General features: G+C 41.5%; 3 protein-coding genes across 7 annotated transcripts; 2 read left to right on the plus strand and 1 right to left on the minus strand.

Annotated features, from left to right (window-relative positions):
• Positions 1-7,917: 7,917 nt before the first annotated feature.
• Positions 7,918-123,258, minus strand: NCKAP1 (NCK associated protein 1). 5 transcript variants are annotated; one of them, XM_048868887.2, is made up of 32 exons: positions 123,008-123,258; positions 98,208-98,225; positions 96,886-96,996; positions 83,733-83,819; positions 83,438-83,494; positions 79,851-79,993; positions 79,671-79,761; positions 78,478-78,615; positions 77,392-77,440; positions 75,043-75,199; positions 73,294-73,350; positions 67,185-67,281; positions 66,905-67,011; positions 64,036-64,168; positions 59,887-59,968; positions 57,987-58,045; positions 50,595-50,740; positions 45,949-46,081; positions 42,222-42,341; positions 39,446-39,585; positions 38,027-38,158; positions 34,820-35,038; positions 34,339-34,469; positions 33,824-33,921; positions 29,496-29,589; positions 27,682-27,764; positions 27,102-27,182; positions 18,655-18,748; positions 16,907-17,023; positions 13,320-13,429; positions 9,431-9,520; positions 7,918-8,851 (listed from the first exon to the last, which is right to left on the minus strand). In XM_048868887.2, exons 1-32 carry the CDS (start codon positions 123,113-123,115, stop codon positions 8,735-8,737), a joined length of 3,399 nt encoding a protein of 1,132 aa, XP_048724844.1. In that variant the 5' UTR covers positions 123,116-123,258; the 3' UTR covers positions 7,918-8,734. The 5 variants fall into 5 exon arrangements, with proteins under 5 accessions (XP_048724844.1, XP_048724843.1, XP_048724848.2 ...); XM_048868886.2 differs by having other exon boundaries at positions 83,733-83,825; XM_048868891.2 differs by lacking the exon at positions 123,008-123,258 and adding an exon at positions 117,558-117,593 and having other exon boundaries at positions 83,733-83,825.
• A 29,993-nt stretch (positions 123,259-153,251) lies between these two features.
• On the plus strand, positions 153,252-163,549 carry DUSP19 (dual specificity phosphatase 19). Its single transcript, XM_048869087.2, has 4 exons — positions 153,252-153,688; positions 154,153-154,199; positions 155,966-156,118; positions 162,829-163,549. The coding sequence occupies exons 1-4, from the start codon at positions 153,463-153,465 to the stop codon at positions 163,048-163,050; spliced, it is 648 nt and encodes a 215-aa protein (XP_048725044.1). The 5' UTR covers positions 153,252-153,462; the 3' UTR covers positions 163,051-163,549.
• A 3,035-nt stretch (positions 163,550-166,584) lies between these two features.
• Positions 166,585-183,532, plus strand: NUP35 (nucleoporin 35). Its single transcript, XM_048869086.2, has 9 exons — positions 166,585-166,738; positions 167,629-167,799; positions 171,660-171,787; positions 173,717-173,777; positions 175,828-175,969; positions 176,522-176,591; positions 176,686-176,814; positions 178,571-178,735; positions 179,205-183,532. The coding sequence occupies exons 1-9, from the start codon at positions 166,705-166,707 to the stop codon at positions 179,280-179,282; spliced, it is 978 nt and encodes a 325-aa protein (XP_048725043.1). The 5' UTR covers positions 166,585-166,704; the 3' UTR covers positions 179,283-183,532.
• Positions 183,533-288,358: the final 104,826 nt, after the last annotated feature.

A 288,358-nucleotide genomic window follows, 5' to 3' on the forward strand; every position in this document is an offset into this window, starting at 1 on the left:
ACCTGATCAAGGTTCATGACTTAAAACTACTTATCTATATAATTAATCTACACCTTAAAACCTAACCTAACATACAACGATCCAGGCCTCTGTCCTCAATACTGTCAATCATCATTGTGCTGGAGTCATTAGGATAAAGCTTTATAAAAATATAATTTTCCTCAAGCTGTAAAATTCCACCACAGGATTTTTGATTACTACTTTTCCTTGACTGCCTTCTCCCTGTGGGTTTGTCTGCTTCCCACCTCAGCTCCAGTGCTTCTGGTAACTGCCAGTGCTCTCAATGCCCCCGATTCTACTGGGTTCAAATAATTTAGACTGTAATATAACAGTTACTTGGCAGTGATAGTCATTTTTAATTTTACTTTGCCTCCTAGTTTAGGATTTGATACATCAGCAGCCTACAGATGCAGGAGTAGTTCATTTCAGTTAAATTAAAACTGAGGTACAAACACCTAACCATAAAATTATGATCTAAAGCAATAATTCTCAAACTTTTCTACCGGTGACCCGTTTCACATAGCAAGCCTCTGCGTGCGACCCACCTAAATATATAAAAAAAGTGTTTTTAATTTATAAACACCATTATAAATACTGGAGGCAAAGCAGGGTTGGGGTGGAGGCTGACAGCTTGTGACCCCCCCCCCCGTAATAACCTCACAACCCCCTCAGGGGTCCCGACCCCCAGTTTGAGAACCCCTGATCTAAAGGTTGATGCTTGGAGTCACTATTCTCAGTTCCAATCCCACCTGTCCAAGATGAGTTTTATAGCAAATGGTCAGAATGGAGAAACTTGTGCCGTAGACTGTTAAAGAATGATACCTTAAGGATACTGGTAGGTGATTTCTCTTTTCTTCCTTAAACATAATATAAGAACACCCATACTGGGTCAGCTCAAAGGTCCATCTAGCCCAGTATCCTGTCTTTTGACAGTGGCCAGTGTCAGGTGCCCCAGAGGGAATGAACAGAACAGGTAATCAAGTGATCATCCTCTGTCACCCATTCCCAGCTTCTGGCAGAGGCTAGGGTCACCATCCCTGCTCATCCTGGCTTATAGCCATTGATGGACCGATCCTCCATAAATTTATCTAGTTCTTTTTTAAACCCCATTAATGGTTTGGCCTTCACAACATCCTCTGACGAAGAGTTCCACAGATTAACTGTGCGTTGTGTGAAGAAATATTTCCTTTTGTTTGTTTAAAACCTGCTGCCTATTAATTTCATGTGGTGACCCCTAGTTTGTGTGTTATGAGGAGTAAATAACACTTCCTTATTACTTTCTACACACCAGTCATGATTAATCCTTCTGCATAAATTTACAGTTTTGGATGATTCTAACCTGGTGCTTAATTGGAGTGTTCAAGGAACTCAGAAAGATCTGGTGACCATCTTACCAAACTCTGGGCCTGATCCTCAGCTCATGTGGATCAAATGCTTCACTGAAGTCAAAGGAGATCAGCTGGTGCAAGTGAGTGTAAGACATGGCTTTCAGCATCAAATGGATTCTGACAACGTTATACTATACTACAAAAAATATGAGATGAGCTTCAAATGGCTATTATGCAAACTTCTGCTGCTATAATCTTTGTACTGGAAGGCAAACTAGTATACTGCTGTGACAATGCAGGTCCAGATACCCCAAAGAGCAAGCAGAAGGTTCAAACCTCAAGAATGAGCAGTTAAACTAACTGATTACAATACTGTATGATAGAAGTGTATTGTCTAAGCTCTTATATGAAGGTTTATAATGTTCTCCACTTGATGGTCATTATGAGCAATGTATACAGCAGCGATAATCAGTGGTTCAGGAGACAAATTAGTAATCAACATTACCCAAAATAGCCACTGTAATGTGAATTCATTGTTTCATTTATATTTATAAAATTTCTCACCGCAAAATGACTGACCAAGTAGTCAACAATTGGTTAACAACCTAGCAAAGGCATCCTAATTGGATAATAATGAAGATTAGTTAATAGTTAAATCACACAATGTTTTAATATGTGCTGCAAAGAGCCGCAGATACATTAAAGAACCACTTACAGCTCACACGCTTCAGCCTGAGTGTCACTGGTATACAAACTATGATTATGAATCTATGTATTTGTGTATATAGAAAACTGGACTCATAACCTGTACCACAACTTCAACTACATCTCATAGCAGGATGGTGAGCAGTTAAGCAGGGAGTGGCACCTCCCAAGTCAGCTGTTCAATGAAAGGAGCTTCAAGTAAATACTGATTGTCCAGCCCAGGAAAAGACCATGATCATAGAATATCAGAGTTGGAAGGGACCTCAGGAGATCATCTAGTCCAACCCCCTGCTCAAAGCAGGACCAATCCCCAATTTTTGCTGCAGATTCCTAACTGGCTCCCTCAAGGATTGAACTCACAACCCTGGGTTTAGCAGGCCAATGCTCAAACCACTGAGCTATCACTCCGCCAATGGACCATTACAGTTAACAGAAAGACATTGAGACATCCCAGCTATCTAGTCAAGAGGGAATTTCCCCCACTTTTAATAAACATCCATCACAATGAGACCGGGGGTGGGGTGGGGGGTGGAGTCTTTTAAAAACAGGCTTGAGATGAAGGTTTTTAATCCAGTACTTGACAGACAGTCTTGAGGCAGGAGGCCGTCTGTGAATCCTGGATCCCTCCAATAGCCAGGGGGTGCACTGAGAAACTGTTTTAAGGCAATAACTTGTGTTAGAAAAGGAATTTTATCTATTATAGAAACGTAACACCTGAAATTGCGTCTTTATGTGTATTTACTATGTAACTTATACATTTGCTTTCCCTGTTTCATCTTTGAATCTCTGGCTTTTCTATTAAATAAACGTTTTGCCTATACTTTTCCCAAGCAGGTCTCTGGTGTGCAAACTGTGGTCTGTCCCCTGAAAAGTGAACTGATAATCGGGGGGTTGGTTTCATGTCAACCAGAGAGGAACAGTCGGAGTGTCTCGTACTTAAGAACTCTGGGAGGATGAATTTGTGGAAACGATGAATTAAGTTAAACACATTTGACATGATGCCAAATACCCTTTAATTAATCCTGATTAAAAAGGGCAGATGGTTGTGTGGAGGGTATCACTAAACATGGCTGACAGCAACTTGCATTTCAAGGAGAGAAATGGAATTGTGTTCCAAACAGGATAAGCCATCTTCATGTTTCTGGGTAATGACCATACTAGATCCATATTAACATCCCACAGAGTTGCCTACTTGGTCTTGACAAGCACAGCTCCCAACCATTATACTTCAGAAATGTGTGTTCTCAGCTTTTTTCTCATATATAAACCTAAAAACACTGGAAAAAAACCTCTTTCCCACTATGGCATGAAAACTATAAATATTCTCCATTAGGACTGCAGATGCGATTGCTAAGGTCAAGAGGCGGCAATCTAGACTAATTCTCCAAAGTGTTGTAAGACATCTTCACACCAAAGTGGTGCCTACCTAGGGAGCACCATAATGAGATGGGTCCAAACCTTGTGGAGATCTGGATCCCTCCTAGCTACTCCTCTCTTCCACCACTAAGCCTTCCATGATCTCACCTTTCAAACACACACTACTCCTCACAAAAAAGTTCTTATGTTTCTCTTAATTCTCATGTCAAGCTAGCATAAGGTGTATTTACAGTACACACTGCAAGATGGCAGGCACGCCTTTGAAATACAGACATTCCTGTCTTTCCTCTTCTCGCTTTTCCATGGTTTTGTAAACACATTATGTGTTAATTTCTTCAACAGAAGTAAAGTAAATTTATATTTTAAAGTAACATTGCTATACCCCAGCAGAGCTAAACAGACTACCCGGTTCTCTGCTCTCTACACTGGCTTCCCATGGATTATTGGCTCAAGTTCAAGGTCTCAGTACCTGAGTACATATCTGCAAGGTTCTCCACTTGCCCAAGCCATGCCTTCAAGTCTGCACTATTTTTAGCAGTGTGGTGTCCTGCTGCTTCCTAGCTGCTGGACCCTTTCCCCTCTGCAGGAAAAGACTAGCATCAGGGGATGGTTCCAGCCCTGGCAGTGTGGAAAGGCTCCCTGAAGCTAGAGCCTTTCCTCAGTGAGGAAAAGACTCCAGCAGCTCTCCACCGCTGGAGCCATTCCCCACTGCAGGTAACAATCCTGGCAGGGGGAAAGTCTTAGCCTTTCCTTGCCACAGTGAAAGGCTCCAACAGCAGGGAATTGCTGTGAAGCCTTTCCCCACTGCCTCGCCTCCTGCCAGTGCCTTTCACTGATCCATGTAGCTACACACTGAAGCATGGACGAAGCCTGCTTTTCAGTGTGGCATGCAGCTACACATACCCTACATGCTGCCAAAAGTGGTGTACAGAGTAGATGTAGACTAACACAAGGGTAAAGCTAGCCTGTGGTACTCTGAACTGCCTTCTCTAACAAACACGTAGCAACATGTACATGTACATATAAAAAATACCCCACCAAAGCAAAACACTACATTGCACGCACAATTCTCTCCCTTGGGGAGAAGAAAGAACGAACTAACCACATGAGGCAGATGCTCCTAAAATTGCTTAAAAATTACTGGAAAGCACTTAGATACTATAAGGTTGAGGGCAGTATAAGAACTTGTGTAATACCTAACTTCTGGAGCACTTTTCAGCCATAGATCTCAGAGGGAATAAAATGATCCCCCTTTTACAATTGGGGAATCTGAGGCACAGGAAAGAAAGAGACTCACCCAAGGTCACCTAGCAAACCAGTGGCAGAGCAGGAAATGGAATCCAAGTCTCCTGCGTTCAAGTGCAGTATACTAGGCCATAGACTAGGCTAAAACAGTTTCAGCATTGGCCATGATTCATGTACCTGTATGAGTCACACCATCCTCCACTTCCTTAAATGTGGTTCAGTAAGCAAAAGCCAGGTGGTTGGGATAGAAGAGTGACAATAGATTTTATAGAGGAGTGACTGGGGAATATATTTTCTATTCAAAATCATAACTGCTCCCTTAGTCCTGCCTATTCAGAAATAACAAGCATGTAAAGACCCATAGGGAGGGATGAAGCACAAGGGTAATTAAAATAAAACAGTCTTACTGCTTTAAAAAGCCTGCCAAAGGAATCACCATGGCAGATCATTTATTAAGTGTAATAGACATGAATTATAGCAAAAAACCATTGTTGGGGCTTTACAGACCTCTCTCCTTAGACATAGCCAGTAACGTTTTCACCCAGGATGCACCTGCGGTTCTTGAGTGTGCCTTCTGGAACAGTCTGGCTACAGGCCATGTAAGAGTCTCTGATGCAGCATTTAATCCCCCTTGCCAGAGAATACTTTGGAGGTTTAGTCCCTTTGCACTGAATAAAAACATGAACAGAAAATCTCATAGCCGCTGTGCAATTCAGCTGCATTAACATTGCTGACTTTGTGCCACGATTTGTCAAAGAAGGTTGTTTGCATTGAAAGAGCAATTTACCTTGTTTATAAAAGGCCGTGGAGTTTGGAGCCATCCACGACAGTTTGTGTATAGACAGCTTATGTTGCACACACGATTGTCACACATGCTTTGAAACAAAGAAGTTGCAGTCATGGACTCAAATGTGATTGTAACAGCTTGAAGCACCAGAACTCATTTATCAACCTTCGATGTGCCTATTCTGTTTTTAGAAATCTGGCCGGGGGAATAATTGATTAGAATTTATGCAGTTCTTGCAGAGAGTATTTGTTGTAGGACACACATCTGGTTGGCCCAAGGACTAGAGTGCTAGACCATCCTAGAGTAATTCTAGTAGTGTTGAATACTTGGTCTCCTGCAATTGAAGCCTCTTTCCTTACATCAAAGGCCTAACTTGTGGCAAAAATATTTTTTTAGATGAAGGGCATTTAGATGAAATCACATTTACTGCCACTGCTTAAATCATCTCTTTCAGCCAACACTTTCCTTTCAATTTCCAAACTATCCAGCTGAACCATTCTATTTCTTGAAGCAGGAGTCATCCTTGGCTATGTTCATGTCTGAGTGGCGGAAATAATGGCGTTTTTATTGCCATTGCTATCTAGAATTTCTTTGGTGGTTGGGCCATTGTGATGTAATGACGACAATTGATTACGTTTCCTTCCTTATTTTCAGGATCATCCTCCCTAATGTTGGTCTAACTAATAATATGGGAAGGTCTTTTGAACATATTTTCTTTGGTAGGAAGAGGTTTTTGCTTTGTTCCTTTGTGGTACTCTGTCCCACTTGATGTCTGTTCAGCACATTCCTTGCATTCTGTTGAAGTATTCAGGGTGCAGTGATGGGATGATGCTCCTTCATGCCCAAGTCCCCTTTCCTTCACATTGCGAAGTTCAGTGGGCAGGGGAGCATGCTTTCAGTGTTTACTTATTCTCAGCAGTGGTTGGGAAAGTGGTCTTACATGTGGCGAGCCTTCCAGTCTTGGACTAATAATGCTGCCTTGCTGGGTTTGTGAGGTACTGAGGCAGTGTGGTGAGGGAGGTGTGCTCATAGAGAGTGCTCCATCAAGAGTCACAGTCAAGCTGTAAACACCAGAATACTGCCCCGAGGGTCAGACGTTGGCAAGTCTAGCACAGAATGCAAGCTTGTTACCTGCCAAAAAAAATTAAAATTTTCAGTAATTTTATGTCTGAGCATTTGCAGCTGGCAGGTGTGTAGGAGAGCCGCTAGAAAGGGTGTGGCCAAACCAGGTATGACTTCTTGGCAGGAAAATTCAGCTACCTCTGTTTACACTGGAGAAGGGACATGTGCAGTAGTTAGGACTAGTGAATGTTAGGATTTAAAATACCATCAACACAGATAAGTTGCCAAAAGACCAGTAGAGAATTGACTAATTATCAAAGCAACCATTAAACATGCAAAATTCCCCTCCCCCACCACCCCATACACAGCTAGGCTACTTCCTTAGCAGATTTTGACAGCAAAGCTTGAGACATGCAGGACCTGTTGTCAATTGAAAGATGGGAGCCCTTTTACCACAAACATACTGTACTTCAACCAAGAGCTATTTAAATTAATATTAGAACACAGAATTTTGATGTCTTAAAACTAGGGTATTTAACCAATAAGTTGCATCAGATCTCCCATCTAACTTCTTCATAAACCAATTAATTTATCTAACATTATGATACTATATAAGCAATATAAAAAGCAACATTTTTATTTCCCTACTTTTAAAAATAGATTGAATAAGTAATCAATATGGATGTAATGAGCGACCTCCTCATTATTTCTATTTCACCCCATTGGCTTGTTTTCCTTTAGACAGAAGAAACCATTGTAACCGATGAGCACACAACAGCTCTTTGATCACAGCAAAAGTTATCAGTGTGTTCATAAGTTGTGTCCAAGAACAGGGGCCCTATACAATGTCCAGAGTCAGAGCTGTTGAGAACCACAACCTTTATGGTGCTGATCAAAGAGCAAACCATCTGGTCAGCTTTCAGACTAAATGAGCCAACTCTATCCTGCATGCCAATTTGCATGACTGACAAAAACAGATCTATTATATATCTGTCTTGTTCAGTAATGTTTGATGTCATGGTTTTAGCAGCATTCTCTTAAATTCTACAATTATTTTAATTTTTACTCTTTCTTTCCCTCTATAGATGCAACTGGTGTTGGTATGCACCAGAGATACACTTTTCTTGTTGTACCGTGTAAAATGAAAAGTTGAAGGTCAGTGGCATTCAACTGAGGTTCCGGGTGTTTTTAAAAATTCCTTCCTCTGAAGTTTTTATAGGTTATCTACTCTACCGTAGAGCTCTACACAGAGCTGAATATTAAGAAGTCTTAATCCTTCCAAGCGAAGGGATGATATTTAATCAATTGAGAATGGCAGAGCAATGCACAAGATCCGTGTTAAAACTTGCTGTGCTAGGATAAATTAAGATTTTAATTGTAATTTTACATTAAAAATAATTCACCAACATGTAATACAGTCTAGTGTTTATTGTATGTTATGGAAGGTACACTGGAATTTCAAAAATTTAAAACATATAAAAAGTGGTTAAGGGCTAACGTTTTTTTATCAACACCTGATAAATGTGTAAGAACGTTTATTATACAGCAGGGTACAATGGTAGTGTTAATGCCAACAGGGCACCATGGAAGTTAGTCTAAAATTTTTTCCCACTTTGCTTTATACAAACATCACTTTGCCTCTGTTTAAGAAGATCGGGAGAGGATTGCTGTCTAAGGATAAGCAGTCCTAGAACATTTTTAATGTTATTTAGTGTCCTAGTACTTAGATTAGTGAATGTTTCAAAATAAAGGAAAGTAGAAATGTTGTAATTACTTCACAGAAATGCACATCCAATTCTTGTTTTCAATAAGAACAATAGGTACAGATTATAACTTTCCCTATATGAAATAATTTACACACAGAGGAAAACTAGAACACTATCTAAAATAATCACTAAATACATTTTTCTTCTTGGAAATAAACAAGCAATTATGGTTTTGCATGATCAAATATCAAAAACATAGCAGAAGTAGTGTTTTTCTTTTAAAGATAACCGATACTCTAAAAATAAAAAAAGGAGTATTTTCCATGAGTGTGCAACCTAAAATCAACCAAGCTCATATTGTAGTACAACCATATTAAGAAACCACGGATCAGAAATACAACCTTATGGAAGAAAGTTTATAATCCACAAAACTGTTGGCCAGGCCATAAAGTAAAATAGCTCCACAGTTTACAGGTAAAACTGAGGCAACATAGATGCGTGCTAAGTCTTCAGTCAGTCGATATTTATGTAGAGGCTGTGACACTTTGTTTGTAGACAGCATGGTATGCATTTCTCAGCAAGACATAAGGGAAACAAGACTCCAAAAGATCCATGGTCAGGAACGGAGACTCCTGCACAATCTGAAAAACACCAAAGATGTATCAAGATTCTCTAATGTTCAATGATGAGAATCATCTACATCATTTGATTAATACCAGCCTGCGCCACAACAGCATTTATATTTCTTCGGCTGAAAAGGGAAATACTGCAGCGTGTTCATCCCACAGTCCTTTCAAGTACAACGTTTAAGCAAACGTACAAAGCTTTTTAAAGCTAGTTGCAAATATTTCAAACAGGCTTGTGACACTAAAATAAATGCTCAGAGCAGATGTCTCATGGGTTATCCTCACAGTTTAATTTGCACTAATTTAATGTGACATCAATATAGAGCTGTATCCGTTAATCAATTGTGAAAATTACTTGAATACTACTATAACTTTTTCTGGCATTTGTTGACAACACAGAGAAAGATAATACTCAATAGTAAAAGAATTGTGCAGAGGGACGGGAGAAAAAAAATCAAAAGGACTTCAGTTCTTCATGTCATTCTATTGTCATGATGTCAAAAAGTATTTCTATTGGTTGATGAGTTACAACAGCAAGGGTGTCTGTCAAAAAGGCCTTTGTTGTTAGGAATAACAACGAGCATGAGAACTTACCATGTCTAGCAGTAAATAAACAGATTCTCTGTTCCTTGTAGTAGTTTTGTCCGTCTCCTGACCAATTTTCAGTAGACTAGATGATGCAAGCTACAAAAAATTATTAAAAAACGATAAACATTTTAAAATATATATCATATCATTTTTGTGCTCTACTTTAAGTTGATCAATTTTTGCTACTTTTGTTAAGTTTCTTTTAACTAATCTCCCTAACCAGTGTAGTTATTAGTACAACAGAATACATAATGGAAAGGAAGTACCATGACTACATTACAAGCATGCTTTCTGCATATTGTGTTTTGCTCTGCTAGGCATGTGCCTTTTTTGTAGAAATCAAATCTGATTAGCAGTGCTTGACATGCGTATTTGAGGGGAGAAAAAACAAGATTATTGCACAGAATTTCCAGGTGAAATCCTCGCTTTCATGAAGTCAGCAGTTTTGTCACTGACCAATTTTTTCCTTCCAATATGTATGCACGTTTACTTACTCTTCTTGCATGATCAATACAAATAATTTTTTTAAAATTTATCATTCCATATCCTGGTCCTGATGTGGTGGAGAGAGAAAAAAAAGTATCAAATGCTCAAATTCTAATACTACATATAATTAAAGAAATGCATACATTATTATTTTATGACAATGGCAGGTTAAAGTGTAGGCAAACCAAACTACTTGTTTCTGCGATAAAGGCCCAGATACAGCAAGAATCAAAGCCCCCGCTTAAGTCTTTGCAGGATCAGGGTCACAGACTTCAACAAAATATTTTGATCAGAAATGAACTGTTAACTTTATTGTCATGAACTGTAGAATACACAAATAAGAAATAAATTTGTTCAACTTCCAGAAGCAGAATTTTCAAGATTAGTACATGCCAATGAAGCAACAGCCCCATGCCTAAATATCTGCTCACAAATCTAAATTTCTGATTTGGAAATTTTCACTTTAAAATATTCCTGAAGACTGAATCACTGTCCCTTACAAAAAAAGAGTTTAATAATTTGCCAAAAGAAAAAAAAAAGAAGTCTATTTTTAATCTAAGGTGATAGTATTCACATTTCAAAAAATCTTTTAGAACATTCCCATATTTAATTTCAATGGGCAGGAGCAATTAGGTTATCTAGTACATTCCTTTATCAGAAGATAATTATTTCCCACAGTTTATTTTCTTGAGCTCCAGGCCTTCTCAAGCTAACGGTGAAAAAAAAAATTCTTTAAAGATAAGAAATTGGAAGACACCAAGTTGAATAAAGTAAAGTCAGTGACTACAGTACTTTAATTACAGTCTGAGCAGTCAAAGAAAACACATGTACCATCTAGATCACATGATCAAAAATGAAATTCTTGCAGCAAAAATGTTTTTATATCACATGAAACTGCACTGTTTTCCTTTGCTTGTCAAGCACATACAATTTGACATGACCATTTTTCATGTTTTGCTACAAGCAGCTGCGGCAGACAATATCCGCTCATGAGGTCAATGGGTTAAGATGCTTTTTTTCCTTCCATAAAGTAACAATGCATTACCAGAAGTGAGAATTTTGCAAAAAGTACTGCCTACTATACCTCTCTAACTATTAAAGATAAAGACAGATTCCCGCCTCCCCACATTCACACAAAAATATGTTTAATATGCCTAAGTAAGGTTGTCATTTCTGTCCACATTTCTTAAAGTTGGCCACCCAAAAACAAAGGCACTCAAAATCACTGGCTATTTTTGAAAATTTAGACCAGACTATCTACTTGGCCGTCTGTTATTTTAACCGTATGTACCCCTGAAGTACTGAGAGCCAATTTTTAAGTTAAATTTCTATTTTAAAAACACAATGAAGTATGCTAAAACCCAAAACCATAAACCACAGATTTATGTATTTGACAAGTTACAAAGATCTGATCCTAAAGCAGATAAGTGTTGGAGACAGATTTTTGAGCATGATGGCGAGTCAGGTCATTCCGGATTAATCTAGATATACTAAGCCAAAACATTACATATCACAGATATGACCTGGATCTCCAGTTCACACTGAAGGCACCACTAATTCTCTTACACAAGTTTTCTTGGCTGTCTAGAGCCCTATACTCCACCTAATGGCTACTGCACAAACAGAACTTCAATGTCAAAAGTACAATCCAAGAGATACACCAAGTCAGCTAAGGTTACTTGTTATGACAGACTAACATATAATAAACTAAAAGTACAATATATCTTGTGGAAAATCTCTTGGAGCTTCATAAGGATATAAACATTGATTTCACATACACTATACTTAACTGTTTCCGATCTTGCATTACAATCTAGAAGATCATGTACTCTATTTTTAATATATATATACACACACACACGTAATTACAGTATATATACACACACACTACAAAAATGCTACATGCGTTTCAGGCTCAAGTTTAACTTTCATGTAATAGCATATCAACTGACTGATGTTTAACCACCTCTTGTAATATCACACATTTAATCTATACACATCTAAGTCTTTGTACTATTCATTTGCATTCTGTGTATCAAAATTAAGACAATTTATAACCAGTTTAAATATAAATGAGAGTAAAATAGTTAGTTCCTTAAAATTACATTTTCAATCTGAATTTTGAAAGTATCTGCAGACCACTAAATCAGAGATTAACTTCTTAAGAATAAAGTACAACTATCCACTCTTGACACAAAGTTTAAGAAAAAGGATAGATCTTCAAGAAATCCTTATGGACTAACAAAGCTGGGCAAATAACTGATTTTTTGGTTTGGCCAGCAAACTGAAAAAGTCAGGAAGATAATTAGGTTTAGTTCTAAAAACGTCAGCAAATTGGAAAAGTCCATTTCAGGGTCAGCAAACATACACCCATATACGTCTGAGTACCTTTATAACCTTTGGCCCAGAGGTTACAGGCTTTGCCCAGGATGTGGAACTCCCAGGTTTGAATCCCCACTCTAGAGCAGGGACTTGAAGTCAGGTCTTTCCCTCAAGCTATAGGCTATTCTAGAGCAGGTTGCTCTCAATCTCTCCTGTTGAAACTGCTCCACTTTGTACAAATTTTTAAATAGTCACTGGCCAAAGAGAGTGATGACGATGAGTCTATAGCCTAGTTATTAAGGCACCCACCTGGGAGGTAAGAGATGTAGATTCAAATCCCTCCTCTGAATCAGGCAAAAAGATTAGCTTATAGCCTGGTGGTTAGGATGCTCACCTGGGAGGCGGGAAATCTGATTTAAAGCCGCTGCTCCAGAGTGGAGATTCAAACCTGGGTCTCCTGCATCCCAGTGCCCTATGCACTTGACTAAAGTTAATAAAGGGGGGCAGGGCGCACGCACACACTCACTCTGCTGACTCTGAAAAACCTTTTTCCAACCAGAACTATTGAGTTGAATTAGCAAATGGTTTCAGATCCACCGAAATGGTATTTTTTGGTGAGTAAACCATTCACCCAAAAAATGTCACCTAGCTCTAACGATTAACCAACTGATTGTGTCCCCATATCTGATTTTCTCCAAATGAAAATGAAAACTGTGAAAACACTACTGCGGATAATTTAGCCTTCTTCTCTTTAGCTTAAGACCAAAGGGAAAATAACTACCAATACTAGACAAAGTACACATATATTGTTATTTCAGAAGCAAACGGATATTGCAGATCAATTGAAGTCATTTCTATTAAATTCTTTATAAATGTTATGGCAACGAAGATTAATGTAGCACTCTATACTATGCATGGGGAATACCACAGTAATATCAGTTTGCAAAGGCAAAATGTTGAGGATTTTAATGGTGACCACTGTACATCTAAAAGCTAAGTCTGAGTTGCAACAGAGGTTTAGGGTTTTGCTTTGGTTTTTTAGGCTGATTTTTGTAGCAGTCAACCCTGGTTATCAAATTGTACATACAGCCAAAAATTCTTTAAGACGGTCTTCAATGCTTCCCTTGTGGATGGTAAATAGGGCTGCAGCAATCTGGTTGATAGCTTTTGCCAGGCAATGTATGTTGTTGCAGTGCCCTAAACAAAAACACAGACATGTTATTATTTCAGCAACACTTCTCAAAACCAAATGATTCTTTGAATGTTTTAGCTGACAGGAACATAATTCGTAACTGCAACAGGGTCAAGGTTTTGCAGTGAACTAACTTGAAATGTGCTAGCAATTGTGGTGAGTGCTTTGGATCTCCAGGCCACATTCAGTAAAAAGCTTACAAAGGAAACATGTTTAGAATTAATACAATGAAATGCACTATTATATTTTACTCCCATATTGCAGGTAAGTCGCATGTAACATACTAAAAATAACAGAGGTTTATCACAACAGAGGCCCATCTTATGCAGCCATTGCAAGGGTCATTAAAAATCACAAGGTGAGATGATTTCAGGTGTTTAAAATAGTATATGGATTGAACAGGAGATCATATACATAATCAAAAATTCAAATCCCCTCCCTCCTAAGGGCTATGATTGGGAAAGATCCCAGAGACTCTTGGAATGAAGGGAACAGCTATGTTTTGGAAAAATACTTTCAATTCTGTAAAAATGAAAGATTTTGTAATTAGCTGGGTATATGGACATGTACACACAGGTGTCTTTCAGGTTCAATGAGCACAGGATTTATTCATTTTCCATGTGGTGGTTGTGGGGCAAAAGAGATCTCTTGAATAAAGCAGGGGAAGGACCTCCATTCTAAATCTGGATTTTACACTCATCTGGAGAGGAGACCGGTCCAGGATAGGGTGTAAAACAGACTGTCCTCTAAAACTTTGTCAGTAATTCTCTGATGGGTGAACACTAGTAACAGCTTTTGGAGTGAACAGTTTGCATGTCATACCCAAGAGAGATTGCCTCTTCTCTGACTTGAGTGAAATAAGTGAAGAGGCTGTATGGTAGACAGGGAAGGAGAATCTGACTGTGAAACTGGCATGAATGATCTCTGCTCATCTGTCAGTGGGTGACTGGTCCAAGTTTTAAGGAAAAACTAATCTCTGGCAATTAGCTTGAGATTTGGCTAACTGTCAAGATCTCAGTCTTCTGTTAGCAGGAGCAAATATGAAGGTTACTTGGGGTCTGACTCTCTGCCAGGAGACATAGAAGGAGCCCTTGGTCTTGGATAAACAAATGGCAGGCACTCAGATATGGCCAGAATATCTTGAAGTCTGTACTTTTGAGATAACATTTTCCCTCTCTTTTCCTTGGCTTGGGAACTGAAGCTAGTTCAACTTTTTAGATGGCCATATCCAGGATCTTGCCAGAGTTTAATGACACTAAAAGGAGCACAGCACGAATGAGATTGAATATATAGCTTACATCCAAAGCCAGATGCTACACTTCCGGACTGTAGAACACAGAAGGGGAAAAAGTGATAAAAGAAGGGACAAAAGCCATCTAAAAAGCGTTGTGTCCTGCTTTTAGCTTTGACTAACTCAGACGTAGTCACCCAAGAAAAGGAAGCCCTTATATCCAAGGCAGGCCATGGAGGCAGAGTCCCTCTCTTCAAGGACTGCTTGTCCACCAGGTAAAGGAGATTTGTCCCCCTGACAAAAATAACTCTCTTTTTTGTTCAGCCTCGAGACTGAGGCATCCACCTGAGCCTATAGCAAATTCGATGCATTTATCCTTCTGATCTTGTACAGTCAGTGGCAAGTCCCGATATAGACTTTTTTGTGCGCTGGGTAGGATCACTTAAAGGGTCTGGGAAAGTTCATGCACTTCTAGCTTTCCCCACTTTAAAGGGTTCCTCTTCGGGCCATCAGCTTCGCCTGATTCCTTGTCAGAGCTACAAAATGGAGGAGTCAGACTGCCACTGGAAGAAAAATTGGTGACAGAGGGTATTTTCTAGTGCAATTTATTTATCAAAATGTACACAAGTCCTGTTCATCTTGGAGAAGTGATCAAAACTACATACAAGCCACTCCACTTACAGAGACTGCAGCTAAGACAGACAGGCCTGTCACCATGACTCAGTTCCCTTCTTTGGTTCTTGATCTGTCTCTTCTCTTTTAGGACATTTTCTGGTCCTCCCTCCTGCCTGTGCTCTGAACATTTAATCTGGGGAAAGTTTCTAGCCCTTAGTGGTTTTGAAAAAAGCCTCCCAAAATGGAAAGCAATGCACTTTTGTCTTTCCAAATCTGCAGATAACCCTCAGAGCTATTGCTTCAGGCTATGAATTGTTCCCCCTATTCATCTAAATAAAATGTTCATATTTAAGTTTGTCATTAGGCTACACTTAATTTCTGTTCATTACAGATAATCCCAGAAAAGATGGATTTATGTGCAGAGCTCAGACTATTACTCTAGGCTTACTATCTAAAAGTTACAGTGTACATACCTATACACCTTGACGATGAAAGAAAATATGTCCCTATCAAGGAAGTTAACATTGTTGAATTAAACAGAAGCTTGAAATATAAATTTCTACAAAAATGTGTGTACACACAGTAATACAAGGCAATTGCAATCTTAGTCTGCACACTTAATCGTTGTACTGCACAAGTGACCAGCTATGCCCACAAAGATCTGAAACATGGGATCTTGTGCATCTAAATTATTACATAATATATTTTCTTTAATTTGAAATTCAAAGCTTTAGAAATTTGGGGCTTTCTCCTGCTGCTTCTACTAATTCTGGGAAAGCTGGGGAAGGAAATGATTGACAAGCTAGATGTCCTATGTTAATTAAGCTTTGTCCTGTGCAGGATATAGAGCAGATTCTGGTAAAGACAAAGAAAGAAAACTTAGTGGGTCAAGTGAATGGACACAGACTCCACATATTCCTATTGAAAAGTGATTTGTGTGTGTTTTGGAGCAGTTTTGACAATTTTTTCTATTAAACTTAGTTTGAAAGAGTTAAACATTTTTTTTGTGGATTATAAACAAAGAATTTCCTTGAGGCAAAGATCTTTATCTTTTAATAAGAAAGGAAAGTAGCAAAAATTCCTTAGACGATGATTCTACTTACAATTCATTCCTTCTAGATTTAAAAAAAAATTTTTTTTTAGTAGCTGAGATATTAAACCATTAAGGCATATGAATAGGCACAAATCCAATGTAGCAGTAATAAATTAACAGTTACTAAAACAACACATATGCTAATCAATATAAATTCTTAGACTAATCAAAATGGAAAATATGTTTTAGGTCATCTGCTTTGTGTGCGAGTTAAACATTAACTCCTAAAGTGCATATTTTAGAACTGCATCTAGTCTTCAAAATTTCAAGTGGATTATATTCATTTTTAATACATCATGTTTCAAAACAAGATTAAGGTAAATGATTTTAAAGATTTCTAATCATGTTTCTGTTGTGATTTAGATTCAGTTCAACCTGACTGTTAGAGCCATCCACCATAAAGCATATGATAATAAAATAAATACATTTTGCTATTCCAAAGAGCAAGCATTTGAGAAAAAAACGCTTAAAAGATTAATAATCAAGGTATTTCAACAAGAACATATTCAGACCAAAAATGTACCACCACCAAATAAATAATACCTTCAATGGCAGGGCTATATTGAGACATCACGTTACTGGCCAAAGTTGGCAACGACACTGCCACAAAGACCATGAGAAGGCAGGCAATTTTATATTCTTCTTCTGGACTAATATTTTCTGAAAATAAGAAGAAAATTCTTCAATTTAAAAGCTACTCTGAGATTTATCCCATGACAACGGAGCAGAAAGTTGCCTTTTTGGTCTGTCGTAATTCATGTCACATTTTCTGAAATATTATTGCCACCACCTTTAATGAGACTATAAAGTTAAAAAAGTCAAGTAGTGAATTGCAGTATCTAGCACACTATTAAAGGCCAGCATGTATTGACTAAGTGATGATAGTAAAAAGAAAAAGGAGGACCTGTGGCACCTCAGAGACTAACCTATTTATTTGAGCATAAGCTACAGCTCACTTCACTGGATGCACTCGATGCATTGTTAGTCTCTAAGGTGCCACAAGTCCTCCTTTTCTTTTTGCGAATACAGACTAACACGGCTGCTACTCTGAAACCTGATGATAGTAAGTCACTCCATCCAACTGCAGAAACAGATGGGAATTAAAATACAAGACCCCAACACCAAAAGGAATGAGCTAAAATAAAATGCTATGTCCTGTTCACACAATTTAACTCCTTCATAGTTACTGGGGTAGGTTGTACTAGAACTACCCAGGGAAGAGAGATCAGAATCACACAAACTTTAAATAATATTTACTAATGACATTTTAAAAAGCCATTCAGGCTGTTTGAACCCAATATGTGATTTAATATTAAAATAATAGTGATAAATGTCTTCAGGAACTTAAATGTATTTTTGCCCACCTCAAAGCTACCCCTACTAAGAAAATGGAAAAAAGTAACTTTCGGTATGATCTCTAACGGTCCATGCTCTATAGACATCCAGCCAATAGCAAGAACAAAGCAAATAAGATGTATTCATAGATTTGTGTTACCACGGTCATCTACTTTTTCTTTTGAAGGGAATAATCAAAATGTTTAATAAGAAACATAGGGAACAAAATGAATATCTGCCGAACAGCTTTAAGAATTTCATTTATTTTTATGCCTCTAAAAGGATATTTATTGTGAGTTAAAAAAATGGGAAAACTGGAAGGATTTGCAATGGCCCTTTAAAACAAATGTAACAATTTCAGATTCTATGGCAACTTGTCTTGGATGCTTTCACAGGCATAATTTAAAATGCTTTCCTTTGTCTGCTTTCATGTTAATGTTTTGCATAAAACACAACCTTCATATATTTCATAATATTGGTTTGTTAACTGCTTCTTAAAATCTGACATTTTTAAACATTCATAGTAGAGAGGAAAGGATTTAATAGTTACTGTGCATCAGAAAATAGACTATTTGCCTTCTGTTATCCTCAACACACAACCCAATATCTTCCTCTCCTTAAATGAATCCAGTTTTTCCCAAAGGCATTACATTCACCCACCTTTCACCTATTATCCATTTCTAGAGCAGTTTCCCCAATGCAGCTGGCTCACAAAACTCCAGGCTACATATCAGTGCATTTTATGAAGCATGCATAGCAAATGCTTAAGTTCCAAATGAAAATTCACCTGGCAATATACGTGGCTCATCTGAGGCAATACAGAAGAGCCATTAATCCACCAACAGCTCTTTGCTTACTACTGCAAATATCTGCACGCGTTTCTGGATTTTTTTAACATCAAAAAGAGTCAGAGTGCATTGCTAAATATACTTTTGAAAGATTATATGACTTGTTACCTGATTTTTGGGAAGAGAGTGCTACAACCAAGGCAGGATCAATCTCACATGGCAATCCAGCAGCAGATGACAGCTCATATACATTCATTGCCACCTGAGACACAGAACAGTAATTATTACAAGGTGAAAAACACCAAATGTTCTCTAAAAATCTCATTTCTGAACACAGCTGTACTGAAATGTTTAAACTGCAGAGTTTGAGAACACTAGGGATTTCAGTCTCTGAAATATGATAAAGAACCTTTGGATTTGTATTATGTCTAACCTACAATGAACAGCTGGTTCAGCACTTGGTTTGCTAGGAGGTTATCATTTCTTGCTGTCAAGGCAAACAAGGTTTTTGTAACTTTCCTCAACTGCCTCCAGCACAAACATCTTAGCATCCAGTTAGCTCTTCTAACTGAAAGGAAAGATGCAGAAAGTAAAGCTAACAAAGATGTAAGCAATCAGATCAGACGTGTCAAACAATGTTTTAAAAGTATTTTAACAAAAACACAGCCAATTAAGACCATATGTTGATGCAGTGTTACCAATTAAATGCACAAGAGTGAGGAAAAAGTTAATGGTCCTATAATAATGTTAAATTAGGTGAACATTTTCAAAGTGACAAGGGATTTTGGGTACCCAACCTACGACATCTTATAAGGGTCCTTATTTTCAGAGGATGAGTATTCAGAACTTTCTGAAAAATTAGGTCCACATAAGGTGTCTCAAGTTAGGAACCCAAAATTCAATAGTTACTTTTGAAAAATCTTAGTCTTAGAATGCTGTACATCCTATATATTTTATATTTAAATGAGTGATTCACAACTTTGTTTTTGTTGAACACCCCTGTGGGACAGATTGAAAGATAAACACCCAGGTTCCATACTCTTTTACATCATATTCTGAAACATTTGCCTTTTTTCCTGTTCATTCTCTCTCTCTCATTCTTTAAAACCCCTTTAAAAATATATTTATTACCCTTCACAACTCTTGTACAATAGCTAATTTTTAATCATGGAGGCCAAGAACCTAACAAGATTAAAAAAGAATTAGATTTTTATATGCTGAATGAGACTATTCACAATTAAACTTTAAAAAAAATAAAAGTATTTTTTTCCTCAGAAAGACACATTTTCATTCTTCTGGCTTAAGCCAAACAATAGCCAATGTGGGAAGAAACTCCCCCTTTGGGCTGGCTACTCCATAAATGCCCACTACAGAGTTCCTGGCACCCTGCTCTGAAGCATCTGGTACTAGTTATAGAGGCCACTGGACCAGATGGGCTTCTGGTCTGATCCAGTGTGAAAGTATCCAGTCTCCCAGGAGAGATTGCATATTTTTCTTAGAAGCTCAACCACTTCATTTTCAGGTACTTTCAGAACTTCTGCAAGTAAACAATCCTGCTCTTATTAGTTTGTTCCCCTCTCATTTATCTACCTGTTCCAGCACCACCTCTTTTGATATTTCAACGTCTGGAAGTACACCTCATCTTTATTTCCTAAAACGAGAAAGCATCTTCCTAACATGCTCTGCTGTGAAGGTTGATACAAAGAAATCATTTAGCTTCATTGCAATGTCCCTTATCTTTTTAATTGCCCGTCTACGCTGGTGGTTGAGTAGGCCAAACATTTTTCTCAGGAGCTTCCTGCTTTTAATATCTGTTTAATGAATTTCATATTGTTTTTGTGTCATTCAGTATTTGCTCTTCTAATTATCTTCTAGCCTTCCTCATTTTTAACCTTACATATTACTTGCCATAAGTAGTTTATGCTCCTTTTATTGGCTTCACGAGGAGGGCTGGATCTCTATTTTCTGAGACCTACCTCTGGTTTGAATAACCTTTTGAACCTTGCCATAAAACCATGTTATTTTTTCCTTGCCTTCCTTTTTGTTGTTGTTTATTGGTATACATACCTTTTGACATTTCTGCTGTAAGCCACTTTTTAAAAAAAAACATCTGGTGCTGTAAGGTTTGACATCACAGGATTTACTTATGGTTTACTGGATTTGTACAGTTTGAAGGAAGGCGATAAAGTGGCACAAATACCTTTCATTACAAGCAGGTGTATTAATAAAGTACACAGATTTGGCAAAGTTACCCTATAAAGTGGCCACCTTTTCAGTGCTCCTTAAATCTTAAACACACTTAAGCTGTAAAGCTTCTTCTCACTGACCACAAGTGTTTATCTTTACCCTTAATTGATACTAGTTTGGTTAGATAAACAATACTTTGTGCTTCTTCAGCTAACAGACACAGGGTTCTGCAGTGAAGTTTCCTGCTACAGCGAACTCCTATAAATCATACTTTCCTTTTCTCACATTCATATAGGAATAACATGTGTGAGAAAACCACACCCAGTTTATTCTTCTAATGATGAAATGTCTATGGCTGAACATTCAGTTAACAGAGTACATCATTTATAAACACCTAGAGGATAACAGGGTTAATAAGGAATAGCGAACTTTGATTTCTCAAAAACAAATCTTGCCAAACCAACCTAAATTTCCTTCTTTGACAGGGTTACTGGCCTAACAGATTGGATGGAAGGGGGCCGATAACATTTGATTTTTAGTGAGGCTTTTGATACAGTCCCACATGATACTCCCTAAGTAAACTAGCGAAATGCAGTCTAGATGAAATCGCTATAAGGTGGGTGCACAACTGGTGGAAAGACCAAACTCAGAGTAGTTATCAATGATCTACTTTCAAACCGGGATGGCACATCTAGTGGAGTTCCACAGGTGTTGGTCCTGGGTCCAGCATTATTCAATTACATTTTCATTAATGACTTGGGTAATGGCATGGAGAGTATGTTTCTAAAATGGGCAGATGACCCCAAGCTGGGAGGAGTTGCAAGCTTTTGGAGGGCAGAATTAGAATTCAAAACAATTTTGACAAACTGGATAACTGGTCTTAAATTAGCAAGATGAAAGTCAATACAAGTAAGTGCAAAATACTTCACTTAAGGAAAAAATCAAGTGCACAACCACACAATGTGAAGTAACTGGTTAGTGGTAACTGCTGAAAAGGATCTGGGGGTTATCACAAATTGAATGAGTCAACAGTATGAGACAGTTTAAAAAAAAGGCTAATATTCTAGGGCATATGTAAGACACAGGAGGCAACTGTCCTGCTCTACTTGGCACTGGTGAGGCCTCAGCTGAAATACTACGTCCAACTCTGGGTGCCACACTTTAGGAAAGATGTGGACAAACTTGACAGAGCCTGGAGGAGAGCAGGTTTAGAAAAACTGACCTATGAGGAAAGGTTACAACTGGACATGTTTAATATTGAGAAAAGACGACTGACAGGAAATCTGATAAGAGTCTTCAAGTATGTTAAGGGTTGTCATAAAGAGAATGGCAATCAATTGTTCTCCATGTCCACTGAAGGTAGGACAAGAAGAAATGGGCTTAATCTGCAGCAAGGGAGATTTATGTTAGACAGTAGGAAAAACTTGCTAATTATAAAGGATAGTTAAGCTCTGGAATAGGCTTCCAAGGCAGACTATGGAATCCCCATAACTCAGTGGTCCCCAAACTTTTCAGGATCGTGCCCCCATCCCATATCTGTCCGCACCCCCACCCAGCCAGGGACACAGCTCCAGGGTTGAAGGAGGGACATGGACGAGGTAAGGCAGCCGAGGCTTGGGCCACAACTGGGGTCAGGGCTGGCATCCGGGGCAGGGCCAGGAACGGAGCTGGGTGGTGCTCCCTCCCCGCCCTCCATGGGGGCTGGCCCAGGACCCAGCAGTGCCCCCTCCCAACCCCGCAAATGGTCTTCCGCACCCCCTTTAGGTGGCACACCTCACAATTTGGGCACCTCTGCCATAAATGGAGGTTTTTAAAAGCAGGTCAGACCAACACCTGTCAGGGACAGTCTAGGTTTACGAGGTCCTGCCTCAGCAGAGGAGGCTGGGACTTGACCTCGAGTTCTTTCCAGTCCTCCATTTCTATGATTTCCCCTTGCTACATTCAAGAAAAGCATACGTTGTACATACCCTTTTTTGAAGGGTCAAATGGAAGAAACAGTTACTAACCTTTCCATAACTGTTGTTCTTCAGGATGTGTTGCAAAGGTGTATGTGAGCTCCAATGCATAGTTTCCGAGTTTTATACTTAGCAGTATTTGTTGGGGCGGCAGGAGTGCCCTCTGCTGCCTCACACTGTGCACAGGCATAGAGCGGAGCTGCCCCTGATCCTCCTCAGTTCCTTCCCACCGGAAAGACTGACAGAGAGGGGACAGAGGGCAGGTCATGGAATGGATATGTGCACCACATCTCTAAGAACAAAAGTTACGGAAAGGTTAGTAAGCGTTTCTTATTCTTTAAGTGATTGCACGTTCATGCCACTGTAGGTGATTCACAAGCAATCCAAACTGGAGGTGGGCTTGGAGTCTATCTGAATATGGATCGAAAGATCAGTCGTCCAAATCTGGCATCGTCTTTAGACTGGCGGGAGATTGAGTAGTGAGAGGCAAACATATGACATGACGACCAGGTTGCCACTTTGCAAATGTCTAATACGGGGCGTGTGCCAGAAAGGCTGGAGAAGCTGCTTTGGACCTAGTTGAATGACCCAACAGTATCTGGAAGCATCACATTAGTCAACTGGTAACATAACCAAATTCAACTGGATATCCAAGATGAGCTCCTTTGACTCAGAATACTTGGCAGCCTTTCATTCTGTCCACAAACGTGATGAACAGCTGTGTCGAAGACCTAAAATGTTTAGTCTGGTTCAGATAAAAAGATGGAGTTCTTCTAACCTCTAGAGCATGGAGCCTCTCCTCACCTTTATGACCAAGTTTTGGAGAAAAAGGCTAGTAAGATGATCTCTTGGTTAATATGAAAACTAGAAGCCACCTTAGTAAGAAACTTTGGGTGAGGATGAAGGTAAACTTTGTGTGGAAAACTGTATATGGAGGATCTGATATTAATGCCCTCAGTTCCCCCAATCTCCTGGCTAACGTAACAGCCATCAAAAATGCCACCTCCTAGAGCAATGGGGAGAAGGTCACTAGAGGCTCAAAGGCGGGGGAGTCATCAACTTTGCTAAGACTAGATTCAAGATAGTCATGGGGGAACAGGATACTGAACCTACGGAAATAGTCTGGGGAGAGACCAGAGGATTGCAACCATGAAGACTGTTACACAGTGATGGTCAGGCTATGTAGCGAGCCACAGAGTCCAGCCTGCACAGCTGTTCTAGAAACAACTCTCTTCCACTACAGCCTGAAATTATTGTTTAATATAATCTGGGAGCTTGCCCTTAAAACATCACAAATGTATCCCACAGGGTAAAATTGTAGCGCCCCAACAGAGCTTGATGGTTCGCAGTACGAAGCCATAACCTCCTGTGGAATAAAGTTTCCTTCTGAACAAGTCTAGTTTCTTAGAAGCCTCCTGGGGTTGGCGGGCGGGGGAGGGGGGGCCAACAGTGCCTGGTGACCCATTTGCTGCAAGTGCCAGGGAAGATACTACCAAGAAGCCAGGAAGGGGGATGACTGTAAAAATGTTTAAATCCTTAAGAGGATACACAGTACATTCTCTCCACTCCTTTTGCAATAGGTGGCAGGGACAATGGGGTCTCCCAAAGAACCTTAGTAGGATCTAGAACAGCCTTGTTAACAGGCAGAGCTATCCTTAATAGAACCACTGGTATTAAAATGTCCACAAGCCCAAGGGACTTTTCCTCTGGATGGATGGCCAAAGCCAAAGCTATCATTCTCAACAACTCCTGCTGGACTTTGTGGTCATCCAGTGGTGGGGAAATTGGTTCCACCAAAACAGCCTCATCAGGGGATAAGGAAGAAGATACCAATGGCTCTTGGGGTTGATCCTTTTCCAACTCTTCTTGGGGTAGCTCCTGAGAAGGGTCCTGTCCCTGCCTGGTGCTGGGGCCAGTACATAGGGTGGACTGCTTATAACATCAATATTCTTCTCAACCAGCCGAGGAAGCAGGTTGGGAAGGAGATGGGGATGCTCCTGATTGAGGGGGAATCCCCACAAGTTCCATAAAGGCTGCCGATATGGCTTTAGCCCCCAACTGTGCACAGACCAGGGTTCCTTGAAGTATGCACCCTGCTGGAATTGAAGCTGAAAACAGGGTGGGTAGGCACACACAGAGGTTACTGGACATGTCCAGGCTGAGACACACATAAAACGCACTTCAGAATCCAAAGAAGAATCTGATTCTTCAGACCATGCAGGTCTGCCCCCCATCAGTACCGGTGAGGTAGAGTCAGATTCTGGAGAAGAGGATACCTGTGAAATCATCTGCAGCTTTCCCTAGATGGTACCATTTTTAACCTGTATCCTAATTGTTGAATCTGACGGTCCCACAATGGTGTGGCTCTGAAGCTGTGACCGTTGGTGCTGATGCTAAGAGAATCTTGAAGTGCCAGGGAAGATAGTACCAAGAGATTCAACAACTCTCTCTCAGCCACAAACTCCTCAGCTGTAAATGGTACCAGGAAAACATTCTGATTTTATGGCACCGGAATCTGATGCGACAATGATGAACCTGGCATACCGGGAGTCAGTCTCACTGGGCCTGAACTAGGCTTTGGAGTCAACAAACTCCCATTTTGAGGCTTGCTCCACGAAGTGTCTTCTTTTTGAGTGCATCTCCGAGTACTTGGTAGAGCTCGAATCTCTTCGCCTCCAATCTTGAGGTGCCCAGTACAGAGTGCTTAGATGACTTGCAGTACCCTCTTCTTGGCATTGGTGAAATTGATCCATCTCTCAATTCTGTCAAAGCTGGAGGAGCACTGTTGACTGATGCAGAAGAGCTCGATACCCAAACTGAAGAAGAAGGTTCCGATGGAAAGTACTTAAGTTTAGCTGCCCTATCCTTTTTGGATAAGGGCTTAAACCCCTTACAGATACTGCACCTGTCACTAATGTGAGCCTTCCCCAAGCACATAAGACAGCCAGGGTGCAGGATACTAACTGGCATTGGTGTACCACAAGAGTATTAGGACTCGAAGCTCAGAGAACGAGGCGTAACTCTGGTTCTCTGACATAACACTGACATTGGTGCCCAGGTGGGAGCTGGTGTCAAACAATCATTTTTCTTCTTTTAAAATAAATACTAAAATAAGTTAAACCACACAATTTACTCTATAACAAATTCTTAGTACAATATCTACGACGAGCTGAAGTCAGGACTTGCACAGGCATGAATGGCACCTCCAAAAACCATCACAGGGAACAGGAAGGACTGAGGGGGGGTGGAGTGGCTTTGCCTTTTATGCCTGTGTGCAGTGCGTGAGACAGCAGAGGCTTCGTGCCACTCCAATGGTACAGCTAAGGGAAAAACTCTCACAATTGTGTGCTGGAGCACTCACACACCTACAGTGGAATGGACATGTGCAATCACTCAAAGGACAGGCATCTCTTATACCAGAGCAGTCCATATGTACTTCAAGTCTGGTATGCGGCCTCTCACAATAGCCCCTATCAGGTCCTTAAGGGGAGAATATCCCCTATAATGAGCAGTCAATTGTGCAATGTGGTAAATTTGAGGTACTCTGACCCTGCTCATGCCTTGAAGTATGAGAGTTAATTATGCCTGTTATAGAAAAATAAACAAGTATCTTTGGTCAATATTATCCAGCTCCTTTTTATATCTAGCTATAGTACCGGACTTATCCCCTTGTCCAATAAATTAGCATAAAAAGCAGGGATTTATCAGTTTTCACTATACCCTACATAAGCTCATACTTCAATTAACCTTCTGTCTAACTCTTCCCTTCTCAGGGCTAAATAATCCTCATTTTTGCACTTCTCTCTCGTACACATAATCCCATAAATTCACGCCATTTTTTAGCCCTTCTCTGGGGCTTTTCAATTACAGCTACATTTTTGAAGTGAGGAAACCAAGCTAAATGTAGTTCCCCAAATGATGCCATATCATTTGCCAAATAGCACAATAGGCTTTGTACTTTTTTATCCTTTTAAATAGATCAAACATCCTCCTTGCTTTGACATTCCCCCAGTTTGTGGCAGCAATCTTCAAACTGTTGACAACTTCACAGCTTCCTGTCAACTCGAAATTCAGACTATTTTACTAATGTATTTATTCATTTGCCCTTTGGCTTCTATCCCCTAATGTGTTTAAACCAAAAGAAGTTTCCGCCTTTTACTAGCCAAAAGAACTTCGTGTCATCAACAAGTTGCATCAACAAATCATTACTAAAACAGGAATGGTCCTTTTTCTGCTGCTTAACCAATTTAAATCCTTAATGAAACTTCGCTTTTTAACCCTTTGTTATATGCTTCCATAAAGTCTTATATGTGACCCTTATTATCAAAAACTTGGAACACTAAGAGGTTACATAAACACAATAGCATAAATTCACAGTATATTCTTTGTTTCTGGATTTTTCATATCAAGTGTTAATGATTTTGCCCAATATTTTTAAGCCATAAAAATGACTCTCTCAACCAAAAACATTACCTTCATGTCAGTCTCCCTTGGAATGTGATCCTTAAAGTCTTCAATTGAACTTACAAGGAAAGGAATGTGGTAGGATAAGACCTAAGAGACAAACAAATATGCAACTAGAAAATTCTTTCAATAAAAATAATCTTAGACACTAACTTATTATGGATTTACTTTACTTTGTCATGAGTTATTTTATGCGTATCAGATAGTTTATTAATCTATGAGAGAGTTGAAGGCATAATATATTCAAAATTGAGCCTAGCATTTACCAAGCGGACAAGCGCTTTTAGACCTTATTAAAGTTGAAAAACACATGCTGACACACTGTCAAAACTATCGTACAGATTCTAACAGCAGCAGCAAAATGGTTTTGAACAGTACCCAATGAATTCTCTGAAAATGCCTATTTCATCTTGCAGAACTGGGAATCTTGGGTTCAGTATGTTTCTGCACATACGCATTTTACCCACAAGGCAATTTATTTTAAGTTTAGTTTTATTTTTAAAAACACAAGACACCTGAATGCTGAGACATTTAAATATAATATTCATTCATCTTAACGTCATGCAGAATAAATTTAGTTATTTCTTACATCTCTAAGTGCTTCTTGTGCCAATGACCGAAAAGACAAGATTACGCCAATAATGGTCATCCTCTTCAGAACACTGTCAACAGCTGAATTAGAAGAAAAATAGTGAACTAGAACAGCATTTCCCAAACTTGGAGTTCTAACCCAAAATGGAGGTCACAAGGCTATTGCAAGGGGATTGTGAGATCAGCTATTTCCTTGCTTTCAGAGCTGGGCAGCTGGAGAGCGGTGGCTGTTGGCCGGGCACTCAGCTCTGAAGGCTGCGCAAAAGTAAGGGTGGCAAAACCCTACCACGTGACCCTGACTTCTGCACTGCTGCTGGCAGTGACACTGCCTTCAGAGCTGGGTGGCTGGCGAGTTGAGGCTGCTGGCTGGGTACCTAGCTCTGAAGGCAGAGCTACCACCAGCAGCAGCACAGAAGTAAGGGTGGCATAGTATAGTTGCTTAGCTCTGTCGGGATCCGCACTGATGCCGTGAAAGCTATGTCTAGTACCAAAAAGGAAAGGGGATCGTCACATTCTGAAATATTTTCAAAGGGCGGCCCAGCAAAAAAATATTTAAGAACCCCCTGAACTAGAATATATCCCAAGATTTACAAAACAAGCCTTTTCAAACATCTTACCCCAAATTAATATCAGTAGGAAAATATAGAAACAACTGGAAAGTAGGTGACATTCTAACAAAGGCATAAATCACAAGAACTAAAATACACCTGACAATTGTTTTTCGTATGTAGCTGATATTTGTATCTGGCAATAAATGTATAAACTCCTATTGACTACTTCAAAAGAATGAGCTTGTTTACACACAGATGTCAATGTCTGGATGTAAACACTCTTCTCTGCATAGTTTAAAATGCCCTAAACACCCCTGTTTTTCTAAAGGAGTGGTGTGGAGAAAGTGAATAAGGAAAAGTTATTTACTTGTTCCCATAATATAAGAACTAGGGGCCACCAAATGAAATTAATGGGTAGCAGGTTTAAAACAAATAAAAGGAAGTTCTTCTTCACTCAGCGCACAGTCAACCTGTGGAACTCCTTGCCTGAGGAGATTGTGAAGGCTAAGACTATAACAGGATTTAAAAGAGAACTGGATAAATTCCTGGAGGTTAAGTCCATTAATGGCTATTAGCCAGCATGGTTAGGGAAAGTTGTCCCTAGCCTCTGTTTGTTAAAGGGTGGAGATGGATGGCAGGAGAGAGATCACTTGATCATTACCTGTTAGGTTCACTCCCTCCGGGGCACCGGGCATTGGCCACTGTCGGTAGACAGGATGCTGGGCTGGATGGACCTTTGGTCTGACCCAGTATGGCCATTCTTATGTTCTTAAGGATGCAGCAATATACCATGATGGAATCCTATTTGAACCAGGTGCATCCACAAAACTCTTTTCAAGTTCTACTCTGTATGCATGTACTTCTACATGCCTGTACTCTGAAGAATTATATTTATGGCTATTAGATGTGACACTTGGATGACAAGATCTGTTTCATCCCAATGCATGACAGGTCCCCATCCTTGACAGAAAGGAATCATATTTTTGCACCCCCCGACACCCCAGCTTTTCATGGTCATATCCAAGTGTTTATGCACTAATTTACACTGAAATCTCATTTTGTTTACACATGAACAAGCCAGATAATTTTTAAAATTTAATCAGTTCACATACATTATGAGGAAACTCTAGTGAATGAAATGTACATTTTAACGTTCATGTACATTAAAATCAGAGAGGATATTTTTCACAATGTTGTTTTATTTATGCAGACAAGTGCAGGGACAAAAAGAAAAAGGAAAAGAATATTGCTAGTTACCCACATGATAATCTTTTAAAGAGTGCTGCCATCTGGTCTGGTTTGTCAAAGCTCGTCCTCATTTGTGTTAGTACTTCAACATTCTCCACCACAAGTTTCTAAAGAGAAGCAAGACCTCAGGTCAGCTGTTCGTTAAAAAGATAGGTGCATGCTTTAGGACATTTCAATCTGGCAAGCAGGAAATCAAGCTCATGAAATCCAGATGTTCCCACTATCTTTCTTCTGAAGGAACTACAGGGTTATTCTGGTAAATCCTGATTGTACACCAAACAGAGCTCAGAATGACCAAGAGAGGAAGAAAAACTGCCGATAGGAATATTTCAGAAGAATGTGCACTTTCACAACGTGAGTTTAATGATCTTAGAGTAAAACTTCACAAAATAAACCTTGTATAAAGACGCACGCTACTAATTATATTTAACGTCAATAATATTCTAATTATTCACATCTCAATAGCTTTTTTCTTAGAGCCGCCCACTCCCTTGCTCTTTTCACAAGATGTATGCTTTGGTGACAGTTGGACTGCAGTCAATTTAGGAAGCCTCCTTAACTGGAAAGAAATGTTTCTCACAAATTTTGACTGCTTCACATTTTAGTATAAAACAAGAGAGTTTATTTTTTTAAAATAATCTGGTCCTCATAAATTATTCAAACGTTAAGTAACAGTGCAGCTTTCCGAAGATTATTTTCTTTGACTCCGATCACAAAACAGAGTATTAAAGAAAAAGGAATATGAAATTGTTTATTTAAATCCATGCAATTTAGTCTCAAGCAGTAAGTCAACTTTAAAAGAAAGCCAGAATTCTTCTGCATGTCAAACACATTTTGGCTAAAACAATACGTAAAGGAAGTGTTTTTCTTTGATCCTTAAATAAACACATATGAGCTAGAGATCTCTGTAGCAAGTAAGTGTAATAATTATTCTCCAAATATATAAATTATAAGGGAGCTGAAGGACTATGAAGCTGCATAACCATAGCTACAAATCTGAACCTGTTGGATCCAACAAGGCATTTTTGGTACCACCTGGTAAGACACTTATGCTACCTCAAGTCCTCCACCACAAGCAAGAAGTGGTTATTTTATTCTTATAAAAAGGGAAGCTACAATAAATGAATGATAATCCATTCGGATGTTTATCTTTAGAGACAGAATATTGTCTTACACGTTAATTGAGCTTCTTACGGAGAGGCCAACCTCCATGTAGCTCTGCACACTGCTAAGTGGAGGAAAGATTATGCCTACTTCTCCCTAGACACCACACTAACTTTTTAAGAGTCCATTTGGTGCTTTATGCCCCTGAAAATATGGCCAAAGCTGGAACATACATAAAGAAAATGGGAGAAGAAAACAGGAACACAGAAGAAGGGAACACACTGGATTAGAAGATAATAAGCAGTCTCAGAATAGCGAACATGGAAAACAAGTGTCCTATTGGTGCAAACTTCTGCCAGTACAGATCAGCTACTGAGTAGCAGTAAGCCACAGCCTAAAACATGAGGGGGAAAATGATACCTCATTAACAGGAGTACACAGAACTATAAAAACTTTTGACTTTTCATCTGTACTCTAAAGAGAAGATGAACTCCATGATTCTACAACCAAAGCAGGCTCATGAAGAGACTGCAAGTTGTATCCAAGCACATTTGGGGAAGGGAGATGTAAGGCTCAAGTAGTGACTTTTCCCAAACATCTTAAAAGAGGCCTTATAAGTCTTCAAATGATGTAGTAAACAGGGTGAAACATTAATTGGTAAGCATGGAAATTCAACAACAGATTAAAATAATAATGTGAACACTGAAACAATGAGACACAAATACCAGAGTATTACTATATGCAACTTGACAAAATTGTTACCCATCCCAAACTACCTGGCAATGTTGTTCCACTGCGGACTTCAACTAGCACCAACAACTGGGTACTACAAACTTAAAGGTGTTTGTGAAGGCCATGCCCCCATGCCCTCAGGCCTGCCTAGGGACTCTGGGCTCCCCTCCTCCATACTGGAGGCAGGAAAAATAACAGAAGGGAACCTGCCTCAGTGTCTCGCAGCTTGTATACTCCTTAACCATGCAATACTGTGCCCAGGACCAATGTTCAAATAGCCAATGGGTTACAGGGACCTCAAATGGATCCCTTATAATCTACCAACTGCATTGTAACTGCCGAAGTTGCGACAATGGGAAGGTAAACACCGAAACCACCCTGGAAGTCTTCCAGATGGAAGGTGAAAACCCATACAGGTCCTTTTCCAATTCTGCCATCTGGGTAAAATCCCATAATTGGCGATCAGCCTACCTCTAGGCATCATAAAAGATCTAGTATACCAGTTCAAGGATGGGAAAGTCTGAAACGGAGCCTCAAATGGCTACTCAGCTAGGCAACAAGCAGTAGCCACTTCAGTTCCTCAGATAGGAACTAATATGTTGCCAACTTCACTAACCATTAGTAACAGCAATGGCTCCAATGCCCTGAACCAGCATGAGATACCCTATCCTTCTCCCCAAGCCATGCATCATGAAGAGGTGAAAAGGAGAGAAGTACCCCACACACATGCCAAAGAACAGTCTGAATCAGTGGCATCCCAGCACTCCAGGTGACACCCCCAGGGGGGTTCAACCAGTCACACACACACACACAGTTTAGGGAAATGGGAAAGCTTGCAATATCTCTTCCTAACTTCATATTTTCAAGGATATCATACATCGTAGCAATTCAATGTCACTGAAATTATGAAATTCACAATAATGAAGGAAAATGCATATGAGAGAGGAGAGAGAATGAATGAGAATATATATAGATGTGCACACACTTTAAAAGGGTTATGGTATTCTGAAAGGATTTTTTCAAGGACAAATGTAATGGGAAATCAAAAATTCTCAAAGAGTTTAAGCTGTTTGTTTTTAAAAACAGTAAGTCAGCATCCATCATCAGGCAATATGTTCCAAATAAATGCAAACCCATCACTAAAGTGGGAAAAAAAACCTGAGTGGGACTCAATATGGTTACTAACTTGCTACTAAGTCCATACATTACAATATTAGAGGGTTTAACAACATGAATAGCACAGATTTTATAGCCCACAGCCTATTTGCATAAACCAGCTACTGTCTGGCAAAAATATCAGAATAATCTTATTAGATATTTTTAAATGTTCACCTAACAAGAGTTAGTATAAATATGTATTAAATGTACCTTTCCACTATCAGTGTTAATTTTTGTGAATTTGATTGCATATGTAAGAAACTCCTTGAATACTCACTTATAGTGTTAATTTCCATTCAACTTTTGCAGAGCACCACACTAGATTTATTGCCTTTGCTTCAGCAGCAGATGCACCCTCCCCTTTTAATAGGTATACTCCTCTCTCTCCTCTTTGCCTTGCTGTGGGGTGGGAGCACTGACCACCTGCAGCAGCACCTCTGCCCTGGCAACACAATACTAACACTAGCTGTGGAAGGGAGGGCCGGAGAACAAAGCCCACCATGCATTCACTCCTGCAGTACTGGCTCCTGTCCCAAAGGGTTGTACCTGGCTCCTGCTCTAGGCATAACAACAAGGCGCAAAGGGTTGCAGTGCTGTTCAGGTTTGGCCTGGCAGCCTGTGTGCCAGATCACAATGCCAGGAGCGTGGAGCCAGGCCCAGACCCATGGGACAGGTGCTACCACTGCAAGGGTTTCTGTGGATGTAATTACTCCCATGAATCCTGACTAAAGGTGACCTGGCTTGTATAGTAAAATGGTAACAAGAGGTCTTATTTTTTTTAAATAGAATCTTTCAAGTTGTACTTGAGAACACTGTACTACTGGGTCTTAACATTCAGTTGGAAAACACCGTAATAATGCAGTCCCAAAGCACTCAAACTATGCAAATCTCTGAGGACAACTTGCATTTGAGCAGGTATTTCATCGACTTGAACAAAACTCAGCATCTATTTTAAAGGAAAACCATTCAAACTGGAAAGGATAATTCTGTCAAAAAATTAAAGACCTAAAAATAGCAAAGCAGAAAATAAAGCCTACTTGAAATTAAGTGCAATCAAAGTGAGCAAGATATGCTAATGTAGTAGCAAATTCATAATGTTAATTGAAAGGAAAAGGCTCTTAGAAATGTGGGTGTTTTGGAGTAGTCCAACCACTGAGAGAATATGATACAGAGACATGCTCAAGTGTACTATGTGTTCACAGATGATGGATACGAATGAGAAAAAAAATCCCATCTGTTTTCAGTTTTAGTGCGGTATGGTAATACTCAGTGAATAACATGCAAAGCATAGCTCTTGGGCACTATAAATAAAATGTGCCTAGGGGAAAAAAATCAAAATATCATTACCTTAAGTTCAGCAACCTGTGAGGAAATGTGCCACATAAGACTTTCACTTAAGAACTTCATGCCATATGGTCCTAGTAGTTCTGAGAGGGCCCTCATTTCTAAGGAAGAAAAAACAATTGTCTTTATGTTGACATTTATTTTGTCATGATTTAACAACCATAATGCATGTCGCAATACCATTCTATCAGAGCAATCTCAAAACTGGATACAGGGTAAAGCTTAAGTTATAACAACACTGGGGTAGTAAGTTCACTTACTACATTTACTTAAAACAAATCACGTTTGTCAAATCACATAGCCAGTAATTGTTTCAGCAAGAACAAGAAAAAATTTGGTACTTTTCCCCCTGGGTAGCTAGGAGAGAAAATATGAGAACGGCAAAATTCTTCTGTATAATAGAATATTTCTCTAAAAACAGTACTGGTATTCCACAATCTCTCTAAAAATCTTAGTCTCCAGCACATGAAAAACAGCCCTCACAAGCAACATCTAGAACCATGTCATAAAACGTTTACCTGATATGTCGGAGTATTCTTCAGCATTAAACGTCAACTCATTTTCTGTGGGCAAGTTCACAAATGCCTTCATTGCTGGGAAATATGCTATATGTCCATTGCTGACTTGCCTTAGTAAGGTTTCCAAATACCTTAACAGAAAAAAAAAAAGTCACGTAAAAATATTAGTTCAATGAGAATGATACCATGCTACACATAATATTTACAAAGTTTCATTGTTCTGCAAGGGTGAAATTCATCCTTGTGCAGAAGTCCTATTTCAATGGCTTAACTGTGCCTAGACCTTGTCCTGCCTTCAGTGAGTTTTTAGACAGCTATTGGGAGAAACAGTAAATCTGTCTTGTTTGAAACTTGCAAATTTGCAAGTGTTCATGCTATACATAATCCCAATTTCCTAATGCAGGCTATTCAGTTTAATTAGATTTTAAGTGTATTTAAACGTAAAAAAAAGAGCTCACAATAGATGTTAATACATTCTTACCAATTTGTGTACAGACTGGTAATAGTTGGCTCCCCATGACTATCCAAATGCTGGGTTTGCTGAAGAAGAACATTGTTAAATACTCTTGTTATGTCAATCTGCACATAATTTTCTATTGATTGGAGTACTGTCATGTAGGCTCTTACACTCGTTAACAGCTCTGAAGGTTTTGCAATCTCTTGTGTTGCTTGATTATACATAGTCATTCCAACAATTGACCTTTTAAAGAGAAAAGAGTTACCTTTGTACTTTAATGAAATTAAGCAATAGTTAATTCTTCCTGCCTGTATAAAGGATTGGGATTCAAACTTTTAGCTGAATATCTCAATGAGATCTAAAACATGATAGCAGCACTTTTCAAAAAGAGAAATCAGCAGGAATACTGTACTCGTAATACATGTTCTCAGATACAATTGCATGGGAATTCTTAACACAAACACTTAGTGAACACTATGAAGACACCCAGGGAAGTATGGTCTATCATCAAGTGAATGACCCATGAACTAGAAGATTTAAACCACAAGCAATTTGGTAAAGAAAACACTTTAAAAGGCTCCCAAAATACATCTGCACAAGAGAAACTAGCTGTAATTATCTACCACATAAACACATACTTGGGCTTAAAAGGAAGCACCAGCCAGTTAATCTATAACCATTCTCAGGAGCACCATTTAGGACAAATTCTTTGTACAAAGGTGCTGTTATAGTTTATGTCCATTTCTATATATTTTTAAAGGGTTTAAAATAAAAGTTATCATTAAAATAAGCACAAAAGGAAATTTAAGTAACAATAAAATTCAAAGTAAAAGAATTAACTCATGCTGGGGCCTCAGATCAGCTTTTGATCTAATTTACATGCACTGCAAAACAAAGACAACCTAGCATATTAAGAATGGACAATTTAATTTCCTGAATCAAAACATAATGTATTATGTTAGAAATGGAGTCCTAGTAAAGTGCAGTATTGTTTTCAAGACTAGAACATATCTATAATTAGTCTGTCAAATCTAATTTTAATTGTCTCATTTAATGGATCTTCTACTACTTCTCTTGGAAAACTATTACCACAGCTCACTGTTAGGAAGTTTTTCCTGATATTCATTTTTTAAAACTGATTAAAAGATACCACTTCTACATAAGGAAGTGTTAGCCTACTGGGCTCCCTTCAACTGTGTTAGCATTCACTATTTTAGTTCTCAGGACTTCTCAATGGATTCTGCATAAGCATTTCTTGGTTATAGGATTTTAGCCACAAAAGTGATTTTTATGTCCTACTAAATTGTCTGAAAAAACACACAACACTTAAATAGTGCCTTCTGTCCGTAGATCTCAGAATGCTTTATATAAGGAACTATTCTGTCTCAGATTCCATGACTTTCCGGGACCTCTGTGACTTCTTCTGGGGCAGGTCTGCAGCAGCTATCATCCCAGGGCTGCCAGAAGAGCAGCCGCCAGGGGGTGGGGGGAAGGCAGCACACCAGAACTGCTGACTGTAAATTCACGGGCTTTTGTGAATTTTTGTTTATTGCCTTCAACCTGACCCTGATTTTTACTGAAAATACCCATGACAGAAATGTAACCTTAATCATTATCCCTAATTTACAGACAGGGAAACTGCGGTAAAACTTGATTTGCCCAAATTTACACATTAAGTCAACAATACTAGTCATGAACCATATATCAGACTGATTCACAGTCCCATGCTGAACCCTCTAGAGGGCAGCTGTCTGCTTAGACCCTGATCCTTCTCCACTCCCATTGACTTTAATGGGCATAAAATGAGCTCAGTACCTCAAAGGATTAGGCTTTTATATAGTAAATAGAGTCAGAGAGCTTGAAAAGTAATTCAGTATTTTGGTAGTCATTGTAGACTTAAAGATTATAATTACTCACTCAAGTTTGTGTTCATAGTGATACACGTTATGAAGGCAAGACAAGAAGAGCTGGACATGAAATGACTATTTTAGCAGAATTGAAGTTTATTTAAAACCAAATGCAATTTTTTTGTTTTGAAGCAAGTGACATTTATTGTTGAAATGTTTTACTATATATTTTTAACAAGTTTGCCTCTGATGCATTCTTTCTTATTTCAGGAAGTTTTACATTACAAAATAAAGCTGGCATAGCAATATAAGCAATAGTTCAATCACAAAAAGAAATATACAAGCTTAAAGTAGTAAAAACTAACATGTTTATATAGGATAGGAAATCAACCCTTGGAATAAAGAAACTGCAGGCCTCTGGAAGAAATACCACTTAACATCAAAAATAGAAAAAAATGAAGACTCTGCAGTCCCATTTCTAGCTTGGGGCTGCCCTGAGTACCCCCTCAAAACCATCAGTCAGCATTTTTGTGGACTTACTACCCACCCACAGGCAAAAAATAAAATTACAGAGAGCACTGTGATTTAGGGTCTTAAACCCAGGACTTCATGAAAAGTCAACAATTTTTACCCTTTATGTCACCAGCACTTCCCAGTGTATCAAAAGAATGTTCTAGACAAAAGTGTCCTCAAACCATGTCCTGATCAATAGAGACCCCCTAAAACCTTATGTGAAATACAGAAGATATAGTTAGAATCTCTACCAAAGCTTACCGCCAGCCTGATTAACAGGGATGGCTCTTACAATGAGAAATTCTCACAAGAGGTTGAAATTTTCCTTTTACTGCACCCACTTACTACAGGGAAAAGCCAAGCCAAGAACCCACCTAGTTGCGCATCAAGCAACCATTACACCAGCACACAGCACTTATTTTAAAAAGGAAATGTAAGGAAGTTTCCTTTTAGGCTCCTTGCCAGGTCCTGAGTTCATATTTCTAAGTCCCCCCTCCAAACAAACACCAGAAACAAGGTTCAGCACTGCAGGGATGTGCCAGTGTGAAGAGAATCTCTGTACTATTAGTATTTGTAGTCATGGACTCCTATGAAGAATATGGAACTAAGAACTCAGAATCTGGGAGGTAAGTGGAGGAAATTTATTTTCAAATATTTTGTTTTAAATATAATTTAAATTTCAAAAATGTTGTATGCCTACATATGTATTCCAATTGATTTGGAATCTTGGTTCTCAGAATTTGCTATTTTAAAGCTTTGCAGTTCTTTGTTAAAAGCAGTCTTGTGAAATAGATACAATATTTTTTGTTCTAACATTAAAAATAATTCATTTTCCTTGGAGAAGTAAAAATTTAATTTGGCCGTCACTTACTTGGTAAAACGGATTTCCAGGTGAGATGTTAAGTACTCCCTTGGGGTAAATGTATGTTCCCAGACAACCATGTTTGGTACGTAATTGATTGAGAAGCAGAGCTCAGAGAGTGCAGTGTGCAGTTTGTCCAGGCTTAAAAAAAATTGACACAAATTACATAAGAAATTACAAAAGTTTTTCAAAAAAACACAAGCATACATTATTATTGGGGAGTGTTGCTGACAATTTTTCTGTAAGTAAGATCAACTAGTTCTGCCCTTTAAAAACAAGTTACCAGTGTGCACTAATCATATGAGGAGGCTTTTCACACCTAGTTAATTTAAAATCAGATTTTGGGAGAAAACTGGCTAATGCAGGAGGCTACGGTTGTGTGTTGCTCTATACTGTGCAGAAGAGAAAGACTGTTGCACAGTTCACCAAAATGAAAAATTTCTTTAGGAGGTTTCTTAACTTACGTTTTGTAACCCAACAATCACGTCAAGAGACTATATGTCTTTTAATAACAAAGTTATTAAAAAATTCTTAAGATTAAAACTAACTAATTAGACAAATTCTAAGTAAGCCTTCTCCCTCAACCCCTCCACTCATTTAAGGTCAGGCTTGACAAAGCCCTGGCTGGGATGATTTAATTGGGGATGGGTCCTGCTTTTGAGCAGGGGGTTGGACTAGATGACCTCCTGAGTTCCCTTCAAACCCTGATATTCTATGATTCTATGCCAGCCACCTGATGCCCCATTGTTGACTGTGGCAGCAAGCTTTCCTTCACAAAGTGCACACATACTCAGGACTTCCAACTGTAATGGTAAGCACTATTACTTACTTTCCATCGTTTCCCCTCATCCTGGTATTTTTGTCCCCTTTACCATATGCACTCCTCTCTTGCTGTGTTCCTATCTCATTGCTTTTCTAATAGTTTTAAACCCCTCATGGCAGCTGCTATTCAGAGAAGTTTACCTGACAAGTCGGGGGTTCAAAGGATGGAAGGAGACCAACACGCTTGGTAAGTGTCTCAAGCTCACTTTATTTAGCTCTTCAGGAAATCAGATGGTAGTTTGGTGGCAATGTGCAACTGACACTGCTCTCCTGCCCCACAGACTAGCCAAAATTCTGAGTGGGGCAGAACTACCAGGTGGGATTGTGCTGCCCAGGAGAGAGAATGCTGAAGGGGCAGATTAAAGGATGTGTAAGCCCCACCTTCTCCACACAGCCAATGGGGGGCGGGGGGAAAGACGACAGACAGACAGACACAGACTCCCTTCCCTTTATTTACATGGCTGTAAATTTACTCAAAAAAATGAAAATTGAATTACTAGTCCTAAAATTAACCATGTAAATCAACACAAAGAAAATATCAATGTTTACACAAAATGATTGGGGAGAATGCAGGAGGAGAAAGTAATGGCATGAGAACGTGCTTACTTGGTCACCACCAATCTGTTTTTCCTCATGCTTTCTACTCCCGGTTTCTCCCTCTCTGGTTCCCCTTTCTTTCCGGTCTGTTTTTTTGACTTTTTGTTCACTGCTTGACTGATTGTTTTGGCACAATGCTTTGGCAGCAGCTAAAAGAGGATGAAAAAAAATCTTAGACACTATTAGATTAAAAATAAAGCTATGGTTCAGGTGGAGTTTTCAATCACAAAGAAATGCACACTTTACATATTGTTTAGTTGAGTATACAATTCCAGCTTAGCAAAGTTCTCCACCCCATCCTCATTCACTTTCAAGATATGCCCAAAAGGAAAAACTGATTAGGAATACAGCTATGAAAATGATCTCAGAGTGATTAAACACTTAGAGAAATAAACAGAAGAGGATAATTGCCATAGAGTAATTTGATATATATGAAAAAAAAATGTGTGTATTTATATAAAGAGATGGGAAAATAACTTGTTTTGGTTCGCTAGCATTTCTGAAAAAAAATTTAAAAAAATCAAGGGTCAAGCAAAATGAAAATTAAAAAAATAATTGAATCAGAAAGTCAACAAAAAATTCATTTCTGGTGAAGAAAATATTTTGTTTGACCTGGGCTAGAGTCACAAAACAGCCAAAAGAGGAAGTGGTGATGATGGTGCCACCTCCCTTATAATGTACAGCAATGTACAGCCCAGTGCTTAGGGCACCCACAAGGGTGTGGGAGATACCACATTAATTCACCCCTTCTGCCTGACGTAGAGAAGGGCTCTGAAGTTGGGTCTCCCACCTCTCAGGAGAGTGAGTTTAAGTCCCAGAAAAAGTACGTTTTGGCTATCAAATTCATGAATAGTTTTGGGTTGACCTAAGCGGTGCTTTTCAGTGAATAAATTATTATTAGTCAAAAAATTTCACCCAGCTCTATTTGTATATAGATGTGCACACAACCGCAAGTTTCTTGATGGGCTCTGTAGATTTCCCAGATGTATCATGAACTATTAACCAATGCTAAATAAACAGCAGCTAGTGTACACACTAAAAAATAAAGTAAATTTTCAAGACACTTAGCAGAGGGCTGTGGAAAATTTTAGGTTGCAACCAACCTGTAACATAGCATAATCTTATTCCTAGTAGATTTCAATCTGTTTTTTCTCATGCTTTCTACTCCCGGTTTCTCCCTCTCTGGTTCCCCTTTCTTTCAGGTCTGTTTTTTTGACCAAAGATTAGATATTTGCTTTTCATGTTATTTATTTCCCCATCACCACCAAAACCCTCTTCACCAAAGCGCTGGCCTTACCTTTCCCACATTAGGCACCTCTTCCTAATCAAATCTTTGACCAAATAATCTCTTCTCTCTTCCTATACTTCCTAAATATAGTCCATCAAAATTACTTGCCAAATTCAGATCCTCCCAATCTTAGAGCACCTTCCTTCCCCAATCAACAAAGCAACAGCCCGACAACCCTTCCATATCTAAACCTGTCCCTGATCTTGACACCCCTAAGTCTATATTATACACAATTTGCAATACTGGTCTCAAGTTTGGTGAATTACTCAAAACTTAAACTGCTATCCATGTAAAGATGTGTTGTCAGTCAAGTTTTTGGAAATAAAGGTGTGACATGGTTTGAGTGTCAATTATGCCATTACTTCCTGTTCTTAATGGTGATTTTTAAAAATTCCCTTCCTTCTCATTACTCATTGCCTCCCAAACCTCCACCATCGATCCCCACCTTTGGAAAGCCTCTCTGCAACTTTTACTATTAACACTTTCTCTCCACCACCACAATGAACAAAGACCACACAACAGCCTTTTAAGCAACACCAATCCTATTGTGGCAGCATAAGTCCTCTTTTTGCATAAATCAGTTTATAAATAGAGCCCTACCAAATTCGTGGCCGTGAAAAACGTGTCCCAGACTGTGAAATCTGGTCTTTTGCATATTTTTATCCTATTCTATAAAGACTTCCTGGGGAGAGACCAGCATTTCTCAAACGGGGGGTCCAGACCCAAAAGAGGGTCGCACGTTATTATAAGGGGGTTGTGGTATTGCCACCCTTACTTCTGCACTGCCTTCAGAGCTGGGTGGCCGGAGAGCGGTGGCTGCTGGCCAGGCACCCAGCTCTGAAGGCAGCACCTTGCCAGCAACAGCGCAGAAGTAACGGTGGCAATACCCTGCGATGACACCCTTGCTTCTGCATTGCTACCTTCAGAGCTGGGCAGCCGGACAGTGCCGGCTTCTGGTCAAGGGCCCGTCTCTGAAAGCAGCGGTGCAGAAGCAAGGGTAACAATACCATCCTTACTTCTGTGCTGCTGCTGGCGGTATCGCTGCCCTCAGAGCTAGGCTCCCGGCCAGCAGCTGCTGCTCTCTGGATGCCCAGCTCTGAAGGCAGCGCCGCCGCCGCCACCAGCAGTGCAGAAATAAGCGTGGCAATACCGTGACACCCTCCCCCCGGCCCGAATAACCCTGCAACACCCCACCACGACCACCCCTCTTTTGGGGCAGGACCCCTACAGTTACAACCCTGGGAAATTTCAGATATCATTATTTGAAATCATAAAATTTACACTTTTTAAAATCCTATGGCTGCGAAACTGACAAAAATGGACCATGAATTTGGTAGGGTTTAATTCAATACTTAAGCATAATCACAGCTGAAAAATAATGATGGATAATATTTATTTTAAATCCAACATTTACAGTGTATGTGGAACTGAACTACAAGCTTCTCAGAACTGCCTCAAATGAATAAAACCTATTTATAACACAAAATTAATTCTCACCTGGTCACTCAGCGTACACTGTTCTGTGCAAATATCTGTGATAAGATTTCGAGCCTGCTTAGCCATTTCATCCAAGAACATGTTACACAAGGAAAGACTGCGATCTCCAATATGATGTCGCTATCAAAAAAAAAGAAAAAGAAAAAAAAATTGTTTTCCAAATTTCTGCCAATCCTATAATATACCTGCAACAGATCTATGTACTGCAAATAGAGGAGTTAGGACTAAATTCCTGGTCTTTTAGCTCCAAAAATAAAACTTCCATCACTTGAGCTAAGGGAGATATTCCCTAGCTGCTGCAATAGTAACACAACCCTTATCTTCTCCTCGACCGGCTAGCCACTAGAGGGCAGTGACTCCCCGGTACGTGCTACGCATGAATGTACGTGCACATACTACCAGTATATTACATACGGCTGCACTACTAAACAGTTATTTTGAGTGTGGTTAATAAAGGAGACTGGTCAAAGAAAGATTCTCCGTATCTTCTTTCCCTCGTCCACCACAAAAAAACCCACAAAGTTAAAGAAAGTGTTTTTAAGCAGCTAATTTAAATTTTAGCACCTCCTTAACCAAAAGGTTGGCTATTACAAGTCAAAAAACAAAAATCCCCAAAAAACATTTTCAAAGGGCATGGAAAAACATGAAAAAACTGAGTAACTTCCTGGAATTGTCAACTCTTCTTTTCCATTGGGTTACCTTTTGTTCATATCCAACAGCAAAGAGGTTTTTGATTTTATTTATTTATTTTATTTTAAGCATTTTGAGTACTGTGCAAATCACTAGAATAATCACTGACTGGTGGGAAACAACCCATGTCTGGTCGCTAGAGCTGAAAAATAAACCAGGAGTAGCTGACAAAATATACTGGAAGAAAACAGAATGTGACAAGCTTTATTCCGATACTTCCTCTGGTAAACAGATTATTCTCTCTGAATTATCAATGCTATTGAAGCCAGGAGAGAAGACACCCAATTAAAATGCTCTGTGACTATTTATTTAAAATATAGCCATAGTTTAAAGTGGGCTAGGTCACACATGTTTACAGACAAACATCCGCAATAACATACTGCTGAAGTAGGTCAACTGATGGCTAGGGAACATTATAAAATGTATTTAAACAAACTGTCTAATGCCCGATATTTGTTAAAAACAAATGAAATTCCAGCATGGGCAATGACGGATCCAACACGTATCTGAGATATCACATGTTCAGAGCTTAAAGTTACTGTCAACATTTAGGCATGTAGAAACACATGTAAGCCACTTTGACATTTCTTCAGTTACATACACCATTCCTCAATAGTTGCTGAAAACTGTCAAAGCCAGTGAGTGAGTCAGGGGCTACCAACGTTGCCAATGCCAGTGGACCCGCACTACTTACAATGGGTATTTTTTGTCAAAATTCCCTAAGTGCAGAGTAAACTTTAATTTAAACGCTCCTGCCCCTTCTTCATACATCAAAGCAGCACATATGCCCCCTTCTCTCACTAGTTTTTGCAGATCACCTTTAAGTGATTAGCCTCAAAAGCACTGCAGTCTAGTGGATTAGTCAAGGATATGCACATCAGAGGTCCTTAGTCCTTATAGTTCTGGCACAGATTAGCTGGGTATGCTTGGGAAAGTCACTCTGTTTCCCTCATCTGTAATATGTGGATAATGATATTAATCTCCTTTTAGTGGTGTTCAGAGGCCTAACTAAATATTTGTAAAAAGTTAACAATGCCAGCCAGAAGAGATATGAGTAGAACTCAAGTGTTCTGGGTTCCCAGACCTGTGCTTGTTACGTTAGGTCATGGGGCCTGTTGGGATGTTGGGGAAGTAGGGAGTGAACAACCACCACCACAGCATTTGTTAGGCCTAGCGAACTTCTGAAGTCCACACAAGTTTGGAGTACAAAGAAGTACTGCATAGTGGCTTCAACATTTGAAACAGAACGATAGACCTACTGTGCTTGTACATCCCAAACACACATTTTAAACCACAGATCAAACAAAATCTTACTGCATATCTAAAGAAACTTACAATATTCACGACTTTGAAACTAGTGAACCAATTCACACCTCTCCCTAGGCTTCATAGCCCAAGCCACAACAGCTACACAACTATTCTTAGCACTGCAGCGAAACTCCAAGTCTGTAGACCCAGGGTCTCAGCCTCACTGCCATGGGATCCTGCTTGCTGTGCAGGCGTACGCTTAGTTCACTTAAGCCACCGAAAAGATTCGCCATGCAGCTCTGCTGTACGCAGCTTGTGGGATTTAGCATATTTGGTTTTTGCTCACCACAGCTCTAGTATTATGCCTCAATGAAAACCCTTCTTTCACTAGTCATGTTTACTTTGTAACACTTACAGTACCATTACACAGTACAATATAGATTAATTTTTCAAATTGGTAATTGTGACCAAATTACACAATTAATGCACTAAATTCAAGCTGTGTGTTAGCTGTAGTGACATTTTCTGGCTATTGCTAAATTTACAGTAACTACTATAGAGTAGACAGCAACTGAATCTCTTTACTGTTCCTATAAATTGTTCTGAAAGACGCTTCTTTGTCTTGAATGGAAATTTTCCTGGAAACTTTTTTGTGGTTCTCCAATGTAAATAAAGTTTGCAGCTGTTTAAAGCTGAGTGGAAAGAGGAAAGAGTGGTATAGATATAGTGGGAGAAGGAGTTTAACGTTTAAATAAGGGAAATCCAAACTATGCATATTTCAATAAATCTCTTTTATTCATTTAAGTGTTTTCAGATTAGTTCTGAGCTGTACTAAGGAATACTTCTACTGGCACCAAACAAGGAGGGACAGATTCATCCCTGGTGTAATTCCAAAGTCAATGAAATTTTACGAAGTGTATTGAAAGATATATTTCATTATAGCATGAAAATGTAAAGAATTCCGTGAGAATCATCCTTGCTTTTCTTTATCATTCTATCCAAAGGTAGGTCACAGCGTAATGAATGCTTGCATAATACTATAGTTCACAGTCAGTGCCGTACAAATATTGTTCAGATAAATTGTTATAATTTATAACATAAGGCACAGAGATATCAGCTGCTTGTTTCCTTTTTCATTATATGGATACAAGTTTTTAAATGTTTACAAACTATTTATAAAACCAGTCTTTACATTTTAAATGGACATATGGCAGCAATTAGCATCCATAACCAGATACTAACGATATACAATGCAGGAACCAAACAGATTAACCTACTCACTTCAGTTCATTCCCCTTGCCACAAACCAAAATATTTTTAGATGAATACTTAATTTTCAATATTTTATTTTGCCAAAACTTAAGTTATTTAAGAGAACTTTACAGAAGCTGATAGGACAATGGACTAGTAGGGAAGAGACCTCGGTATTACTCTACACTCCACCATTAACCCACTGAGTAACCCAAGGAAAGTCATTTAACCCCTGCACCTTAGTTTCCTTTTCTTTGAAATGGTAAGAATAATGCTCATATACCGTGGTAATGAAGGGCTAACATAACTGCTAATTATTAATAAACCAACATGTGATCAACATCAACAATATTTTGCTTTATTCCCACTCAGTCTGAATTTCTGTAAACTAACGTAATGGTATTACGGACGCATCATTTCAGTGATGCATCAGTACGATGTGCTTTTTAAGTGCTAATTAGCTGAAAATTTTTTAAACGAGGCAGTACAGATAATTAATTTCACACAAGAACATCTACATGAAGTATTTTGAAATTACCTCTTCTGGACACAGCTCATGGGTGCAGCTCATAAAGTGGGTGCAAAGCAGCGGGAATGCAATTGAATACCTCGACTGAGAGGGCAGCTCCAAACACTGCTGAAACATCTTCTCAAAAGCACGACTATAAAAACTGTTCAGAAACAGAAGTTAAAATTTAGTATTAATGTAATCTGATGGCTACCTTTTGGCAAACAAATATTGTAAACACTGCCAGAGGCTGTAATGCTGTCTTCATGTACTCAGATTAACTCTAATGATTACGGTTGGATTTCTAACAAAACATAGTTCATCTGACAGGTAAGAGTGAAAGTGTGTGTGCACACATTTAGACACCAGAAATGTCACTGCAAGGCTTTACAGCTATGTATTCAGTCTGTATTTCTCAGCTATGAAATACCGTATGATTTTTAATGCGCCAAACAGCTTTTTTTTGTTTTTAGATGTACAACCCTATATTTGGAAATACTGAAACACATATTGCTTGCTTATGCCCAGTTTACCAAGCAATCTAGCTCACTCTATCAGTGACCTCTTTTCTTCATTTACCATTCCCCAACGTGTCATCTGAAAACTTTATCTGTAGTGATTTTATATTTTCTTCCAGGTCATAGATAAAAATATTAAATAGTGCTGGGGCCAAGAAGTGATTCCTGAGATACCCCTGTTCAAGGATTCCCTTTTTTAATTCCATTTTGAGATCAGCTAGCCAGTTTTTAATCCAATTAAATGTGCCATGTTGATTTTGTGATCAACCATAGTACCCTCTTACATGATATCCATCAAAATTACTATAATTTTCCCCACTGTCCGCAGAATCGACTAAAAATTATTTTATTTCCACCAGAGAGATTCTTTAGTTTTTATTGTCCCATTAATGTAGGCATGTTCCATCAAATAAAATGTCCTTGTTAACAAAGTGATTCAGAAGTGCATAATACCAACTTAATTTGGTCCTCAAGGCATTAAACTAACAAAAGGGAATGGTGAAAAGAGAGTTTAGCACAAAATTGCTAGATGTCAAGAACAAAATTAAGCAAGGCACATGAAAAGAAGAACTTCTATACACTAATGCTAGGAGTTTTGGTAATAAACTAGAGGAATTGTTCACCTATGAGCATAAAGTCAATCTAATTAACATTACTGAACACTAGCAGAAAGATTTGCAAGACAGAATGTTAAAAATCAATTGTTATAACCTATTTAGGAAGGACTGAGCGGGCAAAAGAGGAGGGGAATAGCATTACCTATTTCTGAGTCGCTGACAACTCAGAAGCAAAAGATCTTGAATACTTATGGATCAATGCACTAATAGATAAAGCACAAGATCGGGTAATAGTTGGTGTCTGCTACAGACTACGAAATCACAGAGAACAGGATGACTGGCTCCTTAAAGTTATAGATGATAAATTTAGAACTCAAAAAGTGTTGCATCCAACATGGGAGGATTCCATAGTCATGTCTACACTGCAAGTGAAAGGTGAAATCTGGCTAGGCCTGGCGATACCAGCGGTGTAGACATGGTGGCATGGGCTTCAGCTCAGGCTAGCAACCAGACAAGCCCTCAAGAGATTCTGGATACCTACTCTGGTTGCTAGCCCATGTTCCAACATGACACTGGACCTATCCTGCTACTGTTACCAATGCTATCTAGATTAAAGTGTTAACACAACACAAAATAACAGAACAGCCAATATGGGTTCGGATTAAGAATTAAATGTATTTAGACATACATACACACACACACACAACACACACACACACATATGTGTGTGTGTGCGCCCCCCCCCAATCAACACGGGTTTATGGAAAACAAATCTTGTCAAAACTGGATTTTTTTATGAGATTACAAATTTGGTTGATAAAAGGTAAAAGGGCTGACGTAATTTACTTAGACTTCTGCAAGGTATTTGACTTGCTATAACATTTAGAACAACAACAGATGGACACCAAATCAACAGGACAAGTTAAATAGATTAAAGCCTGGCTAACTGATCGGTCTCAAAATGTAATTTTAAATGGCAAATGTTTCAAGTGGGGTTCCCAGGGATCAGTTCTTGGCCTGATGCCATTTAACATTTTTATCTATGATCTAGATCAGTGGTCTCCCAACGGGGGCGCGCGAGACGATCCCAAGGGGTGCGCGGCGCGGCAGTAGCGCGACCGGACGGCACTCCGACGTTTTTTTCTTCGGCAGCAGTTCTGCACGTCCACGGCTGGCGTTCCCCTCCGGCGGCCCGCCTGCAGTAAGTCTTCCGTTCTTCTTCCTCCTGCGGCAGGTCTTCCGATCTTCTTCCGTTGGCGGTGCACCTGCGGCAGGTCACCCTGAGGGTGCGCGAGCCAAAAAGTTTGGAGACCGCTGATCTAGATAGCAATCATAACTGAAAGTTTGCAGATGACAAAGGCTGGGGGACTGGTAAAAATGAAGATGATTCTTCACAGATACGGAGAGCTCTGGCTCACTTGGTAAGCTGGGGATAAACAAGCAATATGACCTTAATATGGCCAAATGTAAGGTCATGTATCTAGGAAAAAAGAATGTAGGCCGTATCTACAGGATGGAGGACGCTATCCTGGGAAACGACTCTGAAAAAGACTTGGGCATCATGGAGGATAATCAGCTGAACAAGAGTTCCCAGTGCAATCCTATGGCCTGAAGGACTACTGTGTACTATGACCCTCAGATGTATAAACAGGGTAATACTGAGTTGGACAAAAGAGGTGATATTACCTCTGTATTTGGCACTGGTGCAACTTCTAATACAATATTAAATCCAGTTCCAATGTCCACAATTTAAGAAGTATGTTGAAAAATTGGAGAGGATTCAGAGAAGAGCCATGAGAATGATTAAAGGATTGAAAAACATGTCTGATAGCGATACATTCAGGGTCTGTCTACACTGCAAGTTAAGGGGCAACAACAGTAGCGTACATACGGCAGCATGGACTAGCTTCCCAAGTACAAGCCTGCTGGGGAGCCTGAGATTACATACGCTGGTTGCTAACCTGTACTGCTACACCTACACTACTACTGTTACCGATGCTAGCTAGATTTAAGCTAAGACAGCTATGCCTACTCATGTTACAATCACACCTCCACTTGCAGTGAAGACATACTCTCAAGGAGCTCACTCTATTTAGTTTATCAAAGATAATATTAAAGGATGACTTGATCAAAGTCTATAAGCACTTAAATAGGGAACAGAAATTTGATTACAGGGTTTTTCAATCTAGCAGACAAAGGTACAAGATCCAGTGGCTGAAAGTTGAAGCTGGACAAATTCAAACTAGAAATAAGACACATTTTTAATAGTGAAGGTAGTTAACCAATGGAACAACTTACCACTGGTTGTATTGGATTCTCCATTGCTGGATATTTTAAAATCTGGAGTAGACTTTCTCAAACGTGCTCTAGTTCAAGCACAACTACTGGTCTTGAAACAGAGATTAATTCACAGAAGTTCTATGGCTTGTGTCATGCAGGTCAGACTAGAAAATGACTTATGGTTCTTCTAGCCCTAAAATCTATAAAGCATTTCTAATGTAACTTTTGCTCTTGAACCAAGGTTTTGCTTCAACTTCAGTGCTAATTCTAGTCACTTTGGATTTTTGGGGTGGTGGGGGGATGGGAGATACAAAAATAAATACTGAACTTAGCTATTTCTAATTAACACTCTGTGAATAAAAGCATTTCTGAAGGAAATGTAGGGTTTGAAGCACCAGTTCAAGTCCAAGTTTTGGACTCCTGATAAAATGTATCCTTTACCAGGCACTTGACGCCAGACTGATTTTATAGCAGAGAGAAAACATGCCTTGTTTTCCCCTTCTCTTGTACACCACACCCCAGATTTGCTCCAGTTAGCTCCCCTTTTCCCTGGAGGGTAAAATTGAGTCCTGAAGTTGAAAATGAAAGTGGTTTACAGTCTTCTATTTCAGAGTAGCAGCCGTGTTAGTCTGTATTCGCAAAAAGAAAAGGAGTACTTGTGGCACCTTAGAGACTAACAAATTTAGTCTTCTATTTGGCTCCCACAATCCAGAAGCAAGTGCTATTTCTCAATTAAAATAGGGTGAAATATAATTTACAATCTGTAGCTGGTGAAAAGTCTTTTTCCAACTTCCATACTACTGTTCTGAGCAAGGGATTTTGTTTTTAAATACTATAAAGTATTGTGGTGTTAAATACAGCTTACTTTGGGAGGGGAGGGTATTTTTTAGTTGACACTGATTGATGAATTTTATATAGTATAATATATTTATTAGCCAGGATCCTTACGATAAATGTATTGCAAATCTATTAATAAGTAAATAAAAAGCAGAGTTATCGCCTGCTTATCAGCTTTGTATGAGAAATGTACATGTTGAAGGGCAAACTCCATATCAGCTAGGCAAATGATGGATAACCATGGGGACTGCTGTTGCCCTTTAATGAATCAAAGCATACGTCTGCTATACGGATTTTCAATGAGGAACACAACAAAAATCACTGCTGGCTAAAGTCACTGTAAACAGAAAACCAGGAACTATCATCTACTCTCCCATTGCTGGATCTTCCTAGATGATATGCTGTTTAAAAACTGCATGTGTAAGAGGCTTAACATAACCAAAGTTATAAAGACAAAGCTTCTAGAGTCAAATTAATGACATACCAAAATATAGAAAGGTCTGATGTTTCCACCAGCATCTCCACCAAGGAATCTACCATTTTTGTGTGGAAAATAATTGTGTTCATCATCTTTCCAAGTTCTCTGTGGTCTGCAAGACTAAGTGAAGCCTTAGACACACTGGTGTAGGCCTGTAAGGACATAACAGAGTAAGGACAATAGTTTAATAACATTAAGATTTTTATATCTATAATTAACTCAGTCAAATAATGTGGATATGTAGTTGTATATAAGTTATTAAACATCTCTTCAGCCCAACGCAATTTTAAAGAGTGGCTGAAGCACGTATATTACCCATGCTTTTTAAAAATATCAAAGCTTGGAGTAAATCCCTGTCTTCATCCCACATCCCTTTTCTTTTTTTTTTTAAATTTAGAACCCACACCACTTTACAATCAAATTTCCATATGAAGGGGTTGCCATCATCTCCTGTTTGAAGGCATGGTATGACAGCAACACAGGGGGTAAAGTTTCTGGACCAAGCAGTACTGTCACAGCAGAGCACAGAATGTTCCCGCAGAGCTACTGCTAAGCTACCATCTCAGAGCCAAAAGTATCCTTCCGCTTCTCTGCCTCTTCCCTTAAACAAATCAGACTTTTTGGAGAGGAAAGTGTAGACTGAGAGAAGATATCAAGTTGTACAGGAAAAAGAGCATGGGCCAAGAAGTCCGGAAGCGGTGTGTGGATGGAAACCAAGAATGAATTGGAGGTTAAGTGCATAGGTGTAGTTTGACTTCTATGTTTGGAGGGGCAAGGGGGGAGGTAAGGTTCAGCAGGGTAGAGATTCAAGTGCAGGGGGCTCAACAGGGGAGTCTGGGTGCGTGGGTTGATGTGGGGGGTCTGGGTGCAGGGGGCTCAGGGGGGGGGTCTGGATGCAAGGGTGTTGGGTGGATGGGGGGGGTAAGCTCCCCATACAGTGACCTTCCCGCTGCAGCTGAGGAGTGATGGGGGCATGAAGCAGGGGAGGGATGCGGTGCTTCATGCAGCCAGGGAGGCTCCTGGGGGTGGGTCTGACCCGGCCCCAGCTGTTCCAAGGGAAGAGGAAGTCCCGTCCTCCCAACCATGCCCCAGCAGCTGAGCCAGACGCAGAATTCCAATTCCCACAGGAGTCATTCACTCTGTCACTCACCTGGGCTGTACACTGCACAGACGCTTGGGCAGCAGTTCAGCCGCCTGCCTCTCCTAGGTCGCAGCTTTCCTGCCCTTCCCAACACAGCCCATGAGGGAGAAACTGACCTGCTACCAAACGACACCTGGCTGACCCCCTCCACATTCCTCTGTGCCTCCCATTAGGCTGAGGAGGTGCGGGACGAGCAGCAACTCCAGGTGCTCTGTGCCTGGTCAGTTTCCCCACATGGGCTGTGTGGTGAGTCAACAGGAGCTGCTCCCTGCCCTCCCCTTATACAGCCCACGTGGGCACAGTGACCGGGAGGCACAGAATGTCACTGTGTCGCCCTGCCTCCTCAACATTCCTCCATGGGGAGGAAGCAGGACTAAGGGAGAAATCTGAGCATCCCCCTGACCCCACCCACTCATCAGCTCTGAGATGTATCTAGGATGGGGGAGGGGTGCCCCTCTATGTCCCCACAATCTCCACCCATGGGTAGGTGAGACTATAGTATGGGCAATTGGTTCAAGATAGGCTTTGTCTTTACTGCAAAAAAAGGGTGTGTGTTATATAGCATAACTAACGTACATTAGCTATCTCACAGTAAATTCCTAGTGGACATAAGACACTGATGGTAGTTCATTCCGATGTGAATTTGAGTCTTGTAATGACTGGAACCTATCCTTGGGCAGATTATTTTTTTTCTGATTTGGAGTTGATCCGGGCTCCTGTTAACTATCATCTGCAATTTGCATAAGTGATTTTTTCCTAGCTTATTAGGCAGCCCAGCTAGATGTACAGGGATACAGCATATTCAAGGCTCGTTGCTGCCTCCTGCAGTAATCTGCCTCTGATCAGCCAGGCATCTAAGTATGGGCAGACATGGATGAAATGATGAAGGCAAGTGTTACTATCCTGAATCTGAGGAGGCATATATCTGTTCAGTCTTCTGAGTCTAGGATAGGACAAAGATTCCCCTTTCTCTTCGGAATAAGGAATTACTGGGAATAAAACCCTCTCCTTCTGTATTACTCTACACAGGAGCTGTAGAGAAGTTTGCAAAGTATTGCATTTTTTTTTTTTTAAAGGCTTGTGAGGGGGTCCCTGAAGAGGGATCGGAAAGGGAGGTGAGTAGTCAGGAGGGTGTACAAATGAATGGGATAACTACAGGTGATGACATCCAATATCCACTTGTCTGAGGTGATACTGGACCTAGCCTGATTGAATGAGGCAAGGTGGCTCCTAAAGGGTTATATCCGGCAAACAATCCTGATAGTTATTTTTTTCTCAATTCAAATAATTTTAATAGATTATAGTAAATCTCTTACTAAACCTTCACACAGGTTGTCAATTTCAAATTTAATTTTATACAGGTTTATTTTTAAAAATATATCTGTATGTAATTTAAAATTTAAAAACATTAAATTTAATTTTTTAAACATTATCGATTTGTATTCGCCCTGAATCAGAAAAATTGCGAACTATGGCCATTAACAATGGGGATGAGTCTGGCCCGAGTTGGGCAGGGTTTAAACCCTGATAGTTTGCAGTCTGCCATGGTGGGAGGCCCAAGGCATCTACCCCTGCTATAAATACTGGAAACTGAATGAAGGGGGTGGGAGGTTTTTTTTTTGGGGGGGGGGGGGGGAGAAGAGGAGAAAATGGGGAAATTTACAAATCAAAAATAAGGAGGGTGAAGACAAATTTGCTTCACCAAACAGTTTGGAAACTGGTTATAAGCTGGCCATCAGGAAGTTTAGACCTGAAATTAGACGAAGGTTTCTAACCATCAGAGGAGTGAATTTCTGGAACAGTCTTCCAACGGGAGAAGTGGAGGCAAAAAAGTCATATCTGGCTTCAAGACTAAGCTTGATAAGTTTGTGGAGGTTATGGTATGATGGGATAGCCTAATTTTGGCAATTAATTGATCTTTGACTATTAGCGGTAAATATGTCCAATGGCCTATGATGGGATGGGATCTGAGTTATTACAGAGAATTCTTTCCTGGGTATCTGACTGGTGAGTCTTGCCCACATGCTCAGGGTTCAGCTGATTGCCATATTTGGGGTCGGGAAGGAATTTTCCTCCAGGGCTGATTGGAAGTGGCCCTGGGCGGGTTTTCGCCTTCCTCTGCAGTGTGGGGCACGGGTCACTTGCTGGAGGATTCTCTGCACCTTGAAGTCTTTAAACCACGATTTGGGGACTTCAATAGCTCAGACATAGGTTAGGGGTTTGTTGCAGGAGTGGGTGGGTGGGATTCTGTGGCCTGCTTTGTGCAGAAGGTCGGACTAGAAGATCATAATGGTCCCTTATGACCTTAAAGTCTATAAGTCTGAAGCTCCATAGGAGTAGCAGGTCAGATGCTTGCTGGGTTTTGTCTCGTTGCTACAGGTGGTAAATCCCAACTCCTCCTCAGGGAGGAGTTGCAGTCAAATTGCCCTTTATGTCTTAGCACTAAAAGACACAGGTTGCATGCACAGCCCTGATGGACGCTGCAATTCAAAAAAGCCCACTTCGCACACATCAAGAACCTCTCTCTCCTACTAACTATACATGTTCTTTTGCAGATGTAGGGAAAGAGTAGATATGAGGAAGAGCTGGACCCAATTCTGCCAGCAGTCCCTGACTGAAGATGTTCAAAAAATCAGAGAGGCTCAACCTCACTCCCTGCTCTCAATGCATGGGCATAAGCCAGCAGGTTCCTGGGCTAGTAGGCTCTGCAAAACCAATCTCTTGCATGTGATAAGAATCTGAACAACGTCCATTTGAAAGCCTGCTTATTAGTAGAAGAGGGAACATCTCAGCCAAAACAGTATCTCAGCTTAGTCTTTGGACAGTGCTTGGTTAATTCTAGGAATGCTGCTCTTTCCCGATGTTATTAGCATATCACCTGTAGATCCTGCCTTCAGTCAAGAAGTGGAGATAGGAGCTAGAAATGGAACAGTGGATCAAAGCATTAATACCAAGATTGGTTTGTGCTGAATAGCAGTCCTGAAGAAATTACAATCTGAAGGCAGGAGTGAATATGACAACAAAACACAACACAGAATGCTTCATGGCGTAACACTTTCCAAAGTTTCTGAAAGAGCAGAAGGAAGAATCCAGCCATACATTTTATTGCAAGGTCACTCCAGGTGCATGTGGTACTGTGAGGTGAGGAGACAATGTGAAATCAGAAAAGAAGCTTGAACAGGCATATAGGAAGAGATGGAAGCAGAAATGTAAGAAATGGGTGGAGGCCTGAACAGCTTTGAAGAAGCAAAAAAGCAGCTTGACTCTGCAAAGACTGAAGAGGATGGGAGACAATCATCCTCTCCTGCATCTCCAGCTATTAAATGAATTTTACAGTTTTAAATCCCAATTAGGATTCTACTATAAGTTTCCCATTTTAAAAAAGCATAGGTGGGCCAAAAGGGACCCAAGACAAGGCTAGTTCACTCCAAATTTAACCTGATAATTTTTCCTGCATTTGTTGTGTATGTAATTCTTGATGTATAGCATTTAAATAAATGCTTAAATTCACTCCTTAAAAACAAAAAGACATCAGCAGGATAGTACTCATGAACAGTCTTCTAACAACATATCAGTGACTGATGGATGGAAAACAAATGAGTAGCAAAAAAGATTTCAGTTTTGTGCTTCTAAATGGTAGCTATAATCAGAGTTTTAAAAAAAAGGTCTAAAAGCTCTGACAAATGTCATGTACTTTCCTTTTTAACATGCTAGTAGTGATAGTCCAACTCTGTTGAAGACAATGGCAGAACTCCCATGAAGTTCAGTGGGGACAGGATTTCAACTTAGATGTTTTATGGAAAATTTGATATTAGGATATTAGGCTTTAGGAAAATCTGCCTATTTAATCACCATACCCAATAAAATCTCTAATCACTCTTTTCTGCTTTCCATTTTAACTCTATAAATATAGTCTAATCTCAGCACAGTAAAATAAGAAATGGTAAATTCTGCTTTGTTTTTGCTATTGTTATAAAGTACACAATGATTACTATAAGTAAGATATGAGAAACATTAACTTTCTTTATTTTTCAGTTTGCGCAGCCCACAGCACTTTTTGAATCATAAGCCGTGTGTTTGTGTGTATTTTCTTGCAGCAATTGGAGAGACACTGTAAAACGTAGAAAAATGATTAAATAAAAATTGGCAAGGAAATTCAGGAACAGGTGTAATAACAATCTAACTTTTAAAAAAATGATTAGATTTCAAGTTGTCAGTGCCCCCTTTAGCAGACAATATTATAGTTACTCTCTTTCTTCATATCAGCAAAGGGTGAGTTACAAAGCAGGATTTACAGTATGCCTGTATGAAATTCATGTTTTACAGAAAAGTGCTGAAAAAATGCAAGGCAAGAATTATCTGTCATCAATGGCTGACAAGTTATTATTACTTATATTAGCTTCCATTTATATTTAAAAATAGATGGTACCCTTCCATTTAATGCACTACAGGAGAAGAGTCTGATATGTAATGGTATTCAGATTTATGCTTAATTTTAACTAATAACAAAATCTAGGGTTTTTTCCCCCGCTAATAACCAATTTTTGTTGAAAGTGAAATATTTTTTTAAATAGGAGTTTTCTTATTTCTATCACAACAAAGAGTTCATTTGAGGATCTAATACCTCAGATTTGGCTACTAATGTTCTGTTGAAGAGACCTTCCAGTTCTTTTTAAAACAAATATTGCTGCAGCTCCCTGCAATTACAATCAGAATGTGTTACTCTGCTACTGTTGCAGATGTTACATGCGAGGAAGTTAATTTAAGAATTTCAGACACATTACATCTGTAGCCAAAGATTTCCTGGGCCCAAATCCAAAAAGATCTTTGAGAATGTGTTTTATTTGTGAAAAACAGTTACATTAAAAGGGAGATCAGGTTTTTCCAATCCTGTCTTTACAGCTTCTTTGCACAGCTGAGGAAAACCAGGCACTTTATGCTATCTTAAAAATACTTTCCCAGAAAGATGACTGGCCTGCCACTTGACAATCTGGAATTTTGCTTTTCTTTCCAATAAAACACTCAAGAACAGGAATATTATTTTGAATATTATTCTCTTAATATTTGGAAGTCTACAGTGATTTTGTTTCAGAGTAGCAGCCCAAAACCCATGTTTATGCCAAATTTCATTCTACCTATCTCAATATTCTTCCATGTCAACAATGCACAGTATTTTTCGCTTTCTTCCTTAATTGGTTGCGTGGTATGGCAATGTGATGCTTAAACAGATGTCACATTTCAGGCAAAGGAAAGCTCTACCTATGCAAAATTTGTATTTCAATTTACATTTGTAAAAGTAATTTGGGGTCTACTACAATTAAGGGTGTAATAAAAGACAATGAAAAGTACGGCCATACATTGGCAAGTGACTATGTATAAACAGCAGTCATTCAACAGATTTGTTTCACTGTGTGTAGTCAGAATTGCATCTACTTACTCTACAAACATAAATAAGTTTTAATTATTTTTTAATCCTGTTAGCACTGCAGGGCCAATATTACTGGGACTGAGCGCGCTGTATTCTATTTTGGTTCAAGCACCAGATTTGTTAACTAAGTTCTAATGGTAGGGCTAAATTCTGCCATTAGTTACATCTGTGCAGACTCATAAGAGAAAAGTTGTACAAGTGTAAATAAGATCAGAAGGTAACTTGAGGAATCTGTATTACTGGTGATAATGCAAGAGCCAGAAAAAACAACTTTCAGATCCAGGGTTGAATTTCCAGTACTGACATTTATTTGGCTCGGGGGGGGGGGGGGGGGGGGGGGGGAGGAGGGAAGGAGTTTGGAACTAAGGAACCTTTGAAACAAACACAGAAGACAATGACATGTTTAGAGCCACTTTTCAGAGAACAATCACACTCTAAGCTTCCCTTATATTTTACTGACGTGAAAACCACTAAGACAATACTAGATATGCTATTTATATTGATTATCTCAAATGCAATCAATGATCAATCTAATGGAATATAATACAGTTATATACAACGACACCTTGTTAATATAGCTGGCCATGCAATAGCATGAAGTATTTAGACACTTGAGCATTTAATTTTTTAATTCTCAGTTAAAAACCTTATGATTTTCTTTCTGATCTGTAATAAATTTTATTTTGTAGCAGTATATTAAGTTGTCCCTCCTTTCAATATCCGTCACTCACTTGCAAGTTAAACACAGTTAAACAGGCAATAATAGATAATTTAAAAACAAGTAATTCCTTACAACATACATGCAGAAGTACATACATTTAAAACTTACCTGCAATCTAAACCAATCTAATCTCATTCCTCTGAAGTCAAACACCTCTCCATCTTCAACTGCATCAGAAAAAAACACAGACTAAAATAAAATCTTTAAAAAGTAAATATGAACACAAAAATTCAATAATTTTTCTAAGGACAATTTTAATACCAAGGTTCTTAATGTACACTTCCTTTAGGACAGAGGTGGGGAAACTACGGTCCGCGGGACTGTCCTGCCCAGCCCCTGAGCTCCCGGCAGGGAAGGTTAGCCTCGGCCCCTCCCCTGCAGCCTCAGCTCGTCACGCCGCCAGCTGGCCTGCCACTCCTGCCAGACAGTGCGGCAGACTCCAGCCAGGTGGCAGGGCTGCAAGCTCCTGCTGCTCTGAGTAGCACGGTAAGGGAGCGGGGGGGTTGAACAAGGGGCAGGGAGTCTCAGGGGGCAGTCAGGGGATAGCGAGCAGGGGGTGGCTAGGGACCGACGGTCAGGGGACTGGGAACAGGGGCAGTTGGATAGGCGTGGGAGTCCCAGGGGGCCTGTCAAGGGGTGGGGGTGTGGATAGGGGTCGGGGCAGTCAGGGGACAGGGAGGGTTGGATAGGAGGTGAAGGTCCGGGAGGGGGGCGGTGGTTAGAGGGAGGTGGTCCCAGGAGGGGGCAGTCATGGGACAAGGAGAGGAGGGGGGCATTGGATGGGTCAGGGGTTCTGAGGGGGGCAGTCACGGAGCAGGCAGTGGGAGGGGTCGGATAGGGGACGGGGGCCAGGCTGTTTGGGGAGGCACAGCCTTCCCTACCTGGCCCTCCATACAGTTTAGCAACCCCGATGTGGCCCTCGGGCCAAAAAGTTTGCCCACGCCTGCTTTAGGAGAATAAGGTTAGATTTGGTCTGATAATTTACTTAAAATTATTCCAACCCAGCGTATATGATCATGCGAATAAAACTGACTTTGAGTGGATAAGCATTTATATGTATGAGTTATGAATAACACTTACTTTAAATGAAAAAGTGGGACTACTACCAGAAAAACTAACAGTTTTGTCAAAGTCGCAGCTACAAAGGCTTGTGTGTCTATCCTAAGCCTGGTAAATGTATGATAAGGACCACATAGCTGCTTTGCAGACCTCTTCCTCACAGCCTAACAGGTGAAGTTGCCTCTCAAGGAATGGACTCTGGTCCCCTCAGAGTAAGAAAAGCAATAATACAATACACTGTTACCCTAGATTGTGCGCACCGACAATGGTAACTAAAGATTAAACATAAGGAGTCCCTTAGGTTAACATGCCTATCAGAAATTGAATTTATAGTAGTCTAATTTGACATACCACTACATGACATTGCTCTAATATGCCCACTGCGTAATAAAGATGTTCTGCCCACTGTGCATTTTACAGAGAAGACCAAGTAATTTTGAATACTTTCAACGCTCTATTATCCCACTGTTTTTCTTCCTCCTCTTTCACTTAATCACTGATGCTGTGTTGCGGCATTCCAAATTCTGTGAACTGAAATCAGTGGAACACCATGACAATGTATGTGCAGCAGCAATGAAAGTGCATTTTGCCTGATTTAAGTGTTTCACTCCTGCTTAAGATTCCAGGTACACTCTTTCCCATTTATAGCTGGGCCAGCAACAGCAATGTGAAACTTACTTGAATACTAATTTCTGAAAATCAGAGATCAGGATTCCTTCCAATAAATTTCCCTTTGCTGAATGCGCACTGATGCATCAAGCAGATGGGGCTGCACAAGACAACAGGAAGCAAACAGGAGGAAGAAGAATGGAGAGTAGCAGCCACCATACAGAATGGGATTAAGAGAAAAGATCTCTGATCCTAAAACACCAGAAAGCCTGAGCTTCAAAGTAATAGAGACTAAGCTCTAGTCCACTTTTGCTTGAGCTCTTCATCTGAACAGACTTACCTTGTTTCACACTCAGGGAAGTCATAGTGTTTACAAAGGAGGACATGATGATTGATTCATCTTCAGGGCACACTGAAAGATTCTAAAACAATGGAAACACATTAATGGCTTCACAGAAACAATACCAAGAATAATCAAGTCCACAAATTTAATAAATACACACCAGAGTGGCTTTTTTTAAAAACTTCTTCTTAAAAAGTTAACTTTAAGAACAAGAAAACAGTATCTCTAGAGGAAGCCTTAGTTTAGAAGACTGGCGCAAGTGGTTCTGGAACGAATAAACTTTTCCAAACTGTCCTCAGCCAGTGATGAGAAAAAAATATTACAATCCCTATGTAGCTGCAAATGAATTTAAGCAATACTTTAGTAAACAGTGCACTGTTATGAGCATTCTAGGTAAAGCCTCCACTCTCTACAGCCTAGTCATTCAGGCAATAGTCACTACACACTTTTCTGTTCCTAGTATTTTGCTGATCTAGATGGACACCTGACCTCTCTGCATGCAAAAGTTAGACCAGGCAAGCTGCAAGACAGACTATTAAACACATGACCACACTAGCTCACCACCTTGCTTCCCATTAAATCCTACTTCAACTATGATTTCCATATCTAACAGTTCATGAACCGACAGTTAGATATGATTTATACCATTTGTTTTCAACCTGGGGGTCCACAGACATCTAACATTTCCAAAGGGGTCCACACCTCCATTTGAAATTTTGTAGGGGTCCTCAAACAAAAAAGGTCAAAAACCACTAATTTATACCATTTGGAAGATGAGATATGAAGATTTCAGAAAATATAAAAAGTACTGTTTCACAGAGATAGCAGTTGTTGTAAACACAGACCATATTGCAATGGAAGACTACGTATATAAAAATTACTGTTTTGGTTAATTCTGATTATGATCAATATTCTTGGATTTTCAGACATGGAGTTTCAAAAGATACTGGATCTCACCACTTAATCACTTCAACCTATCACTGTGTTTTTGGTATTGGTCAAGGACTAAAAGCAGTTAGCTCCAGGACTCAACCCGGTATTATGATCATTTCCTCATTTCATGGTTCATCTTAATGTACATTTGTACAAAGAGCTCAGAGGTCATTTACTGTGTCTAGGAAATCATCTCTCAGGGTTCACTGATGTCAAATTCAGAAAAAATGTAATTTATACCATCACTTCGGAGCATGTAATTATGAAGAAATAAGAGTACAACTTTTATAGTTATAACTTTTCCAGATAATAGATAAGGATGATTTGATGACAGGTGAAACATATATAAGCAGCAAAAAGCAAGTATTTAATTGCTAGAAGGATTTAAATCATTCCAAATCAGTGTAACTCCAAGTATTCACTTAGTTTTAAATAACAATTTAAAAAGAATTAAAATGTAAACAACTGTGGACAGTTGTTATTGTTTTACAGTATTAAGTTCAATAATTAAAACAGAATTTACACCACTTATAATAATTAGGTTGAATATCTACAATCTAATTAAATAAGAAATGAATGCACTCATGTGGACAGAAGTACAGATTAGCAAAATGTGAGCTCCCTCTACTGGTCACACAAGAGTAAAGTCTAAATACACTATAGATCACCATTCCATACCTTGGTCATCCTCTAGGTGCAGAAAATAATTTGGCTAATATTGTGTTAATCATACTAATTTCCAGTTGCTTTGAGCTTTAAAAACAAAACAGTTTTCACAAGATACCAATTCTATTCCTGGCAAGTTATTTTACATAAACTCAAAACTTGTCTGCTTTGCCTGCTGCTATGGAAATATCATTTGCTGAATATCAGCATATTTAATACTATCCAAAAGGTCCTGGCCTTCAAGAATCACATAGTGAAGTCTGATTGAGAGCTCTGTTGCTTAGCCTGCCCATGCCCCAGGCAATGATGAGTTAAAAGTCACTTTCCAAATAAATAAATAAATAAATATTAGTTAGTGGCTTTCTTGATCTGAGAGTTTTGAGCCATCCATGCTCTACCACTCTGGTTTGCAGCCATGGCCGCTGGTATTTTAGGTATAGCTACTCTGACAAAATAAATGGAATTTTCTTGTGATATCTCTGCATTCTCTGCCCTACTGGCCTGTCCCAAGCAGGAAAAGGTGCCTTACAGGCAAGAGATATGACACTAGTGAAGAACCTCATCACCAGTCAGTTACATATATTTCAACAAACTCCTGTTGAGCAGACGGGAGAACTTGAAGCAGCTACCTTGAAGCACTGAACCTCTCTATTTCTACCCTTTCAGGAGCTAGTGAAGACAGGGACTTTACTTGGGAGATGATGTGCCCAGGTGCTAGGATATCAAATGTGGAGAAACCTTCAACTTAACGGGCTGAGCACTATCATATCCAGTAGGGATGAGAAACAGATCTCTCTCAGATAGTAAGTCATTATCAGCATCTTGGAACACACATATCTCCTCAGATTGGCCAGGCTTCTTATCTATGAAACCATGCAAGGTGTATGTAAAAGTCCTTCCCTATGAAATAGCAAAGGTATTCATGGATATCAATGTTCATCTCCATGGTACAGGGGCTGTCTCTTGTGTAAAAAAACAGTAACTTAGTAGGTAGAGGTATTGCAAAGAGGTCCATATATTGAAGGTAGCCCCAACCACCCCTCTGTGATGGAGAGAAATCAGTGAACTTTGTGAGCATGTTCTCCTTTGCGGTCAGAAATTTCTTTTGAGACATTTGCAGTTCCACACCTAAAATTTCCCAGCACAGAAGACAAAATGTCTCTCCTTGCTCTCTGAAGTAGAACATTGGTCTGACACTCAGAATCCACTGAAGTCAATCGGAGTTTTGCTGTTGATATTGATGGGGCCAGGATTTCACTCTACTTGAACTGGAACCACATTTTAGAATATCAGGTGTGTGAGAGTCTTAAGAACATACACAATCCTTTTGGGAAACAGTTTTGTGAAGAGGGATTCCTAGAGAAACCAAATGACATAAGTGCTGAATCCCTCTGCATGTGCTTTCCACTCCATAGTGAGTGCTTCCACGTTTGCCACAACTGTGAAGCCCGTTCCCCCTGCTGTAAATTACTCTCAAGCTAATACAAAAACATAACATTAGGCCCTTGCTCAAAAAAACCCAAAACCACCACACACACACCTCTCACTAATCATTATCACCTCATCTCTTTTGGGAGCAGAAGCCGAATAGAGAAGATTGTGGCAAAGCAACTTCTGACAATACCTAGAGTACTCAGATTTCCTTCACATTGGCCAATCTAGTGGTAGGAGTGTGAGTGAGAGATTCCACCGGCACAATTTGCCAGCTTCTTGCTGACAATGGAAAGAACCACGAGTCCACAAAGATTTTATCAGATCTCTCAACTGTCTTTGATACTGCTGATCATGAAATGTTGCTGGCATGGTTATGGTACCTATCGGTGGATGGATGGAGTATTTCTGGAGTGGATCCTGAAGTTAATGTTGAGTAATGGGTTCATCTATCCCAACAGCAGGCTTATAAGGGGAGCCAGAGGGCTCCAGTCAGTCAGTCTCTCCCTCCTATTCAGGATGTTTGTGAAGTAGTATGGGCTAAGGTGTCTCCATTATGCTGATAAACTACATCTTATGACTACTCTCAGAGCAGCAACTGAGGGCACTGTGCTGCTTCCCAGAGATCTCATAAAGAAGAAATAGCACAAAAGAAAAAAAAAGACTATCAAAATCTTATCAAAAGCAACTTACTGCTACTAGAGGTATTTGTGTAGTCTAGATCCTGTCCGTTCCTTTTTCACACTGATGGAAGCAGGAATGTACCATGCACTGGTGAGGTGGTTCAATAGTTTTACAACTCTGAAGCTACAGGAGTTCTTGCCAGTCACTTGATGAAAGAACACAGCCAGGAATCTTAATCTATTTCAGTTTGTACCTTTAGGTGAATATAGATTTTTTTTCACCAAAAGCTCAACCTCTATAGCACAAAGCAGAACCATGAACTATTTGGTTTGTTTTATTTTGCAGAAGTTATTATTTAAGCAGCACAAATGCAGCAAAGTTTTATACAAAGTGAGATGCATTTCTAGATGCCACATCAGACAACAACTAAACAAGCTCTTTGGCAAACGTGCAGATGTGTTTATAAAAACAAATGAACAAACAGCCCCTCACCTGCACAAGTTCGTTTAAGACCACAGCATCAAAACCTGAGAGATACTGCACATAATATCTCTGCATCACTGGTCCATATTTTCGCACATGAGCTCTGAGCTCTTCCATGTAGAATATCAGTTCAGCTATGTGCCTTAGGAAGCAAAAAAAAAAGGAAAAGTTTACAAATACAAAAACATACCCCTCTTGAAAGAAGTCAAGATAGAGCCCTTTCCACTAGAAACACTTGTTTACAAAGGATTTAGAACAGTATATTGGCCTTAAGCTTTCACAGTTTTCTTTTAAAAAAAATTATTTACTAGAGTCTTTCAGTGAGAAGCGAAAACCAAGAAAATATTGGTCTCGCCTTGTAGATCTGAGTTTCTGTAAGGAGGGACACCAAGAAGACAAAGGGTAAAAAACACAAGGCTCTAGCCCCAAAGGAACGTTTTTAGATCCAACTCTATTCTCTAAAGAAATCCTCCCTCTCCCACTAGCACCCCAATTGAAATGTCTGTATCATCTACTAATCAAATTGATTCTGTGAAATATGACTTAAATAATAATTATAATGGAGAGGCTTTCATACTGGAAGTTCTACCTACTAAAAATAAATCAGTTTACAAGATCAAAGTCTCTTTATCTGCTGGATGCTCACTAGTCTGGAAACAGGCTATGCCTAGCAGTACCCACGAGTGATACTATACGAAGAACTAAGGAGCAGCACTATCTTAGGGCTTGTCTACACTTGAAACACTACATCGGCACAGTTGCAGCGCTGCAGATGCACTACCGGAGCACTTCAGTTTAGAGACTCATTACAACAATGGGAGGGGTTCTCTGATGAGCGTAGTTAATTCACCTCCCCAAAAGGCAGTAGGTAAGTCAATGGGAAAATTCTTCTGTCAACCTAGCACTGTCTACCCTGGGGAAATTAGATCATCCTATCCAACACTCAGTCCGACTCCCACAAGTGATGGACCTGGGTAGACTTAATTTTTTAGCCTTAGACCTGGCCTTAGACTATGGCTCCCAGCATTGTCTGAAAACCATACCTGTTAATGTGCTAAACATCCACTTAATTTCAAATGAAGCTGTGAACTGATTGCCAGGTAGTTACTTGATAGATTTAATCCAGAGATCTTCTGTTCTACCCAAAAGGTAGTGATTTTTCTGAACACCCTACACGAGCTCAGTATACTTCTTTAATACATATGAAGAGTCACTCCGATAGGATATGAAGGCCTCTCCTCACACTTGGAGCTACTGAACAGAACAAAAACTCTGACCTGCAAAAGCCAGATGGCGAAGTACTAGAATTTTAAGGTCCTAGTCTAGAATTTTAACTAGACTAAACCTAGGTTATGGCATATGTGAATAAGATAAGCGCAACATATGTTAATGGTAATTTTTCTGGTTCTAGGAGAACTACTGTCCAGCCTGTAAATAAATGATGGTAGGGATTATCTAACGGCCACCTTATTGAGGGAACATTAGGAAACTCCCCACTCCTGTCCAAGGAAACAATCACTATGAACGGTTACCTAAAACAAGTAAATAACACAAAGATTTGAGAAAAGGAACGTGAGCCCATGCAGCACTGTATTTAATCTCCATCTAAGAGCTACCCAGCAAGGGATTTATGACAGGTTCTCCACTCCCCTCAGACCTGCATAGTGAAGGGTGACACACACAGTGGACAACATTCACAGAAGGGCCTCTGATGGCTCCTCAAACACTGAGCGCAAAGGGTTTTTGCATACCACAGATGGCACAGGGTTAAGTTGTACACACTAGGGTAATTTCTCCTAGGTAAGCTAATAAGTTTAAGGTGAATATCCTTCTTGGTATTAGTATTGAAGAGATCTGACAGCCAATATTGTTAGGAGTTTTCTTTTCATAAACCAAGCCTTTACATGTAGTTTTTCTAGTATTCCACAGACTCAGCATATAAGATTTGTTGAAGGAAAAATATTAGGATTAACAGCTAATGGGTGCCAGCATGGTGTTATTAGGATCAGATTTTATCTAGTTTTCTCTCTCTCAAAACCTATGGAACCAAGTGAATGGGATGTATCAGCTGACTCTCCCCAGTGGATGGAGAATAGATCACTGGTTGAATCACAGGGTTTCCTATTCTAATTGTAAAACACAGAAAGCTCGATCTTCACTGTTGTGAAGAGATTCATGGTTAGCTTGCTCTACTGATAGCAAACCTTCAAGGAATTTTCCAGTCAGTTTTTACTCTCATGGGAGAAGAGATTCACAGAGATTAGCTAGTCCACTTGAAGACAAAGAAGTTCCTGGATTGGCTACTAAAGAGAGCTGGTGCTGTTCCCCCCGAAGTCCATCAGAATCATTTCTTTATTCAGGTCTCCTGCTGCCACCTTGCTTGTTTATGTATGGCACTTTGTACAACTGGATTAGGGCTATCTGATTTAACACTAGTCACTTGAACTTCTCCATAGGATTGGGGTATTAGTAATTTTACAATGCAAGATAAATTTAGAACTAATTTCTATCTATATAATTTTCTGTTACATTGCTTCAACAAAAAGTATAAGCAGCTGGTTTACACAAACCAAGGCTAGTCAAAATTTTTCCATCTGAACTGCTTCCAAGATCATTTGGGGTTTTGACTAAATTTTTAATGAAAAGCATCAGCTGTCTGCCCCAAGTTTTAAGTTTTCATCAAAAAGTTCCAGTTTTTGGCTAAAATTTCAGGGTTTAGTAGTTCAATGAAAAGTTGAAATTTCCACTTTTCTGAACAGCCCTAATTCACACATACATCCACAATGATTCCTGCACAGATCATCTTACATTCAAATATATTTTCCCTGTTAATTCTGCATAAAGATTTAAAGTACCACACTAAATATTGTTAACCTACTTATCTATGAAGTCATCTGCACTCTTTTTAGGCATGTTATCTGCATGACGAAGAAGCCAAATAATTTCATCACGAGCAAAGGATAATGCCATAAATACAAAAAGTGCCTGGAAAAGGAAAAATATCAATTAGTTCCTAAAACAAACACCTTATATGTATAGATTTTACCTTTTTTAAAGTAGAATTTTTTCCAAGACATGTTAAAAATTAGCTTATTGTAAGAAGTTTGAAAGAAAATGTAATAGGCTACATACCCATCAAAGATAACTACTGCAATTACCTTGGGACCTAACAAGCCTGGCTGATCGGACAGGACAGTAGCTAGTTCTTTCAGTGCAGACCGTAAAAACTTGCGTCTTTCTCTATGCATTGATCCACTGTATTAAAAAAACAAAGATTGAAATTCATCAATCATCAATATCTACTCTGAGTCACTATAAAAATGGGTTGGGGGAAGATTTTTATTTTTAAATTAAATGTTTTGGTCTTAATATTTACAGTTCATATTTCACCAACGTCAAAGAAAATTCAGTAACTGAAAGAACAAGGGTCAGACTAAAAATGTCACCTCCATTACTAATACTTTAAACCACTAAGAAGTTTAATAATCTATCCTTCACAACTCACTTTTCAATTTGTATTTCACTCAGGTTTCTAGCCAGTTACTTTGAGTTTTCACGCATTAGCATAACAATGCTATAGCGTGGAGATTTCAAAAAATGCTGGGGGAACGCGTAAATTAAAAAAATTGTCCCTTGGAAATTTGAACATTTATTTTGTTAAATAAACCTAAATCTGGGGCATAAACTACCTGGTTTCCTTGATGATGTATCATTTATAAAGCTTTACATCCCCACTGAATTTTATCCTTAACAGAAAAGTAGCAGGAAATTATTTTCAGGTATTTTGTGTCTTAAAATGAAAAAAAAAAAAAGAGTTGAGTTTTTAGAAGTCTAATTTGCCTTTAAAAGCCAAACCTGTAGATGGCTATTAGGGTAACCAGTGTACGGGTCTTAAGTATGATACGCTCCCATGTATCTGAATGCCATGGGGAACACTGAATTTTTGGCTAACCCAGGGTTCAGATAAATGGAAGTGTTATTTTGAGGTAGATTTTAGCTGCAGACTGCAGAAAAGGTCAAAGCACAGCTAGGAGTGGAAGGCTCAAAGAATCATTTGGGGCGCTGCTGTTGGATCATATTAAAGAAGTTCTGTATTAAAATCACAAATGAGTTTGATTCCCCATAGTTTAAATTCCAGGGTATTACTAATTAAGAGGTCTCTTGGTTTTTGGTACTGTTTCTCTCCCTCTGTGTGTGAAACTTTCAAGCTGCTAATTGTGTTAGTACATTCTAAGACAGAGTCTGTTCTCAAAGCAATTCACAGAGAGAGAGACTCAAAGCAATACTCTAACAACAGAAACAGCACCCAGAGACTCCCCGCCCTTTTGTTGTATTAACAATTGTGATTAAAATAGAGATAGAGCATGTATGTGGATGGATGCTTGGTGTGGATAATAACTGAATGATCAGGGAGGTGCCAGCCTAAGAATCCAGTGTCCATCGGCTGAAGAAGGCATCAAGTGGTAATAACCAGAGGACCCCCGGAGGGCAGACTGGAATCCACCCAACAGCCTCAAGAATGGGAGAACCAAAGAACAAGATAACATCTTGGAGCCGTCAGGAATGTGCTATCTGCTGATTGATTCAGCAACAGCATGATGAAGCAATTCTCATAGACTGCCATAGGAAGAAATTCCTATAAAAATAGACTCTAAAAAGTGAGAACTTTGGGGTCTGATTCTGCAAACCAACTTCCAGGAGCATCAGATGAGCATCTGACAAGGCCCTGCTCCCTCCTCATGTCCAGGCCACCTGGCCAGTGGCTGGCATGAGCAACTCTAAGGCTGGTAACTATAATAACAACCTTGCAGAACCTGTGTGTGTGTGTGTGTGTGTGTGTGTATGTTTGTATGAATGAATGTGAGAATAAATTTGAGATTGAATGGAATGTTATAACTATAACTAACTGCTTACTATGATTCTTTCTGTATTCACAGTAAATGTGGTATTTTGCCTTTTTCCCTTTAATAAGATCCTGCTGGTTTTTATTTTATTGGTACAACACTGCTTCACTCAATTGGCTTCTGTTGTTGCCCTTCCGGGCTATGAGACAATGGCAGCACTCTGTCCTTCCCCCCCATGTACCCCACCTGCTCTGTGACTGTCTGGGTCCTCAGGCTGCCTCTGACCATCTGTGGCTGGACATGGACCCACAGAGACCCCATCCACTCTGTTCTTAGGAGGGGTGTCCCTGGTTGTTTTCGTAGGGTTTCATGGAGCATTCCTCAAAGAGAGGAGGAGGGTATAAAATAAGACCTATACATTATCTCTTCTCCTCTGTCTACTCACAGCAGCAAGACTGTTTCAAAGACAAAGAACCATCACTGAACTAGAGGGGAATGGTCTTTCCAGGTAGTATGGACTGCTGAAAGTTTTGGGTGAGAAAAATTCTTTTGCTTTCAAATATTATTTAGATTAGTAACATTTAGGAAATAGCCTGCGTGTTTTATCTTTTGTAACCAATTCTGACTTTTATTCCTTTACCACTTCTCAATTAAAATCTTTCTCTAGTTAATAAACTTCTTTTATTCGTTTATCTAAACCAGTATGTTTTGATTTAAGAGTTTGGAGAATCTCTACTCAGGTTAAAAAGGCTGGTGCATATTCACTCCCTTTGATGAAATGATGGACTTTTAATCAGCTTACTCTGTTCGGGGCTAAAGGGGTCCTGAGCAGTGCAAGATGCACATTCCTGGTGTACAAGGCTGGGGCATTTGCGGGTGTTGCCTTGTTCTTGACTAGCTAGGAGAACATTGATGCAACTCTGCTAGGAGTGACTTTCCATGCTAATGGCTGTGTGTGAGCAGAGCCTGGAGAGGCTGCTCGTCACTAGCAGAGCAGTGTAAAAGGCACCCGGGGCTACAGAGTAGAGGGGACAGTGGTTCAACAGTCCAGATTATACTCTGGGAAATGTCACAGCAGTACCAGGGCAACTGCCTTACAGAAGTCTAAGTATATTACAGGAACACTATTACCTTATCAACCAAACTAAATCTCTTTAAATCTCTTTAAAAAAATCATCTAGTTAGTTTATGTCCAAGCTGATTGGCATTTATTATATTACCCTTTTAATTTTTTTTATTAATCAGGTCCTGTATCAACCACTCCATTATCTTGCTTGGGATCAATGTCAGGCTGACAATTACAGAGGTCATCCTGTTTACTCTTTTTAAATATTGGCACAACATTGCTTTCTTCTAGTCTTCTGAAACATCCCCAGTTCTCCAAGGCTTAATGAAAACCAACATTAACGGTCCAGTGAACTTCTCAGCCAGCTTTTTAAAAAAAGCTCTTGGATGCAAGTTGCCTAGAGCTGATGCTACTTTAGTAGCTGTTGTTTAACCTTCTCCTAAGATACTAGTGAAATGGAAAGAGTGTTATGATGAGACTACCTCATCTTCCCCACCCCACAAATACAGGACAGAAATATTTAACATCTGTGTTTTTTGTAGCATTAGTAATAATTTTACCATTTCTATCGAGTAATGGACTAATACTATTGCTAGGATTATTTTTGTTCTTAATATACTTTAACTACTTTTTGTCCTTAACTCTACTGGCCACAGATTGCTCCTTGTTCATAAGAACGGCCACACTGGGTCAGACCAAAGGTCCACCAAGCCCAGTATCCTGTCCTCTGACAGTTGCCAATGGCAAGTGACCCAAAGGGAAAGAACAGAGAGGTTATCATCAAGTGATCCATGCCCTGTCACCCAATCCCAGCTTCTGGCAAACAGAGGCTAGGGACACCATTCCTGCCAATCCTGGCTAATAGCCATTGATGACCTATCTTCCATGAACCTATCTAGCTCCCTTTTGAACCCCGCTATAGTATTGGCCTTCACAACACCCTCTGGCAAGGAGTTCCAGAGGTTGACAGTGCGATGCATGAAAAAATACTTTCTTGTGTTTGTTTTAAACCTGCTACCTATTAATTTCATTTGGTGGCCCCTTGTTCTTATATTGCGAGAAGGAGTAAATAACACTTCCTTATTTACTTTCTCCGTACCACCCATAATTTTATAGACCTCTACCATATCCCACCTTAGTCGCCTCTTTTCTAATCTGAAAAGTCCCAGTTTTACTAATCTCTCCTCAGACGGAAGCCATTCTATACCCCTAATAATTTTGGTTGCCCTTTTCTGAACCTTTTCCAATTCCAATATACCTTTTTAGAGATGGGGCGACCACATCTGCATGCTGTATTCAAGGTGTGAGCGTACCATGGATTTATATAAAGGCAATATGATATTTTCTGTCTTATTATCTATCCCTTTCTTGATGATTCCCAACATTCTGTTCGCTTTTTTGACTGCCACTGCACATTGAGTGGATGATTTCAGAGAACTATAATTGCTTTGCTTCTCTGATCAGTTTTCTACAGTTCCTACCTTCTGATTTATATTCATTACTATCAACTTCACCTTTCTTCCGTGTGCGTGTGTCTCTCTCTCTCACACACACACACACACACACACGTTTGTTTTATAGCTGCCTTCATTTCTGCTCTAAACCACATTTTTTAACCAATATGGCTTTCCTCCTGAATTCTGGCTTTTTGGGTATCTACGAAAGTGTTCTTAAAAATACCTAATTCCTTCAGGCAGAGCTATGCAGTGCAAACAGGTTGGGGTGCACTGGAGAGTTGGGAGATGAAGGATGATTGGGATGCCAGAAGGTTATGATGCACTAGCTGACTGGGAGGCTGGGGTGCACTGGCACAGGTGGGGAGCAGAGGGTTGAGGTGCACTGGGGGTGCAAAAGGTAGGAGTGCACTAGCAGAGCTGTGGAGTGCAGGAAGGTAGGGGTGCAATGACAGTTGGAGGGTGCAGGAAGATTGGGGTACCCTGGCCAAGCTAGGGGGTGCTGTACCTGTCTCCAGACACCCCCACCTCTCTCACCTCCACTACCATCCATCCACATTTATTCGCCTCCCCATATGACCTCAACACCCCCCTCCCTATATTCCCCCACACCTCTATCCCCCAACACCTCTCCTTTCTCAGAAAGCATTCACATATAACATTTTCCCCCAAATACTTTGCTTATATTCCCCCAAAACAAAACTGCCACCCACGACTCAAATTACAGTAACTCCAAGGCAAATCCTTTTGTTTTAGGTGAGGGCTTGTGATTAATTTATCTTTAGATGTGTTAACTAAAGGGTGACTTCACAGCAACCAAGAGGTCTGTGATGCTTTTGGGATGAGAGGGAGGGAGGGGAGCTGCAACTCTGGAACCCAAATTTGAATCACTAATGCGATCATGAGCCACCACGAGGCACATCAAATTTCACAGCAATCTGAGTAGCCATTTGGATTTTAGAGCACTTACAAAAGTGTAGTTTAAAACATATAAAATCGTGGGAATGGAAACCATCTAGCTATTTTTTGGTATTGAGTATGTGTATTGCAAAAAAATATACATTTTCTTAAATCAGTTTTCCATTTGGATCCCTCAAATATAGAATGGGTGTCATGCACTACCTTGGGTAAAACATTACAGATTGAGACTATTTTGACCCACATCACATCTCTAGCACGAGGCAAAAAATAAATAAATCAAATAAATAAATAAAAATTTAAATGGCTAGTATTTTCCAGGGATTATATCTTCAGAACTCCTGGCTCAAATGACTCCAAATTTGGATCACAAACTTTACCTTGCACCTCCTGAGATGCACGAAATTTCAAAGAAATCCAACTAAACATGTCAGTTTTAAAGGACTTAGAAAGGTCCATCTCCGAACACGGTCATGACGCAACCTTAACTGTAGTGGTGCTCCTGTGCCACTGTTAAGTGTTTACACAGCTACAACTATTCAAAAATTAAAGTTTCACATTCCATGTTTTATTTACAATAGTTTTACTCTTGAAGAAGCTTGATGGAATAGTGAATGCAAAGATATTTTGATCTGATATAATATGAAGGAGAAAAACTCAATTCCCATAACTGATTTTGAATTTAGGAAAACTTCATGCACAAAAATGTCAATTCAAAGACTTTGTTCAAGTAAGGGGTTGGTTTGTTTGTTTTTAAAACAGCAGTAAACAAGAACATACCTCTCTCAAGCAGGAAAAAGAAAACAAAGCTAAGAACAATAAGCTTAGTAAGACAAGGATAGCTCAGTATAAAGTTCCATTTAAATGCACTCATGATATAAAAAAAATTCCAGTTAACATTGTTGGTTTTAAGCTTTTTACAAAAGTAAGCAGTACTCAAATCTGAAAAATCACAGTATGCTGTGGTTTTCTACAAGATACTTACGCATGTGATACAGCGGCTTCTTTGCACTCTCTTATGTCATTAATCCGTTTGTTGTAGCTGCAAGAAAAACAGTAGTGAAATGTCAACAAGTATTGGTAACAGCCTTAGCAATAGCTAGGGCCCTATACTTTCTGTAGTTCCACAGCAAAGGGAATTTGCCTTTAGCAAACAGCCCATGTTGCCCAAGGACTACCTTGCTCTGGTTAATGAGATGAGCCACTGGACAGTAACAGGAAACACCCATCCTTAATCGAGATCTCAGTTTTCTGTGTTTTTACATATTTTATATGTATTTTTTAGCCTTATTTGACAGACCTTTAAAAATCATTAAAATGTATTGTGATGCTTCCTTCCTCACTGTGAAATACTGAATTTCAATATTTTAATGGCTGATATTGCAAAACCTGTTGCAGACAGCTGTAGCTTGCAAATAACTAAGATTCCTCATCCTCTATACCTTCCCCCCACACCACCAGAATCCCTCCTGTTTATCAGCATGGATAGGGCACAGTGATCATGACCCTCTGACACCTTTTGAAAACCCACAGAATACAGTTACATTAACTCTTGCTGCTTGACAGATCAGCTGCCAAATCATGTCTGAACTGACATGAAATAAAGAAGGCAATACTCAGAATAAGAATCCGTCAGTTCATGCACGGAGAAGAAGCAGTCTATGGTTTAAGCTAAGGCTATGGCTATACTACAGAGCTTACAGCAGCACCAATGCTATTGCAGACGCTTCCAATGAGAGAGAGATCTCCTGTTGACTTAATTACTCCTATGAGCAGCAGTAGCTACATCGGCGGAAGCTTTCCCACCACCGACATAGTACTGTCTACACCAGCACCTAGGTCAGTGTAATGTAGGTTGCTAATGGAGGTCGCTAATGGGGTGGCATATTCACACTTCTGAGCAACATAGCTTATACCGACCTGAGCTATAATGTGTACGTAGCCTAAATGTTGTAAATACTGAAAATCTGCATGCAGAACTTTCATCCAGCAGGCAGATGCATAATTTTCTAATCAACTGTTCAAGCAATGGTACATTTAAACAAAATCCCTGGAACACACTATGCAATTTTGATCCAGCCCTCTACAGATGTATGTACAAGGACTAAAAGCATTCCAAAAACAAGTGCTCAATTTAGGAACTAAAGCCCAGTTTGGGATGGGGGGGCTTGTTTTGTTTTTGCATTTCTAGTATCTCTGAAAGATGAGTACCTATGGCAAAAAACTTATCTAACAAATTATCAAATAATATATACAAAAATCTGTGTGTGTGTGTGTGTGTGTATATAAAATAGGTTTTCAGTAAGTGCCAATTTTTTAGATAAAATCTCTACATTTCATTGTATTTTCAGTACTACTTAACATGATCTTAAGATACATGTAACATTCTAAACAGTGAGGGATTAGAAAAATACATTCAGAAAAAAAGGAAAAAGTTTCTATTTCAGACCTTCCAACCATGGAACAGCTCACCTTTGCAAAACTGTCATGAAAACTTACAAGCTCCGGACATAAAATTTGTTAATCTTTTTCCATAATGGTGATAATGAAACAGCCATGAGAATTTATCCTCCTACTTCCCCTCCAACAGTATTTCCATATTCTAAAACTATTAATCAAAGCTGTTATATAATTCTCATACTGACAGACAAATTGTTATTCTAGCCCTGTGCTAACTCCATTATCAGCAATGAAGACAGTTTGCTAACACAATACATTCATGAAAATACCATACCCTCTTATGTTCACAAACAAGTCTTCTGCAGCTTTGTGAATATGGAAAACTTCATCTCGAAATAGAGACAGGCAAGAACTGCTTTGAAGAGCGAGTTTCCAAAGGTTCAATGCTGTAACATCACTATTCAGGATTCCATGGCACAAAATAAACCCAACTTCAAAAGAAAATTCAAGATGGATGTAAAATATCACAGAGCAGAAATACAAAGACAACATGAGAACCTGAACTACTGAATGGACTACTGTGGCCAACTGCCAAACCAATAGTTTTTAATATATTGATTTCATGTATAGGTTTCAGAGTAGTAGCCGCGTTAGTCTGTATCCGCAAACAGAACAGGAGTACTTGTGGCATCTTAGAGACTAACAAATTTATTTGAGCATAAGCTTTCACGGGCTACAGCCCACTTCATCGGCTGCACAGAATGCAACATACAGTAAGAAGATTGTATATATACATATACATACAGAGAACACGAAAAGGTGGAGGAAAAGGCTAATTAATTAAGATGAGCAATTATCAGCAGGAGAAAAAAAATGAGCTCATTTTTTTCTCCTGCTGATAATAGCTCATCTTAATTGATTAACCTCTTACTCCACCTTTTCGTGTTCTCTGTATGTCTGTGTGTATGTGTATGTATACCTATCTATCTATATCTTCTTACTAAGGTGCGACAAGTACTCCTGTTCTGATTTTATGTATAGTTGTATATGTGACACGGTCTACCCAGGTGTCAGCTCAGGACTGGGCTGCAGGCTAATTCACAGATATGCTGAAAGAAATCAAAGGAGGAGTGTCAAAAGGTATTGTAGTGTAATCAGGTCAATTAACTTGTGTAAATAGTTTAGTTCAAAAGAAATGTTAACAGTATTGTCTTCACTTATCTATAACCTGTTGATTTCTATTGTATTACATTATGTATACTCATGTAACTAATTAACCCTAGATCAAAAGTGTATATTAGTGTTAAGATGAAAATGTACTAAACTAATGAAGGATTGTTGTTTGCTATTACTAATATTTCCATTTATGTATAACCCTGTAACTGAAGTTACTGCTCAAAGAAACCTTGTGAAATGTTAATGAAGGACTTAATGGCTGTAACAGGAAATGCTAATTTCAAAGCAAGGAGCCAGGCAGTGAGTAGAAACACTTGTCAGAAAGTGTTATCTGAGGAAAGAAAATACAATTACTGATTCAGAGGAATGATTCTTCATCTCTGGACTGCTTGGATTCCAACAGAGTAGAATATCTGGACAAGAAGAGATCCCCAGAGTTATTCTGGGTAACCCTGAAAGACTTTTGGAAAACTAACAGATCACTATATCTCTGATATCATTTTGGATTTACAAACTTGGTCTCACCTTTTAATGTATTTTGCCTGCTTTAAACTATCAGTAACTCATTTCTTTTCTTAGCTAATAAATCTTGAATTAGTTTACTAGAGAACTGGCTGCCAGCATTGTCTTTGATGTGACATCCAGAGTACCAAACTGATCTGGGGTAAGCGATTGATCCTCTGGGATTGGAGTAACCTAATGTGATGTGATTTGTGGTTTATGTGACCATTATTCACTAAATCCAAAAAGAAAAGGAGTACTTGTGGCACCTTAGAGACTAACCAATTTATTTGAGCATGAGCTTTCGTGAGCTACAGCTCACTTCATCATGATGAAGTGATGAAGTGAGCTGTAGCTCACGAAAGCTCATGCTCAAATAAATTGGTTAGTCTCTAAGGTGCCACAAGTACTCCTTTTCTTTTTGCGAATACAGACTAACACGGCTGTTCCTCTGAAACCTGTCACTAAATCCAGTTTGTCTGGGTGGCAAGATGGGTAGGAGAGCTTACGGGGACTGTCTGTGTCTCCATGGTAAGACTGATATAGTGCTCAAGGAGTTTACATTTGTTACTGGTTTGGTGAAATCTAATTATAGAATATACCACCAGTTTGGGGTGTCGGCCCTGTTTTCTGACAGTCTGACCTGAAATTGGCACTCTCAGTTGCGAGCCACTCTAGATAGCATAACAGTATACGCACCTTATTTTCTAGTATAGCAACGAATGACCAAAATGTCATCGGTATGTTAGTTAATGGCACTGCTTAAATTATCACTAATAAAAATAACTCAAAAACAAATGTACAGTCACAAAATATATGCTATAAACTAATTTTTAAAAACATACAAAAGCATGATATACTGTTACTGTATAAATTAAAGGATCTATAGGGTCTAGTCAAGCCACATTCTACAGAATATAATTGCTTTAGTACAGCATTCTGAAAACAGGCACTTTATAGAAGTAAAACAACTTAAAAAAGCACACTCTCTTAAAGTTGTACTTACAAATAATCCATTTTTCCATTGCATCTAGAGAGAGGTATTCACATGGCATCTATTGGAAAGAATAATTTGTAATAAACTAATAATACATAGTAAAAAAAAATTTCTAATGAATACATTTTTACAGAATATAGCTTTTTACACAAAAGCAACAACTTAATAAGGTTTGTCCTCACAAAGCCTGTCAGGACATATTACCCTAATATCAAGAACAAAGAAGATTGCTTATGTTTACTAAATTGCTTTTAACTTAGCTGATGCTTAAGCATCAATAAAGTCTTACATATTTTACAGAGACTGAACTCTTTTCAGATACAAAAAAGCCTACTGAGTTTAAAATCAGTTTCTAATTCCTGGTAAGTGTGACATACACTTTTGTCTCAAGTCTCTTGAGCAAAATGATAAACAATTGTCCGTTTTTTATAATCTCAAAAAAACCCAACCCCACATTACAATTTAGGAAATTAAATTTCCAGAGCACAAGGTAACATGGAAAATTAAACAAACCAATGCAGAACCTTTTATAAGGATATCTAACTAATATTTCTTAGTTAAGATTTTCAAAAGTGACTAGTAACTTTGGGTGACTATTTCTGAGTGCCCAACTTGACACCTAGAAGGGGGCTGATTTTTTTACAAAGTGCTAAATGTGCACCCGAAAACAGAGGCATCCGAAGTCACGGCTCACTTTTGAAAAAATCTTGAGTCTGATGTTCCGTCTGTTTCCCTATCAACACCCTAGACACGATATAAAAATTCTATCCCCTGCCCTCCCCACCCAATAAAATGCACAATATTTTCCTTCAGAGAAAAATTACCAAGAACTGGGGACAGAGGTAACGTTACGACAAAGGATGTCTTACAATTAAATAGGTAATTAATTCCATTCTGCACTGCAGGTGTAAATACTCAAGTGTAACCAAAGTGATTATTAGCTCAAAAATGGCCTAGAAAAGCTAAATTCTAGACAGCGAATTAAACAGTTTAATCCAATAATACGTAATCCTATATTAAATATATATACAATTAAATTATTTCACAGAAAAACTCATTTAATACTACTGTATTACTCAAGGTAAAATGTCATACTGTGTCCGACTGTGCAGGATTAAGCATTGTACTCGGGGCACTGATGAGGCTCAATAGTTGTGCATTCCGCCACTGGTCAGCTGACAGATTTCTTCGGGGATAGACCATCTGGAGTGAAATTAGAGCATCTGAAAGGGACTAGGAAGTAAGAAAAACAATATTTAGTTAGAAGAATTCTGCAAGACCAAATGCTTTGTTTAATTTAGCAAATATCTAAGATATGTACTTCATTGTATGTCTTCTTGTACAGTAATAATATCTAGACATTGTTAGAAACTATTCTACTTTATTAGTACAGTATTCTCTTTTAATAGCAACCAGCCAAATACTTGCTATTTTCAGCAGCTTGAACAGCTAATGACAATGGCAACCACCATGAAATAATTGCTATTTTGAGCAGCTTGAACAGCTAATGTCTGATGCTGGCCTGGATGTAACCTTGCATAATAACTAACTAATCACTAACCACTTGGTATTTTACATCCATTCTTGCAATAATCACAATTGTCTACTAAAATATTTGAGGCTAAACACTACACTAAACCCTAAAGCCAGTTTCTGCTCACACAGAAGAAATGAGGTACTGGTTTTTTAATAATGGAAAACTAGAAAACTGTTTTAAAAATACAAGGAATTTGGGTAGATGACATTAAAATAAAATGAAAAGACAAGGGCAGAGGATTTTTATTTTACATACATGAGTGAACAAAAATAAAATTGGATTTATCAAGTTTTTCATTAGTTCACCTAAGCAGCCAGTTACTCTGGTCCTGCCAGCCAATTCTCCCCTACAGATTAAGCTCACTTTTTCCATCTCATCTAAAAATTAACTATAAATTCTATAGGGCTGGGTCTTACTGTGTTGATGTATGAAGGCAGCACACTGGAGTACTCAACCTGAATGGGGTCTCTAGGCTACCATACTACAAATGAACAGTAAGTTGTATATCTGTTACACAGTCAAAAAGCTTAACCAGTTTTGGTTTAGTTTTTTTCCTGGAAGGCAGAGGGGTGGTTTGGTGAAGTTTATAAATTGTCTCACTCTATTCATATATCTACTAAATCAACAATTTAATTCCCTAGAGATTTTTTTTTTAAAAAATAGTAGTCTTACAACCTGTAAATTTGCTTTCACACACATGCTTCTTTCAACCAGCAATGATTATGAACCTGTGAAAAGTATTCAAACATACCTTGCTGTGAGGTACAAATTCCTCCATCATCTTCTTTAAAGGATTCTCATAATCCACAATCATCTGGCCAAGACGTGGATATTCTCTATCACTGAAAAGCACAACAAATAATTTACCCCGCTGTAGACAAAATCATGTAAAAAAATACAATTTTTTAAAAAATACACAATGGATTTTTACCTTGCTCCATGCGTCATTTCATGAGCATAATTGTACAATCCAATGATTGCCTTCCTTTCCTCAATTCGAGACAGCAGTATCATTAGTGTTGTGTAGGTTATAATCAAATCTAGGTAGTTCTTTGTTAAATCAAAGTTTACAGTCTAGAGATAAAGTACAAATGGGTACAGGTTTTTTTCCATTCTGAAGACCTTCAGTAGCAAAAATATTATTATACACATACATGCTCCAGTGAAAAAACCTAAATCATACTCAAGTATTATTAGCACTTAATTCTAGTGTTTTTTTATGCCAAAAGTGTAGGTCTTATTTTTCTTCAACGCTTATGAACAAGCTTAATTCAAGCACTTAAATCAGTGGGACAACTCAAAATGCTTGAAGATAAGCATATACATCTTTGCAGCATCAGGGTGTTAGTGAGTACCTGTTATATTCTGTGTAAGGAATGAAAAAAACCTGGAAAATAATTTTGCTCTGAAATTACAAAACAATCAATCAAAATGTGAATGTGTTTTGTCTTACATTCTATAAACTTTATTGTATTTTAAAAGTTGGCCTGCAAAGGACAAAAATTTGGCTTCTACCACCATTTTGAATCCTAATGACATATAAAGATCCCCTGAAAGGGTTCATCTGTGCTTTTTTGTTACATTATAAATCCAAGTTTGCCAGTCCTAAAAGACTAATGACTACTGAACCAGTGAAATGACAACATTATAAGTGTCAAGAATGAAAGCCAAAATTAAGGACAGCCATACTGGGTCAGACCAATGGTCCATCTAGCCCAGTGTCCTGCCTTCTGACAGCAATCAGTGCCCAATGCTTCAGAGGGAATGAACAGAACATGCAATTTTACCTGAGACATCCCCTGTTGTCTAGTCCCAGCTTCTGACAGCTGGCCGTTTAGGGACACCCAGAATATGGGTTTGTGTCCCTGACCTAACAGCCATCAATGGACCTATCCTCCATTAACTTCTCTCATTCTTTTTTTAATCCAGTTATACTTCGGGCATTCACAACACATCGTGGCAATGAGTTCCACAGGCTGAATGTGTGTTGTGTGAAGAACCTCTTTAAGTTTGTTTTAAACCTGCTGCCTCTTAACTTTAATCAAGTGACCCCTAGGTCTTGTGTTATGTGAAGGGGTAAATATACTCCCCTATTCACTTTCTCCATAACATTCATTATTTTATAGGCCTCTATCATGCCCCCCCCCCCCCAACAGTCTACATTCCAAGCTGAACAGTCCCACTCTTTTTAATTTGTCCATAATGCTAATAATTTTGCTGACCTTTTCTGTACCTTTTCTAATTGTAATATATCTTTTTTGAGATGAGGCAACCAGAACAGCATGCAGTATTCAAGGTGTGGGCGTACCATAGATTGATATAGTGACATGATATTTTTGACTTATTACCTACCTTAATGGTTCCTAATATTGTTAGCTTTTTTGACCGCTGCTGCACATTGAGCAGACATTTACAGAAAACTATCCACAATGATGTCAAGATTTCTTTATTGAGTGGTAACGGCTAATTTAGTGCCATCATTTTCTATGTATAGTTGGCATTCTTTTTTCCAGTGTGCATTACTTTGCACTTATCAACACTGAGTATCATCTCCCATTTTGTTCCCCATCCATCCAGTTTTGTGAGATCCCTTGGTAACTCTTCACAGTCAACTTTGGATTTAATTATCTTATCTTGAGTAATGTTGTATCGTCTGGAAATTTTGCCATCTCACTATTCACCCTCTCTTCCATATCTTTTAAGAATATGTTGATCAGAGCAGGTACCACTGCAGACCCTTGAGAGACCAAGCTATTTCTGCTCACCACCGTGAAAACTGATCATGTATATTCCTACCCTTTGCTTCCTATCTTTTAATAATTTACTGATCCATGAGAGGACGCTCCAGCTTATTCCATGACTGCTTACTTTGCTTAAGAGCCTTTGGTGAGGGACTTTGTCAAAGGCTTTCTGAAAGTCCAAGTAGACTATACTCACTGGATCACCCTTGTTCTCATGCTGGTTGACAACCTCAAATAATTCTAATTGATTGATGAGGCAGAAGCCAAAAGGAAAAGTTGTAAGGGAAATGGATTTTCTTTTTTAGCTTTTTCTACACTGGAATTTTAGCCACTAGTGTAGCTGCACTGGTGTATATAAAGGAAAGAGAAAAAGAAAAATGAAACACCATGTGACACCAGAAATATTTCTGTTGTCTGAGGATCAAGCAGCTCCAAGCATTCACCTGACAATAATTAATCAAGCAGACAATGAACTTGTAGAATCAGTGCGACAAGAGATATGTAGCTGTGTATCATTAGTGGCTGACAATGCTGTAGCCATTGATCAAAAGTGGTTTTGTTAAAAAGTAAGCTGGTCTTTAATGCCTTGGTAGTTAAGTTGTGGGCATAATAAAGATCCACAATTTAAAATAAAATTAGCCTGACTAGGTCATACACAAGCCTACAGTCATAAAACCATGCTATAAATATGTTAACAAATTTTTTGTTAGTATATCAATTTTCTAGCTTGTGACTATTCTAAAGCATATTAAAATTCTGAAAAGTTATAAAAAGAAAAGGAATACTTGTGGCACCTTAGAGACTAAAAATTTATTCGAACATAAGCTTTCGTGAGCTACAGCTCACTTCATAATGACCAATGAGGAGACAAGATACTTTCAAAGCTGGAGGGGGGGAAAAACAAAGGGTCTGTCTGGGTAATGCTTTTGCCGGGGACAGAACAGGAATGAAGTCTTAGAACTTAGTAAGTAATCTAGCTAGATATGTCTTAGATTATGATTTCTTTAAATGCTGAGGAAATTAGCTATGCTGAAAGGAATGGAATTTCTTGTCTTTGTGTCTTTTTGTAACTTAAGGTTTTGCCTAGAGGGATTCTCTATGTTTTGAATCTAATTACTTTGTAAGGTATTTACCGTCCTGATTTTACAGAGGTGATTCTTTTTACTTCTATTAAAATTCTTCTTTTCAGAAACCGAATGCTTTTTCGTTGTTCTTAAGATCCAAGAGTATGGGTCTGTGGTCACCTATGCAAACTGGTGAGGATTTTTACCAAACCTTCCCCAGGAAGTGGGGTGCAAGGGTTGGGAGGATTTTGGGTGGAAAGACGTTTCCAAACAACTCTTTCCCAGAAACCCGGTTAGATGTTTGGTGGTGGCACCGAAAGTCCAAGGTCAAAGGGTAAAATAGTTTGTACCTTGGGGAAGTTTTAACCTAAGCTGGTAAAAGTAAGCTGAGGAACTTTTCATGCAGGTCCCCACATCTGTACCCTAGAGTTCAGAGTGGGGAAGGAACCTTGACGTGAAAGCTTATGCTCAAATAAATTTGTTAGTCTCTAAGGTGCTATAAGTACTCCTTTTCTTTTTGCGAATACAGACTAACACGGCTGCTACTCTGAAAAGTTAGTTATACTTGTAAATGTATGAAAATGGTGAAGGATTTTGCAGAAACTGAGTAAACGCAAAAAATATTTCTCTTTTCCTACATGTAGTTACCATTTTTAGTTTCTAATGGTATTTGAAAGCTTATTTAAAATATTTTGTAAAAATGAGAAACTTACAATATCAAAGAAGACTTGGCAAACATCAATAGTATTCAGCAGCTCACAAACATGGTCCTTACAAAAGAAAAATTCTTTATTTTAGTTTAGAGATCTTAAACAATTATGTTAATATATACTGCCAAAGAAATAGAACACACTGAGTCTATAAAATACAAAACTAGAAAAGCAGCTATTTCATTATATACGATATACTACTGCAAAAATAGATTTGATAGGAGACTTATCTGATGACACATGAATTACTGCAACATCAATTCTCATAGTCATCTGAGTTGTATTTGCCATGCCTTACCTTAAATTCCATAACATCAACAAATGTGAAGTAATACAAAGCCAGATTCTTCAGAATCTCTGATTTTTCCTTCTGTAGCTGAGCAAGCTGTTGCTGTAAAAGAAACACAAATGCATGTATGCTGTTCTCACCAGATCATTAAAAAAACTAGCTAGAAAAAAATGACAGCAATAAAATACCTGTGAGGCACAGATGAACCACTAAGCTTGCTATGCAAGAAAATATACGTTTTTCTAAGACTGAGGTTCTTTTGCATTCATTTGGGTTTTTTGTAGACATACAGTAATAGAAAACACCGAAGACTGACCACTTTAATAGCCACTGGCTATTATTAGTTTTAAGATTAAAGCCAAATTAGTACACATTAGTATTGAAGTCATTGTTTAGTGCAGCTAGAGACAAAATTGGGAAAATGTTAAGAAAGAAGTGTTATCATATGTGTAATTAGCAAAGGAACAACAGTAAATGAGCACAAGTCAGTATGACAAAAATAATGACAGATTACTTGAGGTGGGAGAAAAGGTGGCAGAATTTACAAGTTTTACTACAGAAAAAACAATATGCTTTTAAATTCTGAACTTACCAAAAAGAATATCCAGGCAAAGCCACGTTAAGCATGCAAAATAAAATGTAGATACAAACATAAAATACAGTAACGGTTCTTTGACCAGTTCTATATAAAACACAATACATTAAAACGAAAGCAACAAAAACAACAACAAAGAAATGAAAAAGAAGCAAAACACTAGCGTTAGACACTGGTGGATAAATGGAAGAGGCAAATGTGAATACAAAGGCATAAAAGTAATTCGCATTAACTTTTTTTAAATTGAGACAATGACAGCTAGTTGTATTTTCAAAGAATATTTTTCACTGATTTCCAGGCTTTTCCAAATTAACTCTAGCAATGATCATAACTACTAAATAACTGTAGCTCACAAGTATAACAGAAAATTTGTTGTCAGTTACTTAGCAGATGCTCTGTTCACCTATATTACAGCATTTCTGGGTGTGTGTGTGGGGGGGGAGAGAGACAGACAGACAGACATGTTTTGCTGCAATTCCATCCGATCTCAAACTAACCAGGGTTTGAAGTTACCAAGGTATACAGTAGGTATCACTGCAAGTGGCATTGGTGATTCAGCAAATTACTTTTCCCTCTAACTCTACTGAACCAGTATCCCAATACTGCGTAAAGAAGATAAGATTAAGTACAGCTGGAGGTGCTATGGGGATGAGACAAACTATGGTCCTGGGAACCTCCGGAGTTATTGGAAATCCCATAGTGCTTTTTTGCATAAGAAGAGAAGCAGATGGCTGTTACATTCAGCATACAAAATTCTTTCTTCAGAACAGCTCTAAATCGTCATGGAAGCATTTGTTTCATTTCAGCAACAAATAAAGATGACTAATATGCCCTAGGACCCTTTGGGATGCTCTAGGCTATACTTAAAGCAAGATATTAAAAAGCACAAGATGACAAGAAATATGTACTCTAAATAGCTTAGAATACAATGGTAATAACTTTAATTTTCAAAACAGAAGCTTGAAAACAGCTAAAAAAGCACAGCTGATATTATGCAGCATCTTAGTCATTTACTTGGGTTTTCAGCACTCAGAAATGTGGGTGTAGTTCTTTCCACACCCGTGCAACAAAGTTTTTCCACTACTAATTTCTAAGCAGCTGCTGAAGAGCCATATTTAATGCCATCTTCAGTGTCAGTTTTGTATTTTGCAAATGTAGTTGATTTGCATAAACCTATAATGCTCATTTAGGAAGCTTTGAATATTTCTGCTTTCCAATAAATAGTATAGTTGTATACATTTTGGAGAGCAGAAACAGAGTAAGTTCAAAATTTCAGAAAGAACAATTTCAACCACAGATAATCATAATGGCTTCTTGACTGAAACACTACAAAAGATATTTCAAAATATTTTAAAATAGTTCAAAATATATAAACAAGGAGAGAGTATTTTTGAGGAACAGAGCATATAAAGTAATAGACTATACTAGGGTTCAATAGTAAGAAGAAAAATGCAAGGATTTTAGTACAGAAGTTTTAACACAAAAAATTAAGAAAAAGTCACCTGCATCTATTACCTAAAGTTTTCATCTATCTGATCTACAATCATGTTGGACGAAGAGCTTTGAAGTAGTTAGCTACTGGCACGGATTTTAATGCTATCAAAGTAAGGTCAATGCTGAAAGTTTTTGGGAACTGAACCCCTTATTCTTTAGTAGCCATTCATGTTTTGATTGTCCACTTAGAAGTCTGATGGAACATTTGTGCTCCATGATTATGGAACTTTGTTCTACACTAGGAACTTCTTTTCGTGATAGTGTGATTCATCTTCCTATGCTAAATGACTAGCTAGTCATAGGAAAACATTTTCCTGACCTCTCTTTTTTCCCCTCCTACTTCAAGCAAGTGACTAACTAAGGACACAAAAATCACACTCTTCCTCTCCAAAATGCTTTCTTAGGGCACTAGATCAGCTGGACTGCTCCTACTAAGTCTCTGTGGTCAAATTAACAGATTTAAAATCCAGAAGGGAACATTATGATTATCTACTCTGACCTCCTGCTTAACAGGCCACAGAACCTCTCCCAGTAATTTCTGCAGGAAGACCGTAACTTCTGTTTATTATCTGCATTTCCGCAGCACCCAGAAATCCTCATCACAGACCAGGTCCACAACGTGCTGTAAAAACACAGAAGAGACTGTTCCTGTCCCAAAGAACTTACAATCTGAGTATAAGACAAAAGACAACAGACTGATACAGACAAAGACGAGAGAGTACAAGGAACCAATGAGACTATATTGGTCAGCATGACAGACAGCGGTCTAATGACACCAACAAGGGAAATATTTTCCAGTTTTTTAGTGGCATCACGGTAAAGGAGAGTTTTAAGGAGGAATTTCAAAGATGACAATACAGTAACTTAGTGGATGTTTACAGAGAGCTCCAAGCATGGCGGAAAAGCATTAAGGTACTTGTCTGAAGATTTAACATGTGGGCAGTTGAGGCTGACATCATGAGCCAATTTGAGACAGGAGCCAATATTCTGATAGTGATCCAGAAATGACGGCTAACGTTGTGCTTGAAAGGCCAGGAACGGCCTTGAAAAATGAATAAAAGCAGCTTATGTTTGGTTTGAAAGAGAAAGGGAAGCCAGTGAAGGGATGCAAAGAACAGGGTGACAAGGTCGAAGCACCAGGAAGGCATCTTTTACAAAGATCAGTCTTGAGTCAAAGACTTCAAGTGATGAAGAATCCACCACACCTTGAACAGCTCAGTGGTTTGAGCATTGGCCTGCTAAATCAGGGTTGAGAGTTCAATCCTTGAGGGGGCCATTTAGGGATCTGGGGCAAAAATTGGGGATTGGTCCTGCTTTGAGCAGGGGGTTGGACTAGATGACCTCCTGAGGTCCCTTCCAACCCTGATATTTTATGATTCTAAGTTGCTCCAATGTTTAAATTACCCTCACGTTAAAAGTTTGTGCCTTTTCTAGTTTGAATTTGTCTAGCTTTAGCTTCCAACTATTGGAACTTGCTATGCCTCTTTCTGCTAGAATAAGCAGCCATCTACTATCAGAAATCCTTCCCACATAGGTGTGACAGATATGACCAACACAGGCATATACTTAAGACTATTGCATCGACTTTATAAATGTTATCTGCACCTTTGTGAGTTAGACGGAATTGTAACTCCATGGAGGAGGTTTGCTGAACTATAATCAGTGAGAGGCAATTACTGCAAACCCTGGGACCAATATAAAAGTCTAATGAGGTACCATTAGGAGATCTGTGCATGTATTAGGTAAGACCAAGCCTGAGGGGAGTAAGAAAGGCTTCTGGTACAAAGGGCCAGCCCAAACTGACTGCATAGGCTTTTGATCAGAAAACTGACATGAACCTTTAACCAAGAGTGCACACTGCTGAAGGGTCTGAAGGACTTTGACACCTACCAGATCCCCAACATGGAAGATGGGTGACCTCTTGTAAGTTTAATATGTGTTTTGACTTTGTTTTATTATATGATTTCTGTAACGATTTGGTCCTTAAATAAATTTGCTCTGTTTTTTGAAAGCTGTTGGTAAGCCACTATCATTGTCCCTGGAGAAACAGCAAAAATGCAGGTGCCGAGCTAGGTCAGATCTGTTGGGAAATACAGAGTGCATGGCAAGAGAAGGAGCAGGCTAAATCCCCAGTCTGGAGGGAGAGAGTCATGGGACTTTGCTTATAAAAGCAATGCCTTGATACTTGAGACCTAAAGGAGGCAACCCTTGAGGAGACCACCATGGAGTCAAACGTGCAGTTACCCCAAAACTGTGACAGTAGGACTTAGACACCACAATTCAAGTTACCTCTTAACCGCTGCAATCTTTTTAGTTTATCCAAGAGCTTTCTAAAGGCTCTCAAGTCGAAAATACAAAAGACATTTAATGAAGTAAAGGACATACCGGAAGTACGCAGAAGACATTTTCAGTGGAAGGCCCCATACCACCCAAGTTCTCCCCAGTTGATGCAAAACATCTATTCAACCAAACCTGTTTAGTAACTGTCAAATTATTTGGGGTAAGGTGGTATGCTCATGTTTTAGACATATGTTTCTGGATACCTGAACAGTTAGAATTACAGTGTTGACTATGCAGTGTAGCCACAGCCATGTAGGTCCCAGGATATCAGAGAGAAGGTAGGTTAGGTAGTATCTTTTATTGGACCACAGTGTGTGGAGTGGCTCACGTCCATGAGTGCTTACCTCTGGGCAGACACCCCAACCCCTGGTGCTATGTTCCATAGTAAGATTTCACCTAGCCGGTGACAAATGTGAACTCTTGGATCACTAATACCATGGAATCACAGTCCCTTTAAATTCTTCTCTATCTTGCTACCCCAGCAAGCTGGACTTAGTGATAAATGGCCACTTACACCAAAAATCACAAAACATTCAATTGTCTCTCTTGCCAACGGAAGTTGGTCCAATAAAAGATCTCTCATGCACCTTGTCTCTCTAGGGTTGGACTATGAAATAAACAAAATAGACATTTCTATACAGTACATATGAAATCAGGAATTGATTTTTAAAACACAAGTCCAAAATATTTTCATAACTATCTTTGGTAGTCATCCTCCCCTTTCCCCACTTCATACTTCTCTCCCCTATTTATGCTGGTCTACCACACAACAACAGATGAGAGAAAGGTAAAATGTTATGCTAAAACCACAAAAATTGGAAGAGGGGACCCTCCAAGACAAGGAAAAACTGAAATTAGATGTAGGTCACTTTTTTAAAAACTGACTAAATTTCAGAAGTTGATGAAATCTCTTTTTAAATACCCTTGTGTAAACAAAGCAGACAATATGTAAATCAGGTGCTAAACACAATTGCAAGTGAAGTCAAGATAGATGGGAACATAACACCATTAACTGAGCAAATAGTTAAACAGAATATAAAACTTTGATGATTTAGTGTAACATTTAAGTACAATAAGAAATGTATTTACTAACTACACTGAAATAAATTTCAGCTGCAAGAACTTTGCTATTCAACTGCAATGGCATAATGAACATTATAAGCACATTCTAATCCCAACAGTGACAGGCAATCTAGATAGCTGGCACCTAAGTAGAAATTAGTTCAGCTATCCAAGACTGATGCGTCTTCTTAGTACTGCAGAGAAAAAGCATTACAAATCATGGGTGGGGGTAGGATAACAATCATGTCACTTTAATCTGCAGCAAATTCGAAGTGCTACATCAATAGACTTTGGAATATCAATTCCAAGTCAATACTAATTTGGCACTTCAATCTACACAAGTTTATCCAAACATAAGAAACAGAGACTATTTAGTTACATGTCTGAGGAAGAAATGATATGCCCCGGGACAGGGCTTCATCCTAGAAAAGGAGTTTTATCCCATGACCATTCCTGATGTAGTTGCAATTTATGTAGTACAATGCCAAGCTCTTTGCAGTTATAAGGCTGCAATGATCAGTCTGGGAAAGAGGGTTTCTCATAGCTGTGAGAGATACAACACTTCACAGAAAATGGGTAAAGAGAAGCAAGTTTTTGGTAAACTCAATGTTAATCCTTTTGACATTTTAAACTGCAATTGCTTCTTTCCTAGAGAGCAGCCTGTCCCAGCCTTTATGTTATACGTGCATATTGATTATTGTATTGTTTCCTCGTGAGCAGGAAACTTTTCTTAAAAACAAAAAACAAACAAACAAAAAAAACACTTCTTGGAATTTGCCAGTATGTGAGGTAGCTAGGTAAGTTACACTCTGAGCCTCTCACCCATAACCCAATTTTTTTAAATGATATTTGAATTACCGCTATATATGCTAAAGTACTGGAAAAATTTCACTAATTTCAAAATTTCCCTTTATGCATTGTGTCCCCTTCAGGGTATCTTAGTGGTAAATCTGAAAAGCAAATGGTTGGCTGAAGGGATACATATTATTCAGGTAAGTGCTTTGTACAAGAAAAGATGTGTTTTTTAAAAGTATCTATACCTCAAGAAGTTCAGTTAACATAATGGCTACTTGGCAACTATACAATGTTGTTTTAAGTATTGCATTGAACATAAAAGCATGTAAGTGGCTAGTCAGTACAGTGTGATAAAGTCTTCAACTAAGTTAGATCTCTGGATGCCTTACGCTACGGCTTTGACCTCCTATCTCAGACTGATGATCACTGTTATTCAAACAGTAGATCATGAAGTGGAACAGAAGCTACATCTCTGGATGTCTTATGCTAGGGACTTGGCCTTCTGTCTCGGACTGATCATTGTTATCAAACCAGTATGTCATGAAGTGGAACAGAAGAAAAGAGAATCACCTAGCTCAGCGGTTCTCAATCAGGGGTACATAGAGTTCTTCGGGGGGACATCAACTCACCTAGATATTTGCAAGCTACATAAAAAGCACTAGCAAAGTCAGTACGAACTAAAATTTCATACATTGACTTGTTTATACTGTTCTATATACTATTCACTGAAATGTAAGCACAATATTTATATTCTAATTGATTTATTTTATAATTATGTGGTAAAAATGAGAACCTAAGCCATTTTTCAGTAGTAGTAAGCTGTGACACTTTTGTATTTTTATATCTGATTGTGTAAGCAAGTAGTTTTTAAGTGAGGTGAAACTTGGGGGTACGCAAGACAAATCAGACTCCTGAAAGAGGTATAGTAGTGTGGAAAGGTTGAGAACCACTAACCTAGCTGCCCAAACAACAGCATGTGCACTGAGATCTAAAACTGGAAGAAAAATCAGTAGTGGTGACAAAGGAAGTGTGACATCTTTCAATATTTTGCATCTGTTGTCAGAAATGGGTCTGTTCAAGGGATGGGGTCATTATTCCACTACTATAGTGTAACAAGAATATGAATGATATACATCAGTAATAGTTGGCATATTGAAATCCTGCTTACTTATTCAGACCAATATTTTTAACTGGTTTCAGGAACACTACATCTCAACTGTCTTAAATTACTGAATCCATTTAAATGATTAAAATGATTAAAAAGTTAAATTTAAAGCTTACCTAAACACATGGCAACTACCATTTTGAAGAAGAGAAACTATAGCAACATTTTTAGCACCCACTCACACACTCTTTGCCCCGAAATAATATATATATATATACACACACACACACAATCCCATCAGGTTTTATTCCACAAATTGCAAGAAAGTGGCCCCATCCCAATCAGACTATAAATCTTTTCTTGCTTGTCCTTGAATCTAAAATAACTCTACCCTGTGGTTCTGGTAAGCCCCGCCCCCTCTACTGTGTTATGTAAGAAGGGTAAAGGCAGAGAAACAGCAGAAGCAAGCTGTGAAATTGCCTTCTAGGAAGTTAGGTGTGTGCCAAGAACGACGCCAAAAGCGGTGGGACAGATATTAACTTCATTTTCCACTCATACAAGATGGCTGCAAAGACATATGCTCACAGCTATTTAAAGTCATAGGAACCATTGAAAATTACACAGGTATTTCTATCCTTGGCATTTCTAATATATCAATTAAATAAAAGTTGTGTAATAGTTTACTAAGCTGCTCACTTCATTAGTTACTGGATAAAGTCTCAATGCATATTGAAATAAGGACACACTCTCTATAAAAGACTTTCCAATATAATCAATAGGAAACTGCTTTCCAGTGAGTACTGTTACCCACTTCGAGATCCCTTCAGTTTCCTCAATTTGAGAAACAATGTGAAAGATGTCAGTACTTATAAGGATTTCCCTTATGCAGTTTAGCAGAACAGCATGGAGACTGGATCCATTACACACAACCAGATACAGAATTAAAGGGATATCCTTGGAGGATCATTCAGATCCCACCTTGACTCCACAGGAACTTGGGGAGAAGCTATCAAAAGGAAGCTAAGCTTCAGTAGGTTCGTTTTCCAATGTCATCAGTTTGGTGGCAGGTCTTCAACCTGCACTAAGGGAGTAAAGAGGACAAGTAAAAATAAAGCCATAAACTGCCATGCTTTTGTGGGGGTGGGGGGTGGTTGTAAAAATATACAGGGCTAACTTTAAAAAAAAAATAGTTCCCGCATTTAAACACCCAAGTTGCCGAGTGCTGAGCTCTTTCGAAAATCTGGCCCAAAAAGACCTCACCCCACTACAGTGGAATTTTGCTATTGAATTCAATGCAGCCAGGATTTCACCTGAAGGTCTATCTATCACAGCTGATGAAGTGAGCTGTGGCTCACGAAAGCTCATGCTCAAATAAATTGGTTAGTCTCTAAGGTGCCACAAGTACTCCTTTTCTTCATGCCAGTTAAGGTTTTTTAATCGTATTTCTTTTATCTGCTGCTGTGTAAAATTCCAACAGGATTCTGACCATAAAGGCAAAACTGTTAGACTACTTGAAGATGCTGTCAAATTCCCACAAAATGTGGGAATAAAAAAATAATTCTCACTAATCTTTATTATAGTCTGTTATATAGAAAAAAAGATGAAAAATGTTCAGGCAGAAGAACAATTTTATAATTGGTGTATCCTTTTAAAAAGCATGCCCAATAAGCATTAATTTTTCAGCAAACTAACAATAGCTTCCAAATATTGCCCAAGTCTGTCCAAGGATTTTGACTCGTATCTTTGACCTTCATAGTACTGGATTAATTAGGTGTTTTTTTCTCATTCTAACTGTAGTAAATATAAAGTTGTTAACCTATACTGACATGGGTGATTAGCACTTAGTGATACCTGACAGTGTATGAACTATTTAACGCAGCATGCCAAAAGTTGAAGTAAGTGGTAGGGAACCAGCAAATGAATAAAGAAGTTTCTGAACAAAAATGTAAACGTTGTCAGTAGTCAAGTTAAAAAATAAAGATTCACAACCATCTCAGCAGCTTCAAAAACTGTCAGTCTTATATTCAAGACATTCCCATCAAATAAAATTCTATCTAGTGAGATAGAAGAGCAGAACACTGAGTGAGACATTCTCGACGCTGCTAACTTTATCAAAACTTTGAAATGACAACAATTTAAGTCAGATTCCAGGCCTTTCAGCAGCTCTTCAGAAACCCTGTCTGTTCGTCTTTGACACCAAAAAATGGCAAAGATAATTCAGAGACTATGCCATTAAAACAACTGAAAAGCAGACAAACTTGAATTGCAACCTTCTTATTCTATCCTTGCCTTCCTTACAGCACACAGTGAGGAATTCACTGCAGCCTTTCACCTTAGATCCACTAATCAAGAAAGACTAACTCTCATATCCACTTGATGCTGCAAATGAAGAAAGAGCAACAACTAAAGGATGAATTAAAAGAAGTAATAACACTGAAGTGAGGTGACTGGCTGAACATGAAAAATGACAAAGAAAAGAGTGTTTCCACTTACTGCTATTAATTCTGTGTCTAAAAAGAAAGGCATAGAATATTGTGTCCAAATAGCTGAAGATGCCAGAGAGACACATGCGAAGAAGAGAGATTATTTTTTTCATTGTGTAAGAAAATGCCAAAAGGTGAGCACAGGTTCCTATATTTCAAGCATTTCAAAGTGAAGATCTAGATGTCTATACCTAAAGCATGTTTCTAAAGGAGGCTGTATCACAGTTTACTGCATCAAGATGGTGGAAAAAAATGGAATTCAGAATCATGAGTTTTAAGACCCCATACTGCTGTTCATCTAGTTCAGCATCAATTGTGTATTTTAGTACACTTCAACTGACTTGATTAAAACTTTACATATATTGTGGTAGGTACTGAAAATGAGAACAAGTTGGTAAGCGATTAATATCTAAGGACAGACAGAAAAAGTGGTAGGCCTTACTAGTTACTGGACTGAGTATCAAATTCTTAAGTTTTACTGAGAAATATATGCTATTTATTTTGAATTGTGTGAATAAACATATTGCACAGTGAATCAAATTGTATGATTCAAGATTCATATTGTATTTGTTTAATGAAATATGTGGGTTTTTCAATTTCTCATTTTGTCTTTAATCTGAATTACAGGAATGGGTGGGTGAGGTTCTTTGCCCTGCAATGCGTAAGAGGTCACACTAGATGGTCATGGTGGTCTGTTCTGGTCTTAAAGTCTAGGAGTCTAAAAGTGGGTTTTTTCTCAGATTGTGAAAACAAAACCACCAACATGAACTGAATGCTCATGATTTTCTGAGCACTCAAACCTGCTCAGCTGGCAATTTCATCTGCTGACAGACAATAGCTGTATCAAATTCAAAGGTCTGGATGCACTGCTCTGAGCAGTGGTAATTGCTACACTTGAAACTGGAAAAATTCAAGTCTCTATGAAAAACTGGTAGGAACTCTTATTACATGTTAAGATCATGTAACTGTTGTCCCTCTAGTAATGCTCAATAGTGTTTTACTTAATGGTGTTTCTGTGCCAGTGAACTCCTTGTCCCTTGCGGGTCTCTGAACATCTGCTTCCTTAGCAGAGAAGCTCGTCAGTGTGCTCTGCGACTGTAATGTCCACTGGCCCTTGAGTTGGGAGGAGTGGGAGAGAGGATGAGGAAGGAGGGAAATCTGGCCCCTTCCTGCTTCTCACTGAGTCAGACATTCTTAAATTTTGAAGAGGTTTCATTTGTGAACCAAAAATAGCTTCTTCAAAATAAGGGATGCATTGCATCCATCATGGAGACTTGATTTTGGCCTCCTTAGGTCCGTGTCTTTATGGTAAAAACTGCCTTTCTGCGCCTCTGAAGTTTCTGTATCACACAGATGTGAAAATATCAATTAAAAACTCACTTCATATCCTCCAAAATTAATTGTAGATCGGTAACTGCCCGGTGTTCTGCCATAGAGGCAGAACTTCTGAAGGTGAGAAAAAGTACAAACTATTACTAGAGCAACAATTAAATGTCCTTAAGCTCTCGACTTCAGATTCATCTTTAGAAGACGTGCGGAGTGTATAGTATAAATAATGTAATTTTCTTTCACGGATATTGAGAAAAGGATGCATAATTTATTTTCTCCATATACAGCCATGATGATATAATGACCTCACCCTAAAATCATTAGAGATTGTCACAAAATGGAAAGTCGACAAGTTCAGATTTTTTACAAAACTGTGCTTGTTAAAATATTTCAACCTGCTCTAGTCTACATATTTGATCTTCAGAGAATCAACTTCTTAAGTATGTAACACTATCTAAAATCTAATCCAAATATACCCAGGTATGACAATCCACAGAGGCTATTTGCAAGAGTGTTTTAACTGAAGTTCATTTCTTGTGCTCAATACCTAGCAATGTGCCATTTTATTTTTAGTAGGAGATGAGCTGTAATAAAAAGTTGACAATTATAGAGGTTTCACTGGACCTGGTTTAAGAAAAGCGTAGGTATATTTTTACTTTTTACATAAGTCTAAGAGATGTTTTTATGTTACTGAAAGACAAAAATTCAATACATGAAGATAAACAATCTTAAGAATTGTAAATAATGCAAACATATTCAAGAATACAAAAGAATGCATTGTTGTGCTTAAATAAAAGTTCCCTTATTTAAAAAGAAAATGCACTTTTATCGGTTGTTATTGGCTTTGCTGGAGATATTACTTGGGACCACTAGCTACTGTTAGTACAAACAATAAAAAATAAGAACTAGATGCAGCTTAAGGCTGCCAAAATGGAAACTGCAGAAATAGGAGAACGCTCAAAGTGACCCTAAATAATTGTCTTGAAAATGGGAGTTCTCAAGCAGCCGTGCAAATAGTTGCATGCATGAAACATGCAAACCCATTACCTACCTCCCTTTCCACTTCTGGAAAGAAAAAAAGCATATAAAGAAATCTTCCCCATGACTTTACAATTCTAAACAGTCACAGAGCAACCAATGTGTGTAGATCTTTCCACTCCTAACAGAAATCACAGCAATCATATATAAGTCTCTCTAAAATGTTAGAAGCTAAATTCAGCAACACTGGTACAGGATCTAAAATATACTTCCTTGTATCAGCAAGCTCACTATATGTAAGCTTGGAGGGGGAAGAACCCTTCCTTTGGAAGAAAGCTGGGGTTCCTACTATTGCACTCAATAGGGATTTCTACTGTGTATGTCGAAGCATCTTTAATTCACACAGGGACTGACCATACACATTCTACTAGCATGAGTATCCGTGCGGAGCAACTAAATTGTTAAAACTCCCTTCTGTCTTGGTTGTCTCAGTTGTGTTGGCCAGTCCTCTCTCATAAGTAAAGCTCGATTATTAAAAGCTGGGTACTTTTAGTAAAAGTCACGGACAGCTCACAAGCAATAAACAAAAATTCATGGCCATTGACTTGTCCATGATTTTTACTAAAAGTACCCATGACTAAATCTTTTTTTTTTCCCCCTGGCAGGGGGAGGGGTGGCCACTGCTCAGGAAGTCCCTGGGGCCAGCCGCACTAGTTAAAGCAGGGAGAGCAAGTCTATTGCAGTAAAAAATAAACCTAGAAATATAGGTTAATATATTCTTGTCTTTCCCTGTTTAGACAAACAAAGGCATTGTCACACTAGTTGGAACAACAGTCCATCTAGACAGGTAATCTGTCTCCAATAGTTGTCAGCAACAAGTCCTTTAGAAGAATGTGTAAAACCCCTACAAAGCAGAGTTATGCATCAAATGCAAAAGGTTTAAGCAAACTGCATATTTACATAATCATTTGGGTTACTTACATTGTTGTTGCGTGTTTCTACAGCTGGAAACTTTCTGACTATGAATTTGACAGCAGATTCCAGGTTTTTGTCGATGAGATATGATGGTTTTGCTTTGGGGTCCCCACATGCCTTCAAAAAAAAAAAAGGGGGAGAGAAGTGAACTAAAAATACATTCATTCATCTTGCTAAAATTAAGTATTTGTAGCAAGTCTGCAGTCAGAAACTAGAAAGACTTATTGGGTTTTAGTGAGCAGGTGATAAAATGAGTAGGCAAAGTGCAGGGATTGTCACAGCTGGAATATGCAATGGGAGACAGTACAGAGATGCTCTTCTACTGAAAAAAATGCATGGAAGTTTCAAAGCAGTTAGTGCAGAACAGCAGTGAGGGGAAAAAGCTCAATCCTAAAAGAAGAAAAAGATATTTTACTTCTATTCATGGTTTGAGGTAGGGTTGTATTCATCTGAAGCTAATAAACTGTTGGAAAATACAATCATATCATCATCTGTAGAGGAGAGTGCTGGGCATATTAAATGATTAGTGTAACCTATGTAAAGAAAAATAGGAAACAACCTGTATTTAAGTTTCTCTTTCATTGTATTCTGCAAGATAGTTCTCCCTCCTACAATTAAGCTACCAATATTTGCCTCATCTAAAGAAAAGGACTATTTCCAATAGTTAGGAGCATGTTAAATCTACTCGGATTGTAAATTAAATTTTAATTGTTCCCTTGACCCTAAGCAAAATTACAGTACTGCTGTCAGCTGTACTTTAAAAACAGCACTTCAAACAATTATACGAAATATAATACATGGTTCTTAAGTGAAAATGTGAACTCTAAAGTAACTGATTTGGCCACATCAGCAGTACAAAGTTCTCTGGGCAACCAACTAATCAACCACCTTCATCAGATGATGGTGATCCTTGTAAACCTAAATGAATGTTTCTTTAGAAACTTACTACTATAAACTTCAGTGACAAAAACTGGATAGAGACCACTGAGTAATTCTGTACTGTTTAAGTGTGCGAGAAGTGTAATTAAAGGAGTGTTATCTACAAGACAAAATATTGTGCTCAAACTGTACTTCCATTCAAATATTAACAGTTTAATATTAATATTAATTAATCCATAGGGATTTATACCACATCTGTGTCTCATGCAAACTAAATCACATGCTATGTGCTTCTACACAAGATAGTGACCTAGGATGATAGCTCATTTTAATACGTTTCCATATTGATTTCTATGGCTGTCGTGGGTTATAGAGACAGAAGTCATGAAGTATGAGACTGATCTGAAAGCGGGCAAGCGGGCAGAGGGAAGGTGAAAAGCTTTGCAAACCTTCCAAACTTGTCCTTGCTGGGAAAGCATTGTAACAAAGAGAGAAAAAATTACACATAAACAAAATATTCTCAAACTCTGGCATCATTACTTTTAAATGAATTAATGCACTTATCTATATTCAACAAATTAAGGTTATGGCTATATTTAACATACTTTCTACTAGATTACCATTCTAAATACACACAAACTATTACATTATTCTGAGTGCAATACATGTTGCATCACCTTAGTTCCCACATATTCTTTCCAAACCGAGTTTGGGAAGGGAGTGGGGTTAACAAGAGACAGCACATGCAACTATAAAAACAGGAGAAAGACTGTCAGTTAATTTAACATACCTGAAAAAGAAACGGTAGCCAAGAATAAAAAAAAAAGTCATTATAGTATAATTCTAAAACTCCTGCTCATATTACAAACAGACTTTCTGGAAAACAACAGACTATGCCAATATATCTACACCTGAGCACCACAGCTGCTAGTTGTCCTGTGGAGAACAAATACAATACTAACCTTTCTTGAACTGTCACCTCGAACTCTCTACAATACTTCAAAAAGTAGTTACAATAAAACTAAAAAATTGAATGCCTATATTTTTAATTAGGAACAATACTTTTTGCTTCAATAGTCTCAGAAGCAAGCACTACAAGTAGAAATTTATTTAAGCATGTAGAGAAGCAGTCCATACTGTACACATCCTTTAGTTTTAAAGTTATTTTTCCATTTGCAAGAATGAAAGCTATTGTATTACTGTAGGCAAGAGAGTCAAGAAAGTAAAAAATCCAAGCTTTCAAATTTAGGATTCAAAACCTGAGAGGTTGTCATGGGTTCATCTGCATCTCAGTTTAATTTATGAGTTCTACTTTCAATCATTTCACATACATATTCTTTTTTTGTCTGAAGAGAGGGCCAGAGACTAAGGGGCAGGTTTTCACTACCTGCCAGATCGGTGCGTAGTGATCGATCCCTGAACGCACTCCCCGTCGACTCTGGAACTCCAGCTCCCGAGAGACGGAAGTGGAGTCAACAGGGGAGCGGCAGCGGTCGACTCGCAGCCATCCTCACGGCCAGGTAAGTCGACCTAAGATACACAACTTCAATTACGTTATTCGCATAGCTGAAGTTGCATATCTTAAGTCAACCCACGCCCCCCAGCATAGACCAGGGCTAAGAGCCTTTTCTTCAGCTAGCGACCGAGATCTCCAATCCAAAGTTACAAAATACACAATACTAATATCAATTTTAAATTTAATAGATTCTGTAGAAAAAAGTGTAGTCCTTTTACTCAGTGCTGTAACCTGAAAGTAACCTCAAAATTTCTCCCTATGCATACACAGCTTAATCACATAATTTAGTGCCTGAACCAAAGCCCACCTAAAGCCAATTTCAAAACTCCCATTTACACCAATGGGCTTTGGATCTTACCATTAGCCTTTAAAAAATTCTTGTTGAAACCTTGGGGCAGAGGAGGGTAAATACCATTTTGTAATCCTGCTAGCAAGTATTTATTTGTTGATTCATCATCAAAATATATGAATTGTAAGCTTTTTTGAAAAAATTTCGTTTAGAATTTTCAATATTTAATCTGTGGTTAGATACTCAAAAAAACTTTTCAAACCTGAGTGATTCCTTTGAAGACTAACAACAACTTTTTTAAAGGGCTTCAATTTCAAAGTTTTCCACATTTTCTTTCCAGAAGCTTGCCTTCACTTTCTGAAGAGAGGTACATGGGGTGCTTTGGTGAGGATGAGACACACAATCTGTGCTGTTCAGAAGAGGGTAGAACATAGCAGCTTTGAGAGCATTTCAACTACATCACTTGCTTGCTGAACACTTCAATGGGTAACAAGATATTTTATTCCTTACCTACCTTTTCCAATATTCCAGGGATCCGCCTGAAAGTCCACCTAAGAGCCCCAGCAGTTGATTTGGAGGTAGGAGACTGGCTGATGTGACTACTCCTTTGGCAGCTGCATAGCAGCCTAACAGCAGGTCCATCAACACTTAGCTGGCTGAGGGCCCATCTAGTGTCTGTACCAGCAGCACTTCCTCAGAAGCCCACCGGAAGGAAAGGGGAGGTATCAGAGAAGATTTCTAGGCCAGCTGGTGGGGAAGCAGCTCTTATTTTTGGTGAAAAGTAACAGCAGATGCATTGGCCAGAAATATGGGCTAAGAAGGGATCAATACCAGCCAACAGTTCAGCCTAGACATATCAGTGAAATTAGCATGTGTGTAAACTCCACTGATACTGCAGCTCACACACAAGTTGTGGGGACTGTGTATTGAGTCAGAAGATGCACTAGCTTCTTTACTAGTGCCTCCTTCCCCACAGAGTTAGGGCTTTCAGGAAGCTTATAGGGAGAGCCGACTTTTCCTGTCCACAAGAACAAACTGTCCTTAACCAGGGCATTCCCAGGTTCACCAGCCTCCCTGAGCTAGAGTCCTCGGATGAGGTAGCATGGTGAATCTCTTATTACTCCCAGCACTGTTCCAGCAAGCAGTAATGTAAGATGTAAAGCTATCTTTAAGTTACTCAGGGCTTGTTCTACATTTCACAGATTCTTGCTCCGAAGTCCTCACCACTCACTGAGGCTTCCCCAAAGACCTGGTTTCAATCAGGAGGAACAGGAAACAAGTTTAGTTTCTTGAAAGAAAACAGAGATACAAAGCTTCAATTAAAAAAAAAATTGTACTAGCAGAGTGTTGGACTACACAGATTTAGCAAGTGATTTTTGGAGAGTAGCCACATTTTAGAAGATCATATGAAAGCAGACAAAAATATGGAATCTTTAAGCAGGCTTCCACAATGCATCTAGATTGATGGTATCCTGTGTGTCACTTTAAGCTAAATACCGTCCACTAGCATCAAGTTCACTACTGTCAGTTTTAATTTAAACACTACTTTCACATATACTATTTCTTACTCTTATAGTGAGAAAAACAGGTACCATTTTCTTCTAATATGAGACAGGTTTGAGTCATTAAGCTTTCATACTGAAAACTGAGTTCTATGCGAAGCATTACAGTGAGACCTCAACCTGCAGGGAAAGAGGCCTGAAAACACAAAACTTCTGACTACTTTTCCCAAATCATCATAAAACTGAAATGTCTTCAAGATTAGAGCACCAATTCAACATTCCAGAACTTATGTTTACCTATGTTAACCCATATGATTAGGTGACCAGTACTGTCATTGATAAGATCTGCAAGATATGGAGATACAGATGCCCAATTAAGCCAAGTTTTGTTTAACAATACAACCAGAAGATATAAAAAGTAACCAATATTGTAATATCTCGGATTCATATATTTCTAAAACTGAAGCTTTTATTTAGACCGAATCAAAGACTAATGTTCACCCGTTCAAGGAAATACAATGCACCAGACTAAAGGAGTGTGTCAATGCTTAAAGCATCAGGGATCCTTCTCCCTTTATCATATACTTTTCCTTCCTTTCTCCCATGCATCATGGTCATTGCTCAGTAACTGATCTACTAATGCCGCTTCCTTCTTTCATTCAGAAATGTTTTACACAGGACAACACAATGACCACCACTCTTCCCCTGGGTGAAAGCAAAGTATCTGCACAATTCCCAGACCCCCTGTTGGCAGATGGAGCAAGGAACCAAGCTTGGTTACCAGGCCAGCCACTACTGCACGAACACATCTTTCATCCATTTGTGTGACACCACATGCAACTTCATTTCTGTACCCTTCCCACACTAGACCTCTTGTCACACTCCCAGAATTGTCAAAGTTCTGCACCCATGCAGCTCATGCCCAGAACATTCACTCCACTACCCCGGAAAAAAAGAGTGAAACTGAGCAGTCCTATGCTAGTGTCCCCGGCTGGTGCTACTGTCAGTAGCAGAAGTAACAGTAGAATATTAACTGGATGGGGTAGTAAAAAGAGCAAAGGCAGGGATGATGAAAGCAGCATTCAGAATAAAAGTCCAAGTAAATGGTGGGTATTGTTTGTTGGCTAATACAAGTGCAGTGTTAAGAATCATAGAATATCATAGAATATCAGGGTTGGAAGGGACCCCAGAAGGTCATCTAGTCCAACCCAAACAAACTTAACACCTCTTTTCCCCACTGCAGCAACCAGGGACACTATGGTGCAGCGTATGCCCAGTCTGAGGACACTTTGCACTCTAGCAATCACCTTAGGTGAACTAAAGAAGCAACATTAATAGATTTCAGTAGGAGTAAGGTTTAGTCTGCCTAAAGGTAACCACAAACACAAACACCACACAGCCATCTATTCTCCCCTTAACACCTCAAAAGAGGGAAACCAAAAGCAAGAGAAGAAAGGTTATGAGAGGGAGAAAAACAACTGGAGTAAAGGAGAAGTGAAAAAAAGTGAATACCAATTTTAGAGGAAGAGGAAGATTTTTTAGATACCAGTCAAATCAAAGTTGGATGTAAAATTTTTCAATCACCCATTTGACTGTATGGTGCTGAGAGTAGACTCCAATAAAAATTAAACATTTTGCTCTTAAATCAAAAGCACTTGATCTTTTTAAAGATTCAGTGTCTTTAGATGCTCTTCAGCAAGCTGGGGGTCAGAAGCCCTCAGGGGGTCGTCAGGTTATTCAATGGGGGGGGAGGGGGTTGCGAGCTGTCAGCCTCCACCCCAAACCCCGCTTTGCAGCCTGCATTTATAATGGTGTTAAATAGATTCAAAAGTGTTTTTAATTTATGAAGGGGGGGATCGCACTCAGAGGCTTGCTATGTGAAAGGGATCACCAGTACAAAAGTTTGAGAACCACTGCTCCTCAGGCTTGATACCTGGTTAGATGCAGATGCCCCATTCTTAACTAAGTGCAATGCAATGGTGACTTTTCAGCACTTCCAAAAAATCAAATCAAGACCTTAAAAAAATATATATTACGACTAAAGCAGCATTCCTGGAATACATCATTCAGAAACTATGGGCTTCCAGCTGCTTCAGAGCTGGAATACTATGCTCAAGGAATCTTCAGCAAGTCATTTCCAAATTCTCTTTTATGCTACTTGCTGTAACATAACTATGCTGGGAAAGATGATGCAACACAAGCATCAAGGTCAATACATAGAATTGCTATTTTAGAAATAAAGTCTCATTAAAATAACAGATACTAGATTCCTATTAAGTTTCAGAGAAGGGTGGATTTGATTTAAATCAAATTGATTTAAGCCAAGACGACTTGAACTAATCATGGATTTCTACATAAAAGTGCATTCTTGTTGGTTGTTATAATACATATTCTTCACAACTCCGAGATAGATGTAAGTTTCATTTTTAGAAGGTACATACTATACATTTTTGAAGTGATTTATTTAGAAAAATTTTCAGGTTAGTTTTACAGCTATATCAGAAAATGAATGATTGTTTGGTTATTTCATTTACCAAAGGTAATTGAAGCAGATATTTACGAAGTCATTGGGAGGTAAACTATCTCCAATTCAACAGGCTAATCATTAATATTTGGAGGATTTACTTGCCATGGCTTATTAGGAGGAGAATTTTTTGAAATTTTGCACTTTTAGAGAGGTAAGGGATTGACTCGGACACAAATTTGCAGAGGGACAATAGGGTTGAGGTCTGTTATTTCTCACCTCTATATATTATTTATTTAAAAACATTTTTACTGTTAACAAGCATGTTATCTCTGAAGACAAATCCAGTTTGAGAACTGCAAAACTAAGCATCTCTGATGGTATCTTCTAGACTGAGCACTGAGTCCTATTGGGTAGATAGAAATATTAACCTAAATAATCTATACAGAAGCCCCTGGAAACCCGTAAGATTGGTCCCTAATCCATGAACGACTGCAACTCATTTACAACACTTTTCTTAAATATTACATGAATATATTGTCTCATACTACAGAATTAAAATTTATAATCCCTATTCCATGATGAGATATCTTTGAGCTATAATGTATCTTAATTAGAACTATCTTTAGATAGGTTTTTTCCTTAAAAAGCATTTTATAAAAAAAGTGGGTTTTTTTTAAAAAAATCATTGATTTTTATCCATCGTTACAGCACATTTGTTTCCTCAGCAATCGATACTAGGATGGTAGTTTGCCACACTTCGTGTTCTCACTTAAGATGAAGATTTTTCCCCATGATCAAATAACATCGCAACCAACTCTGGAACAGAGTCAAAAATTATATCAAAGAACCATAGGATTTCAGTTGCTACATTTTCATTCCTAGTTAATGTGTGCTTTTAAAAGCAAAAGCAGATAATTTTAGTTTGATGTCAGACAGTCTGAACAAGTGCTATATAAGCACAAATTGTCAAATGGAGTTGAATTTGGTGAATAAAGAGACACCATCAAGTCAAGTATTTTTAAAATGTGTTTCCTTATTTGTTAAGAAAAGCTTAGACAGTTTTGAACAAAGAACTTACTTTACTCCATGCTACTTGATTCCTTTTTATTACTATATCTTAGTCTGGATAAGGAAAACAAACAAGGCAGTTTCACTTCCTGGTTCACATGCACTAGACAATACTGCAATATTTGGGTAGCAACATTTGCAAGGAAATGTCTGTTAAAACTCTTAAGTTGTGGAAACTGCTATATTTTTAAAAAGTAGTACTTTCTAGAGGGTGAAATAAAATCCAACGTGATTGATTTTGAAGCAAAATACTCCAATAATTTGGAGAGAGAGCGCACGATATCCAGGGACAGGCTCTTTTGTCTGGAATAATTACACCATTACAGTAAGAGTTAATTTAGTTACAGCAAAAAACAAAACCTAACATATTTTACTCTACTGAAAAGATCAACCAAATTACTGTGTGGGGCCATACAGGTCACACAATCAGGTCATCATCAGACAGGATCAAAGCAGCTCACATATACAAGACACCATCAGTCTTTAAGACATGGCAACATAGTCTAGTGGATCGAGTACTGAATTGGAAACATGGTCTATTCCTGTTTTATGTTGCTGACCTGCACACATGTCAAGTCTCACTCACTGGGTGGGAGACTCACTCATTAGCATGTTAACTCTCACACACACCTTCTTAAGACTATCTCACTCATTTTGAGTAAATATATAAAGATAAAAAATATTTTTACTCAGGTGCTGAAAGAGATAATACATCTGGGGCCTCAGACATGGGGCTTAGAGCTTGGAAAGCAGCTTGTGTACTGCGGTAAGCATGGAGACTACCAGCCTGTGTTCTATATGCCGCAAGAGGAGACAGGAGGCTACGAAGTGTGTGTGTGTATTTTTTTTTACCTGATGGTCAAAAAAATATGAGTTCATCCAAAAACCAAGCAGGACTTGATTGAAAGTTTACAGGTTCTGCAAAATACAGTTCAAACTTTAAATCACAGTGGACAAATCAGGGTGGATTTGATTTAAATCAAATTGATTTAAATCACGAGTCAAGCAAACTCGATTTAGTCATGGATTTCTACATAAAAGTGAATTCTTGTTGGTTGTTATAACCTTAATACATATTCATCACAACTCAGAGATAGATGTAGATTTCATTTTTAGAAGATACACACTATACTATACATATACTATACAACCCTGAACAGAAATAGGAACTTGAGGGGAAAAAAAAGCCTTGCCTGCTGCTGGGACAATGGCCTTGAATTTGTCCCAGGGTGGATAAAAATCAATGATTTTAAAAAAAAAAATTCCATTTAATTACTTTATTTTTATAGTCATTTAATTTTAATTAATTTAATTAGTTTATTTTGGATTCTGATTATTTAAGTTTTGCTGTAAATGTGATATGAGCAATCATATACAAACCAAATATTTGTACTGTGGAGTGTTTTTCAAATGAATGATTATGACAAGGCGATAGGCAAAATAAACATATTGTTGTATTGATAAAAGTTTTCTTTTTTTGTTAGGTTTATATAAAAACAGTTTATTTTTGAATATTTCTCTTGTTCTGTCCACTGACTCCGTCTAAACCAAGGGTTAACAACTCTGGTCCCCAGGAATCTCCAACCATCCAGGTTTTTATTCCATTCAACAAATAATTGTTTTTATGAAAAATCCGCTGGTTTGCACTGCTTATAGAATCTTCACATGCCCTAGACAAGTGGTCCCCAAACTTTTTACCTCACGCCCTCCTTGCCTGTGTCCACACACCCCTTCCTGAGACGAGGCTGGGAGCAGGGCCACGGCTCCAGGAGGCAGGGGGACGCGGACAAGGGTAAGGGGGCTGAGGCTGGGGCCTTGGTTTGGCAGCCAGGGCTCCAGGGCCAGGAGTGGAGCTGGGCGGTGCTCCGTGGCGCTCCCTCCCAACCCCGCAATGGGGGCTAACCTAAGCCCCAGCCACACACCCACAGTGTTCCTCCAGGGCCCACCCCCTAGGTGGGCGCATCGCACAGTCCGACCTAATTTAATACTAATCAGGACATTTAAGTGTTTCATATGCAATATTAAACAGCGTACATTTTAAACAAACTATTAAATACTGGTTGGACTGAAAACCTGGACTACTGGATGCCGCCAATGACCAAAGATGAGAGTCCATGTCTTAAGCAATCATCTAACACATGACCTGGAAAGTCTCACCCTTTGGCCTTGAATCTCACTCTTTGGGGCTTTAAATCTCACTCTTAAAGACAGCCAACCCTTGGCATCTCTGGATCTGCTGCATGACCCTGAGCAGGCCATTTGCCTTCTCTGAATCTGTCTCCCCCTCTTCCCCGCCTTGCTAATTTAGATTGTAAATGTAAGCTTCTCAGGGCACAGCCCAATTCTTAATATATGTTTGTTCAGTCTCTAGCACAGAGTTTCAATCTAGGTTGGAGCCTTTAGGGCAGGGGTGGGCAAACTTTTTGGCCCAAGGGCCACATCTGGGTATGGAAATTGTACGGCAGGCCACGAATGATCACAAATTGGGGGCCGGGGTGTGGGAGGGAAGGCGGGCTCTGGAGTGGGGCCAGAAATGAGGAGTTCAGAGTGCAGGAGGGGGCTCTGGGCTGGGGCAGAGGGTTGGAGGGGGGTGTGGGCTCCAGCTGGGGGTGTGGGGTGGGGCTGGGGATGAGGAGTTAGGGATGTAGGATGGTGCTCCAGGCTGGAACTGAGGGGTTTGGAGGGTGGGAGAGTGATCATGGCTGGGGCAGGGAGTTGGGGCCCAGGAGGGGGGCAGGCTCCAGGCAGTGCTTACCTCAAGCAGCTCCTGGAAACAGCAGCATGTCCCCCTCTGGCTCCTACGCGGAAGCGTGGCCAGGCTGTTCTGCACGTTGCCCCCTCCACAGGCGCTGCCCCTGCAGTTCCCATTGGCAGAGGTTCCTGGCCAACAGGAGCTGTGGGGGCTGTGCTTGGGCCGTGGGCAGCGTGCAGAGACCCCTGGCAGCCCCTAAACGTAGGAGCCAGAAGGGGGACATGCTGCTACTTCTGGGAGCTGGGCGAAGCCACTGCGGAGTGGGGCCAACCCCCAACCCCACTGCCCGGCTAGAGCTCCAGAGTGGGGCAAGCCCCAGACCCTGCTCCCTGGCAGGAGCTTGAAGGCCGGATGAAAACATCTGAAGGGCTGGATGTGGCCCCCAGGCTGTAGTTTGCCCACCCCTGCTCTGGGGACACCCTAACAAATAACATTTTACAATTAAAAATACTCAGTTTTGAAATATTCCAGTGCAATTTGAGAAAATGCATAATTGTGAACAAGGAGATAAATGCATCGAGGATACATTGGAGCAAAGGTATAGCAAATTAATATTATGTTGTTTCTACAAGTTAGAAACACTTTTTTTCCCTACTACCCCCTTCTCCTCTTTTTGGATACCTTAGTCCAGCCCATTCCCCTTGCTCCAAATGATGTAGAAGGGAAATATCCCCAAAACAGGATCTTTGTATTAGTAATGAAGGTGCATATTTCAGTTGGCCAGAAGATAGTTGGCAATTACATCAGTATACACTCATGTTCATTATACTTCTATTCTCCAACAGAAACTACACATCTGTGAATGTTCCTGAACTAAAGGGTCATGCTTGGGAGCACAGCATGTTCTCACTCCTACATTAAGCCATCAAAAAAACATTCTTGCTTTACTTTCTGAATGCAATTTTAAAGGAAAATATTGTTATTGAATGTAGCTACACTGAGACCCAAAAAACTAAAATTATCTTTTGATCAGTTAGGTAATTATCTCATCTATATAAAGAAATCACAACAATGCATGAAATAATCTGCACTCCAAAATAATGAACTATACATACGTGATTGTATTTTTAGCAATAGCAGAATACTTGCCATCCACTGAGGCTGCCTTTATTAAAAAAAAATAGTTTAAGAACTTTAACATAGCTTCAATTGCTAAAGAAATCACTCGTGTAAGATAAACAGGAACTAAGCCCTATGTTTAAAAGTATGTAAAAATGGCATAAAACAAGAGAAATGGTTAATATGTGAAAGTAAACAATTGGACTGACACAGTATCACTCTGCACTTAGGATCTGTAGTCTGTGCCAGAACCAGTAGATTAACCACATGTTGATTTAACCTTTAATCTACTAATTGTTGAGAGAATTACAGAAGGGCTCCACTACCTTCTATTAAAAAAATACAGAACACAGAGTGTCAGACTGTTGCACCTAAAACCGTGCATATCTTAAAATGAACATTTAAAAAACACAGCATTCAAAGCAGGACTTCTGAACATTTATACGGATTGCTCATAGACATCTAGGGCTAGAACCACAGAGAGATTTAGATGCTGCATCATTCAGTGTTGCAATACCTAACTTAAAGGAACCTTGTCACCCAGTGAAATCTGCAGCCCTGAGCTAGACTCCTAAGCTCCCAATACAACATCAGGGGAAGAGACAGGTGCCTAAGAAAGAAATCCACAAAAGCAAACATGCTGAGCAGGAAGCCACCTAAGCTAGTCAATAGGAAATGCCAAGGAGAGGGGTATGGCTAAGCCCCATTACTCAAAGGGAGTTAGGAGCTGAAGGCTGGGTCAGAGGGAAGCACCTGTCTCGTCTTGGGATTCTCAGCCATGAATTCTCTCCTGGAGTTAGGCTCCAAAGACATTTTTAGTAAGAAATGCCAGAGAAGGAGATGGTCATGGAATCCCCTTTGTAACTTTTATCCCCATGGTAACTACTAGAGCACTCACCCATTATGAGAAAAACAGGTTCAATTCCCCCTTCGGCCTGATAGAAAGAACATATTTGAACTTGCGTCTCACCCCTCTCAGGAAGCTCTACCCACTGGGCTATTGGGTATTCTGGGGCCGGTTTCAATCTCTCCTGTTGAAGCTGTTCCACTTCATATAAATATTCACTGGATCAGAGAATGTGATGACTCTGAAAGCCCAGTGGTTAGGGCATTCAGCTGGAAAGTCAGTGACAGGATCCAGTCCACCTGCTCCAATGCATATTAAATTTATTTATACAGTGGAATGGCTTTAACGGGAGAGCTTAAGACCGACCTGCTGCTCCAGAATACCAGATAGGCTACTGGTCAGGGCACTATCCTTTAAATTCCTTCTCCACATTAGGCAGAGGGGAACAGAAGCAGAGTGACTGCTTTAACCACTGGAGTAAAAGTTTTGGGGGACCTGACTAACACACCCTTCTCCTGTTTTGGGTGGGTTTAGGAGTGTTCAGATCACATGTACCAGATCAGGACACACAGGTGAGGCAGATGCCGAGAATGTCTTGTTTGAGGATCCCGCTAGGGTTTAGGCATGAGCTATGTACTCAAGCACCTAGACCAAGGCAACTGTGTGCACGCTCAATGGCAAAGCTCAGGTACCTAGGGAACTTTAATGGTGGAAATGTAGGTGCATAGGGACTCTTGGTGTCCACGGTTAGGCAGCAGCTGAGAAGTGGTTTTCAGGACCTCAGTGCCACCTAAATATTGGACTTTAGCACTTAAGTGGATCTAGCTCTTAGTATTCTTCCTCTACTGACTGCTCCGTACACAAGGATGCTCACAATCCAAAACACAGCCAGATGGTCATATTTCTTGACTACCAGTCTTATAGTTTTCCTTTAAATAAATATGTTGAGGCCAAGTATCCAGGTAAATCAACTTTATACAAAAATATCATTTAAATGCATATGCCAAATGCCAAACAAACTGAGGGCTGAAAAAGCGATAATCTTAAAATTGCCCTGCAAAATTCTCCACCCCACCCTGGAGAGAGAGGCTGAATAAATCAGTAACTTCTTCAAGGGGCAACGGCTGTGCTCAGTTACATCACTGAACCCAATGGGAGTAAGAGCATATGACTAAGCATAGAAAAATTTTGCTCTAGAAAGTTAGTTACTACACAGTGGACATATTCTACCCTTGATCTTTGTGGAATCAATCTTCTCTATTATAAAACTGGTTTAAATTACTTCAATGGGAGCTGCAGTTCATCAATACCTCTCAGGTTCATGCTCATTATCAGTAGGATATGTGCTGTGAAGTGAGGATAATTATTCATCTGGCCCATGGACAACAATTAAAAGTGGAAAGCAGCCTTCTTCACAGAGCAAGTATAACATCCAAATTCAAATAAAAAATATACTGGTAAATCCAGATTATTCAAAATTCTGGGATAGCCTAAGGCTTTGGAAATTTGGATAATTGGGATAAATGATAGCTATGATTAAATAAATATGGTAAGAAAGAGGGAAGTAGGTGATAAACAAGACTTAGGCTCTATGAAACTTCATGGAGGTGTCCTGGTGTAAATGAACAACCTTTGGAAAAAGTGGTTCTATAACAGCTGACATGCAGATTACTAAATACCTATGGACTCTATCTAGGAAGATAGAACTGTCCACAGAGTCAACAGCTACACTGACAAAGAATGAGCAATGAGCAGAAAGGAAGACTCATCAGATGGACAACTGCAGTTTGTCACTGTAGTGAAAGCCAGACTGGGAATTCATCGAAACAATTAGTGAGAGACATGACCAGAGGAGTTAGTTTCTCCAGCATTTATAAGAATATAAGAAGGGCCATACTGGGTCAGACCAAAGGTCCATTTGGCCCAGCATCCTGTCTTCCAACAGTGGTCAATGCCAGGTGCCCCAGAGGGAATGAACAGAACAGGGAATCATCAAGTGATCATCCCCAGCTTCTGGCAAACAGAGGCTAGAGACACCATTCATGCCCATCCTGACTAATAGCCATTGATGGACCTATCCTCCATGAATTTATCTAGTTCTTTTTTGAACCCTGTTATAGTCTTGGCCTTCATAACATCCTCTGGCAAGGAGTTCCACAAGTTGACTGAGTTGTGTGAAGAAATACTTCCTTTTTGTTTTAAACTTGCTGCCTATTAATTTCATTTGGTGACCCCTAGTTCTTGTTATGAGGAAGAGGAAATAACACTTCCTTATTTACTTTCTCCACACCAATCATGATTTTACAGACCTATCATATCCCCCCCGTCGTCTCTTTTCCAAGCTGAAAATTCCCAGTCTTATTAATCTCTCCTCATAAAGAAGCTGTTCCATACCCCTAATAATTTTTGTTACCTTTTCCAATTCCAACATATCTTTTTTGAGATGGGGCAACAACATCTGCCCGCAGTATTTAAGATGTGGATGTACCATGGATTTATATGAGAAAGGGCAGGCTGGAAATAGGAAAATACTAAGATCATATGGAAAAATACAGGAAAACATAAAATGATCCAACACAGAAAAATTACATTAAGGTCTGGTTCTGCAAAGGTGGTACAGTATTGCAAAACATCCATATGGCTTTCCAAAATTTAGGGTATGTTTTTAGTAATTTGCATTAGATTTCTTTGACAATCCCCAAAATGTACAACTAATCTACACAATGCTAATTACAAGATACCCTAATAAGAGATGTAGAAACTCCTGAGCCATTGCATTCTGCTGGATGGCAAATTCATATGCCACACAAGAAAATCATGGGCAAGTGTTCTTACAGTGTGGGGCTTAAAATATGCAAAAAAGGTTCAGTCTAAAACTTTTTTAGGAACAGTAAGTTGCACTTTATGTATGAGTGGCCTGAAAGGGACTCATTTAATAGTTAGGCAAAAAGGTAATTCAGAGAGAGTTACATCATCACCTCTGAATTTCCCTAGGTTTGTCAGTTACTTAACCTTTGTTTGTCATTTATTTGAAGCTAATTATCAGTTATTAATGTCTAATTTTGAAAAAACCCTGGAGTGGGGGAGAAAGGAGAGAAAAAACAGCAATTCCATTGAAAAGCTATACTGGAAGTTCAACATATAAAGAAACTCTTTACACTATAAATGAATAGATTAAGATTAAAAAGTGATTGCCTTAACATCTCTGGTGAAGGCTGCCACAGCTGACTCATTCTGTTAAATTTCCCATACTGTGTGGAAGTCTACAGTTTATTAATCAACAGGCTTGTTTACTGAAAAGTCGATGTGAAGGAGGGCTTTCATACAAGAACTAAACAAGTTGCTGTGAAAAGTCATCTGTAGGATATGGACAAATTATTTCTCACAGTAAAGCTTTGAATGCTTTGATGCTTCTTAAGAGTTTTGACAAACTTTCTCCTACAATAGCACATGCTTAATTCTGTATCACAGAAGTTCCATGAGTTATTTGTATTGTGTACAATCAAAAGTTCCACCTAACCTACAAATACAACCATGCCAACGGACTCTGTTACACATTTTATCCCCTTCATCTAGTTAAAATTTTTAGCATGGACCAAACCCCTCCATTCTGTAACTGAATCAGGTACATAAGATAAAGCTTTAGTCTTCCTTAAGTCACTGAAGACCTTGCAACGAGGATAGGTGTCATCCATGTGACAAATTTTAATGTTTTAACAGTCTCAGACAGCCATATTTGTAGTGCAGACAGGTTCAACTGTTCAAAATATTTCCTGAATACAAATTAAATCTACTACCTGTCATTTCTGATGCAGGAACTGAAGTCCAACCTAATGTCTTCTAGGACTAGACCAAGACAGAGCATTTGTTTCCCAAGCAAAACTACTGACATCAATGGCACTTTTGTGTCAAGAATGGCTACAGAATCAGACACTTTACACTTAATTCTGAATCTAATACAGCACAACACAAAAACCTAATACATTTTATATGGTTAGCTCTGAAAAGTTGTAATGTTAGTAAATATCAGAACTGATCAAATAGAAAAGGTTGATTCTACTAATTAAGTATGAGGGCAGTGTGACAGGTAATGAGAAGAAAAAATAGTGGGCTTAAATTGCCACAAAATTTCAACATCTTCATTTAAGTGACTTGTGATCTGCCTGAGAAGCAAAAAGGTTGTTAAAACTTTCTCTTTTGTTCGCAACCACGGACCAGCTCTTTTGGGATGATTTTCAATTTAACGTGTAAATCAAAAAAGGCGCACTAGCTTCTTCAGCTGCACCTGATCATCTTCTGAACATTCTTTTAAAATAACCTTATCTTTACTGTGACTTAAATTAGTCACTTTTGTAGTATCACATGACAGGCTGAATAACGAACTGGGTGTGGAAATGAACAAACAATCTGTAGTTTTGTAACAGGATCTCAAAGTTCTCCTCAATATTTCTAAAACCCATAGTTGATGCAGAATACTCAAATGAATCCTGAAGCACTGCTTGCTGTGGCCCTACCCCAAGTAAGCCACTCCTGCCCCCAGCCTGAGGGTTTGTCTACACTTATGGAGGATCGACACTGCGATGATCAATGCACCGGTGGTCGATTTAGCGGGTCTTTAGACCCGCTAAATCAACCACCGATCACTCTCCCTTTGACTGCTGAACTCCACCTGATCAAGAAGAGTAACAGAAGTCAATGGGAGAGCGTCTCCCGTCAACGTTGCGTAGCGTGGACCCTGTGGTAAGTAGATCTAAGCTACGTCCATTTGAGTTACGCTACTCACGTATCTCAAACTGTGCAGCTTAGGTAGACTTTTCCCTTTACTGTAGGCAAGGTAGTCACTGCCCAAGGGTTGGGAAGGAATTTTCTGAAGGCAGTATTACAGCTATCTTCTGTAGTATCTGTGTTGACTGAAACCCTTCCCCAGCCAGAACTGGGGATTTCAGGGACTCTGGCCTTATATCAAGTGTAAAGGGGCTGGAGCAGAAATGAGAACCTCACCCACTGTCCCTATGGTGTTCCTTCTTAGAGACTATTCTTCCTTCAGCACCATTTATATGCCATATATTACTCATCTGAAAGAATATGTACCTGTAATTATGGCAAAAGTTAAATAAGTGAAAAAGCACTCACTTGACTTATGAGTAAGTGTTGGAAATTTGACAAGTGGTAATAAATCTGCTCATATAATTAAAAAACAAAGCTTTAACAACTCTGATTTTGAGATTTCAAAATGGAGGATGTCATTTACTACACAAGGCTTTAAGCTCTGATTTCACAGTAAGCTCTATATGGGATGTCCCTTTTCCTGCATGCTGCTCACTGTGGGATCAGGAGCCAAGCTGTCAATTTAGAAAGCTAAAAGTAGTCTTAAGTCAGAACTAATATGTAAAACACTTTGTTCTTTGGTGATCCTAAGGCTTAGTTTGGTTATGCTTTTCACATTCAATACTCCCATTAGGTAAATAAATTTTAATGCAATCCCGTTCTGCTAGTTTCGTACACTAAACTACATATCTAACTTTATCTTCCAAGATGGCCCCTACCAGCCTACAAGGAAATTTAACAGAAGTTAAGCCGATACCAATATTTTAACTCCTATGACTGATCAGTTGTAATAATTACGCCTACAAGTTTACTCCACTTGTGAGCCTAACTGGGAAAGTGGTTAAAGTTTATAAAGTGTCACAGTAACCTACAACAAATGTTGATGGGAAAAGGGGCAAAGCGAAGACAAAGACTAAATTAGTCTTAAAAAAAGAAGGCCTACTGATCTAACTCGAGGACTGAGTTAAGATCATGTCTGGTACATAGGAGAAGTGTGGGACCAGAACTCAATGAACCAAAATTGGTGTTTTGGAAATTAGGTGTAATTGGTGAACAAAACAAGGAGGGAATGGGCTATTCCAGTGGTTCTCAACCAGTGGTATGCATACCCCTGAGGGTATGCAGACGTCTTCCAGGAGGTACATCAACTCATCTAGATATTTGCCTAGTTTTACATCAGGCTACATAAAAAGCACTAGCGAAGTCAGTGCAAACTGAAAGTTCATATAATTTCTTGTTTATACGGCTCTATATACTATACATTGAAATGTAATTACAATATTTATATTCCAGTTGATTTATTTTAGAATATGGTAATCAGAAAGTGAACAATTTTTCAGTAATAGTGTGTTGTGACACTTATGCATATTTGTGTCTGATTTTGTAAGCAAGAAGTTTTTAAGTGAGGTGACACTTGGGGTACGCAAAACAAATCAGATTCCTGAAAGGGGTACAGTAGTCTGTAACGGTAAAGAGCCCCTGGGCTATTTCACCTACCACTCCCTTTTGGAGTCCTTAAAATAAAAGACTTTGGAGAAAAATTGGCTACAGCAACGCTGGCTGACAAAGACAAAAGAAGGGGAAGGAGGAAAGGTTCACCATCATGGCTGCCATTCCCATCATCTCCTGGAACCCCAAACCTTTTTTGCCCTACTCCCGAGAGATGTCCCGACCAGAGGAGGCCAGAGAGAGGGACCATGATGACGTCTCCCCATTGCTACTTCCATCAGCTCATTCCCAACCACCACCTGGAATGGGAGTCTGTGTCACATATACCCCACCATGTGTCCTCCTCCTTTCCTACCTTATTTCATTTCTTTCCTATCTCTCTCCTTTTTTCTTCAATCTAATAGAGAGTCTGGTTACACCAGCCAAGACTATATTTTGCAAAATTAATGTAAGCCTGTGACCAGAAAGGCAGCTAAAGGCAATGCCTTAACCAGACCATGTTAGTAAAACTTTGCCAGGTCTCAGAGTGGTGGTGAAGACCATGTGCTGTGCCTGTGTTTTTCCAGCAGCGAGGCTGCAAGTGAAAGTAACACCAGGGACAGAAATTTCATTTTATGTCTTTGCTGTTTTTTCTTTCCCCTTCTGTGTGGGTCTGTCATTTCAGACTTCAGCAATCACATCTCCATTTCATCTCAACTAACTTCTCTTTTCCCCAAAAAGGACAGCTACTACCATCTTCAATACCATGTAGTTGTCAAACAAGTGGGATTTCTTTCTTGAAAACTCTCTTAAGGTAAAGGGAACAAAGGATGTCATTAAAATGAGAACCCTGTTTAATACTTTACATTTTAAATGCTTTAACTTTTTTCTTCTTTTCCTGTATTTTTAATAAAAGGTTTAAGAGATTCTAAATGGTGTGTTTGCCATGTTACCAAACAGGATAAGGTCTCTGTATACCAAATGCCAAGCCTTGTTTAAAACTGTTTAATTTTGAAAAGTTACAAGGTCACGTTAAGACCTTTAACGCTGTGCCCATTTTTTCCTTCTAATTAAATACAACATCTTCTGACATCTTAAGAAGAATTTTGCAAATCCTGTGCACAGACATAGAAGTTGTACTTTGGAATTGGATATTAACAGCACAATGACAACAAACTCAATTAAAATATTAAAAACACTGATTTCTGATTCCTTATTTTTGGAGCATTATTCTGCGACCTTAACTTTATTATCTTAAACTGTTCTATTGATAGTATGTTGCTCTGACACTCATTAAAATCATTTATTCTAAAACCACAAGAACTTTAACACCAACACTGGATTCCATCATAGATTCCGGTCTTGGTTCAGTTAGCTATTCCAAGTGTTTAAATTCACCATAAAATCTTGTAGCAAATATGACCTGGCAACCACACACTTTAAAAAAAAAAAACAACAACAACCTAAGTCTCTAAAAAGAAATATCCCCACTGAAAAGAATTGTTCCCGTGTCACTGCTACCTAGAAATGTAGGAGCATTGACAGAGAAATTTACAGTCTAATCAGTTTATCTTTGCTGCTCTTACCAGAGGCAAAGTCACAAGCAGAAAAGTGTTTGCTTGAGAAGTTTACTTGTGCTTTTTCAGTAGAACAGAGGTTGTGGGAGAGCACTAAACTGTGTTTGGTACTACAGAAAAGTTACTCACCTACAAGCACAATAGCTAAGGAAGTTCTGTGTGAAAAGCTGCAGCACCAGTATAATCCTTTGAGGAGCTGAGGAAAGAGCCAGGCTCAAATGACGGGAAGGAACAAGCGAAGAGAGAAAGTGTAGAGGCAGCACATCCAAATTCAGAACTAAGATTGGTCCCAATATCGAGAAGGGTTGGGACCACTGTGCAGACATTTGCGACCCTGCAGAAATCCACTCCTGGTACAGATCAGACATAAAACAGATGGTCCACTAGCAACACACTAGCAGCATCTTACTCCAACATACACCACTTTACTAACCACTCTTCATACTGCCCATACCCTGTGCTCTCACCATAGGGGGGAAGTGAACCATTCACCGGGTACTCTTCCTTACTTCATTTCATTCTTGTCCCCAAATCACTGTTGCGAATCAGAATCCTGTGGGCAGTAGTGAAACCAATGAGAACCACATTAGTTTAGCTCTGGTGCTGGAGAGAACTATGAACAGAGGAAGATAGATCCTTTCAGTGCCACAAGATTGGAGGGAGTAGAGTAGCAGACACAGCGTCTTGGCAGCAGAGAAGGGGAAGAAAAATAGGGTAGTGGATCCCACAACCAGTGCTTCTGTGCAAACTCATTTAAGAGCATTAAGATTTCAAGATAAGTCATCAATTAAACTTTTCACTCATGCACAGTATTCCAAAAAAAATAAGAACATTAGCATGAAAGATGAATGATAATCAAGTTTTGCGTAAAGCATATACTGTAGGTTACATCTAAAAACACTGAAGAACCTGTGACTTCCTTCATTTATTAAAGTTTGTGCTATTCAAGATAGACAATATCAGCTAAAGTTAAATTCAATGAATTCCAAACTACTATTTCAAAAAACAATGTAACGTCAGGAAGTTTCTGCAGACAGGAACTGAAGAGCAATCAACAATTTTAGGCAGAGGAAAAAAAAAAGGAGGAGTTCAATGACATAAAAACTGAGATGTTTACAAGCAAAGATGAAGTACAAACTCAGTCTTTAACCATTCCTGATAACTTCTAAAATTACTTTGGAGCAAATATTTTGTTTAGTGCACGCACTTAAACAGGCAAGAAACTTCTTAACCATCCTTTGAACATCCTTATTCTCTAACCAATGATTACAGCAATTTTCAGTCTTATCACTTGATCTACTATCACTTCCTCTTATAAAAACCATCTTAACCATTTCCTTTAACCGCAGTACCACATAATGATTAGTAACTTGTAGTTATTTGAGTTCCCAATTCTCCTCTTGAATATTTAAAGGGAGTTTCAAAACTAAAAACACTAAGATTCTTTCCTCCTGAAGAGTTGTCTGAAAATTCAGCAAGTTTGAGCTTGGTTTCAGACACAGCCTCATCTTTGGGGAGAGGTCTGCAGTCACAAAGAGCTCAGGGCACGCACACTTCAAGCCCAAGATTCATGGGAAACTCTAGGTTCAACCTTACGGAAGCCCAACTCTTCAGCTCTGTGCCGGAACCCCTTCCCCACTACAGTTCACTCAGACACCATGTTGCCATTGCCACTCAGTTACCACAATGATGAATCCTGTTTAAAATATAAATTAAAAAAAAAAATGTAAGTAGAAAAACAAGCAGCTACATGAACTCCCACACAGATTTCTATCTGGGACTCTACCAGCTTTGCAGTGGAATACGCAACATAGAGCTGAACTACCTACATACACCTCCTAAACCATCTAATATTTGAACTTGGGCTATCTGCAGGCATGACTGGAGTCCTCTCCTCCCTAAAGGTGCATCAACCCTTGGAATTTTGGACACAATGGACAGTTAAGCACTTCTACCATCATGCCATCTGGAACAGATACAACTTTAGAGCCTTGAAGGGCGAATACCATAACCCCAAAAGAGCCAAGCAGACCCAGTTACAGTGAGTCACTTTTGGTGACTAAAGCCAGATCTACCCTTAACACTTTTGTCTGCACAGATGTGTCAGTTTCAGGTTAATTTTTTTTTTTAAGACAACATATGTATATGGGCAAAAGCCTTGACTTAACGCAGACAGTTATAGTAGCAAAGAGTGCTTTTACCTGTCTAATGTATTTCACTCCCAAACCAGCATAAGATATACTGTCAAAAAATTACTGCCAGTATAATTGTGTCTACACTAGGAGGGTTTTTTTTGCCAGTATACCTATAAGCTCTTAGACTTCACAGAAGAGTATATAAGATAGATTTAATAAGTATCTTGAAGTTATTTTCCCTGAACACAAGGTTTCGCTATTTTACGATAACTTTATATTGTTATATTTATACTGCTATTAAACTGAAACAACAGAGAACATATCCGGTCACTTCCCAATACACGAAACTGCAAGCTAAGAGCACCTAATATATATATTTAGGCCTTGTCTGCACAAGAAATTTGCACCTGTTTAGACTGACTTAGTTAACACAGTGTAAACCTACTCCTAAATTGACAAGGTAAATAAATCCTAAATAAGCATGTCCAACACAGCCTTTTTGCACCAGTTTAACTAAATCAATTAAAAAAACAAAACCAAAAAAACAGCTTCAGCAAAACTGATATGTCTGCATTTAGACATGCCCTTAAATTCTCACATTACAAAACTATTAGAAAGCCACTGTGGCCCACTGTTAAGTTTTAATGTACTCAATATAACTTCTGAAGTAAAAATGCTTCCTATAATGTAGAAGCTATCTGACAAGAAGTGTGTTGCAGCTCATAGTTTAACCAGGAATCACTCAGTTCAGTCACTCAATACCGGTTACATCCTTCAGGGTGATCTGTGGTTCTTTTTTCATGTATCAAATCAGAAGTATTTTTAAAACAATGAGTGCAAAATCGGAGTGTGCAGAATTACAAACTCAAAGAATAGCTTGGGGAATTTAAGGCCTCAATCCTGCACACATCTGCACATCCTCAGAACATAAAAACTACATCAAATGAAATGCAATCAAACTATGCCTTCTAGAATACACTAATTAGATAAAGCAGAATAAACAGAAGTCATAGTAAAATCTTAATTAACCAAAATTCACCCTTTCAATTGGATTCATTCGAAACCTGAAGTTCTACCTAGTGTCAAAAAGAAAAGGAGTACTTGTGGCACCTTAGAGACTAACCAATTTATTTGAGCTGAGCTTTCGTGAGCTACAGCTCACTTCATCGGATGCATACCGTGGAAACTGCAGCAGACTTTATATACACACAGAGAATATGAAACAATACCTCCTCCCACCCCACTGTCCTGCTGGTAATAGCTTATCTAAAGTGATCATCAGGTTGGGCCATTTCCAGCACAAATCCAGGTTTTCTCACCCTCCACCTCCCCACACAAATTCACTCTCCTGCTGGTGATAGCCCATCCAAAGTGACAACTCTTTACACAATGTGCATGATAATCAAGTTGGGCCATTTCCTGCACAAATCCAGGTTCTCTCACCCCCTCACCCCCCTCCCAAAAACCACACACACAAACTCACTATCCTGCTGGTAATTGCTCATCCAAAGTGACCACTCTCCCTACAATGTGCATGATAATCAAGGTGGGCCATTTCCAGCACAAATCCAGGTTTTCTCACCCCACCCCCCCACTATCACAGCCACACTATCAGAGGCTCGTTCACCTGCACATCCACCAATGTGATATATGCCATCATGTGCCAGCAATGCCCCTCTGCCATTTACATTGGTCAAACTGGACAGTCTCTACGTAAAAGAATAAATGGACACAAATCAGATGTCAAGAATTATAACATTCATAAACCAGTCGGAGAACACTTCAATCTCTCTGGTCACGCAATCACAGACATGAAGGTCGCGATCTTACAACAAAAAAACTTCAAATCCAGACTCCAGCGAGAAACTGCTGAATTGGAATTCATTTGCAAATTGGATACTATTAATTTAGGCTTAAATAGAGACTGGGAGTGGCTAAGTCATTATGCAAGGTAGCCTATTTCCCCTTGTTTTTTCCTACCCCCCCCCCCCAGATGTTCTGGTTTAACTTGGATTTAAACTTGGAGAGTGGTCAGTTTGGATGAGCTATTACCAGCAGGAGAGTGAGTTTGTGTGTGTATGGGGGTGGGGTGTGTGTGAGAAAACCTGGATTTGTGCTGGAAATGGCCCACCTTGATTATCATGCACATTGTAGGGAGAGTGGTCACTTTGGATGAGCTATTACCAGCAGGATAGTGAGTTTGTGTGTGTGGTTTTTGGGAGGGGGGTGAGAGAACCTGGATTTGTGCAGGAAATGGCCCAACTTGATTATCATGCACATTGTGCAAAGAGTTGTCACTTTGGGTGGGCTATCACCAGCAGGAGAGTGAATTTGTGTGGGGGGGTGGAGGGTGAGAAAACCTGGATTTGTGCTGGAAATGGCCCAACCTGATGATCACTTTAGATAAGCTATTACCAGCAGGACAGTGGGGTGGGAGGAGGTATTGTTTCATATTCTCTGTATGTATATAAAGTCTGCTGCAGTTTCCACGGTATGCATCCGATGAAGTGAGCTGTAGCTCACGAAAGCTCAGCTCAAATAAATTGGTTAGTCTCTAAGGTGCCACAAGTACTCCTTTTCTTTTTGCGAATACAGACTAACACGGCTGTTACTCTGATACCTAGTGTCAGTATGTCATTGTTGAAGAAATTAAGATAACAAAAAGTTTAGAATAAGTCAACAAGAACTCAAGGTATCTAATAGCTGACTAAAAATGGTCACTAAACAGTCTATAAACAAAAAATCTTGCTTCAAAACAAGGTAAACTAAACTTGAGAAACCTTTCCGAAAAGGGAGTGGCCATTTTTCTCTACATAAATAATCATAACGTATGTTAACTTCATGCACCTCTGAACCATTTTCCTTTATAAAAAACACAATCTTCCTTCCTTTATTTTTCTAATAAAAGTAAAGCCAAAGTGGAGACTAGCTGTTACTAGTCTTTTAGCACCAAGGAGAACTCAAAACATCTGTTACCACTGAAACCAGCAGCAATCTTTCTAAGCAACCACCTGATCTGCCTCAAACTTGTTGAGATTAAAGTATATTACTTTTAATGAGACCTTTTCTCTTAGGTAGCAGGGAACCTTTGGCAGGTTGGGCTGGGAAGCTGACCCATACTCTCCCTGGTGTCGTGACTCACAAACAAAAAAACCCTGATAGGAAATGCCTGCTTTACACCCTGTTGGGCTCCTCCCAAGAAGTGCCGTGGTCAGACGGGAGACAGTCATTTCATTTCATGGAGCGGGCGGCTTGCTGCCCGCTTCCCTGGGGATTGTGGGTGGTCTCGCAAGCCTTTCCCCCCTTTGCACCTCCCGGGAGAGAAACACCCACCCCTGGACTCCAGAACCCCGCCGTTCTGTCCCATCGGCCTCCATCCAGGCGGCGGCCCCGGGGATGCCTCCCCGCGGCGATCTCACCCCAATGCCGAGGCCGACGCCAGACGGGAAGTTTTCCCATCGCGGCTCCGCTTCCTTCGCGGGAAGCCCGGACCCCGCAGCCCCCGCCCAGCGCCGCGGGCCGAGCCTGTGCGGGGACCGGAGCTCTCGCCGCTCAGGAGAGCTCCACTGGGGAGCGGCTGCGCCCAGGGCCCCGCAGCTAGGCCGCGGCGGAGCCGCCAGGGTCCGGCCGCGGCGGAGCCGCCAGGGTCCCGCCGCAGGAGCGGCGGCGGCCGGATCCGGCGCAGGAGGGAGGCCGCCAGGGCCCAGGAATGATCGCGGCGGCGGCGGCGGCGATTCCCCCCGCCGTCCCGCCCGGCTCCCCCCGCCGCGGGGCCCCCGCACCTTCTTGATGTTGTAGAGCCGGGTGAGCATGCCGATGCCCCGGTCGTTGAGGATGGTCAGCTTCTCCGCCAGCTTCTGCTGACTGGGCTGCAGCACCGAGCGCGACATGCTGCCGCCGCCGCCCCGCGCTCCCGGCCCCGCTCACAGCGCCTCCATCGCCCGCCGGCCCCCGCGCCGCTCCTCCGCCCGGCCTCGCTCGCGGGCTCCGCTAGGCGTGGTGGCGGCGGCGGTTCTGCCCGCTGCCCACAGCCAGGCCGGGCTCTGCCCCCGCATCACATGACGCGCCTCTCTCTGCCGCCCCCTGTGGCCGCCGCTGAGAGACGCGGCCGCCTGGGCAGGGCGGGATTGGCTGGTCTCGCTTGGCCGGAGTCCGGCCCCGCCGTCCCGGTCCGGCCGGGCGCTCCACGGGCTCGGGATCAGGGGCCAGGCGGTGACACGCCGCTTCAGGGCGTCTATTGAATCGCCTCCAGGGCCGGATTAACTTTTTGTGGGCCCTCATGGGGAATGGTTGTAAAAGACATGGGCTGTACATGGCACACAGCTGCACAGGTTTTATTTACAGGTTTAAATTGCAGATGGAGGTGGCTGCCATTAGGGTACCAGCAATGGTTGCCTTAGGGCAAAAAGAATACTCTCAAGTGCACATAAAATAAATTGCTAAAGGTTCCCTCCACGCCAGTGCTGCCCCCAGGGATTGAAATTGGGGGGGGTGGGGGGTTCAAAAATACTGGGAGGAGGAGGAGGGAGGACCAATGAGGGGTGAGACCACTAGGGTGAAGGTGGGCTGTATGACACCATAGTAAAAACTGAAAAATGTTTCACAACTATTGTATTAGCTTTAACTCATGTTTTTAAATCATCACACAAATTAAAATTGGCTACAGGAGCCTACTAAAAAGCACTATATCTACACCCTTCTTGGTCTCTTGTTGTAATTTTGCTGTTAATTAATTTCTCAATTCTCAATGGGGGCTGTGGGAAGCGGCACGGGCCAAGGGATGTGCTGGCCGCCCTTCCTGCAGCCCCCATTGACCTGGAGCGGTGAACCGCGGCCAGTGGGAGCTGCGATCCGCGGAACCTGCGAATGTGGCAGGTAAACAAACCAGCCCGGCCCACCAGGAGCTCTCCCTGAACAAGCAGCTGCCCTAGTTTGAGAACCACTGCCTTAATTAATCAACTTCTGAACTGAAGTCTTTGCTTCTTCCAGTATCTTTTCAGTGGATATCTCTCTGATTGATACAAGTGTAGCTTCCATTGCTGGACAGAGATCTACTACTGTTGTAGCTGATGCCTGGATAGCATTGTTTAGTGACCCAAGTGGTTTCAACACTAGATTTACAAGAGAAAATGGTGATTGTCTTCTCTGAACTTAGTAACAAAAGTAGTCCAACAGCCTCACTACTTAGATCCATCCAATCTCAGTAGATACTTTCTAAAGCCAATAATAATGGTTGCAGTAATTTTAAGACAACAGCCAAGGATCACTCATGAGAAAGCCATAGGGTTTTCCCAGGTTGGACTAATTTGAACTTCAGTCCCAGTGTATCTTCTATATTTTACAAGAAGTTCAGTCCTTTTGGACTCTTGCTGAAAAGAGAGTATAATGAAGACAATACATTTATAGCTTTTTAAATGCCTTTTGAAGATTCTGCAGCTCGTACTAGTGCTAGTTGGCATAGATGGCCTTGCAGTGTGTATAGAAGAGATCAGAGTTACACTTTTCTCTGAGCAAAGCGTGTACTCCACTATATCTTCCAGAGAAGTTTGCAGCTCCTTCAAATGCACAAGCAGCCATCTCTTTCAGGTTCAATTTGCAAGCATTAAACTCTTCTAAGATGTGGGTTGTCAGAGATGCAGCCAATGTGTCTTTTATAAACTGAACATCTAGAAATTCATCTACTGGCCTACCACTGACATCAAGATAACGTATGCAGTGACTTAATACTAGACACCCATTTGCATCATTCATTCATCAGCTATGTGTGCACATTTTCCGAATGCGGTGAGAGAGTTCTTCACTTTTTCAACTGCTAAGTCTTTCACTGTTGCAAATGACAATGCACTTCACGTTGGCCTCCAGCTTGTAGCGTGTGGTATCTCTTGTTTAAAGAGAAAGTATAATGTGACAGCCATGTTTGTTTGAATAAACTGTCTTGTGTCTCCAGCATTTTTAACAGCCTTGTTAAGTACTTCTAAAGTTGGCTTTGACAATGACTGGCTTATATGGCTTTCTGCATGTCAGTGCAGTCCGGAGGACTGGTGTTTTATATAGTTCGTCAGCATTGGCTTTGCTGATCAGTGTGGCAAACCAAGCTCATCCAGTTTTACTATATAAATCCATGGTATGCTAACATCTTGAATACTGCATGCAGTTCGGGTCGCCCTATCTCAAAAAAGATATATTGGAGTTGGAAAAGGTACAGAGAAGGGCAACTAAAATGATTAGGGATACGGAACAGCTTCCATATGAGGAAAGATTAAAAAAACTTGGACTTTTCAGCTTGGAAAAGAGAGGACTAAGATGGGATATGATAGAGGTCTATAAAATCTTAACTGGTATGGAGAAAGTGAATAAGCTTCTTCACATAACACAAGAACTAGGGGTCACCCAATAAAATTAATAGGCAGCAGGTTTAAAACAAACAAAAGGAAGTACTTCACACAGCACACACTCAACCTGTGGAACTCTTTGACAGGGGATGTTGTGAAGGCCAAAACTATAACAGGGTTCAAAAAAGAACTAGATAAATTCATGGAGGATATGTCCATCAATGGCTATTAGCCAGGATGGGCAGGAATGCAACACCATGCTCTGAGAGCCTCTGCTTGCCAGAAGCTGGGAGTGAATGACAGGGGATGGATCACTCGATAATTGCCCTGTTCTGTTAATTCCCTTTGAACCACCTGGCATTGGCCACTGTCAGAAGACAGGGTACTGGTCTAGATGGAGCATTGGTCTGACCCAATATGGCCATTCTTATGGAAAAATTAATGATAATATAATAAAAATGTTTAGTACAGAAATTCCCCATGATAACAACCTCTCAAGATAGGAACAATGTGAGATAATGACCTTGGCATATAATGCGTTTTAAAAATCTTGGCCTATTAGGAAATGTATATTTATATAAGTTTCTCAGTCACAAATCTAGCATTCTGGAGCAAAGTCACTAAAACGTAGTCCAATAAACAAATGTTCCTTTAATGCTCCTCCCTTCTCTCTCTACTGCACCCCACTCATAGTTGTTGTTCTTGGTCAGTGAAGACCCAGAGTTCAGAGCTGCTTTTGCATGAGTTTACCTCCCACCCTGGTGGGGACTGGGGAGGGCTCCGGGGGAGAAGGCAGCTTGCTCATTCCTCCAGCTGCTCGCCACTCACTGCAGCTGCTCACTCTGGCCACTGTTGTTTGTTGTGCCACCGTTCACTCCACCACTCCATCACCGATTGCCCTGCGCCATCACCTTTTGCTGCCACCTGCCACTGTGACCTCTGCAATTTGGTCTCTTGAGGTTCCACCCAGATCTCAGTGATTTCAGCTCTCAGTGCGGGAACCTCACAGCAAATGCAGGCTGAGCTGTCTTTTCCACAGAAATGCTGTCTTGCAACAGGTCTAAGCACTTAGACCTGTTTAATAGTGACAGCTCTAGTGGTCAATTAACAAAACAAAAGACTCTCTATGGAGTCTAATAAGCTCTATCTTTAAATAGAGGAGAGGGGCAAGTCAAATAGTGCTTGTGACTCTTAGGCATAGCCCATACCACCAGGCAAAACCCCATCTTTCCCCCCGACCCATCCCCCAGGATCTGCTATGGAAACCCCTTGCTTAGCGAGTGCAGTTCAGTTGAGGGTGACCAGTGCTTAATTTGTAACGAAAGAGGTGCCAGGGTTCAAGCAAGTTTTTTACTTTCTTAACTGATGAACTGGGGCTATGAACTGCCAAAAATAGAGGTGCGAGACTCAGTGCTGGCAAAAATTAAGCATTGAGGGTGACCCCTTCAATTAGGAGAGGCTAAGTATAGTTCTTCTGCCCTTTGCTCATACAATAAGGATAACAACATTTCATGACCCTCTCATTCAATACTAAAGTGATTTGTAACCCATCACCAGCCAAAATTGATCACTTAGGCAGCACAGCTCTGTCTGCTGGATACCTAAGCAAAGTAGGGAATTTATGTAAATACAGTCTGGTCCTGAAGCCTTCCCCCTCCCCGCCCCAGCTCCTCACTAGTTGTCAGGGGACAGCTCATTCAGACCTTGCTTACAAATCAGAATTTGAAATTATAAGGTTGGTCAACATTGACGAAATGAATGTGCCAACATTGTCAGAAAAAGCAACAGCTGTGTGAAGAAGCTAGCCTTTGTTCATACTTTTAAAACCTATTATACTTTTTCAGATAAAAGTTTTTATCATACACTGTATATGCTTTTAAAGTGTGTACTAATGTTTCAGTTTCAATTCAGATTGCCAACCAATAACTAAATTGGTAACACTGCATGTAACTAGCTGATCACTTGGGTGGTGGTGGGGAAATTCAGCGGTATAGGGAAATCCCTGCTCCAGGCAGAGAGGCACAGGACCAGGACCAGCTATGCCCCCAAAAGACCGGGCCAACCCTCCAAATAGAACCAGACCCGCATCCCACTCCAGACGGAACACCCCAAAGTGGAACAGATGCATATCCCTCTCCAGACTGAACCCACCAAACTGGACCACCTTCCAGCCAGAACCAGATCAGACCCCTCTATGAACTGATGCCTCTCAACCTGAATCTCCCCACTGCCTACCAGAACAGGGCTCCTCCAAAATCTCTGTTCCTGAACCAGACCCCGCACCCCCCCCCGAATCCCCAGGCAGACCACTCTCAGGCCCCCAACTGCAAAGCCACCCCCTGCTGATTTGCCCCGTTCTCCTCCGAACCAAACTGAAACAGGACGGCCCACACCTGGCTGCAGCTTGGCCAGATGCAGCTCCCCACTGGGCCTGGAGCATAGGTGGGCCAGGGGAGCTCAGAGGGGCAGGAGGCTCAAATCTCCCCCAGGGGTGCTGGTGGGGGGATGGGGTGATGGGACTCCAGCTGCTCCGCAGGGCCTGGGCTGAGGAGGCTTACATGGACCAAGGAGCACCCACTAGTCGGGGTGACTGGCTCCTGTCTAGCATGGTCCAGGACCCCCACGGTCCCCAGCCTCCACATCCAAATGATGGCGGGGCCAGGGTGGCTGCACGGGGTGGGGGACTCCTCCCACTAACAGTGCCCCAGGCCTGGCAAGGGCCCAAGAGCACAGGGAGGGGGTGAGGGCTGCAAGATCTGCATGCAGGTGCCACAGGGGAGCCCAGCTGTCTGTGCAGCCCAGCTGTCTGCCAGAAATGCCAGACCCAGGCCTGTGAAGCCCCCCCGCAGCCACCCCCCACACACAGCCACCCCAAGTGGTATGAGCCGCGTGGGAGGAGAAGGGGTGAGACATGCCACACTGCCTCTACCTGCTCTGCTCAGGGCAGACACCTGCTGCCCTTACCCCACACACCTGACCTGGGATTATGGTAGGGTTGCCAACTTTCTATTTGCTGAAAACCAAACACCCTTGCCCCGCCCCTGCCCAACCCCTTCTCCAAGGCCCTGCCCCCATTCACTCCATCCCCCTCCCTTTGTCGCTCGCTCTCTCCCACCCTCACTCACTCGCTCATTTTCACCAGGCTGGGGCAGGGGGTTGGGGTGTGGGAGGGGGTGAGGGCTCTGGGGCAGGGTGAGGCGAGATGAGGGGTTTGGGGTACAGAAGAGGGCTCCAGGCTGGGGCAGGGGGGTTGCTGACCAGGGCCACCAGGGTCCCTTTTCAACTGGGCATTCCAGTTGAAAACTGGATGCCTGGCAACCCTAGATGATGGACCCCTTCCCAAGTGTGAGTCCAGTGCCATGGAGCCACTGGCGCCTTTATAAACCCTCATCTTCTCTTCCAGCAGCAGCCCAAGTCCCCAGTAGCCACAAAGTATAAATCATCCCTCTTCCCCCCTATAGTATGAGACTGGATTAAAATCATGAGTTGGAGGGGGGGAGGTTAGAGCTGTTGGCTCCATGTTCCCCCAAGCTAGCAACTGAACCTTTTTTTAAGAAGAAAAGATGAGATTGTCACATAATCCTAGTACTCCAGGAGCTGGGGCCTAGAGCCAACACACCAACCATTGCAAGCTTCACTAAACAGCTATGAGAATTAGCAACACTGCAGTCTTTCCCTTTCCTAGTCCAGCCCCATGGTGCTGGCCTCCTGGGGTCAGTGAAACTCAGAACCATGAATTCCCCACTTGAAGAGTCCCCCAACATAATTCATGAGGTGCGGGGTAGCTGTTGCACTGAAAATGGTATGGCAACAGGTACCTAGAAGGTTGTTGGTTCGGCCCCAGCTTCCGGTATCTAGTCACCTGATAAGTTAGACCCTCACCCCACTCCCTCGGGTAAGTAAAAACTTAACCCAGGATAAGGTGCAAAACAAACCACAATTTATTGAGGAAAGTATATAGAAAGTGGGGAAAACCGGAGGGAAAAATAAACAAATAACAAACACCTCAGTGGTTCAACCATGCAGGGATGACGCCTGGCTCCCAACTATCATTGGCAACACTATGGGTTTTCTAAATCCTTTTATACTTGCAGATCCTGATGGTAGAGGCAAGCAGAGGATGGACAGCAGCTGATGTCCTCTGGAACCAATCACCAGGCAATCAATGGGCTTTGGACCTACTACTGTCCCAATGTATCTTGTACAGGAAGAACAGAACAGGTGTTATGGCTCAGGATCACTCCTCAATCTTCTTCAGGTAAGTGGTGCTGGTGTTGATGATCCTCGACTCCTGCGCAAAGTAACTGTTCACTGGCTGCCTCTGTGATGGACAGCGGCGGTTGTGCAAAAATTCTAAGGCTCTGGATTCTTCCGGAGCCTTCTCCCCTTTTCCCGCCTTTTAGGGAAAAGAGCGCCAGAGTCCATAGCGAAGGGCGGCCAATATGGAGTCCAAGCCATAAATCATAGAATATCAGGGTTGGAAGGGACCTCAGGACGTCATCTAGTCCAACCCCCTGCTCAAAGCAGGACCAATCCCCAATTAAATCATCCCAGCCAGGGCTTTGTCAAGCCTGACCTTAAAAACTTCTAAGGAAGGAGATTCTACCACCTCCCTAGGTAATGCATTCCAGTGTTTCACCACCCTCCTAGTGAAGAAGTTTTTCCTAATATCCAACCTAAACCTCCCCCACTGCAACTTGAGACCATTACTCCTTGTCCTGTCCTCTTCTACCACTGAGAATAGTCTAGAACCATCCTCTCTGGAACCACCTCTCAGGAAGTTGAAAGCAGCTATCAAATCCCCTCTCATTCTTCTCTTCTGCAGACTAAACAATCCCAGTTCCCTCATAAGTCATGTGTTCCAGACCCCTAATCATTTTTGTTGCCCTTCGCTGGACTCTCTCCAATTTATCCACATCCTTCTTGTAGTGTGGGGCCCAAAACTGGACACAGTACTCCAGATGAGGCCTCACCGATGTCAAATAGAGGGGAACGATCACGTCCCTCGATCTGCTTGCTATGCCCCTACTTATACATCCCAAAATGCCATTGGTCTTCTTGGCAACAAGGGCACACTGCTGACTCATATCCAGCTTCTCGTCCACTATCACCCCTAGGTCCTTTTCCGCAGAACTGCTGCCTAGCCATTCGGTCCCTAGTCTGTAGCTGTGCATTGGGTTCTTCCGTCCTAAGTGCAGGACCCTGCACTTATCCTTATTGAACCTCATCAGATTTCTTTTGGCCCAATCCTCCAATTTGTCTAGGTCCCTCTGTATCCTATCCCTGCCCTCCAGCGTATCAACCACTCCTTCCAGTTTAGTATCATCTGCAAATTTGCTGAGAGTGCAATCCACACCATCCTCCAGATCATTTATGAAGATATTGAACAAAACCGGCCCCAGGACCGACCCCTGGGGCACTCCACTTGACACCGGCTGCCAACTAGACATGGAGCCATTGATCACTACCCGTTGAGCCTGACAATCTCGCCAACTTTCTACCCACCTTATAGTGCATTCATCCAGCCCGTACTTCTTTAACTTGCTGACAAGAATACTGTGGGAGATCGTGTCAAAAGCTTTGCTAAAGTCAAGAAACAATACATCCACTGCTTTCCCTTCATCCACAGAACCAGTAATCTCATCATAGAAGGTGATTAGATTAGTCAGGCATGACCTTCCCTTGGTGAATCCATGCTGACTGTTCCTGATCACTTTCCTCTCATGTAAGTGCTTCAGGATTGATTCCTTGAGGACCTGCTCCATGATTTTTCTGGGGATTGAGGTGAGGCTGACTGGCCTGTAGTTCCCAGGATCCTCCTTCTTCCCTTGTATATGTATATCACAGTACACATTAACTGTAATAACATTAATTATAATAATGGTGACATTCACAACAGCATTAACATACCATAACAGAAACATGAGAAATACCCTTACATAGCAGGGAAGTACCACCTGGCTGCCACTGATGGTACAGGCTGCTACAAGCGGCTTTCAAATGGGTACAGGAATGTGGGTCTTGGTATGTGGGTCATAAGGAGCCCACCTGACAGCCAACTGCTGGGCTGGTGTCAGAATGTCCACCACAGCTCTTCCTTGGTACACAACTCCTGTTCTCCTTGGATCTCTATTTCCTGTCTTCAGGTGGACTAAGGTCTATCCGGGCAGGGGAAGGACTCAGCCTCTGTCCACTTGAGCAGAGGATGCTGCAGTATTGTCAACTCCAAGTGCTCAAAAATCATGAGATTGGCTTAAAAATCATAAATTTGGGGTTCACTTTATTTGCCTTATGGTTTCTGAGCTTTTAGAGTGTACTTGGGTACCAGTTTTATGCTTTATTCTACCAAGATGAGGGTTAGAAACTTTTTTTCAAAACGAAAGCGGAGATTCTTACCTAATCACATGAACCCAAGAGCTTGGGCTTTAAGAAAAGCATCAAATGCATGAGAGTTAGTGACACTGAGAGAGGGGCCCTTGCCAATGCCATCTACCAAAGCCATGATGGACATGGCAGCAGTAAGACCCGCCACAAACAGACATGTTCTGGTGATTGTGGAGTCTAGAATGGCTCTGATGAAGTCTACATATTGTACAGGGTGTCAGAGTGGACTTTTCCACACTGAGGCGGAGGCCCAATAAGTGGAGGAGGCATAGAGCCTTGCTGATTGCTGACTGTATGTGATGCTTCTCAGGGCTGTGAGTCACTTGATTGTCACCAACCTCCAGTGTGAGGGAGTCTTGCCTGTGCTAGCTGAGTGTTAGCTCCTTAACACAACCAGCCTGTAGCCATTCATTCTCCTCTGGTCTACCCCAGTCTTGTCTTTGCTTTGCATGTTGACAATAGATGCACCCCAGCCCGAGTCTCTTTAAAATGTCCCCTGTGCTATCCAGTCCCTGATTACTGGGTACCCACAGAAATCCTAGATCCGCTGTTCCCCCCAGAGGAACAGTTTACCAGTTTAACATTATAACCCTACTCCTGTATTATGCTCAGCTCTTAAGTTCAATTATAAAACAAAAGGAACTGTGTTTAAGAAAGAATAAAGATTCAAACAAAAACCAGTGTGAGAGAGGGGAACAAATGGTCATATATAAAACAAAATCATAACACACATTCTCGAGTTTGAACTTAACTAACAAGTTCTCCTCCAATTCAAAGAATTCTATCTCACACAAAGTTCTTTCAACCAAGTCTGGCTGAGATCCTGTTTTCATGAAGGAAGCCCACTGTCAGTTTACTTCCTAGGTAAAGGATGCCAGGGTGTCTCTGCAGAATTTTAAAATATTGTGTGCAGAATTTTTAATTTTTTCATTCAGAATTCCTCCAGGAGTAAATGCACAATGATCCACTATAGAGGTAGGTGCGTGGAGGAGTTTGTCGCAAGAAATGCTATCTTTGGGTGACCTGTTTTTAACTACAGATCTAGAGAAAATATTTTAGTGTGTGTGTATCACACACGGTAGAGATGTAAATAGCGTTTAAAAAAGTAACCACTTAAACTATTAAAATTGTATCAGCTAGTCTACTTGCAGCTGCAACAGTACGATCCACACTATTTGAAGAAAAACCCATCATTTGTAGTTAGCTGCAAAGTATAGCCAAAACAATTGACAGATTCCTATATAACATAACTTGTGTTGTGTTGGTGAGCACAATGTTGTTTGCATTATCGTGTATGCATGCAAAGACACGGCTTGCCAGACCCCATCTTTCCACTGTAGTGTTTAATTTTTCAGCAAGGTTTTCTACTGTATGTCATTCTACCATACTTTTGGATTTTAGAACTGCGGATAGACGCTCCCAATTTTCAATATAATGGCAAGTGACAGTCATGTAGCTTTTTGTAGTTAATGCTGTACGGGGAGATTTCGGCAAACCTGTAAAATGCCTGAAACCACTATTGCTTATTGCTAATAGTAGCCAAGTCAGCAGGGTGTAAATTGGCCATGCAGTGGCCTTACCTTAACCAAGGCAGGAGGGGAGGGGGTTTTGGGTGCCACAGAAAGGGCAGCTTGACCCCAAGTCCTTCCTGATAAGAATGTTGAAATTGCTGATACATGTATTTTAGAAAAACAGGAAGCTTGTCTATGTGTGCCCCCTGGAATGTGTCTGTCAGGGCCTCAAAGCATGCACACTGAAAAAAACACATCTGGTTCATTGATGATCAGAAGGAAACCTCTTGCTTGACCTTTAAAATTGCTTGTTCAACAAGTTTTCTTTAAGTGATATGTATTGTATTACTAATGTATAAATAAGGGGAAAAAGTTTGAGGTAGTTGGACTCTACCTGTGGACACATCTTGTGGTCCCCACCGGCAGATGGAAGTTTGGCCAATGGAAGACTGTCGCTGTGCCACTCAAGAGCCACACTCAGCTTTGTTAATTATCGAGGGTTGGGGGTGTTTTACTAACCTGTTGTGGACGTGTGTAAGTTCTTGAGACTAAGTAAAGCTTAGCTTTAAGTGAAAGCACTCTTGTGTTGTCCTGTTTGTGCCAGCCATCTATCGGTCGGACAGTCTTGTCAACCTTGATTTATTTTCTGACACCACCTCGCACAGAGTAAAAGTTACCGAGAGCTTTGGGTTGAAAGAACCCTGGGTAACAATGATGTCCAGCAGCCAGTGGTGAAAGCTACTTTAATGGCATTTTCCAATTTTTCCTGGACAGACTTCACACAGTCTTCATAGCACTTCTCTAGTCACGAGGTTATAGTCTGTCTCACAGGCACACGGTATTCAGATTCTACAAAACTCATCAATGCACGAAAACCTGTACCCTCAATGATACTTACAGGCAGCATATCTGTAGTGATCAAGGTGCACAACAACTCCACTAGTTTTTCATCACGTTATGTGTTGAATTTTCTTGAATTGCCAGAAACAAACGCTGTCAGCGTTGTTTGATTTTTGCCTTCTTTTTCACATGAAACAGGGATGTTTCAGCTTCAAATGGTTCAGCATTGCTCCACTGCTGTTTGTATACCTCAGCTCTGTATTACACAGTTTACATTTAATGGTGTCTTCTGTTATTTTTGTGAAATGATTCCAGGCATTACTCTTTTTCGATCGCTCCATCTTCACTATTGAACAGTAGTTACCAAAAATCACGATCACCTACATGATGTTGTTTATTGCTCCCAAAGTGTGATGTCAGTTCCCAACTCCTAACAATGTGGAACCTAGTTCCATACTGTCATAAATATAAAGGGGTGGGTAACCAACTTTCTGTATACAGAACTATAAAATCCCTCCTGGCCAGAGGCAAAACACTTTCACCTGTAAAGGGTTAAGAAGCTAAGATAACCTCGCTGGCACCTGACCAAAATGACCAACGAGGAGACAAGATACTTTCAAAGCTGGAGGCGGGGGGGGCGGTAACCAAGGGTCTGTCTGTCTGTGTGATGCATTTGCCGGGAACAGATCAGGAATGCTCTTCATAACTCCTTAAGTTAGTAAGTAATCTAGCTAAAAATGCGTTAGATTTCCTTTTGTTTAATGGCTGGTAAAATAGCTGCACTGAATGGAATGTATATTCCTGTTTTTGTGTCTTTTTGTAACTTAAGGTTTTGCCTAGAGGGATTCTCTATGTTTTGAATCTGATTACCCTGTAAGGTATTTGCCATCCTGATTTTACAGGTGATTCTTTTCCTTTTTCTTCAATTAAAATTCTTCTAAGAACCTGATTAATTTTTCATTGTTCTTAAGATCCAAGGGTTTGGGTCTGTGTTCACTTATGCAAATTGGTGAGGATTTTTATCAAGCCTTCCCCAGGAAAGGGGGTGTAGGGCTTGGGGGGAAGACGTCTCCAAGTGGGCGCTTTCCCAGTTCTTTGTTTAACACACATGGTGGTGGCAGCATAAGATTCAAGGACAAGGCAAAGTTTGTACCTTGGGGAAGTTTTTAACCTAAGCTGGTAAGAATAATCTGAGGGGGTCTTTCATGCTGGTCCCCACATCTGTATCCTGGAGTTCAGAGTGGGGAAGGAACCTTGACACATATACACTATGAAATGGTATTGCTGCGGCATTTTTAGTGTGCACATTAGGCATTTAAACAGTAACTGAATACATTACCGGTAAGACTGATGCTTATCGGTTAATTGGTTAGCATTTTATATACCTAATACATGGGAAATATGTGAGGCGTTTATATATATTTTACACTGATCATCAAGACAGAAAGCTGTCTAACCTAATCTATTGCAACAATTATGATGACCAATATAACATAGGCTTTCAGTAAGGATCTTATATGACCTCTTTTGGTGAACCTATGGGGTTCCTGTACTTCTATATACCTCTGTGTCTTCTGCTAGATGTCATCAAGACATGCTTGGCTCACATTGAATCTCAACAAAGGAGCAACCCTTGAGGAGTCAGGGTTTTCCCATCTGACGAAGATGGGCTGAGAGGACCTTTGTAAAGATGCTCAGGATGGCTGAAAGGCTGAAGGATGCCAGGGTGTCTCTGCACTCCCAAGTACAGCAGAACAGAACTTTGACATTCACCTCAAACTAGGAGTCCCCGCACTGCTGTTTACCTCTTCCTGTTCATTTCCATGGTACTGAGAGTGGTTCTTGCCAATGAAGAATCATAGGAAACGTCTGTGGGAAGGGTGCATAGTTACATGAAAGTATGCATCCTGGAGGTTGAGGGAGATGAACCAGTTCCCAAAATCTATTAATAGAATTATTGTTGCCACGGTTACCATCCTAAAGAAAACGGTACCAAAGATGACTTCTGTCAGGGTTCCCTCCCCACTCTGAACTCTAGGGTACAGATATGGGGACCCGCATGAAAGACCCTGTAAGCTTATTTCTATCAGCTTAGGTTAAAAACTTCTCCAAGGCACGAATTCTTCCTTGTCCTTGGAACGGTATCGCTGCCTCCACCAAGTGAGTTAGACAAAGATTTAGGAAAAGGACCACTTGGAGTTCCTGTTTCCCCTTTCCTGGGGAGGCTTGAGAGTAAACAAGGTGAGCACAGACCAGATCCTTGGGTTTTTAGGACACTAAAAACCCCAATCAGATTCTTAAAAGCAGAACTTTTATTATAAAGAAAAAAAAAGTAAAAGAAACACCTCTGTAAAATGGATGGAAGATAATTTTACATGGTAATAAGATTTAAAACACAGAGGATTTCCCCTCTAGGCAAAACTTTAAAGTTACAAATAAACAGGAATAAACCTTACTCTTAGCATAGGGAAAATTCACAAGCTAAAACAAAAGATAATCTAACGCATTTCCTTGCTATTACTTCCTATTTCTGTAATTTTAGATGTATCATTCAGTAGGAGCTGGATTACTTGCTTGGTCTCTCTCTTTGTCTCTGGAGGGAACAACAAAAGCCCACACAAAAACTCCCCCCTCCCCCCCCCCAATTTGAAAGTATTTTCTTTCCTCATTGATCCTTCTGATCAGGTGCCAACTAGGCTAATGAAACTGATTAACCCTTTACAGGTAAAGGAGGGATTTTATGCTACCCTTAGCTGTATGTTTATGACAACTTCTTTGAGGAGTCCGTGATCTTTGGGAAGTCCTTGCATTTAGGAGGCTCCAATTCCAGTAGTGATGACAGTGCCACACAGGCTGCTTGTCAAGAGACTTCTCAGTACATGGTGCACTGGAAATCTTTCTAGTCTGTTCTCCTCCATTTCCAGGGAGACCAAAGTTAATGGGCAAAACCTGAAGATATACAATATTGCTATTTACCAGGATGGTATCCTCTTGCAGCTTTTGCAGGTGTGGAAAGAAATCACTAGCTCTATGAGTGGCCCCAAGAAAGCTGCATTGCCAGGCAATGTGGGTGCCAAAATAGAGCACTGTCTTTGCCTTCGTTTCTCTTTTATAACACCTCTAGATTAGCACAAAGTGCGCTACAGAAATCAAAAAAAGTTTACAGTAATTGGTTTGAAGAAAAAGAATTAACAATGCTGAGGAAATAACTAAAAATGATTTGCAATCTCTATGAATTCTGGAATGCCTCTGTCTCCTGATTTTGGCAATTTATCACAAAATTTAATTGTATCTAAAATCTTAGTGCATTGCTACAGCTATAACCTAAAGTACATTTTTTCTACTGCTTTTTCTGTTTCGGTCTCTGCTGCAACAATAAATATGCCTGCTATAGAATGTGATTGATTTTAACCCACATTGTGCCAACGTGTTGAGTGGGAAGTGGGTGAGGGGCAGCCACAGTGGACTGGGGCTGCATATGTGGCTGGCTGATGGTTGTGGGATTTGATACTTTAGAAAAATAAAACCATGCTAAGGCTCCAGCATAGACACCAGTTTTAATACACTGGGTGGGGAGTGTTAAAAACTGAGCAGGTGTCAGAAGAGAGCTAGTACCCAGAAAAAAGTTGTTTAAATAAGGAGATTTACAGCTGTATTATAACACAGTGCACAGTGCAAGACTTACTAGTAGAGTTCCCTACTGTGGCATTTTCAGGCTGGCTGTTGGTAGACCTTTCCTTCACATCATTTCCAATACGGCTGTATGTAGGGGGTTTTTGGGAAAGCTCAAATCTACAGTTCATGGCTACCCAGAAAAATCTCCTCCTGGTCAGATCTCATACATGGGTTCTAATGTACTTGTCATGGTGCCTGGGATGCTTTGTAGAAAAATGTCCTCAGTGTGGTGGTATCATTTGCAAAAATGCAGTCCAGATACTCATCGTATGGACAGGTAGTGAGAGCATTACTGGATGTCCGGTTCTTGTTCCTTGCCTTCAGGTACTTCAGCTGGTGACAATTCAGGTGTGAAGCAATGCAGTAAGGAGTAGCAGTGGGAGGACTACTAGAATTAGAATAGTTAGGAATGCATCCATACAAACTCACTGCAAAGTAGAATTACTTCTCTTCCGAGGATTAATTACCATGACTCAATGCCAAATAATTCTATTTTTTAAAAACTGTGTGTGAACACAAGGAACTTTAATGTGAAGAAACTAAAGTTAATTCAATGTAACATTCCAGTACAGATAAGTTATTAGATGCTGTGGTCATCTCCTCTTTTTTTTCTGCAATGATATTGTGGGAGTTATCTAGCTGCCCACCTCCACTCTTCTCATTTATTTTATTCATCAGCTAATCTGGGCCTCTCCTCATTGACTTTTATTTGAGTCTCCAGTCTCCTCTTTGGTTATTCTGTGTGTGTCTCAGTTCTCCTCCACAGTCTCTCCAGTTTCCCACTTTGTCTAGGCACCTTCATAAAGTAATTCTTCAGTCAGTACCAGTTGCTCACAGTTACAGTTATATCCATGATAAACTGCAAATCAGTATTTTGTGTATATTAATAATTATATCAAGTCTTTGGAAAGTTCTTCTTACCATCCAGATATTTTTTCTGCCAATAGATTCTATTCTGCTTGTAACTAAAGACCTAATTTAAATGTTAGATAGTTTCTTATTTTCAGGAATCTTGGAAAGGGGCATTTGCTGCTTCTCATGTTTTCTTAATAAACATTTAAAAAATGCTTACAATGGCTAAATCTTAACACCTTTAATGCTACAGAAGCTGTGCGTGATCAATGGTAAGGTGAAGCTTCCTTTTAAATATATATAAATAAAGCATATAAGACATATGCTTTATCATTTTTATCTGTTTTCCTGTTTGTAGGAAAGTCATAACATCAGGGGAGGGGCAGGATATCAGCAGCAAGAACAAAAACCATTGTATCTTAATCAGTTTTGCAGAAATAACAGGTTTTCAAACCGATTCTCCTAGTGTTTTGACAGAGCACTTTCACATAATATGATGACATTTTAATGCAGCAAGAGGAAAAACACCAGTTTCACTCTTCCATATAGGAAATGGTAATTATGATCTAATTGTATTATGTAGCCAAGAACTGATTTGAAATATAATAAGAAAAACTTCCTGGCATTTAGACTGCTGTCCTTATTATAGCTGGATGGTCAGTTACCAGTGTGTGTCTATGTCACAGGTGCACAGGCTCGGTGCTCTGGAAGTGCTCTGAATGAAGTTCAGACAGGACTCTCTTGTAGTGTGTCTCCCCTCAGGGCACACTCTCATTACAGCAAGCCTCCTTGGCTTCAGTGCCTCCAGGGTCTGACCTTTGAGCATTCAGCACCCTTTTTTCATGCCATGAGCTCCTCGCAGTGAGTCTACATGAATAGGACACCCGGAGAAGCCTTACGTGCCCCACATAGGGACCATAAACCCCCAATTTCACAGTCAGCAGTGAGCCAGCGTTGTAAAACAGAAGGATGTATTAGTCATCTGGAACATAGCTAGACCAGTTCTTGTTAGCACAGAAAGTAGGAACATTCAGCAAAGTCCATCTTGAAGGGGGATCCAGAGCCCAGAGCCCTGGGGCCTCTCCCTTGAGTCCCAAACCAGGAGACTGACTAGCCTTCAGCAGCCCACCCTCAGTCATGCCCAGTTGCCCTTCCTCCGTCCTTTGTCTCTTTCCCAGACAAAGAGGTGACCTGGTCTCCACCTCTTTCTTTTCTCCAACTCTCAGCTGGCTGGCTTTTGCAGAGGAGCCCCGGCCGTCAGTTGCCAGGATACAGAGTGACAAGTTATTGTCTGTGCGCAGGCAGCTAGAGGCAGTCAGACCTTCCCTCTAGGGTCTCTGTAATGATCACACACCCTTGTCCCACTGTACCACATATTCTTCACAGTGATATTATTATGATATGATATGAGTATGGCATAATTATATATATTTTATGCAAGATGAGTCATGTGAGGTGTCATTGGAAAAGTTATGATTTGCTGAATATGATTATCCTATTTGTATACATGTATCATTTTTGTGTCTGAAGTTATGAATGTTGACTATGTAACTGTATTTCAAATGTAGTTACAGCTGGGTAACACCCACTAGACAAGATGCTTTCATTCTAGATAGTGGGTGGGGAAGGGCCTATTCAGGGCAATGGGCCATTAGGAAGAAAACAATAGGCCTTAGGAGGAGCTTATCTCCCACCTGGTGAGCCTTCCTGACATTACTCCAGACAGCCTCCAAGTAGTGGCTGCTATGACTCCACAAGGACATGTGATGCGACCACATGTCTCTAGATTCCATCTTGGGATGTCAGTATTTTTCCACAGTCTGGTCCGGGAACCAAGTGCTGGGAACAAAGGGTCTCTGCCATATGCAAAAGCTACATGAGGCAGGGAGTAACTTCATCTGGGGCTCTTCTCTACCCACACAGGGAGGCTCCTGGAAACACCCGAGGAACAAAGACTGAACTGGGGGAAGTGCTGGACCCAGGCTAAAGAGATTATTAGCCTGTGAATGAAACACCTGGGGATTCCAAGCTGTAAAGCAAGTGCAGCTTACCCCTTAAGGATCTGCAGCCTGCTTGTATCATCTCTTAGGGTGCTATTCATATCCAATCTATTTAGTATATTAAGCTTAGTTTGCATTTTTTATTTGTTAGGTAATCTGCTCTGATCTGTTTGCTGTCACTTATAGTCACTCAAAATCTATCTTTTGTAGATAATAAACTTGTTTTTGCTTTATCTAAACCAGTGAGTTGGAGTGAAGTGTGTGGGAATCATGACTCAGGAGCAAAGGCTGTTGCATATTCCTCTCCACATTGAGGAAGGGGGCGAATTTTATGAGCTTACGCTGTACAGTTCCCTGTGCACTGCAAGACAGTATAATTTTGGGTTTACACTCCAGAGGGGTGCATGCCTGAGGAGCTGTGAGTTGCCTTAGCTGTAGCCTTCCTATACAGGGGCTGGTCAGAAAGCCTGCATGTAACTGCAGCTGGGTGTGTCCCTATCTGTATGTATGCTGGTGAAAGTGCAGGCTGGAGGGCTTTGCAGCTTGTCACAACAGTACAGTGTGAGAGGGAGCCCAGGCTGGTGGGCGAGGGGGCTCAGTGGTACCCCAGTTCCAGGTGGCACCCTGGGGGGAACTCGTCACACCCACCAGCTAGATACTTGTGCAATACACAGGGGAAACCGAGGCACACACAGTATTCAATTCCCACTTTGTCACAGTCTACAAATGTGTTACATCAATGACATGGTTCAGCTAAAAGTACTTTTCAAAACTAAATGTCTGTTATAAATACTGTGAAGGGGATGCTCACCTGATGAGTGCCTCCTTGCAGCTGGGTATGCTGCTGCAGTCCTTTTCCTGCTTTTGGAACTTCTATAAGTTGTTGATCTTGCTTGGTCTTCAGTGGCTCAGCTGCCACACAGTCAAAATCAACCCCTTCCGGAGTAGCAAAGAGTCTAACAAATGAACAGTTTACCTGCCCTCACTAAGATCTTCATCCCTGGTTCTGTGTTCTTTAAATTCAGTCCTTCACTTGGACTTCCAGACAAGCCCTGTGTCCTTCTTTGGGTTTATACTACTTTACCTGTGGCCTGAGAAGAGCCTGAGCCCACCTCTTACTCCGTGGTCCATCCCATGGATCCTATAAACAGCAGCCATGTACTGTTCAATTCAGTTTCTTGCTGCCACTTTCCTGGGCTCCTTTATCTTCATCCTTATCCCTGGGTCAACAGTCTCAGGTACCTCTCTTCCTACTAATTTAGTTATGCAAGTGCGGCCAGAGATAAACTATGGCTAAGCCTCACACTCCTTTGGCTAAAGAGGGAGACCCATCCAGACTCTTCTGATCCCAGCCAGGGACTGCCCTGCTAAGACCCTGCAACTCCCTTTATCAGGGCCTTCTGGGCTCTGATTGGGTGTTGCTAGCCCTTCTAGCCCTTGGAGTACCAGGTCTGTTTAGTTTCCTGGATGGCTACTCCAGAAAGGCCTCCCTAGGCAGGCTTGGAGGACTCACTTTTGCTGCTCCTTTTGTCCCACACTGCTGATTCCTAGGGTCAGATGTAGTAGAAACATTGGGCCTCCTCTAGGGAATGACAGAGGCCAGGTACATGCAGTCCCAAATACAAAACTGCAAGCATAAAGAAACACCCCCCAAAATGGCAGCATGCCATATTATTTTTATCCTTTTCCAAAAAGGCAGATCATAGTATTCAAATACACACTCTCTATTTTGTTAAGCCCCTGCTATTGTAAGGGTAGGACCCTTTAAAGTCATGACTACACTAGGGATTTTACAAAAACATTCCAGCCACTTCTGCCCATGCTGGTAGCCTTAGTGTATCTAGGCCAAGTTGGTGGTGACTGAAAGTTATTACCATCTGAAAGCTGCTTGGTGGCCTCTTGTTAGTCTCTGTTAAGTTTCTAGAGGACAAGTGACCACTGCACAAAAGCACCACCAACAATGGCCACTATGTTGGCAGGATTGGCAGAGAAGCTAAGGATGAGCATGGAGAGTGTTCTATCCTCTCACCAACAGAGCTGGTCCCTCCATGGTAAGTCAGCATAGGCAAGCATTTACTATTATATTATTATTAACATAGCTCCATAAATGTAGATATGTGTACAAAGACAGGATCCTGACCTTGAAGAGCTTACAATCTAACTGCAGCTAACTATGCTGTACCTGTTTTGTGGTTCTATGGAGGATTTCAAGTTTCATAACGATCAAGCTAGCACCTTTCACAACCACAAAATCCACACGGTTATGGTTGTGTGTGTTGGTTTGCTTGTTGTTTCAATTTGGGACCTGCATATACAAAATTACTGTCCATTTATTCTTAGACATCCAGGGCTGGATCCTCAGCTGCACCAAGCTAACACTTGGCAAAGCCTGCGTGGGGGAAGCAGACGTGATTTGAAGTCACCTTTCCACCTCTCCTAGTCTCATGGTTGGCTGGCACTAGTTAGAGATGCCACAGAACCATTCTAACCTACAGTAGCTGGATCGAACTTCCTAGAGACCATTCTGCTAGCACAGGATCACCAGAGTACAGAATGCTCCAACCCAATCCCTTCAACCTCTGTAATAGCCCTCTTCCCATGCCGGAATGTCTTGTACATGGATGTGGTGAAAGCGGGGAGAAATGGGTCACATAGAACTAACTACACATGCTTTGGTGTAGGATTCATACAAGGTTTATGCGCTTGGCAACATTCAGGGCACACCCGGAGTGTTGTGCTGGACCTGTGCACACACAGCTCCTTTCAAGGGCATCAACCTTGGAATCTCGCCCAGATGACATGAACCGTGGGAAGCCTCCCAGGACTGGGCTCAAGGCCCGAGAGCAAGGAATGCAGTAGATAGAAACTGGTAAATAAGAATGTTAAACAAAGCCAGTGTATTCCTTTTATCTGTTGGAGAATGTAATGCGCGGGGGGAGAGAAAGAATAAAGGGAAGCCTGTTAGCAGACCAGCCGCTTGCTTGCTAAAAGCTCTGTGCTGTCTTGTTATTGAACCGCCACACTTTGGACAACCAAGGAATTCCCCTACTTCTGGGGAATCCTCAGTTGTCTCTCTAAGATAGCTTTAAGTCCCATTGCACCACTGGAATGGTCCAAAGGAGTCTTAGCCAAAGCCAGTGAACAGGCCCTTATTGTCCAACTTACCCCAAATTTAAAAGGAACTGTGGCCCATGGGAGCTGCGGGGGCAAAGCCTGCCTTAGCCCCGCCAATTGGGAGCTGCCCAAGGTAAGCGGAGCCAGGGGGCTACACACACTGCCCCCTCCGTGCACCACTCCTGGAAGCGGCCAGCATGTCTCTGTGGCCCCTGGGGGGCGGAGAGGGCTAGGGGGCTCTGCGCGCTGCCCCTGCCTGCAGGCCCTGTCCCCACAACTCCCTTTGGCCGTATTTCCCAGCTAATGAGAGCTGCAGAGTTGGCGCTCGGGGTGCGGGCAGCGCATGAAGACCCCTGCCCTCCCGCCCCCCAGGGGCTGCAGGGACATGCTGCCTGCTTCTGGGAGCGGCACAGGGCCAGGGCAGGCAGGGAGCCTGCCTTAACCCCGCTGCACCACCAGATTTTTAGCAGCCTGAAATCTCCCGGATTGGCTTCAGTAGCCTCTGGGAGACAGAGCCCGATTCTGGGAGACTTCCGGCAAAACTGGGAGGGTTGGGAAACCTACCCACAAGTAATGGCCTTAAGTGTTCAGGACCTCCAGTTTAGGTCACTTTATATCTCATTGGTAAGAAAGCACCTACAGCAGCACAGTTTTCCACCTTCTTCCTCAGCAACGTGTTGGAGAGGACATCTACTAAGTCTCCAACGCTGCCTCCTGCAGCATCCCATTCAAGTGCTGCCAGAGTCAACCCTACTACAGCCTCTTTGAGGCTGATGTGCTCCACACAGCACAGAGGATTGTGGTAGTAGAGCTGATGACAGGGTCACGCCCTTAATACGTTCAGCCCTATTACTCGCTGATCCTCGACTCCTCAACCTAGAGCTGATCAGTACTGTGAACGAAGACAAATGTGAGCTTGGTTATGAGGAAACTTTAAACAATTATATCCTACTCTAAGTGTCTATTTTGCTAAGATTTACTTCTTAATTATTTTAACATAATTTTTGCTCATTTTTACATGCTTTATTATTTACTTTTAAACCCAATATTTTGTGTAAAAAGAAAAAAGCTCGTTCACCATGAACAGTTTTTGGGTATTTTTCTGATCCATCATCTTTGTTCGTCAAGCATCTTAGATAACTGTTCTCTCCGGTAAGCTGCAGAAAGTACTGCTATTGGTAATCTAACTACTGTAATTGTACTGCAGAGAGACTGAGTTTCTAATTTTAAAAAGTGCTGATATTCTAGTGGTTTATTCCCTGGAGGAACGTTATATGATTGCATACACGGGCATATTAAGTAGAGCACTAGATACTGAAGAACTAAATTTAATACTGTTTTCATAAATTAAATTAAAGGGCTGATTTTTGTGCATCTTAAATATTTTTTTCAATTTAAACAAAATTCACAGTTGGATAAAAAGCAATGTGTGAAATGGTAATACATATTTTATTATGTTTTTTAAAGAAATGAAAATAATTAATTCTGAGATTTATACCAGTTCTGTTTTTAACTGTTACCAGTGGATGATCTTCTGACACTGATTATTTCTGCTGGATCTAGAGTTTTCAGAAACCTTTCATCTTTGGCCTTACACTTTGTAAAATTCACTTTTTATTTGGAAAGACAACTGAATCGGGTTTTACATTTTACAAAATTGATAGCCTGCAGGTGTAACACTATGAAAAACATAGTGGGTGTTATTTATAATATATTGTGTGTTAAATGATGGAACCCTGGATCTCATAGCATATTTAACTCACATGAACAAATTCCTAATTTAGGGCAAAGATTCCTCCTTTATGTAGACTATTTTTACATAGGGAATGGATTATTCTTGAGCTTCATCTTGCAGAACAACCTTCTAATGAGTGAGAATACCGTCTGTGAAGGAGTTGCTGGGGGTGCTGTCCCATTAGGCTAATGGAACCTTACACCTCAGGATCAGCTGGTGACCAAGAGCATCTGTACACCTGCTCCTTCCCCCAATGGAAAAAGGTAAAAAAATTCTGTGAGTTGAATCACATGGTGTCTCCACTCTCTAATATGGGTTATTCCTGTACAGGGAGGATGGCATCATACCTAACAGACCCGACCTGCAAGATCTTAGCTTTTCCATTCATTAGATATAGATAGTCTGATATGGAAGTCTAGTACCAAGTCATCAGACGGTTCTGTGTATAGTGTTCACAAAAATACTAGTGTAAGGCTAAAATATTTTACTTCATCTTTGACCCATGTCATGAACTGAACCCAGGACTGTAGCTGTTGAAAGGCTGTGCCTCCTCACTTCACAGAACTTTGTAAGTATTTATTATGATGCATAAACTTTTACAGTGTTAGCAAAAATAAAAGACCACATTCTAAAATCCTTTCTCAGGCCCTAGGCAAAACTCTCATTGAAATCACTGTGACTTTTGTGAGAGCCAGTACTTCGCAATTTGACTCGCCGGATACGTCATTGTACGCTGATCTCTGTTATGGTGGATGTAGGTGTTCTGATCACCATCTGCCACATCACCTGATTTTCTTGAAATGTCCCATGTGCTTCGACAACATTATTAACTTTATGGAAATTTTGCTTTCCAAACACTTTCAATTGCACTTGAAATGTTTCTGCATACAATGGTGCCCGCAACTGCGCACATATTACACATGGCGCACATCTAATGTATGCACATTGGCAGGGGGGACTGGTTCTGCGACCTTGTGCTCTAGGTGGCAATGCCATTCACTGAAATTTGACCCAGCGGTCCCTCCATCACACCAAAGGGGAGGCTGGGCCAAGCCTCTGTGACGTCTCACTCCCCCCAGCAATTCCAAAAGACTTAAAACAAAAAATCCAACCGTGCCTTTGCTGATACGTTATCATCATCGTCAAAGGCTAACTTATCATGGTGGTTTTTGACCCATAAATACTACTGACTAGTTGTGAGTTTACTCTGGTCTTTTGCAGAATGTATTCTGCTGGAACACACAGGCAGAGCTGTAGAGCGAAAAAATATTTTTGTAATTAAAATGGAAAGTGATCCTATGGAAATTTTAGCTTTTAGAATGCTGGTTTCTTCCATCTGTGTTAATCACTTGACTGGAAAATGGAGAATTGCTGTAATGTCATAATAAGGACTGAGAATGATTTATTATGGTTATAGGTCTTATATATAAATGGTTTACATATACTACTATCAGGTTTTGCTGCTGTGCATCATAAATTTATTACATGCTAGAGCATAAATACTCTATAAATACGGTTGCTAACATATAATTGGAAAAAGGCAGAGGAATTTAGGGCCAGATTTCCAAAGGTATTTTAGGAATCTAAGGATGCAGATAGGAGCCCAGTGGGGTGTTAAAAAGTGCTTAAGGGAGTTAGGCACGTAAATTCCATTGACATCAATAAGTCTTTCCACCTCCAGAAGATCAGGGAAGAAAGTCTTCATTCACAAACTAGGGGTATCACCTTTCAAGCTATCACACTGATGTGAAAGACTGGTGAAGAGATTGGGACCTTTCATGAGGAGATACAGATGAAGGAGTTTCCAGCAGGGACTTAATGCAAGGACTATCTAGTCCAACAACAACCAAATGTATGAACCAAAGAATTATGCTGAAGATAGCATGAAGCCAGTTTCATCTGAACTTTTGTAAGAGGCATTGAATCAGGGAGAGACAGATACAGGAACTGTTCCCCAGTCCCAAGAGGATGTACTGGTACTCAGTTACCTGTGGTGAGATGAAAGTGTCTAGCACAACACAGAGACAGTGTCATTGGAGTGTTTAGAAGTAAACTGGTGTATTGTGGGTAGTGGTGAAAGAAGACCAAAATAATTAGATTGTAATTTTTTCTGGACAGGGCTCTGTCTAATGGGTGGCCTGTGCAGCACTGAACATGTTGTCAGCACCCAGTAAGGGCCTGGATCCAAAGCACATTGAAGTTGATAGGAGCCTTTTCATAGACTTTGATGGGCAAAATGTAGGGCTGGAAGGGACCTCAAAAAGTCATCAAGTCCAGCCCTTTGTGCTGAGGTAAGATCAAGTAACCCTAGATTGTCCCTGAAAGGTGTTGGTGTAACCTGTTCTTAAAAACCTCCAACAACCAGGATTCAACAAGCTCCCTTTGAAGCATATTCTGGTACTTATCTATCCTTATAGTTAGCAAGTTTCCAATATCTAACCTAAATCACCTTTGCTGCAGAGTAGGCTGATTACTTCTTGTCCTACCTTCCGTGGATATGGAGAACACCTGATCACCATCCCTTATAACAGCACTTAACATATTTGAAGAGGATTATCAGGTCCTCTTTTCTCAAGACTAAACATACCATACCATACATGTGGTGGTAGGACCTATTTAGTCTTAATCCACTCCTTCCACTTCCCTAAAAACACATAAAAGGATTTTCCATGGGGAATGGTCCATCCACAGGGAATGTAGTTTAAATCATCCTACCACAAGAGCTAAGATTTCAAATAGGTAAACCATCAGTTAGGCTTTGATTCTCCCCTTGTCTTCAATGTTATAAGTGAGAGGAGAATCTGCTCTTTAATTCTGTGTGTACAGCAAACTTTAATCATCTACCATATTGATTCTTCAGACTGCACTGCTGGTTTTTCCAAGTCAGCTACTTGGAAAGTCTCATGATGATCTCCCTTATGCTCGTTTTACATCAGTATAGCTCTATTAACTTCAGGGGAGTTACTTCTGATTTACACCAGCGTGAGATAAGAATCATGTGCAGAGTCTCTGCCTAGAAGAATTTACAATCGAAGGGTCAGATTCTGCCCCCTTTATTCACACTGATGGGATACTATTTATAATGAGTAAAGGCAGGAGAATCTGGACCTAAATGAAGACCTGGATCACAGGAGGAGATGAAAATGTCAAAGTCAGATTCAAGACTCACTGAATTTGTCAGACCAGTCTGTTTATTAGCAAAGCGCTTTGCCAATGCACCCAGATATATGTGAGCCTTCTGCAAAAGCTCAAGCTAACTTATTTATACAGATAAGCCAAGGCCAATTTAACATAGGAGACAAAAGGAAGCAGAAACTGACAAATATACATACATATCTTATTTGCATACTAACGTTTACCAATCTCCTAGCTCAGTAGGAGCTCGAAGTTAATTAGTTTGAGGTCCCATTGTCTCACACTCCTCAATGTTTCTCTTCCTGACAACTATATTTCAACAAACTCTTCAAGCAGCATTTCTTTAATGAATTATAATTTCAATATAATTCATTCTACTTTCACAAAAACCAAAGGGAAGAGCTGAGGGAGGAAATACTAGCGTGATAACAATAAGATCATGTGGTGATTTAGAGAAGTTTTATTTGCTTGTTAACTTTTTTTTTTTAAATAGAGACTAATATCTAACATATGCCCCTCTGTTTGTACACGTCCTTTTTTACTCATTGAACTTACTAACAATGAAGGAGACTGTACTGTCCTTGTGATTTTCCACTTAGGTAGCAAGGCCCAAATACTCCAAAAATCCACATTACTGATGTTAATTAACTGTTTCTGCTCTCAGGAAAAGAGAGCTGAATGCCAACTGGTGCATTCAGCACTGAGACAGGCAGACCCATGATGGCTTACCAGAGGGAAGACTCATGGATTTCAGCACTCCATTTTACTAAATTTGAGAACTCCTTTTAAATTTGATCTCTGAAAATGTGTTTTCTGCAGTGTGTATCTTAATCTGCCATCAGGAGCAGGGGCTGGCTACTGGGCCTTAAAAATTGTAGATTGTTTTCCTTCCAGGGAGAGATCTCTTGAAGTAGACAATAATTTCTTTGAAAGTTTTGGACTACCGTGGGCTTTAAAAAACAACCTGCTCCAACACTCTTCATACTCTGGCCAGTAAATGATGGGCTAGAAACACTGCCATTTAAATAGCAGATGATAACAATGTTAAGGGGTTTCTTTTTATTATGTAAATTTAGTCCAATTTATAAAACTTCACAAATTTTTCAGCTGTTACAAAATCTTACACATTCATCAGCTCCATAAAAAATATGTGCCATCATGCACAGGGAAGTAAAGCTTGTACCTATGAACATAAAAACCTACCACTAGGTGAAAATATTCAAACACAGTCATTAATCTTTAGCCTGCATGAATCAGAAACATTCATGGAGTTGAAAACTCAAATAGTATTTCTGCAGTGAAAGGAGTAGTTACATGGTTCATTTATTTTTAGACAAAGTACAAGGCCATCTAATATTGCAAAAATATACATTGAATTTGAGGTAACATGATGTTTTAATATATTTTGATTGTTTTGATTGTGCTTTAACATTTCTGTTTTAATAGTTCGTCTTGGATCAAACAGCATATTGGGCAAGCCACAGTTCAGCACTTCAAAAAATTAGAAGGGGATTAATGCCTTCTAATTCTTTATGCTCTGAATTGCCCTCCATCTTGCCCTAGCATTAGATATGCAATTACTCTATACAATTCTGTAAACTACTGCTTCACTGATCTACTGAACCATGTAGATAGAATCAAGTTAATGTCATTGTAAACACAGAGAGAGGAAATCCACCATTAGAAAATGTAAGAGTGAAACTGAGCCACCCATGTGAAAATGAAACAAATATGAATTACACAATCGCTAACAATACTCATTGTTGATATGTTTCTCTTGCAGGTTCACACAAGTCCATTATCAATGCTGTGGATCAGCCAGGGCATCAAGATGGCTTTTTAAAAATCTATTTTTCTCTCTGCCACAGTAACTGACTAATCTTGCAAAATGCTTGCAACACCCACTGACTTCAATGGGAGTTGAAGGCATTTTATCAGCTTGCAGAAAGTGCTCTGCACCTCAAAGGATTAGATCATCTGTCTGCAAAAACTGGGTATGGATTATTGGATTATTTATGGACTTTTGTTCACAGACGCATTCAATGCTGAAATAGTTACCATAGGGACAACCACATCTTGTATGACTCCAGTGCTCATGATGCAGATCCCAGAGCATGACAACTATATTGTTCATATACACACACTTTGCAGCACATTCATCCCTTTCCATAAACTAAAAACAGCAATTTCATGAGTACTGCTGACATCTGGTGGCTAATTGCAACTGCAACAATTATACACATTCCTAACAGTAGACATGCCTTCAATTAGTCAGCTACACATTGGCTGAGTTTATGTTAACCCCCCCTCCCCAAAATACCTTTACTCAAAATGGAGACTCTGAATCAGATGTTAAGCCTGGATGGTAAACACTTGCAGGGTTTTTGTTTTGGTTTCATTCAGTCAGAAAGATGGAGGGTTAAAAGGTTTAGGGCCCAATGTTGCAGACTCTTACTCACATAAATAGGCCTTTCACGCACACAAGGCAGATGTCATAGGTCACATGGGCTGATTTTTTTAGGGGCACTTCTGGCCCAACCCCTCTCACCAAAGGTTTTTTTCTACCCCTTTAAAGGCACCCCACATCATAAGCTGGGACCAGGAGCCAAAACACCAATGCAGCTCCAGCCCAGTCACCTCCCTAGGACAGCTTTTGGGGATAGGGGTTCCTAGGATAGGCAGATGTCCAGCTCCAGCCCTACTCCTAGGTTTCCATTAATTTCAAAGGGCCTGCTTAAGTATGCATTGCAAAATTAGGTCCTTATTTCCTGAATTAGTTTGGAATTTGAAATGCTACCCTGGCCCAACTAAAATAAATGGTAAAACTATGGTGTGGAATCTTGTCCGGGGGCAGAACAGCCCCACAAATATACCCTCCAATCAGAATGCCTGAAAATGTATGTGTATTTGTGTGAGTGTATGAGAGTGAGTAAGGGGGAGATCAGAGATGAGAACATCCTTACCCCTCCCATTTCTATCTCTCGCTATGATTACATCAGTGTTGTAAGCAAAAGAGTCTCACCCTGCTCATGTTTTTGGTGTCGGCTCCATAAGATTCTGGAGAGAAATACTGAAATATAAAATCAGTCTTCATAACTATTCGATTTTGGTTCTTAGGGGTTTCTTTCCTGCAGTCATGGGATTTTTCCAATTACTATAGTTGGAGTTGCAGTGAGGACTCTGTTTAAATTATTATGGTTCAGACACCAGGTTACACTGCAAATTAACACCAGTTGTTTCTGCAAGCTTTTTTCTTTTTTTGGAACCATCCTTGGCCACACACTGTCAAAGAACTTCTCTCCTAAATTATACAAATTACCTGGATGCACATCTTAGCAGTCAGGGCATACAAGCAAAAAATATATCTCCAGCCAACCATTGACAGCAACAGCAACTTAAACAAAATGTCAAGTATCAGGGGGCAGCTGTGTTAGTCTGTATCCACAAAAACAACAAAGAGTCCGGTGGCACCTTAATGACTAACAGATTTATTTGGGCATAAACTTTTATGGGTGGAAAACCCATTTCTTCAGATGCATGGAGTGAAAATTACAGATGCAGGCATTGTTATGCTGACACATGAAGAGACGGGAGTTACCTCACAAGTGGAGAACCAGTGTTGACAGAGCCAATACAATCAGGGTGGATGTAGTTCACTCCCCAAACCAAAATGGTACTCTAAAAGCAGGCAGATTACAGACTGGTGAGGCAGTATGGGGAAGCTCACATACATACCTGGTCAAAAATTTTCATTGGACAAAAAATGGGGCTTTTGTCTAAAAGCAAATTTCCACATGAAATGGCTATTTTTGAAGAAATTGGTTGAGTTTCTCTTGGAAAGCAAAGAACTGCAAACTCCAGCAACCAAAACCTAAAACATTTCAGTTAGTCAGACTAGTTTCCACTAAAATAAAAAAATGTTGCTCGACTGCCCCAAAGTTTTTGGCTTTATGTTGCTGAAAACTGATCTGTTAAAAACCAAAACCCAGGGAAAAAAGTTTTGCAGTGAAAACCTGAACAATTTTGTAGAAAAGTTTCAATCCAATGATTTTCTTCCCTACACTTGTCAACATTTTTCATGGAGAAAGAAATCACTTCCCAACCAGCTCTGTTGCCCACCTTTCTGTAACACAGGAAAATAGCGGAGTTCAGTCTCCAGGCCTGTGGACTTGGAATGTTGACAAGCCCTGACTTCATCTGAAAATATTTTAAATTAAAACATTATAAATCACAATCCAATTTGACAGCTTCCCCAACTATTTTACAAATAACACTTCTGTAGCAGTGGACACAGTCAACTAACCAAAAGCAACTAGAATGCAGACAAGTAACCAGATTGCACAGAGCTATTTTTCATTGGTGCCCTGAGTGCCACGGATTGACAGTGCTAACTAACAGGAAGAAGAGATTGTAAACCAATAGGGGAACGCTTTTGTATGACCAATCAAAAGCTGTCTTGCACAGCCTTTTTAGAAAACTGAGGCTTGAGATGGTAGCCTTCTCGTCTGCCTGCCTACTACTCCAAGCCGCACGGAGCCTGTGCGTTCGGTGCAGACCGTGCCATAGGCTAGCGAGAAGGAGATCGGCGTCACTAAGAAGAATTACAGGCTGCTAGGTTTGCCTGCGTTACTTGCTAGCTGGAAGTTGCCTGCTGATGTAATGCACTCACTGACTCAGGAAATTAGAAACTTCTCCAGGAAAAATCTTAAGAAGCAATGCACAAGGGTAACAACTTTAACGGGGAAGAGGATTACAGAGACATGGAAAGATGCCCGAATGCAGGTGGTGGAAGAAGCAGAGCCAAGTGATGGGTTCGGTTGTGGTTACGTTCAGGACCTTAGCTTGGACCTGCAGGTTGGCGTTATTAAGCCCTGGTTGCTGCTAGGTGAGTGACCGTTTGAATTTAAATTTGCATCCCTGTTAAATGCCTGCTCCTGCACGGTCCTGAGCACCAGCCAGGGGTGCTTAGCTCCCACGAAAGTCAGTTGGAGTTGACGCCGATGCACATGTTCCATAGAGTGCTCAGGACCATTCAGGATCAGGTTCCAAGAGAGTACTATCTTTGCATTCACACTGAAATATGACTTTCTTTATGCTTGCCCTCTTGTGTTTCTGCTCAGGTTGTTTTATCCGGTTAAGCAGATGGAAAGTTGGATTTATTAAACTCGGATGAGAAGTCACTATTCACAGTCTAAACATATTTAGATTGCATTATTAAAATAACTCATTTTCCCCAGGGGGAAACAAATAACTAACTTGTTTTAAAATTAAGTAGGATATTTGCTTTGTCTGTTTATATTTTGACAGCTCTATGAAAATAGTGTGATAATGAGTCCCTTCTCTTTACAGGCTCACAAGATGCTGCTCAGGATCTGGAGACAATGAAAAAATATGGGGTAACGAACTGCCTAATAATGACTATAGACTGTCTTCTATTTAACACTTGCTAGTGAGAATGCTTTTTTAATCATTAGAGAATGTTAGTTTTCTGACTTTTCCCTTTAAAAATGTTATATCTAGTTTAATGAGGTTGCTACTCAAAAGCTTGCATCTGATCCATGCATACAGTCGTGATGGGTGTTTGTGGGTTTCACAAGAAACATGAAATGTCAAGGTTAGCTGTTGTTTAAAGTTTGATTTATTATAGAACAGATTATATGCATCTCAAACTGTGTTTTCATCAGTCCTCAGATACTAAGCAGGGTCAATGAGCCGGCTCAGTGTTCATATGGGAGATATTCAAGTGGGGGGGGAAAGGGGGGGATGGGACACATATGGTCCTGAATCTTTCCCCAACTTTGGTCCCTTTCTAGGTCTCTGGTGGTCTAATGAGAGTGAATGTACTCCAGGGGGCATTCCCCTGCTGCAGGGCAATACCCTGGCAGTATAGGGACTGTATGGATAACCTTCTGCCACCTTGCCATAACTTAGAGTAGTCTCCAGCCAGGCCAGAATTCAGACAGTGCAAAAATGGCATAAGGCCACCTTTTCCCTGTCCTGCCTAGTCTGTACCTGCTGCACCATGAGGCTCCATGCTCCAGTAAGCAATGCTGGTGAGTCAATAAGTGCACTGTTAACCAGTTCTCCAATGTCCCAGCATAAATCTAGGAGATAGTTTGCTGATGGAGGTGTTGCCTCCTCAGCTGTAGGGCTGGCTAATCTATTTGGAGCACCCAATACATTTATACTCTTATCCCTCTAATTTTTTTTCTATTCTTCTCCTGTGCTCTGCTATCCCCCTCTTTTGTTTAAAACCCTTACGCTAGCTGGTGTAGTTAGGGTGAGGGCAACAGATATTCTCTCTCCATCCCCTGCCGAACAGATATTCTCTCTTCATCCCTGTGTGGGGAAGCAGTAGCTCTTCCATTATATGATTCAGCATGAGGGTGAAGGCCTATTGGCCAGATCTTTCCCCAGAGTGCCTAATACTGCTAGCAGGCAAAGGTCTGGTAGAGCACCAGTCAGCGCACCCAGGGAGCAGAAGACCCTCACAGCCTTAATTTAATTTGGGCCCCTCTCCACATTCAGCTGGGATGTTTTTGCCTAATCATAGTCATTCAAGATCCCATGGCTCCTTTCTACAAGGTGTCAGTCTTGCCAAATTCAGTTTGGTTATTCAGATTCTACTAGCCTAAAAATTCCCTTAGTAGTTTATTGGATATGGAATTCTTCATATTATTTCATTATCTGTTACATACTGTGGCTATGCACTATTAAATAGTAGGCTCGTTCCACCCCAGAGGTGGCTATGTGATAAGTGAGGGGATTCCTATAAGTAGTTTGCAAAGGATTTTGGGTGCCTTCTTTATGAAAGGAAATAGATAACCTAAGATGCAGACTTTAACCTGTAGCAACAACAACTTCTCAAAGGTTCATTTTCAGAAGTTTTCTACTTGAAACATCATCATTACCTTAATGCGTAATTCTTCTTTTGTTAAGATGGACTGAAGAAAATTGAAATGCCACTTTATACATTTTAACACTTGACTATCTTTTTGAATCCACTTAAGATTTTATCAAGTCAGAAACACAGACAGAATGTCTGAATAAAATTGAGTACTACTATTTGATGTTCCAACTGATGTCCGCTTAATGGATAATGCTATTTTTGTTCTTGTCCATTTTGCTTGTTGTCTTCATAAACTACCTTTTTTTGGCTTAGGTTACTCATGTCCTAAATGTGGCATATGGAGTTGAAAATGCCTTCCCCAATGACTTTATATACAAGAACATTTCTATACTGGATCTCCCTGAGACTGACATCACATCGTATTTCCCAGAATGTTTTGAGTTTATTGAGCAAGCCAAGATGCTGGTAAATCAATATTTCATAGTATTAGTTATCCTGGGTATGTGGCAATAACTTAATACAGTTTCCTTTGGTTAAAAAAAAACCCAACAACCATCAATCATGCTTTTCTTAGAGTGATCAAATATTATTTACTGTTATCTACTTTTTTTTTTTTTTTGGTGCAGTATTTCTTAATTTGATCTAGAGGAATAAGTGACTTTTTGATAAGCAAGTCTTAACATAGGTCCAGATCCCTCTTCTAGGAGTAAAACCTGCAGGGGAAAAAATAAAGCTCTATAAGCTTCCCATTGTAGAGTTTCCAGAATTCATCCACTAGGGAGGCAGTGTTTTGACATACCAGAGAAGAAGCAGGGAGTTTGGCAGTGCCCCTGGAAATCAGTAGGGTTTTGCTGGCTTCTTCCAGTTGTCAGGGATACTTCAGCCTGTTACTGTCCCTTGAACCCTCCCTTAAAGGTGAAACACACTAAACTATGAATTCAAGATAAAAATAGTTAGAGCACACGTTAGTAACTGCAAACCATCCCTGTTCAGCAAATATTTACTGAACAGGGATAGACATAAGCTTGTGTTTAACTGCTTTACTGAATCAGTGTCTAACTGCATGTCAAAATTCCTGTAAAAGAACAAAAGTAGGAAATGGGACAAAACTCTCAGGGCTGCACGGCAGCTTTCATTTCTGATATTCTGTTCTGTGTACATGCACTAAACTGATCTCAGTTCTGATTTCCTGGTCTCACATTCTGTAGAAATGAGATCTACGAAGCAAGTCTGGGAACAGAATTTTGCTCTGTTTTAGGTTGATTCCTTTTTCTACAAGAATTCAGGCAATGTCAGGGTAGAGAGGGGGGAAAAAAAAAGATTTTGCATCTCATGCCAGAACTATTAAAAAGCGTGGTAGGCTCTACAGATAATCAAAGTCCTCTCTGTCTGTTACATGTTGAATTACTATATTTCATACAGGCCATTGACTTTAACAGTGCAAGAAGAGAAAATGCCTTGCCAGTCAAACCTGGTTCTGGATTATTCCACCAGATCTATCATGTTCATTATTTACATAGCTTAGGATAAAGGAAGGTAACATTGCCCCATCCACTTTTGTGTCACATAGTGTTCTTTCTTTCTGACATATCCTTTACAAGTTACCTGAAACAGGGTTTCACTTAATGACCTCCTTCAGGTTTCCAGTTACGATTTCCATTTCATTCTTAAATGAGACTTGCCAGCTTAGTGTCACTGCTCCACTTCAGAAGTTAATTTTCCGGTTACTTCTCTATAGTCAGCGGTATTCTTATAAAGCCTTTCATGGCCATACTAATATTTCTATACTGCAAGATGTTTGTGTGCTAGACTGCCAGGAGATTAGGTTTTGATTAGATTAGAACAGTGGTCACCAACCGGTCAATCGCGATCGACTGGATGATCCTAGAGGATCTCCCAGTTGATTGTGATCTCCGGTGGTAGCTCAGTGTGGCAAGTGCTTAGGCTACCCCAGCCCCGCACTGCTCCCAGAAGTGGCCACTGCGGCTCTGTGGCCCCGGGGGGCGGGGAGGGTGGCAGGGGTTTCCCTCGATGCGCTGCTCCTGCCTGCAAGCACTGCCCCCGCAGCTCCCATTGGCCGTGCTTGCGGAGAGGGGCGGCGTGTGGAGCCATGTGCCCCCCGCCCTCCCCACCCCAGGGGCCGCAGGGGCTTGTTGGCCCCTTCCAGGAGCGGTGTGTGGCCGGGGTAGGCAGGGAGCCTGTCTTAACCTTGCTGTGTCCGCCACTGACCGGGAGCCACCGGAGATAAGTGCTGCCCAGTGGGAGGCTGTACCCTAACCCCCATTCCTGAGACCCCTTCCGGAGCCAGCACCCCGTGCCCCCTTCTGCACCCCAAACCTCCTCCTGCACCCCAACCCCCTTCCCCAGGCTCAGCTCAGATCCCCTTCTCACACTGTGAACCCCTCAGCCCCAGCACTGCTCCCCCAAACACCAACCCCCTGCCCAGGCCTGATGAAAGTGAATGAGGGTGGGGGAGAGCGACCGACAGAGAGATGGGCAGATGGAGTGAGCAGGGCAGGGTTTTGGGGATGGGGCGGGGTAGATCATGAGTTGCCCTTAGATTCAAAAAGTGATCTTGGGTGTAAAAAGGTTGGAGACCACTGGATTAGAATAAACTGTGGTCCATGGAGCACTTGCTGGTAGTCTGCAGAGAGCTGGCTGGTCACATGGTGCTGGATCCTCCTATTTTTAGCAGCAAAACAGCACTGAGAGATAGCTAAAATATGTTAGAAACTCTCATATTATTACTTTTCTAAATAAGCAATTGCTGTAATTGCTAAGGAATTATTGTTTGGTCACCTGCGGGAGGGGAGATTAATGGGAGCCTTAATGAAGGGGAATGTGGACCATGAGGAACTCTGTGTTAAAATTCAGTAGACACTGGGAAAAGGTTAAGAATTTCTGGATTAGAGAATATAAACAAACACTGCACTGTTCATAAATTCACTGACAGCTAGTAAGAAAGGACTGAGTGTCCCAAACTAACAACCACTGAGGTCTATTGTGTTCTTGGTTCAAATGGGATCAGATTATCAAGAGACTTCAGCATCCATAGCTGGGGTAGATTTTTCAAGAGCTCAACTCCCAACTAGGTACTGAAGTAAGTGAGCAGACTTTCAAAAGCACATTAGGTGACCCATGTAAAGTCCATCCTTTGATTAAATGGTGATAGGACTTAATTGAAATGTCTTTGTGTGATTATTTTTATTTAATAACTACTATGTATAACTTTAAATTTATTAGCCCAGATCAGTCCTGTCCTGCAGGGGTCTTGGGGAGGAGATTTCAGCCATGGTTTCCTCGTGAAGATCTCTCCACATTGTTGCATTGGGGAGGTACATTCCCTGCAAGAAAAAGGTAGTGAGTCATAATTCAATGCAACTGTACCTGTATTTCCCCTTTGCAATCCAGCAAGGGCATCTAGTAAAGGCTCCTGGCTCCTTAGCTGTTACTTCTCTTGGGTAGGAATCCATTTTTCTCTCCCTCCTGACCAGAGTTTTTCCAGACAGCACAGTTTCCTGCCTACGTGGTGAGTTCCCCAGCAAGCCAGTTTGCCTAAACAGGTCTGCTTTGCTTTCTCCTCAGAGGCTATAAACAGTGTAATTGCTCACAGTTAGAAGTTACCACATGGCCCTTTCTAGGTAAGCATGTTTATTCTAAAGGTGAAAGCATTACTGAGAAAATATATTAAAAACAGGAAAAGAACCTATATGAATGCCAATAAACACACCAGATAAAATCCCAGCTGTAACAAGGGCTCTGGCAGGTACCATCCATGTAATCCTTCAAATCTTACCAAGGGATTTTTCTGTTGTTGCAGTTCATAGCAACTCTTAGCTCAGAACAAGCACACCAATAAATCATTGATTCTCTCCTTCATACGTTTGGGCCTTGATCTTGTCCTCATGTAACAGGTGATCAGGTCTGTCACAGTTTCAGGACAAAGCACTTCAGGGAGAAGCTTCAAAGGGCTGTGTTCATGTATAACTGGAGTGGATACATTTGCATAAACCTCCCCTTAGAGGTCACCTAGGAAACCCCTTTTAACTTTCTTTGTCCCAAAAGTTTTGTTCTTGTCTGCCACATATTTACAATTGTACTTCCAGGGTTTACCCTGACCATGTCTCCCCCTAGAGAAGTTACATACAATCCCACAATAGTACATAAACTTTGTATTTATAATACAATGGACTCCAAAGCTATGCAAACTTAATTGAGTAAGATCTCCCAAAGATATTTCAGAAAATTGCCTTATCTGTCATATGAGAGGACCCACCCCCAGACATGGTAGTTCTCCAGGGATCTATCATAAGCCATGTAGAGTCCCTATGCCTTTGTCCCAGCTTCTCATCCCCAGTAAAGCCACCACCTCCAGCTGCCTGGCCCGAAGATACATGTGGAACCATAGCTGAAAGGAGCAATCCGTGCTTTCCTAGTTGAAAAATTCCAAGGAAATTCAGCAGTGAAAATTGCGGTGTTTGCAGTCTCTTACATAGGTTATTCTGGGTTAGGAGAGAACTGGGCTGAAAGGAACATGGGATTGTACCCTTATAAACCAGTTCAGATTGCAGATATGAATTGTTCTGTTTTTCACATTTATGCTGCATTCCCGTGGAATGCAAAATTAATAAGACTAATGTGCCAAGTTCAAACAAGCTGTAGAGTTATAGCAAGGAAGAATAAGGTGGCCCATCATGAAATGTGGGTTATTGATTTTGCATAGGTTTGTTCATATTTAATAGTTCTTGGTTCTAGTCTAGGCATGTAGCCATCTGATTTGTTGCAGTATGCAGCATAGCTCTCATGAAAAGGAAACTGCATAGCAACACTAGAGTATTAGCACAAAAAAGAAGAAACTGAATCCCTTCAATGATGCATCAGTTAAATGCAGACTCTAAAGAAATTACAGTGATTTAGCAAAAATTAATCTGATTTTTTGTTTCTATTTTTGGTTTATATTTTTACCCCTTTTCATTGTTTATTTTTACCAACTTAATTCCTGATAACTTCCTCAAAGCCTTGTGTTAGATAGTGATCTCAGTTACACTGGTGTAGATCTGGAATAACTCCACTAAATCAATAAAATTACTCCTAATTTACAGTGGTGTAACTGAGACCAGAATGTGGCCTATTGGTTTTTAGTGTTTAATTTGAATTGTGACTGGGCACACTGGAACAGAAAACAACTGTTTTATTAGCAATAAAATAAATGTAGGTTTTAAAATCTCATAAAATCTTTCTTAAAGAGCAATCTTATATATGTTTTGCCATTGACATTCTCACAGTGCGTTTAAATGTATATCTTTTAAAAATAGCTGCTCGTTACAGTGCATGACCAGGAAGTGAACTCCTCTGAATATGAAAAAGTTAATCAAGACTGTAAACAATGTAAAGAGGATGTGCATTTTGTTGGGAGGAAGAATGGTCTTGGAGTTAAGGCAGTAGACTGGGACTCAGGAGATTCAGATTACATTCCCAGATGTTCCATAGGCTTGCTGTGTAAGCTTCGGCAAGTCACTTAATCTCTCTGGTCTCAGTTCACCACCTGTACAGAGGGGATAATTATTCCTTTCTCCCACATTTGATCTGTTTTGTATGCTCTTTGAAACATAATTTTACTCTGTGTGTACAGCATCTAGCACAATAAGGTCCTAATCTTGATTGGGACCCTTAGGTGATACTATAATAATAATTAATATAATAATTTCTGGATGGGAACCTTGCCATTTACAAGGTCTTATTTCCCCAGTGAAACTTCCATTGACTTATTACACATTAGGGGCTGTCAAACCAGGCCTTCGGGTATTTAGAATATAGATTAAGAATATATGTATACTTTTAAGAGGTCTGTCACAGTTTCAGTGTCTTCATTCAGCAAATGGTGCTAGTGATTTTTCTCAATGGAAATGAGATATTTCATATGACTGGACCTCTTGCCAGGTCACAGACTAAGCTGCAGGCATCACAAAGTTTGTGTAAGGTAAATACTAACTTTTTTTGCTTTACAACAACTTTGATAGTCTTTAGGTTTCCCATCAGTTCCAAAGATAAAAAGTATTTCCTGTGATTTTTCTAGATGGTGGCTTCCTTTTTAATTAAGTAATCTCCATTATTTTTATCAGAACAGCAACATCTTTAAAAAGTTGTTCAGGACGTTCAAAAATGTTGTTCAGACAAGGTTCAGGCTGTTTTAAAAGAAGTATTATTTAATTAGAGACAAGCCTGAACATAACTCCCAGAATGAACCCCTGTGAACTTGAGGGAAGTTCAGATCTGGATCAGGGTCAGAATTTTGCACCTCAGGTCTATCTCTAGTCATGTATGCCTAATCAAAGTACAAAATAGAGTAGATAGCAAATTTGTTTCTATTCATTACATATGTTTCTTTAAGGTCTGGTTTGACAGAGCTATTCATGAGCCTGATCCTGCCTACCCAGAGTCCTCACAGTTTGTACAGTACTTAGCACAACCGTGTCCTGGTCCAAAACTGGGGCTCCGAGACACGACAATAATACAATTAAATAATAATGATGAATGAGTGTTGAGTGTGCAAGGAATGTGGGACTGGACCTGCAGGATTTTCAAACACTTGCCTCTGTTTTTGCAATCACAATTTGCCACATTTCCTTGTCTTTAGCCTGATTACAAAACATAGATAAGTTCCTCTCCACACTACAGATCAGACCCATGTTGAAATTGGCAGCTCCTTAGTTTAAAAGGGATGGGGCTGGTGGCAGGGCATTCTCCCTGTGGGAGCCTTGACTCTGGGACTTGCTCTCCCCAACACCATTAGTCTGACAGAGCCTGGATTTCTTAACTTTCAGGGCAAGCTGCAAGGAATCTATTTTAGGGAGTGAAGAGGAATGGCTTGAGGGATTTAAGTGAAATTGATTTCAGGATCTTTGTATAGAATGGGAGATTCTTACCTTCAAAAGAGGCTACTTATGTTATTACTTGGCAGTTGTGAAGCAGCTTTGGTCCGTAAAGTTTTTTGTTTAGGGCACTTTATCCTTGTTTGTAGCTATTGATATTTATACAATGCTTAGAGCTAGACAAGGTGCTTTTAATAAACCAAAATAAACAGTAGGAAATATTATATGAAATCTGTCACGGCCTGTATAATAGATAGTAATACGGTATCTCAAATGACTAATGTGTTTCGTTTTCTCTTGAAGGATAGAGTGGTGCTGGTTCACTGTAATGCAGGAGTTTCTCGTGCTGCCGCAATCATCATTGGTTTTCTAATTAATTCAGAAGGACTCAATTTTGCTAGAGCATTTTCTTGGGTGAAAAATGCAAGACCTGCTATCTGTCCGAATCCTGGCTTCATGGAGCAGCTTCGCAAGTACCAAGAGTGCAGTAAAAAGGCAAATGAAAGCATAAATGATCACAAATGAGAAAATGAGAGAACTGCATGCAACTATCTGTGTGGTTATACTGTAACAAATGTGCTGACATAGCATACCTTAAACTGTCGTTTCTGAATTTAAAGATCTATGTATGAGGGGAGGGTAAATACATTTCCCGCACAGTTAATTCTTCAGCTTTTTAGTCTCAATGGACTGTTACACTTGTTGGTCCAGACATCAAGTTGCTAAGAGACCAGCTTTTCCCCTGATATTCTTCCACTGACTTCAGAGATAATTTGGCCCAAGGACACATTTTTTTCCCCCAGAGTGGTGAGAAAACGATCAAACAAGTTCTGGTTTGTTTGAAATATCAGATAGAAGAGAATGGTAGGTTTTCATTGAACTGTCTGTGAAAGTAGCAATAGAAAAATAAAATAAAATGCAGGCTCAGATAATAGTTTCCCCCATCTACTTTAATACCACGTCCAATCTTTATCCATTCTAGCTGGTTGTAAAATCTAGATAATAAACTGTTCTTATAACAAAATGCCTCTGTTTTGTTCTTAAGTTGATCTTGCAAGGCAAACAGATTTTTACTGAATTCTGTGGGTTAGCCAGACAGTAAGGAGCCTTCTCTTCCCTTGCATCCTGTTCAGGGGCCAGCCACAAGCCTCCTTAAGAATAAAGAAAGTGCTTCCTGCTGGAGCTTTCAGTGATACTAGTCTCCAAAACAGGAGGGGGAAACTTACCTCTTCCTCTTTATCTCCTGCAACACACAGTATAGTTAGGCCTGCTCAAAAAAGAGTTTACTTTTTCAAAGGGTGCTGTTCCAATGTGCACTACCCTGAAGCTGTCCACTCTCTGTAAGCCCCAGAATATGGTTACAGACTTAAAACCCACAATGTTGTGTATACTTCCTTACAGAACAAGGACAAAATATTGCCCTCATTTACACCCATTCAAACCAGTAATATAAACTGGTTTAAAACTGAAGATGGAGATGACATAAAGAAGCAGTACCAAAAACAGAAGGTTGAAGCTGAGATACCTAAAAGAGGCAGGATGGTCAAACAATTAGTAATCTTTTCTTTAAAGTTCTTCATCTCATCATTATCCTGCCAGCTCTCATAATTGACAAACAACTCAAAGGGAGAAATTCAAGAATAAATAGGTGTGAAAAGCATTAAAAGATTAATTTCTTTACCACAGGCACTATTGTTGGTTTCATGATTCAACATTTCTGATTTTCTTAATTTGCAGTAGAAATGAAATAACACAGGATTTGGGTGGGTCAAGTATAAATGTGTATTTAAAAATGAGGGAGAGCTAAGAGGTTTGTTATAAGTATATAACATGCCTGCCTTTGGGCACCAGTAACTTGACTTGCAGTATTTCCTACAAAGGGTTTAGGAAATGTCACAGTATATTTAATTATATTAAGCAGTAGGTATTGATATTTTTAAATGGTGACCATTGTATTAGTGTCTCATATATGTATGTTTTTGGCAAACTAATCTAAGTAGGAGCTTTTATCAAAAGCTAAACCAGAAAGCGTATCTCAAGCATATTATCAGTAATGTCAGCAATGTTCTCAAGGCTCAGTAGGATTTATTTTGTCCTAAAAGTCCATGGTCCTGATTCTGCAAGCAGATCTACATGAGTGGAATCCTGGGCCCCTGTGGAGTTCCATTGAAGTCAGTGACGCTTCACATGGGTTCAAGAGTGGACTCACTTGCAAGATCTAGGTCTATATCTGTTAATTCCTGGAGACTCCAGGACAATCCTGGAGGGTTGGCCCCCTTACTCGCGGTGTATGTGGTGCTGTGTGTGTTACAGTTTCTGGGGGTGGCAGTTTGCTGTGCATGTTAGTCTTGGGTGTGGGAGAGGCTGTTGTGGATGTTAGTCTCCTGGGAGAGAGGGTGTAGGTAGAGTTACCTTGTGTGGGGACAGAAGGGTAAACCTAGATGTAATTCCAACCACAATGCAACTTTGCAACTCCCCCTTCAAGTCATTTACAGTATCACATATAGTAACACATATAGATAAGATTGAGAACATCATTGATAACAAACAGGCATTTGCTTTATCAGCACGTTTTACGAGCCAGTCTTTGTAGTCTGTTTTGTTTAGCCAGTTTTCATTGAATGTGCAGTTTCTGATGCAAGCTGTTTTTTTTTCCGGGGATGTAGTAGGATCACTGGCACCGTCGCCCTGATCTTCCATTATTTAATATGCCTCACACATCTCCTCCCTCTTGCATAACTCAAACCCTCTCTTGCACACATGTGCGGTGTACTTGCGTGTTGGTGGGCAGACAGCTGCTGTATTTTCAACAGTTTTGATATGTTACCGCTTAAACTGTGGAATTGGGAACAATGCAGCATCTTTAGCTGGACACAGAAACTTTTAACATTAGCTATCCTAGTGTATTGTGATACTAATGGAAATCTTTAGATCCCCATACAAAAACAACCTGGCAGATTAAAGTATTTTTCTAGAGCACTGGCAAATCCAGAAAAAGAAAAAAAATGGCCAAGCCAGTCAAGCCCTAGGCCTGGAGTGGTTGTGTGTTACAGTTTCTTGGGATCTGGAGTATGTTGCTGTGTGTGCGTTACAGGCTCATGGGATGGGATTGTGTGTGTTACAGTCTCCCAGCGTATTAGGGAGAGAGGTTGCTGTATGTGTGTTAGAGTCTCACAGTCGAGTTTGCTGTGTGTGTTACAAGGGGGTGGGGATTGCTCTGTGTGTGTGTGTTAGTCTCACAGGGGTATGAGGTCATACGGGTTTCTGTGCCTCTGTTACAGTCTCACAGAGGATGCAGGAGATTGCTGTGTGTGTTACAGTCTCATTGAGTGTGGGGTGATGGGGGTTCCTGTGTGTGTGTGTTAGTCTTCTGTGGTTTGCTGGAGGTTACCATCTCAGGGGAGGGGACAGCAGTTGCTCGGTGTGTTACAGTGTCACAGAGGTTACTGGGGTTTGCTGGGTGTGTTACAGTCAGAGGATGATGGGTGTAGTCAGGTGTGTTAGTCTCACAGGAGTGATGGGGGGTTGTTGGGTGTGTTACAGTGTCACAGAGGGTGATGGGGGTAGCTGGGTGTGTTACATACTCATGGGGGTGAGAGGAGGTTGATGGGTCAGTCTCACAGGTGATGATTGGGGTGTTGCTGTGTGTGTTTGTCTCACAGGGGTGCTGGGTGTATTTCAGTCTCACACGGGCAATGGGGATGTTACTGGGTGTGTTACAGTCTGACAGGTGATGAGGGTTGCTGGGTGTGTTACAATGTCAAGGAGGTGAGGGTAGGTTGCGGGGTGTGTTACAGTCTCAGGGTGGCCATGTGGTGGTTGCTGGGTGTGTCACAGCGTCAGAGGGGTGATGGGGGCGAGCTGGGTGTGACCATCTCGGGGGAAGGGGTCATCTTGCTGGGGTAACGCGGACGAGGGAACCTGATCCGTGCTGGGGAGAAGCCTGAGGTGGGGATGGGGGCGTGGTCAGGGACGAGTCGCTGACTGAGCGCGCTACCGTCAGCGTAACCACGCCTCTTCCTGCCCCGAAGTCACGCTCCCAAGAGATAGCTGCTGGGCAAGGCAGGAAGTGACGTACCCCAGCGCGCCCCGCGGCGGGCCGAATTTCCGCTCCATTTGAAAGTGATCGCCGCGGGGGGCTGCTGCTGTTGTTTCCCACAGTTCCGCGCCCCCAGCGTGATGGCCGCCTTCGCCATGGAGCTGCCGCCGGCCGGTACGCAAGGCTTGGGGGTGGCTCCGGCTGTTGCCGGGGCCAGTGGTGCGGGGCAAGTCGCGGCCGGGGGGGCCTCCGCTGCCAGCCCTCGGAGCTCGTGGGGGAGGCCTGGTCAGGGCGGACGGGACCAGCGTGTCAGCGGCCTTGGCTGTCCGCCGTATGCGGCTCCGGCCGCGCTCTCCACCTGGCCCGTGACCGTATCGCATGGCCGCGCTGGCTCTCCCGTGTCCCGGCTTTTAGCGCTGCCGGTGGGAGAGCTGCTGCTGCGTGGCGGGCCTGGGGCAGGTCCCGCCAGGGCTGCGGGATCCCAGCGCTGAGGGGCGCTTCCCTCCTGTCCTGACGGTGCCAGTAACCGCGCTCAGCACGTCGTGTCATGAAAGCGACGCACAAAAGCTACAGCAGCGCGGGGCCCGACCGTTAACGGTCCGTGGGAGTTAGGGGCTTCGTTACTTTGAAACATCCGGCCCTCAGCGACTGTCGCTCGGGCAGCTGGGGGACTCGGGCGGGGGCGTGACCGCGCCGGGAGACGCAGCGGGGCAGCCAGTGAGGGAGCTGGCATGAGGACCTGGAAGTTCCTGGTTCCATCCCTGCGGTGGGAGCGCTCTGTGCTGCAGAATGAAACGAGGAGGAAAAGTAAAGTTGGTGCTTGTTTCTTTAAAGTGATAAGAAATAGCACAGCTGCTGTGGTCACAGAAAATGCGGGTTTAGCTGGTATTGTTTCTGATTATAAAAGTAAATCCGTAATGAGAAAAGTTCTTTCATATCAGTTTCACAGCACTAATTTGAACTTCCTTGTAGCTTTCCTTCAGACAGCTCCTTTATCCTTAGGAACTGCGGTATGCTGAATCACTAACTTTTCTGAATTCTTCAACTTTCTTTTACTAATGCAGGAGCTGAACCAATGACTCTTGGTTCCCCGACCTCTCCAAAGCCAGGAGCTGGTGCTCAGTTCCTACCTGGATTTTTAATGGGCGATTTACCAGCTCCAATGACTCCACAACCTCGCTCTTTAAGTGGCCCTTCTGTTGGTGTGATGGAAATGAGGTCTCCTTTACTTGCAGGTGAATAATTTTACTATGAAGCCTTTTGTAGAAGCAGCTGTGTCTTTTTTTTTATTTAAAAAAAGGCTAGCTTTGATTTACCAATCCAGTGATTTTTGTTACAAATTTGAGTCTGTCGTTTTCCAAACTGTAGTTGCTAAAGATGGCCTCAAACATATTCAGTTGAGTTTAAATAACCAATTATTGCAAATAAGTCTTAAACAAGTTTCATGGTGATTTAAGTATGACTGTTTCAATCTAACAAAATTTCCTCCAGAGGTACAATGTGAGTCTCTGCTGGTATAAGATCAGTCTAAGGTCGGGCATTTGACTTGTCAAAAATAATTGGTCAGTTGACTGGTCATAAATGGTCAAACATTTTAAAGTACTAATTAATGTAATTGGTAAAGTGGAAGTAACTTGAGAAAAAAACTTCTATATGAAATAGTATAGTGCTGGCATAAACAGCTCTAGCAAAGTGTGACCAAATTCGCTTTCCTGGTCATAGGGTACCTCCAATAACTGATTTGATGAACATCTGAAGACTTTCTAGGCGTAGGAGTTTTCAATACTGAACTAGGTAGAGTAGCAAAAATCTTATAAGAGGATGAAGAAATGGAATTGGCTTAACTCCCTGCCCGAGCCCCCTGCCGCACCCTGCACACCTCCTGCACCTCAACTCCCTGCCCTGAGCCCCTGCCGCACCCTGCACCCCCTGGGGGCAGGGAGGGGGCAGAGTTGGGGTGGGGACTTTGGGGAAGGGGTTAGAATGGGGGCGGGGAAGGGATTGGAAGAGGTGGGGTGGGGCCTCATGGAAGGGGTAGAGTGGGGGCGGGGCCGGGGGCAGCAAGGGGTGGGTGTCAGTGTTGCGGCCCTTGGGCCAATGCACTAGTCCTCATGTGGCCCTTGTGGTCATTTGAGTTTGAGACCCCTGAGCTAGGCCGATGGAAGTATCTCCATCACTAGAGGTTAGGTAACTATGATGGTCAGCATTGGAGGTGGATTTTTCACAACACCAAGCACCATAGCTATGTTAACCTAAATTTTAATTGTAGACCAGGCATGTGTGATCAAGACCTTAAGCAGGCTTACTTACAGATGGCACCATCATTGAGTCAAAAAGGTAGTTCTGCTGCCTACATCAGGCTGGACTGAACAGCACCCTGCTCTGGGCCGTCTGGAGTGGCCTTGGTTAAACAATATAATTGTTAATGTTTTAAATGATATTTACATCCCTAATTCAATCTATACTAAAGGGAGTTTGGTTTCCCCACAGGTAGATTGCTGGTAAAAGTAACTGCTCTGCTTGTTGGGAAATTGTTCGATGAAAGCAGTGGTCTGTTGTGAATAAAATGAAGCTTTTGGAAACTCTTGATTTAAAATACAGTATTTTTAAGGAAGACAGTACTATTAAATCTGCCTGAGAAATTGTACGTAGATATAACTGTCGTTGGGGAAGAACTAAAAATCCTTTTCAGGATATGTCAGAGGTCTCTCTGAATGTTTGTTTTGTGAGGTGCCTATCAGCTACATTAGGTGAAGGCTGTCAAGTTAAATTGGGCCTATATGGGAAAATGTTTGATTACATAGGCCTGTAGTAATATATATCTACTTTTCCTGGCTACTGGGAAAATTGTGTGATTCTGTTCTCCATCCTGATAACTGGGTGGGTAGTTGCATTACCCAGAAGAATGCAATACTATGTCGGCTTTTCTCCCTTCCTTAGACACATTTACCAGCTTCTAATCTCTAAATCAATGTATTCAATGTCCCAGATGAAGTAGGAAGTATTTGTTTCACTGAATCAACTGTGGGTATAGTGTGAGTAGTACACTAGTGCCACTGGGCAAAGGTTCCATTATGGAGGAGGGGGTTAAAAGTGCAGAATGCAGTACTGACATGTTCTGTCCCCTTTGAGCTATTGTGTCAATATTTCAGTATAACTTGTCTAAATATCACTTTGGACTGAAATGTGCTGTTACTTTCAGCTATTAAACTAATTGATTAGCTTTTTTTAAGTGTTCATAAATAGAAATTGCAGAGGTTTAATCTGCATTGTCCATTAAGGACTCGGGGCTCCTGATTTTTTTAAAAATACAAACTCTACCAACACAAATTTAGAATAACAAGATAGGTTTGACTTAATCCTCTGAAATTAGGAGTTACTGCAACAGAGAATAAATTACCACAGATTTGACACCCCGCTAGACCGTGAAAGTAGGGCTTCTGCCTAAATTTTGAGGGATGTATCCCCATCAAAACTCTCAATTGCCATGTAGATATACCCCTGCTTTCTGCGGCTCACAAATAATTCATTTGTTTATAGGGAGTCTTGTAGTGCAGGATTGAGAAATACATTTGAATTGGATAGCCAGAGAACTTTTAATTTAGACATTATTGACTCGAGCACGCCCATGTAAGTGCTCTCTTGGGTGCATCAAGGTTCTTTAAATCAGTTTAATTTCTTGAGCTACTCCTACTAAATATCCTTGTGTTATGGTGGAACCCAGAGGTTCCAGTCAGATTTGTGGCCCTGTTTTGGTTAATGCTGTATAAATTCATAGGCAGTTAGTCTTTGCCCCAAAGAGCGTACAATCTAATTTATGACATGACACAAATATTACAAATTGGAGAGAAGAGAGAGTTTAACTGCATGCACACCTTAATGTTTCAAAATCCTTGATGATTACTCATATAGATGTCTTAATCTCCAGTGGCCCTTTATTGTTGTTGGTTAAGCTTTCATGAAATCTGTTTCATGCTGTAGTGAAGTTGGTTAACATAAAATGACTGTTGTGAATACTACATTGTTACTCTGCCATAAAAAAGCAAGAGGTAACTGTGGAAAAACAATTGTTAAATAACATTAGAAATCAGAAGAAAATGAAAAGGAACATCTACATTGATTTAGGTTAGATGGGTTTAGAAGTCCTTCTAATTTTGACATTGCAAAAATCAGTGCAATTGTTGTAAACTGATCCTAGAAAGTAGTCTTGTGTCTTTAGGTAGTGTAGTTCACTACCTACCTTTTTTATGACACTTTTTTTTAAGAAATGTGTGATTATCCTGTTGTACACTCATACTATGGTAATCTAAGTGCAAACAGTCCTCAAATCCTGCTATTGTACTATGTCCAGATACATTAGGCATCTAGCATTTCATATGTTGTCCAAGCATCAACAGTGAAACCATGTGACAAATTAGGGTTGGGATGTTTGTATTACGAGCTTAATACTAAAACTTGTATATTAATACTATTTTTCTGACAAACTACACGGACCACACTCTGACAGCATCCACAGAAAGGCAAACCAAAATGCTAAATTTTCCATCGAGTGGATTGTAATCAAAACTCGCATCATATAATCTTTGAAGATACCGGATCTATTCCCCTATTGCTATAGTGTTGTGCCATACAGTATTTTTTCATGCTGTGTTCTGTATAACTTTAAATGTTATAAGCAGCAAATCTTCACTACTACTTCACTGGAAGACCATTGTGTAATTATTAGGGACTGGGTTCTGATATCCTTCCTCATGTTGAGTAGTACTTTCCTCTGTAAAATGTCCCATTTACTTCAATAGGGACAACTGAAGGAGTTAAAGTGCTACTCGGAGTGAGTGATGGTATCAAAATCTGGCCCTTTGATATATCCGATTCTGAAACAAGTGCACTGAAAACTGTCCAACAAAGTGGTTAAACAGTCTGTTCTTAGTTTATAGATATTAGGTGTTCTTGGGGGGACAATTAGAAAACTAACTAGGCAGTCTATGATCAGATGATTGCTAACTGTTTGAATGTCAAAAGGCTAGAGTTTCAAAATTAATCTGGTGGAGTACATGGAAATGATAGGCTTTCTGCTTGCTCCTTTCCATTGCAGGTGGATCTCCTCCACAACCAGTAGTTCCTACACATAAGGATAAAAGTGGTGCTCCCCCTGTTAGAAGTATATATGATGAATTATCTAGTCCAGGACTTGGATCTACACCTCTAACCTCAAGAAAACCAGTAAGTGGTAATCTTAAAGGTTAGTTGCAAAGCTAAACTAAAATTTCAGTTAATCTAGGTAGTGAATGTCTTTACTTCCCAGGTTGGGTGCAGGCATTTGATTCATACAATTTTTATTTCAGTGTTGAATGCCTCTCATGCTCTGGTTAGTGAGGGGCTTCAGCTCCTGAATCTTAACTTACCTCAATTTTCACTTTAGTCTGGTTGACAGCTGGTTAGTCTGACAAACAAGCACTGCAATATTAGCATGTATCTCCTTTCATTTTTTCCCTCTTCCTCCATATGACTTTGGAGGGTAAAATATAAAAACAAGGAATTTCTCTTGAAACAAAACACAGTCAAGTCAGACCAGAAGTTACATATCTTTATATGTTTGTCACAGCTTAATTAAGACTTAAAATACAGGAAGACAAAATATTTTAAGGTTTGTTTTTTTGGGGGGGAGGGGGTATCAATAATGCAACAAAAAGTTAGCGTAAATGAGATGGCAGTATTCTGTCAAAGCATTGGGGGCACTGCCAGCAATAGCAAGTCATCTTCATGCTTTTCAATTAAATTCTGTTGAGTGAAATGCCTGGTTAAACTTTCAGTTTCTGATACTAACAGGCCAGAGTAAGATTTCAGGGTCAATTCAGTAACCTGTCAGTCAGCCTCTTAATCCATAATGATAAGAGAGCAAATACTTTCACTAGAAAATTCTCTTCTATTGCTAAAGAGAACTGACTTACTCTGTGGATTGTGTACTTGGTCCTGCATAGAACATAGGCATGTTTTCTGGCATAAGGGTCTTATAAACTGAAAACTTAGTTATTTTATGAAGGGGAGAAGCCACTAATGTAGACTGAAGGGCTGGAGACTTCATAGAATGCATACTAGTTCTGTCACTATAGTTAATAGCTCCTGTTAAATTTAAAAGTACTTCTGTTTTCTTAATCGTATTTTATATTTAAGAAAAAACATGCTGCTTTAATGTTGAAAGGACATTGTTGAAGCCCTTACTTAAAACACTGAAAGTTCCTTTTAAGAGACCTAACCTTCTAAATACTCTGTTTCAGTTTGGAAGGGGGAAAGAAGAGAATAGCTAGCATAGGGTAAAAGTCGGTCAAGGGTAGGTAATGCAACTGAGTAGTGTTGGTATACCGCAGCTGTTGCCGAAGTTTACAACTGAGTGAGGGGAAGGGGACATAACTAACTTAAAACACTGATAGACACAAGGGAGGCTTCTCATTTGATATGTTCTTTGTGAATATTTATTAAGCCGTTGTGGTAAGTTATGTTTACTCTTCAAAATAATGAAAGGTCTTTGGGTATAAATGCAAAATACTTATTCATTTTTGGCAAAACATTACTGACTTTATAGGAAAGCTGACTACTTCAGTAGTTCAGAGGTCCCTAAATCTGTGGTGTGGGTAGATGTCCCTATTGTATGATGATCAGTTGCTGTCTAAATGGCAACAGCCTTCTGAACAAATTTATAAGCAGTATGTTGTTCATAATGTTTCCCCAATGTGAAATAGTTACTAGAGGAGTTCACTGTGTAAAAGAATAGGAGTTAGATACTTTTAGTCAGAAGACCCATAGGCAATTGCACTTTATTCCACAAGGATAAACAGTGAAGTAAGCTCTTCATCATCTACCAATTGAGGGTTATTTGGATATACAAGGAATTACTAGGTTATATGAATTTAAACAAATGCCGAAGCAAAATGTTCAGTAACTTTATTGCATATCAGGATCCACTTACTGGGTATGCACAGTTATTTCACTAACTGCAAGCAGAAGAATGTTTGTTTGCTTTAAATTGATACTGGGGCAAAAATTTAACCTTTTCTCCTGATTTTTATCAAGTGGGCTAAAACTGGTCTTTCCTGACTATGAAAAGACTGTACCTGCAACTATGACTTGTTACTTTTCTGTATTTTAATGCAGCCCAGCTTTTCTGTAACGCAGAGTCCATTGGTTGGAGCTATGCCAGCAACCCCTGGAACAGGTAGACATTCTGTCAAACTGCTTGCTATACTTTTGTTAGCATGGTAGAGGGCCAACTCTGTCTGAGCTTTCACTTTTTTTGTAAATTGCCTTGCAAATAAGTAGCATTCTTTCCGCTTGCAAGTGACAAATGTGAGCAGGAAAGTACTGCCTTGTTTGTTAGAGTACTGCAGATAGAACAAGAACAAGGAGCTGATCCTGGGAACTACAGGCCAGTCAGCCTCACTTCAGTCCCTGGAAAAATCATGGAGCAGGTCCTCAAAGAATCAATCCTGAAGCACTTGCATGAGAGGAAAGTGATCAGGAACAGCCAGCATGGATTCACCAAGGGAAGGTCATGCCTGACTAATCTAATCGCCTTTTATGATGAGATTACTGGTTCTGTGGATGAAGGGAAAGCAGTGGATGTATTGTTTCTTGACTTTAGCAAAGCTTTTGACACGGTCTCCCACAGTATTCTTGTCAGCAAGTTAAGGAAGTATGGGCTGGATGAATGCACTATAAGGTGGGTAGAAAGCTGGCTAGATTGTCGGGCTCAACGGGTAGTGATAAATGGCTCCATATCTAGTTGGCAGCCGGTATCAAGTGGAGTACCCCAAGGGTCGGTCCTGGGGCCGGTTTTGTTCAATATCTTCATAAATGATCTGGAGGATGGTGTGGATTGCACTCTCAGCAAATTTGCGGATGATACTAAACTGGGAGGAGTGGTAGATACGCTGGAGGGGAGGGATAGGATACAGAAAGACCTAGACAAATTGGAGGATTGGGCTAAAAGAAATCTGATGAGGTTCAATAAGGATAAGTGCAGGGTCCTGCACTTAGGACGGAAGAACCCAATGCACAGCTACAGACTAGGGACCGAATGGCTAGGCAGCAGTTCTGCGGAAAAGGACCTGGGGGTGACAGTGGACGAGAAGCTGGATATGAGTCAGCAGTGTGCCCTTGTTGCCAAGAAGGCCAATGGCATTTTGGGATGTATAAGTAGGGGCATAGCGAGCAGATCGAGGGACGTGATCGTTCCCCTCTATTCGACATTGGTGAGGCCTCATCTGGAGTACTGTGTCCAGTTTTGGGCCCCACACTTCAAGAAGGATGTGGATAAATTGGAGAGAGTCCAGCGAAGGGCAACAAAAATGATTAGGGGACTGGAACACATGAGTTATGAGGAGAGGCTGAGGGAGCTGGGATTGTTTAGCCTGCAGAAGAGAAGAATGAGGGGGGATTTGATAGCTGCTTTCAACTACCTGAAAGGGGGTTCCAAAGAGGATGGCTCTAGACTGTTCTCAATGGTAGCAGATGACAGAACGAGGAGTAATGGTCTCAAGTTGCAGTGGGGGAGGTTTAGATTGGATATTAGGAAAAACTTTTTCACTAAGAGGGTGGTGAAACACTAGAATGCGTTACCTAGGGAGGTGGTAGAATCTCCTTCCTTAGAGGTTTTTAAGGTCAGGCTTGACAAAGCCCTGGCTGGGATGATTTAACTGGGAATTGGTCCTGCTTTGAGCAGGGGGTTGGACTAGATGACCTTCAGGGGTCCCTTCCAACCCTGATATTCTATGATTCTATGTAGTTATTCATCTGTTCCTTGCAGTAGAACTTCTCCATGCTGTATTGAACACAGAGGCAGAGGTGGCTGTTCTTAAGGAATGCTATGGAGGATGACAGATGGTGCCACCATTCTAAAGCCTCCTCATTTCCTTGTATGAACCCAGCAGCTTCTTGTAAAGCTTTCTGTTGGGTTCTTTGTTCCCATAATAGGCTCTGCAGAGTAGTTGTAGGATCAGAATTTGGCCCCATTTTTAGTAGCAGCAGACAAAGGTGTGGTAAGTAGCTCAGTCACAGAGCTTAGCAACATGTTTGCAAATTTCACTAGTCTGAAGTGTGAATTAATGTTGTTTTACTGTGTTTATGAAAATAAATCGGCTAATTTTTCCTACTAAAATAATCTTCATATCAAATTTATACTCTTAGGTGCCTAGCTTTCTACACTACTCTGACTAGCTTAGTTACAGTAGCAATTCATTGAAATCAATCCTATTTCAATTTAACAGCCACAGGTGTATTTAGTCCTGCAAGTATTGGACAGCCCAGAAAGACTACACTGTCTCCTGCTCAGCTGGATCCTTTCTACACTCAAGGGGATTCTTTAACCTCAGAAGATCATCTTGATGACACCTGGGTAACTGTATTTGGGTGCGTGATCTGCAGCATTTTTCTAAAATCTGATGGCAAAGTCCTTATACTTGGCTATTCTGTTTGAGTACCTGTACATGGAGATGTACAATCTATACATCACTGAAAAAATGCATGAGTTTTAATTACTTTAATTTTCTAGACTACAGTACACTGAAATTTAACTTGCTTCTTAGGAAGTGGGTGAGAGTGGGGAGTGCAAGAAGCAGCAATAGAACATTGTGTTGGGGTACTAGCAATCATAGGACTCGATTCTCAAAGCCAGGAGACAGCAAGTGAATACATCTGCTAAATAGTAAAGTGGCTTCCGTGGGGAATCTGCATATCATTATCTTCATGCAAGAGTGTAGATGATGGTGAGCCAATAAGATCTAGGACATTCTGGTATCTTAAATACTGTTTCAGAATCAGTGCTTAATGAACAGTTCAGCTGATCTTGCACTTTTGGGAACTCTGCCAAGGAGTTTCAGCAAAACATTATAGAATATTTAGTGTGTTCTATAATAGTCTCTCACTGATCAGCATTTTGAGTATGTTGTCTTTTGCTTTCAGGTTTCCTCAAGCATCTGCTTCATATATTCTACTACAGTTTGCACAGTATGGAAACATTTTAAAGCATGTGGTAAGTCTTATGTTGACTTATCTTCTAAAACATATGCTAAGTTGTTCATTCTTCAAATACTAAATTTCACTACTTCCAACCAAAACCGAGACAGATGTCCAATACAGGAAACTGGATGCATATTCGGTATCAGTCCAAACTGCAAGCCCGGAAAGCCTTAAGCAAAGACGGAAGGATTTTTGGCGAATCTATCATGATCGGAGTCAAGCCTTGTATAGATAAAGTAAGTTAGCCATCCATTCTGTATGGAGTAACAAATTAATTTATAAGGTATCTTTGTTTTGGTCTGTCCCTTGCTTTTCCTCTTCCAGAAGCATGTACATGGATGGGGATGGGGAGTGGGGGGTGGGGAAGGGTTCATATGTTAAATCAGGTGGCATACATCAGTAGTAGTCCTTTGTTATCTGAGGACTTAACATGGAAACTATAACGGTGTACAGCAGTGCTGCACCACACTTAGGGCTGTGAAGGGAGTATGCTGGTTCATCTAAAACTGTAAGGGAAATGTAGCTGGGTAGAATGCATTTACCTGAGTTGGAATTTGATTCACTAAGATTAACACTTTGCTGGTTACTAGCTACTACAGTTAGTAGTTCTGCAATTTCACATTTGAGTTCCTTCAGAACTCTTGGGTGAATACCATCTGGTCCTGGTGACTGATTACTGTTTAGTTTATCAGTTTGTTCCAAAACCTCCTCTAATGATACCTCAATCTGGGACAGTTCCTCAGATTTGTCACCTAAAGAGAATGGCTCAGGTTTGGGAATCTCCCTTATATCCTCAGCCGCGAAGACTGATGCAAAGAATTCATTTTGTTTCTCTGCGATGGCCTTATCCTTAAGTGCTCCTTTAGAATCTCGATCATCCAGTGGCTCCACTGGTTGTTTATCAGGCTTCCTGCTTCTGATGTGTATATAGAAATTTTTTTGCTATTACTTTGAGTCTTTGGCTAGCTTATAGACTTCGGCAAGTATATAGCTCCCCATCCAAGTCAGTACAGTCACAACACTTGGTAATTGTCTCCTCTACACTAAGAGGAAAGCATGCCTACCTGTTCGTTTAAAACACCAATTCCTGCAGCACTCTGGTCATCTTGGCAGTCTCATCTATATACTTGCTTGAGCTGACTATGCTGTCAGCTGTAATGCGATTCAAGCGTGGCTGTAAAACATCTAAAGGGAAGAGGTTAAGCTACGTACCAGACTAAAGGGGGTGAGGGATGAGCAGGAATAAAATAGGACTGGGGAAATACAATTGAATGGGAGTAAGCAAACAAACGATTCAGCTCGGAAAATCCTGTAAACAGGACTGAGACCTATTCTTGCCCCAGCTCTAATGGGCTGGCTGTCAAGAAGCTTGTCTTGTGTTGCAGAATCAAAAAATGGGGGGGGGGGAATCTTTTGAAAGCCAAAATATAAATCTTTGTTCTGGAAAAAGCCATCGGATCACTAACTCTACAGATAACCCCGGGATTGTTTGGCAGTAGACTTATGGAAGGATGAAGGGTTGAGGTAACGCTACCCAGGTTTGAATCCAAAAATTTAGGTATTTAACGCCCAAGGTTGGACCACTGCAAGCTTGTTGAGACTTGCTTTTAGTTTATTTATAAATCACTAAAATCATGTTGTCTGTACTGTTTTCAAATTTGGTCATGACATTATCTTTAGTTCACCACTAGCTTATACTAGCATCATACAGTTCTTTTACATAAGCTTTTTTCTTACTGCTGCTCTGTGCGCTAATGTTCATCATAGAACATGTACTGGTAGTTCAGTGTCTGCTATACTGTGTAAATATCTTACATACTCTTCATTGAATACATAGTGGAAACTTTTAGAGTCATGGTGCATCTTGAGCTATTGGGGTATTACTTTTTGTCAAATCAAATCCAGTTACTGCAGTAACTGGAATTAAACTGATATGCACCTAGTATTTGCTTCCAATTTATTAAAATAGCCTATTTTCCCCCCTCTTTCAAGAGTGTGATGGAAAGTTTTGACAGAGGCTCTGCATCCTCCATGTCTTCAGTCTTCACGCCACCGACAAAAAACTTAGGCACACCGATGCAGCCTGCAAGTACTCCAAGGATTTCTACAATGAGACCTCTTGCAACAGCATATAAAGCTTCCACTAGTGACTATCAGGTATTTTGAGAAGGTAGAGAGCGAGAGAGGTTACCAAATACTTAAGCAGATTTCCAAAAAAGGAATTTGTATTCTTCTTGACTTTCTCAAAGTAAACTGCAAAAGAAACAACTAAGCCAAAAAAGACACGCTGAATGCATATTTGTACTTTCTGTGCTGAGTAGTGGGGACATCAGCACATTGTTCTAGACTTAACTCATTTTTCATCTCTACCTGTAGTTTGCTCCTTTCCCACTTGTCAAGGCAGTTTTTTCAAACTTGCCAACATAGCCTATCCATCTGTCAAAAAGCTTTCAGAGTGACCTTTTTAGAAAGCCAGTTTCTTACCTCATCTGTCCATTCCAAGAAGTTGAATTTGTGTTGAGATGCCCTTAGATGCCCATTTTTACAGTCATAGTAATTCTAAGAGCTGGGGTGTGTAAATAGAATGAATGCATGCTGGCTGACCAAGTGTTTTTGTTTCTTCTAGGTGGTTTCTGACAGACAAACCCCAAGGAAAGATGAAAGTATTGTATCTAAAGCTATGGAATACATGTTTGGCTGGTAGCAAGCAATGGAAAGTATTACACTAAAACACAGTTAGGGCTACAAATAAACTGCCAGCTTCCTGGTTAGTTGTATAACCACTCATGGCAGTATTTCAGCTTCCCTTCACACCAGTTATGCCTTCTGAGAGGAGAATTCAGCAGACATTGTTTGCACTTTAAATGATGACAATGTACACAGCATTTTAAGATGTTAATCTTAAACTAATCAGTGTAAATACAAGTGGTCTTGTGCTGTTTGTGCTCTAGTGATTGCATGACTTCAGGAAAAAAGTCAGTACTGATTTGCTATAAGTTATGGAATTGTGTTAATTATACTTTCCAGTAAAGTGAGAATGTATAAATGATAACTCAGTTTACTGTTTCCCAATAATGTAACAATGTTTCTTAATCTTTTCTGGAAAGATGGTAAGTTTTTTCTGCAGGATGAACACTATGTATTCTAGTAATATAAGGGATTTTTCTTGGGCTACCAATTTTAAAATGAATGTTTTAAATTTTAATTTGGATGCTGTTTAATACTTCTCTGTTTATATAAAGTTCATCTTGGAGTCCCATTCTAAATTTTCATAACAGCCTTTTAAACTTTTTAACTTAAAGTTTCTTAATAAAAGTTAAGAGTTTGCAAAGTTGAGTTCTTTTTAAAAGCTTGAGTGACCCATGTGTTCATGAACTTCCCATTTGTCTCACAGGCGTATTGCATGTACCACCTGAACTTACACAGCACTGTGTCGGGTTCAGGTAGCCAGTCAAACAAAATGGGTGGATTTAATTTGCATAAATTGGAATTGGTAACATATTAAGATTTAAATTTGGACTTACTAAGAAATTAACATAGTAGTGCACTGTGCCACTTATCAATACCTTATGCTTTATTTAGAAAAGGTCAAAAATATGCGACACAAACGTGTATGTTTCACTGGGACTAAAATACATCCTCCACTTAAGTGCACAGGACATGCCTGCTTTTAAGCATGTTCAGCACACTACAGTTTGAAACAAGCAGTTAAAAATATCTAATTGCAATTGCAAGTGGAAAAAAATGGCTAAACTGTAACTTGGCCAGAACAAAGACTAAGCTAATTGCTGCAAGGGGCCAGAGCCTTTTACATCATAAGACTTTCTAATGAAGAAGCTATTTCTGCTGTGTTGGCAGAATAGTAAATCAAAGGGTAGAGTGTCGTCTTTTGAATTACCAACATACTCTCCTTCAGTACCCAGAACTTTCCGGAGAGGTGGCCTATCCGGGACTGAGGAGGCTTCATCCTATATTATGTGAGATCCATGATCATAGATTGAGAGATGGCTAAATACAGCTGATTTTTTTCCCCACGTATACTCAAAGGGAAAAATCTTGCCTCCGTACACTACTATCCCTACATCCTTGTTTCTAGTATCTTCCTCCAACTCAAGCTATTTGACAATATCACATTTTGACACACACAGTTACAAACTTCATCCTGACTCTGTAAATTTCCCTTTCTCAAGGTACCTGAGAGGAAACTTCTCTCCCCTCAATAAGCTTAATGTATTTCAATTAGTGTTGGGCTCTAGTAATAACTCCTCAGAATTCAGTTCTACAGCTGATGGCAACCCCTTTGCTCACATGATTCAAGAGGGACATTTCCGTAGCTTGGGGCAGCATGTGGCTCAGTGCACCACTGATATTCGTATCCCAGCAGTTTGTACTTGGTTCCAGAGTATATCAAAGAAGGTGCATGAGTCTTTACTCCCAAATAGAAACCAACTGTACATGGTACATCCTAGATCTTATGCAATGTGGGGAACATAAAACAGCGTGGAACATGTGCAGCCTTAAGCGTTGTCTAAATATGTATTGCACCAGTTTAAGATAAATTGGCTTTTAAACTGACTTAAACCAGTGCAAAATCCAGCACAGACACTATTGGTTTAAGAGTAGCTAATGGTGGTTTAGCTTCAGCTTGTTCTTAATTGACTTCAGGCTAATTTGATATGAAGTGCCCACATAGCTTTGTTCACTAGTTTAACTGTATCAGTTTTAAATAACCTTTATACAAGTAGTTTCATCTGCTTAACTAGACCAGCCCTGTGCTCCTTTGGAAACTATTATATTGTGTATAATAGCTGGTGCTTAGTAAAGAGCTGCCCTTTTGTTGGAATCTAAACAGGACAAGCAATCACCTGTTGACTGTTAATCGGTATGTTGGGTTCCAGTTGCTCCTTAATTGCAGTCCCCAATACACCTGCTCAAAATGCAGTACCCTCTCTCTGGCCTGTGCTTCCAAACAGCCTGTTAAACAGATGAGCCCATACAGAAAACAGGTAATGAAACTATTTTCTGACAACTAGCAAATTACAATCTTTCCTCCTATAAGCCGAAATGACTTCCACAGGATTCTTGGTGTATTACTTGTATTTAGCTGCTCACTTCTGATCTCCTGAGTTCCACTTGGATCCATCTCCTTTCTTGCTCACTCTCCCTACCTTCACTGAACTTAGACCTCAAGATCATTTGTTCACTAAATAAACTGCTGAACAGTTTGATGGCTCACACCATTCCAAATACCAGATTTAAATTTCTTGACTGCTGCTGTTCTGTTGTCTTGCTTCTCATGAAGTTTAGGATGACTTTTCCTGCCCAGACTGGCACCTTCACACACTTTTTTTTTTTTTCTTATTGATGCTGTCTGTACATTAAAACTGCCTAGGAATGTTGGATATTGGTTCACTTCTCTCTGTAGGCAGGGAGAAAACATGCTCAGGATCAAAGAATCAATATACTTTGCTTCTACTGTCTAACTTTGGCTGTTGTGTTGCTGATCTAGGTTCTTCCTGGAGTGACTTGGATTTGTATCACACGCTTGTTACAATAAGTGTTTCCAAATCGTGTCTCATAGTGTGCTGAGTAGCTGTAGTCATTTTGTTTGTAGACTAGCTCACTATGAATGTAGTAAGAATTATCTAATGTCTTATACACCCAAAACATTACACAAAATGCTCATTTTCAAAATATGTTGTTGGCAAAAGAAAGCATCTCTAGTTTACAAATAAAGAACCTGAGTGCTAAGGGGAGGATTTTCAAAAGTGCATTTAGAGTGTTGTAGCCCTGTTGGTTCCAGGATGTTAGAGAGACAGGGGGTGAGAGAATCTTTTTCTGGACCAGCTTCTGTTGGTGAAAGATACAAGCTTTTGATATCCATGGGTCCTGTACATGCCTGTTACCACATGTGTGTCTCACCCAGTGCACTAAATGCCCAACAGTTATGTGGGTGAAACCAGACAATCCCCACATTCTTGAATTAATTCAGAAAAATAAAAGACTAAACCACTATATTACCTGTGGGTGAACACTTTTCCCAAAACAGTTACTCCATATCTGATATCTGACCTCTCAGTCCTCTTCCTCAAAGGAAATCTGCTCAACACCTTCGAAACATGAGCCTGGGAGCTTAAATTGGTAACTCTGCTAGATTCTAAAAATCATGGTCTGAATAAAACACAGGAGTTATGGCTTATTATAAGAATCTTTAACCCACTAGCTCTTTTTTTTTTTTTTTTGGTCCTATTTTTGTCCTGCAGCGATGTTAATGGGCTGCTTTACCTTGAATGGTATGTGTGTTAACTACTTATACTAAACATTCTGTTCCATCTTGTATTTAGCTGTGACATTCTGAGTACTTTTCCAGACCTGCAGAAGAGCTCTGTGTAAACTCAAAAGCTTGTGTCTTTCACCAACAGAAGTTGGTCCAATAAAAGATATTACCTCACCTACCTTGTCTCTCTCAAGAGACTTCCAGGGACTTATGCTCCTAAATCCCACAGGTGCTTTGGAATATCTCCAGCCTTATTTTGTCAAGGTCAGATGGTGAGTTACAGGGAGAACTGGCATTAGAAATTTAGGAGTTGTTCCTGTCCTGTGCACTTACTTAGTACTGCTGCTTTAAAATGGAAAAGTATAGTTACAGTGATAGCTGACTTGCCTGTAATTAAGGGGCCATTTTGTAAAATTACTACAAGCTACTCTTAGTATGACCTTTTTATGAGTGATGTACCCAAACAGTTGGATGCTAATACTTTAATGTAACCACTGAATTTATTAACTTTAATCTGGGATATTGCGGATTATGTACTATAGGTATTTTATGATTTTCAAACAACACTTTGTACTTTTGGATAATTTAAGCATTATGCCCAGATGTTCAGACACTCTCGTCTTAACCTATGTATTACATAATGTTAACATTATCTTTAATAAATTTTTTAAAATCTGTTCTTATCGATATTCAGTGTCAGTTTCCCCCTAGGCCCCAATCCTGCAAACTGAAATGTATTCAGCGCCATTGACTTCAATGGGCCTTTGTGCTGACTGGGAGCTCTACCCACATGTGATCAAGGCTATAATTTTAAACAATTTTTTTCATAAATATTCAACATATTGTTTAATCTTTCCTGCTGCTACAACTGAGTCAGTTTAGTCAAAGGCTTGATTGTCATATCTACTCCTATGTCCTAATTCTATACAGTTTTAAATTCTTCATTAGTAGGGTCCTGTAGCCTCTGCTATTTCATATCCATTTCATGAACAATTTAGTTGGCAGTGTCCTTTTTGCTGGCAAGTTGTTCGTTGCTGGATAATAGATGAGAACATAACCACCTCTCATCCCAAAATTTACAGCCTGCTTTTAGATAACTTTCAATGTGGTAACTTTTTGCCCAGATGGACAACTATAGAACACAACATGAATGATCAAAAGTTATTTTAACTGTGGTATGTGTTCATTTCTCTAACCGAAAATACAGTTTCTACTTCATGTTGCAGACTATCTCCACCTTGTGGCAGCTTTTTAGAACTGTCCGGTGTGCTAGCTTTATAATTGAATTGGAGGTTTAACTGCTGTTGTATGAAGTTTATCTTGATTTACCAGTACAGATGCTCTATTAAACCTATGTGCATAAACAATACCATGAGAAAAAAGCGCACCTTTTAAAAAAAATGCAATAAGATTTCCTCTAGACCAGCAGAGGTGTAGGCAAAAGAGAAGGAAAATACAGAGCCAGTATATATAGCAGAAATGTTCTTACCCAGTGTAGCAAAGAAATTACAAAGGGGATGGCTTGTGTGTCTAAATATTAGGCTTGAACTAACTTGTGTCTGGAACCTCACTTAAGTTCCATCAGTGAGATGGAAGAGAGATTTCTGGAGAGATTCTTATGCTCAGATGCTGTTTCTGTCTATTGAACATTATTTATTTGTATTGCAGGAGTGCCTACAACTACCAACCAGGGCCCCATTGTGATAGGCACTGTTCAAACCCATCAACTTTCCCATGATTCCTTTTTGTAAGGGTAAGGAGTTGTCCACTTCTAGCCCATTCTTTTCCCTCCTCAGTACTTCTCTACCTCAATAAAATAGACTGCATTTGTGGTAGTGTATATGTGTGGCTTGTAAAGTGCCTTGGGCGAAGACTTTTTATATAAATGTAAAATAGTATAAGCACAGTACTTGGTAAAACGCCTTTTAGTTCTATAAAATCGTGTTTTAAGTACTAGAAAGGCCATTAATACAGATTTAGCCAGGTGCCAAGAGAGAAATAACATTCATTAGGTGTTCAAATGCACCTTGAGTGCTTTTACCTGCCCTCAATGTAGCTGCAACCAAGTAAGAAAGACACTAACAGTGTCCCGCAAATTATAACGGATGGCCTCACGCAAGAAGTGTGCATGCAGTGATTTGAATGATGAGAGGGAAGCTGTTTGGTGCCCAAGGGAGGGAGATGCATGGGAGCAGGCATGAAAATGAGTGGGGAACGAATACAAAAGCATACTCAGAAGGGGGCATGAGACATGCATAGGCAACAAGAGGAGAAGGAATTCCATCTAAGCAGAAATACAGGGAGGGCAGATCTAGCAGAGCCTTGAAGGTGAGGATGGGAAATGTAAATACCTATAGTGAGTGGACCTCAGTGAAAGGATTCAGAGGGGCAATTGTTACAATATTGATATTCAGGCCTGCCTGTAAAGGCCTATACTTTAAGAACTTAGGTGTGTATTAAGAACTTAGGTGTATTTTTTCTCACTTAGCTAGTTACAGGGGTATAAAAAGAAAGAATCAAAATCACAGTCCGCCTGTGTATGGGCCTTGTCTCACTAGGATAGTTTGAGGCCTTGTTCTTAGGCTAAAGCCTTTGGCTAAGCAGCAGGGGAAGCCATAAACTGGGAAGCATATGGTCACACTCACATTCCAAACCTGTCACATTGAAATAAGGTGGTATTGGGCTGTTAGGAAGATGATCCTGTCCTGATAGTGCCCATCACAACCAGATAAAGAAAGAGATCTTCAGATGGCTAAAGAAAACTTAGTTTGATAATATCCTGTCTGGCAAGAAATCACTTATCAATGGTTGTGGTTGTGAAACCCTCATTTTTGTATTTTATCTTTATGGCCCCCACTTTGTTGTCATTAATCTGTCTGGTTCTCTAATTGTTTGTCTGCTGTATAATTAATTTTGCGAGATGTAAGTTAATTTAGGGTAGTTGTTTCAGAGTAGCAGCCGTGTTAGTCTGTATCCGCAAAAAGAACAGGAGTACTTGTGGCACCTTAGAGATTAACAAATTTATTAGAGCATAAGCTTTTGTGGGTTACAGCCCACTTCATCGGATGCCATTCTATGCATCCGATGAAGTGGGCTGTAGCCCACGAAAGCTTATGCTCTAATAAATTTGTTAATCTCTAAGGTGCCACAAGTACTCCTGTTCTTTTTAGGGTAGTGGGATATAACTGGTTAGATAATTGTTCCACTATGTTAGGATTGGTTCGTTAAATTTCAGTAAAATGATTGGTTAAGGTATAGCTGAGAATATTACTATATAAATTGGGGGCAAACAGGAAGTGGGTAGAAAAAAAATTGGAATCATACTTGCTGGAAATTAACCCCAGTAAACATCATGCAAGGACTTCTGGTCTTTTGCTGTTTGCGTGACATGAACCAGGGAAGTGGGAGGGAAAGCCCTCTAACAGCAATGGGAAAGTCAGAACAGCAGGAGAGGAAGATAATTTAACAGGAGCATTTTGTATGATGTGGAGTACGGCACTATGAGATGTGAAGACAAAGTTTCAGTAGATTAGAGGTGACAAAGGCAAGGTCTTATATTTTAATGATAGAGTTGGAAAGTAAAGAACAAATTTTAGAGATGACATATAGGATGAAGTGACGGGGGTCAGGTAAGAGCCTAGAAATGTGGGGAGAAGAGAGACTGTCTGAATATGATACTGAAATTGCTAGTTTGTGTGTCGGGGAGGCTGTTGAATATCATTGATGATATGGTTATAGGTCTGGATAGCTTATCCCGTACTGTTTTGTTTGTTACGTACGAAAATACAATTTAAAAACCACTGTTAAAGAACTGACAATGAAGAATGAGGAAATTCCAAGATAAGGTTGAAGTTTGGAATTTTGTGGGTTTAAAATAAAATCTTAATATATTTTTGACATTTATTTTACTTTTAAAAATATTGTTAACAGCACTAAACAAATGTAACAACCTCCAACCCCTCCCCCGCCCCCAATACCTTTCCAAATATCTCTAGAACTTTTAGACTTGATAAGTGAGTAGGACCACTCTGGTGATTCTTCTGTCACCCATTTGATGTAGCACTTTTGCAGTTTTGCACAGCTGTTAAGCATTGACAACCTACATAATAATAACCTGCAATGAATGTTGGGGATCCATTATAATTTTATGACTGCCTCGCAATATAGTATGTGCTGAAAAGTACTGCTGTGCATTAGCAGTTAGTGCTGCCCAAATGTGGCTAAGTGCTGTTCAAATGTATGCCTTTGTGCACCCATTATTGACTAGCAGAATGCAAATGTTCACTATTAAAATGAAGTAAAACTTTTTACTAGGAGGGATTTTATATGCTATCTACCTAGGAGTGGGTAAAAATAGGCCAAACTTATTTGAAGAAAAAGATTTAAACTACTACTCCTAGTCTGAGAATTTATATACCAAGTTTCAAAGTAAGGTCTGATCCTTGAGGGGGAGGGATAGCTCAGTGGTTTGAGCACTGGCCTGCTAAACCCAGGGTGGTTATGAGTTCAATCCTGGAGGGGGCCATTTAGGGATCTGGGGCAAAAAATTCGGGATTGGTCCTGCTTTGAGCAGGGAGTTGGACTAGATGACCTCCTGAGGTCCCTGCCAACCCTGATATTCTATGATCTACACAGTTTTTGTAATCTGTAACTATTCCAGTTAGGGGTGTGATTTATATTTTTACTGATATAGTTATGCCAGTACAACCCCTAATGTGGACACAGTGATGCTGTTATACCAGGAATGTCTGTATAGGAATGGCTATACCAGTATAAGCACATTTATCCCAATATAATTGCATGCATACTGGTGTGGGGGGTGTTGGCCCTCCTGTAACAGTTCAAGCAGTACAACGTTTGTGTGTCGGAAAACTACATTAAAACATAGATGGCACCTGTGCTACACTACAAGATTAGTAATGGAAGAAGAAACAGGACATGCCATCAGGATGTTTATTTTTCCATACAGGCCACCATTAGGCCATAGATTATGTGCTCTCCAAAAAAAGTTGGATTTTCTATGCCTCTGATGCAAGGGACTGATAGCTCCGGCTTGAGAAAGTAAATGGCGTTAGCTGGGCAAGGTAGGCCTCTCCGATTAGTTCTTTGAAAGCACCTTGGACATGACCTGTAACACCCTTGCTATTCCACTGTTTGTTTGTTTTTTGTTTTTTTTTAATAGGCAGCAGTTGTTCTATCTTGGAATGTGATCTCTCCAGATCTCATATGTTAAACAGGGCCAAAACTTGGTTAATAAGTGGATAGGAGACCTCCAAAAATCACCTAGTTTCTGCAGGAAGTAGTGTTGGTGATTAAGCAGGTGGCAGTTTTCTCTCCTGGCAGTATCAAATTAATGTCCTAGGGAGCCCTGTGCAGCTGGTGCTGTTTTTTGGGTAAGCCCTAAAACCAAGTGCCTGAGCACTTTTGGAATTGAAGGTTTTTTAGTGTGTGTTTTTGTTTTGTTTTTTAAAGCTTTAGGAGTGTGTTACCCTCAGTATTCCAGTGCGGGTAGTCCATATCTTCCAAATGTTCTCCTTGTAGTTTCGGTTATATAAAATATTCTTCATATCCTCTCCTAAATAGTTGTGAAGTGTTTCTGTGCACTCTTAGTTTGCAATCATTCCTACAAGTGGAAACTGTGTTTCAGCAGTAGATAAATTAATGTTTACGCACATGCACAGGTCACCATATTCTTCCATTGTTTTTCCTGCAGAACTTCCATTGCTAACAGTGTAAGTTTTGCATAAAGACCAAGGTTAGATTTGGCCTATGCAGTGCTTTGTAAATCAATTTGTAAAATGCTTTGTGATCCTTCTGGATGAATAATGCTCTATAAACTTAAGTCATAATTATTTATTTAAAGTAGCCACAAAGGATTGGACTTCAGACCAATTGCATCATAAACAAAGACTGATTTTTGGTACCAGATGTCCAGAGGAGAAAGACAAGTTTGTAGACATGCTGAGTTACTTAGCATCCAAATATATTTACAGTTAGACCTTACCTTAGACCTTACTCCATCCCATGCTTTGCTTCATATTGGGATACCCACATTTGCCATCCTTGCCTGTCAACTGCCCTTCTCTCCTAATCTTCCCATTTCATGTTGAGGTGCTTGATGTCGTTCAGAACTGTTAGTTTCCATGTTATCTGTGGTCTTCCTCTCTTTCTTCTTGTGTTTTCTGTCTTCCATTCAAGGGCGGTATTGGGTGAGTGTTCTTTTTCTATTCTCAGTACATGTCTCAGCCACTGATGTCATCTTTTGTAGATTGTTTTGTTTGGAGGTGCCTTGTCCAGTAATTTTTCTCACTTCTTCATTTGTCTTCCTCTCTCTATATGTTATTCCCAATATTCTTCTCAGAAGTTTGTGATGAAATGCATCCTGCTTTTGTATACCTTTCTTGGTAAGTTGCCATGTATAGTTTTGAGATACAATGCAAAGAAATGTAAAGTCATGTTAATGGGGAACTACAGGGACAAAAATCAAAATTGAAGACGAGAAACTGGAGAAGGTGAACAATTTTGCATATCTTGGAAGTACCATCAGCCAAGATGGTACTAGTTCTGAGGAAATAAGAAGAATCGGGAAGGCAAACACTGCGTTTGGAAGACTCAGAAACTTCTGGCAACTCAAAAACATCTCCCTCAAGACAAAACTGAATGTGTACAAAGTAATTGTTATTGCCATCACAACATATAGCAGTGAGACATATTTACAGTTAACAGGAAAAAATCCCAGGATTCCTTACCATCTTGTTCATATTTAAGTAAAATGAATTGAACTACTTCACAAACTTTACTACAAGATTAATGAACCAGGTTATAAACCTTGAACTGAATGGGAACAGTCAATGGAATAAGCATTCTTCATCCATAAAGTAGAAATGTTAGCCCGCAGGCAAATTTGTGCATCTTTGGTAAAGCTGTATTTTTAGATGATCGGACAAGAAAAAAAGGCCTGCCTTTGACCGTAGTACATAACTATTAATAAGCATTGAAGTACTAACAGCACTGGCTGTCAGGCTTGTATGTATTAATGTTTATGAATGAGGTTTTTGCCTCCCAGGAGGAAAACAAGTTGTTACAAGCTCAACAATGATGAGCCAAGTACTGGCAACAACAGTTTGATAGAAAGTCTTTAGTTTAGTGAAATGACCTTTAAAAATGAATGCATAAATAATATCAACATAATCAGTTTGTAAAACATTTTCCATCTCCTGCTAAACACAACTAAAGTATATCATCGCCTGATGCCTATGTACTGTGCTTCCTCAGATAAAACTAAATCTGCCACCTTGCCCGAGGCAAAACTCCTACTGAAGCCAGTGGCAGTTTTGCCTGGGAAAGGACATCAGAATCCGACCTTCTAAAATACTCTCAGCAGACGATATCCTGATATTATTTGAGAGCCACTAGAGAGGGATTTTGTCATTGTTTCATAAATATATAAATGGACTTGTACCTTAAATAGGCCAAATTCATTCCTGGCCTAATGATACAAAGACAATGAAGTAAGTGGAATTGCAAATTTGGCTTTTTGTAGATGAAGCGCACATTTTTTTTTTTTTTATAGCAAAGAAAGACCTTTTTTCTTTAAATCTTCAGATATCTTTTTTTAGGGAAAACACCCTATTGCAATTATGCTGTCTCCACAGCAGTCAAGCAATAGTTTTGACTTTACTCTATGGGGACTGCCACTTTGAGCAGATTTTAGTTTCATCCTGCTGTCTTTTCTTACATTCAGGCTTAGGGTTGTTTTCACTTCCCAACAACTCCAGGGTAGTTCTCCACAGAAACCCATTTACTCAGGCTTTGCTCATAGTAGGGGTGAATTTTATCCTCAGTAGGAAAAATCCTCCTTTGCAAGGACATTGTCTTTTTCCTGTGCGTCTGCCATTTAATTAACATCTTGTTAACAACCACCACAGCCTCGTATAGTCTGTCAAAATCAATCCCTTGCTGCAGAATTGTTTTCCAGAATCTCAACTTCCTTTTTAAATTTTAAAAAAAGATCTTTCCAGCCCATATGGTTGCAAACATAATCAAGCAAACACGAACCCAGGATAAACTGATGCACTGATATTTGTCTGAGCCAGTAAAAGGCCTAAAACAATAGCTCGGATGTGTGAACCAATTTCAATTAATGGGGTGGTTATTCACCCTGAAACCTAATGGTGACACTATATTGGTCAATATTAACTATTTCACTGCTGATCATTTTAGTACAAACATTCCACTAATGCACTTCTCACAATCCCAAACTTCCTCTTCAGATGCCAGTCCCCTGCACAAATGCCAATCCTATCAGTTTCTTCCTTACAACTTCTAGAGTGCAACTATGGACTGTCCCTACAAAATCTGTAGTCCACCGAACGTCAATAATGTTGGACAAGGTATAATAAATTGAATTTAATATGCAAACAACACAGCTACTCTTCAGAATCCTACCTCTCATTTTCATTTGTAGTTTATTATAAAGCTGCATTTTTAAAAATAAATAACAGTACCACAGAATTTCTAGTCTGCTCCATGCAATCCAAAGACTGCTGTAGAGTTTAGGTCCAGTTTACTGTGGAATGCGTGGCATCTCACTATGATTACAGTTGGTTGACATTATGGTTGCAAAATGGCCTGTTTGGAAAATTCATTTTCACAAAACCAATTGGGTATTTTCATTTTTTCCCAGTTTTTCAAAAACTTTTTTGACAAACTATGAGTAATGAAATGTATTCTTTTGGTTTTTTGGTCCACAATATGCTAGTTGGAGAGGAAACATGTTGGCCTATTGTTTTCTTCCTTTCTTACTTGTATGAAAAGTGCCATCTGATCTTTGTCATTGCAGGGAAGAAAGGAACTTGGATTTTAGTGACATCTTGAAGACCCCCACACAGCAAACTGCCTTAAATTGTATTTTCCACTGAAAGATGAAGGGTTAAGTTAAACTTGGTAGAATTGAAAATCCTGGCTTTTAAGAATCTAGGTAGAATAAACTTGGAGCCTCCTCCTGCTCCCACAGAAATCAGTGGAAGTTGTGCCACAGACTTCAATGACAGTGGGCTTGCTCTGACCACTAGGCAACCTCCTCTTTTCAGTACTCCCTTATTGCACTTCTCTTTCAGTTTCAGTAAGTTATTCAGTTTTCCCCAAGCTCGATATACCTATTTTAAAAAAAGCCCTGTGGCCTCCAGTCTTGACTTAAAGAAGAATGTTCATATTAAATGAGGAATCTTTTTGCCAGAAGTCTTAAATATTGCTCACTGTATCTGATCAAAATTGATTTTCATAAGACCATCCTATCATTTTCTACTGGAACTCTAAAAGTCTTCAAGAAACCCAGACTCAAAAATCTTTTTGGCACTAAATCTACTAACTAGGTATGTAAAACATCAAAATTGATCAGCAAACTGAGTTATGAAAAAATGATTGGAAATGTACATCTGTTTTGAATTAAATGATGAGATTACATGAATGTGCATATTCCTCTCTTTGTCATTTTGAATAAAATAGAAATAATGTTTGAAGTCTAACTGGACATTTTCCTCCAAGAGTGTTTTGATTATGATTATAGCGCATCCTACAATTATATTTAAACATATCTTTAATATTTCTAACTCTCTGATTTTTATATTGTCTCCTTCACTTTTTTTGAGTTTTACATGATTTTATCTCCTTCCTCTACATTCTAACCATCTGCCTCTATATATTCTAAGCCTGTGCATGCTAAATACATGTCCTCCATACTTAGGATCCAAACTAAACATCCTAAACTAAATTTAAGGGCAAGGAGAATTTGGGATGATCAGTCTCTCACTGGATTAGTCCCCTGCAGTTTTATCCTGCTCCCTTTGCAATGGACAAGAGTATTGTCATAGATTTCAAAAGGAGCAGGCTGAAGCCCATAGGAATTTCCAAGCACATCGTATAACAGCATGTAGTCTCATATTTCAGTACATTAAAGGGAGCTGAAATTATCCATCATAGTGGTACTGTAATAGAAAATGGTCCCTAAAATCAATAGCCTATTTCTTTGTAATTGAATTGTGCTCATGAACATAAGAACATGTTCATTTGCAGGTTGAAGATAGTGAAGTGAAAATTGCACATAGGGTCAGCTTCATTATGCACAGACTAGAGAACAGTCAAATAAACATTAATTGCCCTATTGTTTTCAAATGACTACATTATTAAAAATGGAATTTCTATGCATATCGAATGGGACATTACTTCACGCTTACTAATACTTCTTTCACTTATTCAAATCCACACATTCATTTTTATGTTATTCATATACAGCAAATTCACATTTCTGTCAAGCCTTGTGCCTTATTCCAGCAAGTGCAATTCTCATTTAGGCTAGGAAGAAATATCAAACCCTGAGGTTTGAAATTATTTTTCTTATTGAAATTGTTATATTCAAGGTGTACTGTGGGCGGGGGCGGGGCATGTGACACAACAACAACAAAACCAACAAACAACCCAACACATCTAGGCCTACAGCATCTTTCTAAAGGTGAATCTAGGGGAAGGCAGGCACAAATCTAGAAACCTAGATTTTTGTATGTTGATTAAATCCATATACACTATCATGATAATGTATAGATAAAATTATGCAGGAAGTTTAACTATGAAGCAACTAGTTTGTTTTAATAGCTATGCAATTATTATTAGTAATAGTACAATTTATTTATTTAGACTGATGTGCCAAAATGTGGCCATATGGCAATGAACCCAAAATGTGCCACACCCTTTTCAACCACAGAAGAGGACAGTCCCTGTCCAAATATCATCAAGGCAGGGAAAAGTCAAAAACAAAAAACAAGGGCTAGTGGCAGACACACTCCACCCACCCCAAAGCTTGCCAGAAATGAAATAAGAATTAAGGGGAAAGATTTAGGCATGCCTTTCCACCTTCATATTGTCATTTTGGTGATTTATATCAGAATTTACAGATTATCATTGTTTTTCAGTAACAGAACCTCTTTTGAAGAGGCCTTCTCACTATGCAACTCACGTACGCCATATCATTCCCTGCACAAACATCATCAGCAGGGTTTGACCCTCTTCCACTTTAGACAATTCTGTACTAGTTGAGCTGCTGGAGTAATTGCTAGCCCTGCTGTACACCAGCTCCCGCAGGAAGTCTTGAGAGATGCTTTTTCTGTGCATCACACAACTATTTACTAGTTAGCAGTAGACTATAAGTGATCAGGAATCTGGATTCTATCCCGGCTTTGGGAGAAGAATCAGCTGCATCGGCTTTAAAGATTGATAATCTAACCTGCTTTGTTGTTCTGAAAGGCAGTGTGGTGTAGTAGTGAATAAGCCTGGGGTTTCTCATAATATAGAGGAAGGAGTGTTAGTAATGGATTGAATGAGAATTTAAACCCCATTAAGAAGAGGTGATATTTGAGTTTTTAGTCTCCTCTTTTCTAGGTCAAGGAACTTTCCCCAAACTTACAGAAATATTTGATGAAAGTGCCTCTCTTGGTTTTTTAGGTCCCTGGAAGCTATTGAGGGAGTTTGCACTATGGCAGATTTGTTGTCACATTAACATACAGCAGGATAAGCTTGGTGGGCGTATTTTCCATTATGATGAAAAGTTATAAAATTCTCTACAGACAAAGACTACCCTTGTATATTGGTGTGATATTCTAGGAATCAGCACATGAGCTGCAAGAATATGGCCAAAGGACAGGTTCTGTTCTCTCTCTTATTCTCTCTGAATCAATTAATTTATCATCAAACCGCCATGAAAAATTCAAAGAGCGCTCTGAGTTTATATTTCATTTTGGTTTTTTGGCATTTCAGTAAGATTTTTACAAATAAAGGTTTAATGCTTCTGTTAAAATTTAACTTTGTAATGAAACTTTAACTAGGATACAGCTACCATTATACCATAATACATATAATGAATGGGGTTGGACAAAATTGTGTCTGCTTTCAGACCTGCCATCGGCTGAAAGAGAGTAGTGTTCTAAGTGGACAAACATGACATAACTGTACTCCCCCCAACTTTCTCTCTATCCTCATTTCTCTGCTCCATGTGCAATCAGAACCGCAACATGATTCAATCACTGAAGCACTGTCTGTGTTGTGCCAAATGGGAACTGTTGGCAATCTGAGTGTTACAAATTATATTGCCTGGAATGGTACCACTGCTTTCCTCCCCAATTTTCTCTCTGATAGGAGAAAAATCCCCGTACTGCCTAATGATGAACTGGAGGGGAATAGCAGCACACCCAGTCTTTGCCATCCAGAAAAGAGAGTTTCAGCTTTCATATAACAAAAACAAACAACATCTAGTCCTTTTCCTTTTGAAGATAGCTGTCAAGGCTGATTTCCCCACTCTGGCACTTCGAGTGCAGAAGGTGGCGGCCCGCAGGATTCTAAAAATTAATACTGGCCACTCCAGGCTGGTATTAAACTCCCAAGGTTACACCTTCTCTCTGACCTTGGATGGGTAGATGTTGTCACCACCCAAATGCAAAAAAACCCATTGAATCCAGGAAGGCGCACTTGGGAATTCATTCCTGCAGGGTACCCTCAAGCCCTTTCACCCCCACCCAAGAGCTGAGAAAGAAAACAAAGGAAATCAGCTGTTGCCACCAGCTAATTAAACAACATGTGCACAAACCTCTCAGGACACAAAAAAACCCAGTCCTGTTCTTAAAAAGGTAAATTTTATTAAAAAAACAAAAGGAAGAAAATAAATCTGGAAATTAGGCTTTTTGCTAGATCTTAAAAAAAAAATTACAAAAATTAAGCATCAAGATAACTCTCTTGAGGTTCAGCTGAAAGGTTACAAGCAAAACAAAAGCACCTGGGGTTAGCATAGAGGAGTCCACAAGCCATAAAGAAATAAAAGAGAAACCTGATTGCGTCTTCCTAGACATTCCCTGATCTACTTACATATCTGAGGTTTTAGATAAGTAGTTTCGAGGTATGATTTGATGATTTTTCATACCTGGTTTAAAGCTTCTTACAGAATTGCTGTTCTGTGTCTCCTCTCTCTGGAGAACGACAACAGACAGATAAAGGCAAAGTTTTTTCCCAATTTAAAAAAGTTCTAGCCTTCCCACTGGCTCTACTGGCGGTAGAGGGGGAATTAGCTCAAATGGTAGAGCGCTCACTTAGCATGTAAGAAGTAGCAGGATCGATACCCGCATTCTCCAAGCTGCTCGGGGGGAGGGATAGCTTAGTGGTTTGAGCATTGGCCTGCTAAACCCAGGGTTGTGAGCCCAATCCTTGAGGGGGCCATTTGGGATCTGGGACAAAAATTGGGGATTGGTCCTGCTTTGAGCAGGGGGTTGGACTAGATGATCTCCTGAGGTCCCTTCCAACCCTGAGATTCTATGATTCTTTTGGTCAGGTGCCCACTCCCTTCCTATTACCTAGGGGCTTTTTTAACCCTTTACAGGTAAAGCAAGTAGAGAACAGCTACTAACAGGAATTTTGTAGCTAACTGGCTGGCTGGGTGTCTATAAAAGGGAGTTCCCCTCCCCCCACCTTCATTTATCACAACAGCCATGAAATGTAAGATGATGTAAACGATCAAAGCAAACTGACGCTAAAGGTATGGCTACATAGCAGGTGGGAGGTGTAATTCCCAGCACTGGTAGACATGCATATGCTAGCTCTGCTCAAGTTAGTGCCTAAAAATAGCAGTGCGGCCCTGATGGCCTTGGGAGGGGTTTCAGGCTAGCTGCCTGAGTACAGACTTGGGGGCCAGGTGAGATTGAACTTGGGTGACTAGCCCAAGCCACTGCCCATGCTGCTGTGGCCACGATGCTATTTTTAGGTGCTAGCTTGAGGCGAGCTAGCATGTGTATATCTATCCATGCTGGGAATTACACTGCCCGGCTTCTGGGCAGACATACTGTTAGGTTGAAAGAACAAGCACCTGGCTCCACCTGTGAACCAGGAGGCTGAGGGAGGGAAATCCAATGATACACATACATAAGACAAGTTCATTCAGTGAACAGTGTATCCTAAAGAATCACCTCATTTACCTTCTCATTTACCATGTGATTTCACAGGCCCACTCCAAAATGGTAAGGCCAGTCTTGCTAGTTATGTTTTTTGGCTCATTCTGAAACTGGGACTGAGCCAGCTGTGGGTGTGCCAGCCATTTCCATGGCAGCTACTGCATGGGGAATGCCTTTATGCGCGCTCTATTAAAGTGGCAGTATATCCCTGTAGCCCTCCACCCTACCAACTACTTAGGTTTCTAGAGGAAAGAAGCCAGGGTGAAGCAGCTGCTGCACCATATGGGAGTTCTACCTCAGAGGCTGCAGATGACCCACCTGCCACTCCCTTCCTATGTCCTTGTGCTTCCCATGTGAAGTTCCTACTTAGCTTCTTCTGACTGGCATAGGTAATAAGCAAGAACTCAGCAGTGTCTGTCATTGCCAGCATCCATCCATTGTGGAATAAATTGGCATTTATTCTTTCAAGTGTTACCCAGAGCTCTAGGATTGCTGGTGTTAGTCAGTGTTAGGCTTTTGCCAACCTTTTGGCCGCATTGGTGGTTTTGTTTTTTCAACACTCCATTAAGCTGTCCCTGTTCCATGACAGGTCTTTTGATCCTTGTCCGAGACCAAATGTACTGGCAAAGGTACCATGTCCATAATAGGTGAGCACACTCAGTACTTTACCACAAAGAGACACATTTCTGACCGTTGCGCTGTGTGCCAGGCTTTTACCAACTGCACCTGTAGACTTTGGGTGAGTTCCCATAAACTATTGGAAATGGCTTTGAGGGTGTTGTTCCCAGACCATCTGGAGGAATTGACATCAAGGTCTCAGTTGGGTGAATTGGGAACCAGTGGCCAGACATTTTTCTTGGCTGGAAGAAGCTTGATTCTCGGGGATTTGACCTCACATTCTCTACAGTGGGCTCTGTTAAACTGCTCTTCAATCTCTCAGTCTCATGCCCTAAAATTCAGCACCATGAGTCATAAGGGGTTGGCTCCAATGAGTGCCACATCATTGTTGTGTCCACTTTGTAATGGTAGGAAGGATTTGAAAAGAACAAGCTAGCGCTGGGTTTTCAGTTGTTTGGGAAAGAAGCACCACATTTTCCCATGGAGAACAGCCTTAGACTTCTCTACAAAGTCTCTAGGTAACAGCGCTTCCTGTGAGCAGTATTTTAGCCACCAAAAGTTGAGATATATGTCTGCTTAATATCTATTGTTAGCTATGTCTTATCTTCAGATGCCACTGCTGAGGTTCAGTTCCTAGGAGCTAATAATCATGTAATGAAGCACAATTTTTTCTTGAATAAAATATTGCTATTAGGAAACACTTATATAGTACCATAAGCAGTGGTGAGCTGGAGCTGGTTTGCACCGGTTCGTGCGAACCGGTTGTTAAATTTTGAAGCCGGTTGAGAACTGGTTGTTAAAGGGGTTTGGTAAACTTCGGCCTGCAGGCCACACATGACCCACGGGACTGTCCTGTCTATCCCGCCTGAGCTCTTGGCTGGGGAGGCTCCCCTAAGAATTTCTACTCACCTAGTGGCCCTGTGGCCCTTTGGTGGTGGGTCCTTCAGTCGCCCCGGGTCTTCAGCGGCACTTTGGTGGCTGGCCCTTCAGTGCTGCCTAAGACCCGGAGCGACTGAAGGAACCGGTTCTTCAGCTTCTGGAAGCTCATCACTGGCCTTAAGTGTATACAGCAATTTACAGACATGGATTAAGAGATGTTCTCTGTCTTGAGGAACTTACACTCTAAGATAGACAAGACCGAGGACAAGACATCAGGAGTGGCAGTTATATTGCTGATGAGAGGAAGGTGTTCTTGAAGTTAAGGGTTTTAAGGAAGGATTTGAAGGAACAGACATCGGATGTTTAGTACATGTGGCAGGGAACTGTTCCACTCTTGGGAGAGGGCAACCATGGTGACTCTTCTTTAATTTTTGCGAATGCAGAGCATGCAGATCATTTTGTTTATAGATATACTGTATCTTTGTATCGTTTGTTTGTGCAGTGCCTATAAAATGGGGCCCTGATCCCTGACTGGAGTCATTACATTTTAATTGCAATAGAAACTATACCTACTAATAATATTTGTGATTATACTTTGAAGCTTTTAAGAACCAGAAAATTTCTTTGTGATGAAAAAAGCATTTGATTTCAATATATAAACCAAATTAATTCCTGCTTTCAAGTAATGAAATAATTTTCAGATGTTTAATAACATATATTGTTATGGATTGATTACTCACCTATCATGCATTTAATTAGGGGACTGGCTTTCCTTTAAAGGCCGGTCTCCAAAAAGGCTAAATTGTTTTTGTCCACTCACCATAGGCCTGATCTAAATCCCATTGGAGAAGTGAATGGAAAGACTTTCTTTGACTTCAATGGCATTGGATCAGGGCCCAAAATAGCTAGTGTTTGTGAACTTTGCAGGACATTTAAAATGAATTGGGGATGTATATAACTGAGGAAAGGTGTTAGTTCAGTAACCAGCTAATAAACAAATGTTTAAATGCTTTCAAAGGAAAAATTCAATAAGTAAAGCATAGGCTTTTATTGCAGTTCACAATCTAATGGAAAAAAAAGGCACAGCATTTTTGGTTGTACGTTTAGGAGCTTAATTTTAGCTTTAACACTGACACATAATTTCAACAGCTGCAAAAGGAGTCTGGCACCATTGAACCTAATATAGCAAACTTTCCTTATATTATTGGAAACAAAGAAAGAAGAGTACAAATCAGTAGCTATTTAAAAGCAAAACCCGACAAAGGAGTGACTCAGCTAAAGCGTTGATAATTCTGCAGCAGCACATTCTTGCACATTAAGTCAGATCAGAATTTGCTTCAACCAGTTAGGTCTCAGTCTTTGACACATACAGAGCTATGAAATCTTAGAACTGAAAAGAGCTGTAATAAGGCAAAGGTGTGACAGAATGTACCCCTGTATTCACATCTTATACGCTATTGTAATAATCTTCGTACAAAATATGCCTTGAAATGCATCATCTGAAAATTCATAATTTGCTGATTGGTATACTGATAAAATATGTGTGGCAACATTGTATGTGAAGTTGTAAGATTCCACTGCATGGTGTTATGAACACATTCTCAACTGAGGTTGGCAAACAGGTTTGTCTCACTAGGTACAGCGGAGACTGTGCTTTGGATTCATAATCAAAAGCCCCCTCAAAATACCCTCATAGTAATCGTACATGAGTTGGCAGCAGATGCCTCTCTTTTAATTTTTTAATCTTTTTGTGATATACCAGGGTACAATCCAGACTATTGAGCAGCTGTGTCACCCCTGGCTTGCAACTTTGGATGCCTTATGAATTCTCCACTGTACCTAGTGAGTTCTTTCACAGCCTGGTCTCGAATAAAGTTGGAAAGAAACAGTTTTACTTACTGGAACATGTGTTTATTTATAGTCATCAGAAAAGAAGAAGCAGACCACCAAGGCACTGACTTTTACTAGCCTTTTCATGGCCTTTCACAAGGGTGTTTCAACGTGCATGTAAAGCTTTCCCCTTTGTCTGAAGGTATTCAGAAACCTTCACTGATCACATCCACTTCCGTTATGTCTCAGGCTGACCTGGGAATAGTAAGCAAAGCCTACCTCGCTATTTAAAGGGACCAGTACCTATAAATGGAATGTCAGACTATTTTCATCCTATATCACTGACTTACGGTAGATATATGATCAAGCCAATAAGGGGCCAGTAAAGGTAAGAAGATGCTACATGACCTTTACAACATATGTAAAGAAAAGAGTGTACATAAGCAGCACATCGTATACAAACATGATGATTTGGGGAATCTGTCTGGCCAATAAGGAGTGCAGATACATTTCTGGTGGGTTTCATTATATCATGAGGACTTATCATTTTAAATAATAATAGGTCAGACCTTATCTCTACATGGAAATATCTATGTAGGGACCAGAAAACTCTTCTTGTGGAGTTTCCTGTGAAATCTTTTGTGGTCTCAAGGTTCTCCCTCCCAACAAAAGAAACCAGGGATGCATTCCACAGCCCATGCAGATCTCTCTAGAACACTCCTCAATACACCACAGAAATAAAAAAATCAAAACTTTCCACTCTGAAAATGTCCAAACATCCCATTTTGATATTTTTGAAACTTTTCTCCATTTTGTTTCGAGATGAAAGGTTATTAAAATTAATAAGATTTCAGTTTAATCAGAATGGCATTTTCCAAAGGAAAACTGTTTTGACTAAAATGTTTTGAATGACTCTTCTGCATAGTCCAGCTGCATCTCTCAATCCAGCTGAAACCATTTACATACTCTTATTGCTAATTGCATGGATGCTAAGCATCACATAAACCGATGACTTGGCATATATTCCAGTCCCGCCCTGGCAGACTACTGTGTGTCTGGCAGAGTTGGACAGTTGATTGGTCATTGGAGCAATTTACCAATGGCCATGGTGGTGTCTCCATTACTGGCAATTTTTAAATCAAGATTGGATATTTTTTGTAAAAGCCATGCTCCAGAAATTATTCTGGAGAAGTTCTATGGGGTGTGTTTATGCAGGAGGTCAGACTAGAGGATCACAGAGGTCCCTTCTGGCCTTGGAATTTGTGAATCTCTGAACTGCATGGATCTCAGTGCTCTACTGGGGCTCATGGCTATCTGTGTAAAGGCTCAGTGCTTCCAGATTGCCTCTAGGTCCCTATTATTATTAATATTATGGGAGAACCTAGAAGACCTCACCAAGATCAGGACTCCATTGTACAAGGCACTGTACAAACACATAGCAAGAGGCAGATTCTGCCCTGAAAAGCTTGCAATCTAATTACACAAGACAGAGGATGAGAGAAAGGTTATATTATTATCCCCATTTTACAGATGGGGAAATAAGACACAGACAGCTTAAATGATTTGTGCAAGGGCACACAGGGAATCTGTGGTAGAGCTCAGAATTACATCCCGCTCCTGAGTCACAGTCCAGTAATTACACGACTATCCTTCCTCTTCCCTGGTTCTGTCCCAGCTCCTTGCTAGTGCATCTCTCCAATTGGCATATCCCTGTCTTAAGGAATTTCTGAGTGGAAATTTCTCTTCTGGAAAGTTAATGTGGCATATGGGTGTAGTAACAGTCTTATTTATCCCTTAGCTGCTGTATGTAGGGAGGAAGGTGGGATGCATGTACCCCCATTGCACTTCTACTCACACCCTGTTTGCAGCTAACAGCAGTCACTGAATGCCCTCCACAGGGTTTGTGGCATGTGGGGAGTGGGACTTAAGTCCCTTCTGTGTGGGGTGGGGGGTTCTGTACACAGGTCTAGCCCCGTAGTCTTACGTTGATATAGCACCTTTTAGCTTAGAGAAATCCTGAGCTATATACATACAACACCACTGAAAATGCAGGAGAATAGTAGCCAGGACACAGGGGCAAATGCCCACTCTTATGAAAAGTGCCAGAGGGTTTTTTAAAGTTCACAAAATAGAGAAAGAATCTCAGTGGTTAAGGTCTTACCCAACCCCCAGTAAACTGCATGATACTCTGTTATCTACAGTTTATCATAAAATGTCTGAGGGGAGTCTATTGTTCCAGAGAATCCAGGTATTCCCAGTCTGAGACTTAAATGTCTAAGATACCCACTCCATATTTGTAAACATGGTCAGAATATTTTGATGACCTGAAATTTCAATGAAAAGCAGAAATGAAATTCCATGAACATTTTTGTATTCCTCTCACCCTTTTACAACAATATCTAGGGATCATTTTATATACTTATCATCCTTCTCCCTGGGACGATGCTTAAAGTAAAGCAGCAGCAGCTGACAAGAGCAAATCTTCTCTTTTGTACCATCTGTACCTGAGGAAAGTTTATCACATCAAAGACTTTGCAAGACTTGATCGCTGGAGGGGACTTGCACTTTGAAAAGTTGGCAAAGATGATTGCAAAGAGTAATGGGCTCATGACCCAAGGTTTTGATAGGAGACTGTCTAGGTTATTGATAAAAAATCTGTAGTATTTTATATCTCAGGTGTCTACTGCAGATGAGAAATTTGCCAGGTTTCGAATTATGCTTGGTGGCAATTTGGTTTTGATCACAGACCTAAGAAAATGAAAATGAGATTCTCAGAAGCAAAATGGGCATTGTCAAAGGTAAATGAAAGGTGAAAGCATGGAATTCCAACAGTGACTGGAATAGGTTCTTTATAAAGTGGTTGCTTAAATCTGGGCATTTGCCCTCGGCCTTTTCTGTCACTATATGACCCAATCTAACCTCTCTGTGTTAAGAATGTGGAAGACCAGTCACTTTCTGACTGATCCTACTTATCTCACTAACTCCAGGCTTCCTCCACTGACTTTAGTAGTTACTCCTCATTTACAGCAGTAGTATTAAATTGATATTCAATTGTCTGATCATCCACTGTTTAGGCAGGAATAAAAAGATTGAAACAAACAGGTCAGGATTTGGTGGTAAAAAGTTTGGATAGTGAAGGAAGGATATAGGTGAACATAATTAGTACGCCTGGTATTGTTCCAATAGAGCCTTTAATAGTTCTTATTTACTCACAGAATGCATTAATCATACACTGTGTATACACATAACACTCTGTAATGTAATCCAGTATGATTATGAAACTCAGCTTTATATTTCCTTTCATTAGATTTTAGCAGTGTGTATTCTTCCTTTGCCTATCCAGAGCCATGAGGGGGACTCAGGACCTAATTCTTCAAGACACTGAGCATTTCACAGGATCAGGCCCCGAGGAAGGGTGCAAAAGCAAATATAAATCTCCCAGTCAGGATCTCATAGGGAACAAATATCTATGAAATTAAGTCACAAAACTGTCTTCACTAAACTCTAACATTTGAGGCTTGTAACAAAACCAATATTCAATTTGCTTTAGTCTTCAGCAACTGACAATGACATTCACTATTTTGCTGCATTCTTAGCAAAGTCCAGGCATATTGTCATAGTAAAACAGTTACAGTATTATTGGAAACTGAAGTACAAAATAGATGGTGTCTCTTTGGAAACAGAAAATCCATTATTGTTTATAAAGTATATTGGTCCAAATCAGAGTCTAGCCAGTCTAGCCATCCATGGTGAATTTATTATCAATTGTTGTGCTAATTATGGTTCCTAGATATATATCCTTCACCATTATGAGCCAGATCCTGCAAATATTTACTCCTATGCATATGCTTTCTCTGGATGTATAATCCCATTGACTTTAATAGGACTCTGTGCATCATTGCTTGCAAGGCCTGGCCCTATGGCTCATTGAGCTATACAAAATATTGAACAAGTCAAAGCTATTTCTTCAAGGAAACCTCCTGTAAGCATTAGAAAAACATTTTGCTTTCCACTGTGCTGGGTCCCAGGAGAAGCAGAATTTTCAAAGTGTTGACATGATGGGACAGATTCTCATCTCAGTTACATCAAAGTAGAAACTTACTTTAGATTTCTACTGGGGTACTGAAGATCGGAATCTGACCCATTGTCTTTCTTAATTCATACAGTTGTTACAGTTCCTTGTCTTGCATGTCAGTTAAAAAAAAGGTTGCTTCCTATACCGGGTGTTTGTTTGGAATCCTAAGTACATATTCAATTCTCAACAAGCCTTATTCTAATGTTGCTTACATTAGTATAACTGAAATAAGTACTAGTTTTCATTGGCTATTACATAGCTTCAACAAGCACTTCAGTTCTGTGGCACTGTCTGCAAGAAGAAATTTTGTAAACAGGGAGGTTTTTCTTTCTTTTGCAGTATATGGGGTGGGCGTAGGCTGAATGTGGGATTGCCCAATTCTGTAGCATGTGTCAGTGATATGGAAGGCTTGTGTCACACCGGCTGTGAACCCGGTACTCACAGAGTCATTAAACAATGCTGTCTCTTGTGTTATCTTGGTGACTGCCGGTATTATAACCAGTTGGGATTTGTGTTCAGCTATAATCAGCCACTTTGGGGACAAGGGCCCTAATTTCAGGGAAGCAAATAAATACATGGTTAAATCCATCCCTGTTCAGCAAAACATTTAAGTACATGCTTCACTTCAGCCATGTGATTCAGTCCCATTGACTTTGCTGCATGGCGACACTTTGCTGAATCAGAGCTTCGATCTTGTTGGCTGAACTGGTTTTACACATAGGACTAGATGTTCATCTGTGTTGAGTTTATATTTAGGATAGCTGAGGTAGGAGCTGGGAAAAGGTGGCTCTGAGATATCTTTCCATTCTCTTGGTCCTGATCAGGGGCCAAAATGGTCACCATGTAATCTAAAACAGCATAAAGGTCATAAGGTATTCCTCAGTGGCTGAAGATTGGCCATTAAAGCAGAAGTTAAGTGACTTGTGCAAGGTCACAAAGCAAGTCCATTTCACAGCCATTATTGGAATGCATAAATTCCTGACACCGGTCCTATGCTAAGACCACGAGACCTTGCCTTTTTCTGAACTGATGACTTTGTGCCTGACTCAGCTACCCTTGAAATCAATGGGAGGCTTGATCAGACCACGTAAGAATAATGAAAACATGAAACGAGTGCTGTTTTTAAAATCAAGGCTGGAGCTTGAGGTTTCCTAAAAATTGAAACAAAGATTTTTTTGCAACATAGAATATAAATAAAATAAAACCTTTTTTTCTGTTTCCGTTTTTGTTTCCTATTGCCAGCCATAAAAAAAAAAGGGGGCTTGATCGTCAGATGTTAGCTTCCTGAGTGCATGCATCCTTACATGTGCAGGAACCTACATGTGTGTTTTTCCTGCAATAACACATCCAGGTGCAGAGGATAGATTCCAACACCTATATGTATGTGCAGGTAATAGAAGTTTTATGTGCCAAACCCACTTGTGAAAATGTTATCTCCCGTACATAGAGGTGTTAGTGCTATGTAAGTGCGGGATGATGTGTGTGTGCAAAACTACATATGCAGAGATGGAGGCTGGGTTGAAAGCTCACTGAAAATCAATCTGAGCATAAATGTATTTCATGTAGCACTTCACTTGTCTCCTTTTGCAAACTGAACATACTGTAACAGAGAGAAGCTATGATATAATTGTGTTATCAAAGTGATGTGATGACAAAACCCAGCATAGAGTTCATTCTCAAGGAACATTTTTAAAATGTGTTGGGTGACAGTTTACACCAAACAAGCTTTATGACTGTAAAAATCTAGTCTATCATTAGCTCTTTATGGTTCATTAGTCCTAACATTTGGAAGTTGAATGCCACCTGGGTAAGAATGCATTAGATTATTTTCTGCAGTGCTGTCTCTTTTGATATAGTGCTGACTCTGTTATTCTTGCATCTAACGTATTCCAGTTGGCATGGACGTGAAAGACATAATTCTCATTACATGTGCTAAGCCAGGCAGCAAGGGAAACAAGCCTGACTAAATGCTTGGATTTCACCCAATGGTGCAGTAAACTAATGTTGGTTCTGAAAATGAAAGCTATTACTGTATTCTTCACTTGGAAATGTCCTGAGCTTTAAAGTTAAATAATAAGCTGAGGCCACTGTTGAATGAGTAAACCCTCTTCAGTTTGAAAGCACTGAAACAAAGATCTCTGTGAATAATAAGGGTGCTTGTTGCTAGTATCACAGAACAGTTTGGTGATCTGATGTTGAAGGACATATTGTGTGATATTTTTATTTTGAGTTGATGCACTCCTTGGCAGCAGCAGACAATAAAGTGGATAGAAAATGTTCAGTCCTGCTAGCTGTTCAAAGAACTCTTGTAGGTCAGTTTTGTAGAATGTGCTTTATAGCTAAGAGAGTTGTATCAGCAGAGTTCCAGTTGTCCTTGTGAGCTTGATACACACTTTGAACTTATCTCTTTTTCACTGCAGCACATAATTGTCCCACTGTGTTTGTGGGCTGGCATTACTCTTATTTAAAGCAGGGGCCTGTTCCATGAAACAAACTATTCCCAGTTAGACAGCTCGGCTTCCTCCATAGCTTAAAAGCTTTCTTGTCTTTGTTGTTGGGTTTTTTTCTTTTTTCAAGAGCATGCAGAGTGCATGGCTATTTATTAGACTGTGTGACAGCTTAAATGGCTCTTGTCAACAATTACCCATTTAGAAATGTGGCAGGCTTCATTTATGATGCTATAATGAAAACTGATCTCCAAAGAAAAGTCTCTTGTGTTTTTCAAAATACAAAGCAATGGCTCTACTGTGTATTATGTAGGAAGTTGACAATCACTCAAAGAATAATTTGTGCTGTATAACAGGTCAATATGGAATACAATGTTAAGATGTTTCTCAATGTATCTCTTCAGACTAAGTTTTTCTGTTTTCACCTGCTAAGTTATGGATAATGTGGCCTCAGATGAATTCGACCGGTTTTAGCGATAGTTTCCTCGCAAGTGTACTGATGTCATGGGGGCGGGGGGCAGATGTAATCCACAGAAAGGAGAAGGAGAAAGAGAGAGAGACTTCTGAACATAATCAAAGGGTTTCAACATATTTATCTCTCAGAATGTGGCGGTTCTCAAACTACTTCTCAGCCCTTCTTAAAATCCTGTCCCCACTGAAATCAATGGGAAGTTTGATATGACTTTAATGGACTTGATAATTTTCATTTTCAGAACCCTTTGGACTGAGCCTCCACTCTGTTACACTGCTCTTCTACATCTGTGTTACAGAGTGGAGACGCAGGCCAGGTCTACACTACAGACTTATAGTGGTGTAACCATGCCGCTCAGGGGTGCCAAAAATCTACCCCTTATAACGACATAACCTCTGGTGTAGACAGCACTAAGTCGGCAGAAACCATCTCGCATCAACATAGCTACTGCCTCTTGCAGAGGGGGATTTACTATGCCTAAGGGAGAAGCTTACCCGTCAGCGTAGGAGCGTCTTCACTTAGTGCTACAGCGGTGTAGCTATATCAGTGCAGCTGTGCTAATGCAGTGTTTTAAGTGAGACCTGTCCTCAGACCCCCAAACTAGGTGTAGAGTTTCACCTTCAATATCTCTAAAAGTCCATGGAAACTCGAAATATACAATGGATTCAAGATGGCAAGTTATTCAGTAAAACAGACATAGACAGACTAGTAAAATGATATAATTCCCAAATGTTTAATAGGTATAGGAGCTGGATGAAGTTATTATTTGGGAAATACATCTAAAGACAATTGTATATTCAGTCATGACATTCTGATATTTGTAGGCATGGGAGACAGATAACTCTGGTCCTAAACGTGGTAACAAAGAGCACAAAGTCAATTATCAAGGTGCTATTACATGATCCTGCAGGGCTTTACACAAGCAAGTCTTCCACTTACTCTCTGAGTAGGGCTATCTAAACTGAGCCCAAAATGCTCCATGAGTGGTGATTATTTTGTATTTCCACATACAAATACCAACAATTAATTTCAGCCTGGATAACTTTTATTATTGATTAAAGAAACCACCAAACAAAGAAAGAACGAACATAAAGTCTCCATTGAGAGAACAGATGGTGTCTCACTCTGTAACAGTGACCTTAGTGAACTACCTCACAGGAAATTTTGCTCTCTCAAATCCGTGTAATTCCAATGAACTCAGGCTCACAAAGGTGGAAATGAAATGAAGACAGAATTTGCCCCATAATTTGATATGGAAAATTAAAGGTATTAGGCCAGATTTTGCACTCACCCACACCCCTGTAAATCTAGAGTTACTCTGGTGTAAATTAAATCAGGATCAGGCCTACTAAATTTCTTTCTCTCCCTCAATCCTCCCTCTGTTACAAGTCACCTAATTCGAAGCTTTCTGTAGCTATTTTTTGGGTCTGGTAACAAATACTTGCCCTACATGCAAGTAGGGTGGTGCTTCCCACACTTAGTGGCATCTCCATCTTTTGGATTCAGGTTTAGCATTTCCAAGAATTTGTATTATTTTTATTATTATGATGTATGTAGTGCCAAATGATACTAGATGTTTTACAGACAAATAAAAGAAAAAAAAATGCCTGCTTTGAAGATTTAGTTATCTAAACAGATCACATATATAAAAAGAAGAGAAGGATGGGATGCACTAAAGAACACAAGAACTAGTTGCAAAATGCATCGCCTTTTGTGAGTTCCACCTTTATTACTACTTTAATTGTTGTTAATTTATGGACACAACTTTTATGTGAAGAACTGTGTTTTGAGGAGGACCTGGAAGGATAAAATAGAAGCACAATGGACTGTGTCAAGGAAGAGCATTTCAGAGTGCATTTCAACTCTGAACAAAAGTTATGGGTCCCATGTAGTATCTAATGATTAGCTATTTAAACGCTATATTACAAGGAAAAATCATTGCCCATGTCTTCCTAGCACAGTGGGGCCTGACCTCTGCCACAAAACAAATAATTAATAATAACAACAGTGAAAGAAAAAAAAGACGTCCATGGAATAAAATAGCTTTATTACAACTTCTGCAAGAATATTCCTGTCCTGTGACCTTCATAACCAGACACATTATTGATAAATAAGCCTTCATGGCAGTAATAAATTAACTGTCTACTAAGCTCTGTCACACTGAAAAACTGTGTGGCCTACTTCATGAATAACGAATAGACTGCATTGATCAACGTGAAAGAAAGCTGCAGATGAATTGTCAGTATGTTTATTTTTTAATTGTATTGGAGTGATGCCTTCTGTTGCTGCTTGAGGCTATACTAGTACCCAAGGCCTGGTGCAGTATGTCTTTATAAGCACTTCTGTAGTTTTTTAACAAATACAAATTTATTACAATTTTCATGGTCTTTCAAACAACCCAAAATTGGTATTAATGTAAGCAAACAGTGAGAGGCCACACTTCACAATCAATACCTGGATCTAGCAAAACACTCAAACACAAGCGTATCTTTAAATCCTTGGATTATTCATATGCTTCAGTGCCTTTCCTGCATCAGGGCCTAAATTATGATAAATATCTTCTACATGCTGACAAGTGTTTCATTGTGCCATTTTACTCTCAAGCAGATTTGATTTAAAATGTCATACTCAGCAGCATGGAGTGTTCCCGTTTGTTATGTTTTAAAGGGACACTGAGAATGAAAAGTTGCTAGTTTAGTTATAATAAAAATACAGTGCAAGAAAACAATGCACGAGTTTCTGCTGTTGTGGATCTGCCACAACAGATAACGAAGAAACCTGTGGGTATGGCTTAGCACCTACATTTTAAAAATTGGATCCTGGATGTCATTGGAATTTTTGAAGATGATTAAAAGTTAATCAGTGAACTCAGCTTTTTGGCTAACAATTATTAATGTCTTTTATTTCTAATGAAGCAGAAGCTCATAAGGTTCTGTTTTGCTTCTTTCCTTTGTGCTCGTGCATAATTTAAGAGCATACTCTGTTGGCCGTCAGCAGAGGAACATTTCATAGGGGCTCAAAAAAATTACCATGAAAACTCCACATTTAATTTCTGTTGCCAGCTGACTACAAATAATTTGATTATATATTATCAGATTTATGCCTCAAAAGCTTATGTCAATAGAGAAAAATATTCATGACCGAGTGATTATAAACATCCAACATTTCACTGTTAAATCATTTCAGTAACTATTCCTTCCCCGTGATCTAACACACTTTGATTTAGAAATGGTGTCTCCTTCAAGCCAATGGGATGAATAGATTATTGTCTCCACGCTCATGTGGTCTTTGGTTGGCAGTGTTTACTTTATCGAAGAACTCAGAATAAATGGAAGTCCCATTATCAAACTGGAGGATGTGTCAGTATTTTGAATAGATTCAACAATAGGCTAAATTGGAAACACAAAAATCCAGGAGCATCATTTCTTTTCTTTGGGCTGTGAAAGAAAGAAAAAGAAAGTTGAATTTGTATTGTAAAACTTACAAGAGTTAAGATCACTTTCCTCCTCACATCCATGTGGAAGACCCCCCATTGGCACGTATATTCTTGGCAAAATGAAGAGAAGTTAAAATAGATCATAACAAAGGGAGATCAGGCATGTTGTTCATTATTGGAGATTAATGGCCAGATCCTCAGCTGGTGGGAATCAGGGTAGGCTCATTGAATTGACTGGAATTATGCTGATATACACCAGCTGAGAATCTGGCCCAAAGATTTCTGTTGTAAATGAGGGATGAGATGGGGGAAAACCCTCTTTTTGTTTTAAATAACAGAGCAAACTTTTTAGAATGTTATGGAAACACAAAATAGAAACAGAAGACAAACAGGACTGATCACAGTATTTCTCTGAAGATGCTCATGAGAAACAAAAACCTTGATATGGGTGGCAGGGGGGCAAGAGATAGAAAGGGAAAAAATAAACACCTCACCCCAAACCAAATAACCTCACTCTTTCTCTTGTTTAGTCTTTCAGGGTCTGGTCCGGCAAGATGCTGAGAAATTTTGGGAGGTGTCAGGAATATTCCTGCACCATTAAACACATGTGAGGATAGGGTTTAGGGTTGCCAGGCATCCGGTTTTAGGCCAATGGAAACTGCAGGGGCAGCACATGGAGCCACCTGGCCATTGCTATGCCTAGGTTAGGAGCTAGGGGGAGATGCCGGCAGCTTCCCAGGAGCTGCCTGAGGTAAGCACCACCCAGAGCCCACTCCCCAAAACCCCTCCTGCACCCCAATCCCCTGCCCCAGCCCTGAGCCCCCTCCCCTACCCAAACTCCCTCCCAGAGCTTGCACCCATACCTGCTCCTGCACCCCAACCCTCTGCCCCAGGCCTGAGTCCCCTCCTGCACTCTGAACACCCCAGCCTGGAGCCCCTTCCTGCACCCCAAAACCTTCATCTCTGGCCCCATGCCAGAACCTGCACCCCCAGCCAGAGCTCTCACCCCCTCCTGCACCCCATTAGGGCTGCTGGAAAATAAAGTTTCCATTTCAAAAAAGTGGAAAATGTTGCAAAAAATGGGGTGAAAAATGTTGCAGTTTTGAAATTTGTTTTTTGTTCTGAACTGGAATGAAAATGAGAGCTTTTGAGGAAAAAACAAGAGTCCCACCCCAGAACAGCCAGCAGCTTAGTGGACTTGAAGTTGGGTCTCCCACATCTGAGGCAAGTACCTTAACTATCAGGCTGTGGCCTATTCAGGGCTGGGGGAGGGTCTCTCTTATTGGACAAATAAGTCTCTGTAAAAAGTTATTTTCTGACAAAAGTGTACTGTATTTGTCTGAGGCAAAATAACAGAGTGATTAATAACTAAATAACTGTGTACTGTACTTGTCTGAGGCAAAATAACTAAAGTGATTAGTTTATAATTATTAGGCCAAGGGGAACAATCCATTTAAAAATTGGGGCCCTGTGCTCCCTTGCCTCTTGGATCATTTGATGTTTGAAGAAGACTAGTTGATTCACCCTGTATAGTCTGGGAAATATATAGGCTGCTAATGTTTCCGTTAATCTGTGCCTGGAAGAACTATTGCCATGCTTCAATTGAAAGTGCTGTGACCTGTCACCAAACAGATGCACTAGCCTCCATCTTTTTCTTCTGCTCATAACTCCAGCTGCACCATTCCCATGCGCTTAACAATTAGTCAAACAGTATGGGACACTACTTTGCTTACTGAGCAGGGCCCCATGTATTCTGCATTCCCCATGCTGCAGAACTGTCTCCTGTTTACCATGGGCTATATATGGCCTTGTTAATAAACTCAGCAGCAGGGGCAGCAGTTTGAGAAATGTGAGAGGCAGGTGGAGGGGAGAAAAGAGCTTTGCAGCCCCCCCCCCCCAATATTACACTGTAATAATCTACAGGGTGGCTTAGTAGTCTAAATGTATGGTTTTAAATACCTAAGGATAAATTAACCCCCTGGAGTAGGGGGTGTCACTTCACTGAAGCCAGTAGAGTGATGGCTGCTTTCCCCCTGGGTGGTTTATTTTTTGTCGCTAGACTTCCTAGAACCACATGTTGAAATCCGAGCAGCATTGGCTCAGCTCCTCTTCCATGCAAACATAGGTTAAAGGAGAACCTAGGTTCTGTCTGGTCTTTTTAGAGATTGAACATCCCCTATGGCACTTCTGTAAGATGGAGGATCTGTCCCAATGACCTTGGCAAGGGATTATCCCTCTCCTCACTGCTGTGCGATGTGCTGCGTGCTGCTTGAATGCTGCTGTCCATCCCAGGCCCACCGCTTCCCGCAGCTCCCATTGGCTGGGAATGGTGAACTGCAGCCACTGGGAGCTGTGGGAGGGCTGTGCCTGCGAACGGTTAACATCTGCAAAATGTCCTGCGGCCTGCAATCAGCTTACCCTGATGGGCTGCATGTGGCTGCGGGCCGCAGGTTGCCCACCACTGCACTAGGGCCTTGTGTACATTACAAAGTTTTGTCAGCAAAAGTTATGCCGCTTAATTAAAGCGCTTTAATTAAAACCGCTGTTGCGTGTCCACACTAGCTCCTTGTGTTGGCAGAGTGCATTCACACTAACAGCTCTTGCAAGAACACAGAAAGCAGTGCACTGTGGTAGCTATCCCACTGTGCAACTGGCCACAGGGTGCTTTGGGCAGGGTTTGCAATGCCCCAGGGGGCAGGTATAGCATCTGGACCCACGGAAAAGAAGCCCTTGAGGAATTCCACCATGATTTCAACAATTACCAATGCACTATCAACCTCAGCCTGGACCAGTCCACACAAGAGATCCACTTCCTGGACACTACAGTGCTAGCAAGGGTCACATAAACACCACCCTATACTGGAAACCTACTGACCGCTATACTTACCTACATGCCTCCAGCTTTCATCCAAACCACGTCACACGATCCATTGTCTACAGCCAAGCTCTAATATACAACCACATTTGCTCCAATCCCTCAGACAGTGACAAACACCTACAGGATCTCTATCAAGCGTTCTTAAAACTACAGTACCCACCTACTGAAGTGAAGAAACAGACTAACAGAGCCAGAAGTCACCTACTACAGGACAGGCCCAACAAAGAAAGTAACAGAATGCCACTAGACATCACCTTCAGCCCCCAACTAAAACCTCTCCAGCGCATCATCAAGGATCTACAACCTATCCTGAAGGATGATCCCTCACTCTCACAGATCTTGGGAGACAGGCCAGTCCTCGCTTACAGACAGCCCCAGCAACCACACACCACTCAACAAAAACACTAACCCAGGAACCTATCCTTGCAATAAAGCCTGTTGCCAACTCTGTCCACATACCTATTCAAGGAACATCATCATAGGACCTAATCACATCAGCCACATCATCAGGGGCTCGTTCACCTGCACATCTACCAATGTGATATATGTTGTCATGTGCCAGCAATGCCCCTCTGCCATGTACATTGGCCAAACTGGACAGTCTCTACACAAAAGAATAAATGGACACAAATCAGACGTCAAGAATTATAACATTCAAAAACCAGTCGGAGAAAACTTCAACCTCCCTGGTCACTCAATTACAGACCTAAAAGTTGCACTCGTTCAACAAAAAAACTTCAAAACCAGACTCCAATGAGAAACTGCAGAACTGGAATTAATTTGCATACTGGACACCCTTAAATTAGGCTTGAATAAAGACTGGGAGTGGATGAGTCATCACACAAACTAAAAACTATTTCCCCATGCTAATTTTTCCCCTACTGTTACTCACACCTTCTTGTCAACTGTTTGAAATGGGCCATCCTGATTATCTGGACAAAAGTTTTTTTTCTCCTGCTGATAATAGCCCAGCTTAATTGATGACAGGTTTCAGAGTAGCACCTGTGTTAGTCTGCATCTGCAAAAAGGAGTACTTGTGGCACCTTAGAGACTAACAAGGTGCCACTAAGGTGCCATAAGTACTCCTCTTCTTAATTGATGAGTCTCGTTAGAGTTGGTATGGCAACACCCATTTTTCCATGTTCTCTGCATATCTATATCTTCCTACTGTATTTTCCACTGCATGCATCCGATGAAGTAGATTTTAGCCCACGAAAGCTTATGCCCTAATAAATTTGTTCGTCTCTAAGGTGCCACAAGTCCTCCTTGTTCTTTGGATGAGTTCCAGGGGCATCCTAGTAGATTGTCAGCGGATTGTCGACTGCAGTGTGTGTGTGGGGGGAGGAGGGAGAGGAGAGTGGTGTGTCCGAGGTGGGTGAGACAGCAGGCTGACTGACTTATCCTGGGGCAGGGGGATCAGCCCCTGGCTCTGCTTGGCACAGCAGTCTCTCCTGAAGCAGCCCGCTCTGCCTGCCTGAGTGTGGTCCTGTGATTCCCTCCGAGTTCTCCCACAGCCTCCTCAGGTGCCGGGAGCATCATCCTGAGCAGCTCTGTGAGCTCTCTGTGCTGAGGCATGTCAAAGCAGCACAGCAGACACCCTCCCTGCCTCACTCCCCACTGCAGCAGTCTGCCTGCTGCTGTGTTCCTAGTGCTGGGCAGAACAGGAGCATTCCACGGTAATGATTTGCTCTTTGTTCCCCTAACGGAGCAGCACGCTCTCAGCTGTCAGATACTTCAGGGAGCTTTGAAAGGGGAGAGGCACATGCTTGCACGGCAGCAGAGATCAAAACAGTGAGCAGAGCGGTCATGGCAGGCATTGTGGGATACTGGTGGAACCAGTTGTGTTGACAGAACAAACAGCACGTACACTTTGTTGCTTTAACTTTGCCGCAATAAGCTCTATGCCTCTCTTTGAGGCGGTTTTGTTTTGCGGCCCAAAGTAGCTCTGTAGTGTGGACACCTCCCCTGTTTTGTCCGCAAAAGGCAGCTTTTGCCGACAAAAGTTTTATAGTGTAGACAAGGCCTTAGTTGCCAATGGGACCATGTGTTTCTGCACCTATTTAGGGGGGGAAAAGGGGCACTGGCTACTGAGAGGCTGCAGGAGAGAACAATCATTGGCAAACTGGAATATTCCCCCCTTCCCCCCTCCCCCGTTTTGTGTTTAAAGGAGATCTTGGGATGGTTTATATTAAGTCTCTTGCCCCTTCAGGACAGGATGGATAATCATAATTATTTGTAAGTGTTAAAAAACAAGAAGAGAGGCAGAGAGAGTCACATTGGCTTCTTAGCAAAATCCCAGAAGAAACTGGGTCATTTACTGTGTATTTAAAGAGCCTGAAGCTTCAGTCTCTTTCTTTTGAAAGTGACATAGTAGTAGCTGTGAATTTTAGAGGAAGACAATTACCAGCCAGTAACCCATTTCTTTTTGTTTCTATGTATATGTAAGGAAAAAGACACACTAGCCCTTGCCTGGGTCAGAATGAGGTTTTTCCCCCCATTCCGATTTTGAAATCTGGAACACCCACAGGGATATCTTTGGGGATACCGCTCTGTGTTGTGCTGTGAATGTAATACTGTTCCATGAAGGGAAAGCCTCCCAGTTAAAAAAAAAAAAATTGTCACTGCTAAGGACTCAGAACAAGAGCCCTTAAAAGAGAGGGTTTGATATGGGGACAAATAGTCTGTAGTCTGTTTTTGTGATAACAATATTTTATATACAGATGTCCTCCTTTCCTTCCTGGGCTAGTAATTCTTTTTTGGTGTTGGCATAGTTGTTTTTATTATTGATAGTTTATGTATGACAGTAGTGCCTAAAGGCTCCAGTTGGGAGTGAGTGCCCATTATGGTAAGAACTGTACAAACAAGTAATGAGAGATGTCCCTCCTCAGAGAGCTTAGAGTCAAAAGGGACGACAGGAACAGGAAACAAAGGCATTGAGATGAAGTGACTTGCCCAAGGTTATACAATAGATCAGTGTCAAAGCCAGGAATAGTACCCATGTCTCCTAAGTCCCAGGCCAGGGCCTTATTCACTAGGCCACATTTCCCCTTTAAGGGCCCCCCAATGGAGACTATTGTGAATGTGATGAAGGCACTTTCCACCCAGCATGGTTCTGATGGTTATATGAGGCAGACATGATAGGAACCAGAAAGGAAGCGATTAAAGAAGCTGTTATGGGGTATTTCAAATGCTTGTTGGTCAGGTTTTGGATGGCAGTTTAGATCAGGGTTCCATTTTATTCTAAGCCTCAGGACTGGCTCAGAGAAGGAGGAGCAAGCGGTAAGCCAAATAAGACAATCCTTTTTTCTAACCTTGAACATTTAAGCCAGTAGAGTGGAAAAAGGTCTCGCTCTAGGGGACCCTACTCTGAATTTAATCCTTCAGGCTGCGTCCTTTCTACTCCTTGTGCATGCTTGGCTGAAGTACGACAGTCTGGGTTTTATTCACCTGCAAAGTTCCATGCACAAATCAACAGGTTAATGTAAATGTCTGTTTCTTCATAGCACAAAACTCTCAGGCACTTTGACTTTGCTATCATTCTTGTAATTAAGGGACAAATTCTGCCCTTCGTTATTCCACTATAAATCACTAGAGTTCCACTGGATTTACACCCAGCTAAATGAGAAGTCTCTTGATTGTTTCACAACTCAGTGCACCTGATTGAGTTTAGTGCAGTTGCTCTCTGTTTACACAGTTGTAAATTAGAACAGAATCAGTCCTGTTATCTGCAGAATAAAGCATACCTCAAAACTGGCTTTTCTGTGATCTCAAACTGCTGCTAGGGGCCAATTTCTGCCTATAGATATGTGCATAAATATCAAGTCAGTAGGAGCAGTGTGTACATATGTGAAGACAGATTGGATCCTTAGGGTGTCCATGTCTGTGCTTAGTTTCTAGATACAGTACTTACTCAAAAGACTGTCAAAGGTTAGCAATTCAAGATGATGTCCTTGGGGTGAGTAGGTACCTCACTTACATCTTATGTCATCTTCTAGGCAGCCACAACTCTGTGGTCTGGTTCTGAAATACAGAGTAGAACCCTCTGGCTGTACCTTTTAGCGAGTCCACCTCCTTTGGGGGAATATAAAGCAACCTAAACAAAACAAAAATACTTCACCTCCCTTTCCTTGGGCTAAGGAGAGGGGAGCAGTCTCTCAGGCTCTATAGGCAGTCTCCATTCCCTCTCCTTAATGCAAGTAAAGGTTAGGGCTTAATCCTAGGTGAACTTCGACAAAAAACAAATCAGCCCAGCCTGTCTTCTTCCTCACGGGGTTTAGGGGCAGGCGGCGTTTACAAGCCGTAGGTCAATCAGTGCCACAGATCCCCCAAGCCTGAGAGCCTTGACTGTTTCTGAGGGCTATATCCATTGGCACAGAGCTCCTCCTTTTTAGGGGCCTGCCTCCATGCCTGACAAGCCTCCCAGGTGTGGCTTATTGGTGCTGATTGTAACCATAGGAATTCCTTCACCCTTGCCTGGCTGGTGCGAGTGTCATCTGCCCCATCAGAGACCATATGATTTATTTTATTTATGTTAAAATACTGCTGAAAGGAGGAAAGATATTCCCATGATTAAAGAGCTAGCAAGTGCTGCTATACACACTAACTATATAAAATGCTAATAACCTCTAATGCGTAAAGGGTAGTTTCACTTCAAGACAACTCTGTGGATATGTACAGAAAGATGTTCCTTCTACATTTTGTATGAGTCTGCCGTACTTTGCTGCAATAACTAAAGTTAGAGTGCATATTCTTTTATCTTCCTCAATGAGGGAACAATATAATCAAGTTCAAGCAGTAGGCAGAGCAATGTATGTGCTCAACAAGTTCCCATCTGTCAATGCCTTCTTTATATTGGAACCATTGTCACCACCAATCAAACAAACCCTCTGTTGTAAGACAATATTGAATCTCTGTTTTTGTTCACTCAGAATGGTGATCAACAAGGCAATGTCCTGGAGAGAAGCCAGCCTCCAGCATTCCTTCTACATGTGAAAGAGCCCCATCCTGCTGTTTAAAGATGAAGGGTCAAATGCAACTCCTGCGTGAGTGAGTGCAACCCAGAATCAGTGGAGCTGCACTTGCTTACATGAAGGCCTTAGATATCTAAGCTCACTTCCCTAAAATATTTCCAGATAATTCTCATTGACAATAATAGAACTGCCGAGCAAGTGCATGGATTCACAGTGGAGCTGATGGTGATTCCACTGAAGTCAATGAGAAGTTCCTGTTGATGTCAGTGGGAGCAGTACTGGGCCCCAAAGGGAAGTTCTGGCTGGTAACTAATCTAGCGTGCCAAGGGTCAAACTCCAATTTCAAGGTTACTACTGTAAACATACAGCAACTCCATTAGCTCCTTTTTGAGATTTGTGGTTCATTGTGCACTCCTATGCTGTTGACCTTCAGCTGATGCAAGGGTGAGGGACTAGAAGGCTGGGCCTTAGCCATACTCTCTAGGCCAAGTCATGCCTCTCTGGCTGCTTAGTACCTCTGCAGTATGTGGTTCTCTCTCACTTAGTCATTTCCCTGCCATTGCAGGGGCCTTGAGCACTGGTGCATCTTGGTCCCTCTTATTCTTTGCCTGTGGCACATAGTCTAGTCTCCTGTGGGCTGTGATACTTCGGTCTCATTTTGATTGTTGGGTTTAGTGTGCAGATGTTGGTAACCTATGATATACAGGAGGTCAAATTAGGTGATCTAGCAGTCCCTTCTGGCCTTAAACTGTATGACTGACTCTATACAAGGAACACAAACACAACACTTCCAATTGTCTGCACAGGGCTTCTGGTATTCCCTTTCCCATCTTGTGTTCCCACAGGAAGGGCAGTCTTCCAAATGTTGTAACAAACAAAGTGTTAACTATAGTTACAAAATCATTGCCTGTCAATTGCATCAACAACTCCATTTGAAAACTGAGAATTTTAAACACTGTTTGGCAGGTGCAAATAAGCCCAAATCAACTCACACAGCTTCAGAAATGTTCAGCAGCTAGGATAGTTTTCATGGGGTCATTTAAAACACTAAAGAAAGGAGCTAGAGAATACAGACCTATAGTATGTGAAGAGATTGTGTTGGTTCCTCTAAAATATAACTACACTATATTTTAAAAATAACCCCAGCAAGTGAGACTGAGGGTTTTTTTTATTTGTTACCTTGATCTACTTCTGGATATGAAACGTTTGGACATGATAGTTAATTAATCTGCTCCAGGAATTTCTGAACTGATTTATCATCCCCAGCCCACTCTCCACAAAAATCATAGGCGTTATCACATTCTTTAATCTGTAGTTTAGCTGGAAACAATAGGGTGTTTCTAACACAGTGAGAAACTCTTTCTACTAAGGGAAGAGAGGGAAATTACTTTGTGCGCAGCAGTCTCTGGGAGGGTAGTGAGATTGGATTCATTTACCTTTTTGTTTTGTTTCCTTTCGCTTGATCTGCCAGAAAAGTCTGTCCTTGTCCTTAATGTCCATGAGTCTCAGGATAACAGCATGTCCCATATCCAAGTTATTTTTATTCTTACCTGCCGGTAATCTGTAGGCACTCTCAGCCAAAACTAGGTCACACTGAATATTAAATATAGACGTTTGGGAATACATTTTAAAAAATGTCAGCCGGTTTATTACCTTTTCTCCCCTTACCAGGCTCTTGACTGGGAGGAAGTCTTTACCATCCAGATATGATTCTCGATTAGCTTGTCTTCAGTGCTCTTAAGCTAAAACCAAAATTCTACAACATTCATCATAACAGGATAATGAATCTTGTCACCTCAACTATTTAACCACATTTTTATGGGTAAATGGTTAGAACTGGTGCAATGTTATGAGATAGAGTGACAGTTTATGCCGTTTTTATTCTGGTTTGCAAGAATTAGCTAGCAGTTGGTGAGCTAGAGGTACTACAGGGTTATACTGGTGTAATTTAGAGCAGAATCTGAGTCCACGTCTTTTACATTAGCGTATTGATATACAGAGTTTTCTCTTGTGGGAACACCAGATTTATCACAATAAAATAATATTGTATAATATTTTATCTTACCCCAGAGACAACCAAACTGTGACTGAAAGGGTCCTAAATATGGCCTTTGGCTGTAGACCATTTGTCTGTAACTCAGAAATAGAGGTATGTTCCAAGGAGTGTAGATAGTAACAGAACACAGTCCAAGTCTATTAATCCCTGCAGATCCAGCACCTGATCCAGCACCAGTTGAAGTGAGTTTGAGGTTCTATGATTTCAGTGGGTGTTGAGTCCCTTGGAAAACATGATTGTTTTTTCTTTTGAAGGAGAACTCAGCCAACAAAAGCAATTTCTTGTTCTCTAAGGCAGGTATAAGAACAAAGAAATATTTTGGTTGGGTGCATTTTTTTAAAGTATGGAAATATATATGCAAACCGAGGTTACCAGGTATTGCTTGGCATTGGCTGGTGTCACAGTTGCTGGGCAGGCTGTCCCTTCTGAGACCCTTTCCCAGTCACTTGAGTGAACCCTTTTCAAGTTGCAGGCCCTTGCCTCCCCTTGTTTTTGGGTTGGATCCCACACTTCAACCACTCTCCAACTGGGTCATACCTCCCTGCTTGCCAATCGTGTTACCCATCAGGTCTGACTGGGCTTGGACCCTGCCGGAGTTCTCCTTCAGAAACCTGTGGTCAGGAATAGTATGAAATGACACAGGAGCAGTTTCTCCAAAACCAATGATTTATTTTGACCAAATAAAACAAATAGATTTAAAAACAACAGATCTATATGCATATTGTCTTACTTATGCTTCGCATTTCCCCTGAAGCCCCTATGTAGACATGACTTAGTCTTGGAGTGTAGATGTTCAGGCTCGGGCTGGAGTCTGAGCTCTGGGAGCTTTGCAGGTGCTTGGAAGTGCCTTCTCCCAGTAATAGCCCCATTGTTTTCTCAGCTACCTTGAAGCTGGGTAGCTGAGAGGGTGTCTTAGCTGTGACATTGTTTTGTCTTTCCGCAGTTCTTTAACAACCCCGCTTTTGATCTACCTGCGCATTCAGACAGGGTGATATCACACAGGTACTCTAAGCGTCATTACACTTATAAAGAATAATGCAAATCTTTCCCAGAGTTGATACGCCAATGTCTTCTGGGTAATTAAAAATGGCTTTAGATCCAGTAGAATTTTACATACAGTTCAGTGCACTTCCCATCATCCTTAAACTTAAATTTGCCTTCCAGCACACCATGCCACAAGCTGAGAATCAGGTGACGCTTTCTGTACTCTCAGACACACAATAGTGTCTTTTCTCATAAAGAACACTATACACCTAATACATTTATTTTAGGAAATGAAGTCATTGGAAAGACTGGAGCCCAATTCTCCCGTTTCCCAGCAGAATGCTTTGATGATCAACCCAAATTGTTGCTTTGGCAGATTCTCAAAAGCAAATAAATTAAAATAACTATAAAGTTTAAGTAAGATCTGTAAAAATATTAAACAATTAAAATGATTAGAGATATTAACAATGCCGTTTAATTACTAAAGGCTATACCAGCAAGCATACTAGGTTACATGCTCCCCCAATATTCCTAAACTAAAGTATATACCCTTTTAGTTCTCTGTTCCTCAATGTCTCCAGTACCCAGGCAGTGCACATGGAGATGTAGAATCATAGGACTGGAAGGGACCTCGTGAGGTCATCTAGTCCAGTCCTCTGCACTCATGGCATGTCTAAGACCATCCCTGAGAGGTGTTTGTCTACCTGCTCTTAAAAATCTCCATTGATGGAGATTGTACAACCTCCCTAGGCAATTTATTCCAGTGTTTACCACCCTGACAGGAAGCTTTTCCTAATGTCAAACGTAGACCTCCCTTGCTGCAATTTAAGCTCATTGCTTCTTGGCCTACCTCCTTTTTCTCCCTCCTCCTTGTAACAACCTTTTATGTACTTGAAAACTATTATGTCCCCTCTTAGTCTTCTCTTTTCCAGACTAAACAAACCCAATTTTTTCAATCTTCCCTCAGCAGTCTTGTTTTCTAGACCTTTAATCATTTTTGTTGCTCTTCTCTGGATTTCTCCAATTTGTCCACATCTTTCCTGAAATGTGGTGCCCAGAACTGGACACAGTACTCCAGCTGAGGCCTAATCAGCACGGTATAGAGCGGAAGAATTACTTCTCGTGTCTTGCTTACAACACTCCTGCTAATACATCCCAGAATGCTGTTTGCTTTTTTTGCAACAGAGTTACGCTGTTGACTCATATTTAGCTTGTGGTCCACTATGATCCCTAGATTCCTTTCCGTTGTACTTCTTTGTAGGCAGTCATTTCCCATTTTGTATGTATGCAACTGATTGTTCCTTCCTAAGTGGAGTACTTTGCATTTGTCCTTATTGAATTTAATCCTATTTACTTCAGACCATTTCTCCAGTTTGTCCAGATCATTTTGAATTTAATCCCATCCTCTAAAGGACTTGCAACCCCTCCCAGCTAGGTATCATCCGCAAACTTTATAAGTTTACTCTCTATGCTGTTATCTAAATCATTGATGAAGATTTTGAACAGAACCAGACACAGAACTGATCCCTGCAGGACCCCACTTGTTATGCCCTTCCAGCATGACTGAACTACTGATTACTACTCTCTGGGAATGGTTTTCCAATCAGTTATACACCCACCTTACAGTAGCTCCATCTAGCTTGTATTTCCCTAGTTTGTTTATGAGAAGGTCATGGGAAACAGTATGAAAAGCTTTACTAAAATCAAGCTATACCATGTCCACCATTTCCACCCAACCACAAGGATTGTTAGCTTTCTTTGACAGGGTATCAGGTTGGTTTGAAATATCGCTATTGGTCATCAGAGTTAACACTTCATTAATATAAAATGGGAACATTCATGCCTCCCTTAGAGCTGGTGTTTCAGGCTCTAAGTCACCAGTGCATCTGTATATATTTGGAAGGTTTTCTTTGGAAAGAGAACTAGAAATGTCTTTAAATGGAAAGCTTGCATTTTGCAGAGTGCAGAGGCTGGATGAATACTTTATGGAGTTTTGGCTGTGGGCTGGCTCTGACTTCCCTGCTGCAGTCTGTATGTTCACTTGACAGTTTGGCATTTTAGTCGGGGACATTAATGAGTAACCACAAGCAGAGACACTGGGACAAGGAAAATAAAGGATTTGAGACATTCTCAGGTAAAAGGAACTAGAAAACTAAAATAAAAATTTCACTCTGCAGATAACAAGTCAGGCATCTTAAAGTGCTTTGGTTCCTGAGAGATTAAGCAGGTTTGCCAACATTCATTGACAAATGCATTTGTCCAGGATTGTCACTCGCAGTTAAGTCACCGCCATGGGATTTTACAGCCAGCATTAAAGTTGGAATATTTTGAAAGATGAGTTTATTTTCCTTAACAAGATACAAACTACTTTAATACTCTGTAATAGGACAAGAAAAATGATTCTGGCTTGGAACAAGAAAAGTAAATGGGGAAAAAAAAATTACAGAAAACCCCTAACCTCTCAACAATCTATAATCTGCCTTAGATTTTTATAGCACTTGTCACTGTAGTGCTGAAGCACTTTCCAGGTAAACTAAATCTACATGGTGATGTCTTTGGTGGATTTCATGGAGTTTTCTGCTCCTCTTACCATCCTTGGTTAAAAGGAGACCCTGCTGTTTCCTTCTTGCAGAAACAATGCGTGAGGGGGTGGGAGGCATGCGGGGGTCACATGCCCGCATTTGCTGCTTGGTTTGTACTGAGCATGCTCACACAGACTGCCCATGTTCAGTAACACTACTGAAGCCGGCTGCCCTCACTCGTTCCCCCCAACCCCGCACTATTAGCCTGCGCCAGTCGTCTCTGCTTCCTTGGTTAAAAGTTTCCTGTAGTACAAGGAGCCGGTACTGAGAGCATGTGGAGTCAGTCAATGCTATGCCTGGCTCATGAGACAGCTTATGGTGTCCGATACCATCAGGTGGTCCTGAGACATCTACACAGAACACATCACAGGACACCGCCAGTACCAGGTCGAGTAACCAAGAACGCCGACCAGGGAAATAACCCACTTCCTTCCCTGACGAACCGAGGGATGCATCCAACCCATGTATTTATTCTCCACACCAATACTGACTTGGACTCTTAATACATTCCATGGATGCCGTACCCGAGCCCACTTATCCACTGATGCTTTAAAAACTCCCACAACCAATCTGGATCTATGCTGGTTCTGTGATATGTATCTACCTTGTTAACCTTGTAACTGATACTTGTAATTCCCCATAACCTACGCCCGACCTCCAGATGTACAGTACCTTCCCTCTTAACTTGTGTAAATCTGATTTTACACATTAACTTTAATAAAATTTTTAAATCTGCTTCCTAAAAGCATGTGGCAATATAAAAAAGGAAACCACAGTATGAGTAGCTTGTTCATGTCAAGCTGGCATCCCAATATTGGGAAAAGCAAGTTCTTTTCAGACATGACGAGAAAGCACGTAAGCTGTGGTAATGGGGAGGTGACAAAACGCATAGATACATTTTTCAGAGTCAGAGGAGCTATGGCGACTTACATTTCTGTTAAAAGTTTGTGTACTGGGGCCAGACCTACAGCTGATGTAACAGGCAAACAAGTTGAAAACAATCTGTTTCCATTTTGCCTTATTTAAAATTGGTGATTGAGTACTTCAGATGAACTTGATGACTGTACTGGAAAAGAAGTGTTTTTGGGGCAGCTGAGAGACAAGCCATTTAAAGCTTTATCAGGTCTGTGTTTGGAGCCCATCTCTACTCAGTGTCTGCAAACTCTAGCAAAACTTTTGGTGAACTTGAGCAAAGTTTTGAGTCTGTTATAAAGCCAGAGGAAGGGTTTGAATGGTTTCAGGTTTCATAACCAAAGTTTTGGTTATAACCATTGTTATAAGGACACCCAAAGGCAGCAGTAAGAGTAGCAGCCATGAACGTGTTAAAGAACGAACTATAGAAGCACTGTGGCGGATGGGGGGGGGGGAGAACGGAACCACTATAGAGTACAACTGCTGAACAGAAAGGTTAACGGACCCGCTGATCATGGGCCTCATCGACTCCTGCTGTACCAAGAGGTTACCAGTGAGCAAGGGTTGTACCATTTGCCTATCCTTACCTACAGCAGGCTATACCAGACTGAGTCTTGAGAGGAGTAATACCCATGCATGACTGCTTGGATGAACTCCAGCTTTAAGTCTACTAGTGGCAGTGCTAAATACATGAATCCCAAAGCAAAAGGGACAGTTTTCCTCTCAGATTGCTTTAGATTGCAAATACTGCATTTCAGCACAGTGCAGGTGTCTGACTTCTGGGTACAGAGAAGAGGGCTGAGTATATTTCTGGGTACGAGTTAGTTTCTATATCCTAGCTGAAGAAGTGTCCAGCAGATGGTGCAATTTACTTTATCATTCTCTTCAACCTCTCTGACCACCCCCTCCACAGAAGTCTTGAGGAGATTTCCTTTCTATTGCAGTTATCTTACATGATCAGCTCTAAGTGTACCATTCTAAAGAATTTCATTTGAATTTTTTGTAATCATATTAGTGAATATAAATGTATACAATGTGTGCTTTTTTGCAGGCAAATTTAGTTCCATTTGGATATATTTTAAAAATGCCTTAGTATTATGAATATTTCTGAAATCATGGCATCTGAAGCCCTGGAAAGGCCATGGGTTGGATTCACCACTGTGGGTGTAGGGAGTGCAATTTGTAATCACCTATACCTCTGGGCTGCACCCACAGAAGTGCTTTCCCTCCAGGGAATCCGCTGTCCCTCCAGGGCTCTGCTGGGGAAAGTGGCTTTATTCTCTGTGTGGGCACCAATCTGAAGAGACTGTCCAGGGAATGCACTGAATCCATGGAATGAACTGGTTCCTAACAGAATACAATGGGAGTTTAGTACTGGCCACTCTTTCAACCCACAGGGCAATCGTGTCCTACTATAAACATCAGTTCCCACCAAGAGCTTTCTGAGCTGGGGAATAAGGATTAGTCATACAAGAATGCAAGATTGCTCTTGATGCAAACCCCTGCCTGCTGGTCTATTCTCCCTATCCCTGCCCTGTACACCCATGTATATATTGTAGCTAAGTTTTATAGCAGAAACATGAAATTTTAGGGACAGATCAGATACATGAGACTCCCTTGCATCTTAGACTACCTTACTTTGACTCCCTTAAATCTATGTACATCAAATCCACACCCCTGAGCTATGTCGTTATACCGACGTAACCCCCAGTGCAGACAGTGCTATATCTATGGCAGGCCTTCTCCTGTTGACATAGTTACTGCCTCTCAGGGTGGTGGAGTATCTCCACTGACAGGAGAAGCTCTCTTGTTGGCATAAGAAGAACCTTCACTAAGCGCTACAGCTGCGCTGGGGCAGCTGCTCTGTTGCAACGCTGTAAGTTTAGAGAAGCCCTTAGATTTCTTTGAACTCAGTGGGGCAAATCAGAGGCGATATGGAAAAAGATGGGAATGTACATTATATATTGGTTGGTGGGTGTGAGTCTAAGTTAGTGCAAACAACACTCCTTGCTACACCGCTGAATTTTACCCAGTACATTTAAAAGACCCATTAGATCATCCAGCCCATCCCTTGAGAATACAGAAAATTCCTAATAGAACCAAAGGATTGGGCAATGGAGATCAATTGTGCAATCTAAAGGGCAATACATTTTATTGTAATCCTGAAACAAGTCTATAAATATTTTATTAAATCCTTTTAAAATGTTATGTTTTCTAACTCCTCATTGTGAGCTCCCAAACACAGCACTAATGGGGATGAAATGCTTCTGGGAAACCCAGAAAAATGCAATCAGATTCAATTTAATACCTGCACTGCTTGCCTGTATCTTTTGGTTTTCAGTAGTGCATCATGGACTGGCTTCTTATGGTAAAATATGAATGCAAGTATCCAATACCAAGTCCTGAAATCAAAAACTAACTTCCCAAGACGAAGACTGTAGAGTCAGGGTGCTTAGTGCTTCTAGAATCAAATATAGCTTACAGTCATTTTGTCATTCAGAAACTTCTTGTTGCTGAATAGGGGCCCAATCCAGCTCCCTTTGCTACAGCCGATAAGCTACTCAGAGAGAGGTATCCTCACTGGAAGCATTCTGACCATGCCATAGGCCTTGTGTGGGTGAGGATGGGGGAATCCTAATAGACCTGCCACTTTTCTTGTGGCAAAAAAAAAAAAAAAAAAAAAAAAAGAGAATGTTACAGTATTTAATTTTTAGCCAGTGTTTGAGGTTGTCTATTCAGTAGTAGTCCTAGTGGTTAAGGCCTGCGGCTCCAGTCTTTTAGTTCACTGTGTCCAGATCCTGCTGAATGAGGTTCAGCTGGGTTGTCTCATTTGTCAGTAACCCCCTAGTCCTGCCCATGCCAGGACTAGGCATAGGGGAACCTGGGGTGGGCTGGTGGACCTGGGCCTTCTCATTCCACTGGGTCCCAGCCTGAGTGAGAGACATCACGGGATGGCCTATGCTCAGCCCAACTCTTTGCTCTTCTTTCTCTGGGCCACTTCCTATCCACACAATGACTCAGTCTGGGGCATGGCTGCTGTTTAATTATAGTCCTTTGCTCCAACCCCCAGAGTCTTGGGGCTAGTGCAGGCAATTATTTGGTGCCCCTGTACATGGTTTTCCCTTACCCCTCGATTGAGGTCTCAAAGGAGGGGTGGAAAGACTCATAGCCATACCTTCTTGGTAAGAGCTTCTTCTCATACTGTCTCAGGGCAGTGCTCCTCCTGGAAAGAACTTCTTTCCATCCCCTGCCTGGGCTGCTGGAGCCCTCTTTATACTGCTTCTTCACCAGGAGTATGCTCAGCAGTGCCTGAGGGGCAGCACTTTCTTGGCCCAATATCACCTCAGCCTAGCCCCTGCCTCAGCTTTAGGCTAGTGTTTGTAAACCCCATCACACTAGTCAATAGTACTGGATTGTATCATTCCTGACAGGTTTGAGAGTCATACAGAAAACTCTTGGATTTCTTAGGTCATCCTCCCATTCATTTCGGGACAGATCATTGACTGACCTTTTACTGTGTTTGTGACAGGTTGTATATACCCCACACTGATAAGGAAGCTGCTTCTCCAGTCCTGTCAATCATGGGTGGTAGGGTAGAGACCTTAAAGGAAGAAGCTGCAGTCAGTTGGTGGGTGGAGGAGAAATTACCCTGAGGACAAAACGACTAGAGTGACTCCTGAAGCTGAAGGAGGAATGCCCATCCAGGGAATCTCAACCCCAGTCTTACAGGGAGTGCAGTGAACTGCCAGACTGAGCCCAGTTCAGTTACCCTTAGAGAAGGATTCATAGAAAAACCATTATGCAGAGAGCCTCAAAGCAAGAAGGTACTGCTGGCCTTCTCAACTTTTAGTTGGCTCTGGGAAATTTTTTTTTGGGTATTGGAACCTTTATCTTCCTTTGACCCTCCCCATCAGAAGAGACATAAAAAGGCTGTCACAGGGCAGGCTCCTCTTGCAAGGACTAAGAAACTGGGGCCTGAACATGAGCCACCTGGTGTAGATAACTCGGTGTTGCCAGGGACTCCCACATCGGGGAGAAAAATGTAGGGGGGAGTCTTTTATAGGGTGGCTGAAGTTTCTACTATGAAAGGCTTGGGAATGGATGCATTTTTCAGAGCTCTTTGTGGTCCTTCTCTCTTTCATGCATTTTAGTTAGAAGAAGTCATGTGCTCTCTAGATATTGTCGGTCTCCACTCTGACATGTATGATATTCTTACATACGTAGCATCTTTGACAAACTGATTAGAGCTGGAATTCTTCTGAAACCAATTAACATTTCTTCTATAAACAAAGGATACACTTTTCCATTTGTAAAGTTACTGTTGTTGGGCCACATTCTAAAGCCCTTATACCATGTTCACTCAATCCTTACTCAGCAGAAGGTCCCACTGACTTTTGTGAGTGTGAGCTTGTGACAGGGTTCAACTCACCACTGCTGGCGCCTCCTGCTGGTCGCTCCGGGCATTAGCTCTTGACCGCTGCAGAGCATCTGCCGCATGTGGTGTCAGGCCCACATTTGATCTGCTGCCCTGGAACCTGCATTGCTCCCTGCTCAGCAGTATCCTCTTCAGGACACTGCCCTTGTCTCACCCCCTTCCAGGGGGGTGGGTGGGATGTTAAGAGCAGTCCTTCTGTCTGCACCTGCCTTGGTGGCCAACTGCAACCTTGTAGTCTAGCCCCTTATTTCAGGGGCCAGTTGCGGTCTGCCTCAGCCCCTCTCCTCAATGGCCAGCTGCAGGGCAAAGGGGAGGGACCCAAGCCCAGCCGGTACTCAGGGCCCTGACCCAGGGACCCTCTAGCGGCAGCCTCTCTCTGCCCTTCTTCCTTCCCCTCTTGCCTACTCAGTTTCCCTAGGCCACTTCCCCTTTGGCCCTATGCACCCTCCTGACCCTTTGCAGCAGGGCCACAGCCTGACAGGTAATGAGCTGGAGCCTCTATCTACTCCCTAAAGCCTGCCCAGCACTACTCTGTCCAAGGTGCTGCTCCTTTCATCAGGAGCCAGTCCTCTTCCCTTGCTGGCCAGGGAGCAACTGCCCTTCTCCCTAGCTGGGAAGCCTTTATATAGGACCTAGCCCGGTCCTGATTAGCTGCCCCTTCCCCTGCCCTGATTGGCTCTCCCCAGGCCTTCACTGATTGGCTGCTGGTCTGCGCAACCTCTCTGGCCTGGTTCAGCCCTTTTTCTCAGGGGGTGGGGCTCTGTCCCACCACAAGGCCCTTCAGAATTTGGTCTACAAAAAACAAACTGTCAAGTCATGATTTCCTCCTCTTCTTCATCTGCTTATGCTAGAAGCAAAGTCGTAACTTATGTCAAACTGTATGGCATATGGCTGATCAATGCAGTACTTGTGAAAATCTGGGAATATCTTTTTACCCACATGGCCTCTTGTTCCTTGAGTGGCTCAGCAGGCAGTTTTGTATTGTAGCAGCAGCTCTAGAGATATTTAAACAAGTAAATAGTAAAAACAGTGATATAGTGGAGTAATGGACCATATAATGTGTAAAATTATCTTCCTTCCTCTCCCTCTTTCATCTATCAATCATGGTTTTGGAGCTATATCCTTGTGTTTCTTGCCCCTACATTGGCAGTTACCATATTTCTCTTTTGAGCAAATGTCATGCTTGCAACATTGTGGTACTAAGGCCATTGTAGTTAGTACCAATTCTTCTTTTGTGACTGAGAATTCATACCATTTTCATTGGACCAATTCTGGAATTTGGGCATGGAACATTCCCTTGTAAAGGCAGAGCTAGTCAATCAGTTACGAGGTTCCTCTTTTTTCAACTCACTGGACACGATTACAGCTGATCTTCCTGCTTTTTAAGCCAAATGGAAGTTTAGGGACTACTTTATTATGCAGGCTGTTTTCCTCTTCCTACACAGTGCAGGGAGACAAAAGAAACTTGCCCTTTTACAACCAGTGCAAAGAATCCCAGCCAGGAACATCAGCAATTGATTTGGGATGGTCAGTAGGGTGACCAGATGTCCCAGTTTTATAGGGACAGTCCCGATATTTGGGGCTTTGTCTTATATGGGCGCCTATTACGCCCCACCCCCACCCCCATTTTTCACACTTGCTGTCTGGTCACCCTAATGGTCAGGGAGACTGAAACAAGTCAGAGGCTTAGTGAGCTGAGCTACTTACCCATTGCTTTAGATGAAAATCTAATGGTCTTAAATAAATAGTCAGTATCTTTTAATCGCTCACATTAATGCCCCTGTTATTTTCATAAATATAATCAGATTATTTGCCAGTTTGATTTAAAGGTTTACAAAATAACGTTGCTGTTGTGTGTATCAAGTGAATAGGAAGTATGTGCACAAGCCCCATTATTTTCTCATAGGCTTGGTGTGTGTGGAACATTTTAAGTTTACCTTGCCAAGCCTGGCAGATGGTCCTTCCCCCTGCCCTCTTCCCCCCGTCCCCACTCCAGTATAACGGATAAGAGAACAGCAGCTCAGATGTGACTGAATTCTTACTGAGATGAGAGAGAATTTATTTAAAATTTGGTTATAGTTGTGAGCCTGAAACAATGGACTTATTACGCTAGAAAACTGTGCATGCCAAAAATTAGCATTACTATATATTTGCCCTTTTGTATTTCATGATTTAGTTTTAATTATGGAGGCATCAGCAATGACTCCATAGTCAGGGGTGCGTTGAAATTTACTCCTCAAACAGGAATAAAATCCCTGTGTTTCATACTTCAGTGATCGGATTTTGTCTTCAAATTTGGCATAATAACTCTTCAGAGGACAATTGAATTGGCATTATAATTTTTAAAGTGAATATTAACTAGCTTTTTATACAGGGAATGCTTTAAAATGTTCATTGTGAAGTTTTGCCATGTTTCCTTATATTTCTTTGAGTACTTCTAGCTAAACATCCACAGTCCTTACAAACTCCTCCCTTCCACTGCTTTGGGCCATTCTGGCAACACAAAGCCGCCATCAGCCTGGCTGTACTGACCACGTAACCTGGGTTTACAGCTCTCTTGTATCACTGGAATGGCTCAAAGCAGCCACAGTGCACTTAGTGTTATTCCCCTTACTAGCCAAAACTGAAATGAGATTTGCCAAGATTAGCTGACAGAGCTGTCTGGCTCCAGCAGCTACTTTTGCTTCAATCTTCCTTCCTGACTCACTAGATCTGCTCACCTCAGAGACCCTGGTGAGCCAGAGACGCAGGCTGGCCAGCAGGAGGTATGAAGCTGGGAGCTTGGAGAGGCATGAAGGAGAGATGGGCTGTCTGGGGAAAATGAGAGTCTTGAGAGGAGTTGTGAGAGTAGAGGAATAAGGGGATTTAGAGGGGAGACCAGCAGAGCAAGGGAGGAGCCCAGTCTGTATACGTTGCTGCCTCAGCACAGATAGCATGGGCTCCCCACAACGGTGCTGTATTATGCATCATCTACATTCCCACTACCTCCCAGGGAGGTTTTTACCCTTCACAGCTGTAGTTCCAATGTGACAGACCTGCTCAGTTGGCATGTGTTAGGCCAGAACTCCCCTCTAGGGAAACAGGAGGGAGAGGCTACCTTAGGTGTGGAGCTGGAAACGCTTTTCCTGAGAGCCCTTCAGCTGTAAGTCTCCCTATCCCTGTCCCCTCCCACCATAACAGGGGGAGACTTGCTGCTAAACATGCCTCAGGAGTGGAATTTACAAAAGCCGCACAAGCCCTCTATTAATCATCCAAATGGAAGAATTCATCCACTGGCAGTAAAGATGATTGGAGGCCAACAGGTGCCACTCCTTGTTCAGAATGCAGGTGGACATATGTGGGGTAGAAGGCAGGTAGCTGAGATTGAGAAGGGGAACTGATGAGTAGAGTGTTAGGCTGTTGAATGATGTAATGGCTCATTTCCTTGCCTTATTTTTTTTTTTTTTTTTTTTTTACAGAGTGCATTGGCAGCTTATGCAATTCAGCACCTTGAAGACAAAGTTAATATTTTTTTTGGGTGGGGGAAAATAGAGTTATAGCTGGATTCTAATCTGCTGGATAACATTTGGACATTGTCTGTCTCCTTCTAGAAAGGCTCTTGTTGAGGCTTATATTAATAGAAAAAAGGTACACACGACTGTTGACGTAAAAATATTTTATTACGGTACATGCCAAATTTCCTCTATATAATTGCCCAGTTTGTTCCCATTGTCACACACTTTGGTGAACATTAGTAACTGCCAGGGGACTAGAGAATTCCCAGCAATTGAAACCCATGTTTGTTGTAGTTTTGAGGATCTTTCCATAGGATTTTTTTTTCTGTAAAGTCAAAACTTTCCTTAAAAGCCCCCAACAAACAACAAGAGGTATCTCACCCTTTCTGCTGCAAAGGAAACTGCAATATATCACTGTTGCAAAGGTAACCTTTATGTCTCTACATTAATACACTGCTACACTGTAAACCCAATGTCCCCAGCTAAATAATAGCAACAGCAAAGGTCTGAACTATATCTTGATCCTTCCCCAGGCCTTAAAAAACTCAAAAGATTTTACACGGTTCACATGCCAGACAGTTCTAACAGAGAAAGAGGGACAAACTCCTCAAATTCCTTCACTACTGTGGCATCACTGTCCATATAAAATGTAAGTTCTTTGGGCCAGATTCTGAGCTGATGTAAATGGATGTAGCTCCATTCAGTGGATTTACACCAGGTCAGAAGCTGGCCTCTTGTCTTTGCCTCCAAGGCCCTGCAAAACTTAGTTCCTGTGCATTCTTTTGCTCTCACATTTTCTCCTTCTTCCTTTCCCCCTTTCACTCTGCCCAATTTGCATGACTAACCCCATCCTCTCCCCCCTCTGTGTTCTCCTTTCACTCTTACTTACATGTCACTGCCATCTTCCACATCATTTATGCCCTGACAGAGTATACCATACCTCCACCCTATTCTCCTTTGAGTCCTTCCTTAAAACTTACTCAGAAAGGCCTATAAACCCTATTATTTCGCCAATGAAATATGAGCATAATAGATTATAAGGTAGCAAATCTAAATAATGAAGTAGTAATGAATATTTTACTAAAATCTCTCAATACAAATTGTGCAACTGACAAGATAGATGCCAAATTTCAACACTCTCATCTATTTTACATCTTGGGATGTAACAAAGAAACCTTCTCCACATTGCTTGCAAATTAGTTGTCTATTAGATTAATGAGTAATGATTGTTAATAATACATTTTTAAAGTACTGACAGTGTACTCACTTCTGTAAAACATCATTTACCATGAATAGTTCACAATAGAGAGAGAGAGAGAGAGTAGACAAGATATGGGAAGGCAAGAGTAGGGGAAACTAGTATTTTCCTTATATTATTAAGTCATGAATTCACTTTGTGTGGGTTTCAGAGACATTTGTAAACCCTTCGGGACAGAGGCCTTTCCTTTATCTAACTCACAGCATTGCACTGAGAGAGGCTCCTGGGCACAGGCAACCCCTTTTCCAGTGTTAGGATGGGCAAGTGGTCATGGGGGTTCAGACTCAAGACTCTGTCTTCTCCTAGGTGTTCAGATACCAGGCTGATGGGCATGTTATGAGAACCTGAATAAAACAGAGCAGAACGTACTTGTAGATAAAGCTTACCCTTGTGACTACAAAGATTAGAGTAATACAGTGGTTCCCAAGCTTGTTCCTCTGCTTGTGCAGGGAAAGCTGCTGGAGGGCCAGGCCAGTTTGTTTACCTGCTGCATCAGCAGGTTCGGCTGATCGCTGCTTCCACTGGCCGCGGTTCACTGCTCCAGGCTAATGGGAGCTGTTGGAAGCAGCAGCCAGTACGTCCCTTGGCCTGCGCCATGAATCTGATGAAGTGGGTTTTAGCCCACGAAAGCTTATGACCAAATAAATTTGTTAGTCTCTTAAGGTGTCACAAGTAATCTCTTTGGTTTCAAAGCAGCATAGCAACCTACTTAGTCCTGCACTCGATTTCCTATGAGGAGCAGGCAATTAAAGCATTGTCCTTCCCTGTTTCTCCTGCAATCTCACCGTGTCTTGTCTCATAGTAGACTCTATTGTATTATACTCTTCACTTATTAACTTCCTTTATGTTCCTTTTCAGAAACTAGTTGTTCCTTTATGTTTCATGAATGTGTTTCTTATTTATATTGTTGTTTTTTTGGTTGGCTTTATTATTACAGCTGTAAATATTGCATAGTAAAATTTATTATTAATTGCTACACCTCTAAAGAGCTGACAGTGACCTGCTTAATGTGGAATACTCTTGGGCCAGCTGGGAGGGACAGGGGATCTTGCTAAGGATTGCTGGTCTTCACTTCAGACCATATTGTATATGTGAATTTTACCTCAGAAGTTGGCTTTAAAACAATGAAGTGAAAAAGTGGGCCTAGTTACAAGAACATTCCTCAAACTGATGAATTCTTCCTTGTCTTTGAAAAGTGTTTTCTGAACTGTTGTTCCAGTTTAGCTAAATTCTTAGCTGAATAAAGCTGTATTAGTTCATGCTTACAATTTTGTTAAAAGCAGCCACAAATCACGTTTCCCTCAATTTAGGAAAAATAGGAAACTTATTTCTGTCTTAAGAATTTTGAATGTGCTCATCATTGTAGGCTCCATGTGAAGGAATTTAGCATGGATGTGAGGATTTTTTTTTTAAGGATGCTGATCTGCTTTTCTCTCTCCTTTGTTCTGCTCACTTCAGTAGAGAATTGTTGTTCCTGGGCTTGAAACTGCTGACTATTGTGTGGCTGCTGCTGTTTAGGGAAGGGGTTATACTAGTTTGTTGTCCCCAGCTCATTTTTTTGTGTATGTGTTAGTGTGTTTTGTCTCTTGCGTAATGAGCAGATTTTCTCAGGCAAAAACTGTTTTTCACTGTAGAGACCTGTGCACTATATCTACATTCCAATCAAAACTGGTGATGGGTTTGTATCTGTGAATCCTCCCCTGTTCCTGTACTCATCAGAAAACTATAATTATTGAGTAGCCTTTACTCACATGAGTAGTCTCATGAAAGCCCAGATTGAACAGAAATGCTAGTGTGGCTGTTCATCGCAATCAGGACTATTCAGCATGAGTAAGCATTGTTGAATCTGACTCCAAATGAGATCAAGCTCTTTAAAGAAAAGGGGACCTTGCAGAAAGTCTTTATTTGCTTGTTTGGTAGATCTGACTCCCTGGTCTGCTAGTGCAATATCTTAAAATATTTTTCTAGCTTGTGGCTTGTTTCTGAAAGAACTGTAGACCAAATGCACTGTAACTAAGCAGTCACTAGGGCTGTCAGTAACCTCAGTAATGTTTTCTTAAACAGGGGTCTGAGGTTTTTCAGGGAAGGATGTTTTTTTCTTTCAATATTTCCTTCTGTCCTGGCTCTTGGGTATTATTTTACTCTGCAGGAGGGATGCAAAATGTCACTATTTCTACTTTCTAATTAAAAAAACAAAACAAAAGGTGATATTTACTTTGAAACAGAATCTTTGTTTCTGAGAGTTAATTTTGTTTGTGTTCACTAGATTTAGAAATTAATTTGCCTAATGTTGTATTTGTGGCATCATGCTTTCTAGGGCTAGCTTCTCCGATCGGTCCATACTCAGAACTCCAGTTGACTGCAGGGAGAGTTCTGTGTACAGTCTCAGGCTCATGGCTCATTCAAATCAATCAAATGCAACATTGCATACAGAATTAAAAAAAAAATGTTTTCATACAAAGTTTATAGTAATAACAAAGCAGAATTTAGAAAATGCATGATGGATAAGCAAATTGTCCCCAATGAAATCTTTTTTCAAAATTCTCTAAGACATTACTGGTTCTTTAAGGCTTCAGCATACAGATTCAATACTTGATGGTGTAGTTATGGCAATATCTGGTATCCATGCCTGCCCATAGACATCATAATATCAATATTTTCCAGGAAGATGGAAGTGTAGGCAAAGCTTAAGCATATGCTTAAGAGGTTAATGTTTATGCATAAGCTTAAGAGGTTAATGCTTATGTAGTTTGCTGAATAGGGATTTGTGTGAGTAAAGATATGAAGATCACTGTCTCTCCCAGGAAGACCAGTCCCACCCACCAGGAACCAGGGTGGCACTGTGCTGGTGAAGTGCTTCCTCATGATCATCACTGATGATCGGGTGAGGTGGAGACTTGGACTCTAACAATGGCAGAGGGCAGTGTTTGGCAAATGTGTTAGTACTACGTAGCCATTGCTAAGGGGATCTGATTAATGATGTGTGACTACTAAGACAGGTAAAGCCAGGACATGGTCCAGGGTTTGTGTTGCTAACATATTACAACGTCCTTGTAAATATTTTCTTGATAGCACTTTCATTGTCACCCAAATCAAGATAGCACTCTGAACTCTGAATTGTGATCTCTGAGATTTTTTGTCACATTCTGCTCAACCCCACTGTTTCTAGTTGTGGAGTAATATCACATAGGCTAGTTATACTTGTCTGTTTCACCAGGCAGTCACAGATTAAAGAATTAAAGAAAGTGGTGTGTTTCAGTTACCTTCTGCCCTGTGCAAATGCTTCTCTGCATTATGGTGTATCCCAAGGACAACTAATTTATTTTTCTAGCTAAAAGTCATTCCCTTAGTCTCCTGAAGATTGTAATACTTTGGTCTACTTTCGATTGTTGGGTTTGGTAGCTGGGTGGTGCTGGTGACCTGTGATATACAGGAAGTCAGACTAGATGATCTAATGGTCCTTCTGGCCTGAGACTCTGTGAATGTATGAATCCTCAGTTGACGTTAATGGACACGTCTCTGTTGCCTTCAGAGGAATTGTGCTTATTTACATCAGCTCAGTATCTGGCCAGTAAAAGCAATGCAGCCATCCTTCTATGGACTACAAGCTTGTCAAATTATGTAAGCAGAGGAATTAGTCACAAGGAAAGAAACTATTGATTACTGATCCCATTACATAAGGCTCTTGTTAGGATTCTTTTGTACCAACGTGTACAGTTTTGGTCACCAGGTTGAAGAAAGGACATTTTAGTGTTGGAAAGAGTCCAGAAGCCATAGTTATTGAGAATGGAATACATTTACTCCTAAAAAACTGAGACGATAGAGACCAAATTATGATACACACAAAATTTAGCAAAGCATATAGTGAGTTTGGAATAATTCTGTTCAGGCTAAAGATAAAGGCATACCATGAACTTGAGCAAGGAGAGATTCAGATTAAAAATAAACAAGAATTGTTATGAGTGTTGTAGTACCACTTTGCATTTATATAGCACCTTTTACCCAAGAATCTCAAAGTACTTTTTGAACATTAACCAATTAAGCCTCATGGTAATTAAGAATTATTATTGCCATATTCTTCTTCTTAGCATATGCACAATGTGACTCAGGTGGCATGTGACCAGGATTCATTACTGAATTTGGTCCGTCGGTTGGATCATTAGCTTCCCTGGCCCGGGCTGGGTACTGATAGGGAGTGTGATGTGAATGCTGATCCATGCCCCCCCATCCCCATATTACAGATGGGTAAACTGAAGAATGGAGAGGTTGAATGATTCATCCAAGGCAACACTGTGACCCACTGACTACTCCAAGAATAGAAATTGGATATCAAATTTAGCCCTTTGCATAGGTGGGTAGAACTCTCACTGGCTTTTCCTTCCTCATTTCATATACATTCTGCTTCCAGATATTATTGTATGGCTTGAAAATCAGCTAACCACATACAAAAGGTAACAAATGGTAAATGACAATGGGTGGAGTTGATGAGATGCATCTAGTAGGGTGTCCAGGGATTAATTTTATGTCTGGTTTTATTTCACTTCTTGATTAATGGGCTAGAAGGGGAATACAGAGCCCATTTCATTAATTTCCAAAAGATGCTACAATAAGAATTGTGGTGAACAGCAGAGAGGACAGAATAATATAAAGGGACCTTGGTAAGTTAAAGTATAGGCAGGAAATAAGAGATTCAGCTTGGAAAACCTACTGCATTAGGGGACTAGTAATCAAACTCAGAGGCAGATGCTGGAAAACAGGATGCTGCAAAAGGCCTTTGGTTTGAGAGTGGGTGAACTATTCTATGAGTCTGCCATGTGATATGGTAGCATAAAAGTCCAATGCAATTTTATGCTGCCTATTTATTTGTTTGGATTTATAATAAAACATTTAAAAGTGCCTATCCTATGCCCAGTGCCATTTATATACATTAAACATACAGTTCCTGCAGAAGCTGGACATAAAGCAGCAGTCCCCTCTCATCCCATAAGTTAAGCAAACAAAAGTATTCATCCTCCTTTAAATACAAACCTTGGGTGCCTTCTCCCTCCCACAGAGCCCATGAAAATAGATGGCTTTGCAGCATGCTCTCCAGGTAAAATGTTTTGTCTATTTCAAACTAAAGTCATAGACCCCTTATAAAGAACATCCTGCCAGCAGCCTCCCTCTCTTTTAAGAGAAGGGGACTCCAGCTCAAGCATCTTCACTAATGTCAACTGCAGTAGAACTGCATGGAGAGTAAGGTGGGTCAGATCCCAACCATTTAAGACTTTTCATAGGTAAAAATGAACAACTTTACCAAGAAACCAAGATGTAGGGACACATTCATATGTATAGACATGAAGTGTTTTTGATCCAAAACCCATTGCAGTCAGTGGGAGTAGTTCCATTCCATTTAGATCAGGCCCTTTATGTAAAAGATAAAGGATATCCTCTCTACATTTTTGATGAAGTTGCACCTGGAATATATGTTAACTTCTGGGCATTTCATTACTAGAAAGATATTAACAAAACAGAGGGAGAAGCAACCAAAATGGTCAGAGAAGAGCAACCAAAATGGTTAGGAGGCTGGAGGGATCTCTCTCTGTTAGTTCGCTCCTAGGTATTTGCATTTGTAGAGACCTATGAAGAAAGCCCAAAGATCTGCACCACAATTAAATAGCCCGAGCCTGAGTCAGCTTACATGGAACAGCTGTGGGTGTTTAGTGGCAGTGAAGACATACTCATTGTGCTAGGTGCTATAGGAAGACAAATGTATAGGTGTCTGGGTCAGAAAAGATATTCTGGTGTTAGGTATTTCTGATAACCCAACAGTGTGTTGCAGCAAAGCATGTTGAATTATTTAGAAATGTTACATTGCTGGGAAAATTCATAATGGTGAATAAAATTCTGCTGGGAAACAAAAAGGGCACTAGTGATTTTGGGAGCAAAACTTCAAAGGGAAGAAATGAGCTTATTATTATGTGCTAAAGAAGTTATTTCAGTGCAAGAATCTGAAATTACATTTCGCTGAAAATGCATCAGATCTCAAAGAACAAAAAGGTTTCAGAGGAACAGCCGTGCTAGTCTGTATTCGCAAAAAGAAAAGGAGGACTTGTGGCACCTTAGAGCATGAGCTTTCGTGAGCCACAGCTGTAGCTCACGAAAGCTCATGCTGAAATAAATTGGTTAGTCTCTAAGGTGCCACAAGTCCTCCTTTTCTTTTTAAGAACAAAAAGGGATCTCTGGGGACAAGAAGTGTGTGTTCAATATGCAGGGTCTCCAGAGTGCAAGTTAATGTGTGTTTGTGTGAGTGGGGGGGGCACAGATTTGCCAATAAGCCCTGTGACAAAGTTCCTGCACTACCTTGGTGGGTCTTGCACTTATTGGCGGATTTGCTCGCCTTGGAGCTTCACGGCAGCCCTCAGCTTGGCCGTTTTTCTGAATTCACAGTCCAGGTCGACTCCTCCTGTGTCTGACCAGGAGTCGGGAGGATTTGGGGGGAACCCGGGCCCGCCCTCTACTCCGGGTTCCAGCCCAGGGCCCTGTGGAATGCAGCTGTCTAGAGTGCCTCCTGGAACAGCTGTGAGACAGCTACAACTCCCTGGGCTACTTCCCCATGGCCTCCTCCCAACACCTTCTTTATCCTCACCATAGGACCTTCCTCCTGGTGTCTGATAATGCTTGTACTCCTCAGGCCTCCAACAGTCCGCGTTCTCACTCTCAGCTCCTAGCACCTCTTGCTCCCAGCTCCTTACATGCACACCACAAACTGAAGTGAGCGCCTTTTTAAAACCCAGGTGCCCTGATTAGCCTGCCTTAATTGATTCTAACAGCTTCTTGATTGGCTGCAGGTGTTCTAATCAGCCTGTCTTAATTGTCTCCAGAAGGTTCCTGATTCTTCTGAAACCTTCCCCGTTGGGAAACAGAACGTCCTTTGCTTGCTCCTCAGCTATCTGCTTTCTATTCTTTCCTAAAGCCCCCTGGTCTGGATTTTTCTTACTTTTTGAACCTGCCTTAGTTTTCCCCTCCGACTGGGCCAGATGCTTTTTTGTTTTCGTTTTGTTTTTCTGCCGTTTCTCTGTTGCTGCTGAGTGCTGGTTAGCTGCCAAATTGCCGCCAGCACCCCCCCCCCCCACGCCTGTTCCCGGGCGCAGCTATTTGCCTCAGCTGAAATCCCCGGAGGGGGGGAAGATTGCCGACCTGCCATCCGGAGAGGGGAGTGGAAGCCCCCAGACCCAGCCGTTTTGCTGTCAGCTTATTTTTGTAATTTTTTTCGGCCGGCTGGAAGCCTTGGAACACAGCCAACACAGCTGGAGAAGAAGATTTCAGAAGACAGGAGAAATAATCCGGGGAAGCTACAAATCATCATGAAGGGGGCCGTAAGACAGAGTAATTTTCTGAATTATACTCTCGTGGGGGGGAGTTTGACTGTGGTTTACTTGCATTTGTGGCGGCACAGGGGGTGTGGCGCGGAGCCTCCCCCCCGATGCATCGGTGCCCACCCCCCCACCATTACTACAACTGTCACGGCCCCCCCGCCGTCTGTCCCTGCTGGCAACCTGCCATCTCCCTTCGGATCCAGCTGTTCGCTTTGAACTTTGCCTTTCGGACCGGATATAACAGCCGACCAAACGAGACTCTTTGGACAAACGTGCGTGGGTCTGCACCTCCCCCCGGATTGCTTATCCCACAGCTTGCCCCTATTACCGGACCCTGATTTGTTTTCCCCCCCCTCCCAGTCCAACCCCTTCGGCATTCCCCCCCCCCCCCTGCAGCCCAGCAGGGAGGAGCGGTAACTCTGTTTCCCCCTCCCTCTCCTCCTTCCGGTGTCTCCCCGTCTCTCCCTGCTCACAATGGCGGGGAATGAGAGGGGCGAGGCCCCTCCAACAACATCAGTTGTCCCTCCCCCACCTCCCCCCCTGCCCGACCCCCAGGTCCCCCCCCCACTATTGTTAAGATACTTGCCACCCCCCCCCCCGCTGGGGCACCGGCGGCAGGAGGCACCGGGGTGATCACTGCTGCTGCTGCACCCACCGCCCCCCCAGATTCTAGGAACCCCCCCCCAGCTGGCCGGAAGGGCCAGGACGGGAAGAAAGGAAAGGGCCCCGCTAAAACCACTAGGCCCTCCATGGCAGGGGCTGCCCGCACCGCTGTGGCCTCGTCATCAACCGTGGCGCCCCTCCCTGAGTTTCCCTCCACCAGCTCTGCGATTGTCCCTCCCCCAGCCCCCAGGACGTAGGCCCGAGCGGTGACGGGCTCCCCCCTGCCTGCCGCCTCATCATCTCGCCCCCCCCCGCCTCCGCCACCATCACCAGCGGCCGGGGCCCTTTCCCCGCCTTGACCAGGAGGCACGGTGTCCGTTGCCTCCTGGTGCCCGCCTCGCCCCACGTGGAGACATATGTGCAGGTGTTGGCGAAGGTGGTAGGACCCACGGCTATTGTGGCGGCCTCCAAGATGTATGGGAAGGTAGTTTTTTTCTTAGCCTCGGAGGCTGCCACCCAGGAGGCGGTGGAGAGGGGCCTGGCGGTGGGGGGGGGGTTTGTCCCCCTAGAGCCGCTAGAAGATCTGGGCGTTCGCCTCGTCCTCACCTCTGTTCCTCCCTTCTTACCCAATGTTGCCCTGTTGCCCGCTCTGTCCACTCTGGGGAAACTTGTCTCTGTCATCAGCCCTCTCCCGTTGGGCTGCAGGGACCCCACCCTCCGTCACGTCCTTTCGTTCCGCCGGCAGGGGCGTGTGACGGAGAGGCGCTCGAGGGGTCTTTCCTAGTCCCCTACCAAGGAGCCCGCTATCGGGTCTTTTACTCCACCGGAGAGGCCCGGTGCTACCTCTGCCGCTCAGCAGGGCATGTCCGCAGAGACTGCCCTTTGGCCCGGGGCGGAGGGGCACCCGAAACCCCCGAGACCCGGCAGGACATCGGCCCCGTCGCTGCTGACGCCCCTGGCTGCCCGGCACCTGAAACCAACCCTCCTCCTACTCGATCCATCGCTGCTCCCGTACGGGCCCAAGAGATACCTTCCCTACAATGCCTGGGCAAGCAAGGGAGTTCCACCCTTGCTATTACCAATCCAGCAGAGCCTATGGAGGAGGGTGTGGCAAGGATATTACTGCGTATAGGAGAGGGCCCGCCCCAAGGAGAAACCCCCACCCCTCATGCTGCCTCACCGCTACCCCCCTGAACCCCTGAACCATCGCCTCCGCCCCCCCCGACACGACCCCTGATAACCAACCCCCAGATGATGCTATGGAGGGCTGGACCCTAGTCCAGGGGAAGCGAGGCAAGCGGAAGGCTCGAGCTCCGCTGCATCCATCCGACGCGGAAGCCCCCCGGAAGACCAGAAAAGGAGGCACTGATATTGAGCCTCCCGCTACGGCCACGAGTGAGATCCATCCGCTGGTGTCGGGAGGGGAAGACGGACTGGCATTGGAGGGCAGAATCCCCCCTCCATGGGAGACCCTCCCCTCCGAGACTCCTGAGGACGCCCCTTCTGCCTGGATACCACCTGAACCCCCGCGGACCCCAAGGCGACCGTTGAGGCGGGCCCTAGAGGAGAGGCTCCCGGGGTGGCAGGAGCTGGCCTCTCCCCCGTGTACGCGGAGATTGAGGCCCTAGATTTGAAGGGGATGATCTGCTGCCGGCTAGCCTCGACCTGGGCAACCTTACCCCAGCCTCCCTTTCCCCATGCTCCCTCCCCCTAATTGCCTTCCCGGGTGAGCACCCTGCAGAAGGTGGTCCACCACCTGATGCCATGGCCGCTAAGACCACCATGGAGCCAGCGCCTAGCATTAATGGGAGCCCTCTCCCTTACCCCTTAACCCTTGACTCTGCTCAGGAGGCACTTTCCTTCAGCTGCTTGCCTCTTGAACCCCAGAGCCTTACCCCTGCCCCTGCCCCCACCCCTGTCCCTGCCCAAGTCCCCTCCTCTTGCAATGCTAATGCCGCCCCTGGGGTTATTTCCTTTCCACCTTTCGCAGATCCCCCCCAGGGAGCAGTCTTTGCACTTTCTAGTTGCGACCCATTAGGCGTTGCAATTTTTTCCCTGCCATCCCCTTCCACCCCAAGGCATGAAATGAACTTAATAACCCCAGCCTGTCAGATGCCCCGTCGGTGGTCCGCACCCTGTCTACCCGCCTTAGCGGACCACAAGGCTGTATTAAGAGTCCCACCAGGGAATACCCCGGAAATCGTAACCCCACCCCCCCATGAGCTGCGGCATGTACTACGGAAGTTCCTAGAACACACCCGTGGCGCCCGCAATAGGGTACAGCTGGCTCTTCAGCTATGGGGGGACTTTGACCAAATCCTCCAGGCCACAAGGGCCCTTATACAGGAGGGCAGGGGGCAAGGAAGGTGCGGTGCTGCGGCCTACGAGTGAGCCCGCGGCTTCCGACACGATCTACTCATCCACAGGATGGGTCACGGGTTGCTTCGCAACCCGCCGGGGGCCCTGAACACCCCCGCCAACAAGAAACTCCCACCCCCCCAGCCCTCCGCATGACGCCTCTTATTATTGCGACCCTGAATACCAGGGGCTGTAGGATGGCTCTCCGCAGGTCCCAGGTGCTCTCTTACCTTCGGGAACGGGGGTACTCTGTAGTTTTCCTGCAGGAGACCCATACGGACCCGACCGCCGAGGACAGGTGGCGGCTGGAGTGGGGGGACGGGGCATACTTTAGCCACTTCATGACTTGGCAAGCTGGAGTGGCGACCCTGTTCTCCCCCAACCTACGGCCTGAGGTGCTAGGGGTCACTGAGGCCGTGCCGGCCACCTGCTGCACCTTCGAGTCCGTATGGAGGGGCTTGTGGTCAATCTTGTTAACATCTATGCCCCGCAAATCAGCTCAAGGCGGCCACAATTCTATCAGCAGGTGTCCGACTTTCTTGGCACCCTAGATTCGCACGAGTGCCTGGTCCTGGGAGGGGACTTTAACACCACCCTCGAGGAACGGGACCGCTCAGGGGCCAAGCCGAGCCCGGCCGCCGCGAATATTCTCCGAGGGATAGTTGAACATCACTCCCTAGTGGACGTCTGGCGTGACCATCACCCAGATGACACTTCCACATTCACTTTTGTCCGGGTGGAGGCCCATCGGTCACACCACTCTCGGTTGGACCGTATTTACTTATCCTGTTTCCATCTTTCACAGGTCCACTCCTCCGCCATTTGGCCGGCCCCATTCTCCGATCATCATTTAGTCACCATAACGGTCTCCCTCCATGCAAAGAGACCGGGGCCGGCCTATTGGCACTTTAACAACAGCCTGTTGGAGGACGAGAGCTTCGTGACGTCCTTCCGGGAGTTTTGGCTGGCCTGGCGAGAGCAGTGGCGTGCCTTTCCCTCGGTGCGGCGATGGTGGGATCTCGGGAAGGTGCGCGCCAAGCTCTTCTGTCGTGGCTACACTCGGGGCACCAGCCGACGGCGAAATGCGGCGATAGAGCAGCTGGAACGGGAGGTCTTAGAGATGGAGAGGTGCCTGGCCGCCAACCCCGAGGACCCGTCCCTCTGCGGAGCCGGGAGAAGCGGGAGGAGCTCCGGGCCCTCGAGGACCACCGGGCCCGAGGTGCTTTCGTTCGGTCCCGCATCCGTCTCCTTCGGGAGATGGACCGCGGCTCCCGCTTCTTCTATGCCCTGGAGAAAACGAGGGGGGCCAAGAAACACGTCACCTGCCTTCTTGCCGAAGACGGCACCCCCCTCACGGATCCGGAGGAGATGTGTGGGAGGGCCCGTGACTTTTCTCCCCGGATCCGACCGATCCTGGCACTTGCAGGGTGCTCTGGGAGGAACTCCCCACGGTCAGTGTGGGCGACTGAGACCGACTCGAGCTGCCTCTCACCCTGGCCGAGTTCTCGGAAGCCCTCCGTCGCATGCCCAGCAATAAATCTCCGGGCATGGACGGGCTGACCGTGGAGTTTTACCGCACGTTCTGGGACATCCTCGGCCCAGACCTAGTCACCGTCTGGGCTGAGTCCTTGCAGAGCGGGGTCCTCCCTCTGTCGTGCAGGCAAGCGGTGCTCACCTTGCTGCCGAAGAAGGGGGACCGCCGCGATTTACGAAACTGGCGTCCCGTCTCACTCCTTAGCACGGATTACAAAATCGTAGCGAAAGCAATCTCGCTGCGGCTAGGGTCCGTGATGGTGGACGTGATCCACCCAGACCAGACCTATACTGTCCCGGGTCGCAGCATTTTCGACAACCTCTTTCTAGTCCGAGACCTTTTGGAACTCGGGCGGAGAGATGGTCTGTCGTTCGCCCTCCTGTCTCTTGATCAGGAGAAGGCGTTCGATAGAGTAGACCATGGGTACCTCCTGAGCACTCTGCGGGCATTTGGATTCGGACCTCAGTTTGTGAGTTTTCTCCGGGTGCTGTGTGCCTCCGCGGAGTGTTTGGTTAGGCTCAACTGGACCCTGACTGAACCGGTCAGCTTCGGGCAAGAAGTGCGGCAGGGGTGCCCCATCTCGGGCCAGTTGTACGCTCTGGCGATCGAGCCTTTCCTCTGTCTCCTCCGCAGGAGGATGACAGGGTTGGTGCTGCGGGAGCCGGAGCTGCGTCTGGTCCTGTCGGCATACGCCGATGACGTACTCCTCGTGGTCCAGGACCCGGGCGACTTGGCGCGAGGCTATCTATTCGGCAGCCTCCTCCGCCCGAGTCAACTGGGTCAAGAGCTCTGGCTTGGCGGTGGGGGACTGGCGGCAGGTGAGCTCCCTCCCACCCGCGCTTCAGACCATCCGGTGGAGTGCGGGTCCACTGCTCTATCTCGGCGTTTACCTTTCTGCCACGCACCCTTCCCCGCCGGAGAACTGGCAAAATTTAGAGGGCGGGGTGATAGAACGGATCCGGAAATGGACGAGGCTACTCCGATGTCTCTCCCTCCGAGGGAGAGCACTGGTGCTTAACCAACTAGTCCAGTCCACGCTCTGGTACCGGCTCAACACCCTGGCCCCGGCCCCGGGTTTCCTGACCCACCTCCGGAGATTGATTCTAGAGTTCTTCTGGTCAGGAATGCCCTGGGCCCCTGTTGGAGTTCTTCATCTACCCCCGAAGGAAGGAGGGCAGGGCCTGAAGTGTCTGTACACTCAGGTCCGCGTTTTCCGCCTCCAGGCCCTGCAGAGGCTCTTTTATAGTGCAAGTTGTTCGGCGTGGAGCATACTGGCGCACGCCTTCCTGCACCGCTTCCAAGGGCTCCAATACGACCGGCAGCTCTTTTATCTTTGTCCAAGGGGTTTTCCGCGAGACCTCTCCAGGCTGCCGGTCTTCTACCAGGACCTCCTCCGGACCTGGAAACTGTTTCTAACGACCAGGTCCGTGGTGGCCACCGTGGGAGCAGATCTCCTCACGGAGCCCCTGCTACACAACCCCCAGCTCCGTGTGCAGGTGGCGGAGTCCCGCTCAGTGCTCCGGAGGTTGGTCCTGGCGGAAGTCACGAGGGTCGGAGGCCTCCTGGACTATGACCGGAGAGACTGGCTGGATCCCCTGATGCTCACTCGGCGCATGGGGCTCTCCAGACCCCGTACCCCCCGGCGCGTACTTCAGGAGGTGAAGGCCGCTTTGACCCCCGCTGCTCGGGCTTATGTCAACCGAGCCTTGCGCGAGAGTGCACCCCACCCATCCTCTACCCCAGGCCCGCCGGACCTTTTAATTGGACCCCTGCCCCATAGACCCAATCGACCCCCTCACCCTTTTACGGCGAGCTGGCTGCATTAACTGCAGCTGGTATGCTTCCAAACCGTGCTGAGGAAACATCTATACACGCTCGTGCTCCACACCCTTCGGATACTTGTCCCTTTTGTGGTGTGAGGGAAACCCTGGCGCACGTATATTTGGAGTGCACCAGGCTGCAGCCCCTGTTCCAGCTCCTCACAAATCTCCTATTACGTTTTTGGTTGCATTTTTCTCCTCACCTTTTTATTTACGCACTCCCCATCCATGGTCTCACAAAGTCCCAGGATCTCCTAGTTAACCTCCTCCTGGCCCTGGCTAAAATGGCCATCTATAAAACCAGAGAGAGGAGGTTGGCCGATGGAGTTTCCTGTGACTGTGGGGCCATTTTCCGATCCTCTGTCCGTTCACGTATTTGGGCGGAGTTCCTCTGGGCAGCGTCCACCGACTCCCTTGATGCTTTTGAGGAGCGGTGGGCGCTGTCCGAGTTCTCTGCTCCGTGTCCCCGTCCGGGTCCCTTTGTCTGACCCTTTGATTGGGGGAGAGAGTAAGGGACCCCGGCCCCAGCCATTGCTGCTGCGGACACCACCACCTTAGAGGGGTCCTTTCACATGTGGGTGCACGTGCCCCCCCCTCCCCCCGGATTGTCCACCCCACAGCCTGCCCCTCTTGTTGGATGCTTTCAGAGGAGGTAATTGTTGGTGACACTCGGGCATGGCACCAGGTAACTCGAGGGGGTAGAAGACCACGAGAGTTGATGAAGCCCCCTCGCTCTGGGCCACCAGGTAACTCGGAAGGGTGGAAGACCATGAGAGTCGAGGAAGCCCCCCGCTCTGGGCCCAGGCAAGCTTGAACACTTCCCTCCCCTGAAGCTAATGAGAAAACAATTGTGATTGGTTGCTGTGTTACACATTGCATATGCTGCTGTTTTTACTTTGTAAGTGTGTTATACAAATAAAAACATCTTTTGCTTCAAAAAAAAAAAATTACTCTCCTATAGCCATCTGGCCCGGCCCTGTCACAGCCCATATACTCACCCCCTCCAGACCTGAGTGGTGCTGCGACCCTGTGTGCACCCCTCTGTCATGACACGGGGTGGTCAGGCTAAATGGGAGTGAATGGCATTTCAACCTGGCATAGGGGGTGCAGCACCACTCAGGTTTGGCCCATCCAAAAAGCGGTGAAAATGATTAAGAACTAGAGATTTGAGAATTGTTTGTACTTAAGGGGAAACCATGGACAAGTCAATGTAACTAGTCTTGCCTGGAACTTTTGAACAGAAAGCCCCTAAGTTATCAATGTTAGTGTGATATGCATTATTTCTTAGAGTTTAAGTATATAGGACCAAACCCTGCAGTCCCTATTAAGTCCTTTCTTAGGCAAACTAATTGAATAAATAAGAGTGAATGTCAATTGGCTGGATCCTCCAGTGCAGTGTGGCTGCTTTGTGCCACATAATCTGCATAATCCTTCCTGAAGTCAAGTTTCACTCTAATAAAAGGGGATCCTCCAGGGGATCTGGCCATCTTCTGGGCTCTTAAAACATACACCCTCCTTGTTCCTGGCATATCAGGGCAATGAGATGTGGCCAGAGGAAAAGGGAAGTGGCCAAGATGGTCCTGCACTATGCTGATCCTTGGCTGCATTTTCGTCCCCAAGGCCATTGCAGGACAGCATAAGTTAGAACAGGCACAACATAATGGTGGGGAGCTGGGCCACTCAGAGAAAAACCCCTGTCAGCAAAGGGCAAAGGTGAACTTTAAGTCACTTTTGTATAATGCCCGCTTGACTTGTGATCTATGTAGTTTGGGCCAATCCTTGGCTATGGCTAATGTGCTTTGTCAAATAAATGAAGGAGGACTGATCAGGCCCTTCTGGACTGGATCCATTTTTTCTAAAGTGTAAGCTAAGGATAAAATATGACTGGAGGAACCGCTCATTTTTTTCTGACGGAATCTAAAAGTAAAATATAAATCAGAGATCTTTATGTCATTGCACAGGAATCAGAAGCTACAGTCTTTATGGCAGATTATGGTTCCTGCCAACATTCCTTTGTCGTGATGATGAGTCAAAAACGTTACCTATCCAGAATACTTGTTATCGAAAAGGGAACGCTAAGTGCCAGTGGAAGGGTTTTCATTACAAGTTCAGCACCACACAGTTTCAGCTCGTAGAGTTTCTGCAGCCCACCTGGGAAAGTGTACATATTGGTCCATAATTCAGACAGAAACATGGGAGGGGGGAAGTGAGATAAGATGAAAAACTGTTAAGGGAAGCAGCTAGGTTTGCTGGAGGCTTTGTATAGGAAGTTAAGGGAATGGAGTAGTTCCCCAAGCGAGTTGTTTGTAAAACAGATGTAATATGAAATCCCTTTACTTGTATTTGTATTCAGTAGTGCTTAGAGACCACAGTCAGGTTTGTGTCCCTTTGTGCTGAACCCTATATAAGCATACAATAAAAAGATGGTCCCTCCCCTAAAAAGCTCAGTCTAAATATCAAGGAAGTACAATAACCTGCCCCCTTTTACTTCCATTGTATTTTATTCTCTTGCCTTTCATCACTTGGTTCAAGTGTGTCCATCCTCTCCTGCAGTCTGGCACCAGGTGCCTGAATCTCCTTCTTAGAGACGGTGATGTGGTATTTTGGCTGGGATGGGTTTGCTCTTTTCTTGTAGTTCTGCCTCTTTTAAAATTTTTCTCTTCTCAATTTATCTGCTTCCCTTTCCCATCTTTGTTTCTCCTCTTCTCCTATCTCCTCTCTCTTGCCCTTTCTCTTCTATTGTCTCAGCCCTCCTCTACTAAGTTATCTTTACCCTTCCCATTCTCTGTTTTCTCTTCTTATCTCACATTCAGTCTTCTCTGACCCTCCCCAGGTTGTCTGTCTTTTCTCTTAAATCCTCATTGTGTTTTTTTCCACCCTCCTCCCGCTTAACCTGTTCGTACTTTCTCTTGTGAGTTGCTCCACCTCTCTCTATGTTTTCCATCTGTCTGTACTGCTGTAGTGTGTCCCTGAAATAGCCTACCTGCACACAGCACCTCTTTAAACAGAGGAGGAAATGTTGCATCAGGATGCAGGGCAGTGCTCCCTGTCACTGAGTGATGGGAGGTCCAGCTGGGAGTCCATCTTCAATGAAGTGCAGCAGCACAATAGACAATTAGACCAAGGCGTCTTGTGCTATAGCCTTGGCGATACAGTTTTTATAAAACACCAAGTCTCCTGCATGAGCTACCCTGGCAAAGTTCCAGCACTGCCTGTTGGCTCATAGTGAGGAAATAGTGGGGGGAGGGAGGAAAGAAAAGGACAAAGTTAGCTGTCTGCAGCTCATCTTTCTGTTCTGCTATTATTGTGGCTTGCCATAGTTTGTTTGTAATAATTACGGTTATATTACCAAAGTAGCCTTTAAACTGGATTGTTGTTGTTACAACAGCTATTGTTCAAGAATTACATTTTTCAATTAGGGGAAATACTTTAGGTACATTATCTATAACAATCTCTTTTAATGATAACAGCAGCTATGGAAATTAGTCCAGAGCATAAAATTAAAGATATTTGAATAATTATAGTGTAATCAAGTCAAAATTACTGATGCCTTTATTTGAGACTAGATTATGTGACAAGCAGCACAAGAACATATGTGCTTTGAAATCTGAAATGCAGCAGCATTTGACAGCATGTTTGCAGATATTGTACCAAATAATAATTTTGTTTGTTTTTCACAGACCTCCATGAAATTAAAATTTAAATAAGAGTCCCTAGAGCTGGTTTCTAGCTGTTTGGGGAGATTGAGAGGAGCTCCTTGGGGTCTCCCCATCCACCTGGGATGTTTAGGGAGATGTCTTTGTGTAGCGAGTTTACAGGATGAGGGCAAGTTTAATTAAATTCACTAAGGAAGTTGAGAAATTTCTGCACAGTAAATGCTTTACTTATGAAATTTTTCTTGGCAAAAAATGTATTGGGGGGAAAGGTAGCAAATCTGGTTCATTTCCCCCCTTTCTTATGTGAGGATATATATTGTCTCTTTAAATCTGTAGCAGGAAGCCAGGCAGGAGGGGCTGAGGAAGGAGCTAAGCAGAAACTCTTGGGTTAATACTGTTTTTCTTATCCTAGTAAACTTTGTTCAGTGTTAGAAAAAAGTGACACTTTCTCTGATTCTTTACAACTGTAAGAAACTGACTCATTTTGTGGGGAAAGGAAAGGCCAAAGTTCACACCTCTGCAAGTGAATAAGGCTTAATTGCAAGAGCAGTGAAGGCCAAGTCAGCCCATTAATCTATGCAATATTTTTTAAAAAAAAATTGACGGTTTAATTCCAAAATAGAATGTAATATGTCAATGGCAGTGCAGCAGCACAGAGAAAGTGTGGGAGCCTTTCAAGGGCCCTAGATGAACAGGCAAAGCACTGTGTCTTTGTTGTCATTAGGGAAGGATACATGCAAGATCATCTTTGAACTGAGGAACTTTCAGAAAACACTGAGCTATGAAAAGGCAAGTCACTCTGCAAAAAAAGTTGGGAACACAGAGGCATTTGTAATGGTGCTTCCTTTTTTCCCCATGGGAGATTTTTCTTTGGGTTTTCAGGACAGAAATGTGATAGATGTGGCAAGGGAGAAAACGGAAGAGAGAAAGTCTGCATAGCCAGTGGGAGCACATACTGGACACGTAAGAGCAAAAGGAGATTGGGAGCAGTGGTTGTTGAAGGAAAAGAAGCAAGGAGACAGCATAAATGGTCCACATGATGATTTAGTGCATGCCAGGCTACTGAGCCACACCCTAAGTCACCATGTAGACAAGCCCTAAAGTGAGTGACATCTGTTTCTTGGAATCTGTTTTCAAGATGGAGTTAATGAACTAGCATAGACTGGTAGGGCTGGATTCTTCAGTCCACTGCCTCTACTTTGTGCAGTGGATGACCAATCACCATAATAGCCAGAAGAGAATTCCCATGCACCAACAAAATATCAGTTGGTGAAAAAACTGTCAGATGCAGTGTAGATGCCTCCTATGCCAGTCACCATCTCATCCCAATAGTCAGATGTGGGAAGTAGGTTAGAGTTTCTCCTTTAGCTTTGAGTGAGGCTGGGCCTCCCACTGCTACTGGGCAGGACTTGGATAGAGATAAGAATCTGATTTGTAATCTCCAGCTTATCAGTACTGTTGTCAAATTTAAAATCAGGGGAGTCAAGGCAGAAGTGACTAAGTGACTTTAAGGAACTGAGCCCTAGATCTAAAATGAAGAAATCTAATAGCCTACGGTGACATAAGTCACCTGAGTCAGTTCAAAGCAGGTACTAACTACAGTGCTGAGGTACATGTTTGATTACCTTGACATTATGTGACCTTTGAAAATAACCTCCCAGAGAGACCCCTAAGTACTAAGATGGGCCTCATAAAATTCACTTTGGAATCATGCAAGTCTTGTCAATGATTATAGAGAAATAATTGAAAGTACCTCTCTTACTCATGTTGTTACTTGGTAGGCCTTGGAAAGAACAGATTAAGTCAGTGTAAAGAAAAGTAGCCATCGATTAACTGGTAGCTTCAGCCTACTTTTATACATTTGTTGAAAGTTTGCTTCTTACTAGATTCACAAGTCAACAGTTCGTAGAAAATTAAAAGATATCTTCTCTTTGGTATTCTGGAAGAAATACCACTGACAGCGGACTGCAGCATACTAGCTCTGAATGCCAAGCTTTTGGAATATGGTAGAATTTCAAGGAAACCCATACAGAAATTGACTGGTAAAGAGTGCAGCAGATCTCTGGAGAAACACTCCATAGTAGCGAATAGAACAACTTCCTACATCAATCTCCAGAATAAGCATGTTGCTATTTTTAATTTTAATCACGACTAAATGATGATGTACAAATTTAAAAATAAATAAATACATAGAATAAACTGTCTTGAGCAGATAGCTGCTTACAGGCCGACAGATTAGAACAATGCCACCAACTTCAGAGTAAATCTTTGTCTTAAATGGCTCTGATTAAAATGAGGGGAAATGAAGAGGTGCCAAATGTGTGTCAGGACTTCTTTAATCCTTGGAATACAGCCCAAATCTTAGCTACCTTTAAACTGAGACACCGAGCCCTGATCCAGGAAAAATGGAATGTGAATCCAGGATGTTTCCAGGATGTCCGCTATGTTGCAGGATTGAGGCCGTAATCCTAAAATGTTTGTGCTGGTTGTGAAAACACGGATATTATTTCTTTGGGAGTGGGGAAATAAAATTTATTGGCTGTAGGAGGTGAGGGGAGGAAGTGTTTTCACTGACAGTTAAAATTACTCTGATTTACAATTATACTTCATATAATGCTGCCTAGTGAAGATTTCAAAACCTGATTTCAAAACAGTAACCTCCCCACTGCTTCAGAGGAACAGCCGTGTTAGTCTGTATTCGCAAAAAGAAAAGGAGTACTTGTGGCACCTTAGAGACTAACCAATTTATTTGAGCATGAGCTTTCGTGAGCTACAGCTCACGAAAGCTCATGCTCAAATAAATTGGTTAGTCTCTAAGGTGCCACAAGTACTCCTTTTCTTTCTCCCCACTGCTTGCCATGCATGACAGCATGCTGCAGGGAGGATTCCACTGTAGCAATGCTTCATAATTTTTAATGTAGATTCCTCACCTGCAGATCCCATGAGGCTTTCATTGCAAATGAATAGGAAACCTTTCCTGCAGTAGTAAATTGAATGAGCTATTTTAATTGGAACTCAACACACTTGCCAAAAGACTAAGTGGTAAGTATTGGGTAACAGCCAGGACACTTAAATGAGGCAGAGTGGTACCTTGCACCCGGTGAACTAGCTAACTTAGAGAGTTACATATTGTCTACATTGTAAAGATGAGGATGATCAAAATATGAGGCCCCTGAAGTGTATAATAAAGGAGTGGGGTAATGGCCACTGTCAAGTTCATGTATTCAGTCTTTCTTTTTGTATTATTGTCTGCTATGGGTCAGACTCGGTCAAACCAGTGAAATTCCAAAGTAAATCACTCACGCTAGGCTAGATTATGATCTCAGTTATCAAATCTAGAGTTCCTCCAGTGAAGTCTACACTTGTACTAGTGTAACTGTGTAACCCTTCCTCCTTATAGTTATATAGCATGGGAACTGTGTTTTCAGGTTGTTTTGGGTTCATGGGGCCAGGAAGATATTTTTTCCATTGGGGGCAAATTGGCTGTGGCCTAGTCAGGATTTTGCTTTCCTCATAGCATCATGGAGTCAGTTAGATTAAAGAAGTGTAAGATTTCGGAATTTAATGTTAAGAATTGTATGAGTGTTAGATAATCACAACTTGTGGCAGGTGTACAGTGTGATTTAAAGGGCCAGTGACCAGAAAATAAAAGACGTGGAGTTTTGCTGGTGGACCCCAGGTCTATGGCAAATGGGAGACTTGAAGTTCTAGAAGACTGGCTCTCTCTTTGGTACCATGTGTCCCCTTTGCAAGGGGAAGGCGAGAGGATTCAGCAGAGCAAGCTGAATGCTTGGGATAGGCAGTGAAGAGTCTACCCTGAGTTATGGGCTATACAATAGATGCCCTGTAAACCCGACTGAATCCACCTAGATGTGTGGTATGGGGAGATGGGCAGATAGTGCCCCTTTCTGATGTTAAATTTTAGCAAAGTAGCACCCTGCCACTTAAAATCCATCCCTGTGTCTGTCTTTATTCACTTTCATATCCTGATCAATGCATGTGGGGGGAGGGATAGCTCAGTGGTTTGAGCATTGGCCTGCTAAACCCAGGGTTGTGAGTTGAATCCTTGACGGGGCCATTTAGGGATCTGGGGCAAAAATTGGGGATTGGTCCTGCTTTGAGCAGGGGGTTGGACCAGATGACCTCCTGCAGTCCCTTCCAACCCTGATATTCTATGTAGAACTGAATAAGGCATGTAGTCGGTTTACTATAATTTCATGGCTTTCCCAAGTTAAAACAATTCTCATGCACTGTTTTTTTCCCACTTGCAGTTAGACTGGACTAGAAATTAATGTCTAAACTTGGTTTGCCCTGAAGCATCATTGTATCTCCTTATGCTGCCTAATTTTTACTGTCAATTGAGCTGCAAAATTTTATACACAGGAAGAGTCCTAGACAACACCATAAAAGTCAACAGCAGTCTAGATAACTGAGGCCAGTTTTTGGCATATCAAAGTCAGCTTCTTCTTTGGTTTCACGGAATGCTGTCAACACATTGTTTTAAAAGTAACTGACAAGGACAATAATAATGATTTTAGGGCTAACTTCTTAGAAACTGTGTTCATTGCTAATTAAAATAATTTACTAGTGAATTCAGCAGGTGCTCTGTATATTGGTATAATGTAGATTTAGAGCAGAGTTTTGATGATTTTAGAATAACTTAACTACAAGAACAAATTTACATAATTCTTTTGTACCTTGCATTTAGTTGGATGCAGAGCAAAGCAAATGCTAGAATTATTAACTATTAATTATTTATTAGTAATTAATATTCATTTGTTACAATAGTGCCTAGAGACCCCCAACTGGCCTTGTTAAGCTAGATAGTATACAAACACATTGTAAGAGACAGTTGTGCCTCAAAGAGTTTACAATCTAAGGAGCCAAGACAAACAAAGAGTGGAGGTGGAGAAGAGCTGAAATGACTTTCCCAAGGTCACACAGTTGCTAAGTGGCAGAGCCAGGAATGGAATTCAGATCTCCAGACTCTGTCCTATCCACTGGACCATGCAGTGAGAAATTGAATGAGAGTGTGACTTCACAATAGGCAGAAACTTGAGCTGCAGCTTTCCCAGTCCTCTGAGTGGGGAAAAGGATGATCCTCTCCCTTATAATGGTTAAAATCAGGAATAAGTCAATTGAAGTCAGCGAAATTACACTAGTGTTTAAACCTGGGTAAGTGAGATCAGAACCAGGTTCTCAGTCTCTCTTAAAATCTCTTAAAGTCTCTCTTGTCAGCAAGTTAAGGAAGTATGGGCTGGATGAATGCACTACAAGGTGGGTAGAAAGCTGGCTAGATTGTCGGGCTCAACGGGTAGTGATCAATGGCTCCATATCTAGTTGGCAGCCGGTATCAAGTGGAGTACCCCAAGGGTCGGTCCTGGGGCCGGTTTTGTTCAATATCTTCATAAATGATCTGGAGGATGGTGTGGATTGCACTCTCAGCAAATTTGCGGATGATACTAAACTGGGAGGAGTGGTAGATACGCTGGAGGGGAGGGATAGGATACAGAAAGACCTAGACAAATTGGAGGATTGGGCCAAAAGAAATCTGATGAGGTTCAATAAGGATAAGTGCAGGGTCCTGCACTTAGGACGGAAGAACCCAATGCACAGCTACAGACTAGGGACCGAATGGCTAGGCAGCAGTTCTGCGGAAAAGGACCTAGGGGTGACAGTGGACGAGAAGCTGGATATGAGTCAGCAGTGTGCCCTTGTTGCCAAGAAGGCCAATGGCATTTTGGGATGCATAAGTAGGGGCATAGCGAGCAGATCGAGGGACGTGATCGTTCCCCTCTATTCGACATTGGTGAGGCCTCATCTGGAGTACTGTGTCCAGTTTTGGGCCCCACACTTCAAGAAGGATGTGGATAAATTGGAGAGAGTCCAGCGAAGGGCAACAAAAATGATTAGGGGACTGGAACACATGAGTTATGAGGAGAGGCTGAGGGAGCTGGGATTGTTTAGCCTGCAGAAGAGAAGAATGAGGGGGGATTTGATAGCTGCTTTCAACTACCTAAAAGGGGGTTCCAAAGAGGATGGCTCTAGACTGTTCTCAATTGTAGCAGATGACAGAACGAGGAGTAATGGTCTCAAGTTGCAGTGGGGGAGGTTTAGATTGGATATTAGGAAAAACTTTTTCACTAAGAGGGTGGTGAAACACTGGAATGCGTTACCTAGGGAGGTGGTAGAATCTCCTTCCTTAGAGGTTTTTAAGGTCAGGCTTGACAAAGCCCTGGCTGGGATGATTTAACTGGGAATTGGTCCTGCTTCGAGCAGGGGGTTGGACTAGATGACCTTCTGGGGTCCCTTCCAACCCTGATATTCTATGATTCTATGATTCTATGAAAATCCCTTGGTTGGTGTTTATAAAAAAACAGTTTAATTCATACTCTGGACAATAAATAGTTGGGAGAAAAATCTGTGAACGATACAACATGTGCTTCCCTTTAAGGTCTTCCAGCAAAACTGGGACATAAAGACCCCATACCTAATGTGCAAAAGCATGCAGAAAAAATGGCAGTGTTTGGGAATCTTTTTATTAGGTGAGCTTTACACACCACAGAGAAGCAGTAATGGGCACAAACCAACCCACCTTTATTTTTCTTTGCTGTTTTTCTGTTAACGTTTAGACATTTCAAGCCAGTTAGAATAACTGCTAACATCTGTAGCTTAGAGCTGGTTGAAAAATTAAAACATAAAGCACAATTTAAAAAGATTCAGAGTTCTTTCTATTTTACGGGGCTCAGAGCTGTCCATGTTTTTTACCCAAACATTTTTCATGACCTATTTCTTAGGTATATTTTTTATCACAACCATTATCAAAACGTTTATTGAAAAGGTGATAAAAACTGAGTTTTCTGGAACCTGCTTTTCATTAAAGGAAATATTTCCAGAAATGCTTTCAATAACATTTTTTATTTTCATATTCTGTTTAAAAAATAACTTTTCATTTGACAAACTTTCATCAGTGCTACTTTAGCTCTTTACAAACAGTTATGGACAGCATTATCTAATTGCTCTAAAAATCATTGTGCCCTTCCATCACAGGAGTTGAGTTCAGTGGGGAATACCACTAACCATATTGTATTTATTTCTTCTCTATTTGGTACACAAGACCCCTTTTTCCCAACACTGTTTCATGTTCACCAAGAGAATTAATTCAGGATTTGCCAATTTCAGTTAATAAAAAATGAATTCCCTAAAGTGAGACATTATCTTTCCTGGCCAGAGAATCAATGAGACAGTCTGGGGGGTTCATGCTTCTTTACACCTTTATGTGGTTTGCCAGCAGTTAGAGATACAGATGACGTATTCAGAACAATTAAGCTTTCACTTTTACATCCATTCTTCCGTGCCATTTCAAACGTACTTTTGGCAGGGCAGACGAAATGGTTGCTTGAGCCAATGTGTGGGAATTGGGGGACTGGCACAACCCTCTACCAAGAAACTGTTTTTCCCCCCCATTGCATTTGATAAAAATGCAAATGAGAGTCTTGGCTCCCTGTTGGTTTATAATGGTTGGCTGCTTATTTCAACATTTAATGTCTTCAGGCAGTCTCTAATATACCAAAGATTTACAAAATAGTGTACAAAATTGCTTTTTATGCGAATGGGTTCTGCTTTTTCTAATGGCTAATCATCTATCACAAACAATAGAAATGCTTTTAAAGCCACATCTAAATAATGAACAAATCTGTCTCAGTGCTTTTTCGAGCTAGGTCACTTCCATGCATTTTCAAGTCAGTTTATCTCACCGAGAAGGATCTATTTTGCATTAAATCAACCAATTCTCAGTTCTGGATCCTGCGAACTCTTAGACTACTCGTGTGTAAAGTTATGTAAAGCTGAAGTCAATGGGACTGTATATTTGTGTTTTGTTTTTTTCTTTCCTGAATCAGCGCCCAAAGAAATTTTTAACTGGTTGAATCAAATTTCATTCTCTCCTAAAGTTGGTCTTATGCTTTCCAAAAAAACAACGAGGAGCCCGATGGCACCTTAAAGACTAACGGATTTATTTGGGCATAAGCTTTCGTGGGTAAAAAAAACCCACTTCTTATGCTTTTCAAAATAGTTCTTCCTTTGCATTCTCTTAAACTATCATCCAGTCAGTGCAGATAGATAAGAAGAAATGCTAAGTTTTCTTGCCTATAAACAAAAATCATGTGGACCAAATACATAGCTACAGAGTCAGGCTCCAGTCCTTCAAACACTTCTGCATGTACATGATTTTATACACATGACAAGCCTCATTAAATTCATTGGGAATTCACATGGATAAAATTGCACATGAGCATAAGTGTTTGGAGGACTGGGTTCTTAATGGCTACTTGTCACTTTCATCTGGTTTCATCAGCATTGGTATGGTGCTGTCTTCCCATCCTAAGTTTATATCATAGACTTCAATACCCAGCACAGACTTCCTAACCAGCCCATTATAGCCATAAATTACATAGCAAGCAACCTGACATTAGACAACTATGGTGGATAATGACAGGTTTCAGAGTAACAGCCGTGTTAGTCTGTATTCGCAAAAAGAAAAGGAGTACTTGTGGCACCTTAGAGACTAACCAATTTATTTGAGCATAAGCTTTCGTGAGCTACAGCTCACTTCATCGCTGTAGCTCATGAAAGCTTATGCTCAAATAAATTGGCTAGTCTCTAAGGTGCCAAAAGTACTCCTTTTCTTTTTATGGTGGATAATGTGCACCTGCAAAGGTCTCATGACTCCTAATAATTAGAAATTGGTTGAAGCCCTAAAACACGGAGCTTTAGATTCCTTCCATTTCTTTAAGTATTAACTATTATAACTGGATATTCTTGCTATCTATATAAATATCCAAATCCTCTTTGAGTTCTTGGGTGACAGACAACTCAGTAACTATATAGAAGTGTGTGCTTAACCTTAAGCATGTACGTAAGTCCCACTGAAGTAAATGGAACTGAATGTGGGTGGTCTCCTTTCTTGAATAGAGGCCTTTGGTATGATATGAAAGTGTCAGGTACCTGTAGAACAAGATTTAAATTTCAGTGTGCTCACTAGATGCTCCAGTCCCAAAAAGCATTAATTTAAAAAACAGTTCTTATTTTTCTAAAAAATATTTCTTCTCTCTGGCTCAGTACCTTTGTAATGTATCATTCCCCATAGTGTCATCTAATTGTTTCTTGAATGATTCCAATGGCCTTGCTCCAACAGTCTTGCCTTGTAAGAGGTTCTACAGATTGATGATTAACTGCATGAATAGGTACTCTTGGTACTCTCTCCTGAGTTTGTTTTTTCTTTAGTTTCTATCTATAGTTTTGTACGTTCATCATATTTGAAGATGAAAAATGTAACTAAGCATTGATCAAACTAATATGAATTCTATGGAAATCGTTTAAATCCTATACTTTTACATCTTTCAGGAGTCTCAATGAGGGGGGAAAAACAATAACAGAAAATGTGGAAATGGCAGAGGTGCTTAATGACTTCTTTGTTTCGATTTTCACCAAGGTTGGTGTAGATTGGACGTCTAACATAGTGAATGCCAGTGAAAATGAGGTAGGATCAGAGGCTAAAATAGGGAAAGAACAAGTTAAAAATTACTTAGACAAATTAAAAGTGTTCAAGTTACCAGGCCTGATGAAATGCAGCCTAGAATAATCAAGGAGCTGACTGAGGAGATCTGAGCCATTAGCAATTATCTTTGAAAAGTCATGGAAGGTGGGAGAGATTCCAGAAGTCTGGAAAAGGGCAAATATAGTGCCCATCTACAAAAAGAGAAATAAGGACAACCCGGGAGATTACAGACCAATCATCTTAACTTCTGTACCTGGAAAGATAATGGAGCAAATAATTAAGCTATCAATTTGCAAACATCTAGAAGATAATAAGGTGATAAGTAACAGTCAGCATGGATTTGTCAAGAACAAATCCTATCATACCAACCTGGTAGCTTTCTTTGACAGGGTAGCAAGCCTTGTGGATAAGGGGGAAGCAGTAGATGTGGTATATCTAGACTTTAGTAAAGATTTCGATACTGTCTCGCACGACCTTCTCATAAACAAACTAGGAAAATACAACCTGGATGGAGCTACTATAAGGTGGGTGAAAAACTGGTTGGATGAAAAACTGGTTGGGTGAAAAACCATTTCCAGAGAGTATATAGTGGTTCACAGTCATGCTGGAAGGGCATAATGAGTGGGGTCCCGTAGGGATCTGTTCTGGGTCTGGTTCTGTTCAATATCTTCATCAGTGATTTAGATAATGGCATACAGAGTACACTTATAAAGTTTGCGGACGATACCAGGCGAGGAGGGGTTGCAAGTCCTTTGGAGGATAGGATTAAAATTCAAAATGATCTGGACAAACTGGAGAAATGATCTGAAGTAAATAGGATGAAATTCAATAAGGACAAATGCAAATCACTCCATTTTAGGAAGGAACAATCAGTTGCACACATACAAAATGGGAAATGACTGCCTAGGAAGGAGTACTGCAGAAAGGAACCTGGGGATCATAGTGGACCACAAGTTAAATATGAGTTAACAGTGTAACACTGTTAAAAAGAAAGCAAACATCATTCTGGGATGTATTAGCAGGAGTGCTGTAAGCAAGACACGAGAAGTAATTGTTCCGCTTTACTCTGCGCTGATTGTACTGGAGTACTGTGTCCAGTTCTGGGCATCACATTTCAGGAAAGATGTGGACAAGTTGGAGAAAGTCCAGAGAAGAGCAACAAAAATGATTAAAGGTCTAGAAAACAAGACCTATGAGGGAAGATTGAAAAAATTGGGTTTGTTTAGTCTGGAAAAGAGAAGACTGAGAGAGGACATGATAACAGTTTTCAAGTACATAAAAGGTTGTAACAAGTAAGAGGGAGAAGAACTGTTCTTAACCTCTGAGGATAGGACAAGAAGCAATGAGCTTAAATGGCAGCAAGGGAGGTTTAGGTTGGACATTAGGAAAAACTTCTTAACTGTCAGGGTGGTTAAGCACTGGAATAAATTGCCTAGAGAGGTTGTGGAATCACCATCATTGGAGATTTTTAAGAGCAGGTTAGACAAACACCTCTCAGGGGTGGTTTAGATAATACTTAGTGCTGACATGAGTGCAGAGGACTGGATTAAATGACCTCTCGAGGTCCCTTCAAGTCCTATGATTCTTACAGGTAGCTCTGTTCCTGTGTCTGAGTCTTCTTTTATACCAGTGTAATTCCAATGACTTCAGTAAAGTTACGTTAGGTTTGGTTCTGCTCTCCCTTACATCAGTGTCAGTAATGAGTAACTTTACTAAGTCAATGGAATTATCCTGACGTGGGATAAGAATCAGGTTGTTTTTGACTTAATTCTTTGCTGAACTCCCTTGCTTCCAGTGTGTGTGCAGGGTTGTTAGATTTCAGATTATGTCAAAGATCTGAGAACAGAAAGGAAAAGAGAAATAGTTTAGTCTCCAGACATCCTGAATAGGCTTCCTAGAGCCACATGGTATGAAGAAGGGAACAACTGTGACTGAGTGCTGATCAGAAGATTTCTGTGTATTTGTTTACAGCCTCAAAAGGGAAAACAATAAGGGAAGCAAACAGATGGTGGCCCTTATTCAGGCTGCAGCCAAGGACATACTGTAGTACTTAAGGATGTATGTATGTTTCATGTGTTCCCAAATCCTGTGGTCACTGTTTGCCAGTCTGGTCCCCGAGTGTCAGAGCAGTCTGGATACTGCTCTAAATTACACCAGTTGCCAATGCTCCAAGGGGCTATTAAGGCAATTGGGGGTCACAGAGTTCAGACAGGACCTAGTCATGCCCCCATTGCCCCAACTATGCCAGCTATAGGGATGGCGGATGGTGTAAAAGGCACTATACTAGCTCTATACCACTGGCGAGCCTTCCTCCACTGGTTTGTGTTAGGGGGCTTCTTCCTTCACCCACTTACGTCCCTGGTCCTTCTCGCATGGACAGAGAGCAACAATACCCGAAGTCCAAAGGTGCAAACAATTCAATGTTTATTGGGGTGAACTGCCAGCAAGCATGATTCCCGTTTCCTTCCTTAGTGTCCCCCTTCCCAGCTCTGTCACCACAGAGCCTTACACCTGTGTCCCTGTTCCCATTCCTGCCCTTAGCCAAACATGATTCTAATTTCCCCACCCCCATTCCCTGTTCCCATTTCCCCCCCCACACCCACCCACTTCTTGACTGACTGCAGACTATATAGTACAACTTGAGTTCTGCTTAGCTATACCTTAACCAATCATTTTCCTGAAATTTTACTAACCAATCCTAACATATTGTAACATGATTATGTAACCAATTATATCCCACCACCTTAATTAGTTTACACCCAGCAAAATTAATTATACAGCAGATAGGAACAATCACAGAACCAGACAGAGATTATACAGACAAACAATAGCAAAGTGGGAACTATAATGACAAGACAATACAGAAGTGAGGATTTCACATCCCAGCTATTGATAAGTGAGTTCTTGCCAGACAGGATGCTATCAAACTAAGTTTCCTTTTACATCTTCTAGGCACTTCCCTTTCTCTGGAGGCGATAGGCATTATCAGGACAGGATTGTATTCCTAACAGCCCAATAGCACCTTATTTCAATGTGACTAGGTTGGAATGTCAGGATGTGACCGTACACTTCCCAGTTTATGGCTGCTTCTGTTGCTTAGCCAGAGATCTCAGCCTAAGAACAGGGCCTCAGACTGTCACAGTGAGAAAAGGCCTTATACAGTCAGACAGTGATTTTGATTCTTTCTTTTATACCTCTATAACTAAGTGATAAGAATACACCTAAATTCATAGAGTATAGGCCTTTATAGACAGGCCTGAATATCTATATCCTAACAGTGTGATCTCCAAGTTCATGGAGGTTAAGTCCATTAATGGCTATGAGCCAGGATGGGTAAGGAATGGTGTCCCTAGCCTCTGTTTGTCAGAGGGTGGAGATGGATGGCAGGAGAGAGATCACTTGATCATTACCTGTTAGGTTCACTCCCTCTGGGGCACCTGGCATTGGCCACTATCGGTAGGCAGGATGCTGGGCTGGATGGACCTTTGGTCTGACCCAGTATGGCCATTCTTATGTTCTTATGTACACCCATTTTAGGGCTCTTTGAAAAGATGTGTAGCACAAAGCTGCCTCAGCACAGGGGAGAATCTGGCCCAGTATCCCTAATAACCTCTGACTATATGACTCTTTGAAAATACAAGTTTTTCAGATGACATCATGCTGGCAAAATAAGTCATTTTGATTGAAAGATTTTCTAGCTAGAATCCTTTCAGATGAGGAATGTAAAGATATGTTTATATTCTGACCATAAAAGTGATTCCACCGGGAAACCGTGGCAGAATGTTGTCTCCAGGGGAAAGGCAGGGAGAAATCTGTGTAAAATACCTGTAAACATTTAGTTTGTATCAGTGGACATACAAAAATACCCTCAGATTACCTGGCTCTCAACAATTCATTCAAGGGTGTTTGTAATTCACTCTAATTACAAGCAAAACCTGCGCTCAGAGGGAGAGAGCAAAAGCAAGAAAGAATGACCTTTTAGAAGGATCTGAATCTGTCTATTCCTTCTGGAGTGTGTATTCAAAAACATATTTCTGGTGCATCTCAAAGACTGTATTTAACATATAAGGCAAAATTCTGTCTTGTTCTGTGTAAAGAAGGCACAGGCAACCTCTTCCCAGACAGCACCATGCACCCACACAAGAACAAGGCAGGAGACAGTCCTCATGCTTCCTTGAGCACTAGGCTGGAGTTTTTACTAATGTGCCTAGTATTACTGGTCAAGGCAGTGGGGTCTGCTAGTTTAGGGGCCTGGCCTGGTCCACGGGGCCCTTGGGTCCCTGCTGCCATCTGATGTAAATGGTGTGGGAGTTGCACACTGCCTCTCTTTTGGAAAAGTATTAAGGAGAACTGCTGAGTTTGCTGCTGTAGGCAGAAACCTTCCACTTGCCACTATGATTCAGCTCCCTCTACCTACATAAGAACATAAGAATGGCCATACTGTGTCAGACCCAATGGTCCATCTAGCCCAATATCCTGTCTTCTGACAGTGGCCTCTGCCAGCTGCTTCAGAGGGAATGAACAGAACAGGCAATCATCAAGTGATCCATCCCCTGTTGTCTACACAGCTTCTGGCCAACAGAGACGAGTTGCATCCCTCGTCTCTTCAGAATCAATTCTGAAGCACTTAGAGGAGAGGAAAGTGATCAGGAACAGTCAGCATGGATTCACCAAGGGCAAGTCATGCCTGACTAATCTAATTGCCTTCTATGATGAAATAACTGGCTCTGTGGATGAAGGGAAAGCAGTGGACGTGTTGTTCCTTGACTTTAGCAAAGCTTTTGACACGGTCTCCCACAGTATTCTTGCCAGCAAGTTAAAGAAGTATGGGCTGGATGAATGGACTATAAGGTGGATAGAAAGCTAGCTAGATTGTCGGCTCAATGGGTAGTGATCAATGGCTTCATGTCTAGTTGGCAGCCGATATCAAGTGGAGTGCCCCAGGGGTTGGTCCCTGGGCCGGTTTTGTTCAATGTCTTCATAAATGATCTGGAGGATGGTGTGGATTGCCCCCTCAGCAAGTTTGCAGATGACACTAAACTGGGAGGAGTGGTAGATACGCTGGAGGGTAGGGATAGGATACAGAGGGACCTAGACAAATTGGAGGATTGGGCCAAAAGAAATCTGATGAGGTTCAACAAGGACAAGTGCAGAGTCCTGCACTTAGGACGGAAGAATCCAATGCACCGCTACAGACTAGGGACCGAATGGCTCGGCAGCAGTTCTGCAGAAAAGGACCTAGGGGTTACAGTGGACGAGAAGTTGGATATGAGCCAACAGTGTACCCTTGTTGCCAAGAAGGCCAATGGCATGGTATAAGTAGGGGCATTGCCAGCAGATCGAGGGACGTGATCGTTCCCCTCTATTCGACATTGGTGAGGCCTCATCTGGAGTACTGTGTCCAGTTTTGGGCCCCACACTACAAGAAGGATGTGGAAAAACTGGAAAGAGTCCAGCGGAGGGAAACAAAAATGATTAGGGGACTGGAACACATGACTTATGAGGAGAGGCTGAGGGAACTGGGGATGTTTAGTCTTCAGAAGAGAAGAATGAGGGGGGATTTGATAGCTGCTTTCAACTACCTGAAAAGGGGTTCCAAAGAGGATGGCTCTAGACTGTTCTCAGTGGCAGCAGATAACAGAACAAGGAGTAATGGTCTCAAGTTGCAGTGGGGGAGATTTAGATTGGATATTAGGAAAAACTTTTTCACTAGGAGGGTGGTGAAACACTGGAATGCGTTACTTAGGGAGGTGGTGGAATCTCCTTCCCTAGAAGTTTTTAAGGTCAGGCTTGACAAAGCCCTGGCTGGGATGATTTAGTCGGGGATCGGTCCTGCTTTGATCAGGGGGTTGGACTAGATGACCTCCTGAGGTCCCTTCCAACCCTGATATTCTATGATTCTATGATCCCTGCCCATCCTGGCTAATAGCCATTGATGGACCTGTCCTCCCTGAACTTATCTAGTTCTTTTTGGAACCCCGTTATAGTTTTGGCCTTCACAATATCCCCCAGCAAAGAGTTCCACAGGCTGACTGTGTATTGTATGAAGAAGTACTTCCTTTTGTTGGTTTTAAACCTGCTACCTATTAATATCATTGGGTGACCCCTAATTCTTGTTACGTGAAGGAGTAAATGACATTTCCTTATTCACTTTCTCCACACCAGTCAAGATTTTATAGACCTCTATCAAATCCCCCCATAGCTGTCTCTTTTCCAAGCTGAAAAGTCCCAGTCTTTTTAATCTCTCCTTCTACAGAAGTTGTTACGTACCCAAATCATTTTAGTTGCCCTTCTCTGTACCTTTTCCAATTCCAATATATCTTTTTTGAGATAGGCCATCCAGATCTGCACACAGAATTCCAGGTGTGGGCATCCCATGTATTTATATAGTGGCATTATGATATTTTCTGTCTTGTTATCTATCCCTTTCCTAATGGTTTCTAACATTCTTGTAGCTTTTTTGACTGCTGATGCATATGAAGCAGATGTTTTCAGAGAACTATCCACAATGACTCCAAGATCTCTTTCTTGAGTGGTAACAACTAATTTAGACCCCATCATTTTGTATGTATAGTTGGGATTATGTGCATTACTTTGCATTTATTAACATTGAATTTCAGCTGCCATTTTGTTGCCCAGTCACCCAATTTTGTGAGATCCCTTTGTAACTCTTAGCAGTCTGCTTTGGACTTAACTATCTTGAATAATTTTGTATCATTTGCAAAATTTGCCACCTCAGTGTTTATCCCTTTTTTTCCAGATCATTTATGAATATGTTGAACAGAACTGCTCCCAGGACAGACCCCTGGGGGACACTACTATTTACCTCTCTCCATCCTGAAAACTGATCATTTTTGTTTCCTATCTTTTATCCAGTTACTGAGCCATGAGAGGACCTTCCCTCTTATCCTCTGACTGCTTACTTTACTTAAGAGCCTTTGGTGAGGGACCTTGTCAAAGATTTTCTGAAAGTCTAAGTACACTATGTCCATTGGCTCACCCTTGTCCACATGTTTGTTGACCCCTTCAAAGAATTCTAATAGATTGGTGAGGCATGATTTCCCTTTACAAAAAGTATGTTGACTCTTCCCCAACAAACCATGTTCACCTATGTGTCTGAGAATTCTGTGCTTTACTGTAGTTTCAACTAATTTGCCTGGTTCTGAAATTAGGCTTACTGGCCTGTAATTGCTGGTATCACCATGGACAGATAACTTACTCTTATCCTGGTCACATTTATACATGATCACGTGGTCTGATGATATAGCTCATTAACAATGTTTAGGACTAGATTTAAGTGTGTAGGTTTCCCTTGTATCACTAAATGCCTTCAAATGGTGCAGTTAAGTCATTTTATGTCTTTACCATCTATAACCCCCAGGTCACTTTTTTACCTCTGTCAAGGTTCCTCCCCCACTCTGAACTCTAGGGTACAGATGTGGGGACCTGCATGAAAAACCTCCTAAGCTTATCTTTACCAGCTTAGGTCAAAACTTCCCCAAGGTACAAAATATTACACCCGTTATCCTTGGAATGGCCGCTACCACCACCAAACAATTACTGGTTACTGGGGAAGAGCTGTTTGGACGCGTCTGTCCCCCCAAAATACTTCCCAAAACCTTGCACCCCACTTCCTGGACAAGGTTTGGTAAAAAGCCTCACCAATTTGCCTAGGTGACTACAGACCCAGACCCTTGGATCTTAAGAACAATGAACAATCCTCCCAACACTTGCACCCCCCCTTTCCTGGGAAATGTTGGATAAAAAGCCTCACCAATTTGCATAGGTGACCACAGACCCAAACCCTTGGATCTGAGAACAATGAAAAAGCATTCAGTGTTTTACAAGAAGACTTTTAATAAAAATAGCAGTAAATAGAAATAAAGAAATCCCCCCTGTAAAATCAGGATGGTAGATATCTTACAGGGTAATTAGATTCAAAAACATAGAGAACCCCTCTAGGCAAAACCTTAAGTTACAAAAAAGATACACAGACAGAAATAGTTATTCTATTCAGCACAATGCTTTTCTCAGCCATTTAAAGGAATCATAATCTAACACATACCTAGCTAGATTACTTACTAAAAGTTCTAAGACTCCATTCCTGTTCTGTCCCCGGCCAAGACAGACACAAACCCTTTGTTTGTCTCCCTCCTCCCAGCTTTTGAAAGTATCTTGTCTCCTCATTGGTCATTTTGGTCAGGTGCCAGCGAGGTTACCTTTAGCTTCTTAACCCTTTACAGGTGAGAGGAGCTTTCCCCTGGCCAGGAGGGATTTCAAAGGGGTTTACCCTTCCCTTTATATTTATGACACGCCCCCCAAATCTCAGCTAGGGTGAAACACTGGCTGGGATTTCTTCCTGGAGCTCTAGGAAAACAGAGTTAATAAGACACATGCATCTCTAAATATACTACCAAGTACATAAAGACTAACAATATTTTCCACATCTCAAGGACGATTTTAACCAGTTGATTCTGGGAAACTTTCACGGGAGAGTGCATCAGCCACTTTGTTAGAAGCTCCTGAGATGTGTTGGACGTCGAAATCAAAATCTTGGAGAGCTAAACTCCACCGAAGAAGTTTTTTGTTAGTTTCTTTGACGGTGTGAAGCCACTTCAGTGCAGCATGGTCGGTTTGCAGGTGGAAACGCCGTCCCCAAACATATGGGCGTAGCTTTTCCAGAGCGTAGACAATGGCGTAACATTCTTTTTCAGTGACTGACCAGTTGCTTTCCCTCTCAGACAGTTTTTTGCTGAGAAACACTACAGGGTGGAATTCTTGATCAGGTCCTTTCTGCATTAAAACTGCTCCCACACCACGCTCGGACGCATCTGTGGTTACTAGGAACGGTTTGTCAAAGTCTGGGGCCCTTAGTACAGGGTCAGACATGAGTGTCGCTTTAAGCTTGTTAAAGGCCTTCTGACACTTTCCGGTCCACTGAACAGCATTTGGCTGTTTCTTTTTGGTTAGGTCTGTCAGTGGGGCAGCGATTTGGCTGTAGTGCGGTACAAAGCGTCTGTAATAACCGGCCAAGCCTAAGAAGGATTGAACCTGTTTCTTTGACTTTGGGACAGGCCACTTTTGGATAGCATCCACTTTGGCCTGTAGGGGGCTGATAGTTCCTTGACCCACCTGGTGTCCAAGGTAAGTCACTCTGTTTAGGCTTATTTGACACTTCTTAGCCTTAACAGTTAGTCCTGCCTCCCTTATGCGCTCAAGGACTTTTTGTAGATGTTCCAGGTGGTCTGCCCAGGAATCCGAAAATATGGCCACATCGTCAAGGTAGGCGACTGCATATTCTCCTAATCCCGCTAGGAGACCATCTACAAGTCTTTGGAAAGTGGCGGGTGCATTTCGCAGCCCGAAAGGGAGTACATTAAATTCATACAGCCCGAGATGTGTGATGAAGGCTGACCTTTCCTTGGCAGATTCATCTAGCGGTACCTGCCAGTACCCCTTGGTTAAGTCCAAGGTAGAGATGAACTGGGCCCGTCCCAGTTTCTCTAATAGTTCATCTGTGCGTGGCATGGGATAGTTGTCTGGGCGAGTTACAGCATTTAGCTTACGGTAGTCCACGCAAAAACGTATTTCCCCATCTGGTTTGGGAACTAGAACCACTGGAGATGCCCATGCACTTTCAGAGGGGTGGATTACACCCATCTGTAACATATCCTGGATCTCCCGTTCTATAGCAGTTTTAGCTTGAGGAGACACCCGGTAAGGTTGGACCCTAATTGGGTGAGCATTACCTGTGTCAATGGAGTGGTATGCCCGTTCAGTCAGTCCTGGGGTGGCTGAGAACGTTGGCGCGTAGCTAGTGCACAGCTCCTGGATCTGCTGTCGCTGCATACGCCCAAGGGTCATGGAGAGGTTCACCTCTTCCACACCACCAGCACATTTCCCTTCGTAGTAAACACCTTCAGGCCACTCAGCGTCGTCTCCTCCCTGGGCTGTAAACTGACAAACCTTTAATTCTCTGGAATAAAAGGGCTTTAGAGAATTAATATGGTACACCTTAGGCTTTCGGTTGGAGGTGGGGAATGCTATGAGATAATTAACAGCTCCCAGGCGCTCCTGGACCGTGAATGGCCCTTCCCACGATGCTTCCATTTTATGGGCCTGGAGCGCCCTTAAGACCATGACCTGGTCTCCTACTTTGAAGGAACGCTCTCTGGCATGTTTATCATACCAGGCTTTTTGTTCTTTTTGAGCATCCTGTAAGTTTTCTCTAGCAAGGGCTAAAGAGGTTCGGAGGGTGTTTTGTAGGTTGGTTACAAAGTCCAGAATGTTAGTTCCTGGAGAAGGTGTAAATCCCTCCCATTGCTGCTTCACCAACTGCAATGGCCCCTTAACCTCACGGCCATATACAAGTTCAAATGGGGAAAACCCTAAACTGGGATGTGGTACAGCTCTGTAGGCAAAGAGCAACTGCTGCAATACTAGGTCCCAATCATTGGAGTGCTCATTTATGAATTTACGTATCATGGCCCCCAAAGTTCCATTAAACTTCTCCACCATGCCATTTGTTTGATGGTGGTAAGGAGTGGCAACCAAGTGATTTACCCCATGAGCTTCCCAAAGGTTTTTCATAGTTCCTGCCAGGAAATTAGTCCCTGCATCTGTGAGGATGTCGGAGGGCCAACCTACCCTGGCAAAAATGTCTGCTAGTGCCTGGCACACACTTTTAGCCCTGGTGTTGCTTAGAGCTACTGCTTCTGGCCATCGGGTGGCAAAATCCATGAAAGTCAGTATGTACTGCTTTCCTCTGGGTGTCTTTTTCGGAAAAGGACCCAGAATATCCACAGCTGCTCGCTGAAATGGAACTTCAATGATGGGGAGGGGTTGTAGAGGGGCTTTGACCTGGTCTTGGGGTTTTCCCACTCTTTGGCACACCTCACAAGACTGGACATAGGTAGAAACATCCTTGCCCATTCCTTCCCAGTGGAATGACCCCCCCAAACGGTCTTTGGTCCTGTTCACCCCAGCATGGCCACTAGGGTGATCATGGGCTAAGCTCAAGAGCTTGGCCCGGTATTTAGTTGGAACTACCAACTGTCTCTGAGGATGCCAGTCTTCCTGGTGTCCACCAGAAAGAGTTTCCTTGTATAAAAGTCCTCTTTCTACAACAAACCTGGATCGATTAGAAGAGCTGAGAGGCGGTGGGTTGCTCCGTGCCGCCGTCCAAGCTCTCTGGAGGCTTTCATCTGCTTCCTGTTCGGTCTGGAACTGTTCCCTTGATGCTGGAGACATCAGTTCCTCATGGGATTGTGGACCTAGGCTTGGTCCCTCTGGAAGCGATATAGGGGATGGAGCTGTTTCTGTTGACTGTGAACTGCTCTCCGCTGGTGCACTATGTTGGGATTCAGGCTCCGGCTGAGCCTCTTGGGTCGGGTTATCGGCTGCTGCCAGTTCAGGTTCGGTGGGGCCCTCTGTTGTTGAGGTTGCAAGTACTGGATTCAGTGCTGACACGGGGTCTGGGGTTGGTTGTTCGGCTGGTTCCGGTTCTGGGACTGGTTCCGTCTGGGTCTCTGGGACTGGATCCACTACTGCTGTTGCAGACATTGGCCTGGGGTCCAGGTCCATCACCTCTGACTGGGTCCTGATAGAAGTTTCCGGAACAGAGCTAGGCCTCACGGCTTGTTTAGCCTGGCTGCGGGTGACCATTCCCACCCTCTTGGCCTGCTTCACATGATTGGCCAAGTCTTCCCCCAACAGCATGGGGATGGGATAATCATCATAGACTGCAAAAGTCCACATTCCTGACCAGCCCTTGTACTGGACAGGCAACTTGGCTGTAGGCAAATTGAAAGAGTTGGACTTGAAGGGTTGAATCGTCACTTGGATCTCTGGGTTGATTAAATTGGGGTCCACTAAGGAAGCATGGATAGCTGACACTTGTGCTCCGGTGTCCCTCCACACGGTGACCTTCTTCCCGCCCACACTCACAGTTTCCCTCCGCTCCAAGGGTATCTGGGAGGTATCTGGGCCTGTGGACCTCTGGTGTGATTCCGGTGCAATGAACTGTAATCGGTTGGGGTTCTTGGGGCAGTTGGCCTTTACATGCCCCAGCTCGTTACACTTAAAACATCGTCCAGCTGACGGGTCACTGGGGCGAGGAGGGTTGCTGGAGAACGGGGTGGTGGGACGATAAGGGGTCTGGAGGGTTCTTTGGGAGGTAGGTGGGGCTTTGGGCGGCCCCCGGTAATAGGGTGTGGTCTGGGGTGGTCCCTTCTGGTCTCCACTCCAACTGCGACCAGTTTTCTTCTTCTCTGCCACCTCCACCCATCTGGCTCCAATCTCTCCTGCCTCGATTACAGTTTTGGGCTTCCCGTCTAGGATGTATCTTTCTATTTCCTCAGGAACACCCTCTAAGAATTGTTCCATTTGCATTAGGAAGGGCAAATTTACTGGAGATTCAACACTTGCTCCTGATATCCAGGCATCCCAATGTTTCACAAGGTGGTAGGCATGTCGGGTAAATGACATGTCTGGTTTCCACCTTAGGGCTCTGAACCTCCGACGAGACTGCTCGGGTGTTATCCCCATTCTGACTCTCGCCTTGGATTTAAACAGTTCATACTTGTTCATGTGTTCTTTAGGCATTTCAGCTGCCACCTCAGCTAAGGGTCCACTGAGCTGCGGCCTCAGCTCTACCATGTATTGGTCAGTAGAGATGTTGTACCCAAGGCAGGCCCTTTCGAAGTTTTCTAAGAAGGCCTCAGTATCATCACCTGCCTTGTATGTGGGGAACTTTCTGGGATGGGAAGTGGTACCTGGAGAAGGATTGCTAGGGTTTGTTGGTATATTCTGCTGGGCCTTTATCCTCTCCACCTCCTCCACATGCTTCCTCTCTTTTTCCTTCTCCTCCTCCACATGCTTCCTCTCTTTTTCCTTCTCCTCCTCCACATGCTTCCTTGCCTCCATTTCCCTCTTGTGGGCAGCCTCCTGTACCTCCTTCTCCAGCCGCATGAGTTCTATCTGTCTTTCATGTTCCCTTTGTCTTTCCTCAGCCTGAAATTTGGCTAATTCCAGCTGTAGTTGGGCTGAGGATTTGGTCATTCTAACCTCTCTGTTTTTAACTAACTTTACACCTGAGGTTTAGAAATAAACAAACAAAACTTGGCTGTAAAATTTTGCTGTGCTGCAATAGAATACCTATTCTCTGATAGTGATTGTCAGCCTACAGAAAAAGACAATTCCCTTGTCTCTGCTCTGGGCCCAAATTAAAGCAAAAAACCTCCAACTGCTTGGAAACCTGCTTACCCAGCCCAAAGAAAAAGCAAATGGGTAGAACACACACCCCCTATTTACTTTTAGGAAGAAAAGAAAAAAAAAAACAATGGGTTGGAAGACTGTGAATTTCCCTGCAGGAGTTAAGTACCCTGCCTCCAGGCAAAAAAACCTGCAATTCACAAGATAATCCCCTTGTCTCTGCTTGGCCACAAAGCAGAGAGAAACCAAGCTGCTTTCTGGACTTTCTTTCCAAAGAAAAAAAAATTTCCTTTTTAAAATCTGTATTTCTAGTTCAAAAAATCTCAACTGGATCTCAAATGATTTCAGGTTAATCCCACCACTGTGCCACCATGTCAAGGTTCCTCCCCCACTCTGAACTCTAGGGTACAGATGTGGGGACCTGCATGAAAAACCTCCTAAGCTTATCTTTACCAGCTTAGGTCAAAACTTCCCCAAGGTACAAAATATTACACCCGTTATCCTTGGAATGGCCGCTACCACCACCAAACAATTACTGGTTACTGGGGAAGAGCTGTTTGGACGCGTCTGTCCCCCCAAAATACTTCCCAAAACCTTGCACCCCACTTCCTGGACAAGGTTTGGTAAAAAGCCTCACCAATTTGCCTAGGTGACTACAGACCCAGACCCTTGGATCTTAAGAACAATGAACAATCCTCCCAACACTTGCACCCCCCCTTTCCTGGGAAATGTTGGATAAAAAGCCTCACCAATTTGCATAGGTGACCACAGACCCAAACCCTTGGATCTGAGAACAATGAAAAAGCATTCAGTGTTTTACAAGAAGACTTTTAATAAAAATAGCAGTAAATAGAAATAAAGAAATCCCCCCTGTAAAATCAGGATGGTAGATATCTTACAGGGTAATTAGATTCAAAAACATAGAGAACCCCTCTAGGCAAAACCTTAAGTTACAAAAAAGATACACAGACAGAAATAGTTATTCTATTCAGCACAATGCTTTTCTCAGCCATTTAAAGGAATCATAATCTAACACATACCTAGCTAGATTACTTACTAAAAGTTCTAAGACTCCATTCCTGTTCTGTCCCCGGCCAAGACAGACACAAACCCTTTGTTTGTCTCCCTCCTCCCAGCTTTTGAAAGTATCTTGTCTCCTCATTGGTCATTTTGGTCAGGTGCCAGCGAGGTTACCTTTAGCTTCTTAACCCTTTACAGGTGAGAGGAGCTTTCCCCTGGCCAGGAGGGATTTCAAAGGGGTTTACCCTTCCCTTTATATTTATGACAACCTCTGAGAGATACAGTGTGTGTACGCAATCAGTGGAAACCTGGCATATCCCTCCTAAAAACCTACTTCTGCTATACTACTTATTACACTAATACATGAAGTTAAGCAAATGTGTGTTAATAATCCCATTGATTTCAGTGAGGACAGGCATGTGCATAAATATCTTGCTAAATCAGGGCCCATGTGCATAAAATTAAGCATGCATGTAGGTGTTTGTAGATTGGGGGCCTTAACTAACACCCATAATAAAATACATAGAGCTAAATTCTACAGTTGATTGATTGAGCAAAAATCCCATTGAAGCCAATAGGAATTTTGCTTGATTAAGGACTGCAGGGTTGGGCCAATAATAACTACAATATCTAATGGTTTTGTATTAACACCAGTAGAGATCCTCGTTGCAACATCTTCAGTTGTGCCACACCCTGGAAAAAGAGGGGAAACTTCTTCCCTCTGTAACTGTGTGAAGCCCAAAACAATTTGTTGTGTCTGTCACAAAGACAGGTCAAGCCTCTGTCATCGTTGAACAAAAATAACTGATTTAATCAAAAGAAGTTAAGAGATAAAATTGTCCAGCCTGCAGGGTAGTTTGAACTGTCACACCTGGAACACAGAGCCCAACATTCTGTTTTATTGTAAGGGATGGGTACCTTAGAGAGACCCAACACAACTGTGACAAAATACTAATATAAAGAACAAATGTAATAAAAACATAAATGAAGAAAACAGTGTAAAACAATATAAAACCATAGCTGACAAACACAGTTATAATGCAATTGTCTGATCCACTAATATAGATTTAAAGAATATTTTTGGAGAGAGTCCCAAATGTAATTCATGTACATTTCCAGGTTCCAGTTACTATGAAAAGGCTGCCAAATCTGCCTATATAAATCCCACTGATCTCATATTTTTCCTTCATGTGCTTTGAAAGAGAACAATCTTTTTCCATTTTGCTAATCTCTGCTAAAAGGTAGGAAGGCAAAAGTTTAGTTTTTGCCCTTTGGCTAGGTCAGGGGTTCTTAAACTTCATTGTGCCGTGGCCCCCTTCTGACAACAAAAATTACTACATGACCCCAGGAGGCGGGGACTGAAGCCTGAGCCCTCCTGAGTCCAGCCACCCCGGGCTGGGGGCCAAAGCCAAAGTCCAAGGGCTTCAGCCCCAGCAGGGGAAGGAGGGGCAGCGGCTATAACCTGAGCCCTACCACCCAGGGCTGAAGCCCTCGAGGTCTGGCTGTGGCCCCAGGTGGTGGGGCTCAAGCTTTGGCCTGGACCACAGCAAGTCTAATGCTAGCCCTGGCGACCCTGTTAAAACGGGTTCGTGACCCACGCTGTGGTCCCGACCCACAGTTTGAGAACTGCTGGGCTAGAGGCAGCAGTGTTTTAAAAGGTGTATGCATGATGACAGACTAGCATTCGTGGCAGCTTTTTTTTTTAAAGCTTTGAGGAATAAGGCTGTTTACAGTGTGCAAATGAATTGCCCAAATGGAGGCAGCATTTAGGCTAATGAGTGAGGAAGAATTCATCAGTGAGCACAATCTTCTTTTGTTTGTTTGAAAATCTGGTTGCACATGTATTTAGGGGTTTCATGCTCCGGGGTGCAATCCAGACCAGTGAGGGTTTTTCACCCCCTGCCCTTTAACCCTGAAACCTTCAAAATGCTCTGCTGCTGTGGTTCTCTTGTCTGTACACTTCCAGCCTGTGTGCAAGCATGCGCTGAGTGTCTCTGTGTTAAGCAGCTTTGACTCAGCAATTCTGATTCGAGCAGCCTGCTTGTTACATCAATGCCATACTCCGGTCCCCACCAGCTTTGGTTACACCTGGCAAGATGGCTCCAACACCCCCAAACCGCTGTATTTTCCCCACACCATGTGCTTTGCAATGTCTAGTCCTCTTCTGGACCAGTAAGGGAGATATTAAAGTTTGTTTGTTGACTACAGCCTTGGTTCAAGGTAATGTTCTTATCATACTACCTTCCAGCAAGATGGCTGATCAACCCCTCTGGTCAGGATCTCCTGCAAAGTGCTCAGTTCCTTTGTCATCTTAGGTGAAAAGTAACTTGGGGTTCTTTGCCCCTTTTATAGTCCAATGAACTTTTGAAAATTAATCTCCAAAGTAAAGTTGTTTCAAGCTGTGAGAAAGGCAACATGGAGTCTGGTGGGAACTTACATGCTGGTTTCTTCCCACATTGGTGTTTGTTAAAATGCAAATTGATTGTTTCCTGCAATGTCAACCACTCAGCCTCACAGCAGGCTTGATGGTCCTGTTTACCTTCATTGTAAATTGCATTCCCATTGTCTCTTAATGTACATTGGAAATACCTTCCAGGTAGCAGAACAACAATTCCTTTGTTGAGGGTGGGGTTACTTTAACCCTGACTGGCAGACACACTTTGTTAACATAATTTCCAATATGTTTGTAATGTTGAATTTGTCCTCCATATGTATGCCACACAATAATATTAATAAAAAGAAAAGGAGTACTTGTGGCACCTTAGAGACTAACCAATTTATTTGAGCATGAGCTTTCGTGAGCTACAGCTCACTTCATCAGATGCATACCGTGGAAACTGCAGCAGACTTTATATATACACAGAGAATATGAAACAATACCTCCTCCCACCCCACTGTCCTGCTGGTAATAGCTTATCTAAAGTGATCAACAGGTGGGCCATTTCCAGCACAAATCCAGGTTTTCTCACCCTCCACCCCCCACACAAATTCACTCTCTTGCTGGTGCTAGCCCATCCAAAGTGACAACTCTTTACATAATCAAGTCGGGCTATTTCCTGCATAAATCCAGGTTTTCTCACATCCCCCTCACCCCCATACACACACAAACTCACTCTCCTGCTGGTAATAGCTCATCCAAACTGACTACTCTCCAAGTTTAAATCCAAGTTAAACCAGAACATCTGGGGGGGGGGGGGGGTAGGAAAAAACAAGAGGAAACAGGCTACCTTGCATAATGACTTAGCCACTCCCAGTCTCTATTTAAGCCTAAATTAATAGTATCCAATTTGCAAATGAATTCCAATTCAGCAGTTTCTCGCTGGAGTCTGGATTTGAAGTTTTTTTGTTTTAAGATAGCGACCTTCATGTCTGTGATTGCGTGACCAGAGAGATTGAAGTGTTCTCCGACTGGTTTATGAATGTTATAATTCTTGACATCTGATTTGTGTCCATTTATTCTTTTACGTAGAGACTGTCCAGTTTGACCAATGTACATGGCAGAGGGGCATTGCTGGCACATGATGGCATATATCACATTGGTGGATGTGCAGGTGAACGAGCCTCTGATAGTGTGGCTGATGTTATTAGGCCCTGTGATGGTGTCCCCTGAATAGATATGTGGGCACAATTGGCAACGGGCTTTGTTGCAAGGATAAGTTCCTGGGTTAGTGGTTCTGTTGTGTGGTATGTGGTTGTTGGTGAGTATTTGCTTCAGGTTGCGGGGCTGTCTGTAGGCAAGGACTGGCCTGTCTCCCAAGACTTGTGAGAGTGTTGGGTCATCCTTTAGGATAGGTTGTAGATCCTTAATAATGCGTAGGAGGGGTTTTAGTTGGGGGCTGAAGGTGACCGCTAGTGGCGTTCTGTTATTTTCTTTGTTAGGCCTGTCCTGTAGTAGGTAACTTCTGGGAACTCTTCTGGCTCTATCAATCTGTTTCTTTACTTCTGCAGGTGGGTATTGTAGTTGTAAGAAAGCTTGACAGAGATCTTGTAGGTGTTTGTCTCTGTCTGAGGGGTTGGAGCAAATGCGGTTGTATCGCAGAGCTTGGCTGTAGACGATGGATCGTGTGGTGTGGTCAGGGTGAAAGCTGGAGGCATGCAGGTAGGAATAGCGGTCAGTAGGTTTCCGGTATAGGGTGGTGTTTATGTGGCCATTGTTTATTAGCACTGTAGTGTCCAGGAAGTGGATCTCTTGTGTGGACTGGACCAGGCTGAGGTTGGTGGTGGGATGGAAATTGTTGAAATCATGGTGGAATTCCTCAAGGGCTTCTTTTCCATGGGTCCAGATGATGAAGATGTCATCAATATAGCGCAAGTAGAGTAGGGGCTTTAGGGGACGAGAGCTGAGGAAGCGTTGTTCTAAATCAGCCATAAAAATGTTGGCATACTGTGGGGCCGTGGGGTGGGAGGAGGTATTGTTTCATATTCTCTGTGTATATATAAAGTCTGCTGCAGTTTCCACGGTATGCATCTGATGAAGTGAGCTGTAGCTCACGAAAGCTCATGCTCAAATAAATTGGTTAGTCTCTAAGGTGCCACAAGTACTCCTTTTCTTTTTGCGAATACAGACTAACACGGCTGTTCCTCTGAAACCAATAATATTAATGATCAATGTGTTGTTAGCTTTTAGGGTCACAGGGGGACACTAAGTTAGACATGCAGTTAGGCAGCAGAAATCGCTTACTTTCAGGTGCATCCGGCACTTTGGTTGTGCTTCTCAAAATAATTTTATTTCCTTTTGGACACATTTTTGCATGTTATTGTGCATTTTAAGGAGGAAATCCTTCTTTCTCTTCTGTGGATGCAGAAATCTCCCTGGAAGTGTAACTGGTGCAGGGGAGAGACACAGGGATGTATGCTCCCAGTGGGACACGTAGCTCTGCTCTCCAGCAGCTCTGTGTGCACCAGCTTCTAAGATGTGGACCAGGCGGAGGTGAGAGACCCCCTCCTTTGCAGATCCTCCCGTGCTAATCCCCATGGAGGGGATATGTTAGGGATCGGTGGTTTGTCGGAACAACTCCTTGCTTCCCTGACTTGCTCTCCTGGCAGACATGCCCAGAACAAAGCTCAACATTTTACTATGTTTGATGGGAAGACTCTGACTTATGTACATTCTTACAGAGTGAGGGCTAGATTCACAAAGAGACTTGGGTACCTAACTGTCACTTTTGGTGCCTAAATCCCAGAATCAGGGCCCACTGGTATTCCCAAAACCTTGGCTCAGCTACCACCAAATCCTCTAGGTTCCCAAATGGACTCAGGACCTAAGTTTTTTCAGTAAAAAGTTCTCCAGGCAACTGTATTCTGCCTCTGAGCACCTGCACTGCATGACTGGAAGAGTTGCTGGAGCACAGGATCCTGGGTCTCCCACAACCTGGGTGAGTGCTCTAACTACCTGACTATTCAGTCTTTCTCCTGCTTTCATGCTTTTTCTTACACATCCACGCTCTCTCTCTAGCCCAGTGACTTTCATTATTTATCCACAATGGAACCACTTCAACAGGAGAGATGGATGAAGTCCCCATAGCTCAGTGGTTAGTGCATGCACCTGAGAAGTGGCCAATCCTCTTTGAATCCTTTCTGCCCCTCAGATGGAGGGACTTGAACTAGAGGTTCGCCTCCCACATCCCTGGTGAGTACTCTAACTATTGGGCTAAAACTTGCTGCCACTTCTTGCAAAAACAGCATAGATGCCTAACTCCAGGTGGATTTGCAAATGAGAATCTCAAGCAGAGGGATTCCCTCCAGCCAGTATTTATGCACTGAACTCCCTGAGAGGGGTGGGGCTTAGGAGTCACCTCTCTCCTCAGCATCCCTTATTGGCTAGCTTAGGCAGGGAGCTGTCAAGCATGCTGTTTTTTGTGAATCCCATTCTCAGGCATCTTTCTCCCCCAGTCATTGTACAGGGGGCTGAAATGTCTAATTCAGGTTTTGTGAATTCCAGTGATTTTTTTTCTAGGTGCCTAAAAGTTCAGCGTGGAGGTGCTGAGCGTCACTATACCTAAATTCCTTTGTGAATCTAGCCCAAGATCTCCATGAGAGCTGCATGTGAATAGATTGCATCTCAAGAGAAAATGTGACGTGTGGGTAACAGAGTGGTAGATTCTAGGATCTTGCATAGGAAAAGCCCTAGAGTCTGAGTCATCCTGATATTAGGTGCTTGGTATCCTACATATGGGTGCAGCGTAATTATTGCTGAGGTATACTAGAGGGTGATCTTGTTGATTTCAACCAAGATAAAAGAGGGGTTAGATGCTGTTGCTTAACAGAGGGAATAGAGCTTTGGATAGAGGAAGCGCTACAGGAGAAAGTCTAGGAGAAGCCAAGTTTGGGGAAGAATATGTTTAGTTTAGTTTTATGTTTGATTTTTATAATCTGAGTTATCAGGAAAGGGGATAGGTTTGGACTACATATGGCGTGTCTGTTCTATTGTAAACAGGGTGGGAACTCCACCTATTTAGAGTGTGTCTTTAAAGCAGAAGAAAAATGGGAACCCTTTCTAAAATGAAAAATAAATCACTGAGCAGTATCAGGAGTAAACAGTTACATTTGAGTTCCCGTGGCTGGGTCATTAGATAGGGGAGTAAAGGAACAAGCTGTTTAAAACATTAGATATGGACGAGCAGTGTTACCTATTGCCCACATATAAAAGGAAAGGTCCTGGTGAAACAGAACTTTGTGTTTTGTGACAGTACACGGAATTAAGAACACTCATAAATGGATAATAGTCTGGTAACAATTCAATGGGAGGAATAGTAAATAATATGGGAAAACAGCAAGAGATGTTAGTGAGGCCATTAAAAGCGTAACAGATGACAGAAAGATGTTAAGAAGGAAAATACAGAAAAAGACTACTTTGTTTTTTATTACACATGTGTGCAGGTGCCATGAATGTATGAAACAAATACTACTGTGGAATTAATAAATGATGAGATTTAACAAACTAAGAGACAAGTCTGGTATCACATCCAAAAGGCCAGCTTTTGTATGAGATCCACTGACAACTGGAGAGAAAGATGAGTCCAACACGCAAGCTATTTGTATCAGAAGTATAAGGGAAATGGTTGGATCTCTGAGATAAAACAACAGGGAATCCATAAGCTTTTGTGGGTAAAAAACCCACTTCTTCAGATGCATCGTGTTTTACCCACGAAAGCATGTGGCCAAATAAATCTGTTATTCTTTAAGGTGCCACCGGACTCCCTGTTGTTTTTGTGGATACAGACTAACACGGCTACCCCCTGATATTTGAAATAAAACAATGAGTCTAGAATCTTGCGGATTATATTGGTATATATAGCATCCAACCTAGATTTGGTATTCTCAAGGTATAGTAAAAACATAAATGATCGTACTGGATTGTACATTACTTTAGGTTAGAGTAATAATTGAGACAGAGTTGTCGTCATTATTTACATTTGTTTTAAAACCACATAAACCCCAACCAAAAAACATTCTATCCCCATAAACTCTGTTGAGAACAATCATATATAAATGGTCATTACTAGACTCATAGATATTAAGGTCAGAAGGGACCATTATGATCATCTAGTCTGACCTCCTGCATAATGGAGGCCACAGAATCTCACCCACCCACTCCTGCAATAAACCTCTCACCTATGTCTGAGATATTGAAGTCCTCAAATCATGGTTTAAAGACTTCAAGATGCAGAGAATCCTCCAGCAAGTGACCCGTGCCCCATGCTAGAGATGAAGGCAAAAAACCCCCAGGGCCTCTTCCAAGAATGGCAGTTAGTAGAAAGCTATTTTAGGGATAACTAACATTTAAGTTCTGGAACATAATTTACATTCAAGTGCAAAGCCAAATCCCACCATTTTGGACTAGAGAGGTTTTTTAGCCTACCTAGGTATAAAATGTCTTTTTAACCTGGAGATGTCACTTATTTGGCTTTTCCCTCATATTTTCAAAATGACCATCGTACCTAGGCTGCTTTGTTGGTGTAGTAAATGTTGATATAAAGTTATCATTCATTCCTGTATGGTGGATGCATTTGTAGAAGTGATGCATTTACAGAATTTTGCTGTCCATCATTCTAGCCTTTCTTATAACAACATTCTTAATAACCAGTGAAAGCCACTGTGAATAATAATCTCAAGAAGAATTGAGCAATAACTAATAGACAATTTGAATATTTAATTATTTAGTTGCCCATCAAAGGGATAACGCAGGTCTCTGTTATAGACTATATCTCTTGCCATAATAAAAAAATAAATATAGTCTAACAGGACTAGCCACAAGGAAAAGAGCAGAAAGCCTTACTATTGTGATCCTCTTGAGATGAAACAAACAACATCATGTTCTCTGGCTTGACAAATGTATAAATCAATGTTGCTTGGGACTCAAAATGAGCCAATACTTGTATGCCTTACTGGGAATATAACGTTTAAAATGGCTCTATAGATTTAACTCCACAGACTGCATCAGTGTGGGGTTGAGCTCCAGCCAATAAGAGACATTGGATGCTCCCTAGCAAAAATGACCAGCATGCAGAGTCTATATGTTTAACCTGGTCTTCTGACACAAACATCTGCAGAGAAGATGAAGAATCTGCACTTTGGTTTATGGTCTACCCTGGAGCACTCGCAGCTCCCGTAGAGGCCCTGTAACCAGGCCTGAAAATAGAGGATTTAGTTGGTTGGGGGAATCTTAGATGAGGGGACCTGACAGGCAAGGCAGAAATTTAATGGACCGTTGGGAGGCAGCGTGTTAATCAGGCAACCAGAAGGAGAGAAAGAAGAGAAAGAAAGAGACATGTATAGAGGAAGAGAAGGAAGTGGAAGGGTTAGGGAGACCTTTAAAGAAAGAGACTGTCTGGGGCAGAGAAAATTAAAGGGTTAAGAGAAATTAAAATGGGACCAGAATGGAAAAATTTGCAGCACTGGGCCTATAGTGGCTCCAAGTTTTGTAGAAGTTTGTTGTATCTAGCTAGGTGCAGATAGCTACACCAGGTGGTATTTGTAATTTTGTTCCTAAGTGCTCCTGTAGCCTTGCAGGCATAAACTACATTTCCCAGGATGCACCGTGGGGGTGGCAGAAGAGAGAGTTTGAGAAAGGAAGAAAGGAGAAATTAGAATGTGAGTGCTGTGAAGGAGCGAGGAGAAAGAACCTTACCTTTGCTGTTACCTACCTTTCTGAGCCTTCCTCACAAGGATTAAGGGACAAAACAACCTGGCAATGAGCATAAAAGAACCAGAAATCTAACTGTTTCATGGTTATCCGGGTGCTTCATAATTCCTGCTGTTGAGATCTGCTGTTGCTGCTCCTGGGGAAACTCTACAAGCTGTCAGCAACTGCAGCTTGCTAAGAAGAGAAATTTAAAGGGACAATGACTAATTTTTCAAAGTGCTCCTTTTTTTCCTAGTCAGCTTGTTCCTCTGCAGTTCAGAGTACCCAGCTGCACCATGAATATAGTTTTACAGGGCCAGTCAGCCATTTCTGTGATCAGTAAATCTTACTAGCTGATTTGTTCTCCACTTTTCTTCTTCAACTCACTGGATGTCTCCTGCTTGCTTCCAAGCTTATAACCATGACGAAAGTTCTTCTTCATCCATTCTTCAGGCCTACCCCAGGAGATTCTCTGCTCCCAAGGGAAAAGTGGAAGTCTGACTTCAGCAACTATATGCTTGCTATAGAAACTTCTACTTACATTCCAGAAAAACAGAATTACTGCTTCATTACCTTGGTTCTGCAGGGCAATGAATCTTCAAACATCTCCCTCCTGTTACTGATTTTCTTCAAGATGCGGCTCCATATGATGATGACCTCCAAGCACTGGATGATGATTTTAATCCTCTACTAGATATTGTTGCTGAATGCTTCTATTCCTATGTACAGATGGCTCACAAGCCCATCAACCACTACATTTCTGCACTATATGTGCTGAGTTTAACCTGTGAATTTGCCAGTTTCACAGATGAAATGATCAGGGATCAAATTGTCATGAAAACAAACTGTTCAAAGGTTTTTGAATGACTCTACATGATAAAAGGCCTTACCTTGGAAAAAGCCATGGAAACTCCCTGACAAGTGGAAAGTGGCACCACTGTGCTAAGTCACTCTCTGCAACACCAGATTCTTCAGAGATTAATGCAGACTGACAAAAGACTGCAACTTGAGAACCCCTAAGTCAACATCCATGGTACTTTAGAGTAACAGCCGATGAAGTGAGCTGTAGCTCACGAAAGCTCATGCTCAAATAAATTGGTTAGTCTCTAAGGTGCCACAAGTACTCCTTTTCTTTATCCATGGTACTATACACCAGATTGCTACCAATGTTACACATGTGGTGACCTTGGTCACAAGTTAGACTTTCAAGGGTTTCCTGCCAAGAAATCAGCATGCAAGAAATGCAGCAAAAAAGTACATTTTGGTGAAGTCTGTCATCAATGTTGTATCAGGAGTTCTGACTGATGATGATGATGAATTGAATCCCAGCAGTGTCCTGAATGTGACAGGAGATGACCACTTCACACTGCCAAGTGCAAGTCAACAGCCACGACATGAGGATTTTAGTGGATTCTGGTTCACCTTACATGATAATTCCCAATCAGCTCTACACTGTGATATTTGCCAGCTCCCATCCTGCATTGCATCCTCAAGAGATACACCCTGGAAGTTATGGTGGATTGCCCATCCCCATCAACGGCTATTTTACAGGTACCCTCTAGTACAAAGGCAGTTTACTCAAGGGAGAAACTATGTAGCCCAAAAAGGAGTTTCTGATTTAGGATGGAATCATCAAAAGGATTTTCAGATGATATTAGATTCAAATAGGATGTAGCCTGTCCTGCAAACAGAGGATAGGGTACAACCAGGAATCATTGCTGAGTCTCCAGAAGTTTTTGCTGGTATCACAGCTGTTTTAAAAAAAGTTCAAACACAAGAGCCAGCTTAAAAAAATAAACTACAGTACCTGTACAGTATAAAGTGCAAAATGCAGCAATCACACTTGCACAGCTTCTCAAAGAGGGGGTTCTGAAACTATGCAAAGCAGATATCCTTGAACTGGTTGGGTTTCTCCTATTGTTATTGCCAGGAAGCCTAATGGTGCTATCTGCATGTGTGTGGATTTAGGAGATCTGGTCTCTAGCATTGTGGTGAATTGTCATCTTCTACCCAACATCAGTAAAATGCTCACCTTGAAAGAGACAAGAGTCTTCATGACCCTTGACTTATCCTTAGTTTATCACCAGATCCCCTGAGTGGAAGAATCCCACAAGCACACAGCTTTCATCACTCCTGAAGGTTTGTTCCAATTCAAATGGATGCTGTTTCGGTTAGCCTCTGCAGTGTCCATATTCCAGAGAATGACGTATATGATCTTTATAGACACAATTGGTGTTACTTTCAAGATGACATTCTAGTGTATGGCAAAGATGATTCCAAACATGATGTCATCCTAACAAAAGGTTCTAGAAAAGCTTTGATAACAGGGACTTAAGTAAACAAAAAGAAATGTCAGTTCTTTACTAACTCAGTGATGTACATAGGACATTCTATCTCTCAGAACAATCCACCCTCCCCAGACCTAGTGAAAGCTATTCATGAAGCACTGGAGCTGACCAACAAGGACAAACTTCAATCCTTCTTGGGCTTGCGTGAATGCTATTCAAAGCAATATAAAGTGCAAAAAATATGGCAATTGACTATGTCACACATATCTGGGGTGGAAATTATTTCATTTAGAATAATATCAAATGGGACCTTTTTATGACTTTCATTTTTAAATTATTCATTTCTTCTCAGGGCCCATTTCCTTCAACTTTCTGCTTAATATGTTTTGTAAATTTTCATTTTCATTTTAAAACAACAATGTTTTTATTTAAGTTTTAAGAGCATCTACAGTCAGTTCTATTATCTTTGATATTTCAGCATCCCCATAATATGAACCGCAATGGGAAGCATAATCCTTTAATTTGGCTAGCTCAGAATCATAGTTCATACAGATTCATTTTCCAGTTCTGAATATTTATTAGCAACTCTGAGCACTTACTTCAGCCTGGCCTCTGTTTGATGAACACTGGTTTATTTATTATAAGCCATAGTCAACAATGGGCCAAATCCTGTAACTGTTCACACGAGTAATCCCACTGATGATAATAGCAATGCTTGCTCAAATGAAGATGGCAGGATCCTATATTTCTTGGTTTAGGGGAAATCAAAAATTCAGATTCTCAAAAATTTAGATGTCAGTTACATTAGGGATCTTTTTAATAGAGTTGGGTCAGATAATGCATTTTTTCCCATGGAAAATGTAAACAAAAATTTAATTTTTGACTTTGTTGAAAATAAATAAATTATATCTAAAAATTATTTAATAATCATAATAAACCCACCACAGCAGGCCCGAAGATGACTGGGAATATGATTTAAGGTGGGAAATTGTACAGTTGAACTAGTGTAATTCTAAATAATATTCATACGATTTCTTTAGCTGTGAGATTGTCATCATTATATTACTGCATTCATATGAAACTGCATAACGTCTGTCTCTTTCCCCTACTCCTTTCCTCCACAAAGCCAGAGTAAAAAAAGGTTTTTATGCAGATATTCCCTAAGGGGAACAATGCATCGAATCATCCCTCAGGCTGCAAAGCAACAGCAGAGCCATTTAGGCCTAAAGATACTTGCTTTTCTTTGCAAAGCACTTTGAGATCTGTGGATGAAAAGAGCAAGTGTTGTTGTTTGTCCATTTTTTGTACATGCTATAGTTCAAGCAAGTGATTTAGAGGTGAAAAGCCTTTGGAGAAATGCCCATTGTCATGGATGGTGGGTATCATAGGCTGGGGAAGGCTGTGCCTCCCCAAACAGCCTGGTGTGGCCCCGCCCACATTCCGCCCCCAGGTCCCCTCTGCAGCTCCCCCTGTGTGGTGGCCCTGGCTCGAGCTGGGGCCGTGCCACCCACCCTCCCCGTACTCCAGGGCTAGGGGAGCCCTCAGGCCCCTCAGCCTGCCTTTCTGGAGCTCTGGGGCTGGGGCTGCTAGCTTGGGGCAAGGGCTGGCGGCTGCGGTGGGAGGTCTCTGGGCTCTGACAGGGGGTGGGGTGGGCGCAGAA

Source organism: Caretta caretta, chromosome 11, assembly GCF_965140235.1.
Source record: "Caretta caretta isolate rCarCar2 chromosome 11, rCarCar1.hap1, whole genome shotgun sequence".
Taxonomy (NCBI): domain Eukaryota; kingdom Metazoa; phylum Chordata; order Testudines; family Cheloniidae; genus Caretta; species Caretta caretta.

Excerpts from the sequence above, each read along its gene's own strand:
- NCKAP1 (XM_048868886.2), bottom strand. The coding sequence starts at position 123,115 with ATGTCGCGCTCGGTGCTGCAGCCCAGTCAGCAGAAGCTGGCGGAGAAG. Across the intron at positions 67,012-67,184 it reads CAGGCTTGTTAGGTCCCAAG|GCACTTTTTGTATTTATGGC; the intron begins GTAATTGCAGTA and ends TTCCTTTTCCAG. Across the intron at positions 38,159-39,445 it reads AACAGATTGGTGGTGACCAA|CCTGGACAAACTGCACACTG; the intron begins GTAAGCACGTTC and ends ATTTTTTTTAAG.
- DUSP19 (XM_048869087.2), top strand. The coding sequence starts at position 153,463 with ATGCACTCACTGACTCAGGAAATTAGAAACTTCTCCAGGAAAAATCTT. Across the intron at positions 153,689-154,152 it reads TAAGCCCTGGTTGCTGCTAG|GCTCACAAGATGCTGCTCAG; the intron begins GTGAGTGACCGT and ends TTCTCTTTACAG. Across the intron at positions 156,119-162,828 it reads TTGAGCAAGCCAAGATGCTG|GATAGAGTGGTGCTGGTTCA; the intron begins GTAAATCAATAT and ends TTTCTCTTGAAG.
- NUP35 (XM_048869086.2), top strand. The coding sequence starts at position 166,705 with ATGGCCGCCTTCGCCATGGAGCTGCCGCCGGCCG. Across the intron at positions 166,739-167,628 it reads CATGGAGCTGCCGCCGGCCG|GAGCTGAACCAATGACTCTT; the intron begins GTACGCAAGGCT and ends TTACTAATGCAG. Across the intron at positions 173,778-175,827 it reads GCCAGCAACCCCTGGAACAG|CCACAGGTGTATTTAGTCCT; the intron begins GTAGACATTCTG and ends TCAATTTAACAG.